Source organism: Microcaecilia unicolor, chromosome 9 (genome assembly GCF_901765095.1).
Source record: "Microcaecilia unicolor chromosome 9, aMicUni1.1, whole genome shotgun sequence".
NCBI classification, from domain to species: Eukaryota; Metazoa; Chordata; class Amphibia; order Gymnophiona; family Siphonopidae; genus Microcaecilia; species Microcaecilia unicolor.
Window position 1 is genome coordinate 91,821,717 of NC_044039.1, and position 242,014 is coordinate 92,063,730.

At 45.4% G+C, this 242,014-nt stretch overlaps 1 protein-coding gene across 1 annotated transcript; it reads left to right on the top strand.

Annotated features, from left to right (window-relative positions):
* The first annotated feature begins 23,396 nt into the window (after window positions 1-23,396).
* On the top strand, window positions 23,397-151,347 carry ETNK1 (ethanolamine kinase 1). Its single transcript, XM_030215531.1, has 8 exons — window positions 23,397-23,825; window positions 53,817-54,076; window positions 76,000-76,140; window positions 91,498-91,640; window positions 115,806-115,889; window positions 119,063-119,223; window positions 135,230-135,303; window positions 146,685-151,347. Exons 1-8 carry the CDS (start codon window positions 23,679-23,681, stop codon window positions 146,755-146,757), a joined length of 1,083 nt encoding a protein of 360 aa, XP_030071391.1. The 5' UTR covers window positions 23,397-23,678; the 3' UTR covers window positions 146,758-151,347.
* The last annotated feature ends 90,667 nt before the right edge of the window (window positions 151,348-242,014 follow it).

The window sequence follows — 242,014 nt, forward strand, 5'->3', positions numbered from 1 at the left end:
CTCCAGCCTACATGTCTGATTTAATAGACCTACCACCCAGGAACGCTAAAAGATCTTCTCGAACTTTTCTTAACCTCCACTTCCCTAATTGCAAAGGCATAAAATACAAGGCGCTGCACGCATCAACCTTTTCTTACATAAGCACGCAATTCTGGAATATACTACCACGCAACTTGAAAACAATCCATGAACTAACCAACTTCCGCAAACTACTGAAGACTCATCTCTTTGATAAAATTTACTGCAAGGACCAATACACATGAAGTCCACACTCATTGTCCCAGAAATACACCAATACATTCTTTTCTAAACTCTCATCCCCCGCAATTTTATCACACTTAAACCTTCACTCACAGAAAATGTTATACCAAATGTTCTCTTTGCCAAGGTTCTATTACCCCATTATTTGCCCATTGTCTCTTCCTATTGTCCCATTGTTCTTTTCCTTGTCCCATTCCCTAACGATACCTTGACTCTGTCTTCGCATAACTTCTCACAATCTAATCCATAACTGAATTGTAACAAATTGTATTTCCATTATTTACAATGTATTGTAAGCCACACTGAGCCCGCAAATAGGTGGGAAAATGTGGGATACAAATGCAGTTAAATAAATAAATAAAAAAATGGTTCTCCAAGCAAGTGGCTGAGAAAATAAAGGCTAAAGAGTTCACATTCCAGAAATACAGAAAAACTCAAGACAAGGAACACGGGGAGGAATACCGGAGGAAACTGAAAGAAGCCAAGAGAGAGATACGTCTGGTGAAAGCGCAAGCGGAAGAACAAATGGCTAGAAAGGTAAGGAGGGGTGACAAAAATTTCTTCAGGTATATTAGTGAAAAGAGAATGACTAAAAAGGGAATTGTGAGACTAAAAGATACTGCAAACCGCTATGTAGATAATGATGAAGAAAAGGCAAATTTGCTAAATAGATACTTTTGTTCTGTTTTTACTGAAGAAAATCCAGGAGAAGGACCACGATGGATAGCAAAAGTTCATTTGAGAATGGAGTGGATATAGCACCGTTCACGGAAGAGAGTGTGTATCAACAACTACAAAAACTAAAGGTGGACAAAGCCATGGAACCGGATGGGATCCACCCCAGGATATTGAGGGAGCTCAGAGAGGTTCTGGCGGGTCCTCTTAAAGATCTGTTTAATAAATCCTTAGAAATGGGAGAGGTTCCGAGGGATTGGAGAACGGTGGAGGTGGTCCCTCTTCACAAAAGTGGTGACAGGGAAGAAGCTGGAAACTACAGGCCGGTAAGCCTCACTTCGATTATTGGAAAAGTAATGGAAGTGATGCTGAAGGAAAGGATAGTGAATTTCCTGGAAGAAAATGAGTTGCAAAATCCGAGACAACATGGTTTTACCAAAGGGAAATCGTGCCAAACAAATCTCAGTGACTTCTTTGATTGGGTGACCGGAGAATTGAACCGTGGACGTGCTATAGACGTAATCTACTTAGATTTCAGCAAGGCTTTTGACACGGTTCCCCACGGGAGGCTCTTAAATAAACTGGATGGGCTGAAGATAGGACCCAAAGTGGTGAACTGGATTAGGAACTGGTTGACGGACAGGTGCCAGAGGGTGGTGGTGAATGGAGTTCGCTCGGAGGAGGGAAAGGTGAGTAGTGGAGTGCCTCAGGGATCGGTGCTGGGGCCGATTCTGTTCAATATATTTGTGAGTGACATTGCCGAAGGGTTAGAAGGTAAAGTTTGCATATTTGCGGATGATACTAAGATTTGTAACACAGTGGACACCCCGGAGGGAGTGGAAAACATGAAAAAGGATCTGAAAAAGCTAGAAGAATGGTCTAAGGTTTGGCAATTAAAATTCAATGCGAAGAAATGCAAAGTGATGCACTTAGGGAGTAGAAATCCAAGAGAGGCGTATGTGTTAGGCGGTGAGAGTCTGCTAGGTACGGATGGGGAGAGGGATCTTGGGGTGATAGTATCTGAGGATCTGAAGGCGATGAAACAGTGTGACAAGGCGGTGGCCGTAGCTAGAAGGTTACTAGGCTGTATAGAGAGAGGTGTGACCAGCAGAAGAAAAGAGGTGTTGATGCCCCTGTACAAGTCGTTGGTGAGGCCCCACCTGGAGTATTGTGTTCAGTTTTGGAGGCCGTATCTTGCTATGGATGTAAAAAGAATTGAAGCGGTGCAAAGAAAAGTTACGAGGATGGTATGGGATTTGCGTTACAAGACGTATGAGGAGAGACTTGCGGACCTGAACATGGATACCCTGGAGGAAAGGAGAAACAGGGGTGATATGATACAGATGTTCAAATATTTGAAAGGTATTAATCCACAAACAAACCTTTTCCAGAGATGGGAAGGCGGTAGAACGAGAGGGCATGAAATGAGATTGAAGGGGGGCAGACTCAAGAAGAATGTCAGGAAGTATTTTTTCACGGAGAGGGTGGTGGATACTTGGAATGCCCTCCCGCGGGAGGTGGTGGAGATAAAAACGGTAACGGAATTCAAACATGCTTGGGATAAACATAAAGGAATCCTGTGCAGAAGGAATGGATCCTCAGGAGCTTAGCCTAGAATGGGTGGCAGCGCTGGTGGTTGGGAGGCGGGGCTAGTGCTGGGCAGACTTATACGGTCTGTGCCGGGGCTGGTGGTTGGGAGGCGGGACTAGTGCTGGGCAGACTTATACGGTCTGTGCCGGGGCTGGTGGTTGGGCGGCGGGGATAGTGCTGGGCAGACTTATACGGTCTGTGCCAGAGCCGGTGGTGGGAGGCAGGGATAGTGCTGGGCAGACTTATACGGTCTGTGCCAAAGCTGGTGGTGGGAGGCGGGACTGGTAGTTGGGAGGCGGGGATAGTGCTGGGCAGACTTATACGGTCTGTGCCAGAGCTGGTGGTGGGAGGCGGGACTGGTAGTTGGGAGGCAGGGATAGTGTTGGGCAGACTTATAGGGTCTGTGCCAGAGCTGGTGGTGGGAGGCGGGACTGGTAGTTGAGAGGCGAGGATAGTGCTGGGCAGACTTATATGGTCTGTGCCAGAGCTGGTGGTTGGGAGGCGGGGTTGGTGGTTGGGAGGCGGGGGGTAGGGCTGGCCAAACTTATACGGTCTGTGCACTGAAGAGGACAGTACAAATAAAAAAGTAGCACACATATGAATTTATCTTCTTGGGCAGACTGGATGGACCGTGCAGGTCTTTTTCTGCTGTCATCTACTATGTTTACTTGCAGGACAGGTGGCCAGTTTTAAAATAGATTATTTAACAGAGTAAATAAGTTTTAACAACGGAGGGTGTGTAAGGCTGAAGGGTGCCCAAAACCCTTGCACTGAGAGTGCACAGAACTCCACAGATTTAGGGAGGCCTGGGTTACAGAAGCTGAACTATCCGGAAAATAAAAACCTAGATGCAGGGGAATCTAAGAAGGCGGTCCCTGGATACCACAATTCAGTAACCTGCTATTCCTTTGTAAAAATTTTCAGCTTATCCTTTGCTTACCGTACAGGTAAAAAGTGTAAAGCAAAGAAGCAGAAGATATTTGTGCTGGCGGTGGCTTCTGTTACCTGGCCAATTGTTTTTGTCTCTTGAACTGGCTGCAACACGGGTTCAGGACAGATCGCTTGGGGCATTATCATGGAAGGAGGCTCTGCAACACCCTCTGAGCTTGGTTACTCTGAGCAGTAGACAGTCTCAGAAAGGCCCTGGATGAGCCTGAAAGAAGAGCTTAGGCAGAGAGTCTCTGGGATGGAAGGTTCCCTCCCCTCTCCTCAGGATTTGGGATTGGGTGGAAAGAATGTGGCAGCCCAAGCTTCACAGCAGCGATAGCAGGGAGGTAATGTGGAACCAGCTTCAGTGAGTGGAATGTCTTCCATTTGTGTGTAAACATTGTTTATTTATTTATTTATGTTATCAGCTCCTGCTTCAGCTTTGGTAAGACCTAAAACATTTACTCTGGAAATGTTGTGGGCTTGGAACAGTCTTTGCTCAGTTTTAACTATTATGAATGGTTTAAATTTTGTCTATCAGAAACTAGAAGTATTTGAAAATGCCAATAGGCATCAGAATTTAAGATTTTTGAAATTTTCCCTACATACCTACAAAATCAGCTTTAGAGATGTATAAAAAGATTGTGAGAACTGTGCTTAAGGTTCCTTTGGGATCAATTTTACCACTGTTTAGACTAAACAAGTGCTCTTTTATTATTTATATATATATATATATATATATATATATATATATATATATATATATAAAATCCCCCCTCAAACGTTCTGAAGCTCACTCCGTGGCAGTGAAGCACTGAACTCCTGTACTCTTTGTAGGCTAGGCTATGAGGACCACTCACCCTCACTCATAGACCCGCCCTCAGCCACGCCCCATCTGCACATAAAAAGCAACCTCAACGTTCTAAGCTTTGTGGCTTCAGGGTTCGTAAGTTTGAAGCTCTGTAACCACTTTTACAAACCATCTAACTCTGCCCCGCCCTCACGTCAAAACATCGAGGGTGGGTCATAATGACCACAACTACACTAAGCTAGGAAGCCCATTGCTTGATCTCTCTTTTCACTCCCCAACGCAGGTCATTCCCATACACTGTAAACCAAGCACGCGTCGCCCCCCCTAAAATCCAACCCCCCCCTTCTCTCACAGATGCCCGTGCACGTCACCCCCCTCCAAAAACACCAAACCACTCCCATCTCTCTCTCACACATGCCTCCACCCGCGCAACGCCCCTCCGCTCCCCGACATAGGCCCCACCCATCCCCACTACGTGCACGTCGGCCCCTCCTCCAATATCGGCAACCCCCTCTACTACCCTCCCCTCACCGGAGTCTCAGCCGCAGAAGTGAAGGGCAAGGTAGTTCGGAGATTCTGCTGCCTTCCATTCTGTTTGCTATGAGCTCTGTGCCCTGATTGTCTGGTCCTGCCCTCATTTCCTGTTTCTGCAAGGACGGGACCAGACAATCAGGGCATAGAGCTCATAGCGAACAGAATGGATTAAGGCACCAGAATCTCCGAACTACCTTGCCCTTCACTTCTGCGGCTGGGACTCCAGTAAGAGGAGGGGAGGGTAGTAGAGGGGGGTTGCCGATTTTGGAGGGGGGGGGGGGGCGACGTGCATGTACTGGGGATGGGCAGGGCCTATGTCGGGGAGCGGAGGACCTTGCTAGCGCCCGTTTCATTTGTGCCAGAAACGGGTCTTCATTACTAGTATATATATAATATTGTGGTCACTACATATTTTTCATAAGGGCCTGGATTTGGAAAAACGTTTAGCTGTTGCTTTAAGATGCATCTTTCATATAAACTTTATAATAACATTTGGAGGTTTTCTTGTCCTATGAATGACAAATGAATGAACCCCATAAAAAATGCTGACGTAACTAGAATTGGCATGTTCTTTGTCACTGCACCAGTGGAATGGAACAAGGAGAAATTAGGCCTTACTTGCTAATTTGCTTTCCTTTAGGCCCAGGATTGGACTGATGGGTTGTGCACTCCTTCCCGCAGGTGGAGACTGAGAAGTTCTGACTCTAGGAGCCAATAGGAGCCCTGGCCATGTGACCCTAGACTCAGTAATTGAATAACAAAGCAGGAAAGGAAAGAGACAAGGTTCTGTGGCACCGGGAATCTGAGCAGCCATGTAAGCACCGACAATAAGGAGTACTAACAGAGGTGTAATTCAAGCATCTCATGCTGGCAAACACAACCCTCCCCGGGGAAGATGTTTGAGAACCAGCAAATTATGATACTTAAATCAGTGCTCTTAAAGCTGAGTCCAATGACTTCTAATATTATTATTATTATCTCTTTTTTTTTCTTTTTCTATCAAACAGATAAAGAGAACACACAGAGCAGCTCCAACCCGGAACTCTCCAGAATGATAAAAAAACACCTACAAACAACTGTCCAGAACCAACAAAACAAAACAAGCTGAAAGTCTGGGAGGGACCTGGGCCGGTCCGGAGGGACTAAAGGAAAGCAAATTAGCAGGTAAGGCCTAATTTCTCCTTCCTTAGCGTCCCTCCGGACTGGCCCAGGATTGGACTGATGGGACGTAACGAAGCAGTAACCTTAAGGGAGGGACCCCAGCAAACCCACCGTAAGGACCCTAGCTCCAAAAACCGCTTCCTGATGACACTGAACATCTAGCCTATAATGCTTAGAAAAAGAATGCAAGGAAGCCTAAGTTGTGGCTTTACAAATATCCACAGGAGGTACCAGGAACCTCTCCACCCAGGAGGCCGCCTACCCCCTTGTAGAATGGGCCTTAAGTCTCTCCGGGACCTGCTTCCCTGCCAAGAGGTAAGTGGACGCAATCAAATCTTTAAGTCATCTGGAAATAGTGGGTTTGGAAGCTGCCAACCCTTTGCGAGAACCCAAAAAAACAACAACAGATGGTCCGACTGCCTGAACTCCTCCATGACTTTCAAATAATGCTTCAGAATTCTATGAATATCCAGCTTTCGCAACTTGCTTCGATCATCTGATCCAGCAGAGGAACCCAACACTGGCAAGACCACCGACTAGGAAAGATGAAAACGCGAGACCACCTTAAGAAGAAAAGAGGGCAATGGACACAACACACGCGATCCTTAGAAAATTTGAGAAAAGGAGACCTACAGGGAAGGGCCTGCAATTCTGACACTTGTCTAGCCAACGCAATGGCCACCAGAAAAACTGCCTTGAGAGTCAAATCCTTTAGGGAACAAGACGACAAAGGTTCAAAAGGAGGACCTGTAAGGACGGAAAGCACTAAATTCAGATCCCAGGCAGGAAAGATTTCCCTGGCTGGAGGGCGGAGACCAATTCCCTTTAGAAGTGGGACACATCTGGATGACTAGTTAGAGACCTACCTTGTACTTTACCTTGAAAGCAGGATAACGCTGCCACCTGCATCTTCAGGGAAGCTAAGGCCAAACCTTTTTCAAAACCCTGCTGCAAAAAAACCAACATCTCCGCCACAGAGGCACGAAGAAGAGCGAAGCCCCGTTCAGCACACCAGGCTTAAAAATGCGCCAAGTCATGATAAAGCTCAAGGATGTTGACCGGCGGTGCAAGCGAGGCATGGTGGAGATAACACGAGAAGAGTAACCCTTCTTCAACAAGCGTGCCCGTTCAAGAGCCAGGCTGTAAGACAAAATCAAGCTGGGTCTGGATGAAGAATTGGACCCTGACCCAGAAGTCCGACCTGGTCTGGGAGCCGGAGCGGAGGAGCCAATTGAAGAGGGCGTAGATCTGCATACCATGGTTTGCGAGGCCAGTCCAGAGCCAGCAGAATTACTGGACCCCCATGCACTTCGATCCTTTGAATGAGTTGCCCCAGAAGAGGCCACAATGCAAAGAGAGGACCCTGAGGCCAGGGCTGAAGAAGTGCATCTATGCCCTCTGCCTGAACGTCCTTTCTGCTGTAAACTTCCCTGTTGTCTGGGGTATGTGGAGACGAATCCCTGGCTGCTGCCCTCCAATAGTAGCCCTGGTCTTTCAGTACAATCGGCAGCAAAGTCAAAAATAAACTCCTCTTAGGAACCACAGTTTTTAATCCAGAGACTTAATCAACTGGTCTCTTGAAATTTAGAACCAAAATACACAGTCCACTTTATAATCCTTATTCAATGTAAATATAGAAAAAAAAAAGAAGCCTTTACCTTGTTGTCGTCCCCCCTTTTTCCTGAGAGGGGGGGCATCTTGCAGAGGACAGAAAGGTACAGAGGTCTCAGGGCAGCCCAGCAACAGCACTGACACCTTTTAGTTAAAATGTTTTAAAGTGTTTAAAATGCTCTAGAAGACCAGCACTGTTAGAAAACTAAGAACTCAGGTGCCCATAGATGCCAGAGGTGTGTTTAAATTCCATGAGTTTGTATTGTAACTGTGGGAGGATAGGCAGGGAACCTTGTTACAAGGCTTCTGATTGGCTGTCTGAGACCCCAGGGAGAGCTGAGAGCTTGAGGGGCATGTAAGGCAATTTTGAGGGGCAGTGTGGAAGGCAGCAAATAGGAGCCAGGATCTGCTAAAGGGCCCGAATTTGGACCAATGAGGTGGCAGGAGGCAGTCTGACCCATAGATTGGCACGAATTTCAAGCCAATCCAGGGGACAGGAGGGGTGGCGCAAAGAAAAGAAGAGAGTCCAGATGCAAACTGGGAAGAAGAAAGGCAAGCCCAGACAAAGAGAGGAGGCTGAAAGCATGCTCTGAGAGGAGAAGATTGGATCCAGGCAGGAGTGTGCAAGCTGGGGCAAAGAAGGGCATGCTCAGGCAAGAAGAGGCAGCTGCAGGCTGGAAGAGGACCCACTGACGAGCCCCAGATGAAGAGAGAGAACTGGTGAGTCCTGTAAGGGGCCGGGCACTAAAGCAGCCAGGAACAGAGGAGGAGAAGAAGGGGGTCTGGAGCGAGCTGGGGGAAAAAGAGGAGCTGTAGCAGTAGCCACAGAGGCCATTCTTCAGACAGAGAAGCAGAGGAGAAAGCCAGCCGTGTGACTGCCTGTCCAATTGGGGTGCTGAATGCCATTTTGGGTTTAGCCCCCTCTGCCAAAGGGATTTGCCAGTACCCTATTGTGAGGTTTAATGTTGTTAAGTACTGGGCTTGCCCTAACTTATCTAGCAAGTCGTCTATGCAGGGCATAGAGTAAGCGTCAAATTGGGATATAGCATTCACTTTCATAAAGTCTATACAGAATCTTTGCGTACCATCCAATTTGGGCACCAATACAACAGGACTAGACCATGGGCTATTTGACTCTTCAATAACCCCCAATTCTACCATTTCCTGCACTTGCCTTACAATCTCTCTCCTTTTCAATTCTGGCACTCTGTACGGCTTCTGCCTCACGACCTTTCCCTGTTCCGTAAGGATGTTATGGGAGATTAAGTGGGTCTCCCCGGGCAGAGAATTAATAACATCCCAAAATTCTTTAATTACCTCCTCTACCTGTTCCCTCTGTTCTCGGGTAAGAGTGTGTCCTATCATGGCGCTTCCCCCTTCCCACACCTCACTGAGTTGCGGCCCAAGGTCCTCCTCAACAGTCAGGGCAAAACCTTCCCGCTCCACCCATTGTTTCAAGATGTTAATATGGTAAGTTTGAATCCTGCCATTCTCATGTTGTACCCGGTAAGTCCATGGGCCTACCTTCTCACGTACCACATAGGGCCCTCCTCCTGAAAAGACAAATTCTGAGGCACAGCAAACCTGGTTGCAAAGACTGAGCCGGGCTGTCTCTGTCTGTAAGGGAAGAAGAACCCGCCAAAATGGCTGCCTTTCCTGCTGAAGAAGATGAGCTGGCAGGGACTGACAACGCCGAGTGAGCCGTGACTGCCAGGACCAAAGGAGGGGGAGGCACCGCCGACTCCACTGCCGTGCAGTATTTACAAGCACCGGAGGAGCCTACCCGCCAACGCTGGCAAACTAAGCACCGCCGTAGCTTCTCTGCCATTTTGGCCCCATTTTTTTTTTTAACTAAGTGCAGCGCCGACTGACAAGGTCTCCCGCCAACACTGCTGCCCTGGGAAACGACAAAGCTGCTGTGCTCGTTCGTGCCATGAGGCTAAAGGCTGCTTTTTTTTTTTTTTTTACACAGTGGCTGCCTCTCCCTAAGCTGAAACACCCTTCCTCCGAAGGGGTAAAGCTGTTTCCTGCTGACAGAAGCAGCCCAGAACAGCGGGAGCAAAGGAGGGAGGAAAAGAGGGGAAGGGAACCGGTACCCCCGAGTATACATCCAAGAGCACAAGAGAACCGGTGCACAGAAGAAGAAATCCTTTTTTGTTGTTTGTTTAAATAGCCAAGAGAAGGAAATAAGAAAAGAGAGGAGACTAAGGGATCACCTCCTTCCACCTGCTGGAGACTGAGATTACAGAGTCTAGGGTCACATGACCAGGCTCCTATTGGCTCCTGGAGTCAGAACTTCTCAGTCTCCACCTGCTGGAAGGAGTGCACAACCCATCAGTCCAATCCTGGGCTACTCCGAAGGGACACTAAAGAAGTTACCTTTTCAACTGAAAACTGAATCCAGACTTACCTATTTTAAATGGTCCTTGAGAGACTATCTGTATTTGGCATTTTTTTGTGCCTTCTTGACTCTGCTGTCTTATGGACTTTTAAGACTTATCTTGGGCTGATTTACTGCCGCTGCTTTTGGTTTTTACTGTTTTGAAGTTGTTCTTGTTTGTATTTTATTGTGTATGTTTTATAAGGGCCTCTTTTACCAAGCTGCGGTAAAAGGAGGCCTGAGGTAGCATTGGTGCGTGTTTTGGGGTAAAAGGCTGCTTTTTTTTTTCTTTTAAAGGAAATGGCCTGCACTAATCACAGGGATTAGCACACGGCCATTTCTGTGCAGGCCTCCTTTTGCCGCAGCTTCGTAAAAGGGGGCCTTAGCACTTTGAAACTTAATCTATGATATTTTCATGTTCTTTTTCACCGGATGTCTCTTTTTTTTATTTCCCATTCACACTATCTTGGGTACATCATTTACATTGTTTTTTATTTAGTACCCTGTCTCTGTTACCCAGCTTGTTCATATACATTACCTCTTTTTGGGTTTTTTTTCAGACTCCTTTTAGCAGTTCTTTTTGTGCACATTTTTTATGTATTTACATAAGACATTTTTATGTTTTGATCTTATTATACCCGTTTACTAAGCCACGCTGTAGGTGTGCTAAAATTTAGCGTACGCTAAAGCTAGAGACACCCGTATATTCCTATGGGTGTCTTTTACGTTGGTGTGTGCTAATTTTTAGTATGCGCTAAAAACACTAGCACACCATGCCTTTTAGATTATTCTTTTCATTCTCAACAATGAGATTGTTTTTTTATGTTACTTACATTTATTTTTTATCACTTTCTCAACAATGTTTTTCAATTCTAACATTCTTTTAAATATTATTTTTAATGTTTTTGCTGTAACACTGCATTTTTGTTATTAATAATGTTTTTTCATTGTTTATGGTTCAACAATTTTTTTTATTGATGATACAACCCAAAACAGACATATTCCATCAGCAAAATACATGGCCAAATATCATGTAATAGAATCTTCATAACACAACTTTTTAAATTGTTTATATAGACTCCTGAGGCAGGCATCTGGGTGCCAAAACACAGTGCTGTGTTAAGTCATCATTAAGAATCACCAATAAAAGCTTTCTTTTCATATTGGGTGCTTCTTGATCTTTGTTGGAAGAGCATTGATCCGTTTCACACTCCTGTTTTCCTGCTGTGTACTTCCTAATGGGATTCTGGTGTTCTTTCCACATCTGTGGTTTCTCTACAATACAATGTCCACCAGAGGAGCACTGCACTAGTGAACAGATGGACTCAACACAGATCTGTGTTTTGGCATAAACACCTGCTTCAGGAGTCACAGAATCTCCTTTTCTGGGAGCAATTCTTATGGAAGATGTGCTGAATCAATACTGTCACCTTTAGAGCTCAGCACAAGAACAGCAATTCCATAGTCCACCCAAGAAATTTATTCAAAGAGGTCCTAAAAGTTTCAAACTGTAATCCTTTGAATTATTTGCCATATAAAATTGTTTATTAAAAAATGCTTTCCTGTCCTTAGAGTTTACAAACTTTTTATAATTAAGGAAAAATCCAGTTGTCTAGCTACATCTTTGCTGACGTTAAGTGTGGCCAGTCCACTGCGCTTTTAACTTGGGCATCTCCTCACCACCTGAGGGGCCAGGGTGCCCCCAGTACCTGGCAGGGGAATATCTGGCCTAATGTCTCGTCTTATGAAAGACCCCACTGATAGATGCCCTACAGTGATGAGCTGGGTGAAAGGACTGGAAAGGGAGACAGCAGTCATGAGTGCTTCCCAACACTGTGGACCTGGTAACAGCTTCCATATACCTTACACCTGTGTCCGGTGCTGGTGTGGGCAACCTAAGTTCAACTGCTATTGCTAGCTGTGGAAGGCTACAACACATTCCTTGTCACCTCTTTTCTAGCTACTGGAGGCTTGGAGTGTGGCCTGAGATCCTAGGGGTGGCAGCTTCAAGTCCCACTGGGGCTTCATGTGATGCAGGGCACATTAGATCACTTTTCACGGGCAGCCCTCTGGGTGAGCCCTTGACATTAAGAAGAAGCTGCTGTAATTGTGGGCACAGAGGACCCTTTGGACACTTCTCTTCCTCATTTCTCCAGACAGCCCAGAACACTGCAGCCAGATTAATATTCGGCAAGGCGAAATATGAAAGTGCCAGACCCCTTAGAGAGAGCCTGCATTGGCTCCCACTGAAAGATCGTATTGCATTCAGGATATGTACCTTGGTCCATAAAATCATTTATGGAGATGCCCCATCATACATGTCAGACCTAATTGACTTACCAGAGAGAAACAACAAAAGTTAATCACGCACCTGCTTAAACCTTCATTATCCCAATTGCAGAGGACTTAAATACAAGTCTGTACATACATCCAGTTTCTCATACACCTGCACACAACTATGGAATGAATTACCGATCGCCATAAAAACAACACATGACCTGACAACCTTCTGAAAGTTATTAAAGACCTACTTATTCATAAAGGCGTACAATAAAGATTACCCATAATGATCTGACTTCCTAATTATTCCAATCACAACTATTAAGGAACCCTCCTATCTGTTCATCCTAATTACATCCTCACGACTGAGTATTATATCTTGTCCTGATATTATTATGTTATGTTATGTTGATCTTTCTATCCACTTCCAATCCAATATGATTTACTTATGCACTCTTATTTGTAATAATTGTAAAATTATTATTCCATTAATATGATTGCTATGATATTCTATGTACCCATCTGTATCTATGTTCTGAAATTCTTATCCTATAATGTGTACATGTTGCTATAACATTTTGTAAGCCACATTGAGCCTGCAAATAGGTGGGAAAATGTGGGATACAAGTGCAGCAAATAAATAAATTTCTACCCCCCCCCCCTCATTCCACAGTCTCCCTTTCCCAGGGCTTGCCTACTAGTGTTTAAACCACAGCAGTTGTCAGCCTTGTGTATCAGGGAGTCAACACATATTTTAGATAGTAGAGGCACAGATCTTTATATGTTTATATCTGTAAACATTGTAACAAAAATAAAACTTGAAACTATTTACAAATGATTTGGTCTATTGCCTTCATTGTGACCTCCACCGCTCCTCAAGGAGCATCCTGAGCTCTGTCAGTATTTGCCCCTGAATGTGGTGTAGGGCTCCCAGCTCCGTGACTTGCAGCAGGAGCTGAGTTTGGGTGGCTGTGGGGGTCACCAGCAGGCAGGCAGGCAGGCATGGAGGCTGTTTCACGGCAAGGCTCAGCTGCTGTGACCTCCTGCCTAGTTGCCTGGGGGGGGGGGGTCTCTTCCTGCACTCCTTGTTCCCCCTCCAGTGGAGGCATGTCCTTCCAGGGGTCTTTCTTCTCTGGTTTCAGATGGTGCTGAGTGTAGCCCTGTTGTAGGATGAGGGGCACCTGCCACTGGCCAGGGTGCTTCCTCTCAGGCCCTCTCCACAGCAGGCTTGTAACAGCAGGCTGGTCCAGCGTAGGCTGGTCTGGGGCAGGATGTGCAGCAGCTGGAAGGTGACCTGTGTGTTTAAAAGGTTTGCAATTGAGATCAACACATCCTACACAGCTTGCACAGTGATGCAGCTGGTTGTTGGTAGGCAGGCACAGGGACGGCTGGGGGCTGTTGGTTGTTACCTGGGGGACATCTATGATCTGTGGTACCTATGAGAACATAGCAGATTTGTATTTTGTAGCATAGAAGCAAGTGCATTTTTGTTTCTCTTTTAGTGGTTCTGTACTGCTTACAGAGTCTGGCTTTCTTAGAGGTTTTGATTTCAATTTTCATCTGCTTGTTTATTTCTGTATCACATTATATTATATTACAGCTCCATTTATATTCTACATTTACCTCCCGTTCAAGTTAGATACTGGGAATATAGGTAGCCAGAAGTATATATAACTACTTACAGTTAGCAATGTAATAATTTAAATACCTCTTAAAAAGCAAAGTTTTTAAGCATTTCTTAAATATTTCACTGGTTTCCAGCCTAATTGTTTTTAGCAAAACATTCCATATATTTGCAGATTGATAAGGGATTGTTAGAGCAGTGTTTCCCAAGTCCGGTCCTGGAGTACTCCTTACCAGTTAGGTTTTCAGGATATCCAAAATGAATAAGCTTTTAAGAGATTTGTATATAAGGGAGACAGAGAGGGGCATAATCGAATGGAAATGCCTATCTCCATGGGCGTTTATCTCTGAGAACGGGTCCGTGAAGGGGCGGGCCGAACTGTATTTTCGAAAAAATGGATGTTTTTGAGCTGGGCGTTTGTTTGTTTTTTAGCAATAATGGAAACTAAAAACACCCAGCTCAAAAACGTCCTAATCCGAGCCATTTGGTCGTGGGAGGGGCCACGATTCGTAATACACTCACCCCCCTGATATGCCAGGACACCAACTGGGCACCCTAGGTCAGTGCGGTGGACTTCAGAAAAAGCTCCCACATGCATAGCTCCCTTACCACGGGTACTGAGCTCCCAACCCCCCTCCCCCAAAATCCACTACCCACAAATGTACAACACTACCATAGCTCTTAGGGGTGAAGGGGGCACCTACATGTGGGTACAGTGGGTTTTGGAGGCCTCCCATTTACCAGCACAAGTGTTACAGGTGGGGGGGGGGATGGGCCTGGGTCCACCTGGCTGAAGTGCACTGCGGTACCCACTAAAAGTGCTCCAGGGACCTGCATACAGCAGGCCTCTAGGACTTGTTACTGCTGTATAACATTGGCACACCAGTTTAAACCTGAAGACTAATCTCTCCGAAAACGTCCTTTATTGGAATAAGCACGCTTTACTCACAGTTAACTGCAGATCAGAGGTTGTGCCCCACCACTGGCAACAAGTCTCCCTGGTAGTGAGATTAGCAGGTCAGAGCTGGCAGAATGTTGTACAATGCCCTCTTTCAGCCACATTCAAGGTAAGAACTAAGTTCTCTAACGTGGCTAACACATGGAAGGGATCTAAAACTGGCTTACAAAAATGGCCACTACCTCATGGACTACCGGAAACACAACAGGGCACACTCTGACCCAGTAGGCAGGGGGAAAAGCACTATGGGAGAAGAGCCTACCAACTACCAACATCGTGAGACTGTAACAGAAGCTAATGAAATCACGGAGCCCAATACCCTACACTTACCACAATGCAATGCTGATGTGACCCTGTAGTGCACCCGAGAGCCACATCTGACCCAGGTAAAGGCTGTGACAGGATCAAACATATTCTGCTGTCATGGAGGTGGGTACGGCATTTGAGGCTGGCATACAGGCTGGAAAAAAAGTTTTTAAAGTGTTTTTTTTTTGGTGGGAGGGGGTTAGTGACCACTGGGGGAGTCTGGGGAGGTCATCCTCGATTCCCTCCAGTGGTCATCTGGGCAGTTGGGGCACTTTTTTGGGACTTGTTCGTGAAAAAAAAGGGTCCAAAAAAAGTGACCCAAAATCGCGGTAAAAACGCCTTTTTTTCGATTATCAGCTAAAGACGCCCATCTCTCCTCGGCTGATAACCACGCCCCAGTCCCACCTCCACCACGCCTCCGACATGCCCCCGTAACTTTGTTCGTTTCCGCGACAGAGCGCAGTTGGAAACGCCCAAAATCGGCTTTCGATTATACCGATTTGGGCGCCTTATAGGAAAATGTGGGAGAAAGGTTCTGGAAGCCAAATTTAGGCTCTTAGGTAGAAAGCTCAAATCCAGAACCTCTAGGGTAGCATTTTATGAAGTGCTACCTGTTCCACACGCAGGGCCCAAGAGACAGCCAGACCTCCGGAGTCTCAATGCGTGGATGAGACGATGGTGCGGGAAGGAGGGTTTTAGATTTGTTAGGAACTGGGCAACATTCTGGGGAAGGGGGAGCCTATTCTGAAAGGATGGGCTCCACCTTAACCAGGGTGGGACCAGGCTGCTGGCATCGGCATTTAAAAAAGAGATAGAACAGCTTTTAAACTAGAGATGGGGGAAGGCTGACAGTCGCTCAAAAGTGCATGGTTCCTGATAAGGTATCTTTAAAGATACCACAAAAAAAGGGGAGATAGGGTACCCCGATAGTGAGGTTGCAAAAGAGACCATAGCAGATCAGGTGTCAAATAAAAATAAAAATCAGACAAAGGATTGCAAATTAATACTGTCAAGTACTGAGCATGATGTAATTAGGAACAACACACATAGTTTGAAGTGTCTATATGTGAATGCCAGAAGCCTAAGAAATAAGATGGGAGAGTTAGAATATATTGCACTAAATGAAAAATCAGATATAATAGGCATCTCTGAGACTTGGTGGAAGGAGGATAACCAGTGGGACACTGTCATACCGGGGTACAAATTATATCATAGTCATAGGGTAGATCGAATTGGTGGAGAGGTAGCATTGTATGTTAAGGAGGGCCTTGAATCAAACAGATTGAACATTCTGCAGGAGACAAAACACATCTTGGAATCCCTATGGATAAAAATTCTATGTGTAAAGGGGAAAAGGATAGTGATAGGAGTGTACTACCGGCCGCCTGGCCAGGATGAACAGACGGATGTAGACATGTTATCAGAAATTAGGGAGGCTAACAAATTGGGCAACAGAATAATAATGGGTGATTTCAATTACCCCGATATTGACTGGGTAAATGTAACATTGGGGCACGCTGTTTGCAATGGCCCCAAGCCTTCTAGAGGGAAGGCTCGGGGCTGGCACAAACAGCAGTTATGAGTTGCGGTTTGCTGCTGGCAAAGAACTAAAGGACTTAAAAGGTACTGGGGTGGGGGGAGGGAGAGATGCCAGGCAGGGGGTGGAGTTCTTGTGCCTACCCACTTTGGCTCAGGACCGCCCAAAATTGTGTCTGGCTACAGGGCCGGCTCAACCATCGACCAGCTGAGACACTGGTGATAAAGGGCGTCATAATCCCAGTGTGGTCTACCTTCAAATTCCTAGAGGGATAGATGCCAGACCAAGATTTTGGTCCCTTTATCACCAGCCCCTGAGCCAGAACCTCACCTGGTCCAGTGTGGGGGGGTAGGGTGGAACTCAGAGATGCCAAGGGTAGCTCATCCAAAGCTGGAGCTTTACCACCATTATGCTGGAGATTTTTCTTACAGGCCCCAGCCATGTCTAAAACCAGTTCTGGCAGATGTATATTCCAATAACTGACACAATCTAATCAATAAATAGAAAATAAAGCTCTTTCTCTCTACCTTTGTGGTCTGGTCATTTTATTTTTTTAATCATGTTGGTCCCAGTCTCTGGTTTATGCTTTCCTCTGTATTTTGTTAACTCTCTTGGCAGGGTCTCTTTGTCCATTTGGCATTTCTTTTCTCTCTATATCCAGCATCCATCTTCCCTCTATGTTGCTATCCACCCTGCCCAGTATTTGGAAATAGTCTCTCTGCCCCATCCTCTCACTACGTTGAGCACCCCCCTTCTCTGTGTCTACATTCTTGTCCTGTCCAGCATCGCCTTCTGTGTCTCTATCCCCCCTGACATCTGTCATCATGCCTCTGTATCCCTATCCCCCATGTGTCTAGCACTGTCCCTCTGTGTCTCTATCCCCCTCCCTCAACATGTCTGGCAGTGCCCCTCTGTATCCTTATCCCTCCCCATGTCCAGCATCTTTCCCTCTATCTTCCCTCCATCCCTCCTCCCTGGGAATTTAGCAAATGTTCCTCTCTTTCCCCTGTTCCCCCCCCCCCCACACGTGTGGGTCCAGAATCTCTCTCTCTTCCTCCACCCCCTGACAGGTCCCGACATTGTTTCCTCCCCCACTCTCATTCTCATCCACACTCCATCATTATTCCTGTCTCTTCCCCCACAGATTGGCATCATTTACCTCTCTCTCCCTCCTCTCAAGGTATGGCAGCTTAGTAATTGCCCTTGCCTTACCCACCCTCCCCTCGTGGTAAAGCAGCATTCTCCCTTCCCTTGCACCTTTCCTCCCTGGTTCAGCAACTCTCTCTCACTCCCACATATTTATTTATTTAGTTGCATTTGTATCCCACATTTTCCCACCTATTTGCGGGCTCAGTGTGGCTTACAATACATTGTAAATGATGGAAATACAGTTTGTTACATTACGATTATGGGTTACATTGTGAATAGTTAAAGAAGACAGAGAGGGGCATAATTGAACGAAAACGCCTATCTCCATGGGCGTTTATCTCCGAGAACGGGTCAGTGAAGGGGCGGACAGAACCGTATTTTCGAAAAAAATAGACGCCCATGTTTTATTCAACAATGTGTGAGCTGGGCGTTTTTGTTTTTCAGCGATAATAGAAAATGAAAGCGCCCAGCTCAAAAACGAATAAATCCAAGACATTTATTCGTGGGAGGGGCCAGGATTCGTAGTGCACTGGTCCCCCTCACATTCCAGGACATCAACCGGGCACCCTAGGGGGCACTTTTACAAAAACAAAAAAAAAGGTCAAAGAGCTCCCAGGTGCATAGCACCCTTCCCTTGTGTGTTGAGCCCCCCAAATCCCCCTCAAAACCCACTGCCCACAAGTCTACACCATTACTATAGCCCTAAGGGGTGAAGGGGGGCACCTACATGTGGGTATAGTGGGTTTGGGGGGGTTGGACGACTAATAAGCATTAAGCAGTACAATTGTAACAGGTAGGGGGGGATGGGCCTGGGTCCACCTGCCTGAAGTCCACTGCACCCCCTAACAACTCCTCCAGTGACCTGCATACTGCTGCCAGGGAGCTGGGTATGACATTTGAGGGTGAAAATAAGAATGTGTGAAACATCATTTTATTGTGGTGGGAGGGGGTTAGGTACCACTGGGGGAGTCAGGGGAGGTCATCCCCGATTCCCTCCAGTGGTCATCTGGTCATTTAGGGCACTTTTTGGGGCCTTATTCGTGAAAAAACAGGGTCCAGGAAAAGTGTCCTAAATTCTAGCTAAAAACGCATACTTTCTTCCCATTATCGCTGAAATGCGCCCATCTTTGTTCGGCAGATAACCACGCCCCAGTTCCGCCTTCGCCACACCTCTGACACGCCCCCATAAACTTTGTCCGCATCCGCGACGGAGTGCAGTTGAAAACGCCCAAAAATCGGCTTTCGATTATACCGCTTTATTCGTTTTTGTGAGATAAACGTCCATCTCCCGATTTAGGTCGGAACTTGGGCGTTTTTCTCGTTCGATTATAAGCTGGAGAGTCAGGTCAATCATCTTTGGGCGTAGAAACTATAGGATATGACGTTGGGGGATTACTAGGGTGATCGAATAATAGCAAGAGAGCGATGGGGTAAAACAGTTTTTATCTGTGGTTGGATTATTGAATGGGAGAGAGTACGGGGAAATGGAGTATGTGAGGTAATGTCTTGAGGCATTATTATGGTGTATATGGGATTTATGTGTTTTGATCCTTGCAGTATGTTTTTTCAAAGAGATAGGTCTTCAATCGTTTGCGGAAGTCGGTTAATTCATAGATCGTTTTCAGGTTGCGTGGTAGTGCGTTCCAGAGTTGCGTGCTCATGTAGGAGAAGGTTGATGCATGTAGTACTTTATACTTTATGCCTTTGCACTTAGGGAAGTGAAGGTTGAGGAAAGTTCTGGATGATTTTTTGGCGTTTCTGGGTGGCAGGTCTATTAAGTCGGACATGTATGCAGGGGCTTCACCGTGAATGATTTTGTGAACCAACGTGCATAATTTAAAGGTGATACGTTCCGTGAGTGGGAGCCAGTGTAGTTTCTCACGTAAGGGTGCTGCGCTTTCGTATTTTGGTTTTCCGAAGATGAGTCTGGCTGCTGTATTCTGGGCTGTTTGAAGTTTTCTCATTATTTGTTCTTTGCAGCCTGTGTATAGTGAGTTGCAGTAGTCCAGATGGCTGAGTACGAGTGATTGTACTAGGTTGCGGAAGACCGATCTTGGAAAGAATGGTTTTATTTTTTTCAGTTTCCACATGGAGAAGAACATCTTTTTTGTTGTGTTGTTCGCGTGAGTCTCGAGTGTAAGGTGGCGGTCGATTGTGACTCCAAGGATTTTTAAATTTTCTGCTATTGGCAAGTTCAGTTTAGGTGTGTTGATAGCGGTAAATTTGGTTGTGTTGTATTGGGAGGTTAGTATGAGGCATTGAGTTTTTTCTGCGTTCAATTTCAGTCGGAATGCATCTGCCCAGGTGTTCATGATGTGTAGACTTTGGTTGATTTCATTGGAGATTTCATTGATGTCTTGTTTAAAAGGAATATATATCGTTACATCATCGGCATATATGTAAGGGTTAAGGTTATGGTTTGATAGAAGTTTTGCCAGTGGGGTCATCAGTAGGTTGAAAATTGTTGGTGAGAGGGGAGATCCCTGTGGTACTCCGCACCCAGGTGTCCATGCGGCAGATGTGGTTGAGTTTGATGTGACTTGGTATGAGCGTGAGGTTAAGAACCCCTTGAACCAATTTAGGACATTGCCTCCGACGCCGAAATATTCAAGAATGTGTAATAGGATTCCGTGGTCAACCATGTCAAAGGCACTTGACATGTCAAATTGTAGGAGGAGTATATTGGAGCCGGTTGCGATCCGTTGCTTAAATTTGGTCAGTAGGGTAGTTAATACTGTTTCTGTGCTGTGATTCGAACGGAATCCTGATTGGGCGTCATGCAGTATTGAGAACTTGTCAAGGTAACTTGTGAGTTGTTGGGTTACCACTCCTTCTGTTATTTTGGTTATTAGTGGTATAGATGCAACTGGTCTGTAGTTAGTTATTTCACTAGCGTTTTTCTTTGGGTATTGGGGTGAGTAAGATTTTTCCTTTTTCCTTTGGGAAAAGTCCGTTTTGTAGCATGAAATTCAGGTGGTTCGTTAAGTCTACTATGAATTGTTCAGGAGCTGATTTCATGAGGTTGCTTGGGCAGATGTCTAGTTTGCATTGGGATTTGGCGAATCTTTTAAGCGTTTTAAAGATAAGGTCTTCTGACAGTACTTCGAATTCGGTCCAGATCCTGTCTGCTGGGTGTATTCCGTCTTCTGGGTCTAGACAGTTCAGGAATGTGGTGTATTCAATAGGGCTGGTAGGTATTCTAAGTCGTAGTTGTATGATTTTCTCCTTGAAGTATTTTGCGAGGTCGTCGACCCCTGGTATTTCTTTACTATTGTTTGTAACAGGTGTAGTGTCTAGCAGCTTATTTACAAGGTGGAAGAGTTTGTGCGTGTCTTTGTAGTTTTGTCCAATCATAGTTTTATAGTGTAGTCTTTTAGTCTGTTTTATGGTGTATTTGTATTTCCTCCGAAGTGATTTCCATGCATTCAGTGTGTGTTCATCTTTCTTTTTGTTCCAAGCGCGTTCTAGCTTTCTGACTTGCGTTTTGAGTTCTTTCAGCTCTACGGTGAACCATGGATTTGATTTTTTCCTGTGCGATGTTCTGGTTTGGATTGGGGCAATTGTGTCTAATATTGTCTTACATATGTTATCCCATTCTTGGAGGAATTGTACGGTGTCTGTTTTTGCTGGCCACCAGTCCTTTAAGCATCTCACCCTAGATCATGGCAGGCTGACACAGCCCACTTTCAGTAGTGCTGCTACTGCCGCTGCTGTGATCTAGGATAAGATGGGGGAGGGGGAGGAGAATGGAGGAAGAGATACCAGATTTGGGGGGGGGGGAGGGGAGCTCCAGAGCAAAAGTTGGCTCAGGGTCAAGGTGGTTTTATGACAGGAGCCAGCATGAGCCTAGCTGGTCTATTATCTGGGTTAAAGGTAGGGTGGAGCTTGCCGCCATATTGAGTGACTCTAAACATTTGCAGACGCTATTGAAAACAATAGCAAACGTGATGTTTATATTGTTTTAGTTAACCTTTTTTTTGTTTTTGAATTCTTTGTTAGGAGGGGATGTAAAGGAAGTTGGAAGGGGGTGTGGGGAGTTTTCGAGGGGTCTGTGAAGGGTGGAGGGTTATATTCAAAATGTGTTTGCCAGTGCCCCAGAGCTTGCGGACTGTATTGTGGATTTCACTGCTGCGCTATATGCATTTATTTTTTGCTTATGATGACAATAAAGATATTTCTACATAAAAACAGCAGCAAAACTTATGATTATGTGTGTTTTTCTATTTGACAGCTTTTTTTATTTGAAAGCTTCCCGTACATAGATATCATGAAATAAAATTTAAAATCTAAAAGCATATAAAATTATTCTTGGAGTTTCAGCTATAAACAATGGCCAGAAGAGATGAGCTTTGATTTGGATGAGGTGCCATGCACCAAATTGGAAGTGAGAACAAGCACTAAATGAAGGCAGCGTCTTATCTAAGACTAGTAAGAAATGCCCGTTTCTGGCAAAAATGAAACGGGTGCTAGCAGGGTAATCCTCCCCCCCCCCGTCCTCCCTCCCGAGTTGCAGACACCCCCTCCGTGCCTCCGTTCCGAGTTGCACACCTCTCCCCTTCGTCCCTCAGTGACGTGGTTGCGAGGGCCGCCCCGCCCTCAACGTCATCGCGTTTTGACGCAAGGGCCGCCCCGCCCTCAACATCATCGCGTTTTGACGCGAGGGCGGAGCTACAGTGACTGGAGCCTGCAGGCCAAACCGGATATCTCGGGCGCCTCAAGTTTCCGGCTTGAGGCTTCAAAGTGCCTTTTATATATATAGATGGGTAGTTTTTGGTTCCAGTTCTTCACAAACGTTTGTGGAGTCAGGTATTTGGATTTTTCTTCTTGGTAAGGGTTCGCAGCTAGTTTGTTTAAAGGACACAAATATGAGTACAGCCTGGGGGAGAAGGCATCAGCTCTTTGATGTCATGCAGTCTCCTGTCATAAAACCTCCTTGTTCAGGGTGCCACAGTTCCTTGATCTGGCACTGTCTGTCTAAGCCCCTGGTTTGTCATCAGTGTAAATAAGATATTTTTCTGGAATGGTCATAAGATTGAGCTATGCTAAGGGGTGAAGTCAGGTGGCAGAGCAGGCTGGGCTAGGATGCATACTAAAATCTCCCTCTCAAAAACTGGGCCCCCTTGGCAGCAGTCATTATGTGGAAATAAAGGTCAACATTCAATTAGTTAGATACAAATGCAATAAATAAATAAATAAAAGGGTATCTTTAATAAGGTTTAGAGTTATCCTGCTAGGACTGACCCGATTAAGAAAAAAATCTTGTTATTGTACTAAATGTGCCACCTGCAGCTTGGTTGTCGAACCTTAGTTATTTCTCTATATGTTCATTTAAAATGTTTAAAAAATTCACCAACGCAAATTAATTTGTATTCTACAACACTTGTAGGAATATTAACCCGAACCAAAATATAACTAAACTAATCCTTAACATTCATAAGCAAAGAGCCAGGTAGACCTCCCCCTTTTACCAACTCGCTTCAGCATAGGCCAAATACGCTCTCTCCCCACACGTACCGTTTATTGCTGCATGACGTCACGACACCAATGACAAGACCATCAAGCTAGTCCCGGCATGCAATGGGAAGGCAGCTACTGTAACGCGGGAGGGGGTGGGGAGAGTAGTGGAAATTTCCGCCTCCTCGGTTTGTTATAACTAGGAGGGAGCATCTCTTTTCTCTTTCAGTCTCCTCTCCTCGAAATACGGGTTTGTACTGTGGGAAGGAGTGTACGAATAACATCTACCTCAATATATTACATCGTTGTTTGACCATCCATAACTATATAAGGAGGCGTAATTCAAAGCAAAAGCGATTGTTGGAGAGCAAAAGGCCAGATTCACCGTTAAACGTTGGCGCAGTAGTGTTATCAAGTAATATGGCCAATTACATCCATGTCCCGCCCGGCTCCCCTACTGTGCCCAAGCTGAACGTGACTGTGGAAGAGCAGGAATGCCGTGAAGGAGCGATCAGATTGCTCCAGGAGCTGCGACCCCACTGGAATCCTGAAACAATAACCATGCAGGTACTGATTTGCCACCTTCCATTCACCAGCGGATATTTATAGTTGTTGACTTTACTTCGATTTCCCATAGCTGGTGGTACGAAAGGGGTCTGGCTTTACGAATGTAGCCTCTAGTTACCAATGTCTTTCTCGGCTGACGTTAACGGGGCTGAGGGCTTAGCTGAGTAAAAAGGGACGACGAGTTGTTGATGCCCCAAGCGTCAGAAAGCTAGAAAATAGGCGTGTCACGGCCGGCTTCAGGCTGCTGATTGCCTTGCCTTCCCTGTTCCTTTTGCTTGGTAGACAGTGCGCGAGGGGAGCGAAGGGGTGAACTTGATTTGTTCCGTTTTTTTACACGCTGATTTGAAGCTGACGTTTCTCAGTTCAGACGTGGTGTCTTTCATTCTCGACTTTAGGGACTTGTACTATTCCTAATGAGTCGCCAGTTATTGTTTTTTTTCCATAGTTTTCTTTGCTGTACATTAATCAAAATTTCGAATACTTTTTGCTGGATTTGAGAAACTAAAATCGCCATTTTTGCGTTTCTTTTCCTTGTATTCGTGTTAAATTTAGGGCCTGGTTTAAAAAGGTTCTCTCCCCCCCCCCCCCCCCCCCCACCCAGCATAATGGGGTCAGCGGGATCCACGTTTTACCCGGACCCGGCAAACTAATAAATCGAGCGTTTAGAAGAGAGGGTATTAAACGATGGGCACAAGGATTTTAGTGATTTCCTTGGCCAGTATTGTAAATGAAGATAGTTCTATATACACTCATTTTGCACCTGGAGTACCTTGAGCTACACACACTGTACAAGAAGTCCTTATATCATGTTTTAACTGTACAAAGAACTTGCCTTGAGTTTAACCACCCATCTTTATTTATCCCAACTCACTCTCTACTACTCATGTTGTCCCCCGTCCATATATCTGCACTTGGCCCTCAGCTATATGGTAAACTGTATTGTAGAAAATCATTAGCGTCATATCTTAGTTGAATATTAGTTTCATCTGTATTATGCTGACATATTATATAGAGCTCTGTTACATACATTTAACAGCAGTGAAATTCATATATTTTTGATCCTATTTCATGGTAGTCCTATGATTGTTTCAGTTTGCTGTTTTCAAGGTTACCACATTTATTGTATTTAGTTTTATGCTTGGTCATTTTACTGTTATGCAGTTAACAAAATTGTAAGTTTTACGCTAGCTGTACCTGCTGTACTCTGCCTTGGTTGAATCTCTTCATAAAAGGCAGTTAATAAAGCCAATAAATAAATGCACTGATATAAGCAAAATATTTAGATTTAGGCACTGTGTGTTTTGTGTGTACAGGGGGAGTATTATATTGTTTTTGTTTAACATTTGGTTCAATATTTGTGCACTGCTGATTACATTAAATAGTAACTTTTGAGTTCTGTGCTCTGATCTCTGGTGCAAGCCACCTTTCTTGTTTTGGTGTATCTATTTTGTTTAATATAACAGCAAGTGTGGAAGAAGTTACATCAGTGTTTCCCAAACTTTCAGCCAATATGACTGCAACTAACTTCACATGAGGGCAGATGATGAAAACAGAATAGATTTCCCCTCCTACCCTTGCTAATCCAAAGAGCAGTTGGTTTAAGGCCAGGTATTTGTGTGTGCTCACAGGGATCCTAGTACTCTGCATGGGTTTCCAAACTAACAGGAAGCCCACACAGGAGGAGGGGGGGTATGGTCTGTGAATATTCACTTGTTTGTAGGTCCCGTGTTGATTACCACTGCTGAGTATAAATTTTATAATATACACCTCTTTTCTGTGCCTGCAGGAAAGGTGGTGTATTAAGAAACAATAAACCATAAATTATTTTGGTCCCAGTCAGAACTGGCCTTTTGTGGACAAGTTTGGTGCCCCTCCTGCCTCAATTCCCATCTACATAAAACTTGTCTTTCACTGTCTTGAGATGTTGCCAGAAGAAATTTGACATATGCTGCCTGGGGCCTGTTCCAGAGCCTTCTCTCTGACCTGTTCCGCTCCTGTAGAAATTGAAGTTGGGGGCGTGTCAAGATGGCGGCACGCTAATTCCTCCTGGTGCAAGCTCTTGTTAGTTTGGAAAATAAGTCCCTCTTTTCTTCAAGAAATATGCCCCACACAAAGCGTAAGGGGTTAGTTAAGACGGTTTCCTCGGCCGCCGTTAAACTACCCCCGCAACAACAAACTATAGAGCGCTTTGCCACGAGGCAATCGGCCCAACTTACCGAGAGGGGCCCTGCTGAAGCCACGGGGGAAGACACCCTTGGAGTCTTGGGGCTAGATGTGTCACTCTCCCCTCCGGACCATCATCCGCCGCTGCCGCCCGATGGTCGCCTCTTCAGGCGAGACCTGCCCGACCCAGAAGTGGAAAGGGTATTGGCCGACGATCGAGGAACTCGAGAGGCGAGCCATTCAGGAGGCCAGGAGATGGAAGTAATCCTGACTGAGCCAGGAGCTCAGAAAATGCGATCGACAGCGGTGACTCTGGAGAGCATTTGGGACGCTCTCCAGAGAGTGGAATTGACAACAGCCAGAACAGCACAAGAGATTGCAACCTTATTAGGTACTGTTGAAAATTTAAAACTTTCCCTAAATACTTCTAACCAGGAAACGGCTGAGCAATTTAAGGCTGTTAGAGATGATATTTCTCAGTTGCAAGGAGTATCAGCCTCGGTAATTAAGGATAATAATATAATCCACCGTCGACTTGAACAAATAGAAAACTACAACCGTAGGTTGAATTTACGTTTTTTGAATTTTCCTCAGGAGTTTGGAATCAATCCACAGGAAGCCTTTAAAACATATCTTTCAGAAGTATTAAATTTTACCCCAGACTCTTTTCCACCATTGAATAAAATATATTATATATATACAAAAAAATCAGTGGATGATACCCTTCAAGCCGTACCATCAGAGGTACCAGAGGAACAATTAAATATATCAGAGATACTAGAAACATCTCTAACAGCTGATTCAGCAAGAACAACTTTAATAGTTTCCTTTGTTTTCCAGCAAGACCTAGACGAAGTAAAACGTATGTACTTTAAAAAGATGCATGTCTTGTTTCGTGGGAAAAGGGTATGGATGTACCCAGATATAACAAAACAAACACAAGAAAGAAGGAAACTTTTTCTTTCTATGAGATTTGAAGTGCTACAACTGGGAGCCTCCTTTTATTTGAACTACCCATGCAAATGTGTCATCAAATATACTGGTTTGAAATATATCTTCTTTCAACCGGAACAATTGAAAGAATTTATAACTGTAAAGAAAGTTGGTTAATCTCATTTTCCACTATGATGGTATAATTTGTTTCGATCGGCCCGAAAGTGTGTTAAGCAAATTTCCTCAGGAACCGATATTTTTGATTTAAGAAGTCTTCTTTTTCCTTTACGCCCACCTCCTATGTTAGTGGTCTAAAGAAGAAATTGGTATGTTTGCTTTTAAACTGCTGTTATTGTAATTTTTTTTTCTTTTCTGAATTTCCTGTCAAGTGTAATAGCTTGTTATTTAATGAAAATGAATAAATATAAATAAAAGAAATTGAAGTTGCATCGGAGGGAAGGCTCTAGAGCAGGCAGCATATGTTGATTGCTGCTGGCAACATCTAAGATGGAGAGACAAATTTTAAGGTAGATAGGGAAGGGGGGGGAAGGTGATGAAATGTGTGGGCTGAGGAAAAAAGCATCAGTGGCTAAGGAATCTTGGGGGGGGGGCAAGGAAGATGCCTCCTATTGCCCCTCTCCCCTATGCACATGAGGGCTCCTAGGAGCACAGGGCCCTATTCTGCTGCGCCTGTTACATCTGCTTAAGGCCGGCCTTGGTCACAGTGGAGAAAAGACAGAAGAAAGCAGAAACCAGAGACTGGTTGTACCTCAGAAAGCTGGCATATCAAATCTATGACCGGGACCCACACAATTACAAAATTAAATGGCCAGCGACAAAGGTAGAAAAAAAGAATTTTAATTTAGGACAGAGTAATGTGGTAGCTGTGTTAGTCCACTTAAAGGTTAATAAAAAGAACAAAATAGAAAATAAGGCACTGTCTTTCTGTCGGACTAACAATACATTTTTTTCATTAGCTTTCAGGGGGCCCAAAATCTCCTTAGGTCGGGAAAGTGTGCCATAACAGCAGTGTACTGCCTTGACTTAAGGAAGACGGGGAGCTTGTTTAGTTTTTCAATAGATGTAATGATCTACTGCATCATTTTAGTATGTAGGAGAATATTTGGAGGGTCATCCTACAGATGGTTTTGTTGCCTAAGTCTATGCTGGTATGGAGACACAGAGGCTAAAGGAAAAAGCAGTAAACCAACACAAGTACGGCAGAGAGAGAATTTATTAATACTGAAGAAGTTGACCTGGCCACATTTTGGTGGTTGCTTGCATCAGAGGTATTGGTTTCTTCCCTAGAAAGAATAGCGAAATTCTACTGCTGCAAAATTAGCGCATATGAGAAACATTTTCATTCCAATGTAGTCACATTATTTATTTTTTATTTATGGCATTTATTCCCCGCTCTTTCCCACTCAATAGCAGGTTCAGTGCGGCTTACAAAGTACGGTACAAGGTACCGCATAGATAACACAAAGTATGGTACAAAGTATCACAGTGGTAATCCAGATTATGTAGAGTAGGGCTATAGGAAGAGACGTGGGGAGAGGTTTGGAGTGTGGGTAGTGCTAGTGGTGTGGTTTAGGTTCAAGAGTTAAGTAGGGTTGTTTGGGTAGGCTTGTTTGAAGAGGTAAGTTTTCAACAGCTTTCGGAAGAGTAAGTGTTCATTGGTTGTTCGGATGTGTCGAGGTATGGTGTTCCAGAGTTGGTTACCTATAACGGAGAAGTTGGATGCGTAGTAGGTTTTGTATTTGAGGCTTTTGCAAGTAGGAAGATGAAGATTGAGGTATGTTCGAGAGGATTTGGACCCGTTCCTGGCTGGAAGATCGATCAAGTTAGTCATGTAGTTTGGCGATTCGCCATGTAGGATCTTGTGGATCATCGTGTGAGCTTTGAAGTTTATGCGTTCCTTGATAGGGAGCCACTGAAGTTTTTCACAAAGTGGAGTTGCGCTTTCAAATCATGATTTGCCGAAAATGAGTCTGGCTGCTGTGTTTTGGGCGGTTTGGAGTTTTTTTTATGATTTGGGCTTTGTAACCAATGAAAATACTGTTGCAGTAGTCGGCATGGGTGAGTACTGTGGATTGTACTAAGTTGCGGAAGGTTTTCTTTGGGAGGAATGGTTTTACTCCTTTCAGTACCCACATCATGTTGAACATCTTCTTCGTCTTGGCTTTTGCATGAGTTTCCAAAGTTAGGCGTTTGTCTAATGTTACTCCTAGGATTTTTAGATTGTCAGATATTGGGATTGTAACGTCGGGGGTGGTTGGGAGCTGGGTGGCGTTTTGTGATGAAAGGATTAGACATTGAGTTTTTTCTTTGTTCATTTTCATTTTGAAAGCATTGGCCCAGGATGCTAGGATGTTCATGGCAGTGATTGTTTTCTCCGAGATTTCAGTAAGGTTGGATTGGAAAGGGATGAATATTGTAACATCGTCAGCGTAGATGAAGGGGTTGAGGCCAGATTTAGATAGAGATTTGGTCAGAGGATCGGGGATAGAGGTGAGCCTTGGGGGACTCCGCATCTTGATGACCACGCAGGCAATATTGATGAGGTTGATTTGACCTGATATGATCTGGTGGTGATAAAACTTTTTATCCACTTAATGATGTTTCTGCCGATCCCTAGTTTGTCCAGTAATTTTGTGAGAATATTGTGGTCTCAAACCAGTGGTTTTGCTATTCTTTCTAGTGAAGAATTGATACTCCTGATGTAAGCACCCATGTATCATCGGGTACTTCGTTCTCAATACATTTTTCTTCCACCATACTAGTGTTGGTTTGCTGTTTGTTCCTTTGGCCTCCCTGGTGTCTGTAGACCAGCTTGGACTTGGTCATCTTATTTTTCCTAGGTAGACCATTTTTGTATAACCCCCGGAAGTTAGTGCTATTATGGTATTGTAGAATTGCTTTATAGGTCCTGAGTGATTTTTTTGTAGGGTTTTGTATTACTTCACAGTATGCCTGGTACTGGAGTTTGGATTTGGATTTAGCTCGCATCCTTTTCAGTTGTAGCTCCATGCGAAGGTTGTGACTTGCCAAGAGTCACAAGGAGCTGCAGTGGGAATTGAACCCAGCCCTCCAGGATCTCGGCCCACGACACTAACCATTTGGCTACTCCTCCACTCTTGGGTAAATTACTTTTACCTAGGTAAAATTATTTCTGAAACCATCTTCTTTAGGAAGCATACACCTTTGTCCTCTTGGCCACCTGCACAAAATAATAGGTGTAAAGTGCATGAATACTTCGGCATAGTTGTTGTTCTTTCAAAAAATAATCTTAATGTATGCCTGCTAAAAGTGCCTGTTAACATTACAAGCATGCAGTCTATTTAAAATTTGCTTCTTAAATATGCAGTGCATTCATATCTTCACACCTCTTTGAAAGAAAACTAGCATTTTGTGTCATTGTCCAGAAGTGTTTCCCTCTCATCCTGATAGACCAGTCAACGCTAATAGGTGCACTCCTGTCTTTGCCTCTGAGACAAGAGTAGCCTTCTGGAGGTCTCCTGGAGGGTGGACCCTCGAGAAAATCTTTTCCCCCAGTCAGAACCCCAGGCAAGAGAAACTCTGGCTGCCAAATAGGTATTAGACTTAAATGTTAGTTTATTAAAAATAGCAAAAGAAACCAATAAGTAATTATTGAAATATTAACAAATAAAATCCTAGTAGTGTATAATATGTAGTAAATAAGAACAGAGTTTTCCCTGGGAGCTATCAATATGTCTTACCTGCTAGTGTAGACACACTGAGGCTCCCCATCCTCGGTTCTGTTTCCTCTTATATGCCTTTTCTTCCTTTCTTTATCTTAATTACCCTTCCTACCTAATGAATATTCATCTTTCCAGAACATTCTATTTCCTTTTGTCTAATCCTGTTCCAGCACTTTCTATCATCTCATTAGTTCCCTTATTGCATGGACAATTTAAGGCCTGTCATGTACATAAGCATAAGTTTTTATTAGATAATGGTTGACCTATGTCCCAGTTATGCCTAGTCACCATGATAGTGCCCACACCCTCTTGATGAAGCTACAGTTTCACCCAAACCCACTTCTCCTTTTGATTGTTTATCTGGTTACTACAGGTGTCCTTAGTCATAGGGGTCTCTGGCTCTTGGTTGCTGACAAGCAGCATCACAAGTTAGCATAGGCCAAATGTGAAACTACAAATTTCTACAGCCTTAGAAGGGTAGTGATCAGAAAAAACACATTTATAGCTGTCTTGCAATTTCAGGTCTGCTTGCAGCTCAAGAAATGCAAGATGGCTATACTAAAATAAAGAAACTTGTAAATAAATGCTCTAAATAACAAAAGATATGATATACTGGTGCATATGTAAAAGGTTATATATTAGTAGATATTAAATAAAGGCCTCACAAGCCTAGGGTACCAACTCAGTGGACACACCTATAGGGGCTTACATCATAGGCCAACCGCCACGTCCAAAAAAACCTGCAGAATGTAATCACTGTTAGGCATATTTTCAAAGCACTTAGCCTTCCAAAGTTCCATAGAAACCTATGGAACTTTGGAAGGCTAAGTGCTTTGAAAATATGCCTGAGTGTCAATCTGCAGTAAAAAAAAAAAAAAAAAAAGGAGCGCGGTATAATAGTAAATACCTATACAGTATCACAAGTAATATCTTAAATATGTATTATCAGAAAGATAATAAGACAAAAGGAAACTATATCGCGGGAACACCATTCGGGATAGTCTGAACTGCAAAAGATGAAGTACTTAGCTTCAATCAAAAGACAAATAGTTCACATCCGTAAGTCATCTCGAATCTTGAATATCGAAGAAGCTTCAAAAAGTTCCCACGAAGTGTAGTTGTAAAGACACTCTCAATCACTCTAGACAGTTGTAGAATTCTCGCTGTTTCGTTGCTTCATCAGAAGAGGATATGCATAAACATTTATCTTCCATATTGCATACAAAACAAGTCAAAATGGCAACTACTTATAAAAACGCTCCAAAGGCAGTTTCCCAGTAAAGAATAGGGTTTGACACATTTATTTATTTGTTACATTTGTATCCCACATTTTCCCACCTATTTGCAGGCTCAATGTGGCTTACATAGGTACAGGCAAGCGCCAATTTCGGTATGAACAAATACAGAGTGATGTTGTAATATAAGACATTTCATGTGTTACAGACACATTAGGGAATCTTAAGGGGGAAGAATTAAGTTAGTCCAGTACGAGCTTTGGTTTTGTTGTATTGCATGGTTAAGGCATTTAAGTTGGATCGTTAGGGTATGCCTTTCTGAACAGGTAAGTTTTCAGTAATATCCGGAATTTTGGATGGTTGTTTTCTTGGTGTTTGGTAGTGCATTCCATAGTTGTGTGCTTATATAGGAAAAGCTGGATGAGTAGGTTGATTTGTATTTGACTCCTTTGCAGCTTGGGTGGTGGAGATTTAAGTATGTTCGAGTTGATCTTGAAGCATTCTTCTTTGGTAGATCATTGAGATCGATCATGTATCCTGGGACATCTCCGTAGATGATTTTATGGACCATGGTGCAGACTTTGAATGTAATACGTTCTTTGATTGGCAGCCAGTGTAGTTTTTCTCGTAGGGGTGTGGTGCTTTTGAATCTCGTTTTTCCATATATAAGCCTGGCTGCTGTATTTTACGCAGTTTGGAGTTTCTTTAGGATTTGTTCTTTACATCCTGCGTAGATTCCATTGCAGTAGTCTAGATGACTTGATACCATGGTTTGTACCAGGTCGCGAAATATTTCCCTCGGGGGAAAAACAGGTTTTACTTGTTTGAGTTTCCACATTGAGTGGAACATTTTCTTTGTTGTGGCTTTCGCTTGGTTCTCCAGTGTGAGATTGCGGTCAATAATAACTCTGAGAATTTTTAGGCTGTCAGAGATAGGGAGGTTGTGATCTGGGGTGATTATGTTGGTGGGTTTGTTCGTGTTGTATTGGGATGAGAGGATGAGACAGTGTGTTTTTGCTGTGTTAAGTTTTAGTTGGAATGCATTCGCCCATGAATTCTTGATTAGGCTGAGTTTGATTTCATTGGTGATTTCTGTTAGATCATGTTTGTAAGGGATGTATATTGTGACGTCGTCTGCGTAAATGACGGGGTTGAGGCCTTGGTTGGATAAGGACTTGGCTAGTGGGGTCATCATTAGGTTAAAGAGGAGCGGCGATAGTGGTGATCCTTGGGGTACTCCACAGTCTGCTTTCCATGGTGATGATATGTTCGAATTTGATTTCACTTGATATGATCTATTGGTTAGAAAATCCTTGATCCAGCTGAGTACATTTCCGCCAATCCCGAAGTATTCTAAGATGTTTATTAGTATATTGTGGTTAACCATGTCGAACACACTAGACATGTCGAATTGTAGGAGAAGTATATTGTTGCCTAATGGCAATTCCTTGTTTGAATTTGGCTATGAGAGTATTTAGTACTGTTTTGGTGCTGTGGTTGACGTGAAATCCTGATTGTGATTTGTGTGTTATTGAGGATTTGTCTATGTAATCAGTAAGTTGTTTGGTTAACATGCTTTCCATCAGTTTGACTACCAATAGGATAGATGCTACTGGGCAGTAGTTAGTGATATAGTTTGTTTTTTTTTCTTGGTATCTTTTGGTATCGGGGTGAGGAGGATGTTACCATTGTCCTTAGGGAAGAGACCATGTTGAAGCATGTAGTTTATGTGGGATGTGAGGTCTGCTATGAAGCGGTGGGGGACAGATTTTATTAGGTAGTTGGGGCAGCTATCCAGTTTACAGTTTTTTATTATTTATTGCATTTGTATCCCACATTATCCCACCTCTTTGCAGGTTCAATGTGGCTTACAATATATCAAGGATAGTGGAAATGAGAAGAGGGTAAAGATTTAGTATTACAGAGAGATTTTGCGTTAAATGGTAATGGAATAAATGATAATGCTAAAACAGAAGGCATTATTAACATTCTAGATATATGTGGGCGATTCACATGTTTTGGTCTTTGTGGTATATCTTGTCGAAGAGATGGGTCTTTAGTAGTTTACGGAATCTAGTCAGTTCATAGGTCGCTTTTAGGTTACGTGACAGTGCGTTCCAAAATTGCGTGCTCATGTAGGAAAAAGTTGATGCGTGCATTCATTTGTATTTTAGACCTTTACAGTTGGGGAAATGAAGATTAAGGAATGTGTGAGAGGATTTTTTAGCATTCCTGGATGGTAGGTCTATCAGGTCTGACATGTAGGTTGGGGCATCGCCATGGATGGTTTTATGTACTAGGGTACATACTTTGAACGTACTAGGGTACATACTTTCAACAAAGCGTTCTTTGAGTGGGAGCCAGTGTAGCTTCTCTCGTAAGTCTTGGAGAACCTGTTAGTCGCTTGATTGACTGTTTCAGTGGTTAGGAGAGCGAATCTTGTCCAGAGTCTGTCCACTGTGGATTCATTGGGGTTTTGGTCCATACATTCGATGAAGTTTTCGATGTTAATGATGTTCTGAGGTAGTGTGTTGCATAGATTTACAATTTTTTTCCTTGAAGTAGTTGGCAAGTTTGTCTGCCATTGGGGTGTCTGTGTTGGTTGTGGTGACCGCGGTGGTGTCTAGTAGTTCACGATTTGGTATAATTTTCTCGTGTCCTTGTATTCAGGCCCTATTTTGGTTTTGTAATAAAGCCTTTTGGCTTGTCTTATTGCGTATTGTATTTTATTTGAGTTTGTTTCCATGTGTTGAGTGTTTGTGCATCTTTTATTTTTTCCATGCCCTTTCTAGTTTCCTTGATTGTGTTTTTAATTTTTTTTCAGTTCTTCATTGAACCATGGTATCGAGTTATGCCTACGTGCGGTTCTTGTTTGTAAGGGTGCTATTTCGTCTAATATGCTTTTACATCTTTTATCCCAATCTGAGAGATAGTATGTGGTATCCGTTTGTGCTGACCATTCATTATTGTATATTTGCTGCCAGAATTTTTCCGAGTCTATTTGTCCTCGTGTGCTGTTGGTTGTGTGTTCCTGTATGCGGTTTGAACCCTTTTCCCACCAGAGTAGGGATAAATTTAGTTTGTAGTGGTCTGATCATGGTGTGTTTGTCCATTTAATATCTGATATACTTAGATTCTGGTTCATGGACAGTTTGTGTGAGATAAGGTCAAGTGTGTGCCCTTTAATATGGGTCGCTTGAATGTGTGGCCATTTTAAGGTCCCATAAATGGAGGAATTCCTTGCATTCTCGTGTGTTTGCAGAATTTGGGTCTTCTAGGTGAAGGTTGATGTCACCCAATGCAAGTATATTGGGGTTGGTTACACAGGTATTTGATATGAAGTCCTTGAAGTGTGATTGGCATTCGTTCCAATTACCTGGTGGTCTGTAGAACAAGACAGTTTAGGTGGTCAAGTCAAGCAGGGTGGTGTGATGGATTCTAATTGAGGCGATTTCAAGTTGGGATGTTATGGACTCGGCAGTGGTTTCTGTAGTGAGGTGGTCATGATGGATTAGTGCTATGCTGCCTCCTATTTTCCTTTCTGGTCCAGTGAGTAATTTTGTATCCCGGGGGGCATAGGTCTAGGATTATAGGGTCTTTTTGATTGTGGATCCAGGTTTCATTGATGAAGAGCAGGTTGAGGTTTTCTGACATGATCCAATCTGATATTATTGCTTCTTTATTTACTATGGATCTGGCATTGATGTAGCCCACTTGAATTTTTTGGTAAGGGTCGTCTACGTTTGGTGTTATGTCGTTTCTTTGTTAGTGTGGGTTTGTTTTGACCTTTCTTTCCCTTGTGTTGAAGTTGCCCGCAAGTTGGTGTTATTCCTTTGCTTTGGTGGTTGTCCATTTGGTGAAATGTGGTGTATCTGGTCAGACTTAGATGGTTATGTAGTATGGGTATGACGTTTCTTTTAGCGAGTGGGGTGGTTAGTGTTAGGTGGACCAGGGATAAGGAGTAGATTGTTAGGAGCAGTTTGCCAGTGTTCATTCTGGTATTAATTCCTTAGTGCTGCTAGTAGGTCGTGTTCTTGTGTCTTGAGTGTTATGTGTATTTGCGTCTCGGCTTTGGGCAGTTGAGATCAGTAGTGGCTCTGGTTCTTTGTATTCTTGATACGCAGGGGGTGGATTTATGGGTTTAATATAGGTAGTTTTACTCAGTTGGTTGTTTAGATGTGTTTCCCGTAGATCTGGGTGTTGTGTTGGAGCTTGTAGGGAAGGTAGGGGTTGGTAATAGTCCCGCTTTGGTGTCTCAAAGTACTTTCACAAGCATCATCACCTATACAGGAGGGAAGTGGAATGTTCTGTGAAGCACCGGCCTCCGAGACGGCCAAACAGGTTAGCACGGCATGGCCCTCGAAAAGGTAGCTGCATTGCGGCTGCACCCAACCTTGCTCCCAGTGCTGGGGTTGTTCCCAGCCATACTCCACTCCACAATCACCCCGGGCTTCCACGGTGTGCGTGTGTGGTTGGTGAACAGGCTGCCCGGCCCTTTGGGCGACTGAGTCCTCACTGTCCGCCGTTCTTCCCGGCACCAGCTGCGCCGAACCCTCGGGGACGCTCCAAGCTACGTGGTAGGCTCACGTGTGTTCCGTTTAGACCGGGTGTGGTGAACTTCGGCAGGTCCGGTCTTGGTTGCAGAACTCGGGACTGCTTCCGATGTGTGCACCCAGTCCAGGGCCATCTGTCCTGTCAGTTGCAGTCTGCCTAGGCCTCTGACTTGACCACGACCTCTGTTGGGCACCTCGGCAATGTTCACTGCATCTCGCCAGATGGTTAGCGATCTGGGAGGTGGACGCAGTCAGTCGCTGGTCGATGCCGCTGGAGGTAGGCGCAGTCGGCAGGTGCCAAGGCCAGGCTGGTCGGCGGTGCGGTTTTGGTTTGGGGTGGTCACGGCTGGATAGCAGTGGGTTCCATCTGAGGGCAGTCGCGGTTGGCTCCACGTGGCATCTTGATCCGGGTTGGGTGACTGGGACTCGGCTCACGGCTCCACAGTATCTCTGCAGTGTTACTCTCACTAATCACCGGTGGGATAGGCTGGACCACCGTTGACCCCCCCGGGTTGGTCCGCCAGGGTCCCGGAGCCAGCTTCTCCTATGACCGTCTATTCGGCGGCCATTAGTGAGTTCATATGTCTTCCAACAGCTCATCAATCACTCTCGCAGTCCAGGATCTTTATATAAAGCTAAAGGAAATTGCCATCTTTGCCAACCATCACCCAACGATCCTAGGGTCCACTTCATCCATACCCAAGCGTGGTCAGAGATAGCATAAGGCCCTATCTCTGCTTTCACCACCCTACTGAAGTCATTACTTGAGACCAACAAATAGTCTATTCTAGCCTGGGTGGAATGCGCCCTAAATAAATGAGTGTAATCAGTCTCCACAGGGTGTAGCTCTCTCCACACATCGACTAAGTTCATCAGGCATCCCAGCTGTCTCAATCATATTAGCATAGTATGATCTCTCTGAGTCCTACCTAGACCTATCAACAATGGGGTCTCATACTGCATTAAAATCTCCCACCACCAAGGAAGAGTGTTTATGTTGAAGGAGAAGATCAATCACCCTCTTATAGAATTGTGAATCATATTGATTAGGGGCATAAATGTTACATATGAGAAATGTGTGGTGGTTCATGGACACATCAGCCAGAATAAACCTCCCTCCAGAGTCTACCTCTAATTTTTTCACCTTTACTGCCACCCCTTTCCTAATCAAAATCGCCACCCCCTTTTTTTCCCCTGGGCATCCGCCGCCACACACTCCCCCACCCACCAGTTTTGGAGCTTAGCATGTTCCACAGCTTGTAAATGCGTCTCCTGTAACAGCACAATATCAATATGGTTCCTCTGTAACAGTTGCAAAATCTTTGTTCGTTTAATTGGCCCATTAATCCCCCCCCCCCCCAACCCAACATTCCAGGATACTAATTTCATCATTTGTCATATCTACAACCTGTCATTCTACAAAGCTACCATCTTCATTAGCTCAAAGAGGGGGTCCCAGTCAGCCCCCCCCCCCTCCGGAGCAACAAATCTTTACTTCTTCAGCTCCCATCTTGACAGCTCCTTGCGCTATTTCCAGACCTTCTCCAGAGTTTAGATTCTCGAGGCAGGAGGAGAGAGAGAGAGAGAGAGAGAGAATTTTTTTTTAAACCACTGCTGCGCTTCCACCCCAACCCTCCTCCCCCCTTCAAACCAATGTTCCCCACACAGGAACCATCACTTACGTCTCCCCAGCAATCCCAGGAACTAATGATTCTTAGCCATATTTGGCACCTAACTACATTTTATGTTTCTATCAATCTTCACATACACTCCCGGAAAAACACACCCCACTTGTATACACACTTGCCTCATCAATCCTACACGTCTCCTAGCCCAATACTTCCCTTCCAAAAATCAGACAGCCCTCTACACCATTCCACCACCCCACCCTTCTTCCCACAGTTACCCCCACTATGATATTCAGAAGTGGGGTGATCACCAAACTATTGTACAAACCACCATGCAGTCCTTTTTATCTTCATCGGCCCTTTCCTGAGCCTCCAGCCTATTCATTCTGTACGCTGGTCAGGAATTCTCGAGCTTCCTCCACCACCACTCTAGTTCTGGAGGATCCATTATGCATAACTTTAAGGGAAGCTAGGTAAAGCAAGGCAAATTTGATTTTCATGGCGAACAGCTTAGAACAAATTGGCGCAAATGCCCTACGCTGCACCGCCACCCCAGCTGAATAGTCTTGAAAGCACAAAATACTTTTATTAACATAAGTCAAAGATTTCCCTGCACGAATTGCTTGAAGGATACCCTGTTTGTGTATAAAATTCAGAATCCTTAGGATGACCACTCGAGGTCTCTGTGCAGTGTCTTGGCGAGGCCCCACTCGATGTGTGTGCTCCACGTGCAGCGGCCCACAGCGCTTACTGAGTTGCTGCTCCTTTACCAACCAGGGCTCCAGAAAATCAATCGGATTTTGATCCGCAATGGATTCCGGCAGACCAACCAGCAATAAGTTATTCCTCCTCAATCTGTTTTCCAAATCGTCCACTTTTGCCTCCAGTGCTGCAACCTTTTTCTGCAGTAAAGCCTGTGTACCCTCCACCTCCGTGACTCTGTCTTCCACTGCACATTCCCAAGAGAGTTCCTCTAGCTGAGCTTGCAGGCGCTTTAACTTTGAGTCAGTGGGAGAGAGGCGTCGCTCCAATAGGTCCTCCAACAACGCAGACACCTCTGCTGTTAGTTCCGCGACCCACTCCGACAAACCAAAGGGCCTGCGGGACTGTCTCCAACCCTTCTGCCCTGAGTTTTTTTTCTTTTGTGTTTTCGCCGCCATATCCCCCGCACAGCTTCTTGAAGATGAGCCAGGGATGTTGCTGTAGTCCTCTGACAGTGGATTTGTAGTTAGTGGGTTCGGATGCCTTAGTAAAATTTCTGGGAAACGCCTAAGGGTCTGGAGGAGCTCTGCCTAGCGTTTTCCTTCGGACATGATGTTGTGTGACCCCCTTCTTGTTATAAAATGTTGAGAGGTTGTATCTTGTATCAAATTTTAAACCATTCTTGAAGAAAAGCCATGAAGTTTTCGACCAGTGAATGAACTTATTACTCCAACAAGACACTGTAGTACCAATGTTTGGTATCTGAGGTCTTTTTTCCCTCATTTGGCAACATTGTGTGAGTTATCACTGTTTATCTAAACTTGACACATTTTGTCTTTAGTGTGCCACAATATTATTATGTGTACAAGTTTTTGCTCCTTTCTTTGTGATTTACACCATTTTGCAAAGCCGACACATTTCAGTAAATTCAGAAATAAATTTTTTTTTCTAACTTAGTCTGAGCATTTTATTTTTCCATTTGCTTTGGTCCCAGGGTCTCTTCTGCTTGTCTCAGTTTTCATAACTATCTTTCCAGGATATACTGTCTTTTTACATTTCTTCTCTTTTTGTGTCCACATCTGTCTTCCCTCCGTGTCCCTGTCTCTCCTATCTATATCCTCCCCTTGTGTCAAGCGTTGCCCCTCTGTGTACAGCATTGCTTCTGTTCCGTGTATCTATACTTCCTCTCCATCCAGCATCTCTTCTCCATGTCTCTCATGTCCAGCATTGTTTGTCTCTGTGCTCCTGTCCCACGCAGCATCTTGTGTCTGTCTGTCCCACCCCAGAGCCAGCATCTCTCACATTCTCTCTCTCTCTCTCTCTCTCACATTCTCTCTCTCTCGTACACCCCCCTCCCCCCCAAGCTGGCCTGTCTCTCCCCTACCCTCCAGCATATGTCTGGCATCTATTCTAGCCCCTCCTCCCTCTCTCTCTCTCGCTGGTGAAGAGGGGGAGAAGGAAATGCCAGACCTGTAGAGAGTGAGAAGAAGGGAGGCAGAGGAGGGGCCTATCAAACGGCCCCACCACCTCCTCCTCTGGTGTGTCTGACCAGTGGAAGAAGTATTGAACACTGCAAAATGTCTTGAAAGTTCACAAGTCCTGCATCTGGCCACAACCCCCTCCATACAAAAAATTCAGAATGACTGTGGGGGCCACCATTGTACCACAGACCTTGCATTGAACACTAGTTTAGAGCCTATACAGACAGCTCATTATCCCTGTTATGTAGTGTTTGGTTCAGATCTCATCATGACCAACTCCGGCCTTGTTTCGTTATATGAAACAGTTGATGAATGCCAGTCATAACTGGGTAACACTGTCAGTCTAGACAGCATTTCAATTTCGTTTTCTTCCCACTATTCTAGGACAAGTGGGTAGTTATATCCATCGACCAGCAGGTGGAGATGCAGAATACAGAGCTGAGCACCACTACCTAGCCACGTACTTGCAGCCCAGTTCTATCTCCAGCAGGTGGATGGACATACTTCGTCTGTCTCTGAGTTCGAGTTGATATCTCCAGGTCCGGTTGGTGACTGGCTCCCAGTTCAGAAAATCTGAAGGGTTACAGATATACTTGGTGGTGCTGGGTCCCTGTCTTTATTTATTTAGATTTTGCTCACACCTTTTCCAGTAGTAGCTCAAGGTGAGTTACATTCAGGTACACTGGATATTTCTCTGTCCCAGGAGGGATCACAATCTAAGTTTGTACCTGAGGCAATGGAGGGTTGTGACTTGCCCAAGATCACAAGTTTGAGACAGGAAGGGTCAAAGGTTAGATTAAGGATGGGAGTAATGATAATGGATTTCCAAAATGAAAGGACTATGCCAGTATCAAGGCTCTGGATAATCGAAGAATGAATGTGAGGCATTAGAACAAGAATAAACTGCCTTACCAGCTTAGTGGGCCAAGGGATTAGCTGGTGAAGAAGTGAGGTGGATGGACAGCCTTAGATCAAACAAATCCTGGATGGTAGGAGAATTGAAAGTGTGCCAGACTTCAGTGGGAACTACAGCTGGATTATCTGTAACCAAGGGGGGGGGGGGGGGGAGGGTGTAGAATTCATGGTGCTCCTGAGGTTATCAATTTTGCTCTGCCAGGCAGAGGTGACCAAGTCAACAGAAGTAAAGAACTGAAAGAGAAGAGGGGAGGGAAGGTTGGGCATGGAAATAGTTTTGAAGATTTGAAATAGCTTCTGCGGTTTGTTAATAGCAAATCTAATTGCTTTGTAATAAAACTCTCTTAGCATTGTGGAGTGCAGCGAGATATTCTGTGTTTCTAAGTTTGAAGCGGTCGTGTGCATCAGCGCTGCAGATTTTATGCCACCTCATCTCCTCACTGCGCAGGCATCATTTAAGGAGGTGGAGGCCAGAATGGTACCAGGGTGCAGATGACTATGAAGAACAAAAAGCTGGTGTTTTAACGGCAAAGCAGAATCAAGGATGACAGTTAAAGACCTGTTAAACATGGATACTTGATCTGACAATGGGAGATCATGCGATGGAGACTGAAGGTGGTTTAAAGCAAGTTTGATCTTATCCCGAGCGGCAGCATTCAGGATCAGAGTGGGGTGGCTGGCTGCAAGGGGGACAGAAGGGGAGGGGTGGAGTGGTAAGCCAAAAAGAAATGGTAAGACCATCGGACTGGAAAACTTTCAAAATGAGAGAGGCCTAATGTAGAAGAGGGCAGAGAAAAAACTAGATCTAGAGTGTTGCCAAGAGCATGAGTGTGGAAGTTAATGTGCTGGATGAGCCCAATACTCTGAGTGAGCGAGAGAAAATCATCAGCGAATGTTGAAGAGGGAAGATAAGTCACCTAGGAGTATCAGTGGGGAAATAAACAGAGAGCTCAAAAACAAAGGCACTGAGCTTGTCCCAGGAAGAAAACAGCGAAGTAGAAGGATAATAAACTAAAGCCATACAAAAACAGGCAGACATAGTCCTGAACCAAAGAATGCCGACGTAAGAGAGAGACAAAGATTTAAAGAGGCAGAGACACAGAAGGTTGAAGAACAGAAAAAGGCCACACCTCCACCGGATCGAGCAGGGCTCCAATGAACTCCAATTGTTGAACAGAGAGTAGATAGGAGTTGGGGTAGTTTAAAACTAACCTTAGCAGCTCTAGCACTCAAATAGTTCTCTGTACAGACTCCTAAGCACCTTCATTCAATGTGCTCTTCACCAACCAATCATCCAGGTAGGGAAACAGAAACTCCCAGTCTGCGTAACGACACTACAACTACCGCTAGACAGTTGGTAAAAACCCTGGGAGCTGACACGAGGCCAAATGGCAGAACACAGTACTGGAAGTGACGTGTTCCTACCTGAAATCTGAGATACTTCCTGTGGCCTGGAAGTATTGGGATATGCATGTAGTCATCCTTTAAATCTAGAGAGCATAGTCAATCTTGCTCTTGAATCATTGGGAGAAGAGTGCCCAGGGAAACCATCCTGAACTTTTCTTTGACTAGATATTTATTCAGGGCCCTTAGTTCTTGATGGTGCGCATCCCCCTCTTTTTTGGAACAAGGAAGTATTTGAAATAGAATCCCAAACCTTTTTCTCCTAGTGGATTGACTGCATGGGCCTTTAGAAGGACGGAGAGTTTCGCTACAAATACCTCCCTATTGCAAGAGCTGATGTAAGTTGCTCTCAGGGGGGCAATTCAGTGGTCTCGTCCACCAATGAAGAGCGTAACTGAGACAGACTATTTTGAAGTACCCACTGGTCTGAGGTTATAAGGAATCACTTTTCTTGGAAAAAATGACACAAAAATAGCCGAGTAGATACCCTGGAGTGAGTAGAAACGATGAGAAGGGATCTCCGAATGATAAAGAATGGTATAGGGTCTGGCAGTTAAAAGTTACTGCCAAGAAGTGTAGAGTGATGCACTTGGGGCGCAGAAACCCGAAAGAGAGATACCGGATAGGAGGGGAGAGATTAGTAAGCTTGACTCAGGAGAGAGACCTTGGGGTGTTGGTGTCTGAGGATCTAAAGCTGAAGAAACAAGGCGACGGCCATGGCCAGAAAGATGCTAGGCTGCATAGAGAGGGGGCATAACCAGCAGAAGAAAGGAGGTGTTGCTATCCCTCTACAAGTCGTTGGTGAGTATTGTGTTTAGTTTTGGAGGCCGTATCTTGCTAAAGATGTAAGAAGACTGGAAGCGTGCAAAGAAAAGCTACAAAAATGGTATGGGATTTGTGTTGCAAACCGTACAAAGAGAGACTTGCTGCCCTGAACGTGTTTACCTTGGAGGAAAGGAGAAACAGGGGTGACATGATACAGACGTTCAAATATTTGAAAGGTGTTAATCAAATAAATTTTTTTTGGAGACCGGAAGGCAGTAGAACTAGAGGATATGAATTGAGGTTGAAGGGGGGCAGACTCAGGAGTAATGTCAGAAAGTATTTTTTCACAGGGAGGGTGGTGGATATGTGGAATGCCCTCACAAGGGAGGTGGTGATGAAAACAGTAATGGAATTCAAACATGCTTGGGATAAACACAAAGGAATCTTGTTTAGAAGGAATGGATCCATGGAATCTTAGCGGAGATTAGGTGGCGACGCCGGTAATTGGGAAACAAAACCGGTGCTGGGTATACTTCTACGGTCTACTCCCTGATTACTACTACTACTATTTAGCATTTCTATAGCGCTACAACGCATACGCAGCACTGCACAAACATAGAAGAAAGACAGTCCCTGCTCAAAGAGCTTACAATCTAATAGACAAAAAATAAATAAAGTAAGCAAATCAAATCAATTAATGAGAACGGGAAGGAAAAGAGGAGGGTAGGTGGAGGCGAGTGGTTACGAGTCAAAAGCAATGTTAAAGAGGTGGGCTTTCAGTCTAGGTTTAAAGGTGGCCAAGGATGGGGCAAGACGTAGGGGCTCAGGAAGTTTATTCCAGGCATAGGGTGCAGCGAGACAGAAGGCGCGAAGTCTGGAGTTGGCAGTAGTGGAGAAGGGAACAGATAAGAAGGATTTATCCATGGAGCGGAGTGCACGGGAAGGGGTGTAGGGAAGGACGAGTGTGGAGAGATACTGGGGAGCAGCAGAGTGAATACATTTATAGGTTAGTAGAAGTTTGAACAGGATGCAAAAACGGATAGGGAGCCAGTGAAGGGTCTTGAGGAGAGGGGTAGTATGAGTAAAGCGACCCTGGCGGAAGATGAGACGGGCAGCAGAGTTTTGAACCGACTGGAGAGGGGAGAGGTGACTAAGTGGGAGGCCAGCAAGAAGCAGATTGCAGTAGTCTAAACGAGAGGTGACAAGGGTGTGGATGAGGGTTTTGGTAGAGTGCTCGGAAAGAAAGGGGCGGATTTTACGGATGTTGTAAAGAAAGAAACGACAGGTCTTGGCGGTCTGCTGGATATGAGCAGAGAAGGAGAGATAAGAGTCAAAGATGAACCCAAGGTTTCGAGCTGAGGAGACAGGGAGAATGAGAGCGCCATCAACAGAAATAGAAAACGGGGGGAGCGGGGAGGTGGGTTTGGGGGGGAAAATGAGAAGCTCGGTTTTGGTCATATTTAATTTCAGGTGGCATTGAGACATCCAGGCAGCAATGTCAGACAAGCACGCTGAAACTTTGGTTTGGATGCAAGGTGAGATATCAGGGGTAGAAAGGTAGATTTGGGAGTCATCAGCATAGAGATGGTAGGAAAAGCCATGGGATGAGATTAATGAACCAAGGGAAGAAGTGTAGATAGAAAAGAGGAGGGGACCAAGAACAGAACCCTGAGGTACGCCGACAGGCAGAGGGATAGAAGTAGAAGAGGATCCACCAGAGTGAACACTAAAGGTGCGGAGGGAGAGGTAGGAAGAGAACCAGGAAAGGACAGAGCCCTGGAATCCAAGTGAGGATAGGGTATCGAGAAGTATGCTGTGATCGACAGTGTCAAAAGCAGCGGAAAGATCAAGAAGAATGAGGATGGAATATTGACCTCTGGATTTAGCCAGTAATAGGTCATTGGAGACTTTAGTAAGCGCAGTTTCGGTTGAGTGGAGAGGGCGAAAACCAGATTGTAATGGGTCAAGAATAGCATGTGAGGAGAGAAAATCAAGGCAGCGGCGGTGAACAGCACGCTCAAGTAATTTGGAGAGAAAAGGAAGGAGGGAGATGGGTCGGTAATTAGAGGGACAAGTAGGGTCAAGTGAAGGCTTCTTAAGGAGAGGTGTGACCACAGCATGTTTAAAGGCAGCAGGGACAGTCGCAGTGGAAAGTGAGAGGTTGAGAATGTGACAGATAAAAGGAATAAGAGTAGGAGAGATGGCATTAAGAAGGTGGGTGGGAATGGGATCAGAGGAACAGGTGGTACATTTTGAGGAAGAAAGGAGAAGTGTAGTTTCCTCAATAGTAACTTCAGGAAAGGAGGAAAGGGAATGAGGGGAAGGAGAGAGAGGGGAACGGACTAGTGGAGGGAGAGCTGGTGAGGTAGAGAAAGCAAGGTTTATCTTTTGAACCTTGTTGTGAAAGAATTCAGCAAGGGTCTGAGGAGATAAAGAAGGGGGAGTTGGGGGAGGGGGCACCTTGAGGAGAGAGTTCAATGTGGTGAAGAGAAGTCGAGGATTAGAGCCAAGAGAGTTGGTCAGTTGGATATAATAATCTTGTTTGGCACGTAAAAGAGCAGATTGGAAGGAGGTCAGCATGAACTTAAAGTGTAAGAAATCAGCAAGGGCCCGAGATTTCCGCCAGAGGCATTCGGCGGAGCGGGTACAGGAACGTAGGTAGCGGATATTAGATGTCAGCCAAGGTTGGGGTTTTGTACGCCTTACAGGGCGGGTCATCAAAGGTGCAAGAGTGTCTAAGGCAGAGGATAGAGTATTGTTGTAAGAAGAAACAGCCTCGTTGACAGATGTGGATGGTGCCACAGTAGAGAGGAGGTTTGAAACATGGGAGGATAGAGATGAAGGGTCAATATCGTGAAGATTCCTAGATAAATTAGATAGGATAGGACGGGACTGGGAGGGAGGAGATTTAAGTGTGAAAGTTATAAGATGGTGATCAGAGGAGGGATGATCAGAGGCAAGGAAACTAGAAGGTGAACAGTTGGAGGAGAAGATGAGATCAAGACTAAATAGATATGGATGGGCTGGAGTGTAAATTTTAAGGGGTTTTGATGTTAGCTTCAGAACTTATATCAGTTTATCTTGTTGGGCAGACTGTACAGGTCTTTATCTGTTGTCATTTACTATGTTACTGTTACTATGTAAATCTCAAGCCTCCCTCTGACTGGAAGGACATCTGACGCAGATACTTTTACAGTGGCTGTGCTCTGCTGGAGCCAGTCAAAAGCTCGCCCTTTGACTGGGGAGCCGGCTAAGCCTTTAGCACACGCTGTTGACGAGAATGAGTGCGCAAGGAGTGTACCTTCGCCTTTGAGAGTAGTAAGCACCTTGCTTCAACTTGCCCAAAAACCTCCCAGAAGAGGAGGGAGCAAGAGGAGTCCCTCTGAGAGAGAGCATCAATGGTATCAGTGTGTTTCTAAATGAGGTCTGTGATCTCTTTACACCATCTCTCCAAAAATGTTATCTCCACGGCAATGGCGTCTGCCAATCTCTGTGGGACGCTGGGTCTAAGTCGGAGACAAGGTATCGTATGCCCCCAGGTGAACTCTGAATTTGTGACAAGCCTTCTGTTGCTTGGCTAACTGGTGAAGAGATTAGGCCTGTTCTGGAGGGGGGGGGGGGGGGGGTGGAATCTGCTGAATACAGTTAGAAGCCCCTCCGAAGGGACACCACCTTGTAAGTGGTGGAGGGGCTTCTGTGTATCAATGACTCAGAGGGCTAAGCTGAAGGGTTACCCATATCAGACAGGCCTCTGAGGAGAAACCAGACAAAGAGTGTCCCAAACTGGAGGATCCAAGATGGCGTCGAGGGAGGATGTACGTTAGTTGAGTTCCCGTTTTACACCAGAATACGTGAAGAAGTAGGCGCGCTCCCCAGAGAATGGGGAAGAAGAAAGGCAAAGCCGTGGTGTTGCCCTCCTTGAACACGTTCTCCCACCTGGAGGCTTTTCCTTTCTTTTTACCTCCCTGGTCTCTTCTCTGTCAGTACCTGTTCAGCAACCAAAAAACACAAAAACAAAGTAAGAGCTTTTCCTTTGGTCTTGACAGTGAGAAGAGAGGCTCCAGACCGGCGGTGTCGGTCGTGGCCGGGGGGTGAGGAGTTTTTGAAGGTTCTCAGTACAGTATCCAGGTGGTGAGTCTCTTGTGGTTCTTTCGGGCTGCACTGTTTCTCGAGCGTTTCAAGTGGCTCGCCTTTTCTTTTCGGCTCTAGTGCTCAGAAAAAAAAAAGAGAGCTCCCAAAGCAAGTGCCTCTGCAGTGCTCCCGTGCAAGTCGAGCTTCTGACCCTTTTTTTTGGGGGGGGGCGGTCTCGGCGGCAGCATGTTGGTCCCCGCGGAAGGGGTGAAGCGCTATTCCTTGTGTGGGGGCCGGTGCTCCTTGGGCTGTTGCACAGCGTGCAGGCCAGTGTTTCAGAGTGGAGGAGGAGATCCCGGTGGTGTTTCTCTCAGGGATTTCGGTTCTGGTCCGTTCTCTGGCTCACTCCTGGTGGCGTTTCTCTCAGGGATTTTGGTTCTGATCCAATGCTCCAGCTCCCCGGTTGGCCCTCTGAGTGTCTCCTCTCAAGCGGAGGTGGGTATGTCGGCCACTTTGCCCATGGTCAGGGAGCATTCTCTGCCGGTGGCAGGGGAGGGGGCTGTTGCTTTGGGGGGGCTTGCCTGCTGAGGGTGTGCCATTTTCTCCTGAGTTTGTCCTGTTGCTTCACCAGGCCTTCCTCTTGAAGCAGGAGGGCATGCCTCTGCTGGCCCTGGGGCTCCTCGGGGGGTGCAGGGTTGGATCTGGCCTCCCCTCTCCCGAAAAGATCCCGTCCTGTCCTTATAGATGACCGCTGCGGAGTCCACCTCCTTGGAGGGCCCCTCTGTCCTGGAGCCCTCGTAGGAGGGGGAACTTCCCTTTGGTGAGGGGGACGACTCTCGGGTGCTCCGGCGTTTTCATAGGAATGAGTTGGGGTCTTTGATTTCAGAGTACTTATTGTCTCTCTCCATTGCCGAGCCGGTGGGGAGCCCTGCAGGAGCCCAAAAGACTAGCCTTATGAGGGGCCTTCGGGGTCCATCTAAGTTGTTTCCGATGCATCCAGATAGCCAGGATTTTATCTCCGCAGAATGGGCTACCGCTGACTCAGGTCTTCAAGTGGGGAGAGCCATGGCCTGTCTCTACCCTCTAGTGCCGGAAGAGAGAGAAGATGGTCTTTCCTAGGTTGGATTGCTTGGTGACTGCGGTCACCAAGAAGACCACCTTGCTGGTGGAAGGCGGGGTGGCCTTGAAGGATCTGCAGGACAGAAGTTGGAACAGGCCCTGAAGGAGGCTTTTGAAGTGGCTGCCTTAGGCCTGCAGGCAGCTATTTGCAGCTCCTTTGTGGCCCGTGCCTGTTTGCAATGGCACCAGAAGTCGGGTGCCAGGAGTAGCTCGCGGACAGCTAGAATGGAGATGGGCCTCGTTATCTGGTGGACGAAGTGTACGACATGCTGCGGGCTTCGGCCAAGGGTATGTTGCTGGTGGTCACGGCGAGGCACCAGCTGTGGCTTCGGGCTTGGTTGGCAGACGCGGCCTCTAAGGCCCGCATGGTCAAGCTGCACTTTCAGTGGAAATTGGTCGTCTGCGAAGACCTTAGCAATCTGGTGAAGGAGCTTGGGGAGGCTAGGCCCCAGCGGCTGCCAGAGGGCCGGCCTAGGGCGGCCGATTGACAGCTGGGTTCTGTATATCACAGAGGCCATGAAAAGGTGCAAACCATACATATTTCTAGTTTTTATTTTAATATAGTTATTTTGCTTTTCTTGAGTTGGGAGCAGACTTAAGAGTTGCAAGAGAGCTATAAATGTGCTTTTTCTGAAAACTACCCTTCTAAGGTTGTGGTTTGACATTTGGCCTATGCTAACCTGTGATAAGTTGCTTGGCAGCAACTAAGAGCTAGAGGCTCCTATGATTAAGGTCACCTGCAGTATCCAAATAGAAGAAGTAAGTGGGTGTGAGTGAAATTGTAGGCTCAGCAAGAGGGTGGAGGGGTCTAGTATGATGACTGTGCATAACAAGGACCTAGGTCAACCCATATCAAATGAAAATTTATACTTTATACAACTTTCAATGCAATGAGGGAATAAATGATAGAAGCTGATGGAATGTGCTGGAACAGGATTTGCCATAAAAGGAAATAGAATATCCTGGAAAGATGTATATTTATTAGGTAGGAAGGATAATTATTAAGATACTGAAGAAAGGAAGAAAAAGTATTTAAGAGGAAACAGGACTGAGGATGGTGACCCTCAGTGTGTCCACTAGCAGGTGGACATATTGACAGCTCCCAGAGAAAACTCTGTTTTTATTTGCTACATATTATACTCTGTTGGGATTTTATTTGTTGACTAGTAAAAAAGGCCCGTTTCTGACACACATGAAACGGGCGCTAGCAAGGTTTTCCTCGGAGTGTGTATGTTTGGGAGAGTGTATGTGAGAGTGACTGTGTGAGAGACAGAGTGAAAGTGTGAGTGTGAGAGAGCGTCTGGGTGTGAGTGTGTTTGTGAGAGAGTGTGTGTGTGAGAATGAGAGTGTGTGTATGTGAGACACAGTGTAAGAGAGAGTATGTGTGTGTGTGCGAAAGAGAGTGTGTGTGTGAGACACAGATTCTCTGTGAGAGTGAGTGTATGAGACCAAGCGAGTGTGTGAGTGACTGTGTGGCACATAGAGAGTGAATGTGATACAGTGTGAGACAGAGTGTGTGAGAGTGAGAGTCAGAAAGACATTGTATATGAGAGAGAGAGTGTGAGCCATGCCCTCCCAATCCATGCCCATCTGTCCCCTGCCCCCTCCATTCATCCTTTTTCCAGCAATTCCCCTCTCCCTGAGCCCTGCCCTCCCAATCCATGCCCATCCATGCTCCTCTGTCACCTGCCCCCTCCATTCATCCCTATCCAGCAATTCCCCTCTCTCCCTGAGCCCTGCCCTGCAATCCATATCCATCCATGCCCATCTGTCCCCTCCATTCATGCCTATCCAGCAATTCCCCTCTCTCCCTGAGCCCTGCCCTCCCAATCCATGCCCATCCATTCTCCTCTGTCACCTGCCCCCTCCATTCATCCCTATCCAGCAATTCCCCTCTCTCCCTGAGCCCTGCCCTGCAATCCATATCCATCCATGCCCATCTGTCCCCTCCATTCATCCCTATCCAGCAATTCCCCTCTCTCCCTGAGCCCTGCCCTCCCAATCCATGCCCATCCATGCTCCTCTGTCCCCTGCCCCCTCCATTCATCCCTTTCCAGCAATTCCCCTCTCTCCCTGAGCCCTGCCCTTCCAATCCATGCCCATCCATGCTCCTCTGTCACCTGCCCCCTCCATTCATCCCTATCCAGCAATTCCCCTCTCTCCCTGAGCCCTGCCCTGCAATCCATATCCATCGATGCCCATCTGTCCCCTCCATTCATCCCTATCCAGCAATTCCCCTCTCTCCCTGAGCCCTGCCCTCCCAATCCATGCCCATCCATGTTCCTCTGTCCCCTGCCCCCTCCATTCATCCTTTTCCAGCAATTCCCCTCTCTCCCTTCCATGACCCCCCCTCGCATCTATGCTCCTCTCTCTCCCATGTCCCAGCCTGGCCCGCCCTCTTCTTCCCCCCCCTTTCGCATCCATGCCCCCCCTTCGCATCCATGCTGTCGTTTCTCCCCTGCCCTCCCGCTCCCATTGTTCAACTTTACTGCCCACCCTCTTCTCTCCCCCCAACATCCCTTTTTTTTTTCTTTTTAAATTTACCTCCGTGGCGGTTCCAGCAGCGCAGCGTCAGGGAAGGAGGCGGCGCTCCCAACGTCTAGCCTTCCCTTCGCTGTGTTCCGCCTTCTTCTGAGGTCATCCTTGACGTCAGAAGAAGGCGGAACACAGCGAAGGGAAGGCTAGAGACGTTGGGAGCGCCGCCTCCTTCCCTGACGCTGCGCTGCCGGAACCGCCACCACGGAGGTAAATCTAATATAATAAAACGCACCGTGCGTGGGTGCGATCCGTTTGTTTGTTTTTTTTCCGCCCTCGACGTCATGACGTTTGACGCGAGGGCGGGGCAGAGACGGCTGGGTGGCTTCACACCATGAATCCACGAACCCTTCAGGGAGTGTTTGAGTGACTTCAGAACGTTGTCTTCAGAACGTTCACGGTGCGTTTTATTATATTAGATATTTCAATAATTACTGATTGGCTTCTTTGACTATTTGAATAAATGTTACGTTAACACAGTGTCCCGTTGATTGTCCTCATTCCTGTCCTCATTCCACCATATCTGTTTATATCTACCTCATCATTTAATGCTATATATAACTCTCCCATATTATTTTTTAGGCTTCTAGCATTTGTATACAGTCACTTCATATTGTGTTTTTTCCTTTGCATCTGCATGCTGCTTAGAAGTTGACATGGATAATGCGCATCCTTTACCCTGCTCTCTCCTTAAACACACCTAGCTTTCTTTCAGCATTGTTGAAACCTCTACAGAGATTCCCTGAATCTCCTATTTCAATAGTATCCTTCAAAGATACTCTACTTCAAACCATACGTTCCTGGGTGACTGTTAGCTCTCTCTCCTCCTCCCCCCCCCCCCCAATTCTAGTTTAAAAGCTGTTTTATCTTCTTTTTAAAAGTTAGTGCCATCAGCCTGGTTCCATCCCGATTAAGGTGGAGTCCATCCTTTCGGAGCATTCTCCCCTTTTCCTAGAATTTTGCCTAGTTCTTAACAAATCTAAATCCCTCATCCCTGCACCATCATCTCAACCACACATTGAGACTTCGAAGCTCTGCCTGCCTCTTGGGTCCTGCGCGTGGAACGGAAAGCATTTCTTAAAATGGTACCCTGGAAGTTCTGGACTTCAGCTTTCTACCTAAGAGCCTAAATTTGGCTTACAGACCCCTGCCCCCCCCCCCCCCCCCAAAAAAAAACAAAACATTTTCCTACGTCATTGATACTCACATATACCAAGACAGCCAGCTTCTCCCCAGTACTATCTAAGATCCTATCTAGGTGACATGCGAGGTCTGCCACCTTCGCACCAGGCAGCAAATGACCAGGTGATCCTCACATCCACTAGCTACCCAGCTTACCTACATGCCTAATGATCGAATCACCAACTACAACACCTATCTTAACTGTTCCCGTCTGGGCAGAAGTCTTTGGAGACATATCCTTGGAGTGAGAGGATATTGCATTCCCTGGTGGGCAGGTCCTGGCTACAGGAGTACTTCTTACTTCACCAGGGCGATGTCCTTTTAGGAGACCTTCTTCCTTCAAGTCAGCACAGGGACTGCCAGACTGGAGGTGGGACCTCTCTACAGTTTCCCTGTATGTCTTCTCTATGTACCTCTTCTCTATATACCTCTCTTCCCTCAGCTCTTCCAAGTCTGCTACTCTAGCCTCAAGAGAACGGACCCATTCTCTGGGAGCTCTTTGCATTGGGCACACACATATTACCTCTCGCTCACTGGGAGATAATCATACATGTAACACTCAGTGCAAAAGACTGGATATCACCCCTCTCACGCTAGACTTCTGCCTCCATCTTAGTATTATTTTCATTAATTTAAAATTTGCTATGGTACTAAGGATATTGGTCTATTATATATATAAAAAATTTTTTATGTTATATGGTATATTTTTGTGATTTATTTAGTGTTTTCTTTTTAGAAAGTAATGAAATGTAATTAAAACTCTGTAAGGGGACTCCTCTCTTGTTATCCTAATTAGAATAACTGACGACAAATGAAGAGGTACTAGGAGTGAATGGGAGGGAGTTGGGGAGGGGGGTGGGAGTGAAGACTGAACTAGGCCCTGTTGTGCCTTCTAGAGGCTATCTGGTTATGTTGTAGGCTGTGACAAGTTTTAAAACTATAGGGAAAAGGGTTTTACACTATGGAAACTATGCTGTGGTGCAAAACTAAAGTTAAATCTGTGGGGTTTCCTGTGACTATCAGCTTTGTATTCCTTATTTGAACTGGCCAAGCTTTGCTGCAAAACTGAAGTTAAAAGTTTATATTGGGGTTTCTGTGACTATCAGCTCTGCTCTATACTGATGCTAGAATAGTTCCTTATAACTGGTAGCCTATGGAACTGATATAGAGACTTTAAATACTAAACAAAGACAACCCTAATTCCTTAAACTGCCTTTGCTAAATAAAGGGAGTAATTTAAAAATAGACACTGAGATAATCTACCTTTCCCAAATTTAAAAGCAATTTCCCAGTAAATAACTTGCCAGTGAAGATTTGTCCTGTTCTGGAAGTCTTCGCTTCATATCATACAAACTGCCGATCAGCGATCCCAGAAATATCTTGTAGAACGGTAATGCTTTTTGCATCATAAAGATAACAGCTGTCGACACACACAGTATGAACCATACTAGTGACTGACTGAAGTTTAATGGCATAAAAACTACTGCATAAATACAACTGAATATAAAAAGCAGTTTGCTCATTTTTTTAGCTTTGAAAGATTTCAGCAGAACATTTTTGTTTATCAAACTCTTACCTTTCAGGTTTTTACAGATGGAATTACAAATAAGCTAATTGGATGCTATGTTGGCGATACAATGGATGATGTTGTCTTGGTGAGAATTTACGGAAATAAGACCGAATTGCTAGTGGATCGTGATGAGGAGTTGAAAAGTTTTCGGGTGCTACAGGCCCATGGCTGTGCGCCACAGCTCTACTGCACTTTCAGCAATGGATTTTGTTATGAATTCATGCAAGGAGCAGCTCTGGACCCAGAACATGTCTGCGACCCAACCATTTTCAGGTACTTCAGTGGCAAAATGAAGCTTGTCTTGCATTTTTTAAATACATTTTTTTCTAGGAAGCTTTCATGCATTATAGAAATTTAAACCACTTAAAGAGAAATAAATACATCCAAAACTAGATAGTAACTTACCTGGGCTAACAGTTTATAATTAAAATACATATTCCATATCATCAAGCTGATCAATCCATAGACTGGTGGGTTGTGTCCATCTACCAGCAGGTGGAGATAGAGAGCAAACTTTTGCCTCCCTATATGTGGTCATGTGCTGCCGGAAACTCCCCAGTATGTTCTCTATCTCAGCAGGTGGTGGTCACACACAGCAGCAGCTCTGGCTAGGCCTCCAAGCCTAATTTTTAGGTTTTGTTGAGTGCCTGGGGTTGAGGGCTCTTTTGAGCAAGTGCAAACCTGGTGGTGCCAGGTCCCTCCTTTTCTCCCCCCTCCCGCTGGCTCCGTTAAAAAAAAAAAAAAAAATTTTGAACGTCCTTAAAGGCGTTTATTTCAACGTTTATTTAAGCGTCTATTGCAGCTACTCACTGGGACACCAGGTCGTTACAACTCGGAGCGGACAGCAGGTAATTTTTACCTTTTTATAGCGGGCAGGGGGTTCCCCGATTCTTCTCCTCGTGGCATATGGCGTCGGAGGGCGAGGGCGCAAAGGGTCGCTCCCCGGGTAGCTTGAGCGCTTCTAGAGGGGATGCGGGGGTCTTAAAGCCTGATTCGCCCTTGTTGGGTGACAGTTTCGTGACCGATGTATGTCCCGGTTCTTCCTCCGGCGTGGCGGTTTTTCCCGCCATAAACGCCCATCCCCCGCTCCTCGCCTCCGCCATCTTGGCCGGCCACGCGGCTCGGACGGCTTCTTCTTGGGCCGCCCTTGAGGTTGGAGACATTAATGCCATGAACGCCCTTAATTTGGGCGACGGCACAGAAGCGGCTAAAGTTAAGAGCCGTTCTTCCCGCGCGGCTCCTTCGCGGAGTTTCGCGCCGGACGCCATTTTGGATGCGCAGCATGTCTCTCCCCCGCTATTGCGAGCGCCGGTTGAGGGTGCTTCTAGGGCTGTTGCCCAGGCTGCGGAAGTGCACAGTCTGGGGGGTTTCTCCCCCGAGTTTGTTTTGCTGCTGCATCAGGCCTTCCTCATGCACAACGCTGCCCCTGCTCCCTCGTCTGGTAAAGAGGTTGAGGTTCCCAGAGGTAAACGCCCTCGGGTTGATTCCCAGGCCTTGGAGGAATTTGTCTCCTCCGATGTAGATGAGGGCAGCGTGTCTGAGGTCTCCCAACGGTCCTTTGCGGATTCCTTGGAGGAGACGGATCCCCGCTCGGATGGAGCGGATGACCCCTCTGCAGCGCGGCTTTTTAGCCCAGAGGATTTGCCCAACCTGTTGTTACAGGCCATGGACACTTTGAAGATTTCCTCTCCGGAGGACGTCTCTCCCTCAGCCCCTGTTGGCTCTGCCATTATGCTGGGGACGAAGCGCCCGCCTAGAACCTTCCACGTGCATGATGCCATGCACACCTTAATTTCGGCTTAATGGGATGTCCCAGAAGCGAGCCTTAAAGTGGCTAGGGCTATGTCCCACCTCTATCCTTTGGCTGTGAATGAACGTGAGGCCTTTCTGTGGCCTACCGTGGATTCTTAATCACTGCGGTGACTAAGAAAACGGCGTTGCCGGTGGAAGGTGGCACGGCCCTAAAGGACGTCCAAGACAGAAGATTGGAGGCGGCCTTAAGGTCGTCCTTTGAGGCGGCTGCTTTAAGTTTGCAGGCCTCAGTTTGCGGCTCCTATGTGGCCAGGGCGTGCCTGACTATGGTGCAGCGGGCTTCCCCCTCGGATCATTCCTTGAGGGCTGATTGGCCGGCCCTGGAATCGGGCTTAGCCTATTTGGCAGACTTGCTGTATGATGTCTTGAGGGTCTCAGCGAAAGGCATGGCTCAGACAATCTCTGCGTGGCGGTGGCTTTGGCTGAAACATTGGTCTGCGGACCACGCCTCTAATTCCCGCCTGGCTAGGTTGCCTTTTAAAGGCAAGCTGCTCTTTGGGGTCGAGCTGGACAAAATCGTGACCGATCTCGGCACGTCTAAGGGCAAGAAATTACCAGAGGTCAGGGCTCGGGCTAGTACTCGTCCCGGTACCTCCAGAGAACGGTTGCAGGAAGCCCGTCGGTACCGCCCGGGCAAGTCGGGTTCCTCTGCCCCCTCTTCCTTCAAGAGGAATTTCTCCCCCAAGCAGCATTCCTTTCGCAGAGACCGCCGTCCCGGAGGTGCTCCCTCCGGTCCTCCCCCAGGGACTCGTACCCAATGACGGTGTCTTGGTCCACGCCCCAGTGCAGATTGGAGGACGGCTGTCCTCGTTTCTGGGCGAGTGGACCACAATAACTTCAGACGCGTGGGTGCTGGAAGTCATCAGAGACGGCTACAAACTAGAGTTCTGCCGACCCTTAAAAGACGGGTTTGTACTCTCTCCCTGCAAGTCTCCGGTCAAAGCTGTGGCAGTGCAGCAGACCTTGGACAATCTGATCCGCCTGGGCGCGGTCGTTCCGGTGCCAGAAAGTCAGCTTGGCAAGGGACGTTACTCCATTTACTTTGTGGTACCAAAGAAAGGAGGTTCTGTCCGGCCTATCCTCGACCTCAAAGGGGTCAATCGGGCCTTGAAAGTGCGGCACTTTCGCATGGAGACTCTCCGCTCTGTTATAGCGGCAGTGAAGGCAGGAGAGTTCCTGGCATCCTTGGACATCAAGGAAGCGTACCTGCATATTCCCATCTGGCCTCCTCATCAACGCTTTCTGCGTTTTGCAGTCCTGGGACGACACTTCCAGTTCAGAGCCCTCCCTTTCGGGTTGGCTACTGCTCCGCGGACCTTTTCCAAAGTAATGGTGGTCATCGCGGCCTTCCTACGAAAGGAAGGGGTACAAGTCCATCCTTATCTGGACGACTGGTTGATCCGAGCCCCCTCTTATGCAGAGTGCGGCAAAGCTGTGGACCGGGTAGTTGCTCTTTTGAGCTCCCTGGGATGGATCATCAACTGGGAGAAAAGCCAGCTGCGCCCGACTCAGTCCCTGGAGTACCTGGGAGTTCGATTCGACACCCAAGTGGGCAGAGTGGTCCTGCCAGACAATCGGATTGTCAAACTTCAGGCTCAGGTGGACCAGTTCCTAGTAGCCTCTCCCCTTCGGGCTTGGGACTATGTGCAGCTGTTGGGCTCTATGACGGCCACGATGGAAGTTGTGCCCTGGGCCAGGGCTCATATGAGACCACTTCAACACTCTTTGCTGCAGCGCTGGACTCCGATGTCAGAGGATTATGCTGTGCGCCTTCCCTTGGACCCAGCAAGGCGCTGAGCTGGTGGATGCAGACAGACAAGTTGTCTGCGGGAATGCCTCTGGTGACCCCAGAGTGGATTGTCGTCACGACGGACGCCTCGTTGTCGGGCTGGGGAGCCCACTGCTTGGGAAGGACAGCGCAGGGGCTCTGGTCTCCTGCAGAGGCAAAGTGGTCTATCAACCTCCTGGAACTCAGAGCCATTCGGTTGGCGCTTTTGGAGTTCATCCCAGTACTGGTGTTGAAGCCTGTACGGGTCCTGTCGGACAATGCCACGGCTGTGGCCTATGTCAACCGCCAGGGAGGTACCAAGAGCGCCCCTCTAGCCAAGGAGGCTATGAATCTTTGCCAGTGGGCGGAAGCGAACCTGGAGCAGCTTTCAGCGGCCCACATTGCCGGAGTCATGAATGTCAAGGCGGACTTTCTCAGTCGCCATACCTTGGAGCCCGGAGAGTGGCAGCTATCTGCTCAGGCGTTCTTGGACATCACGAAGCGCTGGGGCCAGCCGAGCCTAGATCTGATGGCGTCATCGGCCAATTGCCAAGTGCCGCGCTTTTTCAGCAGAGGACGGGACCCTCGATCCCTGGGAGTAGATGCTCTTCTCCAACAGTGGCCGACACAAGAGCTTCTCTGTGTTCCCGCCCTGGCCCATGTTGGGCAGGGTGCTAGACCGGGTGGCAAAGCATCCCGGCAGGGTAATCCTGGTGGGTCCGGATTGGCCCAGGCGTCCCTGGTATGCGGACTTGATCAGGCTCTCAGTCGACGATCCTCTGCGGCTGCCAGTGGAGCAGGGCCTGTTACATCAGGGTCCCGTGGTGATGGAGGATCCCTCCCCCTTTGGTCTTACGGCCTGGCTATTGAGCGGCAGCGTCTGAGGAAGAAGGGCTTCTCAGACAAGGTCATCGCCACTATGCTGAGAGCGAGGAAGCGCTCTACTTCTACTGCTTACGCCAGGGTTTGGCGTATCTTTGCAGCGTGGTGTGAAGCAGGCTCACTTTCTCCCTTCACTGCTCCAATTTCTTCAGTGTTGGCGTTCCTGCAAGAAGGTCTGGAGAAAGGCCTGTCGCTCAGTTCCCTTAAAGTCCAGGTAGCGGCTCTGGCTTGCTTCAGGGGCCGCCTGAAGGGTGCTTCCCTGGCTTCGCAGCCAGATGTGGTGCGCTTTCTCAAGGGAGTTAATCACCTGCGCCCTCCTCTGCACTCAGTGGTGCCTGCGTGGAATCTCAACCTGGTACTAAGAGCATTGCAGAAGCTGCCTTTTGAACCCTTGTCGAGGGCATCTCTGAAAGACCTGACGTTGAAAGCAGTCTTTTTGGTGGCTATCACTTCAGCCAGAAGAGTTTCCGAGCTCCAGGCGCTCTCATGTCGAGAGCCTTTTCTGCAGTTCACTGAGGCAGGAGTGACTATTCGCACAGTGCCTTCCTTCCTGCCCAAGATTGTTTCTCGCTTCCATGTGAATCAGCAGCTCTGTCTCCCTTCCTTTCGTAGGGAGGACTACCCAGAGGAGTACTCTGCTCTTAAATATCTGGATGTGAGACGAGTCATCATCAGATACTTGGAAGTGACCAATGATTTCCGGAAATCGGATCATCTGTTTGTCCTGTTTGCAGGTCCTCGTAAGGGTCTGCAGGCTGCTAAGCCTACAGTGGCAAGATGGGTCAAGGAAGCCATTGCAGCGGCTTATGTGGCCGCGGGGAAGGTGCCGCCTATCCAGCTGAAGGCTCACTCCACGAGAGCTCAGGCGGCCTCGATGGCAGAGGCCGGATCCGTCTCCTTGGAAGAGATATGCAAGGCGGCAACTTGGGCTTCGGCTCATACATTCTCCAAGCATTACCGTTTGACTGTGGCTGCACGGGCGGAGGCCCGGTTTGGAGCTTCAGTGTTGAGGTCAGGGATTTCAATGTCCCGCCCTGGGTGAGTACTGCTTCGGTACATCCCACCAGTCTATGGATTGATCAGCTTGATGATATGGAAGGTAAAATTATGTATAATCATACCTGATAATTTTCTTTCCATTAATCATAGCTGATCAATCCATAGCCCCTCCCAGATATCTGTACTGTTTTTATTCTGGTTGCATTTCAGGTTCAAGTTTAGTCTTCAGTTACTTCAGAAAGACTTCGTGTTCAAGTTCTTCCTTCACTTGGATTCTTCAAGAGTTAAGACGAGTTTGTGTTACAGTGAGCTGCTGCATTCCTCTCCCCTCCGTTTTACGGGGCTGGATTGAGACTTAAAATTCTGCCGGCACTCCCTCCCGCTTCGTGCGGCTGTAGGGCAGCTTTGTACCCCTCCCGCTTCGGCGGTGTTAGGGTCAGTCAGCTCCTCCCGCGGTTGCGGTTGCAGGATAAGCCAGATCCCCCCGCATCGGCGGGTGTGGTGTCCCTCCCCCGCTCCGCGGGGATGAGCTGGACGGATTCCCCTCCCCCACTTGTGTGGGGATGAGCTGGGTTAATTCCCCTCCCCCGTTTTGGCGGTGGTGAGCTGGGCAGAGTGTCCCTTCGTGGGTGTAATTCTCTAAGTGCTGAGTCCTGCGGATGGAGCTTTGATATCGACATACTGAGGAGTTTCCGGCAGCACATGACCACATATAGGGAGGCAAAAGTTTGCTCTCTATCTCCACCTGCTGGTAGATGGACACAACCCACCAGTCTATGGATTGATCAGCTATGATTAATGGAAAGAAAATTATCAGGTATGATTATACATAATTTTACCTTGCTTTTTATTGGCAAATTACTCAAGATTGTAAGGAGCAATCATTCTTTGCTTACTAAACATGAAATATTAAATTGGCACTCATGAGGGTAAAAAAAACAAACCAGGATTTCCAGCAGTTAAGGAAAGCATGAAGAGATAAAGGGCTTAAAAATGCTTTCCAATGTAGATTTGTAGAAAGGGCTTACGAAGGGGCATAGTTTTTGAGGTTGGGGAGTGGATGGAAAGAGTGTGGCAGTTTAGGTATTTGGGGGTAAAGGATACGTGTGGGTGGAAGTATTGGGCTTCGAGTTGGTGTGTGTGTAAGGAATATATCTAGGGGAATGGATATGTAGAGAGCGGGGGATGTTTTGGTGGTGTGGTATGGGTGAAGGATATGGGTGTGTCTGGGGGCGGGAGGGATGTAAGCGAAGGGGAATGGATGCGATTGGGTTGAGATTCTGTTGTTGATAGTGTTTGTCATGTCTCTGTGTAAGGGAATTCTAGAGTGTGGTTTTGGGGGGTTGTTGCTACGATCATGAGCAAACTAGATTACTGTAATATCTATTTGAGCATTTCTAAATATCTATAGAAAAGACTGCAGTCCATACAGAATGTAGCAGTTTTTGATCTTTCTCTTAAATAGATAAGATAAACCCATTTTTTTTTTATTTTACTGCTTTGGCTTCCCTTATAAGCCAAAGTTCTCTACAAACTTTACTGTTTGATATTTAAGATCCTTTATGGCACAATGCTGAAGTACGTTTCAAAAATACTTTCTACAAATGCAGCATTAGGTTTGCTATTAGTATGTCTGTTATCTTGTATTAATTTGTAACTTTCTATATTATATAATCTAGTCTTCTTGTTTGTAGTTCTCTTAAAACCATTGACAGGGATTAGCAGAATATAAAAAGCATGTAAGTACATAAGTATTGCCTTACTGGGACAGACCGAAGGTCCATCAAGCCCAGCATCCTGTTTCCAACAGTGGCCAATCCAGGTCACAAATACCTGGCAAGATCCCAAAAAGGTACAATACATTTTATGCTGCTTAGCCTAGAAATAAGCAGTGGATTTTCTCCAAGTCATTTAATAATGGCTTATGGACTTTTCTTTTAGGAAGCTATCCAAACCTTTTTTTAAACCCTGCTAAGCTAACTGTAGGTGAGAGGTATGCTTTTAATTGAGAAACTGCTGCTGTGCTTCAGGGATCTGTACTGGACTTGCACAATTATATATATTTGGAAATAGTTTCCTTATTCTGCTAGATCAGTCTCCTGGATGGGCTGTTCCCATACCAGCAGATGGGAGGCAGAGAAATTTGAATATTCTAGTGATATCACTTCCTTGAGGAGTGGTGCAGCCTAGAACACTTAAGTATTTCATTCACTTGAGGGAGAGATGCAGTTCTGACTAGAGCAGCAGGACTGGAGTTATGGCCTGACTCCCTAGGCTGCGGTTAGTGGGTTGCAGCTCTGAGGTCTTGTCCTTACTCCTGGAAATTGGTCCATGTTTTTTTTTCTGGTTGAGTCCAGAGTAGCCTTGCCCTCTATGACCCATAGGGCAGCCCATGAGTTCTCCTTGGGTTGGGGACCTGGCAGGAGTGAGTCCAGTTCAGCTTCTTTTGACTTTTGAGGGCATACTCCCCCTGCCTCTCACCTCAGGGTGAATGAAACCTTGGGAGCAACAATGTCAGCAGGTAGAAGGTTTAGGGGTTGTGGGTTTAGCACCATAGCTGTCTCCTTCTGTTCTTGTTCCACAGAGACAAAGGAGTCATTCCATGTCAAGTGGACCAGGGGTCCCCACCTCACCATCTCAGATTTTGATGAAATTTGGTACATAGTTTCTTTATGATAAAAAACTAAGCTGTGCAAAATTTTAGATCAAAAGACTAAAAATTGGAGGTTCTAGGGGACCTCAAGTAAAGGGTTGCAAAATGTCACCTGAGCAAAAATGACATTTTGGGCCAACTTCCAGAAGCTGTAAAACTGGAAGTTTTAGTAGTACAAGGGGGATATTTGGAGAACCTGCACTACTTTTAGGGCTTAACGAACTGGCAAAACCCCATGTTCCTAGTCCTCTTACTTTTTGAATGGTTTAGGTTCAAACTTTGACAAAGAAATGGCAAAAATCAATTTACAGCGATGTTGAGGCTGCTGTAGTTTCTAAAATAGTTGGCCTTTCAGGTTGATTTTTGATAGTTGTACTAAATGCACGACTGTAATGAGGCATTCCAATTTGCAGCACTGTCCTTCAAGTGGTTGAAAAATTATAAGCGTTCAAAGTTGGTATAAAAAGCATTTTTCCTTGTCATCAAGCAGATGAAGCCATTACGTATGGGTTATGTCCATCAACCAGCAGGGGAGATAGAGAGCACTCAAACTTTCACAGTGCCCTCTTGGCCAGCTAGCTCCACTGCCTCTTCAGTATTCTCTATCTCCCCTAGCAGGGTGGCTGCAGCTTGTTCGAGCTCCAGAAAAATCTGCTGGGAGGTGGTTCCTGGCTTGCCAGTTGTTAACCGGGGTGTTGGAGGCTATAGCAGCCTCACTTTAAAGGCACATAGGTTAGCCCTTTCCCTGCCTTACCCATACCTCTGTGGATGTGGACATATTGCCTTGCTTTCCCTGTCCTTACCCACCAACAGTGGATGCAGGCATATAGGTTCACCCTTTCCCTGCCTTTCCCACTCATCTGAGCCTCCGGAGTCTTCAATACCTCTGCTTTCCTCACAGCTTAAAAAAAAAAAAAAAAAGTCGCGTCGCATTTTTAAATGCAGAGACGCTGGAACAGAGTTTTTTGACCTGATTTTCAGCAGGATCGTAGTTGTACACTAGATCCTTTGAGGTAAGAGTGTTTTCCAACTCCTCCGGGGTGGGCCAGCGATTTTGGCGCGAAACCGCCATCTTGGATTTTACCGCCGTTTTTCGGCGATGGCTGCGGACAATGTTAAGCGCTGTTCCACTTGTGGCAAGCGCAAATCAGCAGCAGGGCTCTGTAAATCGTGCTGTACTGGCGTAGGAGCCGGCCCGAGCATGGCGAGCGATGTTTCTTCCCGCTCTGAGCTGGCAGCGGGCGCCGTTTTGCTTACACCACATGGCGCGGCCTCCGTGGACACAGAGAGACCTGAGCCGGGTGGGGCACCTCGAGATGAGGTTATTTCAGGAGTGGCTAGCACCGGACAGGATTTGGGTGCCCAGGGTGAGATTTTCTCCCTGGATTTTGTGCTTTTGCTGCATAAAGCATACATGATGAAAAGAGCCTTTCCTCAAGGGTCGCCTGAGGCTCCTCTGATTGACCCCCCGATGGATTCTGGCCTGGGACTGCCCAGTGAGGCTTTTTTCCCGGATGCTTGGCCTAAAGATAAGCGCAGAAGGGTTAATTCTCCTTCAGATTGTGATGCACCTTTCTCCCCCCCCCCCCCCCCCCCCCGTGGTCGGGGTGTGAGGATTCGGAGAACTCTGACAGACATTCTTGGTCTGAGGAACCAGAGTCAGGTGCGGATTTACCACAGCATCTGGATGATCCCTCCGCTGTGAGGATTTTCCACCGTGATGAGCTGCCAGCGCTTATTTCAGATACCCTGCAGGCCCTCTCGATTGAAGATCCTGACAGTGGCATGGCCTCCTCGGGTAATCCCAGGATGGCTAGTACCAAGAAAGCTGCTCGGGCCTTCCCTTTGCATGACTCCATCCTAGAGCTTGTTTCGGCTCAGTGGGCTGACCCCGAGGGACCTTTGAGAGTTTCCAGGGCTATGGGGCAGTTATACCCTCTGCGTGAGGGACATATGGCTCGTTTTCAAATGCCTACAGTGGATGCCCTAGTCACTGCGGTGACAAAGAGAACTACCCTCCCTGTTGAAGGAGGTGTGTTGCCCTGAAGGATGTTCAAGACCGTAGGCTGGAAACAGCATTGAAACGGTCCTTTGAAATTGCAGGTCTCACTGTTCGGGCGTCTGCATGCAGCTGTTATGCTGTGAGAGCCTGCCTAGCTTGGCTGCAACAGGCAGTGGCTCAGCCCGGAGATGGAGCGGAGCCCTTCTTGGATGTGGCTCCGCGGATGGAGGTGGCCTTGTCCTTTCTGGCTGATGCCCTTTATGACCTTGTCAGAGCTTCGGCTAAACAAATGGCAGTAGCAGTGGCGGCTCGCCGTCGTCTGTGGCTACGACACTGGGCAGCGGACATGGCCTCTAAGCAAAGGTTGGTGAAGTTGCCTTTTCAAGGACTTCTCCTATTTGGTGAGGAGTTGGAGAAAATTGTGAAAGGCCGGGGTGATCCAAAACCCCAGCGCTTGCCCGAAGATAGGCAGAGGCCTTCCTCTAAGGGCCAGGCGGTCCACTCCTCGTACAGACCTCGCTTCCGTGAAGCTAGAATGTACTGCCCGGGGCGTTCTGCTGGGTTCACTTCACGTGCCCGTGGTCAGCAGAGGAACTCCTTTCGCTCGGACAAGCGTTCCGCAGCCGGTGGCTCAAGTCCAGGAGTTCAGGGGCGACCCTCTCAATGATGGTGCGCCGGCCCTCTCCTCGATGCCTGTCTTCGGAGGACGGCTTTCCCTCTTTGTCGAGGAGTGGGCCAAGATTTCCTCAGATCAGTGGGTTCTGGACCTGATCAGAGATGGATACAGAATAGAATTCAACGCCCCAGTAAGAGACGTGTTTGTGGAGTCCCGATGCGGTTCTGCCGTCAAACGGGCGGCGGTGGAGGAGACTTTACAAGGTCTGATTCAGTTAGGGGCAGTGACCCCGGTGCCTCCCGCCGAGCAAGGCTGCGGCCGATACTCCATCTACTTTGTGGTGCCGCGAAAAGGTGGGTCCTTTTGCCCTATTCTGGACTTAAAAGAAGTGAACAAGTCCCTGAGAGTGCGGCATTTCCACATGGAATCCCTGCGCTCCGTCATTGCGGCTGTACAGCCAGGAGAGTTTCTCACGTCTCTAGACCTGAAAGAAGCTTACTTGCACATACCGATTTGGCCCCCGCACCAGAAGTTTCTGAGGTTTGCAGTGTTGGGAAAACATTTCCAGTTCAGGGCCTTGCCTTTTGGCCTCACCACAGCTCCCCGAACCTTTTCGAAGGTAATGGTGGTAGTAGCTGCTTTTCTCAGGCGAGAAGGTATCAGGGTTCACCCGTACCTAGACTGGCTCATCAGAGCAGACTCTGCAACAGAGAGCTTACAAGCTACAGCCAGAGTGGTCTCAGTACTGCAGTCTCTAGGCTGGGTCGTCAATATGGCCAAAAGTCACCTGTCCCCTTCACAATCTCTAGAGTTTTTGGGGGCCAGGTTCGACACAGCCTCGGGCTATGTGTTCCTACCCGAGCTAAGGCGGTGCAAGCTTCAGAATCAGGTCCGTCTGCTCCTGAGGATGCCCCGCCCGCGAGCTTGGGACATTGTCCAGCTGCTGGGATCGATGACAGCCACGATGGAAGTGGTACCCTGGGTGAGAGCGCTCCTGAGACCTCTACAGTATTCCCTACTCCGGAGATGGTCTCCTTTTTCTCAGGATTACCAATGCAGACTTACTTGGCTCCCTGTGGCCCGACTCAGCATGGAGTGGTGGCTCTCGGACAGCATGCTGCGGCGAGGAATGCCGCTGACGCTCCCCGTTTGGTACCTAGTGGTAACAGATGCCAGCCTGAAGGGCTGGGGCGCACACTGCAAGGGGAAGCATGCCCAGGGTCTATGGACACCCGAGGAGTCGGAGTGGTCCATCAACCGCCTAGAGTTGAAAGCGGTGTTTCAGGCGCTTCTGGCCTTTCAAGTGACCCTGGAAGGATTGGCTGTCAGAGTGATGTCGGACAACACGACAACGGTGGCCTATATAAATCGACAAGGCTGAACAAGGTGCAGAGCACTAGCCGCGCAGGCCGAACTGATTTGCCACTGGGCCGAGCTGCATCTTCAGTGTCTGTCGGCAGCTCATATTTCAGGTCAGAGCAATGTGCAGGCCGATTATCTGAGCAGGCATCAGATCGATCCAGCAGAATGGAATCTGGCAGACGAAGTTTTCCTGCAGATCTGTGCCAAATGGGGCAAGCCCGTGATGGATCTAATGGCGACAAGTGCCAATACTAAAGTCTCGTGTTTCTTCAGTAGATGGAGAGATCCTCGCTGGGCGGGGTTGGATGCCTTGGCTCAACCCTGGCCTCAGGGTCTACTTTATGTGTTTCCCCCATGGCCCTTGATAGGGCGCCTGCTCTTGTGGATTCGGCTGCACCCAGGAGAAGTGGTCTTCATCGCCCCGGATTGGCCAAGGAGACCTTGGTATGCAGACCTCCGACAGATGCTCCTGGAGGCTCCTCTGCCGTTACCTCTGGTACCGAACCTGTTGACTTAGGGACCGGTAGCCATGGAGGACGCCGGCCGCTTTGGTCTTACAGCATGGCTATTGAGAGGGCGCAATTGAGGGATAAAGGTTATTCCAATAAAGTTATTTCCACTCTCCTGCAAGCCCGCAAGCGGTCCACTTCCGTGGCTTATGCCAGGATTTGGTGCCTGTTTGAGTCTTGGTGTGCTCCCAGAGCCATTGCTCCAATGCGGGCTCCTGTCTCGCCGATTCTGGACTTTTTGCAGGAAGGTGTACAAAAAGGCTTGGCCTATAATTCCCTGCGGGTGCAGGTGGCAGCGTTGGCCTCCCTTCGTGGTAAGGTGGAAGGCGTGTCTTTGGCTGCTCATCCAGATGTGGCACGGTTTCTTAGAGGGGTGCTTCGGCTCCGACCTCCAGTGCGAGCACCCTGTCCAGCTTGGAACCTGGGGCTAGTTTTGAAAACCCTGCAGGCATCTCCTTTTGAGCCGCTTCGGCGAGCATCGGAGAAAGATTTGACACTGAAGGCCGTTTTTCTGGTGGCCATTACCTCGGCGAGACGGGTGTCAGAGCTCCAGGCGCGGTCCTGTAGAGACCCATTTCTGCAATTTTCAGAGTCCGGAGTTATGGTTCGGACCATGCCTTCCTTTATGCCTAAGGTGGTTTCAGCCTTTCACCTAAACCAGCCTATTTTCTTGCCCTCTTTTTCAGAGGAAGAGTTTCCAGAATCTTTTGGGCAGCTGCACCTTTTGGATGTGCGCAGGACTCTGCTGCAGTATCTGCGAGTTACTAACTCTTTCAGGACTTCTGATCATCTGTTTGTTTTGCTATCCGGTTCTCGCAGAGGGTCTCCAGCGTCTAAAGCCTCTATTGCCCGCTGGCTCAAAGAAACTATCCTTTCAGCTTATCTGCTGGCCGGCAGGGTTCCGCCTGTAGCCTTTAAGGCACATTCTACTAGAGCGATTTCTTCCTCTTGGGCTGAAACTGGAGCACTCTCTCTTCGAGATATGCAGTGCAGCAACATGGGCTTCTAAGCTCTCCTTTGCCCGACATTACAGGCTGGATGTGGCTGCCAGGAGGGATGCGCGTTTTGGTGCACAAGTGCTAGCGCGTGGTGTGGCTCGTTCCCACCCTATCTAGGGATTGCTTTGTTACATCCCATACGTAATGGCTTCATCTGCTTGATGACAAGGAAGGGAAAATTAGGTTCTTACCTTGGTAATTTTCTTTCCTTTAGTCATAGCAGATGAAGCCATGAGCCCTCCCTGTATGATTGTCTGTATGCTGTGAATCTGTTTTTCAGGTTCTGTTCTAATTTCCTGAAGTTCCTTCCTTGGGAAAAAGTTGGAAAACAATCTTCAGGATTCATGTTAAGTTTAAATTTAGGAGGATGTGTTCATTCCCTCCAGCATGTTTTTTTGGAGGATGTGTTGGTTCCCTCCAGGAGGCGCGTGTGTTTCCCTCCACTTATACAATATGGAGGATGAGTTTATTCCCTCCAGGAGGATGTGCATTCCCTCCTTTATGAGATCATACTCTTGTGATGGGCCATCGTTCGCTGTGAGGAAAGCTCTTGTGATTCCCATTGCGGTTTGCCATACTGCTTTGGAAGCTTCAAATACTGAAGAGGCAGTGGAGCTAGCTGGCCAAGAGGGCACTGTGAAAGTTTGAGTGCTCTCTATCTCCCCTGCTGGTTGATGGACATAACCCATACGTAATGGCTTCATCTGCTATGACTAAAGGAAAGAAAATTACCAAGGTAAGAACCTAATTTTCCCTTTTCAGTAGTAGCTCAAGGTGAGTTACATTCAGGTACACTGGATATTTCTCTGTCCCTGGAGGAGTCCACAATCTAATTTTGTACCTGAGGCAACGGAGGGTTAAGTGACTTGCCCAAGATGACAAGGAGCAGCAGCAGGATTTGAACCGGCCACCTCTGGATTGCAAGACCGGTGCTCTAACCACTAGGCCACTCCTCCACTTCCCTATGAGGAAAGACTAAAGCAGCTAGAGCTCTTCACTTGGAGAAGAGATGGCTGAGGAGAGAGATGATAGAGGTCTGGAATGGAGAGGGTAGATGTGAATCGCTTGTTTACTCTTCCCAAAAATATTAGGACTAGGGGGCATGCAATGAAGCTACAAAGTAGTAAATTTAAAACGAATCGGAGAAAATATTTCTTCACTCATCATGTAATTAAACTCTGGAATTCATTGTCAGTTTGCTTAGCTTATTTCTAGGATTAGCAGCAAGTGTACTATTTTGGGATCTTGCCAGGTACTCGTGACCTGGATTGGCCACTGTTGGAAACAGGATGCTGGGCTTTATGGACCTTCTGTCTGTCCTAATATGGCAATATTTATGTGTCAAGCAAAAGCCAATATAAAGCATATCATGAATTATATTTAAAGAAAAAGGACCGGTGACGATTTTAGGCATTTGATTCAGTAGTAATGACTGCAGTTTGAGAGACGCCACCTCTGATGGTCCAAAACAATCTATATATAATTTTCTTTTCCATAGCATCCCACAGATCAATCCAGAGACGAGTGGGTTATGTCCCTCTAGCAATAGGTGGAGATAGGGAACGCCAGAGCTCTGCCATAAGGGATACTGTGCAGCAGTCTCACCTTCAGTAGTCTCTCTATCTTAGCAAATAGATGGACATATCCCGTGTAGCTCTCTGGACTGAGAATTGCTCCTTACCTGTTTCCTCATTTGTAGTTGAGTTTAGGGGTCATGGCTGTATTGGGCCAGTGTTAAGGGGTACCCCTGATCGTGCCAAATACCTCCCTTCCCTGCATCCGGACCATTGTGGCTTTGCTGTTTTTTAAGCTGCCGCCCTTACCTCACCTTTGCTCCACCTGGCTGCATGGTACTTTTCAGTTTTGGAGGTTGACTATGGCTCCGTTTGATAAGGAGGAGCCACTCTCCGTCTCTGGATGTCGACTGTAGTTCCTCCACTGGATGCCCAGTTTTGCTCCATTTCTGGAATCCGAACCTTACTTAGTGGTTCCAGGTTATACCTGGCCCGTCTTAGCCGGTTGTGTCTTGCTCTGGTTTTTGTTGAGAGTTGAGCTTTACTCCGCCTCTAGATTTCGGAGCTTATACCATTTCTAGCGGTCCGTATCTGATTGTCCAACAGGGCTCAGCCTCCTTCGCTTGAGCCCCCCATTTATGGCGGTCAAGCCGGGCTCCTCTATCAAGCCTTGCACCATCTCTGGCAGGCAAGCTTTGCTCCTCACTGCATGGCGAACTGAGAGCCGTCTGGCTATTGCTCTGGTTCTGGATGTTTGATCTTGGCCTTCTCACGGGGGCTCGGGCTATGAGTTGCCTCTGATTTCGAGTCTTGCTCCATCTTTAGCAGGCAAACCTGGTATTTTCTTTGAATGTCGAGCCTTAAGCTGTATCTGGCTGGCCTGCTCCACATCTTGGGCTACTGTGCCTTGCTTTTTCACTGGTTAGCTCGACATTTGCCATCTCTGCCTGTTGAGTCGGGCCCTGTCACTGCTTCTCGAGCCTGGTTACTTCTGAGTCTGTCCCCTTTCACCATCCTATGCCCATTCGTTCCAGAGCTTCCTTTGAATTGAAAGAGACTCGCCTCCTGTGCATTTATGATATATACAGTGGTGGAAATAAGTATTTGATCCCTTGCTGATTTTGTAAGTTTGCCCACTGACAAAGACATGAGCAGCCCATAATTGAAGGGTAGGTTATTGGTAACAGTGAGAGATAGAACATCACAAATTAAATCCGGAAAATCACATTGTGGAAAGTATATGAATTTATTTGCATTCTGCAGAGGGAAATAAGTATTTGATCCCCCACCAACCAGTACGAGATCTGGCCCCTACAGACCAGGTAGATGCTCCAAATCAACTCGTTACCTGCATGACAGACAGCTGTCGGCAATGGTCACCTGTATGAAAGACACCTGTCCACAGACTCAGTGAATCAGTCAGACTCTAACCTCTACAAAATGGCCAAGAGCAAGGAGCTGTCTAAGGATGTCAGGAACAAGATCATACACCTGCACAAGGCTGGAATGGGCTACAAAACCATCAGTAAGACGCTGGGCGAGAAGGAGACAACTGTTGGTGCCATAGTAAGAAAATGGAAGAAGTACAAAATGACTGTCAATCGACAAAGATCTGGGGCTCCACGCAAAATCTCACCTCGTGGGGTATCCTTGATCATGAGGAAGGTTAGAAATCAGCCTACAACTACAAGGGGGGAACTTGTCAATGATCTCAAGGCAGCTGGGACCACTGTCACCACGAAAACCATTGGTAACACATTACGACATAACGGATTGCAATCCTGCAGTGCCCGCAAGGTCCCCCTGCTCCGGAAGGCACATGTGACGGCCCGTCTGAAGTTTGCCAGTGAACACCTGGATGATGCCGAGAGTGATTGGGAGAAGGTGCTGTGGTCAGATGAGACAAAAATTGAGCTCTTTGGCATGAACTCAACTCGCCGTGTTTGGAGGAAGAGAAATGCTGCCTATGACCCAAAGAACACCGTCCCCACTGTCAAGCATGGAGGTGGAAATGTTATGTTTTGGGGGTGTTTCTCTGCTAAGGGCACAGGACTACTTCACCGCATCAATGGGAGAATGGATGGGGCCATGTACCGTACAATTCTGAGTGACAACCTCCTTCCCTCCGCCAGGGCCTTAAAAATGGGTCGTGGCTGGGTCTTCCAGCACGACAATGACCCAAAACATACAGCCAAGGCAACAAAGGAGTGGCTCAGGAAGAAGCACATTAGGGTCATGGAGTGGCCTAGCCAGTCACCAGACCTTAATCCCATTGAAAACTTATGGAGGGAGCTGAAGCTGCGAGTTGCCAAGCGACAGCCCAGAACTCTTAATGATTTAGAGATGATCTGCAAAGAGGAGTGGACCAAAATTCCTCCTGACATGTGTGCAAACCTCATCATCAACTACAGAAGACGTCTGACCGCTGTGCTTGCCAACAAGGGTTTTGCCACCAAGTATTAGGTCTTGTTTGCCAGAGGGATTAAATACTTATTTCCCTCTGCAGAATGCAAATAAATTCATATACTTTCCACAATGTGATTTTCCGGATTTAATTTGTGATGTGCTATCTCTCACTGTTACCAATAACCTACCCTTCAATTATGGGCTGCTCATGTCTTTGTCAGTGGGCAAACTTACAAAATCAGCAAGGGATCAAATACTTATTTCCACCACTGTAGGTATTTAAATGTCTCTAATATATATCCCCTCTCCCACCTTTCTTCCAAAGTATACATATTCAGATCTTTAAATCTGTCCCCATACACTTTATGATGAAGACCACTGACTGTTTTAGTAGCTGCCCTGAGGACCTACTCCATTCTGTTGATATCTTTTTGAAGGTGCAGTCTCCATACTTGTACACAGTATTCTAAATGAGGTCTCACCAGAATCTTATACAGGGACATCATCACCTCCTCAGTTCTACTGGCCATTCCTCTGCACCCAAGCATCCTTCTAGCTTTTTCTGGCACCTTTTGTACCTGTTTGGCTGCCTTAAGATCATCACATATGATGACGTCCAAGTCTTGCTCCTGTTTCGTGCACAAAAGTTCTTCACCCCCTAAACTGTACTGTTCCCTATGGTTTTTGTAACCCAAATGCATGACCCCTGCATTTTTTTAAAGCATTAAATCTAAGCTGCAGAATTCCAGACCATTCCTCTAGCTTCGCTAAGTCCGTCCTCATGTTATCCATACCATCAGGAGTGTCTACCCTATTGACCCTGTTGGTCAAACAGTTTTTGGATGTTTTAATCATTTTGTAGTAGCCAAGGTTTTCTGCACATGAACATCCATGTACCATTTGAGAATGCATTAAAAAAAAAAAAAAACATCATGAATGAAAGTAAAACCAGCATTCATGGAATTAGTAGTAGTTCTGCAATATTTTATTTATGTAACGGTTGACTATTACATGTGGAAATAAATAGCCTTCCCAACTACACTAATTATCAAAAATTTATTCCACCCAAATTAGAACTGTTCCTGAAAGTAAACCATTCATCATCACATTATATCCCAGCTACTACTCATACATATCCCAGTACACTTCCTCATCTTGGCACTGTCCCTGCCTAACCTCAGTCACTACATATGCACCCGTAAACACCTCAGTCACTACTTATGGCCCCTATACACATTCTCTTCCTTGCTCTGTCCCTTCCTAATCTTTTCCCCCTCCCCCTACCGCTGTCTACTGCAGGAACTCACTATCCATCCATGTCCTCTCTCGTCCTGCTCACTACTACAATACCCTACCCACCCCCGTCCCCCACCACCTCACCATCTCTCCTATCCTCCTCCTCCTTCCTAGCTCTCAACCTTCAACACCTCTTTCCTGCCATTAACCCTTCCCCATTCCTCCTAAGCGTATCCCGTCTTCGTCGCCCTACCTCCCCCACCCTCCTCCGCACTCTCTTGCTCCTTCTCCTGCTATCTGCGGGAGACATCAATCCCAACCCAGGTCCCCCACACCTGTCCTTGTCTTATCCATGCAAATGATTCCGTGATGTCTCCAATCTCATATCTATTCCCCTCCTCCCCCCCTTCCCTCCCCTTCTCGTGTGCCCTGTGGAATGCCGCTCAGTCTGCAACAAACTTTCCTTCACCCATGATCTCTTCATCTCCCGTTCCCTTCAACTGCTCGCCCTAACTGAAACCTGGCTCACCCCCAACGACTCTGCCTCAGTAGCGGCCATATGCCATGGAGGTTATCTCTTCTCCCACTCTCCCCGCCCAGTTGGCCGTGGAGGAGGCGTCGGGTTACTACTTTCTCTCTCTTGTAGTTTTCAACCCCTCCTCCTACCGCAGTCTCACTGCTTCTCATCCTTTGACGTTTACTCCATCCATCTATTCTACCCGCTGCTACTCAGAGTTGCAGTCATCTACCGCCTCCCTGATAAGTCCCTCCCTTCCTTACCGACTTCGATGCCTGGCTCTCCGTTTTTCTTGAACCCTCATCCCCGTCCCTCATTCTTGGTGACTTTAACATACATGCTGATGACCCATCCGACTCTTACGCTTCTCAGTTCCTGACTCTGACCTCCTCCTTCAACCTCCAACTGAGCTCCACCACCCCTACTCACCAAACTGGCCATTGTCTTGACCTCGTCCTCTCCTTTACCTGCTCACCCTCCAATTTCTACACCTCAGCTCTTTCTCTCTCAGACCATCACCTGATCACCTTCACACTTCATCATTCTCCCCCTCAGTCCCGCCCAACACTAACCACTACTTCCAGGAATCTCAAGGCTGTCGACCCTCCCACCTTATCCTCTAGTATCTCTAATCTCCTCCCTTCCATCATGTCCTCCGAGTCTGTCGACAAGGCTGTCTCCGCTTACAATGCCACTCTCTCCTCTGCCCTGGACACCCTTGCACCATCCATCTCCCGTCCCACAAGGTGTACTAATCCCTAGCTGACCCCTTCGCTCCTGTGCCCGATCGGCTGAACGCCTCTAGAGGAAATCTCGCACCCATACCGATTTCATTCATTATAAATTCATGCTATCCTCCTTCCAGTCCTCCCTATTCCTTGCCAAACAGGACTATTGCACCCAATTGACTAATTCTCTCAGCTCTAACCCCCGTCGTCTCTTCGCCACCCTTAACTCCCTCCTGAAAGTGCCCTCCGCTCCCACCCCCCTTCACTCTCTCCTCAATCACTGGCTGACTACTTCCGCGACAAGGTGCAGAAGATCAACCTCGAATTCACCACCAAGCCACCTCCTCCTCTTCATCCTTTAACCCATTCCCTCAACCAACCAACCCAGGCCTCCTTCTCCTGTTTTCCTGATATAACCAAAGAGGAAACCGCCCACCTTCTTTCCTCCTCAAAATGCACCACTTGTTTCTCTGATCCCATCCCCACCAACTTACTTAACACCATCTCTCCTACTGTCACCCCCCCAATCTGTCATATCCTCAACCTCTCTCTCTCCACTGCAACTGTTCCTGACACCTTCAAGCATGCTGTATTCACACCACTCCTCAAAAAACCGTCACTAGACCCTACCTGTCCCTCCAACTACCGCCCCATTTCCCTCCTACCCTTCCTCTCCAAGATACTTGAATGCGCCGTTCACAGCCGTTGCCTTGATTTTCTCTCCTCTCATGCCATCCTCGATCCGCTTCAATCCAGCTGTCGCCTTCTACACTCGACAGAAACGGCACTATCTAAAGTCTGTAATGACCTGTTCCTTGCCAAATCCAAAGGTCACTACTCCATCCTCATATTCCTCGACCTATCCTCCGCTTTTGAAACTGTCAATCACAATTTACTTCTTGCCACACTGTCCTCATTTGGGTTCCAGAGCTCTGTCCTCTCCTGGTTCTCCTCCTATCTCTCCCACCGTACCTTCAGAGTACATTCTCATGGATCTTCCTTCACCCCCATCCCACTCTCTGTTGGAGTTCCTCAGGGATCTGTCCTTGGACCCCTCCTTTTTTTCAATCTACACCTCTTCCCTGGGTTCGCTGATCTCATCTCATGGTTTCCAATATCATCTTTATGCTGATGACACCCAGCTTTATCTCTCCACACCAGACATCACTACGGAAACCCAGGCCAAGGTATCGGCCTGCTTATCTGACATTGCTGCCTGGATGGCCAACCGCCACCTGAAACTGTACATGGCCAAGACAGAGCTTATTGTCTTTCCACCCAAACCCACTTCTCCTCTCCCGCCACTCTCTATCTCATTCGATAACACCCTCATCCTCCCCGTCTCATCTGCCCGCAACCTCGGAGTCATCTTCGACTCCTCCCTCTCTTTCTCTGCGCATATCCAGCCGATAGCCAAGTCCTGTCGCTTCTTTCTCTATAACATCAGCAAACTTCGCCCTTTCCTCTCTGAGCACACCACCCGAACTCTCATCCACTCTCTCATTACCTCTCGCCTTGACTACTGCAACCTACTCCTCACTGGCCTCCCACTTAGCCAACTAGCCCCCCTTCAATCCGTTCAGAACTCTGCTGCACGTCTTATCTTCCGTCTGGACCGATATGCTCATATCACCCCTCTCCTCAAGTCACTTCACTGGCTTCCGATCAGGTACCGCATACAGTTCAAGCTTCTCCTACTAACCTACAAATGCACTCGATCTGCAGCTCCTCATTACATCTCTACCCTCATCTCCCCTTACGTTGCTACCCGAAACCTCCGCTCACAGGACAGATCCCTCCTTTCAGCACCCTTCTCCACCACCGCCAACTCCAGGCTCCGCCCTTTCTGCCTCGCCTCACTCTATGCTTGGAATAAACTCCCTGAGCCCACACGCCAAGCCCCCTCCCTGCCCATCTTCAAATCCTTGCTTAAAGCCCACCTCTTCAATGACGCCTTCGGCACCTAACCATTATACCTCTATTCAGGAAATCTAGACTACCCACCTTGACATTTTGTCCTTTAGATTGTAAGCTCCTTTGAGCAGGGACTGTCCTTCTTTGTTAAACTGTACAGCGCTGCGTAACCCTAGTAGCGCTTTAGAAGTGTTAAGTAGTAGTAGTAACCCATGTACCTGTGCCTACGGATAGATACATGGTAAGAACTAATTTTATTACGTTCAATTTTATTTTACAGGCTTATTGCAAGGCAACTTGCCAAAATCCATGCAATTCATGCACACAATGGCTGGATCCCAAAATCTAATTTATGGTTCAAAATGGGGAAGTATTTCTCTCTTGTTCCTACGGAGTTTGAGGATCAGGAAGTGAATAGCAGGTAATGTTTATTTTATCCTTTTATAATGATGAACTGATACATGGTCAAGAAGCAGCTAAATTAAAGCTGGCCCTGCCACATCAGATCTCCACCTAGGGCAGCAGCATTTAAGGGGGTGGGGAGTGACATGGCAGAACATCCTCTTTCCTGTTTCTCCCCCTTTTCTTCCCAATGCTGCTGCTGTGACCCTACTTCTTCTGGGGCCACTCCAGAAGTAATCTGTGCCAGTGTGCAGGGCCTTAAGTAGAGGCCTGCGCTCAACTTCTGCCACGTCCCGCCCTTCCTCAACAGGAAATGCTTTAAGGGAGGGCAGGGCACAGTAGCACTTGAGTGCAAGCCTTTACTGGAAAGCCCTGTGCCTGCACAGAGTACTTTGGAAGTGGCTCTGAACAAGGTAAGATGGTAGTGGCAGCATGGACAAAGGAAGGGGGCGAGAAAAGATGCTGTACTTAAGACCAAGGGAAGGAGCTGGGGATGAGATGCCCAGCCCCCTCCCCCACCAGTGTCCAGCAACAGGGGTAAGGGATGATGCTGGATGTAGGGGAGGGTGGATAGGAAAGGGAAGAGGATATGCTGGACCCAGCGGGGGCGAGAGGGTAGAGATACTGGCTATTGGGGGGGGGGGGGGGGTATGTCACTCGTGCCCTACTGAGCTGGATTTAGCATCTCCTAGACTCCACAGACACTGCTTTGAGTCAGGGGTGGCATCTCACTTCCTCCAGCACACTTACTCTGTCCCCTCCCCTGTTCCCCTCTTCATCTTCTCTATAACTGTCCTGTTTCTAGTGGTGAGCCCTTAGGTTCCCTAAGGCCCCGCGAGGCCTCAAAGGACAGCCGAGCACCCCGAATCTTCACCCGCGGCGGCCGCCGTTCACCAAGGGTTGAGCTCCCAGCTGCAGGCGGCCAGCAGGACTGCTGGAACCACGGGGTGACGGCTGACCTGGCTGGTAGTCAGTAACGCAGTCTCTAAAGGGTAGCTAGCAAGGGCGGCTAGCACTCCGAAAGGATAAGTAGCACCGTCTCTGAATGGTGGCTAGCAAGGGCGGCTAGCAAGCAGCACAGTCTCTGAATGGTGGCTAGCACGGGCGGCTAGCAAGTAGCACAGTCTCTGAATGGTGGCTAGCACGGGCGGCCAGCAAGTAGCACAGTCTCTGAATGATGGCTAGCAAGGGCGGCCAGCAAGTAGCACAGTCTCTGAATGATGGCTAGCAAGGGCGGCTAGCAAGTAGCACAGTCTCTGAATGATGGCTAGCAAGGGCGGCTAGCAAGTAGCACAGTCTCTGAATGATGGCTAGCAAGTAGCACAGTCTCTGAATGGTGGCTAGCAAGGGCGGCTAGCAAGTAGCACAGTCTCTGAATGATGGCTAGCACTCCGAGAAAACCACCGTGCCGGCTTCAGCATACACGAAAACGGAAGCAGTTGAGTTCTTCTGTCCTCCGGTTTAAATGTCGCGCCGTCCCGCCCCCTCCCCGGGAGAGGAACCAACCAACCTGGCCCCAGGAGGCGATGGAGCCTCAGGATTGGCCGGCCCGCCCTCCAGGCGGAGTTTTAGGCCCGGTGCGCCAATCCGGCGTGAGGTGGGTGGAGCCTCCGCGCTGGTCTGCCCCGGGAGGCGTCGACGCCGGCGCCGCCATCTTGGCCGGCGCAACACTCCGCTCTCCGAGGCCGGCGCTCGCTCCAGCGGGTCGCCGGTCTCGGCCCGACCCGCGGCAGCGCCGGCCTCTCCGGAGGTCCATCCCCGCAGCCCCGGGCGCCGCGAGGGCCACTGACCATCGCCCCCCACAACAGGAGCGCAGGTAGGACCGGGGAATGGGACAATAACCTTTTTTTTGTCTGCTTCCCGTGTTAATGAGCTTTCCTCAGGGGTAGTAGGTGCAAGTTATTTTGTAAAAATGATATATTCCATGGCGTCCCACAGATCAATCCAGAGACTTGTTGGTTGTGTCCCTCTACTAGCATGTGGAGATAGAGAGAACCTCCGAGGTTTGCTATATGTGGACCTGTGCAGCCAGCTGAACCTCAGTATTCTCTCTTTCTAGCAGATGGAGGGTGTTCAGCGCGATGGGGGTTCCCCTCAGGTGTCCAGTGAGTCGGAAGCGCAGGGGATAGTTTCGGCGGTTTCCTCGGGGCAGTTAGTGCAGTGCGCGTTGGCAGGCGCCATTTTTTCCTCTCAGGCGTGACCCACTCCGCATGTGGCGGTTGATAGACAAGAGGCGCAGCGTGCTTCTGTGGCGCAGGCTCCGATGGAGGGAAGCGATGTACAGGGAGCAGGGGAGTCCCTTGCAGTTTCTTTTTCCCTGGATTTTGTTTTGTTAATGCACTATGCCTTTCTTTTGAAGAAGTCAGGAGCTTCTGTTCAGGCAGCCCCGTCTCTTCCTCAGCAAACTTGGATTGCTGCAGCCTCTCAGTCTTTCCTGCCAAAACGTCCCCGGGTGAAGATTTTGGATCCTGTGGACCTGTCTGACACAGATGGCCCGGTTTTGTCTCTGGGCTCTCCCTCAGAATCTTTGGATTTGGCAGATGAGGTCACTCTGCCCTCTGAGGAGGGGGATGATCCGACAGCTGCCCACCTTTTTCGCAGGGAAGAGCTTCCCTGATTGATAGGGCTTTTGAGGTTTTGGCCATTTCCCCCCTGAATCGTCAGGGGGAACAGGTCCGGTGCCCTCTATTATGTCTGGCACCAAATGCCCACCTCATTCCTTTCATGTGCATTAGGCCGTGAAGATCCTTATTTTGGCGCAGTGGGATACGCCGGACAGTGGGCTTAAGGTTACTTAGAGCTATGTTGCGTCTTTACGCGCTACCTGCTCCTGATTTAGACTTGCTGAAGGTCCCTACGGTGGATTCCTTAATCACAGCAGTCACTAAGAAAACCATTCTCCCTGTGGATGGTGGCACGGTGCTCAAGGACCCTCAGGATCGTAAGTTGGAGACTTGCTTGAAGCTGTCCTTGAAGTAGTGGCCCTTTCCCTGCAGGCCTCAGTTTGTGGCTCCTATGCGGCGCGGGCATGCTTATCGTGGGTACAGAAAACCTCCGGAAGATCTCGTGGCTGTTTTGCTGGCCTTGGAGTCTGGTTTAGCCTTCCTTGCGGATCTTCCTTATGATCTTTTGAGGGCTTCGGCGAAGAAGGTTTCCCTAGCGGTCACCGCACATCACTGGCTGTGGTTGTGGCATTGGGCTGCAGACGCGGCCTCTAAGTCACGTTTAGCAAGGCTTCCTTTTAGGGGAACGCTTTTGTTTGGGACAGACTTAGAACAGATTGTGAAGGACCTCGGTGACTCTAAGGGCCAGCGCCTCCCGGAGGACAGATCCAAGTTTGTACAACCGGCGGGACCTAGACCTAAGTTTAGGGATACACGGGGTTACCGTCCAGGTCACGGGGCCTCTTTTCAGAGAGCAAGGTCTTCTCAGAGGCCTCAGCCCTTTCGAGGTGACAGGCGGGCCTTCCTTTTCGGTAATGGAAACCAGCCCGCAGCCAGGTCCACCCAATGATGGGGCCCTGGTCCATATCCAGCTGGTTATTGGGGGCAGACTGTCCCTATTCCTGGTGGAGTGGACCAGGGTAATCCGACGAATGGGTCTTGGAGGTTATCAAAGACGGCTACAAGTTAGAATTGGCTTGTCCGATAGTAGGCTCTTTTCTGTAATCTCCTTGCAAATGTCCCACCAAGGTGTGGGCTGTTCGACACACCCTCCTTAACTTACAACGGCTGGGTGCCATCCAGCCTGCACCCAGCAGAAAGAGGTTGCGGTCGATACTCCATTTATTTTGTGGTGCCAGAAAAGGGCGGTTCTTGGCGACCAATCTTAGATCTCAAGTGTGTCGACAGGTTCGGGTTTTCCGCATGGAAACCCTCCGACCGGTGATCGCAGCAGTACAGCCAGGGGAGTTTTTGATCTCTCTTGAGCTCAGAGGCCTATTTACACATTCCAATCTGGCCTCCCCACAGGCGCTTTCTTCGCTTTGCAGTGCTCGGTCGTCATTTTCAATTCAAAGCGATGCCCTTCGGCCTAGCCACAGCTCCTCAGACCTTTTCCAAGGTCCTGGTAGTAGTGGCGGCCTATCTCAGTAAGGAAGGGATTCAGGTCCATCCCTATCTAGACTGGCTTGTACGGGCGTCGTCTTTCGAGAAGAGTCGGCGGGCAACCAACAAAGTGGTCAGGTTCCTTCAGTCGCTTGGTTGAGTGATCAACTTCCCGAAGTGCAGCCTAACGCCTTCCCAAACGCTGGAATACTTGGGGGTGTTCTTCGATACCAGAACAGGGATAGTATCTCTTCCTTCAGCTCGAGCACAGCGGTTACAGGCTCAGTTACGAGCGCTGTTTCAAAACTCTGAACCCGCGGGCTTGGGACTTTGTACAAGTTCTGGGTTCCATGGCCTCCACCTTGGATATGGCAAAGTGGGCCAGAGCTCAAATGCGCCCCCTCCAGTGGCACCTTCTGAGCCGTTGGTCACCTCTCTCGGAGGATTACAAGGTTCGGGTGCCATGTTCAGCCCGTCTTCACACAATCATTCACTGGTGGTTCATTCAAAAGAATCTGGTGTCGGGCATTCCTCTGGCAACCCCGGACTGGAAGATAGTGACCATGGATGTGTCACTGTCTGGCTGGGGGGCTCATTGCCTGGAACAGACGGCCCAGGGCGTTTGGACTTCGACGGAGGTGTCATGGTCCATCAACACCTTGGAGTTACGGACGATTCGTCTGGCCCTTCGGGAGTTTCTCTTCTCTGTGGTTGCCCAGTTCAAGTTCTTTCGGACAATGCGACCGCAGTCACCTACATAAACCGTCAGGGGGGGCACTAGGAGTGCTAGCGTGCGAGGCGACTCTGATCTGCCGTTGGGCAGAGACTCATCTTTTTTTCTTGACAGCGGCTCATATAGCGGTGTCACAGAATGTGCAAGCGGACTTCCTCAGTCGCCACCAGTTGGAGCCGGTTGGAGCCTTCGATCAGATAACTGCCCGTTGGGGGATGCCAGAGATGGGCTTAATGGCCACCGCATTCAATGCGAAAGTTCCCCGTTTCTTCAGCAGGGGATGAGAGCTGGGCTCGGAAGGCATCGATGCCTTTCTTCAACCTTGGCCCAGGGGCATGCTCTATGCCTTTCCCCTGTGGCCAGTGATGGGCAGGTTACTGACTCGCATTGCCAGTCATCCCGGTCAAGTGATCCTAGTGGTCCCGGTTTGGCCCAGACGACCCTGGTACGCAGATGTGATCAGACTTCTGTTCGATCATCCTTTTCTGCTGGTGCAGGACGGTCTCCTGCTGCAGGGGCCAGTCACGATGGAGGATTCCCTCCCCCTTTGGTCTTACGGCCTGGCCCTTGAAAGGGCAAGGTTGAGAAGAAAAGGGTATCCAGACATGGTTATCGCTACGATGTTGTAGGCTCGGAAAAGATCCACCTTGATAGCTTATGCTAGGTTGTGGCGTACTTTCGATTCGTGGTGTGCGAGTTCGAGATTGTCAGTGGCTTCGGCTTCAGTATCGGTTATTCTCACGTTTCTTCAGGAGTCTGTACAAAAATCACTTTTGTTGAGTTCTCTTAAGGTGCAGGTGGCAGCTCTGGCATGTTTTGGAGGCTGGCTTCAGGGGGCATCCATCGCCTCCCACAAGGATGTGGTTTGTTTCTTGAGGGGCGTAAATTGTTTGCACCCTTCTCACGTGCCAGTTCTGCCATCCTATAACCTTAATCTAGTTCTAAAAGCAATTCAGCGTCCTCCTTTCGAACCCTTATCGGGGATTATGATTAAGGATCTCACCTTGAAGGCGATTTTCATAGTAGCCATTACTTCCGCTCGGAGAATTTCAGAGTTGCAGGCCCTTTCTTGCAGAGACCCCTTCCTGCGTTTTACGGAGGCAGGGGTATTGATTAGGACAGTTCCTTCGTTTTTGCCCAAGGTGGTTTCTCGTTTCCACTTGGGGCAGTCCCTGCATTTGCTGGCCTTCCGCCAGGAAGATTACCCTGAGCAATTCTGGGCTCTTTGTTGCCTCGACGTTAGACGGGTTCTTCTCATGTATTTGGAGGTGACGAATGAATTTTGTCTTTCTGACCATCTCTTCGTCCTTTTTGGAGGCAGTAAGAATGGTCATATGGCGTCCAAGGACATCATATAGCCCGTTGGTTGCGGGAGGCCTTCTCTTCAGCATATGTGGCATTGGGCAAGCAAACCCCTTTGCAGGTTTGTGCTCATTCTACGTGAGCTCAAGCTTCCTCCTATGCAGAGTCCCGTTTGGTTTCTCTGGAAGATATCTGCAGGGCAGCTACATGGGCTTTGGTCCATACATTCACTCGTCAAGGTGCAGTGTTTGGCTCGGTGATTTCTGCCAGGTTGGGAGTGTTCCACCCTACTTGAGGACTGCTTGGGTACATCCCACAAGTCTCTGGATTGATCTGTGGGACGCCATGGAAGGAAAAATTAATTCCTACCTGATAATTTTCTTTCTATTAGTCCCAACAGATCAATCCAGAGGGCCCCCCCCCTGGGTTTGGTGTCTGCGTTTTTTTTTGCGGTTGGTTAGTTTTTTCGTTTCCGTTGTTCTGAATGTTCCTTCATTTGATTAAAAAATAAAATAAATAAATATAGAAGTGATGGACGTATGTTGGGCAATTGGTCTGACAATGTCAGGAGAGTTTTCTGTTGTTTCCATTCCACTGCTTTGATATCGTTCATACTGAGGTTCAGCTGGCTGCACAGGTCCACATATAGCAAACCTCGGAGGTTCTCTCTATCTCCACCTGCTGGTAGAGGTACACAACCCACAAGTCTCTGAATTGATCTGTTGGGACTAATGGAAAGAAAATTATCAGGTAAGAATTAATTTTTCCTTAAAGTTATTAGTTACTGCATGGAAAAAGTAATATATTACAGTTACTAGCTATTTGTTTATTGAAAGCAATATGTATCTTTAATTAACTTTTTAATTCTTAGATATAAACAGTTGTTTTCAACATTACATAAAATTCTAGCATTTCAAAATCCATCCATTATCAAAGAAAATATCTAAACAGAAAATGCTCAAGCAATCAAGGGATTCAATACAATTAGAGAGAGATTTAAGTCAAATAAGGAAAAAAAACCCCATGAAAATAGCTAGCATATGAGCAGTGCAGAAAGCGATCAAACATATATGGCAGCTAGCTCATATGCTAGCTGTCATATATTTTGCTTCAGAACATATTCAGCGTTCTTGGTGTGGCAATACCAGGCAGATCCGCCGCCTTTGTGTCGTGGTTAAAATAAACAGTTGATTGAACAAGATTTTATTTTTTTTGCTAGCATTAATGCCACCTCCTTAGGTTTGTGGCTTACCAGACACAACTTGTACCTAACATAAATATTATCTTTTTTGCTAACTAAATCAAAAAATTTAACATAGTGCTTAAATGTCAAAGACCCAGCCATCTTTATCACCTAGTGCAGCACACTTGAACAGCTTCACTTAAAAAGGAAGTTGAATTGGCCCAATAATGGGTCTAGTGCCGCAAAGAAATCGGATGGGTGTCACTAAAAAGTAACTAGACATTTACTCATTGTGGGTGGGTATTTGGGCATTCCAAGGGGCAGCATGGGATGTTAACACAGAGCTATCTTTGCAAATTCTGAGGCACATCAGTGTGATACTGAAAGGGAAAGTGGGGCAGGCTTGCTTTTTAGGTTTACTTTGCTGGACACTTTAACTTTTTAAACCCTGAATGTTAGAGGTTTAAATTCACCAATAAAGCACCAACTCATGTTTAAGGAACTGGTGCGCTTGAGGGGCTGATGTGTTTTATTCAGGAGACACATCATCTGCCCTCTTATGAATATCTATGTGAACATTGGAAATACCCTGCCATATATTTTGCTTCAGATTACCTGCAGAAAAAAAACATCCAAGGGGGGTTTAATTGCAGTACCCTCTTCTCATCCATGGCAGGCTAAAAAGGTAATTCAGGGTGGGAGATATTTGCTGCTGTTAATCATTTTAGGTTGTCATGTATTTACCCTGGTTAATGTCTACGCACTCGATGCAGAATAGGGGCTCAGTTCTCTCTTGCTCAAACATGTGGATAGGGTTGCCTATTGCAGGGTGGGGATTTTAATCCGACTTTACAACCTAGTCTAGATAATACTTCACCCAGTTCTGAAGTTTTCTTGCACATCGGAGTTTATGCGATGGAGATATTTTCAACCTACCAGTAGTGATTTTACTTTCTATTCCCAGGTACATAATACCCACTCTTGTATTGATTATTGGTTTGGGGACTCATCTATATTACATAGGGTTCATAACACCCAGATAGAAATACGTACATGGTCTGATCATGCCCCCCATGCCATTGATTTTACCTTAGCCCCCTGACCCAGGAGGAATTGGCGATAGGCGCAGATGATAGTACCTTGCTAGACCCTGGTAATGTGACCCAACTGGAGAAAGATCTTGTTGAATAGTAGCTGAATGACAGTGGAGGGGTATCCTCAGGGACATTATGGGGGTGCTTAAAGTGGTGATGCGTGGGAAAATAATCACCCTACAGGCCTATCAGTTCAAAACCTGTTTAGCAATGGCGGGGCAGTTATGTGGCCAGATGGAGATTAGATCAACAATTGAAGAGGGGTCCCAAATCTCCAACTTTGGATGAGGGACTCCGTAGATTGAGGTTCCATGATGTTCAATTAGCACCTTAGCAAACATACCCCCTAATTTGTTCTAAAATTAAAAAGGAACCCCTCTCCCAACAACCCTATTGTATAAAATAGGATCTAAATTCTTCCCAGATTCGAAATTATTTAAATATTAGTAAAAGCAGATAGCTTAGGGTTTAAAAAAGGTTTAGATAACTTCCTAAAAGAAAAGTCCATAAGCCATTAAGATGGACTAAGGGAAAATCCTATTACTACTAATCGTTTCTGTAGCACTACTTAGACGTACGCAGTACTGTACATATTATATACAGGTACTTTCTCTGTCCCTAGGGAGATCACAATCTATTGGGGGGGGGGGGGGGGGTTGTACCTGGGGTAATGGAGGCTTAAGTGACTTGCCCAAGGTCACAAGCGGATTTCTAGGATAAGCCGCATCTTGACAGGTACTTGTAACCTGGATTGGCCACTGTTGGAAACAGGACGCTGGGCTTGATGGATCTTCGGTCTCTGTCCCAGTATGGCAACACTTATTTCCTACATAAGGCTATTGGCTATGTACCAAGCTTTATCCTGGGGACTTTAGACCCTGTTTCTGCTATATACGGGACTTTGCACATATAGGAAGAGGTGGGAGTCTTACCTCTTTTTCTGAGCTACAGGAAGAGTATGGGCTACCACCATATAACATAATAATTTGTCTTGTGTTCTGCAGGAAACTTTGCAGTTGTACATGGATAACAATCAAGAAGAAAAAAAACTGGCTATAACCAGGATTACAAAGTCCATAAGCCATTAAGTCACATAAAAACAATATATTGTGCAACATCTGAGTGCAATAAAGTCTAAATTGTAATGGTGACCTGATATGAGAAACAAAGCTAACCCTTTTCTCTCAAAAACTTTGAGAACAAATGTGTTTTATGTTTAAATATCTTTATTGGTATAAACAATATCCCAAATACAGAATTGCAATTGTGAAATATAAAGCTGTCATCAATTCCAGAACTAGAATGTCAAATAATATGTAAACTTGTATGCCAACTAAGCACTATCCCCTAAAATTTCCCCCCTTACCTCTTTCACAACTAGATATTCCTAAACCTATAATATCCCCCCTCTTCCCTTCCCAAAGTCCCCTCCCCTAACATGTCCCAATTAATATATATTATGAACCAGCAAAAACATGAGTTGTTTCCTTAATAAAAGGGGGAGGGGTGATTACACCTCCAAGTCATTTAAAATAACAGATTATACTCAAACAGAAAGGATGTCCATGAATGGCAGCCAAATCTGAAGAAATTTCTTTTTAGATTGTCATCCCCAAAAGTCTACAGAAAGTCTCTTCCTCCTCAAAGGGTAGGAAAGAAATATTTGGAAAATTTGTTTCCTTGTCATCAAGCAGATGAAGCCATTACGTATGGGTTATGTCCATCAACCAGCAGGGGAGATAGAGAGCACTCAAACTTTCACAGTGCCCTCTTGGCCAGCTAGCTCCACTACCTCTTCAGTATTCTCTATCTCCCTTAGCAGGGTGGCTGCAGCTTGTTCGAGCTCCAGAAAAATCTGCCGGGAGGTGGTTCCTGGCTTGCCAGTTGTTAACCGGGGTGTTGGAGGCTATAGCAGCTTCACTTTAAAGGCACATAGGTTAGCCCATTCCCTGCCTTACCCATACCTCTGTGGATGTGGACATATTGCCTTGCTTTCCCTGTCCTTACCCACCAACAGTGGATGCAGGCATATAGGTTCACCCTTTCCCTGCCTTTCCCACTCATCTAAGCCTCCGGAGTCTTCAATACCTCTGCTTTCCTCACAGCTTAAAAAAAAAAAGTCGCGTTGCGTTTTTAAACGCAGAGACGCTGGAACAGAGGTTTTTGACCTGATTTTCAGCAGGATCGTAGTTGTACACTAGATCCTTTGAGGTAAGAGTGTTTTCCAACTCCTCCGGGGTGGGCCCGCGATCGGGGCGATTTTGGCGCGAAACCGCCATTTTGGATTCTACCGCTGTTTTTCGGCGATGGCTGCGGACAATGTAAAGCGCTGTTCCACTTGTGGCAAACGCAAATCAGCAGCAGGGCTCTGTAAATCGTGCTGTATTGGCGTAGGAGCCGGCCCGAGCATGGCGAGCGATGTTTCTTCCCGCTCTGAGCTGGCAGCGGGCACCATTTTGCTTACACCGCATGGCGCGGCCTCCGTGGACACGGAGAGACCTGAGCCGGGTGGGGCACCTCGAGATGAGGTTATTTCAGGAGTGGCTAGCACCGGACAGGATTTGGGTGCCCAGGGTGAGATTTTCTCCCCGGATTTTGTGCTTTTGCTGCATAAAGCATACATGATGAAAAGAGCCTTTCCTCAAGGGTCGCCTGAGGCTCCTCTGATTGCCCCCCCAATGGATTCTGGCCTGGGACTGCCCAGTGAGGCTTTTTTCCCGGATGCTTGGCCTAAAGATAAGCGCAGAAGGGTTAATTCCCCTTCAGATTGTGGTGCACCTTCCCCCCCCCCCCCCCCCCCCCCCCGTGGTCGGGGTGTGAGGATTCGGAGAACTCTGACAGACGTTCTTGGTCTGAGGAACCAGAGTCAGGTGCGGATTTACCACAGGATCTGGATGATCCCTCCGCGGTGAGGATTTTCCACCGTGATGAGCTGCCAGTGCTTATTTCAGATATCCTGCAGGCCCTCTCGATTGAAGATCCTGACAGTGGCATGGCCTCCTCGGGTAATCCCAGGATGGCTAGTACCAAGAAAGCTGCTCGGGCCTTCCCTTTGCATGACTCCATCCTAGAGCTTGTTTCGGCTCAGTGGGCTGACCCCGAGGGACCTTTGAGAGTTTCCAGGGCTATGGGGCAGTTATACCCTCTGCGTGAGGGACATATGGCTCGTTTTCAAATGCCTACAGTGGATGCCCTAGTCACTGCGGTGACAAAGAGAACTACCCTCCCTGTTGAAGGAGGTGTTGCCCTGAAGGATGTTCAAGACCATAGGCTGGAAACAGCGTTGAAGCGGTCCTTTGAAATTGCAGGTCTCACTGTTCGGGCGTCTGCATGCAGCTGTTATGCTGTGAGAGCCTGCCTAGCTTGGCTGCAACAGGCAGTGGCTCAGCCCGGAGATGGAGCGGAGCCCTTCTTGGATGTGGCTCCGCGGATGGAGGTGGCCTTGTCCTTTCTGGCTGATGCCCTTTATGACCTTGTCAGAGCTTCGGCTAAACAAATGGCAGTAGCAGTGGCGGCTCGCTGTCGTCTGTGGCTACGACACTGGGCAGCGGACATGGCCTCTAAGCAAAGGTTGGTGAAGTTGCCTTTTCAAGGACTTCTCCTATTTGGTGAGGAGTTAGAGAAAATTGTGAAAGGCCTGGGTGATCCAAAACCCCAGCGCTTGCCGAAGATAGGCAGAGGCCTTCCTCTAAGGGCCAGGCGGTCCACTCCTCGTACAGACCTCGCTTCCGTGAAGCTAGAAGGTACCGCCCGGGGCATTCTGCTGGGTTCACTTCACGTGCCCGTGGTCAGCAGAGGAACTCCTTTCGCTCGGACAAGCGTTCCGCAGCCGGTGGCTCAAGACCAGGAGTTCAGGGGCGACCCTCTCAATGATGGTGCGCCGGCCCTCTCCTCGATGCCTGTCATCGGAGGACGGCTTTCCTTCTTTGTCGAGGAGTGGGCCAAGATTTCCTCAGATCAGTGGGTTCTGGACCTGATCAGAGATGGATACAGAATAGAATTCAACGCCCCAGTAAGAGACATGTTTGTGGAGTCCCGATGCGGTTCTGCCGTCAAACGGGCGGCGGTGGAGGAGACTTTACAAGGTCTGATTCAGTTAGGGGCTGTGACCCCGGTGCTTCCCGCCGAGCAAGGCTGCGGCCGATACTCCATCTACTTTGTGGTGCCGCGAAAAGGTGGGTCCTTTCGCCCTATTCTGGACTTAAAAGAAGTGAACAAGTCCCTGAGAGTGCGGCATTTCCACATGGAATCCCTGCGCTCCGTCATTGCGGCGGTTCAGCCAGGAGAGTTTCTCACGTCTCTAGACCTGAAAGAAGCTTACTTGCACATACCGATTTGGCCCCCGCACCAGAAGTTTCTGAGGTTTGCGGTGTTGGGAAAACATTTCCAGTTCAGGGCCTTGCCTTTTGGCCTCACCACAGCTCCCCGAACCTTTTCGAAGGTAATGGTGGTAGTAGCTGCTTTTCTCAGGCGAGAAGGTATCAGGGTTCACCCGTACCTAGACTGGCTCATCAGAGCAGACTCTGCAACAGAGAGCTTACAAGCTACAGCCAGAGTGGTCTCAGTACTGCAGTCTCTAGGCTGGGTCGTCAATATGGCCAAAAGTCACCTGTCCCCTTCACAATCTCTAGAGTTTTTGGGGGCCAGGTTCGACACAGCCTCGGGCTATGTGTTCCTACCCGAGCTAAGGCGGTGCAAGCTTCAGAATCAGGTCCGTCTGCTCCTGAGGATGCCCCGCCCGCGAGCTTGGGACATTGTCCAGCTGCTGGGATCGATGACAGCCACGATGGAAGTGGTACCCTGGGCGAGAGCGCACCTGAGACCTCTACAGTATTCCCTACTCCGGAGATGGTCTCCTTTTTCTCAGGATTACCAATGCAGACTTACTTGGCTCCCTGCGGCCCGTCTCAGCATGGAGTGGTGGCTCTCGGACAGCATGCTGCGGCGAGAAATGCCGCTGACGCTCCCCGTTTGGTGCCTAGTGGTAACAGATGCCAGCCTGAAGGGCTGGGGCGCACACTGCAAGGGGAAGCATGCCCAGGGTCTATGGACACCCGAGGAGTCGGAGTGGTCCATCAACTGCCTAGAGTTGAAAGCGGTGTTTCAGGCACTTCTGGCCTTTCAAGTGACCCTGGAAGGATTGGCTGTCAGAGTGATGTCGGACAACACGACAACGGTGGCCTATATAAATCGACAAGGTGGAACAAGGTGCAGAGCACTAGCCGCGCAGGCCGAACTGATTTGCCACTGGGCCGAGCTGCATCTTCAGTGTCTGTCGGCAGCTCATATTGCAGGTCAGAGCAATGTGCAGGCCGATGATCTGAGCAGGCATCAGATCGATCCAGCAGAATGGAATCTGGCAGACGAAGTATTCCTGCAGATCTGTGCCAAATGGGGCAAGCCCGTGATGGATCTAATGGCGACAAGTGCCAATACCAAAGTCCCGTGCTTCTTCAGCAGACGGAGAGATCCTCACTCGGCGGGGTTGGATGCCTTGGCTCAACCCTGGCCTCAGGGTCTACTTTATGTGTTTCCCCCATGGCCCTTGATAGGGCGCCTGCTCTTGTGGATTCGGCTGCACCCAGGAGAAGTGGTCTTCATCGCCCCGGATTGGCCAAGGAGACCTTGGTATGCAGACCTCCGACAGATGATCCTGGAGGCTCCTGTGCCGTTACCTCTGGTACCGAACCTGTTGACTCAGGGACCGGTAGCCATGGAGGACGCCGGCCGCTTTGGTCTTACGGCATGGCTATTGAGAGGGCGCAATTGAGGGATAAAGGTTATTCCAATAAAGTTATTTCCACTCTCCTGCAAGCCCGCAAGCGGTCCACTTCCGTGGCTTATGCCAGGATTTGGTGCCTGTTTGAGTCTTGGTGTGCTTCCAGAGCCATTGTTCCAATGCGGGCTCCTGTCTCGCCGATTCTGGACTTTTTGCAGGGAGGTGTACAAAAAGGCTTGGCCTATAATTCCCTGCGGGTGCAGGTGGCAGCGTTGGCCTCCCTTCGTGGTAAGGTGGAAGGCGTGTCTTTGGCTGCTCACCCAGATGTGGCATGGTTTCTTAGAGGGGTGCTTCTGCTCCGACCTCCAGTGCGAGCACCCTGTCCAGCTTGGAACCTGGGGCTAGTTTTGAAAACCCTGCAGGCATCTCCTTTTGAGCCGCTTCAGCGAGCATTGGAGAAAGACTTGACACTGAAGGCCGTTTTTCTGGTGGCCATTACCTCGGCGAGACGGGTGTCAGAGCTCCAGGCGCTGTCCTGTAGAGACCCATTTCTGCAATTTTCAGAGTCCGGAGTCACGGGTCGGACCGTGCCTTCCTTTATGCCTAAGGTGGTTTCAGCCTTTCACTTAAACCAGCCTATTTTCTTGCCCTCTTTTTCAGAGGAAGAGTTTCCAGAATCTTTTGGGCAGCTGCACCTTTTGGATGTGCGCTGGACTCTGCTGCAGTATCTGTGAGTTACTAACTCTTTCAGGACTTCTGATCATCTGTTTGTTTTGCTATCCGGTTCTCGCAGAGGGTCTCCAGCGTCTAAAGCCACTATTGCCCGCTGGCTCAAAGAAACTATCCTTTCAGCTTATCTGCTGGCCGGCAGGGTTCCGCCTGTAGCCTTTAAGGCACATTCTACTAGAGCACCAGAATCTCAAGTCTTTTTGCACAAGGTATCTCCGATTGCTAAATGCTGCATACTTCTACAATGGATTCACTCTACTACCCTGATTTTGGTGCAATGGAGAAACCAGATGCATGAGTTACTGCGGATGTGGTCCGATCATGAAACTTATTAGCTAGTTAGATTAGTCATTGTTTATCCCGTAATATGAACTATGAAATGTTTTGGTTTACTTTTCTGGATGTGCTGGATACTTGAGACCCGGACTGACCACTGTTTGAGACATACTGTTGGTCATATTGAGTCACACCAAGGCTCATTATGGTTTTTCTTATTCATATGAAAATAAAAAGTTGAAGTGAGGTATTGAGCTGCTCCTAATTTACTGCTTAATTTATTTTTAAATGTAGGTTCTTAAATGAAGTTCCAAGTTTTCAAGTGCTTCAGGAGGAGATGGCCTGGATGAAGGAGAAATTTTCAAATTTGGGTTCTCCAGTAGTACTTTGCCATAATGACCTTTTATGTAAGAATATTATCTACAATGACAAACAAGGTAGGTATTGAAAACACCCGTAAGTAAAATCTTGTACATTTTATTAGCCTAGCTTTAAAAAAATAAAAGGCTAAAATGAATGTTGTTTTTATTGTATGAAAATTGTCTACAATAAGATATAATGCCCTATAATTTTAATAGTTGGTATTAAAAATTCCTAGTAAAAACTTGATTTCATTTTTACTTGAAAATTAATGTGTTCATTGTTTCAGTGAGATAGTTGTTTCTGCATGTGAATCCTAGTACATTTATGGTGCCTTAACATTTTGGAGTTTCTTATTTAAGAATGTATGCTAAGTTGAAATGTATGCAGGTGTACTATGCTAAAGTATATTTGTATAATCTCTTTTGAATTATTTTCCCCATGATTCAGTGCTTTGCTTCATGCCAAGAAAATATTTTTCTTCAAGGCAACCATTTGAATCCTTACATACTAATCGCTCCAGCAGAAGGTCCCTAATAGATTCTGTGTAAGGTTAGCATAGTACTTCTCAAACCAATAATCGGGGGGGGGGGGGGGGGGGGTATATAGCTAGCCAGGTTTTCAGGCAATCCATAATGAATACACATGAGAGAGATTTGCATGCACTGTCACTTTGGAATGCAAATCGATCTCGTATGTGTTCATTATGGATAGCCTGAAAACTTGACTGGCTGTGGGCACTGTTTCTTCTAAGCTGAATGGGAGTCCTCAACTTCATTGCTGCCAGTGGGGAGTGGTGCTTCAATTGCTAGGGACAGGCAGATTTCCTGGAGTCCTGGAGACCACTGTAGATGGTCGGACTCCACTCAGCTTAGAGCGAACAGTGGCTGTGTGCTCTAAGAACTGGTTTGAGATGCACTGGCTTAGAGGACTGTTGTATGTGTGGTATATCAAAAACAAAGTCCCAGATTTGTACAACAAATTTAAATTTCCTTTTCATTTGCTAGACCAGTGTAGATCAGTGGGTTATTCTGTTCTACTAGCAGATGAGGCAGAGAATCTGTCTTTTTAGTATTACTGGTATAATGATTGGTACAGCATGGAAATTGTCAGTATTTCTCTGCCTCCACATATGGTGCACTGCAAGCTGGAATGATGCAGCAGGGTTTGTGAGGATAGGCCTGACTTCTTAGGGTGCAGTCTGCCTGTAACCATAAAAATAAATCCATGACTGGTGCTCCTTTGTACTGGTCCACAGACTTGTTCCCTAGTTGAACTTGGAGGGCTACCTGCTGTCTGGACTCCCATGCTTTAATCTGAGGGTAATCAGTAAGGCCAGTGCTGGAGAGGTTCCTGGGAGGGGAGGGACTAACGAGTTTAAGGAGACCACTATGCTGGGTAGTCAAATTGGGTGTCGTGGCAGCTGGTGTGTTAGGAGGGCTGATAGCTACTATTGCCCTGACTGCAATAGTGGAGAGAGAAAATTGGTGGCACATGGCTCTGAGGAACTACTGTCGGTGCAATGCACAGATAATATAGCTGCCTTCTCAGTGTTGGGGACCAGTGGAAGCAGAGCCAAATTTGGTGGGAGTGGTAGCCAGTTTGCTGCTGGACTGCATGACTGCTATGTGTTCGCTCATGTTCAGCTTCAGTCCCTCCCCCCATGCCCAGCGAGGACCCCAGGCAGCCCCAGGTGGGCATACACCCCAGTTCATTCATGCCCACGCTAAGTGTTCGGGTAGTCCTTTTGGGGCTCCAGGGCTAAGTGAAATGGGGTCTATAAGTGGGCCAGGGCACTAGGTAGATAAGGAGCCACCCCAAGGCTCTAGGGAAAAGTCAGGTTAGGAAAGTAAGTGCTGTAAGGCTCCCAGTTGGGGGCTGGAGGAGAGGGGCAGGCTCTAATCTCATCTGCATCCTTTTTGGAGGAGAAAATGGGGGGGGGGGGGAGGTCATTGAGGAAGAGGAGAATTACTCCTCACTGGAGGAGTGGCCTAGTGGTTAGGGTGGGGAACTGAGGAACTGAGTTCGATTCCCACTTCAGGCACAGGCAGCTGCTCCTTGTGACTCTGGGCAAGTCACTTAACCCTCCATTGCCCCATGTAAGCCGCATTGAGCCTGCCATGAGTGGGAAAGCGCGGGGTACAAATGTAACAAAAAAAAAAATCTAGGAGGAGTCACCCTCCCCCCTTATGGATCATATGGCTACAGTAGCACCATGGACCTTCTCCAAGTTCATGGTGATAGCAGCAGCATCAGGTTGGCACAGATCAGCCAATCATCCAAGTAAGGATGAACTCAAATTCAAGGATGCTTGATTGATCTGTGCCAGTTCAGAAGTGGACTCTCAGTGATGGCCAGCGTGATAGTTGACTGGAATACCTGGATTGGATGGTGAAGTACTCCATGAGCCATTTGGTTCTGGTGCAGGTCCCAGATTATCTAAGGTATATGCTTTGATACAAGATGAGGGGCAGTTTTCTTCACCTAGAAGAGGTTGGGCAAGTATTTGGTTTGATCGCACAAAGGTCAGAGTTGGACTCTTCATTGTTGATCAGCTGCCTGGAGGCAAGAACCACAGTGGTTCCTGCAGTGGTTCCTCTCCTTGTTAGAAGGGAAAGTGGTCTGGGTAATGACCAACAGTGCACCCACAGTGGCTTATATAAACAAGGAGTGTGGCGATGGCATGAGAGAGAGACTAACTTGGAGAAAAACTGGTCTCCTAGCAATGTGGACAGTGCAAACAGTATGATTGGGTGAACAATATCGAGGCAGATTTTCCTAGCTGGCAAGTGCTAGAGCTGGGAAAAGAGCAGAGTCTGTTGGCATTCAGCTACTGGTGAAGTGCTGGGGTGCTGCACACTTCAGTGTAATGACAGTTTGGCAGAATGCCAAGTTTACCTCTTCAGCCTCGGGGAAGGTGGAGTGATAGGGACAAATGCATTAGTGCAACTCTTGCCAAAGCAGAAACCTCTTTGTTTTAACTCTGTGGTCTCTACTTAGTTGAGTAATTTGGTGGATAGCGAAGCAACCCTTTTCTGGTTCTCCTACTGGCCCTGAACCGGCCTCATCGCTGGTGCTGTGCAGACATAGTTCACCTGATGGTGGAGCCAAGATATCCTTTTCTGGTTTCCCTAGTGGCCTCATCACTGGTGCTATGCAGACATAGTTCACCTAATGGTGGAGCCACCACTGCAGTTTCCCTGAGAGCAAGGGCTGGTTAATATTGAGGATCCAGACACCTTTTGGCTTGCGGCTTGGCCTCTTGAGTGTAGCCTTCTGTATAAGGACTATGCACCTCTGGTGATGGTTACCCTGTTAAAGGCTCGTAGAAACTCTACATCATAGGTGTATGTATGTCTAGGTATGGTGTGGCATGTCTTTAAGCTCGGGTGTGTAGATCGTGGTGTGTTGGCCTGGGGTAGGGCAGAAGTGCCTTGCATTTTAGCCTTTTGGCAAGGAGTCCTTTATCAGGGTTTGTCCCTGTACTCTGTCAAGGTTCAGGTTGCTTCGGGCTTGTGTTTTCAGGTAGAGAGAAGGTGTGTCGCTGGTAATTCATGTGGATGTCTGGTTCCTGCAAGGTTTCAAGCATATTCGGCCTCTGGTGCACCTGATGGTTCCCCACTGGAAACTTAATATTAATTAGCACAATTTGCGATATCACCAAAATCTGGTATTAGCGGTCGTCCATTAAAGATCTCGCCCTGAAGATCGTGTTTTTGGTGACTTCAGTCAGACTTGTGTTGGTGTTGGCAGGCCTTGTTGTGCAGAGACTCGTTTCCATTTGTATGATACCTTTCTTTTTACGTAATATGATCTCCCCGTTTCATTTGAATCAAACTATGTCCCTGGATGTTTGTAGGGCCCTAATCTGGTATTTGGAAGTCACCAATAGGCTCAAAGTAGAATCACCTGTCCACATTTTTCAGTGGACTGCACAAAGAGGAGGTGGCACCAAAGTTGTCCTTAGCATGCTGGATTAGGGCAGTGATTGAGTTGGTGTATATTCTCAAATGCATGTTGATGGTGGAAGGGCTCCAAGCATATTCTGCAAGGACACAAGCATCTTCCTTGGCGGAGGACAAAGCGTTGACCTGGAAGACATTTGTAAGGTGAACCACCAGAGATCATAGTGTGTTTGGCAGAGCTATGTTGACGAGCCTTATCTTTCTCTTGACCTGAGGGGTAGAGCTTGGGTGCACTTCACTGGTCTGGTCTAACCGGATTAAAGAAAAGGTGAAATTTGTTTTTTATTTATTTATTTATTGCATTTGTATCCCACATTATCCCACCTCTTTGCAGGCTCAATGTGGCTTACAATACATCATGGGTACTAATTTCCTTTTCCTGAGTCCTGCAAGCACAGCCTTCTCTTAAGAAGACAGCATCTTTGGGGGGAATCTTCCTCAGCATCTGCCTTACTGTGGCATATCTGCTTATCAGAAATGATTGAAGCAGCTGAGGGTTCCCTTTTGGAGGTTCCTTATAATATGTATATATATTTTTTTCTAGTGCAGCACTTTAAGTGTCGTCATCATTTTGCGATTAACACAAAACTGTTAAAGGTGATCAGAATTCTTCACGCCTCCTAACACTGACCACCGTAGCTTCTGCATCCTCTCCTCCCCAAGAGGATCCACTCACATCCCGAAGACCCTGGCCTACCTTAATAATGCCCTGGTGGTCTAGAGAAAGATGGGGAAACAGAAAATGAAGGCAGATAATGACCATACAGCCTATTCAGTCTGCTGCCCATCCATACCATCTACTATCCCTTCCTCTCTTAGAGATCCTATGTACTAGTTCCAAGTTTTCTTGAATTCAGATAGTTCGTCTCCACCACCTCCATCAGGAGGCTATTTATATGAATTTACGACCCTTTCCATAACAAAATATTTCCTTAGGTTATTCCTGAGTCTGTCCCCATTCATCTTCATCCCATTTCCTCCTCATATGAAACAGACTTGCTTTCTGTATATTTATCCCACAGAGGTATTTAAATTTCTATCAAACCGCCCCTCACTTGCCTTTCTTCAAAAGTATACATGTTGAGGTCTTTAAATCTGTCCCTGTACACTTTGTGGGGAAAAAAAACACTGATCATTTTAGTAACCACTCCTGAAACCACTGCATCCTATTTATATCTTTTTGAAGATGCAGCCTCCAGGATTTTATACAGTACTCTAAATGAGGTCTTGCCAGAGACTTTTATACAGAGGAGTTATCACCTCCTTTTTCCTCCTGGCCATTCCCCTCCTTATGTACCCAAGCATCCTTCTGATTTTTGCTATCGCCTTTTCTGCCTGTTTGACCACTTAAGATCATCAAATATGATGACACCCAAGCCCTGCTCTTCTTTTGTATACAAAAGTAGTTCACCCTTTAGACAGTACTGCTCTCTGTTTTTACAGCCCTAATATATGACCCTTTAGTTTTTTAGCATTAAATCTTTACTACCAAATTCTAGACTGTTCTTCAAACTTTTCTAGCTCACTCATGTTATCCACATGATCTGGGGTATCTACCCTGTTGTAGACATTGATATCACCCTCAAAGAGGCAAACCTTACTAGACAGCCATTCTGCATTATAGCTTACAAAAGTACCAATCCTTGTGGCACACCACTTGCAACATCTCTTTCCTCAGAGTGAGCTTCATTTACCACTACCTTTTTGTCTATGTGAAACTGAGTTAGTTTTGCTAACATTTTAAGTATACCACATCTAGTCCTCTCCCCCAATCCAACATTCTGGTCATCCAGTCAATTAACCGTACATTTATATCCCACATTTATTTTTTATTTTTTTTTATTTTTGTTACATTTGTACCCCGCGCTTTCCCACTCACAGCAGGCTCAATGCGGCTTACATGGGGCAATGGAGGGTTAAGTGACTTGCCCAGAGTCACAAGGAGCTACCTGTGCCTGAAGTGGGAATCGAACTCAGTTCCCCAGGACCAAAGTCCACCACCCTAACCACTAGGCCACTCCTCCACAAAGCAAATGTGGGTTCAATTGTGGCTTACATTTGAAAATACAGTGAGACAGAACAATAGAATTCAGTTGTATCATGGGGTGGCTAAAGAGATGATGAAAGAGGTGCAGTAAGAGAATGGGGTACAGGGTAACAGAAGAATGGTCTGGAGGCAAGAGAAGGAAGGAGAGACAGGGATGGAGCTGGGACTAATGAGGGATGAATGGCAACGAAGGTAGGAGAGGGCTGAGAGGGTAAGTACAGAGGATGGAAATGAGGGACACAGGGAGTGGGGGGAAAGATGGGGAGGGTAGGAGATGGGGAAAGGAGAGAGAGAGGCCACTAGGAGTGCTGGAGAAAGAAATAGGAAAAACAAGTAGATAAATGAGACATGAAAAGGAAGAGACTGATGACTAGAGGTAAGTGGGAGAATGAAGGTAAAATTTATATGGGCAAATATAAAATATAAAGGAAGGGAGAGAAAAAGTGGCAGGTAGACTAGAGATCTTCTAATGAAAGTTAAGAAAAGATAGGAAAAGCAGAAATTGGGACTGGGACAAACATAATTGGAAAAAACAAAACAGACAACAGAGGTAGAAAGAATTTTATAAATTCATTGAACGGAAAATGTCGAATTAACAGTAAATTCACACACTTTATATTTTACAGAATGCCTTTTCTATTTTTTTTCCAGTGTTACACTGCCTGCAGAGTGTGGCCACACTCTGCACACTCTGTGTGCTCACTCCCCCCCCCCCTTGTTTACTAAGCCACGTAGCTACCCAACACAACCCATTTGACATTAGCGCTCCACCAGCTGCTAGTGTGGCTTAGTAAACATGGATTATTCTGTACCTAGCAAGGGTCTATTTGTGTTCAGTGATCAAGACCAGATACTCTGTTTGCATGGAGTTTCTATTTAAGCATCTGTAATTATTCAGTGTGTTCAGTTTCCCAATGGGCCTATTTATAGGTCTGACTTCAATGTTTACTGTGTTGCATTTTCCTAGGTAGGGTCCTTGTTGTTACTTCTGTAAGTTAGTGGTGTTATGATTAAGTAGATTAGCTCTATAGGTCTTGAATGATTTTTGTAGGCTTTGTTATAGGTACTTTACAGTTTACTTGGGACTGGAGAGGTCTATGTTTTTACTGAGATTACTGAGCCAAAAAATACAGTGAAGTAGACGATGGATGGCAGAAGATTCTTTATTGAAACATGCAAATGACTCGACATGGACCGTGATTTGGCCAAAGGCCTGCGTCAGGAGTTAATTGATATCTGATCGAATGCAGGTGCAAAGTATTACTCATACTGCCAAAGGCACAAAATCTACAAGCTAACAGTATAGTCTGTCTGCAGCCTTAAGATTTTATTTCTTGTAATCCTAGCTGAGGCTTTTGGCAAATCTGTTTCAAGATTTTATAATAGTTTTGTTTTATTTTTACATCTTTTCTGAGGAGTAGAGCTGTGGCTTCAAATAGTGCCTCTTGGATAACTAGAATGTCCAAGAAACATCAGTGTTTTGGGTTAAGGCATGATATTCCTAACTATGGCTTATTCACTAAAATACCAACCAAAGAACAAGAAACACATTTCACAGAAACACGAATAACAGACCCTCTGTGACATCAATGCACGAAGAACAGAGGAGAGTTGTATAGTATAGATAAACATCTTTCCTTGTCACAAACAGCAGATGAATCCAGGAACTGGTGGGTTGTGTCCATCTACCAGCAGGTAGAGATAACAGAACTCTTGGGAGTTATAGCAGACGGCCAGCCCCTCTATCAGTTAGTATATCTCTATCTCCAGCAGGTGGATGGATGGCTTCTCTCCAGCTCCTGGATTCAAGGCCACTGAGAGTGCTCCTGGGCCACTGGCCAGTTGAGCTGGGAGGGGGTGTCTGACTGAAGGTGTCAACTTTGGAGGCATACATTACTGCAAAGTCCCTGCCTCACCCCGTATTCTGTGCTGACAGGCTTCAATTCTCTCTTGTGCTGCTCTCTCTTTCCCCCCTCACTAAAAAAAAAAAAAAGAGAGAACCATAGAATTTATTTAAAAAAAAAAGGAAACTAGTTGAGAGCTGAGAGGAATTGCTTCTGTCTGCCTGATTTCTGCTGCTGTTAGAGCCAAAGCGGTTTCCCTTGGCTCCTGCTGCCCGATTCAACGCTGCAGGGGGGATCAGCTGGTAAGTGCCGGCTTCGGGTTCTTTTCCTCATGGCAGGGCGGCATGGCGATGGAAATGGTCAAACGCTGTTCCCATTGTGGGAAACGGCGGTCGCCGTTAGGATTTTGCAGTGCCGAGTGCGCTGAGGAACCTGGGGCAGAGGGCTCTACCTCCATCGGGGAGACTGTTTTTTTCCGTGCTGAGGTGTGTGGTTTATGCGCCATTTTGCCTAGCGCTACTGAAGCGGTTTCTGTAGCACTTTCTGCTCTCCCGCCTTCTCCTTCAGTTGGGGCATTGTCGGGGGGGGGGGGGGGGGTGGAAAAGTGGACAAGTCCCGGTCCTGCGGCTCCTGGATTTTTTTCTCCAGAATTTGTTTTATTGATGCATCAGGCATTTGTTATGAAGCAGGCCCTCCCCCCGTTCTTTCTCAGGTCTCTCCTCTGAACCCTTAACGGTGCTTGGGACCGAGATCGGTATCTTGGGGCCCCTGACGGATGATGGGACAGCTTTTAAGAGGAGAAGGATCTCTCCTGGTACTGAGGGAGGGGTCCTTGGCCCCAGGATCAGTGGCTCCGTTGAATGTGGCCCCCTCTGAGGGGTCCTGGAGACAGGCGGTGGGGGGAGGAGATTGAGGAGCTTGATCTTCCTCAGGATCAGGCGGATGATTCATCTTTGGTGCAGCTTTTCCACAAAGATGAGTTATCCTTAATTTCGCAAGCTTTATAAGCTTTAAATATTGAAGACCCAGATGTTGCACTGCACAGTCTGTGAATCCTAAGATGTCCAGTTAGGGCTTTTCCAGTGCATGAGGCCATTGCTGAGTTGATTTCTGCTCAGTGGGCGGATCCAGATAGTGCTCTGAGGGTTTCCAAGGCTATGTCTCGTCTTTATCCGGTCATGTCGGGGCGATTGGAGCAGTTTGCCGTACCAAAGGTGGATGCCCTTGCGACTGCGGTCACTAAAAAGACTACTCTGCCAGATGAGGGTGGAGTAGCACTCAAGGACATGCAAGATAGACGTCTGGAAGCATCTTTGAGGCGTTCCTTTGAGGTAGCTTCGTTGGCTGTTCAGGCTTTCATTTGTAGTTCCTATGCGGCTAGAGCTTGTCTGAGTTGGCTCCACTCCGGACAAGAGTCTCTTCAGGAGCCAGAGGGTTCCAGGGCTCCGGCTTTTTCTCAAATAGAGGTAGGGCTGGCTTATTTAGCGGACACCCTTTATGACTTGGTTCATTCTTCGGCCATGCTTATGGCTTTGGCTTTCTCCTCTCGGAGGATGTTATGGCTTCATCATTGGTCGACTGACATGGCTTCCAAACAGCGACTTATCCGTCTGCCCTTTCAAGGTAAACTGTTGTTTGGAGAAGACATGGAAAAAATTGTTAAGGATTTGGGGGAGTCCAAATCCCAGTGCCTCCCTGAAGATAAGCCTAGGCCTGCTTCCAGACAGGGCCAACTAAATCCCGTTTTTGGGATGCGCGCCGTTATCGCCCAGGTCGAACTTCTGGCTCCTTTCAGTGTCCCTGTTTCCAGCAAAGATCTTCCTTTCGCAATGAAAAGCGAGCTGTGGGAGCCCCCCGGTCGACAGGGAGCCGCTCCTTGCACCTCACAATGATGGGGCGTTGGCCTGTTCTAGGGCGCAGCAGATGGGGGGGGGGCGCCTTTCTCTGTTTCTGCCAGAGTGGGTCAAGATAACTTCAGACGAATGGGTAGTAGACGTGGTGCGGGATGGATACAAACTGGAATTCAGTGCACCCATCACAGAATTTTTTCTGGAGTCTCGATGCGGAACGCAGTCAAAGCGGGTAGCGGTTCTAGCCACATTGCGAGAACTTTTAAGGTTGGGAGCCATAGTGCCCGTCTCACCTCCCGAACTGCGCAAAGGCCGCTTATTCCATTTACTTTGTAGTACCAAAAAAAGGCGGAACTTTTCGCCCGGTTCTTGATGTAAGGGTCGTGAACAAGTTTCTGCGAGTTTGTCGTTTTCGCATGGAGACATTACGAGCCGTTATTGTGGCGGTTCAGCCGGGAGAGTTCTTGATGGCGCTAGATCTCAAGAAGCTTACCTGCACATTCCAATTTGGCAACCGCATCAGAGGTTCCTCAGGTTTGCAATTTTAGGTCGTCATGTCTAGTTTCAAGCTCTTCCCTTTGTCCTGGCCACGCCGCCATGCACCTTTTCAAAGGTCGTGGTGGTGGCGCCCTTGTTATGGAAGGAGGGAATTCGGGTTCATCCGTATCTCGACAACTGGTTGATTCGGGCCACCTCTCCTCAGGAGTGTCGGACTGCCACCTCCAGGATGATTTCTCTTCTTCAGTCTTTGGGATGGATTATCAACTTGGACAAGAGTCAACTGTGTGCGACTCAGACCTTGGAATACCTGGGGGTGCTCTTTGACACGAAGGTAGAGAAGATCTTCCTTCCCCATGGCCGGAGAATAAAACTGATGGCACAGGTGCACGCCTTGCTATGGATGCCTCGCCCTTGCGTTTGGGACTATGTGCAAGTCCAGGGGTCTATGGTGGCTACCCTGGACGTGGTGCCGTGGGCGAGGGCTCACATGCGTCCTCTGCAGTTGTTTCTTCTGAGCAGATGGTCTCCAACTTCTCTGGACTATCAATGGCGTCTGCCCTGGACAGATGCGGCCAGGGGCAGCAGGTCTTGGTGGATCTGCCTGACCACTTTGCAGAAGGGCATGCCGTTAGCCTCCCTGAATTGGTTGGTGGTCGTGACGAATGCCAGTCTGGCCGGTTGGGGAGCTCATTGTTTACGCAGAGTGACTCAGGGGACTTGGACCCCTCTCGAGGCGTCGTCGTCCATAAATCGTTTGGAGTTGAGAGTGGTGGTGAATGCCTTGGCTGATTTTCAGGATCTCCTGCAAGGGAGACCTGTTCGGGTGTTGTTGGACAATTTGACGACGGTAGCTTACATCAATTGGCAAGGAGGTACTCGCAGTGTGTCTCTAACGGTGGAGGCATCCCGTCTCATGGAGTGGGCGGAGACTCATGTTCTTAGCCTATCAAATGCGGGCCAATCTAATGTCCAAGCGAACTTCTTCAGTCGAACTTTGTTGGATGCAGCGGAGTGGATGCTATCGGTGGCTGCATTCAGACTGCTTTCTCTGAACTCCGGTGATGGACCTCATGGCCACGGTACAGAATACCAAGGTGCCCAGATTCTTCTCCTGGAAAAGACAGCCCGAGTCTGCAGGAATCGATGCCCTACTGCAGCCTGGCCAAAGCAGGGGCTACTCTGTGTTTCCTCCTTGGTCTCTGATAGGAAGAGTTCTTCATCGCATCAGTCGTCATCGCAGGCTCGTGGTCCTGGTGGCTCCAGACTGGGCCCGAGGGCCGTGGTAGCAGACCTTTTTCGCTTACTGCATGACACTCCACTGTGACTTCGGTAACACCGCATCTACTGTGCCAGGACCCTGTTCAGATGAAAAATCGCTCCCACTTTGGGTTTACAGCTGGCTATTGAAAGGAGCCTATTGAGAAATAAAGGGTTTTTTCGGAACCTTTGATTACCACGCTTCTACAAGCACAGAAACAGTCCACTTCATACGCTTATGCCCGAGTATGGAAAATCTTTTCTTTGTAGTGTGAGCAGAAGACCGGTTCTCCCTTCCTGGCGTCAATTTCAGTGATATTGGATTTCCTCCAGGAAGGTCTTTCTAAGGGTCTTGCGTATAATTCTCTGTGAGTGCAAGTACTACTACTACTACTTATCATTTCTATAGCGCTACAAGGCATACGCAGCGCTGTACACCATACCCAAAAAAGACAGTCCCTGCTCAAAGAGCTTACAATCTAGGTAAGACAGGCAAACAGACAGAACAGTAAAGGTAAGGGAATAAAGAGGTGAGGATAAAAGGACAGGGCAAGTGAGTAGTGGTTAGGAGTCAAAAGCAGTGGTAAAGAGGTGGGTTTTAAGTTTGGACTTGAAAATGGCCAAAGACGGGGCTAGACGTACAGGCTCGGGTAGTCTATTCCAGGCGTGAGGTGCAGCAAGATAAAAGGAACGGAGTCTGGAATTAGCAGTAGAGGAGAAGGGGACAGACGAGAGATTTATCTACAGAACGGAGTACCCGAGAGGGGGCGTAGGGAGAGACAAGAGTGGAGAGGTACTGGGGAGTGGCAGAGTGAATGCACTTATAGGTCAACAAGAGAAGTTTGAATTGAATTCGGAAACAGATAGGGAGCCAGTGAAGTGACATAAGGAGAGGGCTAATGTGAGCATAGCGACTTTGGCGGAAAATGAGACACGCAGCAGTGTTATGGACTGATTGAAGGGGAGAGAGATGGCTAAGAGGGAGGCCGGTGAGAAGCAGGTTACAATAATCAAGACGAGAGGTGATAAGAGTGTGAATAAGAGTTATGGTAGGGTGCTCAGAGATGAAGGGACGGATTTTGCTGATGTTATAGAGAAAGAAACGCCAGGTTTTAGCAATCTGCTGAATTTGAGCAGAGAAGGAGAGAAAGGAGTCAAAGATGACCCCAAGGTTACGAGCTGATGAGACCGGGAGAATGATAGTGCCATCCACAGAAATAGAGAAAGGGGGGAGAGGCGAGGTAGGTTTAGGAGGAAAGATGAGAAGCTCGGTTTTAGCCATGTTAACTTTCAGATGATGTTGAGACATCCAGGCAGCGATATCAGATAGGCAGGCTGAAACATTGGTTTGAATGCTGGTTGAGATTTCGGGGGTAGAGAGGTAGATTTGGGAGTCATCAGCATAGAGATGGTATTGAAAGCCATGGGATGATATCAGAGAGCCAAGGGAAGAAGTGTAGATGGAGAACAGGACAGGATCGAGAACAGAACCCTGAGGCACACCGATTGGTAGAGGGATAGAAGTGGAAGAGGATCCACCAGAGTGTACACTAAAGGTGCGAAGCGAGAGGTAGGAGGAGAACCAGGAAAGAACAGAGCCCTGGAATCCAAATGAAGACAGTGTATCAAGGAGTAGGCTGTGATCAACAGTGTCAAAAGCGGCGGATCGATCGAGAAGGATGAGGATAGAATAGAGACATTTGGATTTGGCCAGGAACAGGTCGTTGGAATCCTTACTAAGTGCAGTTTCAGTTGAATGAAGAGGGCGAAAGCCAGATTGGAATGGGTCAAGAACAGCTTGAGATGAGAGAAAGTCAAGGCAACGGCGGTGAACGGCGCGTTCAAGTAATTTTGAAAAGGAAGGGAGGGAGATGGGTCGATAGTTGGAAGGACAGGTAGGGTCAAGTGAAGGCTTCTTCAGGAGCGATGTGACCACAGCATGTTTGAAGGCATCGGGACCGGTCGCAATGGAAAGAGAGAGATTTGAGGATATGACAGAGGTCGAGTAGCTGGATTCTCCTTAGCAGCTCACCCGGATGTAGTTCGTTTTTTACAAGGAGTCCTTCATCTTTGTTCGCCTCTGGCAGTGTTGTCGGCGGCTAAACCTGGTGCTCAGTGCTTTGCAGGCGCCTCCATTTATCTCTCTATATAAAACGCACCTCCAACATTCTAATGAAGCCTCAAGTTCCCCAACATTCTAAATGTGTCATGGTGTAGATCGCTTTTTCTCCATGAGTGTCTGCCCCGCCCTCGCGTCACAACGTGACCCCTTGGGATCTCCTGCTTCTTTTCCAAAACACCTTGATGGAGGGGGGGCCCCTGCCACACACTTTCATTCTTTCTCACATTCTTACACACACACTCTCACACAGACAGCCTCAAACTATGTCACACACACCTTCACTCCGACTCTCTCACACAGTCACTCTCACACACACTCTTTCAAACATACACACTCCGCTGAAAACCTTGCTAGTGCCCATTTCATTGGTCTCAAAACGGGCCTTTTTTTACTAGTATTTCAATATTTTATTGGTGACATTTCCAGGTACATACATCCAAATCTGTTCCTATATAGATAGTAAGTTACACCAATACATACAGTAGAAATATTATTACTTTCTGTCATCCATTTTTCAGATATAACCCCCCCCCCCCCTTCCTCTCCCTCAGAGTATATTGTTCCTCTTCCACTTGTATATTAATAACAAACAAACTGTGTGTGCTTACTCATTAAACACTACAATCAACATCATCAAAGTTAAACTTTTGTCCCTAGGAACCCTCCCCCCCCCCTTTTCCCACCCCCCCCCCCCCCCCCCCACCCCCGGGGCTTGTACTCTTATAGTCCCGGTTGATTACCCCCCCCCCCCCCCCCAGGGAGCTCAGTCAAATCATTGCTCAAGAGAGATACCGGTCCCTCTATAGTGCTCTTGTAATCCTTCACAATAGGTTAAGGAGCAGACTACGTCCTCGAGGGCTTAGGTTGTGGATATACCTACTCCAAATTTGCATAAAATTATTTTTCCTCTTTGGGGATCCCCTCGCCTCTCTGGCCTCCCAAGTAGCTAATAAGTGTACTTGGTTTCTCCATTGCCAATAGGCTGGCGGATCCGGGGAAACTCAGTTTTGTAGTATATTTTTCTTAGCCACTAGGCATAGTTTACGGCACCAAAACTTTGCTCCCTTATCCTGTGTACGAAAAGCTGTGTGTCTAAAATATATTGGTCCCATGATCCATCTATTACACCCCTTAAAATTGTAGCCATATATCTCAGAATGGTCCCCAAAAGGCTCTTATTTTTGGGCATCCCCAAAAACCATGAAATAATGTATGGGGTGCATATTTGCATTTGACACAGCTGTCATCAAGTCTAGTGTCCATGTGTGCAAGTTGTTGTTTAGTCATATAAGCTCTCATGATCCCTCTGTACCCACATTCCCTCAACCTCTCGTCCACCGTGAGGGACGGGATACTCTTTAAGGTAGCCCCAACATCCCAATCCCTTAGCTGTTTGATATTTTGAAAGTTCTTGGGGGTCGACAATTGAAGGGTAGGTTATTGGTAACAGTGAGAGATAGCACATCACAAATTAAATCCGGAAAATCACATTGTGGAAAGTATATGAATTTATTTGCATTCTGCAGAGGGAAATAAGTATTTGATCCCCCACCAACCAGTAAGAGATCTGGCCCCTACAGACCAGGTAGATGCTCCAAATCAACTCGTTACCTGCATGACAGACAGCTGTCGGCAATGGTCACCTGTATGAAAGACACCTGTCCACAGACTCAGTGAATCAGTCAGACTCTAACCTCTACAAAATGGCCAAGAGCAAGGAGCTGTCTAAGGATGTCAGGGACAAGATCATACACCTGCACAAGGCTGGAATGGGCTACAAAACCATCAGTAAGACGCTGGGCGAGAAGGAGACAACTGTTGGTGCCATAGTAAGAAAATGGAAGAAGTACAAAATGACTGTCAATCGACAAAGATCTGGGGCTCCACGCAAAATCTCACCTCGTGGGGTATCCTTGATCATGAGGAAGGTTAGAAATCAGCCTACAACTACAAGGGGGGAACTTGTCAATGATCTCAAGGCAGCTGGGACCACTGTCACCACGAAAACCATTGGTAACACATTACGACATAACGGATTGCAATCCTGCAGTGCCCGCAAGGTCCCCCTGCTCCGGAAGGCACATGTGACGGCCCGTCTGAAGTTTGCCAGTGAACACCTGGATGATGCCGAGAGTGATTGGGAGAAGGTGCTGTGGTCAGATGAGACAAAAATTGAGCTCTTTGGCATGAACTCAACTCGCCATGTTTGGAGGAAGAGAAATGCTGCCTATGACCCAAAGAACACCGTCCCCACTGTCAAGCATGGAGGTGGAAATGTTATGTTTTGGGGGTGTTTCTCTGCTAAGGGCACAGGACTACTTCACCGCATCAATGGGAGAATGGATGGGGCCATGTACCGTACAATTCTGAGTGACAACCTCCTTCCCTCCGCCAGGGCCTTAAAAATGGGTCGTGGCTGGGTCTTCCAGCACGACAATGACCCAAAACATACAGCCAAGGCAACAAAGGAGTGGCTCAGGAAGAAGCACATTAGGGTCATGGAGTGGCCTAGCCAGTCACCAGACCTTAATCCCATTGAAAACTTATGGAGGGAGCTGAAGCTGCGAGTTGCCAAGCGACAGCCCAGAACTCTTAATGATTTAGAGATGATCTGCAAAGAGGAGTGGACCAAAATTCCTCCTGACATGTGTGCAAACCTCATCATCAACTACAGAAGACGTCTGACCGCTGTGCTTGCCAACAAGGGTTTTGCCACCAAGTATTAGGTCTTGTTTGCCAGAGGGATTAAATACTTATTTCCCTCTGCAGAATGCAAATAAATTCATATACTTTCCACAATGTGATTTTCCGGATTTAATTTGTGATGTGCTATCTCTCACTGTTACCAATAACCTACCCTTCAATTATGGGCTGCTCATGTCTTTGTCAGTGGGCAAACTTACAAAATCAGCAAGGGATCAAATACTTATTTTCCCCACTGTATCTCCCTTCAGGATCCAACAGTAGGGGTCTAACCGCTGCCGCCACCCCCTTACGAATTAGCATCGCCACTCCGCCTTTTTTCCCCTGCGCGTCTGCAGCTATACATTCCTGCACCCACCATGTTCGCAACTTAGCATGCTTCTTTTTGTTAAGATGTGTTTCTTGCAGCAATGCTACATCAATTCTGCAGGCGCCTCCATTTAAACCTTTACATAAGGCAACGGATAAGGATCTTGCGCCTAAGGCTGTCTTTTTGGTGGCGATTACCTCAGCTCGGCGCATTTCCGAACTACAGGCCTTGTAGGGATCCCTTTTTACAGTTTTCAGATTCGGGGGGTCTCAATTCGGACGGTTCCTTCCTTTCTTTCAAAGGTAGTTTCAGAATTCCATCTCAATCAGACTCTGTTTCTCCCATCGTTTCGGAAAGAGGATTTTCCAGGGGAGTTTGCACCCCTTCGACTTTTGAATGTCCGTAGGGTGCTTTTACGTTACCTTCCGGTCACCAATGAATTTCGGCGATCAGACCACCTCTTTGACCTTCTTTCTGGGATGCGAGAGGTGAGGCATCCTCCAAAGCCTCTATAGCGCATTGAATTAAGGAGGCCATTGGGTCAGCGTATCTGTCACATGGTCGAGAGCCACCTTTGGCTCTACGAGCTCATTCTGCTCGGGCGCAGGCAACATGCTGGGTGGAGACCTCTACTCTTCATGTGGATGAAATTTGTCGAGCAGCTACTTGGGCGTACTTTTGTCAAACACTATCGGTTGGATGTCGCCTCAACGGAAGATGCGTGTTTTGGGGCTCAGGTGTTGGCGCGGAGGATATCCGCTTCCCACCTTTCTTAGAGTAGGCTTTGGTACATACCACCAGTTCCTGGATTCATCTGCTGTTTGTGACAAGGAAGGTAAAATTAGGTCTTACCTGATAATTTTCTTTCCTTTAGCAACAGCAGATGAATCCAGGATCCCTCCCGTTAGCCGACTATTATTTTCTGCTGCTATGTTCTTTTTTTTTTCTCTAATGCAGATTCAGACAGATATGAAAAATAAATAAATAAAAAGAAGAAATTCTGCTTAGGCGGATGTTGTTGTAGCTTTGGTTTCATAGTTAATTTTCCAGTTGGTTCTCTTTTATTATAGTGAGGATGGGTTTTACATTAAAGTTATTGAGTTGATTGGCCTACTTCTACTGCTTTCAAAAGACATATACTAACTGATAGAGGGACTGGCTGTCTGCTATAACTCCCAAGAGTTCTGTTATCTCTATCTTCACCTGCTGGTAGATGGACACAACCTACCAGTTCCTGGATTCATCTGCTGTTGCTAAAGGAAAGAAAATTATCAGGTAAGACCTAATTTTACCATTTAAAAGCAGTGCTTTGTCACCCTCTGATCACCATACATATCTCCCTGTCCCTCATCCTCTCAGCCCTCTCTGTTTCTCACTTAGCCCACCCCTCCCTCATCCCTTCAGATTGTCACTGAAATACTTTGATGTTTCACTTATATATGCTGTTACTTATCAAAATTTGCTTATTTCTGATCTGACGAAGAAGGGCTACCTTCGAAAACTAATCAAAAATGTATTTAGTCCAATAAAAAAGGTATCATCTTATTTTCTTTTCTGTTTTATTCTATTTCTATTGATTACCTTTAAAAGTGGACTAACACGGCTACCACATCTCTCTGCTTTAGATGAGTTGAAACATAAGTATATCTGTTCAATCTGTATATTAGTCTTGCAGTTGTATTCTGTATGATTTGCAGTTTTTTCTGATATTGACACTTAATACTAAGAAATAGAACATAACAGTTATCCAAGTGAGGTAGGACTAACATTTGGACTAGTAGTGTGAAGGCTTTGTGGTCAAAGAATGGTCTGACTAGACGTAGCTGTCTCATTTTGAATAGTGTAGCTGATTAATATGGGAAGAGAAAGGTGAGTGAAGAATCAAGCAAGACCCCTAATACTCTGGTTTCAGATTAGACTGTAAAGCTTTGATCGTTGGACAAAGATATTGATGATGGGAACTCAACTCCCTGATTTTGGAACCACAGGACCTTGGTTTTTTACGCATTCAGTTTCAGTTTATTGGTCAGGGCCCATTTGCTAACAGCAGTCATACCATTTGCTACAGACTGAGTTGGATCTTTGTTTGATACTATTACTGGTAAGAGAAGCAGGATGTCATCCGCATAGGATAATAGTAGTTCATTAAGTCCCAGGTGTATTGAGGCAAGGAATGACATAAAGAGGTTGAACAGGATTGGTGAGAGGGGAGATCCCTGCGGAACCCCGCAGTTAGTAGACCAGTAGTTGGTTGTTTTGCTTGACAGAATATCTTCAATTTGAAAGGAATTCAGTGAACCATTTAGTACAGTCCCTGTTATTCCTATCTAATCCAAGCATTTGAGTAGCAATGTGTGGTCAGTCGCATCGAATGCCGCCAATATATCTTATTGGAGAAGAATTACTTGGTCGCCTTTGCATAGGTGGTGTTTGACATATGTAGTTAGAACTAGCAGTAATGTTTCCGTACTATGTGACGTTCTGAAGCCAAATTGTGACCGGTGTAAAATAGAAAAATTTTTCAGATAAAAAGAGAGTTTACTAATGTAGGTTTCTATTGCTTTAGTAAAAAGAGATATGCTTGCCACTGGACAGTAGTTTGCAGGCGATGTTATATCTAGCCCAGATCTCTTCAGTAGTGGAGTGAGAACAATTTTGCCCATATCGGGAGGAAGAGAGACAGTTTTTAACAGGTCATCGAGATTATTGAGTAACCAGTTTACTGCTTCCATAGGGATGGATTTGAGTAGGTGTTTTGGCCATGGAGCAGTTGGCTCGGGAGCATTTCAGCAGTATTGATCTTAGTGGTTGAAAAGATTCCCAGTTTTTGGTCAGTTTTGAGTCCTTGGGTTGTAGGATCTCTGGTAATAAGGCTGAACTATGGGTTGGGCTATTTTCTTCTCTTGGAGTAGCCTTAGATAGTTCTGACCTAATTTGGAGGATCTTATTGGTGAAATGATCAGCGAGGTCTTGGGCGGTAGGACATGTTTTCTGTGAATGTTCATCCTTATTAGTGGAAGCTAGTGTTTTAACTGAGGAGCAAAGTTTTTTTTTGTTGTCAAGATCATCTTGAGCTATTAGGCTGCTATAGTATTGGCGTTGTCGGCTACTTTCTTTTAGTAGTGTCGGAAGGCTGACTTTCATTTGGGTTTATCAGTAGTATCTTTGTTCTTTCTCCATTGCTTTTCAAGGCGTCGAAATTCCTTTTTTAGGATGGATAGTTCCTCTACAAACCATGACGAATTTCTGAATGTCTTGACCTTTTTAGTGGTAAATGGAGCAATTTTGTCTAGTATGGCTTTCACCTTGGTGTCTCAGCAGGATTTGATCGAACCATGTGTAGGAGGTAGTGAGGGAATCTGTTACCTCTGACCAGAAAGTGGCTTCATTGATTTTTTTACTTCTGCTGGAGATGAGTTTGGATGACTTGTGTCTGGTTAAGTTTGACATACAAATATCAATGGTGAAATCCAGTTGGAAATGGTCAGACTATAGTACTGGCTTCCATTTGAAGTCTAACGTCCTTTTTCATGAGTTGCATCCTTGGAGAATGTAGTTTAGTTTGCAGGTCCTTCAGGAATGATTTGAAGTTGTGGACATTGGTGTCTGCTTCATTTTCCAAGTGCAGATTTAAGTCTCCCAGGAAGATAATTCTTGAGAATTGTGACCTGGCAGAGGAAGTAATCTCTACAAGTAGTGGTTGTGTCTTGGACCAAGCTCCCGGAGGACGACACGCCACCATCTTTTGTTTGTTCAGAACTAACCTGTGTTCTAAAAGCCAGTTCTGGATACAATCAAGGCAGTCTTGGAGGATTTTCAAAGACAAAGACTGTGAGTTAATAGGAAAAAATAAAAGAATATCCGCATAGAAATGAAAAGAAAGACCCCAGGTCTGAATGAGTGCAGCCAGGGAGCTAAGAAACAAATTAAACAAAAGAGGAGATAAGACTGAACCTTGTGCCACACAGCAAGTCAAAGTACGAGGGGGTGCAGTTGAAGATGAAGTCTTTACCTGGTTAGAACAACTTGAAAGAAAAGAGGAAAACTGTGTAGGGACCATGCCTGTCAACCCTAAAGAACTAAGCCTAGACAATAAGAGAGCGTGATTTACCAGATCAAAGGCCACAGATAGATCACGAGAAATAGACAGAACAAAGTTGCACTTGACTAAGTGAGAGTGAATTTAATTGAGAACTACAGTGAGAACTGCAAGGTGATCTCTGCAGTTGCAGGATTATAATGCTTGGCTTCCGTTGTAGATGGTGGCATGGAGTTTGCTAGAATGGTGGACAGATTCTCTCCATCTGTCACCAGATAGATGGCTGTGAAGATTGTCCTTGGTGCTGTTCACAACAGATGCCAGTTTCCTAGGCTGGGGAGCTCATTGTCAGGGCAGATTTGCTTAAAGGGACCTGGACATGGCAGAAGTCGACGACTCATCAGCCTGCATGGTTCACCTAATGCTCCTGCCCTTCCATCCTCTTTTAGAGGGAACAGCAGTACAAGTGATATCGGACAATGTGACCTCTTGTGGCCTATATAAACAGACTGTAGGACACAAGAAGTGTTGCAGTGATGGCAAAAATCACCTCTGGACAGATGAGCACTTGGGTAGGGATATAGGGAAGACAGGCGGATGTTCTCAACAGCAGTACCCTAGATCCAGATGAGTGGGGATTGGGCATTTCAATTCCTAATGGGTCATTGGAATCCACCAGTATTCATTCTGATGGCATCTCGATGTATCACCCAAGTTTCTAAGTTATTCAGCCAGAGATGGGATTAGAGTTCTCAGAGAATAGTTGAGTTCAAGTTTTTCCAAGAAAAGCAGCCACTGTATGTTTCCATTATGCCCCCTTATTGAGCAAATGGTGTGCCGCATTGTGGCTTATCCCTTGGTAATGATCTTGATACAACTGGACTGGCCACAGTGCCCTTGGTATGCAGATCTCATATCTCATAGTAGAGGGACTCATCTGTTTTCCCAGGAGGCCAGGATTTTAGAGCAAAGGGGTCTATAGTTATGAAGGATCCAGATCTCTTTCAGCATGCAGCTTGGACCTAAAGGGCGTAAATGAACACGACAGGGCTATTCCTTAGTGGTGGTGTCCAGGCTTCTGAAGGCTCTGAGGGTGTCTTAACCAGAGTGGAACCAGGCTGCTGGCATCAACATTTTAAAAAGGAGAGAAAGCAGCTTTTAAACTAAAAACTAGGGGAAAGCCGACAGTTGCTCAGAAGTGCATGGTTTGTAACAAATCGCTGAACATGGAGGGAAGGAGAGAATCGCGGGACATCGAAGGGAGGGGAGGGCAGAGGAGAATCGATGGATGGGTTGGGAGGAGAGGAGAGAATCGCGGGACACGGATGGGAGGGCAGGGAAGAGGAGAATCGCTGGACATGGGAGGGGAGGGGGGGGAGAGAGAGAAAAAAAATGCTTACACGAGAGCCTTCCTAGGGCCCGTTTCATTGTTGACGAAACAGGCTTGGTTCCACTAGTGTGGTAATAAATGATATATTCGATTGGTTTGTATGATTCATCTGTAAATAGTATTGCAGTCAAAGATTGGTTTAAATTAAGTGATTTTATTTTTGACTATTTCAATTGTGCATTGCAGCATTCTTTAGTACATTGATAATAACATATATAAGATTGTGTTTATTCTTGTCTAATTAAAAATCAAGAGAAAAATGGGTTACTAGTGACAAAAATTATGAACAAAAAACGTATACATTTTGTAATTCTGCAGAATTCTGCATGATTCGTTTGTTAAAATGACCCAATATTAATCACTAAAGAGATCTTTTACTAAGGCTTGCTAGCATTTTTAGTGTATGCTGATTAGGACGTGCTAAATGCTAGAGATGCCCATAGGAATATATGGATGTCTCTAGCATTTAGCACGTCCTAATTATTATGCTAAAAACACTAGCGTGCCTTAGTAAAAGACCCCTTGGATTATTTTAAAATGCAATACAGAAAGTTACTGAGATGCAGAATTTTTTTATTTTTTAGCAGAACTCTCTAAAGTGTGCATTTTAAGAACAGATAAATATCATAAGGTTGTTCTTTTCACTGTCTCCTCCCATCTTTATTGCACTTCATCTCTTGGCTGTACACTTTTCCCTTAGCTTCCCAAACTTGACCACCACTTTCTTTCCACCCTCCACAGGCCTGATGCTCTTGGTTCTCCTATCTTCCTCTGAATTCTTCTTCTCTCTGCTCATTCTTTTTCTACTCCTATCCAGGGACAGCACAAGGCAATCTGTTGCCTGAGGTGAAGGATCAGCTGTTGCCACTCCTCTGCCTGCCCGCCTGCTGCCTCCTCTTCCCAGCCCTGCAGCAGCAATAAGCCGAACGATAAACAGTGGGGCCTTCGATACCCATGCGCATTTCAAAGGCCCTGCCATTCATGCACCCTGTGACATGAAAGTATGCATCAGAGGGGGCATAACTGGCAGGGCCTAGGAGGCTTGTATGGGTCTCGGAGGCCCCATGTTTATTGTTGGCTTTTTCCACAATAGGAGTGGGGAGAGGCGGCAGCGGCTGAAAGGTGGCCATTAGGGAATTTTTGCTCTTGAAGTCTCCACTGGAGTGGTTGAGGGTACTTCATGCAGCCCCAAAAATGCTGCCACTTGAAGCGACTGCCTAATGATAGGGCCTCCCCTGCTCTTATCCGTCCCCCACTGTTTGCCCTCTATACTCATCTTGCTGTGCTTACTCTTTTCTTCTCTTCCCTGGCCCTCCCTCTACTCATTCACCCCTTCTGATCTCTCATACTCCTTCTCCCCTTCCATTCATAGGTCCCCTTTCCTAGTTCATCTTTTGTTTCACTCCCTCAGGCCTGACCCCTATATTTTCCCCCCTACTAAACCTCATCAACCTCTTGGACTGATATGGGCTGAAGCTACCCCTGCTCCAGCCAGTGCTGACATAGCTTCCTTCCTGCCACAGGGCCAGATGCTGTCACCGTTTCCTGCCTGCCTGTGTGGCCAGAATACAACGTGGCTTCCCGCCTGCCCGCGTGTGCAGACGTTGATGCCCTTTGTTCCGACCCAAAGCCACCGTCGATGCTGCCTACCTCCGGCTACGATGGGTACATGATAGAATGCATTTCTTGCTTTGTGGCCCACTCTCCGACCTGCAATAACATTCAGCACTGAATTTTTGCATTTTATACAGGAGGGGTATTCTACTCAACTTCATAATGCAATTGAACAGAATTACCTCAGGCCTAACAGACATATTGAAATATGTAAGAAGTGGATTTACAACTAATTTATAAGCATTCTACTTATCTAATACTGTATCCCATGATATCTTGCTGACTGCCCTCTGGTTGTAGAATATATTGGTTTTATTATATTTTGTTGTAGAGTCATTAGGACTAAACAGCTTAAAAATCTTTGGTTTCTAAAATCATGATGGTCAACTTTTTTTTTTAATAAAACATGCATTAATATGCAAAGTAAGCTGTTGATCTGTATATATTTTCTTGATCTATGTGAAGTTCATGCCAAAACATTTACATCCTTCTAATGGATTGTCTTATGCATGCAATTAAAAACAAATATTTAGGGGCAGATACCATAGAAGAATGTTTTCTTGTACATACTCTTATACCTCTTTTTCCCCCCTTAAATAGGTGACGTACAGTTTATTGATTATGAATATTCAGGCTACAACTACCAGGCATATGATATTGGAAATCATTTCAATGAGTTTGCAGGTAAAATCTAAATTGCTCCTCACATAAAGGGAAGTTACTTGTTAGAAACTTAAATTCCTTATGTGTGTGTGTTTTTTTTTTTTTTTTTTTTGTATTAGCGGTATTTATATTGTTCATTACTATGGGGTAAAATACAATGGTACATACTAAATTTGGGAAGGTCAATTTTCAACGCAGTTTATGTAAGTTACATCTTTTTCTCTAGGGGCAAGCTGGATGGGAAACAAATCAGAGTTTTCCAGAGAGCTCTGCTGCTCTTGTGCAGGAGTCCCCATATAGCAGCAACATGCAGGGCTGCCTTGGTTCTCTCTTCCCTCCTCCCTCCCAACAGATCCCAACAGACAAATTTTTTACATACTTGGCTTTGGACCATCCCCATTTCACTGCTCTCCCACTTAAAAAAAAAAAATCCTTGTTAAGCTTACTGGTAATTTTCAGTTTCTTTGATTTTTGTTTTCTATGGCCTACATTGATTACCTGTTCATTAAGTGAGATCAAACATTTTACTGTTGGGTCTTTTGATATCACACTGGCTGTTTTTCTGTCAATGTCCCAGGGAGTAAAGAAGTCTAGCAGTTTTGTACCCAATGTTATGGCAGCATCGTATCCTACACAGATGCCCATAGTCTATGTCTGGGGCCTAGGTATGATATCTCTAGTTGCCCATTTTCCAGCAGATGATAGGGGCTGTTTTAGGTGTCAAGAATATATGGAAAGCCTCTTCAGCTTCAAGTCTGATCCAACTGACATTTAGCCCGACAGAGAGCACAGTGGTAAGAAGCTTCTTTACAGCAATAGTCTGCTTTGGAGTCTAAACTTCAGAAGTCAAGAGGAACCCTAACTTGAGGTCTTGACTGCTAGTTAGGTCCACATTTGGATGTCCCCACGCAGAATCAGGGAACTGTTAATCCAAACACCAGGTCTCTAGCCCTCGCTGTCTGGATGTTGAAAGGGTAATAGTAGTTCAATTAATCTACCTGATAACATGTCTCAAATCCTTCTGGCTTCTAAGAGTGACTCCACCAGAAGATCTTACAGTTTTAAGTGGAAGAGGTTTGCTGTCTGGGGTGGCAAAGATCCTAGACAGGTTTTCCTGTTTCACTCAAGCTGCAATGCCTTCTACATTTTCAGTCAGTCTTTAAAATCAAATATGTCAGGCTTCATGTCAGTGCAATTGGTGCATATTGTCGCCACTTAGAAGGTAAACACATTTGTACAGCCTTCAGTTTAATTTGTGCAGGGATTGCTTCTGTTGAAGCCTTCTGCTGTGTCTTAGGACCTCATGTGGTACGTTCCCAGCTGATGGAAAGCTTTCTTTGAACAACTAGACTTCTGTGAGCTGAAGAACCTGACCTGGAAAGTCTTAGTTTTGGTGGTGGTCATGCAGTTGGTGAGTTCCAGGCCTTGGTGACTTATCCACAGTATACAAAATTTTCAGCAATAGGCTTATTACTATGTGTACATCCTAATTTGCAGACTAAGGTGACATTAGGTTTCTACCTTAAGCAGTCAGTTGTCCTTCCAGTCTTTCCTTAGGCCACCTATCCTTGAAGGCGTCATTGTCTTGCACATTTTGGATTGTAGAAGAGTCTTAGCTTTTTACTTAGAGTTGTCTAATGCTTAGTCCATCCAGCTTTCTGTTTATCTTATTTATTTAGAATTTTGAAATTGTACAGCATTACAAAATTGAATGCACTCAGCTCATATAATTTTCAATTAGTAATTAAGGCAAATCTTATCAATAGAAGGTACACACAAATCTGCAGTAGCGGTAAAAGAGGCGCGGAAACAAATGAAAAACAAAAAAAGAAAACCAAAATAAATGAATAACCCAGTTAAGGGTCATAGCTAAACCAGCATATTACAAATTGCCTCCAGTCTTACCACTCAGACAGATGCAAAAATTTGGGCGAGGCTTTAAAGAATCACTATACCCTCCCTCCGTGAAGAAAATTTAAACAGATTTGAGCATCTAAATGGCAGGTGAAATTTAATATGGACAATTGCAAAGTAAAAATAATCCCAACTACTAGTATAGAATGCTGAGCTCGTCATCATCCAAAAAAAAGATCTTATAGTCTTTGTGGATGATATGTCGAAATTTTTAGCCCAGTGTCTCGTAGCTACTAAAAAAGCAAATAGAATTTTGGGGATTCTTCAAAAAGGGATGGGAAACAAAACTGAGAGTATCTTTATGCCTCTGTAGTAAGTTCTTGGTGTATCTACACCTTGAGTACTGTGTGTAGTTCTGGTCATCCCATCTCAAAAAGGGTATAGTACAACTAGAAAAGGTTCAGAAGGGCAATAAAAATGATAAAGGATAAAATATCTCCCTCATGAGGGGAGGCTAAACAGAATTGCACTCTTTAGTTTAGAGAAAAGAAAAACAGAGGATATGACAGAAGTTCATAAAATTATGAGTGAGATGGAATGGTTGTTTAATCTGTCAAACACAAAAACACTCCATGAAACTAATGACCAGCAGATTATAGAAAGCTTTTTTTTTTCATGCAGTGCATTATTAAGCTGTTGACACCTAAAACAACCCCTGTCATTTGTCAAGGTGACCCAAAATAGCAAGATTGAAAAGAGGTTTGGACAAGTTCCTGGAGAGAAAGTCTATAACAAAAATAATTAGGTTGATTTGGGAATGACATTCCTCATCCCTGGGAATTACTAGCCACGGTTGGACTTGATGGACTCAGCATGGCTTTTCTTATGTTCTTATCTGGAGCAGTATTTCCTTGTTACTTAATTCTGTATTTACAGGGGAATTAAATAAACAAAAACCAAAAGAAATAACTTTAGTAGAGAACAAGAGAAACTTTTTCCTGACTAGCATGAGCAAGATCTGAAAAAGTAATATTCCTTTCCTGAAACACTTGCTTATAATCACCTCTATGTTGCTGACAAAGTAGCTGCTAGAGTAGCCTTGTTTTCCTCCATAGAGGATTCCAGTATCTCGTTGGGTTAGAAAGAATTATAAACATTTCATTTTTTTAATCAGGAAGCTGACCAGTAGCCATTTAAACTTTTCACACGCTTTGACTTAATATTTTGTGGCAGCTCTACATGGTAAACTTGTTCTGTTTAAGTTAGGTGTCTAAATCTTTTGAATATCCTGATTGTAAACATTTGATGACTCTAACATTGATTTTATGCTGTGCTTTTAGGAGTAAGTGAAGTGGACTACAGCTTATTTCCTGACAGAGCTCTGCAAGAACAATGGCTAAGGTCTTACCTAGAGGCCTATAAGGAGTATAAAGGCTTTGACAAAGATGTCTCTGAGAAAGAAGTGGAAGTGTTATATGTACAAGTGAACCAGTTTGCACTGGTGAGTTCTGAATACATAAGCTTCCTTTCAGTTGTGCAGCCAGCCAGCCAGTTTTAGGTGGTCCTGAGCCCAAGGTAGGTGGGCACATTTTCTCTGCCCTGACTCTACTCTGGTATCACACAACTCAATATAAATACTTTAGCTCAGTGGTTCCCAAACTTTCTTGGGAACGGCATTTGTAGGCTACACATTTCCTCTCGTGTCTCCCCTTACCCACCACCAACAGCATTGAGTCCTACCTTTGCTGTCGGGGATGCCCAAGGTCCACTGCCTGAGGTCCAAGCTCCATGCTGCTTGCGCAAGCAAATTGGTAGCATGCTTTAGCCACCAACACCTGCACTCCCGTGCATACTTTCCTTCTCTCCCCCTCTTCCATCCAGTGTCTGCCCTCCTTCCCTCCTCTCATTCACCGTCTACCCTTCTTCTCTCCACCATTCCATCCAGCGCCTGACCTCCTTCCCTTCCCCTGCTACCCAGCGCCTGACCTCCTTCCCTTCCCCTGCAACCCAGCGCCTGACCTCCTTCCCTTCCCCTGCCACCCAGCGCCTGACCTCCTTCCCTTCCCCTGCCATCCAGCGCCTGACCTTCCTTCTCCCTACTTTCATCCAGCGCCTGACCTCTTTCTCGCCTCCTACTTTGCTCTCCACGTTCCATCCAGCCTAAACCCCCTGTTTCACCCCCCCCCCCCCCCCCCACTCCATTGTCTTCTTCCTCTCTGTCCCCATACACTCACCCCTTCTGCTGCTGCTTTTCTAGATGAGCAGCAGCAGCAAAACAAGCTGCAGCCATGCGGGACCAGACTCTCCTTACGTACAGCTGCTGGCTGTGCCCTGAAACAGGAAGTGATGTTCAAGAGGGCAGGATCATCAATCGCGTGTATGAAGAGCTAGGTGCCACGTGGCTGCAGCTTCTTTTTCCGCTGCTGCTCATCTAGAGAAGCAACAGTGGCAGGGATGGGTGTGTGTGCGTTGGGGAGGGGGAAGCGGTGAAAAGAGGAGGCAGATGCTGGATTGGGAGGAGCAGTAGTGCAGGTGGCGGCGTGAGGGAGGTTGGGATTTGCTGCAGCACCCCTGAGTTCGCTGTGGGGCACAGTCTGGGAACCGCTGCTTTAGCTAATTAGGATTTCCAAGCTCCATCAGCTGAAAACTTTTTCCGAAGGTGGCAAAAACTTCTTTTTACCAAGTTTACAGGCAACAGCAATGTCCTTGAGCCACTGATGCTGGCACCCCATGCATGCTTAGTTTTTGGTGATGCAAGAATGCTGCCACTCACTGCAGAGTGTGGTAGAAGGGAGTTCTGGAGGCCTTGGAGATTCCCACCAGCTACAGAAAGGGTCGGGGCTGGTGTTAGACGTGCTAGGGCCCCTCTCAATCCCATTTCCTCTTTGCCTACCCTCCGATCTCCTCATCTGCCTCTGCTATCACACTGACAGATCCTCACCAAATACAGAACAAGTGATCACAAAAATTGAACTGGGAGGCAGGTACTGCAACACTAGAGAAATAAAAATAGAAATGCATTTCCTTTTCTACTGAAAACAATACAAAGACATCTGCTATGCACATTTCCCCAAACTAGCAACTTTCAACTTTAAGGATCTATCTCTCCTGGGATTCACTGATTTTTTTTTTTTTTTTTGCGAGTCTCTGTCTAGTGTATTAGCTATCTGTTATTATTACTATTATATTTTATGTTCTAATAACTATACTCTATTTGTATTTTTCTGTTATTAAATAGCATTCCATAAGTAAGATTTTTTACCTGTTTTGATTTTATATTGTGAACCACTTTATTTGTTTAAGGAAGAGCAGTATATCAAGGATAATAATAAACCATATTCATTTAATACATTCAAAATAAAATGCTTTTTTTCTACCTTTGTTGTCTGGACATTTTAAATTTTCCATCATGTTGGATGTAGTTTCTCTTTTTTTTGCTTTCCTGTCTGTCTTCTGCTAATTCTTCAAGCGACCGCTGTCCATTTGTGTTTTCTCTTGCTTACGCCCACTGCACCTACCTCTGACATATCAATCTTTCCTTTATAGCTCACTTTACTGCCTCTGTACACTCATTTCACCCTCTTTCTCACCCTTCTCCTTTTCTGCTGAGGGAACATCTGGGAATGGAGTGGATACTGCACCGTTTTATGGAAGATAGAGTTTATAAGCACCTTGAGAATCTGAAGGTAGACAAAGCTATGGGGCCGGATGGGTTACATCCCAAGATACTGAGGGAGCTCGGAGAGGTCCTGGCGGGACTTCTTAAAGATTTATTTAATAGATCTTTAGAGACGGGAGAAGTTCCATGAGATTGGAGACTAGCGGATGTGGCCCCTCTTCACAAAAGTGGAGACAGGGAAGAAGTGAGAAACTACAGACCGGTAAGTCTCATGTCAGTGGTAGGAAAAATAATGGAGTCGCTGCTGAAAGAAAGGATAGTTAACAAGACCCGAGTCAACATGACTTTACCAAAGGAAAATCCTGCCAAACGAATCTTATTGACTTCTTTGACTGGGTGACCAAAGAACTGGATGAAGGACATGCGCTAGATGTAATCTACTTGGATTTCAACAAAGCCTTTGATACAGTCCCCTACAGAAGACTCGTGAATAAGCTGAATGGGTTGAACTTAGGACCAAAAGTGGTGAACTGGATAGGAAACTGGTTGACCGACAGGTGGCAGAGGGTGGTGGTAAATGGAATCCGTTCAGAGGAAAGGAAGGTGAGCAGTGGAGTTCCTCAGGAGTCCTTGCTGGGGCCCATTCTGTTTAATATATTTGTGGGAGATATTGCTGAAGGGTTGGACGGAAAGGTTTGCCTTTTTGCGGATGACATGAAAATAGCCAATAGAGTGGATACCCTGGAGGGAGTAGAAACGATGAGAAGGGATTTCTGAATGCTAGACGAATGGTCGAGGGTGTGGTAGTTAAAATTTAATAATATATCTACATCTTAAAGAAACCACTGTTTGTCTATATTATATTTTTTTTTAGAATTTTTTCTTATGCTATTTCTTATATATGATTATAAACAAGTTCTCAGTCTTAGCCTAATATTGCCGGTGTAATGCACTATCATTGCACATCATTGCACTACAATCCCTCCCTTCCTTCCATCATTTATATTACAAAGTCTGTATCAAACCACAAACAGATATTATTTTACTTAGCTTGGGATTGTAGATGCTCTGAGTTGTAAATACTCCAATGGTTATAGCCGATGTTATCTATAGGTCCGGTGCAATCTTTTAACAAAACCATGTGAATGGAGGAGTAGCTTACTGGTTAGTGCAGTGGACTTTGATCCTGGGGAACTGAGTTCGATTCCCACTGCAGCTCCTTGTGACTCTGGGCAAGTCACTTAACCTTCCATTGCCCCTGGTACAAATAAGTACCTGAATATACTATGTAAACCGCTTTGAATGTAGTTGCAAAAACCACAGAAAGGCAGTATATCAAGTCCCATTTCCCTAAATAATCTTCAACTTAATTTGTTGACTAGATCAAATGTTCTGATTCTTGTCTTGCTCGTTCTTGGCGTCTTTAGGAGAACTTAGGACACCTATAATGCAAATTAAAACAGTATAGTTCATCTCATATTCACTGTATGGTCTAACTTCCTTATTCCACTGTTCATTAATTTTAGACTGATACCTTATCAAATAATCCTTATTCAAATAATATATCTGTGGCTTTCCTTGAATGGAGCTCATTCCCTCCCGAGCTTTCCAACCAAAAAAACACCGATGCATGCGCACTAGATCTTTTTATATCCTTAACAGACGTCATCGCTGGTGTCACAAGATCCCCTACAGATTTACCCACTCTGTTTCCCGGTTCAAACTATTAGGATTTACCATATTCCACCGGAATATAAACTGTTGTTTTCTAAACAGGACTTTTGCTGTGTTACCCCCTTGCAGTAAATTAATTTGTGTGAGCACTATGTATTTTAAAGCTTGTTTTGCATGATGCATTGCTTGCCAGTGATCAGTGAGGGGAGCCTCTCTTTTACCTATTCTCAAATTGCTGATATGTTCCGCTATCCTCTGTTTAATTTTTCTAGTGGTGTACCCTATATACCATTTCTGGCAGGGGCAGCAAATGCCATATATCACTTGACTGTATTCACAATTGGTCAATGAGATTAACCTATAGGGTTTGCCAGTTATCGGATGCATTATCGACTGTGTTTGCCTTACATCTCTACTATAATAAAAGGCACCTTCAATGTTCTGAAGCTGACTCCGTGGCTTCACTGAAGTGAAGGGTTCATAAGGATCGTAAGGTTTGTCGCTCTGTAACCATCTCTCTCTGCGCCGCCCTTGCGCCTCTGATAGGTCCGCCGCCCTCGACGTCATCACGTTTTGACGTTGAGGGTGGTGGACCTATCAGAGGCGCGAGGGCGGGGCCGAGAGAGATGATGACAGACGGATGAATCTGACGAACCTTACGAACCCTTCACTTCAATGAAGCCACGGAGTCAGCTTCACAACGTTGCAGGTGCGTTTTACTACTACTACTACTTATCATTTCTATAGCACTACTAGACATACTGTGATAAAGTCACCTCCAGGATAGTTGGGTTAAGGCAGTTTCAGTCTGAAATACAAGTCCCAGAAGGCATTGCAGGCAAGGAGCCAGAGGGTGAGATGAAGAACCCGAACTGGACTCCTAGCTGCAATCGGGGAAGACATGGGTAAGCTGGCAGGTTGTGTAGAGTGGCTGCCGCTAGGTGGAAAGAGAGTTAGGAAACCCTGTGTGCAGGAGCTCATCATTGGTCTCATTAGTCTAATGCTTAACTCAGCTGGTTTGGGTGTGAGGAAGCTAAGGGAAGGAGAATGATTGGTGGTGGTAGCTGAAGCCAGGGATTGATTAGGCAGGTGGGAAGGAGTCCCAGGAGTTCAGTTCAGGAGAGAGAAGCAGAAGGAGAGAAGCAGTTGCAGGCTGAAAACCCTTGGGCAGGGAGGTCCCTAAAGCACTGAAGCAGGCTGAAATTCCTTAGGTGAGAGGAAGTCCCAAAAGTATTGAATTCACTGTGAAGCTGATGCAGGGGAAACTCTTGGGTAGAAGGAGTCCCTAAAATATTGAACTCTTCTGAAGGTAAAGAGGATAGAAGGTAGAAAATGCTGCTTGGTGACTGAACTGTGATGATGAACTGAAAGAACTGTTTGTCTTGGGAATTGAATTACTGTTTATTGTGCACTGGATAAAGAGCCCAGACTGGAGCCTGTAAGCCTGTATTGAATCCTGGTATGTGCTATGCTGCTATTGGAACTGTGTACTAGAAACCTGCATGGAATAAAAGTTCTTAAGATTGAAGTTACTGGTGGACATCTGTTTCTTCACTGTACCGGGAGCCTGTGGCTGGAGGAGATTGTTCTATCCTTGGCTGCACAAGAAAGGTACCTTGGTTACAGTATGCAGCGCTGTACACTTGAACATGAAGAGACAGTCCCTGCTCGACAGAGCTTACAATCTAATTAGGACAGACAAACAGGACAAACAAGAGATAAGGGAATATTAAAGTGAGGATGATAAAATAAGGTTTCTGAACAAGTGAACAAGGGTTAGGAGTTAAAAGCAGCATCAAAAAGGTGGGCTTTTAGCTTAGATTTGAAGATGGTCAGAGATGGAGCTTGACGTACTGGCTCAGGAAGTCTATTCCAGGCATATGGTGCAGCAAGATAAAAGGAACGGAGTCTGGAGTTAGCAGTGGAGGAGAAGGGTGCAGATAAGAGAGATTTACCCAGTGAATGGAATTCGGGGAGGAATGTAGGGAGAGATGAGAGTGGAGAGGTACTGAGGAGCTGCAGAGTGAATGCACTTATAGGTCAATAAGAGGAGTTTGAACTGTATGCGGAAACAGGAAGCCAGTGAAGTGACTTGAGGAGGGGGCTAATATGAGCATAACGACCCTGGCGGAATATTAGTCGTGCAGCAGAATTTTGAACAGATTGAAGAGGAGAGAGATGGCGAAGTGGGAGACCTGTGAGAAGCAAGTTTGTAATAGTCTAAGCGAGAGGTGATAAGAGCGTGGATGAGGGTTCCGGTAGTGTGCTCAGAAAGGAAAGGGCGAATTTTGCCGATATTATAGAGAAAGAAATGACAGGTGTTAGCAGTCTGTTGAATATGTGCAGAGAAGGAGAGGGAGGAGTCGAAGATGACCCCAAGGTTACGAGCTGATGAGACAGGAAGGATGAGATTGTTATCCACAGAAATATAGAATGGGGGAGGAGGAGAGGTTGGTTTAAGGGGAAAGATAAGAAGCTCAGTCTTGGTCATGTTTAGTTTCAGATGGCGGTGAGACTTCCAGGCAGCAATGTCAGACAGGCAGGCTGATACTTGGCCTGGATTTTGGCTGAGATTTCTGGTGTAGAGAGGTAGATCTGGGAGTCATAAGCGTAAAGGTGATACTGAAAACCATGGGATAAGATCAGCAGATCGAGAAGGATGAGGATAGAATAGAGACCTTTGGATCTGGCTAAGAACAGATCATTGGAGATTTTAGCAAGCGCTGTTTCAGTTGAATGAAGGGGGCGAAAGCCAGATTGAAGTGGATCAAGAATAGCTTGAGATGAAAGAAAGTCAAGGCAACGGCGGTGAACAAGCACGTTCAAGTATCTTGGATAGGAAAAGGAGGAGGGAGGTGGGGTGATAGTTGGAAGGACAGGTAGGGTCCAATGAAGGTTTTAAGGAGTGGTGTGACTGCGGCATGTTTGAAGGCATCAGGAACAGTCGCAGTGGACAGTGAAAGATTGAGGATATGACAGATACAGGATGACAGTAGGAGAGATAGTGTTAAGTAGATGGGTGGGAATAGGATCAGAGGAACAGGTAGTTAGTTTTGAGGAGGAAAGAAGATGTGTAGTTTCCTCTTCAGTGATTTCAGAAAAGGAGGCAGGGGTTGGAGGGTTGAGAGAATGGACTAAGGGTGGAGGTGACCTGGTTGAGAATTCAAGTTTAATCTTGTGAACCTTATCATGAAAGAACTCAGCCAGAGTCTGGGGGTAAAATGAAGGGGGGGTTGGAGGTGAAGGCACTTTGAGGAGAGAGTTCAGTGTGGCAAAGAGACGACGAGGGTTTGAGCCAAGAGAATTATTACACTACACAGCTCCCTAATTTTTCACTTAAACATCGCAGGGTGGCTGGAGGGGGGGCAACGACCCTGGAACTGGATGGGTGGGAGGGAGGGCGGGCGGACCCTGAAACTTGGAGGGGGCCGGGGGTGACCCTGGAACTGGGTGGGTGGGAGGGAGGGCGGACCCTGGAACTTGGAGGGGGGGGGGCGGATGGACCCTGAAACTGGGAGGGAGGGAGGGGGCCCCTGGCACACACTCTCATTCTCTCTCACACACTCACTCTCTCACACACACACTCCGAGGAAAACCTTGCTAGCGCCCGTTTCATTTGTGTCAGAAACGGGCCTTTTTTCCTAGTACTTGCAATAAATGCATCTTGTGCAGGGTTTATGTCCCCATCCAGTCTCGCCATTCCCATTCAACTGGGGCTCTTTTTTACATCTCGATAGAAGTTCTCCCAGATTCTTTGCTCTCGTATAGGCAAACCGCGGCATATTGTTAAAATCATGTATTGATATCTATGTCCAATGTTTTTTTTAATGATTTTTATCAGACCTGTTTGATTTGAGTAGGATAGCATGCATGTGAAATCTTCCCCTTGTTGTTTTGCTTTGCTCGGTGGCTGTAATAACCACTGTTGATGAGTACTAGAGGCTCGTTATAAAGCCTTTTTAATTATCTTTCTCGGATACCCTCTGTGTTTAAATCTGTTTTGGAGTTTCTGTGAATGAAATTTAAAACTCTTCTTTACCACAAAGTTTTCTTAATCTTAGAAATTGACCTGTGGGTACCCCGTCCTTAGTAGCCATCCCTTTTCCTCCCTTCACTCCCTCCTTCTTTCTCTTTTTTTCCTCATTCCCCATGCAGCATCTCTTCCTCCCTTCCATTCCCTCCACTCCAGCCCCAATGTCTAACATTTCTCCCTCTCTCGCTGCTCCCTCCCACCCCAGTGTCCAGCATTTCTCCCTCTCTCCTGCAACATTTCTTTCCTTCCTTCCCCTCATGTCCAACATTTCTCCCTCCTCCCATGCAGCATTTCTTTCCTTCCTTCCCTTCCCTCCCATGTTCAACAATTCTCCCATGATCTTTGTTCCCTCCCTCACAATGTCAGATTCTGACTCCAAATCTTCATCCACCCCATCTGCCTAAATAAGCCTCTCTCTCAAGGGGTTGCTGGCAGTGAAGCTACCAATATCCACATATTTCTCGCTTTGGTCAGAAGCCATCAAACTTCATGTAATAGGAATTTCACTTATCCAAATCTTCACCGCTCCAGTTCAGTCGGAGCTATCACATAATTACAGTTATTCTTTCAAAGAGTATAAATCCTGTATCACAATTTGCTTGAAGCCTTTTCTTTAATCCAAAATGGTAATCGTGGCAGTTCTCCAAAACGTTCCTCTCATTGATTTATACAACATACCATCTTGTTAAATCATACTGATTTCTTCTTGTTATAACCCACGCTTTTGAGGGCATGATTCCTTGTCATCGAGGCAGGTTTGGACTTGGCAATCCCAAAGGGAGATACTGTCTGACACAGGAAGAGTGCTGATGGGATTCAGAGGAGTATCCCAGATACTTCTCCTCAGATGAGTCTTATGGAATCCCCTATGAACCCTCCTTTCCACCTGAAACTCGCCTATATCCAGGACCTCTTTATCTCGCGTCACCTCCATCTGCTCGCCATAACAGAAACCTGGCTCTGCCCTGATGACTCTGCTTCAGTCGCAGCCCTGTGCCATGGCGGTTATCTATTTTTTACATACTCCTCGCCCTGCTGCCATGGTGTTGGACTACTTCTCTCTCCGTCCTCCAGATTTCAACCCCTACTTCCACCTCAATCTCACTGTTTTTCCTCCTTTGAAGTCCACTCTATCCGCCTTTTCTCTCCTCTGCCTCTTCGAATAGCGGTCATTTATCGTCCCCCTAATAAGTCCCTTTCATCCTTTCTCAGTGACTTTGACGCCTGGCTTGCCTTCTTCCATGATCCTTCCTCCCCCTCCCTCATCCTTGGTGACTTTAATATTCCTGCTAATGATCCTTCCAACTCTTATATTTCCAAGTTACTCGCTTTAACATCCTCCTTTAATCTCCAACTATGCTCCACCTCCCCCACTCATCAAAATGGTCACTGTCTTGATCTCATCTTCTCCTCCAACTGTTCACCCTCTAGATTCCTTGCCTCTGATCTTCCCTCCTCTGATCACCATCTTATAACTTTCACACTTAAATCTCCTCCCTCCCAGTCCCGTCCTATCTTATCTAATTTATCTAGGAATCTTCACGATATTGACCCTTCATCTCTATCCTCCCATGTTTCAAACCTCCTCTCTACTGTGGCACCATCCACGTCTGTCAACGAGGCTGTTTCTTCTTACAACAATACTCTATCCTCTGCCTTAGACACTCTTGCACCTTTGATGACCCGCCCTGTAAGGCGTACAAAACCCCAACCTTGGCTGACTTCTAATATCCGCTACCTACGTTCCTGTACCCGCTCCGCCGAATGCCTCTGGCGGAAGTCTCGGGCCCTTGCTGATTTCTTACACTTTAAGTTCATGCTGACCTCCTTCCAATCTGCTCTTTTACGTGCCAAACAGGATTATTATATCCAACTGACCAACTCTCTTGGCTCTAATCCTCGACTTCTCTTCACCACATTGAACTCTCTCCTCAAGGTGCCCCCTCCTCCAACTCCCCCTTCATTATCTCCTCAGACCCTTGCTGAATTCTTTCACAACAAGGTTCAAAAGATAAACCTTGCTTTCTCTACCTCACCACCTCTCCCTCCACTAGTCCGTTCCCCTCTCTCTCCTTCCCCTCATTCCCTTTCCTGAAGTTACTATTGAGGAAACTACACTTCTCCTTTCTTCCTCAAAATGTACCACCTGTTCCTCTGATCCCATTCCCACCCACCTTCTTAATGCCATCTCTCCTGCTCTTATTCCTTTTATCTGTCACATTCTCTACTACTACTACTACTACTACTACTATTTAGCATTTCTATAGCGCTACAAGGCATACGCAGCGCTGCACAAACATAGAAGAAAGACAGTCCCTGCTCAAAGAGCTTACAATCTAATAGACAAAAAATGAAAAATAAGCAAATCAAATCAATTAATGTGAACGGGAAGGAATAGAGGAGGGTAGGTGGAGGCGAGTGGTTACAAGTGGTTACGAGTCAAAAGCAATGTTAAAGAGGTGGGCTTTCAGTCTAGATTTAAAGGTGGCCAAGGATGGGGCAAGACGTAGGGGCTCAGGAAGTTTATTCCAGGCGTAGGGTGCAGCGAGACAGAAGGCGCGAAGTCTGGAGTTGGCAGTAGTGGAGAAGGGAACAGATAAGAAGGATTTATCCATGGAGCGGAGTGCACGGGAAGGGGTGTAGGGAAGGACGAGTGTGGAGAGATACTGGGGAGCAGCAGAGTGAATACATTTATAGGTTAGTAGAAGAAGTTTGAACAGGATGCGAAAACGGATAGGGAGCCAGTGAAGGGTCTTGAGGAGAGGGGTAGTTTGAGTAAAGCGACCCTGGCGGAAGATGAGACGGGCAGCAGAGTTTTGAACCGACTGGAGAGGGGAGAGGTGACTAAGTGGGAGGCCAGCAAGAAGCAGATTGCAGTAGTCTAAACGAGAGGTGACAAGGGTGTGGATGAGGGTTTTGGTAGAGTGCTCGGAAAGAAAGGGGCGGATTTTACGAATGTTGTAAAGAAAGAAATGACACGTCTTGGCGGTCTGCTGGATATGAGCAGAGAAGGAGAGAGAAGAGTCAAAGATGACCCCAAGGTTTCGAGCTGAGGAGACAGGAAGAATGAGAGAGCCATCAACAGAAATAGAAAACGGGGGGAACGGGGAGGTGGGTTTGGGGGGGAAAATGAGAAGCTCAACCTCTCACTTTCCACTACGACTGTCCCTGCTGCCTTTAAACATGCTGTGTCACACCTCTCCTTAAGAAGCCTTCACTCGACTCTACTTGTCCCTCTAATTACCGACCCATCTCCCTCCTTCCTTTTCTCTCCAAATTACTTGAGCGTGCTGTTCACCGCCGCTGCCTTGATTTTCTCTCCTCACATGCTATTCTTGACCCACTACAATCTGGTTTTCGCCCTCTCCACTCAACTGAAACTGCGCTTACTAAAGTCTCCAATGACCTATTACTGGCTAAATCCAGAGGTTAATATTCCATCTTCATTCTCCTTGATCTTTCTGCTGCTTTTGACACTGTCGATCACAGCATACTTCTCGATACCCTGTCCTCACTTGGATTCCAGGGCTCTGTCCTTTCCTGGTTCTCTTCCTACCTCTCCCTCCGCACCTTTAGTGTTCACTCTGGTGGATCCTCTTCTACTTCTATCCCTCTGCCTGTCGTTGTACCTCAGGGTTCTGTTCTTGGTCCCCTTTTCTTTTCTATCTACACTTCTTCCCTTGGTTCATTAATCTCATCCCATGGCTTTTCCTACCATCTCTATGCTAATGACTCCCAAATCTACCTTTCTACCCCTGATATCTCACCTTGCATCCAAACCAAAGTTTCAGCGTGCTTGTCTGACATTGCTGTCTGGATGTCTCAACGCCACCTGAAATTAAATATGACCAAAACCGAGCTTCTCATTTTCCCCCCCAAACCCACCTCCCCGCTCCCCCCGTTTTCTATTTCTGTTGATGGCTCTCTCATTCTCCCTGTCTCCTCAGCTCGAAACCTTGGGGTCATCTTTGACTCTTCTCTCTCCTTCTCTACTCATATCCAGCAGATTGCCAAGACCTGTCGTTTTTCTTTACAACATCTGTAAAATCCGCCCCTTTCTTTCCGAACACTCTACCAAAACCCTCATCCACACCCTTGTCACCTCTCGTTTAGACTACTGTAATCTGCTTCTTGCTGGCCTCCCACTTAGTCACCTCTCCCCCCTCCAGTCGGTTCAAAACTCTGCTGCCCGTCTCGTCTTCCGCCAGGGTCGCTTTACTCATACTACCCCTCTCCTCAAGACCCTTCACTGGCTCCCTATCCGTTTTCGCATCCTGTTCAAACTTCTTCTACTAACCTATAAATGTACTCACTCTGCTGCTCCCCAGTATCTCTCCACACTCGTCCTTCCCTACACCCCTTCCCGTGCACTCCGCTCCATGGATAAATCCTTCTGTTCCCTTATCCACTACTGCCAACTCCAGACTTCGCGCCCTGTCTCGCTGCACCCTACGCCTGGAATAAACTTCCTGAGCCCCTTCGTCTTGCCCCATCCTTGGCCACCTTTAAAAATCTAGACTGAAAGCCCACCTCTTTAACATTGCTTTTGACTCGTACCCACTTGTAACCACTCGCCTCCACCTACCCTCCTCTCTTCCTTCCCGTTCACATTAATTGATTTGATTTGCTTACTTTATTTTTTGTCTATTAGATTGTAAGCTCTTTGAGCAGGGACTGTCTTTCTTCTATGTTTGTGCAGCGCTGCGTACGCCTTGTAGCGCTATAGAAATGCTAAATAGTAGTAGTAGTAGTAGTAGTAATTTCCATCTTTTGTTAAGGAAATGGCTGGTGCCATTCCATTTCCATTGGAAGTGGAGGATGAGCCCAGGGCCAAGATGCTCGAGGTCCTGGACTACAGATCTCCTCCTAAGGAGGCTGTGACTGACCCTCTCCATGAGGTACTCAAGGAAGTCCTCATCGGGAGCTGGGAGGTCCCCTCTTTTGGTCCCTGTCGTGCCCAAGAAGATTAACACCCATTATTGGATCCACAGTGAACCTACTTTTTTAGGCCTCAGTTACCTCACGATTCCATGGTGGTGTAGTCCGCTCTCAAAAGAGCCAAGAGTACTAGGGACTATGCCTCGGCACCCCCAGATAGAGACGCTAGAACCCTGGATTCTTTTGGGAGGAAGATATTCTAGGCTTCAATCCTACCAGCTCTTCACGAGCGTCTACTTGCGAAACTCGGTATGACAGCTGTTGGACTTGGTGGATGCGTTCCCTCCGGAACACACTGAGCCTCTTCACCAGTTGATTAAGCAGCAGAAGGCGTGTTAAAAGTTCTTGGCCAGGGGCACTTACAACACTTTTGATGTGGCATCCAGAATCTCTGCTTAATGTATAGCAATGCGCAGACTCTCATGGTTCGTGTTTTTGACTTGGAACATTCTGTTCAGCAGTGGTTCACGGATGCCCTTTGCCGGGGGATAATCTTTTTTTGGTTGATGACCAAATCAAGAAACACACTGATATAATCTCTTCTCTCTCCTACTGGGCCCATTCTGCATCCACTTCCTCAGCTAGGAAGACTTTTGGCAACCCCAGGAGCAGTTCCTAGTACTACCCTAGGTTTAGGTACAATTCTGCGACTCATCAGCCTACTCAGGCTCAGCCCCATCATGCACCTAAGACCCCTGTTGCTCTCCAGGGAAAGCAAAGGATGGGCATTTGACTGGCTTCAGCAAAGCATGTTTGTAGTAAAAGTATCCGTCCCGGATGACTTGCCAGTCGGGGAGGAGGTTAAAATTTTTTCACCAAAGGTGGCCTTTTATAACCTCTGATCGGTGGGTTCTTCAAATAGTCCTCCTTGGGTACGCCCTCAGTTGGCATCGCAAACCTCCAAATTGCCCACTGAGAACTCATTCATCGCCGTTTTCTGACCCGTTGCACAGAAGCAACCCCTACCTTCAGAGCTGAAACTTAACAAGAGGTCTGACGCTGTTGGTCCTGATAGTTCTTCATGTTGGAAGTACTTCACAGCCACCTTTGCCACTCCTACAGGAGGAGAAGGATCCTTGGGGAGAGAGGAGACACGACAGAGCAGGGAAGGCAGTTAAGTGTGTGAGCCTGGAGGGATAAAAATTTCTGCTAGAGTGATTTCATGCCTTCCATCTGTCTACAGCACATCATTTCTGTTTAATCACCACTGCTCTGTGTCCCTCTAATAGAACAGTTTGCTGCTTCAGCCCTGATGTAAGCACAGCAATCTTCAAAAAAATTTGTTTTGTGCGGCTGTTATACACACAGCTACAAATCCCCCATCCCACCCCCTGAGCTCTCCTGCTTGAGCCGTTCCAGCAGCCAATCACAGCGCTTTTAGCTTCTCTGGTGTCAGCTAAATGCACAGTGATTGGCAGGCAAGCACTTCTGATAACAACTGGAGAAGGAAGATTAGAGTGATTTCCTGCCTTGTCTGTTTGCAGCACAAATTCTCATGCCCCAATGCTGTGTGCTGCTTTGGCCCTGCAGTTTTCAAAGGGGAAAAAAAAAGGTTTTACATGGCTTTCATACACGCAGCTTCTTTGCGTGTATGAAAGCTGCTTTGAGCATGCACAGAGCATCCACACTTAGCGATTGGCTGATCTGTGCATGCTCAGCTGACCAACTAGCTTGCTCCCCAATGAAGGAAATCGCATGCAAATGAGCTAACAGTGAGCAGCTTATTTGCATGCGATTTCCTTCATGCAATCCTGGCTTTCTGCAAATTTAATTCTCCAAGGACAAGCAGATCTAGTTGTATTCTCACATGTGGGTGATGTCATCCATTGGAACCTGGTGCGGACGCTGGCTAGTGTATAGTTGATTCGAGACAATTCTAGCAGTGTCACACTGCGTATGCGTGAGCGAGGGTCCCTTAGTTGTCGTTTTTCCATGGAGCAGGGAAGACGTGTCTTTGCCGTCTTCCCTCAGCACTCTCTGCTCTGCTTTTGCAGTACCCATGTGGTTATTTTTCCCGCCTTTCTTCATTTTTGTCTTTAATTTCACTTTATTTTCCCTCTTAGTTTTTTGTGTTTTTGGCCATTTAAGTTTTCTTTTTCGTGGTTCAGTAGGCCCACTTAGGCCTGAGCACTGACCATGATTTGGACTCCAAAATTGAGGAATCTAATTTGGCCATGATTCTTTTCTCAATGTCCAAGAATACCCCCATTGGCTTTAAGAGGTGCGCCCAATGTAATCGGGTGAGTTCAGTGATGGACCAGCACGCTTGGTGCTTTGGGCTTAATCATGACTCTTAACGGAGGCAGAAGAAAGCCAATCAAAAATGGTACTCTCCAAGACATTTTGAGATGAGAAAGAAGGAAGTGATGCTCTTATCTAGGGACACGGGTATGGATAAAGTTGAGCATACTGAGTTCCATTGACTGAGATAAAGAGAGGTCTGAAACCTGCCTGTTTTGGATGTAGAATACTGATCTTGATGAATTCAGCCAGTTGGGTTTGAACAGATTTTTTTTTTAGTAGTTTTTAACCCAAAAAGAAGGTTGGATGTAGGATAATGGTTATTGGGCACAATGTAGTCCAAGGTCCCAGCATATGGAATGGGAGAAAAACAGGAGTAGGAAATAAAGCATCGAGGGAATTCTTCATTCAAAAATTGGCCTTGGTCTGTTGGGCCAGCAAGTGGCCTTGTACCTTTATGTGGTTCAGATTTAGTAAGAGGCTTACAAAAGAAATAAGTAAATAAGAGAAATGTTTTAAAAAGATTGTAGCTTCTCGTTCTGCCCAGTGCTTTAGCAATCTTTGAAGTAGAAATGATGTGAAGAATGATAGATTATCATAGAGTATACAATTCTCTACAAGCATAGACAGTCACTGGCTGCTTTCTTTATTAAGATTTGTTTTTGTACTTAAGAACTTGGTTTCAGTTTTCTGTTTTTTAAGACAAAGGGGGGTACTAAGTTAAAGCAGAAGGATCAGTATTCTCTTTCAAGCTATATAGGAGTCTGTTGCCTCCATTCTAACTACCAGACATGCTATCCCTTCTCTTTCCATGTTTAGTTTCAGCCACAAAATGGGTGCAGTAAGCTCTGTGGTTGGAAATACTCATGGGAGACCTCCTGCACAGTTCTGGAGAACATTGAAAGGAAAACTACGAAACTTTTTCAAAATATGTTTTGGATGTATATTTTCTTATGTTGCATTATTATTTCTGATACATTTTTAAATATATTTTTTCCTCAGGCTTCTCATTTCTTTTGGGGACTATGGGCTTTGATTCAGGCCAAATATTCCACTATTGAGTTCGATTTCCTTGGGTAAGTAATATTATATATATAAAACATTCAAATGAGAGAACTGATTTTATGAACCCTCATTGGGTCTGCATGACAATAACTTATTCTTGGTATGGTTTTAGGAATATTTTATCAGTCCTCAAAAATTCCACCGAAATCCTACTAAATTGAGATGCCAATATTATATAGACCATAACGTGTTTCACCGTGAATCTCAGTTAAGCTTATTTTAATATCCAATGGTATGCAATATTGCTAGTAGTAGAACTGACCACCAAAAAATCTTCAATGAGAAATTAACATTGGTTACCTCAGCGGTGCAACTCTGAAATACTTTTTATCAATGAGGTTTGACAACATCCACCTCCTCATCGGCAGACCACAGTTAAGTACTTTATATCTTATAATCCCTCAAAGTGAACAATAACTTATTGTCATCAGCAGCAGATGAATCCATTAACTGATGGGTTGTATCCGCATACTAGCAGGTGGAGATAGAGAACACTGAAGAACCACAGTGACCCTTGGACGGCTAGCCCCAACTGCCTTCAGTATTTCTCTATCTCCCAGCAGGTGTGGACGTAGCTTGATCAGCTCCTTGATTTCTGCCTGGGGTGGCTCCTGTGCTTTGCCAGTTGAGCAGGGGTGTTGTGGCTGGTGGTGCCCACTTTAAAGGCATATAGGTTCGCCCTTTCCCTGACTTACCCATTCCCCCCTCCTCCCGGAGTCCCTCTGTTGCTGCCTGCCTCCAACTTTCCTCACAGTGTTAAAAAAAAAAAAAAAAAAGGTGCGCGCTTGTACAGCGCTGCTATTTCTGAGGCTTTTTCCAGAGATTCTAGTTCTGTGCAGCTTGACTGGAGCTCGTTGACTTGGTCTTCTGAGGTGAGAGTGGTGCCCAGCTCCTCCGGGGAGGTCCCGCAGACGCCTTTCCGAATGGGATAAGTTTTGGCGCGAAGCCGCCATTTTATTGCTATATTTCCGTCCAGTCGGGTGATGGCTGCTGAGGGAGTTAAGCGCTGCTCCCGTTGTGGTAAGTGCAGATCAGCAGGGGGGCTGTGCAAAACGTGCTCCTTAGACGCTCGCGCTAGTACAAGCATGCCGAGCGATGATTCTTCCTGCTCAATGGAGCTGGCAGCAGGCGCCATTTTGGAAGTGCCGCATGTCTCGACCCTCGGGGTTGCGGAGGAGTCTGAGTGTAGGGGGACGCCTCGTTTAGAGGCTGCCAGAGGAGCTCCAACATCCGTTTCTCCTAATTCGGAGGTGGAGGGTCAGGGTGAGTTTTTCTCCCCTGAGTTTGTGCTTTTAATGCATAAAGCCTTCATGCTGAAAAGAGCTCTGCCACAGGTGTCTGACACTGCGTTGCATTCTGGTTCCCCCCCCCCCCCCCCCCCCCCCCCCCGGGTGTTGATGGCCCGGGGCTGGCTACAGAGGTTATTTCTTCCCCTGAGCGTTGGAGGGACGCTAAACGTAGACGGGTAAATTCCCCATCTGAAAGTGGCGCACCTCCACCCCCCCCCCCCCCCCCTCCGTGGTCAGGCTGTGGGGAGTCTGAGGGATCTGGCAGGCCCTCATGGACGGATGATCCAGATGAGGGTGCCTGTTTGCCACTGGATTCGGATGATCCCTATGCGGTTCGGATTTTCCACCGCGACGAGCTGCCAGCTCTCATTACTGACGCCTTGCAGGCCCTCTCGATTGATGATCCTGCCGAGGGCGCTGCCTCCTCTGTTAATCTTAGGATGGTGAGTACTAAGAAGCCTACTCGGGCTTTTCCTGTGCATGACTCCATCCAAGAGCTTATTTCAGCTCAATGGTCTGATCCCGATGGCCCTTTGAAAGTGGCCAAGGCTATGGGTCAGCTTTACCCTCTGAGTGAGGAGCACTTGGCCCCTTTGGGGATGCCTAAAGTGAATGTGTTGGTCACGGCGGTGACTAAAAAGACCACTCTCCCAGTAGAGGGAGGGGTCGCTTTGAAAGACATGCAGGACCGGCGGCTGGAATCTGCGCTAAAGCGGTCCTTTGAAATTGCGAGCCTTGCCTTAAGGGCGTCTATTTGCAGTTCCTATGCAGCCCGGGCATGTCTTTCCTGGTTACAACAGGCGGTGGAACAGCCTGTGGATGGTGTGGGGTCCCTCTCTGAGGTTGCCCCGCGGATGGAGTCGGCCCTATCATTTTGGCTGACGCCCTTTATGATTTGGTCAGAGCTTCGGTTAAACAGATGTCTGTGGTGGTTTCTGCCCGCCGCCTTCTTTGGCTACGGCATTGGGCGGCTGACATGGCCTCTAAGGAGAGGATTTGGAGAAGGTTGTTAAAGACCTAGGGGACTCTAAGCCCCAGCAGTTACCTGTAGATAGGCCGAGGCCTTCTTCCAAGGGTTCTGTGTTTCCCTGCTCCTCTAGACCTCGCTTACGTGAAGCTCGTAGGTATCGCCCAGGACGCTCTGCTGGGTTTTCTCAATGTGCCCGTTTTCAGCAGAGGAACTCTTTTCGCTTGGACAAACGCTCCACAGCGGCCGGGTCTCGGCCTGGAGTTCAGGGGCGTCCTCCACAATGATGGGACGCCGGTCCACTCCTCGACTCCTGCAGTAGGAGGACGGCTTTCCCTCTTTCTAGAGGAGTGGACCAAGATTACCTCGGATCAGTGGGTCCTGGACCTGATTAGAGAAGGTTACCGATTAGAATTTGGTGCCCCGGTGAGAGACGTGTTTGTGGAGTCCCGATGCGGCACTGCCGTAAAACGGGTGGCGGTAGAGGAGACCTTGCAAGTCTTGCTGCACCTCGGAGCGGTGATCCTGGTGCCTCCCGCCGTACGTAGCTGCGGCCACTATTCCATTTATTTTGTCGTGCCTCAAAAAGGTGGGTCTTTCAGATCGATCCTCAACTTGTGAAGAGTCAACGAGGCCCTAAGAGTAGGACACTTTTTCGCATGGAAACCCTGCGCTCCTTCATTGTGGCGGTACAGCCAGGAGAGTTTCTCACGTCTCTGGACCTAAAAGAAGCGTTATTTACACATTCCTATTTGGCCCCCGCATCAGCAGTTTCTCCGGTTTGCGGTGTTGGGACAACATTTCCAGTTTCGGGCCTTGCCTTTCGGCCTAGCCACAGCTCCCCGTACCTTTTCCAAGGTGTAATGGTGGTCGTAGCTGCCTGTCTCAGGTGAGAGGGTATAAGAGTTCACCCTTATCTCGACGACTGGCTCATCAGAACGGATTCGGCAGCCGAAAGTCATCTTGCCACAGCCAGAGTGGTTACAGTCCTGCAGGCGCTAGGCTAGGTGGTCAATATACCCAAAAGTCACCTGACCCCCCTCTCAGTCTCTTGAGTATTTGGGGGTCCAGTTCGACACGGCCTCGGGGTTTGTCTTTCTCCCCAACCAAAGGCGGTGCAAGCTTCAAAATCAGGTCCGTCTGCTCCTGCGGATGCCTTGCCCGCGAGCTTATGATGTGGTCCAGCTACTGGGGTCGATGACGGCCACCTTGGAGGTGGTTCCATGGGCGAGAGCGCATATGAGAGCTATGCAGATTGTCCTGCTTCAGCAATGGTCTCCGATTTCCCAGGAATATCAACGCAGACTAATGTGGCTCCCTTTGGCCCGGCTCAGTATGGAGTGGTGGCTCTCCGACAGGATGCTACGCCAAGGAATGCCGCTTGCGCTTCCTTCTTGGTGCCTGGTGATAACACATGCCAGCCTTTTGGGCTGGGGAGCGCATTGCCAGGGAAGCTATGCTCAGGGTCAGTGGACAACCGTGGAAGCTTGGAACTGAGAGCAATATTTCAGGCTCTTATGGCCTTCCAAAAGACTCTGAAGGGGCTTGCGGTCCGGGTTCTGTCAGACAATACGACAGCGATGGACTACATACATCGTCAGGGCGGCACTCAGTGCAGGGCCCTAGCTACGGAGGCCGCTCAAATTTGCCACTGGGCCGAGCTCCACCTTCAGCTTCTGTCAGCATCTCACATTGTAGGTCAGAGCAATGTGCAAGCCGATTTTCTCAGCAGGCACCAAATCGACCCGGCGGAATGGGAACTGGCAGAAGAAGTTTTTCTTCAGATTTGTGCCAAATGGGGGACACCCGGAATGGATCTAATGGCGTCAAGTGCAAACGCCAAAGTCCCTTGCTTTTTCAGCAGAAGGAGAGATCCTCACTCGGCGGGGTTGGATGCATTGGCTCAACCCTGGCCCTCGGGCCTCCTGTATGTGTTCCCGCCTTGGCCCTTGATAGGGCGAGTCCTCCTTCGGATTCGGCTACACCGGGGATTGGTGATCCTTATCTCTCTGGACTGGCCAAGGCGTCCGTGGTATGCGGATCTCCGTCGGATGATGGTGGAGGCTACATTTCATTTGCCTCTGGTGCCGAACCTGTTGGTTCAAGATCCGGTGTCTATGGAGGATCCTCCCAATTTGGTCTTACGGCCTGGCTCTTGAGAGGGCGCAATTGAGAGATAAGGGCTACTCTAACAAGGTCATTTCCACTCTCTTGCAGGGCCGCAAGCGGTCCACCTCCGCAGCCTATGCTCGGATCTGGCGCAAGTTTGAGGCGTGGTGTGTTTCAAAGGCAATCACTCCCACGCGGGCTACTGTCTCGCCGGTGCTGGACTTTTTGCAGGATGGCTTACAAAAAGGCCTGGCTTACAATTCCCTTCGGGTTCAAGTGGCAGCATTGACATGCTACCGAGGGAAAGTCTCTAGCTTGTCCCTTGCTGCTCACCCGGACATTGCCCCACTGAGACTCCGCCCTCCAGTGCGGTCACCTTGTCCGGCCTGGAACCTGGGGCTGGTGTTGAAAGCTCTCCAGCGTTCGCCTTTCGAGCCGCTTATGCGAGCTTCGGAGAAGGATGTGACTCAAGACAAGTCTTTTTGGTGGCCATGACATCGGCTAGATGCGTGTCTGAGCTGCAGGCGCTGTCCTGTCAGGACCCTTTTCTACTATTCTCGCAGTCCGGAGTAACGGTACGTACGGTGCCTTCCTTTCTGCCAAAAGTGGTTTCAGTGTTTCACCTGAACCAGCCCATTTTTCTTTCTTCCTTTTCTAGGGAAGATTTCCCGGACTCCTTTGGGCAGTTACATCTTTTGGATGTCCGCAGGGCTCTGTTGCAGTATCTACAGATGTCAAATGACTTCAGGACTTCTGATCACCACCTTTTTGTATTGTTGACAGGTCCTCGACACTGGTGCCCGGCGTCTAAGGCCACTATAGCCCAATGGCTCAAGGAAGTCATCGTTTCTGTGTATCTGCTTTCAGGCCGGTCTGCGCCTGAAGCGTTTAAGGCGCATTCCACGAGAGCGATTTCCTCCTCTTGGGCTGAAACGGGTGCATTCTCTCTTCAAGAGATCTGTAGTGCTGCTACTTGGGCTTCTCAGCTCTCTTTTGTCCGGCATTACAGGCTGGATGTTGCAGCGAAGCAGGACGTGATTTTTGGAGCACAAGTGCTTGCTCGTGGATTTGCCTGTTCCCACCCTAAGTAGGGAGTGCTTTGGTACATCCCATCAGTTAATGGATTCATCTGCTGCTGATGACAAGGAAGGGAAAATTAGGTTCTTACGTTGGTAATTTTCTTTCCTTTAGTCACAGCAGATGAATCCATGATCCCTCCCTGTCTGACTTTGTTTTTTGTTCAGATCTTTCACGCAGATATATATCTCCTTGGGAGAAGTTGGAAACCAGTTCTCAGAATTTCTACATGATGTTCTATTACAGGAGGTTGAGATCGTCCCTCCTTTGTATGGTTATTGCTCGTTCTGGGGCATTTGTTCGCTGTGAGGAAAGTTTATATGATGTTACCTTTCTTATTCGCTCTGCTTTGGAAATTTCAAATACTGAAGGCAGTTGGGGTTAGCCATCCAAGGGTCACTGTGGTTCTTCAGTGTTCTCTATCTCCACCTGCTGGTAGGCGGATACAACAATCAGTTAATGGATTCATCTGCTGTGACTAAAGGAAAGAAAATTACCAACGTAAGAACCTAATTTTCCCTTAGCTTTTATCTTCTTATGAAAAGTATTCATCTTCCGTAGATGATGTGCCAGTCAGGGGTTTCATAATCCAACGCATGTTTTGCTACACCAAGCTTTTTCAAGGAATATCCCCCATTTGTATCTTAATACCAGGTTTACCGAACCTGCCATTAAGATACAAATGGGGGATATTCCTTGATAAAGCTTGGTGTAGTGAAACATGCATGTCGGATTATGAACCCCCTGACCGGCACATTATCATCTATGGAAGAGGAATAAATTTCATAAGAAGATAAAATAAGTTATTCTTTAGTAATAAGTTATTTTTGAGGGCTTATAAAATCTGTGGTCTGAAGATGAGGAGGTGGGTGTTGTCAAATCTCATTGATGAAAAGTATTTCAATAAGTTGCACTGCTGAGGTAGCCAATGTTAATTTCTCATTGAAGATTTTCTGGTGGTCAGTTCTTCTATCATCAGTATTATATAGACTTCATCCTTTCTCCCCCAACAGTGTAGATTCATTCTTTATTTGGAGTTTTAGCTCACACCTTTTCAAAAGTAGGTCATGACCAGTAACATTTGGGTATAGCAGATATTTTGTTGTCTCCAGAAGGCTTACAGTTTAGCATTTGTACATAAATTTGTCTTCAGAAAAGCTACTGAAAGCACCCCCCCCCCCCCCCCCCCCCCAAAATAAAATCCCATCTCTTCTTTGTAAGGGTATAAACCTACTTTAAAAAAAAAATCAGCACATCTTGTGGAGCTGGACAGGGGAAGGTGAGATTGCTGGGGTCCCAGGCTGTGGTCAGCCTGGAAGGTTCTGCAGGCCTGTCTGCACCAGTCATGTTGCCAGGCAGGCCGACAAGCCAACACTAAACAGCCTGTGGGAGTTCATGGCTGTTTTCTTCCTCCTCCTGAAAAGGGTTTAAATAAATGGATGGGGAGTTTCTTTCTCACCTCAAGACAGAAGTCTGCAGTGTTTGTACAGAGCGATTGGGCCAAAGCAGGGGTTTTTCCTTTTAGCTCAGCCCACACACCTGAGGTTAGGTTCAGGATGCATTTCTGAATGCAGGCCTTGGCGGAAGGGGATACTTCCGAGGAGCCTAAACCTCTCCTTACCCTCTGCTGGTTTTTTTCTCTTTTGGCAAGCAGGGGTGGAGCTTTAAGCACTTAGCTAAAAGCAAATCTGGAGAAATTCCCTTGATTAATCTGTGGTTTGTGCAGTGTATGGTTAGTAAGAAACCGGGACTATTCTCTTTTAGGAACCTTTTTTAGTGTTTTATGCTCCATCCCTGTGTCTACTTCCTTCCTTTGCCTCTAGGCCATTCTTGTACCCTCTGCGCCATCTCCTTTTGCCCCTCTTGATCCATCTTTATAACCCCATTTCTGCTCTTGCTCAGCCCTTTCAGAGACCTATATCCTTCCCCATTCCTTTTCATAATGCCTCTCATCCTCTTCCCCATCTTTGGGGCATTCACACTGTCTCAGCCTTTCTCCACATTTCAGACCCCATTCTCTCTCACCCCCCCCCCCCCCCCCCCCCAGTCACTCCCTCACTCATTATCCCAGCCCATCAACATAACCCCATTTATACCCATCAGTTGTCAAGTACTCACTGTCTGTCCAAAATTCTCATTCCATGTCTCCCAGTCATAGTTACCTAGCCTGCTCCCCAACACTCCCATTCAGTCACCAAATCCCAGTCATCTTCTGCTCTATTCCCCTTATTCCCCCATCCATCTTCTATTCTGTCCCCCCCCTCAACAATCCCATCTATGTTCAGTTCACCCCACAAGCATCCCATCCATTTTATGTGTCTCCCCCCCTCCCCATATTATCCATTTTCTGTTATTCCCAGGATCTCCTGTCCATTTGATAGTTCTTCTCTGTCCATGTTCACCGTCATTCCTTCCATGTCCCTTCCCCTGTGGTCCTGTACTTCCCTGTAACCATCTTCTCTCCCACCCTGAGACCAGCATATTTCCCCATTTCCACCCCTGGTCTGGTCTCTGGCTCTTTTCCCTCCGCTCAGCCCCCCCCCCCCCCCCCATCCCAGCATATTTCTCTCCCCTGCCTCCATGGGTCACCATGTTTCCCCCCATCTTCCATCCCCTTTAGTAATATGGCAGCTCTCTCACTTCCTCCCTCCCCCTCCCTAATGGCATGTGGCATTTTTCCCTCTCCCACCCGCCACCCCATGACTGGACTGCGGCATCTCCCTCTCTCTCCTTAGGTTCCCGCCTCCCTGCTGCAGTCCTCCTCAAGGCAGCCTTACTGCTTCAGCGCCCCACCTATGCAGGAACAGGAAGTTGTGGAAAGGGATGGCTTCCAAGGGCCAGCTGGAGGTGAGGCTGCCTTGATTCCAGATGCTGAGTGGAGGACTGCAGTATAGTGGGGGCAGGGGTATTGCCACCGTATAGCTACACATGTGTACCTGACGTCTTCCCCCCTCCCCCCCCCCGCCCCCTCCCCCAGTACCTATGCCAGTGGGTTAAGGTGGAGCCTGTCTAGTTCCTAACAGAATTATATTCCTCTCCCTTGTACCATTGTCACATCCATACTTTGAGAATCTGGAGCTCTGCCTGCCTCTTGGATCTTACATATGGAAGAAAAAGAGCATTTCTGAAAATACTATTCTGAAGGATCTGAATTTCAACTTTCTACTTAAGAGTGGAGGAGTGGCCTAGTGGTTAGGGTGGTGGACTTTGGTCCTGAGGAACTGAGTTCGATTCCTACTTCAGGCACAGGCAGCTCCTTGTGACTGGGCAAGTCACTTAACCCTCCATTGCCCCATGTAAACCGCATTGAGCCTGCCATGAGTGGGAAAGCGCGGGGTACAAATGTAATAAAAATAAGAGCCTACATTTTGGCTTCCAGAACCTCTCTCCACATCTTCCTATGCCATTGGTACTCACATGTACTAAGATTGCTGGCTCCTCCTTGGCAGTGTCTAAAATGTTATCTAGGTGATGCATGAGGTCTTCCGCCTTCGTGTCCAGCAGACAAGTGATTAAGCGATCCTCGCATCCACCCAGTTAACTACATGTCCAATAATCAAATCGTAAACTAAAATAGCTGTCCTTACCCTTCCCTCCTCGGCAGAAGCCCCTGGAGATGCATCTTTGGTGCGAGAGGATATTGCATTACTTGGAAGGTAGGTCTTGGCTACTGATGACCTCCCTCCTGCAAGGCAGCACAGAAGTTGCTAGACTGGAGGTGAGACTTTTCTGCTTATGTCTCTGTGTGACAAATTTCTCTCTTGCCCTCTTAATTGGGATACTAGACTATAATGTGCCTGGGGTGGATGGCATTTGGGGGGGGAGGGGCAAGAAGGAAGACTAAAGTAAGGCAAAATGATGCAGGGCTGATAAGTAGCTAATACCTGCTTGCTTTATTTTTATGCTGTTCTGTTTCTAACAAATTGAAACAGGGAAAATTATGTTAGACTATTTAAGCAAGCTACTAACTAATGTTGGCTTTAAGAAAACTAAAATAGATTTTTATCAATACTACAAATTCTCTTCTATCATAATTGGAGTGGAGGAGTAGCCTAGTGGTTAGTGCATTGGTCTTTGATCCAGTTTGATTCCCACTGCAGCTCCTTGTGACTCTGGGCAAGTCACTTAACCCTCCATTGTCCCTAGTACAAAATAAGTACCTGAATATGTGTAAACCACTGTGAATGTAGTTGCAAAAACCTCAGAAAGGCGGTATATCGAGTCCCATTTCCCCTTCCCCTTTGTCACTTAATAACACAGTAAGGCTTTCTCATTTCTCAGAACTCTGAAAAGAAGGTACCTGGAAACTTTCCTGTTTATATATCTTTACTTCAGTGGCATACTGAGGGCAGGGTGGTGGGGGCGGTCCACCCTGGGTGCATGCTGCAGGGGGGGGTGCAAGGAGCAGCCGTGCGGCTTTTGGCCCCCCCAGTTCCCTGCTCCCTCTGATTTTACTTCCTGTTCCGGGGCAGAGGGAGCAGGGAACTGGCGGAGCCAACAGCCGTGCGGCTGCTTCCAGCACCCCAGGTGGTAAGAGCAATGCAGGAGGGGTGGCTTGGAGGTGATGTGCTTGGGGCGGTGGGTTGACGCTATGCTGGGGGGGGGGGGGGGGGGGGGACATGATGCTGCACAGCTCCAATCCGTCCCAGGTGGCAGCCGACCAAGAAACACAACTGCTTTACTTCTAAGACAAATTCTTCTGACAGCCCCTTTGATTGCAACTCGTAACATAGAACCTCATGTTGGCACATGTTGACATTTAAATTTTCTTTTGCCACTTAAATGCCCATTTTCCTTATCTTACATTGGTTTACAATTCCTCATAATCTCCTGCTGTTGTAACAGCTTTGAATAATTTTATCTATCTGCAAATTTGAACACCTCATTGGTTGCTCCTTTCTCCTGACCACTTACAAATATGTTAAACAGCTAGGACCCAGTATACTTGGGGCACGCCACTACTGATTTTTTTCCACTTGGAAAATTTAGGCCTATTTTTTTCCAGTCTTTTAGCCAGTTTTTAGTTTCAGAATAGGCAAGCGGTTATAGTATAGCTCCCTTTTGGCCATGACAATTTTGATTTCCTATTCTTTATGATTTATTCATCAGGAAAGCAGTCTGATTCAATATTTCATGAATTTTGTCATAGAACTCAGGAACCTGATTATACCTCTACTTCCAATCTCTTGCCCTTATGGCCTAGACATTCCATGTTTTATATATTCTATTGATCTTTCTAATTCATTGTCTAAAATACTACTTATGATTACCATACTGTAAATTCAGGAAGTTTGCTGTTTGAGTTATCGAAAGACTGTATGCTTTCTCTTGTCCACAAAATATCTGCTTGAATTCATGACTCAGAATAAATCTGCCAGTATATAGCTTGTTGCATACCACTGTTCTGTAGAATAGGGGCTGGTTTCTATATGATCCTTAGTCTTGAACTGTAAGAGCTCTTTGCCTTGTATGTCAAGTAGCTTAAAGACCTTTCAAAGTTCATCTGTCTTTTTTTGTTTTTTAATAAGCTTCGGATTGCATTTTCAAAGGGAATTTTTGATTGGATATCACCTTAGTCACAGCTCATAATGTCATGTAACATCTTGTGACCTCGAGCAAGTCACTTAACCTTCCATTGCCCTTCCATTGGTTCAAGTACATATTTAGATCATAAGCCCTCTGGGACAGGGAAGTAACTTTTGTACCTGAATGCAACTCACCTTGAACTACTATGAACTAAATCCAAAATAATGTCAGAGCTGTGGCTGTATCAAATCAACCTCTTTTTGAGAGAGAAAGATAAGCAGATCTATGACTTAATTACTTGATTTGTAGCTGTACATGTCATTGCTTAGCTAATGTTAAAGAATGTGGCAATGAAAAGAGCTTTGCTGTAGAAATTGGATAATTTAAAATTGTTTTAATCATATTTATTTTCCCCCATTTACAGATATGCAATTGTTCGTCTTAACCAATATTTTAAAATGAAGCCAGAAGTCACAGCATTAGTTTTCCCAGAATAAATAAGTGCTGAAGTCTTTCTGTAGATTCTTCATCAGACAACGTGAAACTTTCTGGGAATAGATATTGTGAAAATAATTTTCCTTAAGTTCTGGAATGCTCATTTGATTGTCTTGTTTTAGACTAATACCACTAAAAGAATATCTTGGAAACATAATATTGAAAGCATAATACGCCAAACACCTGATGTAATATTGATAAATATTAGAAAGGGCTGTATTTGTGACACCTTTTTCCCTGTTTTGTATTTTCTTTTATTGGTAGGTGGGTTAAATGATACGTTAAATGAATTATTTATTATCATCTCAACATGGTTCATTACTGCTGCTTCATTCTTTCTGTAAGAATTGAATGGGGATCAGTGAAGTCATTCCAAAGGAAGATTACCTCTTGCCTTTTATTTTAATATTTTTAATATACTTAATACCATGTACATTGAAACTGTACATTAGGGATTTAGTTTTTGCTTTATTATTTGTGAATATTTTACATGAAGATTGGTGAATAACATGTCTTTCCCTACACTGGTGTACTGGCATGCTATATTATGTATATGTATATTGTATACATACATGTATGTACAGTTTAAAACCAGAAAACAGTGAATAACAGAGGCTGTGTAATCATTATGGTAGACTGTTAAAGAGGCTTTTAAGATTTAAAAAAACCTTATTTTGGGGCCAGCTAAAATGGTTATGACTGATGCCTCTCTCCTGTATATACCCCCTAATTCTGTAAAGTCGCTAAAAATTGTGCATGCAGATTGGGTGTGTGTCCAATTTGCATGTACAATTTGAATAATGCACCAATAAGTAGCTCATTAAGCTGTTATTGGCACTAATTAGATTTAATTGGAATGTACGCACGTAAATTTAGGTGCAGGATTTGCAGAAATGGGAGGGTCATGGGCGGACAGGGACGGTCCTAAAATTAACACCCTTAATGTAGGCGTGAAAGATTTACACCACGTTTCAGTTGGTGCAAATGGCCATGCCTAAAGTTGGGTACAATTCCCGGGCCTAAGTGCTATCCTGTAAAACCGTGCCTAATTGTAAGCACGGCTTATAGAATTGCGCTTTTTTCAGCACCATATATAAAATTGACTCCATAGTGTATGAGAGTGTCAAATCACTGTTGGATTTGTCAGTGAGGCTTTTTCTAGGTCACAGATCTTTTGGTTGAAGATACTCTTTGAGATCTGTATGGAAACCAAAGAAGAAAGTGTACACTTGCAATCTGATCTTATTATACAGTATGGATTTTTCTATAATTGGAAGGACCTTTTTAAAGCAAGATTTTTGCAGTATGTAGCTAACCATCTCCCTTTTCTCTTGGCTCCCAGTGTTCATGACTACATATTTAATGTTTAAAATGTGAAGGTTTTATTGCTTGTTGCTAGAACAGGTATAAAATCCAGACAATGAATGACATGTATCTTATTATGGTGACTGGAAATGTATAGTTTATACCTCAGCTTATGTTGTGCCTTGGTGTAAGAATGAGGTCTTGCTTCACAATAACTTAAGACCAGACAATTGACAATTATCTAATTAAAAAAAAAAATCAGTTTATAATGTGTAGCTTATATCTATCTGTACCCAAAGCTGCCAAGCCACCCAATTCCAGGGTTTCAGAAATCTAGGACTGGCCTAAAAATCTCCCTCCTAGAACTGGGCAACTTTGTAGCTCTGTATAGCTTTACACATACATTTTCTGTTAATGAAGTGAAATCCTCTTACATTGCCAGTCTTTCAAATACCCTAGGTTTGTCTGGTCATCCAGTAAACTAGACTGATGGGTAAAATTAATGAGGCTAAAAACCTGTTGTGTTTAAACTCTCAAACAATACCTTTATAGCTTTGTTCCATCTTTTTAATCTTTATTTTTTTGGTCCTGATTTCTAAAAATGTCTGACTCCATAATCAAAAAAAAAAGGTGAATCTCTGTTTCATTCCAATTTTCATTTTCTGTTGACATTGATCAATAACTGTTGGCAGCACACATTAGAGAATTACGATCATTTCTAATTTAATATGTAGCTTTTTACAGATTAAGGGCCATGTTTACTAAGGTGCGCTAGCGTTTTTAGCACATGCAAAAAATTAGCACATGTTGTGTAGATGCCCGTAGGAATATTATGTGCATCTACACGGTTAACGTGAGTGCTTAGCACGTACTAAAAACAATAACACAGCTTGGTAAACAGGGCCTTATAACAGTTTCCCCCCCCCCCCCCCCCCCAAAAAAAAAAAAAAATCTTTTGCTCTCTAACTAAAGAAAAAGAAGCTGTCAGGTACTTCCTATTTCCTGTTTCAGTTGAGTTTGTGCTATACATTCTAACTGCCAACAGCAAGTTTGTGTGCAAGTGTGTTGCTGAATCTGATGTGCAAAACTGAACAGCTAGCTGCATTGTATCATGAATCAATTTTCCACTAAATGCTATCTTTTTGGAAAGTCGAAAAGCTGACTGATGATGAGACTTTTCACTTGCAAGTAGCCTTAGACAAGTTTTTTGTGTGCAGAAATGTTTTTGTTCAAAGCAGTGGCGTAGCCAGGAGGTGGAACTTGAGGGCCTGGGCCCCTCCAGAACTGTAGCACCACTTTACCTCTGCTGGCAGGGATGCCGAAGCCCCACTAGCCAAATAAAGTGCTGCTGCTTCTTTCCTCCAGATGTTGTCAGCATGCCTTCACCCATCAACACCTGGACTTCTCGCGCATGCTGTCAGCATGCATGCGAAGTCCCTGTGGCTGAAAGTACGCCGCCAGCACAGTGCGATGAGGAGGGGATTGGCGGCACTTTATTTGACTGGCAGAGCCTCAGCATCTCTGCCAGCAAAGGTATGGTTGGGGGGGGAGGGGAGAGGAATGCGTTGCCTCGGGCCACCTTCAAAATCGGAGGGCTGACTATGCCCCTGGTTCAAAGCTTTATTTGTTCATTCTGTTTCACTTCAGACATTCAAAGTGTAAGTTGGAAAAACAAAACATGATACTTGTAGTTTGGAGGAAAGGTATATGCTGCTGAAGGTTATGAAGCAACTTAATACTTACCAGAGGCATCAGTTCATAATTACTACTCTGAAAAGTTTTGCACTTTGGTACGGTGTATCTTAAAAATAGAACATTTTATGAGACACTTGTACAGTTCATTGGAAGAAGATATATAGCATTTCTATCTGTCTATCTATATCTATATATCTATATATCTATATATCTATATATCTATATATATATATATATATATATATGGAGAGAGAGAGACAGAGAAATGTAGGTATTTTCATCTCATCCACATTTCATTATTGGCTTTTAAAAATCTTGAATTTTTTTTGGAGTACTTGAAATAATTTAAATAGTTTTGCCTTGAATGCTTGTTTCAATAAAATTTATATTTAAGAATGCCATGTATGCAGCAGTTTCAGTAAAATAATTGCAAATATTTACTTGGTTTAAGATTCATATTTCATTCTTTGTTTCATCCTTTCTGTTCTTAAAATAGTAGTTTATAATCTGTTGAAAGCAGTTCCATAATTGTCTTTACCATGAGTTAGTATACACCTCTTTATTAAGCAGGTTGGCTTGGTTATATAATTTAAAGTGAGCCAAATCTGAAACCATGTGTTACTTTTCGAATCTCTGAGCATGTTTCTACAGCTTATAAAATGTGTTAAAGTAGTGCAGACCTTATTAATTCTCCTTTTGCTATGTTTAGCCTTTTGACCATAGGCATATTTTAGGCTTGACGAGGGGGGGGGGATGACAACAGTGCCCCCTCCCAAATATTTCAGAATCTAATGCCAAATTGATCACCCTTCCATCTCCCCTCCAATTCATGTATGACTTTCTTACCTTTTGCCTCCCAAAATAAGTAGGCAATCTACACCTATGCTTTTGATAGAACACAGTGGTATACAATAAAACTTCATGATAAAAATAAATACAATAACAAACATAACAAAGCAATGCACTATAAAAATGAACACAATGGGATAAACCTTCTTAAAGTAATTATATTTATGTCTGTATTGTAATATATAATCTTTTTCAAGAGGAAATTATATAAATTTCTGAAATGTGTTATAGTCCTTGCTTAGAGATGTGTCTTTTTTTTTTTTTCTTTCTTTTCTTTTTTTTTTCCAGAGTCAAATATTGTATCTAAGCTCACTGTAAGTGTAGTGAGCAGTAGACATATCCATGCATAGTTTTAGTTGTTAGACCACAGTGATTTATTTGCTTTTGAAAAACTGAACTTTTTTTGGACACAATTTTGTAGTATACTGTACATACACAATGTAAAAGCTTTGTAAATTAGTGTGAATTACTTGGATTATATGTACTTGTGTATTGCTTTGTGCTCTGCCCTTTTGTAGAAACTTTGCTTTAAAAAATGTAATGGTTTAAAATTCCAAATGGTGTATAGCCAGTGGGCCTATGCATTGGAATAGTCCAAATATGTATAAAAAGGATTCCTCTGTAAATTATTTGGCCTGTAGTGCTAGTAATCCATTGTAATGTTGAAGAAATATTTGGTGGCTCAAGGCATAGACTTAGTAGCATTAAAATTATTGGTTTATTCTTTTGTTCTGTAAAACAAAGAGTAGCTTAAACCCTAAAGTAGTTTTCATATTTAAGGAGTTTCACTTCCTTTCATGGGTTTAAAGAAAATGTTACAAATTTTCACATACAGTATCAGAAATAAATAAGAGGTTGTTAGGCATTAAACTCACCGTGTTTATGGACACATTACATCTGGGATATAGTGTGTCATAAAAGTTTTAAAAAATTATCCACACGGACACAAAAGGGGGGAAAAGTCCTCAATTAGAAGTCTACAGCCTTTCCTTGAGTGCACTACTTGCATTAGGCACATTCTTCATGAAACTCTACGTTCATGAAACTCTGACACTTTGACTTCAGTTTTCCAAGTGTTCTGTTCTGTCTGTGGTTTTTACAAATTCTGTACATTAATGGTTTGGGTTTTGTACACTAGTTGACTGTTTTCCCATTTTTCTTTATGAATAGATCAGTTGAGGATTCTTTTTGGGGCATCTGATACAGGAACCTTTTGTGTTAAATAATTGTTATGAACACATGCCTAAATTAATCCTTATTAAATCCAGCAAGTGGGTAAGACTTGCTCCCAAGGCCAGCCAGGACTGAAGTGTTCTCAGTTTTCACGCAATGGCAAAACATAGGGGTATGTCTGCTAAAGGACATTAATCCTAATGCACTCTTAGCACGAATGAAAATGCTTACCACAAGCACATTAAAGCATTTTGTGGTAGGTAACCATTTAGTGCATGCTAAGCATGCAATATTTTTTTTTCTGATTTATGCTAGGGGCATTAGTGGGGGGACAGGCAGGGACGCACTAACCAGATAACTCGTGAGTCCTTAGCAGCACCTAAATAGGAGCTGGTAAGTGCTCCCTCATTAAAAACATTTTTTTTTTTCAGATAATGGGCACTAATGCAAAGTGCACACGACCTGAAGAAAAAACATTGAAAATGCGCTATGTCCTGGGCAAGCTAGAAATAGACTTACATTAGCACATGCTAAGTCCATTTCCTAGTGCCCTTTAGTAGGCATGCCCCTTAATGTTCGCCAGGTAGTTTGTGGTCTCTGCCTGTGGACCGTTTGCAGAGGTGGCTGGGTTGCATTGAAGATGGGGAGGTTTATATAAAATAGGGCTGAGGAGTATTTGGTAAATGAATGTGTGTGGTGCCATAGCTCAACCCAGCAGGAAGGCCACCCTTAAAAAGAAACAAAATTACAGCATTAGGTACAGCTACGCTTAGAACATTTGTGATTTTAAAGAAATACACAAAATCCTTAAGTATAATCCATGCTATAGTAATGTAGCATTTTTTTTCTCATTCCTGTACAGCAGAAACAGAATGTTTGCTTGTGTATCAACATACACGAATATACAAGTACTTTTGACTTAATGTTTTGTAAATTGTTCCTTTGAGACGCCCATACTTTAACTGTAGTTTGCTTACTATAAAACTGTTTATCCACTATAATTGAAAGATTTAGCTTGAAAGGAGATTGAAATGTTCTTGGAAATCTAGACAAGAATGTACTATGGTTCTGCTGTATCTTTCATACTGACCTCCAACATGTGATAATATTTCTTGAAATGGTATTCTTTTACAGAAGAAAGATGTATCTGTATTTTAGAATTGCGATAATTCCACATTTTGCATTTCATTCCTGAAAAATAATTGATACTTTTTCTAAACTGTGATTTAAATAAAAAGTGTTCCAGAATTATCAAAATGTGAAATGCTTCTTCATACTATGTTTATAGTGCATGGCACAATTAAAATATTGTATATTGTTTAGTTTGAAATTAGCACATTGTTCTTTATTGTAAAAACTGGAAGCCAGTGGTGACTTACTTCAATCCCAAGTGTGGCTCCATGATTTTCTGTCCTCATCTCCAGAATAGGTTTTATGGGGGGTTTTTTTCTCAAGCATCATATGGATCTATGGGAGATTGACCTGCAGGGTGCCTAAATTTCAAAGCTATTCTCATGAGACTGAGAAGAGCATGGGAGCATTCAAGCACTCTGTCTCAAAATCAATGAGAGCTATTGCTGAAAGAAAACAGAAAATTGTTTGGAGGCAGCATCAGAAACAAGCCTCTATAGAAAGTGAGGGGAGAGCAACAAACTAGGAGAATGGAGACGGATTTGGGGGACTAACCTAGTAGCATTGTAAATGACGGCAGATAAAGACCTGTATGGCCCATCCAGTCCGCCCAAGATAAACTCATTTTACATGGTATGTGATACTTTATACCCGAGTTTGATTTGTCTTTGCCTTTCTCAGGGCACAGACCATAGAAGTCTGCCCGGTACTGTTCTTGTACTAAGTTCTGAAGCTAACATTGAAGCCCCTTAAAATTTACACTCCAGCCCATCCCTATCTATTCAGTCATGATCAGTAGAAGTCTGCCTAGCTCCCGTTTTGTTTACAATAACCGGCGTCGCCACCCAATCTCCACTAAGATTCCACGGAACCATTCCTTCTAAATAGGATTCCTTTGTGTTTAACCCCCACGCATGTTTGAATTCTATTACCGTTTTCATCTCCACCACTTCCTGCGGGAGGGCATTCCACATATCCATCACCCTTCTCTGTGAAAAAATACTTCCTGACATTAGTCCTGCGTCTGCCCCCCTTCAACCTCAATTCATGTCCCCTAGTTCTACCACCTTCCTGTCTCCAGAAAAGGTTCATTTGCGGATTAATACCTTTGAAATATTTGAATGTCTATCATATCACCCCGTTTCTTCTTTCCTCCAAGGTATACATGTTTAGGTCAGCAAGTGTCTCCTCGTACGGTTTGCAACGCAAATCCCATACCATTTTTGTAGCTTTTCTTTGCACCGCTTCCAGTCTTTTTCCATCTTTAGCAAGATACGGCCTCCAAAACTGAACACAATACTCCAAATGGGGCCTCACCAACGACTAGTTGAGGTGAGGGTGAGTTTATTGGGTAAAGATGTATTATGGAGATGGGTTAGAGCAGTTGTCAACCCAGTCCGTGGGCACACCCAGCCAGTCAGGTTTTCAAGATATTCCTAGAAACCAGAAGGAAGGAGGTGTTGATGCCCCTTTACAGGTCTCTGGTGAGGCCCCACCTGAAGTATTGTGTTCAGTGTTGGTGGCCATATCTTGTTAAGGATGTTAAAAGACTAGAAGCGGTCCAGAGGAAGGTAACAATAATGATATAGGGCTTGTGCCCTAAGATGTATGAGAAGAGACTGGAAGATCTGCATTAGGCATAGCCTAGGGGAAAGAAGGGACAGGGAGATATGGTACAGAATGTTTAAATATTTGAAAGATAAGATAGAAAAAAATTTTGAATAAAAAAAAAACAGACCCTGAAATAGCTGCATGAGTGACCCTTGGATGACAACTTCAGCTGTGGAAAACTAAGGCCAGTGCTGTTCTGTATATGGCAATCCAGTTTAGAATGGGCTGGAAAGGGCTTCAATGGCAACTTCAGTAGCTGGAACAGAGGATAGTGCTGGGCAGATTTTTACGGTCTGGGTCCTACAAATGACAAGATGAATTCAGATAGGCTGGAATGGGCTTTGACGGCAACTCCAGTAGTTGGAGCATAAGGACAGAGCCGGGCAGACTTCTACAGTCTATGCCTCAGAAACACCAAAGAAAGACAATGACCAAGTATATAATATCACATTCATGGCTGATGTAATCAAGTGTGACTGTTGGGCTGACTGGATGGACCGTTTGGGTCTTTATCTGCTGTTACTTACTATGTTACTAATGAATATGCATGAGAGAGGTTTTCATCACTGCTTCCTTGGTATGCAAAATTATATCATGCATATTCATTGCAAATGTATCAAAAACCTGATGTGCTGGGCATGCCCCAAAGACTGGGTTAAAATCACTAGTTTACAGTGTGTGTTGAAAATGTATTAGGACAGACAAGCTGAGGGGGAATATTGTGACAGATGGAGAGGGAGGCAAAGAATGGGATGGAAATGTGTTTGGGGGCAGGGTAAGAGGGGAGATAAGTCTGTTTCCCAGTGTTCCAGGCAAGCACACCAAGTGAACTGTAGAACTTAAGAACATAAGAATAACCTTACTGGGTCAGACCAATAGTTCATCTAGCCCAGTATCCTGTTTCCAACAGTGGCCAATCCAGGTCACAGGTACCTGGCAGAAACCCAAATAATAGCAACATTCCATGCTACAAAACTCGGGGCAAGCAGTGGCTTCCCCATGTCTGTCTCTATAGCAGACTATGGACTTTTCCTCCAAGACCTTTAAAACCCAGATATGCTAAACGCTGTTGCCACATCCTCCACAACAAGTTCCAGAGCTTAACTATTTGTTGAGTGAAAAAATATTTCCTCCTATTTGAAAAGTATTTCCATTTGACTTCATTGAGCATCTGGATTTTCAAAAGGCATTTGACAATGTACCTCATGAAATAATCCAGAGGAAATTGGAGAGTTCTGTGATAGGAGATAGTGTTCTATTGTGAATTAAAAACTGGTTAAAAGAAAACAGAGAGTAGAGTTAAATGGCCAGTATTCTCAATGGAAAATCACAAGAGGATTGTGAAAAATTACAAGAGGGCCTGTAGAAACAGTAGGATGAGCCCCTAATATGTAGGCTATGGTACTTGAGCTGGCAGAAAATTACTAAATAGCAATTATTCTGGACATGTTTCTAGGGAATGAGTGTACCTCTTGTTTGGCCCTTAGGTTTCTGCCAGACTGACTACCAATGAAAGAACCATGCCAAGATGAAATATTTATTATAGATCAAATAATGACAATATGGCAGATGCACTACAAAAATATAGATTATCACCAAGATATATCGATCTCTATATAAATATATATAAAATATATGATTGCAGCTATATAAAACTATATGTATGAGTGATTACAAAACTATAATTTATCTTGTTCAAATTACACACAAGCAGCTAGCTTTACAACTACTCTCTTCTTTATCCACTCTTAGTAGCTATTATACTACTACTACTACTTAACATTTCTAAAGCGCTACTAGAGTTACGCAGCACTGTACTATTTAACATAGAGGGACGGTCCCTGCGCAAAGAGCTTACGATCTAAGAGACAAATGAACGGTCAGTCCGATAGGGGTGGTCAAAATGGGGCAGTCTGGATTTACTGAACGATAAGAGTTAGGTGCCGAATGCAGCATTGAAGAGGTGGGTTTTAAGCAAAGACTTGGAGGTGGGCAGGGAGGGGGCTTGGCGTAAGGGCTCAGGAAGGTTGTTCCAAGCATAGGGCGAGGCAGAATGAGCGGAGCCTGGAGTTGGCAGTGGTGGAGAAGGGTACAGAGAGGAGGGATTTGTCCTGTGAATGGAGGTTACGGGCGGGAGCGTAAGGGGAGATGAGGGTAGAAAGGTAGTGAGGGGCAGCAGACTGAGTGCATTTGTAGGTAAGAAGAAGCTTGAATTGAATGTGGTATCTGATTGGAAGCCAGTGAAGTGACTTGAGGAGAGGGGTGATATGAGTATATCGGTTCTGGTGGAATATGAGACGTGCAGCAGATTTCTGAACAGATTGAAGGGGGGATAGATGGCTAAGTGGGAGGCCGGTGAGGAGTAAGTTGCAGTAGTCCAGGCGAGAGGTAATGAGAGCGTGGACGAGAGTTCGAGTGGTGTGTTCAGAGAGGAAAGGGCGAATTTTGCTGATGTTAAAGAGGAAGAAGTGGTACGTCTTGGCTATCTGCTGGATATGCGCAGAGAAGGAGAGGGAGGAGTCAAAGATGACTCCGAGGTTGCGGGCAGATGAGACGGGGAGGATGAGGGTGTTATCAACTGAGATAGAAAGTGGAGAAAGAGGAGACATGGGTTTTGGTGGAAAGACGAGGAGCTCAGTCTTGGACATGTTCAATTTCAGGTGGCGGTTGGACATCCAGGCAGCAATGTTGGATAAGCAGGCTGATACCTTAGCCTGGGTCTCTGCGGTGATGTCTGGTGTAGAGAGATATAGCTGGGTGTCATCAGCATAGAGATGATACTGGAAACCATGAGATGAGATCAGGGAGCCCAGGGAAGAGGTGTAGATTGAGAAGAGAAGGGGTCCAACGACAGATCCCTGGGGAACACCAACAGATAGGGGGATAGGAGTGGAAGAAGATCCATGAGAGTGAACTCTGAAGGTGCGGTGGGAGAGAGAGGAGGAGAACCAGGAGAGGACAGAGCCCTGGAACCCAAATGAGGACAGTGTGGCAAGAAGTAAGTCATGATTGACAGTGTCAAAAGCGGCGGATAGATCAAGGAGGATGAGGATGGAGTAGTGGCCTCTGGATTTGGCAAGGAACAGGTCATTACAGACTTTAGAGAGTGCCGTTTCTGTTGAGTGAAGAGGGCGAAAGCCGGATTGAAGTGGATCAAGGATGGCGTGAGAGGAGAGAAAATCAAGGCAGCGGCTGTGAACGGCACGCTCAAGTATTTTGGAGAAGAAGGGTAGGAGGGAGATGGGGCAGTAGTTGGAGGGACAGGTAGGGTCAAGTGATGGTTTTTTGAGGAGAGGAGTGACTACGGCGTGCTTGAAGGTGTCAGGGAAAGTTGCAGTGGAGAGAGAGGTTGAGGATATGACAGATGGAGGGGGTGACAATGAGAGATGATGTTAAGTAAATTGGTGGGGATGGGATCAGAAGAGCAGGTGGTGCATTTTGAGGAGGAAAGAAGGCGAGCGGTTTCCTCCTCGGTGGTGACAGGGAAGGAGGAGAAAAAGGCCTGGGTTGGTTGGTTGAGGGAGAGGGTTGAAGGGTGAAGAAGAGATGGCTTGGTAGTGAACTCAAGGTTGATCTTTTGCACCTTGTCACGGAAGTAATCAGCCAGTGATTGAGGAGAGAGCGAGGGGGTGGGTGGGAGCGGAGGGCACTTTGAGGAGGGAGTTAAGGGTGGCGAAGAGACGACGGGGGTTGGAGCTGAGAGAATTGGTCAATTGGGTGCAATAGTCCTGTTTGGCAAGGAATAGGGAGGAGTGGAAGGAGGATAGCATAAATTTGTAGTAAAGGAAGTCTGAATGGGTGCGAGATTTTCTCCAGAGGCGTTCAGCAGATCGGGCGCAGGAGCGAAGGTAACGGATGCAAGGGGTCAACCAGGGCTGGGGATTAGTACGCTTTGTTGGACAGGAGGTGGATGGTGCGAGGGTGTCCAGAGCAGAGGAGAGAGTGGCATTGTAAGCGGAGACAGCCTTGTGGACAGACTTGTCGACAGACTCTGAGGACATGATGGAGGGGAGGAGATTAGAAATATTGGCGTATAGGGTGGAAGGGTCAATAGCCTGGAGATTCCTGGGCGGAGAGTGTGGGAGAAGAGAGAACCTCCATGACAAAGGGCTGCGACTGAGGCAGAGTCGTCAGGGGAGAGCCAGGTTTCAGTTATGGCGAGCAGTTGAAGGGAACGAGAGATGAAGAGATCGTGGATGAAGGGCAGTTTGTTGCAGACCGAGTGGGCATTCCACAAGGCACATGAGAAGGGGAGGGAAGAGGTGGGAGAAGGGGAATAGAAATGAGATTGGAGACATCACGGAATCGTTTGCATGGGTAGGAGGAGGACAGGTGAGGGGAGCCTGGATTAGGATTAATGTCTCCCGCGGATAGCAGGAGGAGGAGCAAGAGAGTGCGGAGGAGGGTGGGGGAGGTCGGGCGACGAAGACGGGGTGCACTTAGGAGGAATGGTGATGGGTTAATGGCAGGAAGGAGGTGTTGAAGGTTAAGGGCTAGGAAGGAGGAGGGGGACAAGAGAGATGGTGATGTGGTGAGGGATTGGGGTGAATAGGGTATTGCCGTAGCGAGCAGGACAGGGAGGGAACACGGGTGGGCAATGAGTTCCAGTGGTAGACAGCGGTATGGGGAGTGGAAAGAGATTAGGAAGGGACAGGGCAAGGAAGAGAATGTGGACGGGCCATAAGTAGTGATTGCGGTGTAACAGGTGTAAGTGTAGTGACAGAGGTGAGAAGCAGATAGAGCGGAAAGCTGGATTGGGGGCTTGGAATTCAAGGGATTGATGGACTGGAGAGCAGGTAATGGCTGACAAGTTAGCAGGCAGGCAAGTGAGGCAGTGGCTGCCAAGCTTGCAGGCGGGCTGGAGCAAGCTGTTGCGGATGGACAGGAACGAGCAGGGGGAGGCTGGTAAGTTAATGGCTGACAAGTTAGCAGGTTGGCAAGTAAATCAATGGGTGACAAGCTAGCAGGCGGGCTGGAGCATACTGGTGCAGATGGACAGGAACGAGCAGGGAGAAACTGGAGAGCAGGTAAGTCAAGGGCTGACAAGTTAGCAGGTAGGCAAGTAAGTCAATGGCTGACAAGCTAGCAGGCGGGCTGGTGCAGATGGACAGGAACGAGCAGGGAGAAACTGGAGAGCAGGTAAGTCAAGGGCTGACAAGTTAGCAGGTAGGCAAGTAAGTCAATGGCTGACAAGCTAGCAGGCGGGCTGGAACAAGCTTGTGCAGATGGACAGGAACGAGCAGGGAGAAGCTGGAGCAAGCAGGTTGGAGCAGATGGACTGGAACAAGCAGGGAGAAGCTGGTTCAGGCGGACTGGAACACGCTGGAGCAGATGTACTGGAGCAGGCAGGCTGGAGCAAGCCTACCGGAGCAAGTAGGCTGGAGCAGATGGACTGGAACAAGCAGGGAGAAGCTGGAACAGGCGGACTGGAGCAAGCAGGGGAAGCTGGATCGGTGGACTGGAACAAGCTGGGATCGGGCGGACTGGAACGAGCTTGGAGCAGGTGGATCAGGCGGACTGGAACACACTACAGCATTTGGACTGGAACAAGCAGGCTGGAGCAGATGGACTGGAGCGAGCAAGGGGGAAGCTGGATCGGCGGACCGGAACAAGCTGGGATCAGGCGGACCGGAACAAGCTGGGATCAGGCGGACTGGAACACGCTGGGGCATCTGGACTGGAACAAGCGGACTGGAACACGCTGGGGCATCTGGACTGGAACAAGCAGGCCGGAGCAGATGAACCGGAACAAGCAGGGGGGAAGCTGGATCGGCGAACTGGAACAAGCTGGAACCGCCGGTCTGGAGCAAGCAAGCAAGCAGAGAGAAGCTGGCTCGGGTGGACCAGGGAAAGCTGGAGCAGCTGGGCTGCTCTCAGAGCAACAGTGCCGGAGCAGCTGGGCTGGTCTCAGAGTGACCAAGCAGGGCTGCCCTCAAAGCAACAGAGCAACCAGGGCGCCTGGGGAAGACTGCCTCGCTGTGCGCCACCCCAACTGCCCCAGTCTGGAGGACTCGCGGTGCAGGCAGGCCGCGCCATGCGGCGGGAAGGGCAGCGTGGGCGTTGGGCTGCTGGGCCCGGGACCACAGGCCGCAGGCGAACTCCCTCCGACTCCACCTGGGTCACCTGGAGCTCTCAGCCGACACGGTCCCGGGCAATTCCTACCGGGGAGTGCGACGGCCAAGGGCGGGCTCTCGGACCCGGCGAACTCTGCTCCTGGGCGGCTGACAGTGCGAGAGACCGTCTAGCAACCTGCTTGTCTCTTCCTGTTCGGCTGCAGCGATCGGTACCCACCCCTGGGCAAGCGAAATCTGTGCTGGTGCAGTCGACAGGTCTGTGGGTATGCCGCGCCGCTCTGCCCTCCGCTCTCACTCGGTTGCTGGTTCCGTTCCTCAGCGGCCTGCTGGCAGTTGGGCCAGGGTCACCAACAGTCGATGGGTCCACGTGGGCTGCAGACTTGCTCTCCGATATCTCCCCGTTACACTTGGATCTCCGGGGCTCGTTCGGATCGGTTTATAGCGGTTTCAGTCAGTTACGGTTTGAATCCGGTCCGTTCCAGACCGTTCCGTTGCGTTCGAGGATGGTCCAGGTAGGTCGAATTCATCGAGACCTCAGGAGCTCCTTAACAGAGCTCCTTACCTGTCGGCCGTCTTACAATACTATTACTGACCACAAATCCTGGGACTAACTAGTCCTTCACAGACAAAACCATAGATTATACCTTGAAATGTAGGAATAAATCCAACTCTCACCATGCAGTCCTTGGTTTGCAGACCTTTGGTGTGGTGAAGAAGTAGATTTTTCTGTTAAGACTGTAGCAGAGTTTTCTGCAAGTCTATCCCAGTCCAGGAATAAAATCCAAGGTCTTTGCTTTATGCTGAGGTTCACAATTTATTTATTTGTTGCATTTGTATCCCACATTTCCCCACCTATTTGCAGGCTGAATGTGGCTTACAATGTTCCATTATGGCATTCGCCATTTCAGAGTCGAAGTTACAGTTGGTGTTACATAGAGAACAGGTTGACATGATAAAAATAAGCAGACAGGCATAGAAGGAACCAGTCTAAATAAAGGTAGAGTGGTGATGTGTTGCAGTCACAGTTATTGAACATTATGGTATGCCTTGTTGAAGAGATATGTCTTCAGAGATTTACGAAAGTTAGTTCATAGATTTTTTTTAAATTACGTGGTAGTGCATTCCACATCTGTGTACTCGTGTATGAAAAGCTGGACGCGTGTGTTAGTCTGTATTTCAGTTTTTTACAGCTTGGGAGGTGTAGATTAAGGAATGTGCGGGCTGACCGTTTAGCATTCCTGGGTGGTAAGTCGACAAGGTCTAGCATGTAGGCCGGGGCATCTCCGTGAATGATTTTATGACCTAATGTGCAGATCTTGAACGTGATACGTTCCTTAAGTGGCAGCCAGTGTAGCTTTTAGGGGTTTTGCACTTTCGTATTTTGTTTTTCCAAATATGAGTCTGGCTGCAGTGTTCTGGGCTGTTTGAAGTTTTTTGATGATTTGTTCTTTGCAGCCAGCATAGAGTGCATTGCAGTAGTCAAGGTGACTTAGCACCATTGATTGTACCAGGTTGTGAAAGATGACCCTCGGGAAGAAAGGTTTTACTCTTTTAAGTTTCCACATTGAGTGGAACATCTTCTTAGTTGTAGTCTTTACGTGACTTTCAAGTGTAAGATTTCGATCGATGGTAACTCCGAGACTTTTCAGGGTGTCTGACACAGGGAGGGAAAAGTTTGGTGTGGTTATAGTGGTGAATTTACTTGTGTTATGTTGTGAAGTAAGTATGAGCAACAAAAGAAACTGGGAAAGAAACCAACTTCAAGAGATCAGTCCAAACTCAGGGTAAGATGCTCCAATCAGTAATTACCCTGGTTTCTTTTCCACTTTCTTTTGTTGCTGTTGAATTTTTGTGGATATTGTGAGCCCCCTTTTTGGCTTTGTGAAGTAAGTATGAGACATTGTGTTTTTTTCTGCATTACGTTTCAATTGGAATGCGTCCGCCCATGAATGCATGATTTGGAAGCTATTGTTGATGTCATTGGTGATTTCCTTTAGATCATGTTTGAATGGGATGTAGATCGTGACGTCATCTGCGTATATGTATGGATTGAGGTTCTGATTGGATAGTAACTTGGTAAAGGGTGTCATCATTAGGTTGAAGAGGGTCAGCGAGAGGGGAGATCCTTGAGGGACTCCACATTCAGGTATCCATGGGGCTGACGTGATCGCGTTAGATATTACTTGATATGACCTCGTGGTCAGGAAACCTCTAAACCAATTGAGAACATTACCTCCAACTCTGAAATATTCTAGGATGTTTAGTAGTATTTCATGGTTGACCATATCGAAGGCACTGGACATGTCAAATTGTAAGAGAAGTATGTTGTTGCCAGTTGCGATTGTTTGTTTAAATTTAGTCAGGAGAGTAACTAGTACTGTTTCGGTGCTGTGGTTAGCCTGAAATCCTGATTGAGAGTCGTGAAGAATTGAGAATTTATTTAGGTAGTTGTTGAGCTGCTTGGTAACCATGCCTTCCATTAGTTTGGTTATCAGTGGGATACTTTTCTTTGCATCTTTAGGTATAGGGGTGAGTAGAATATTTCCTTTGTCCTTTGGGAAGAGTCCGTTCTGTAACATGTAGTTCAGATGTTTAGTGAGATCTGATATGAATTATTGAGGGGCGAATTTTATAAGGTTATTAGGGCATATGTCCAGTTTACAGTGGGACTTGGCGAATCTTCCGATCGTTTGGGAGATGATATCATCCGAGAGTGTGTCGAAGTTGGTCCATGTTCGGTCAGCTGGGAATTAACCAAGGATTCGGTCTAGACAGTCAAGGAGATTTATATAGTCGATGTTGTAGGTATCGTGAGTCGTAGCTTTACAATTTTCTCTTTGAAGTGTTTCGCAAAGTTATCTGCTGATGGGGTGTCTATACTGTTAGAAATGACCAGTGTAGTATTTAGTAATTTGTTGACAAATTGGAAAAGTTTATGTGTATCCTTGTAGTCTGGTCCAATTTTAGTTTTATAGTAAGATCTTTTAGTTTGTCTGATGGTGTATTTGTATTTTCTTTGTAGTTGCTTCCGGGCGTTGAATGCGGTGTCGTCTTTCCTTTTATTCCATGCTCATTCTAATCTTCTAACTTTTGTTTTTAGTATTTTCAGTTCTTCACTGAACCGAGGAATTGCTTTCTTCCTATGTGAGGTTCTGGTTTGAAGTGGTGCTATGTTGTCTAGTATACTTCTGCATCTGTTGTCCCATACTTGAATAAATTGGTATGAATCCGTTAGTGCTGTCCATTCGTTACTGTAGAATTGTTGCCAGAATATTAATGGATCTATTTTACCTCTCGTAGTATAAGTTTGTCATTCTTGTTTGTGGTGTAAATTTTTTATACGCCATTGAAGGGACAGGTTTGCTTTGTAGTGGTTGGACCATGGTGTGGCTGTCCATTTTATATCTTTTGGCACAAGATTTAGATCTGAGGAGAATTTGTATGTAATGATGTCTAGTGTGTGTCCTTTAGTGTGAGTTGACTGCATATTTGGCCAGTGAAGGTTCCACAATCGGAAGAATTCCTTGCATTCACATACGTTTCAGGAGTTAGGATCTTAAGGTGAAGGTTGATATCGCCTACTATAAGAAGATTGGAGGTAGAGACACGTGTTTGATATAAAGTCCATAAAGTGTGTTTGACAATCCTGCCAGTTGCCTGGTGGTCTGTAAAACAGGACTACGTTTAGGTGGTCTTGCAGGGTTGGATGATTGATTCTAACTGAGGCTATTTCAAGTTGGGGGAGTATGGATTCGGCTGTAGCTGTAACGTTGAGGTGGGATCTATAAATTATAGCTATCCCTCCTCCTCTTTTCCCATTCCTTGTCCAGTGGGTGATTTTGTAACCTGGAGGGCATAGATCTAAAATTAGGGGTCTTTAAGGTCATGAATCCAGGTTTCACTTATGAATAAAAGATCTAGATTATCTGTTGTGATCCAGTCTGTTATTGTCATTGTTTAGTTAACTACTGATCTGGCATTTATATAACCCAGTTGGATTACTTGGTAGGGTTCGGTAGGGGACGAAAATGTATTAATTTTTATTACTTGTCTATCCTCTTGATATCTGGGTATGTTGTGTCCCTTCTTGTCTTTCTGTTGACTGTGCCCATGTGTAGTAGGTTTTCCTTTTAATTGGTTGTTATTCTTTTGGATAGGTGTATTGTTTTTGGGTTGTCTGAAGGGTTTGTGTATTGTGGGTATGTTGTTGTCTCTGAGAGGGGTTGTCAGTGTGTGGTAGATTAGGGGGAGAAAATAGATTATTAAGAGCAGTTTGTTAATATTCATGTTAGCGTAGATTGTATGTGGTAGTTGAAAGTTAATAGTCGTTTAGTGAGATTCAGTGTAGTGCGGTATGGTGCAGTGGAAGGGGTTACAGGTCAGAAGTCAGCAATGCAGGTAGGTATTACATTTCAGTAAATTGCAATAGGATGCGGAAATAGCATTTAGTGGTCTAAGTCTGCAAGTCTAAAGACAGCAAGCTTAGAGTGGTCAATATAAATCCTTATGCTGAGGCATTAAAAAACAAGTATAGACCCATGTGTTGTCTCGGCGGTCTTGTCGGCTATGGTTCCTCTTCGTCAGGGGGTGATGGGTGAGGAGTTGAGCTGACGCTTCCTCTTGAAGTTCCACTGCCGCCTTTTATCCCGCCCACGCGAATTCCTCAGCTAGAAGCCTGTAGTCTCCCGTCGAGTTTAGGCGTCGTTTCGGGGGGGGGGGGGGGGGGCAGTGTAAGTCAGATCTGGGGATCCCCAGGATTTTCCAGGTCAGGTAGAGCCTTAGGACTGGAACGTGTCTTTGTATTGACGGCCGCTGCTGCTTGCAATACAATGCACAGCGGTCATCAGTCATAGCTCATTGCTGCGGTTCTCTATTTCCCTGTTCCCTCTTTTCGTGAGCCGCTATTCCCTCTTTACGTGAGCCGCTATTCCATCCTTATATGGTGAGTCCCCGAGGGGCCGAACCAGGAGGTGTAATAGATTGGAGTGGAAGTGAGTCTATCTAGACCATTGAGGCATTGGGTTAGTCTCTGTTTCCACTCCCCGTACTGCCGTCATGTCATTCACTTAGAACACAGCAAGCAAACCTGTAAGCTTCTGCATCCACGTTGTTGTTCTTTGATGTCGGGTGAGGCCAGGCCGGTGATGGAGCGGCTCCAGGCGGGACCTTGTGGTCTCCGTTCATTGCCCCCCCCCCCCCTCTGCTCAGACCCAATCGGCTTTTCAGCGTCCTGATTCCTAAGGCTGGCGCCAGGCAGGCGGACCGCTCCACTCCATACCGAACGGTGCTGGTCGCAGATGGCCCTCCTGTGCAGCTAGGCCTAGCTCGGCTTACGTCTGCCGGGGTGTCTGGTCTCTTGTCTGGTGGGCAGGGGTCGAGTCAGTGCCTGTTCATCACCGGCGGATCCACGTGGGCTGCGAATTCCTCGGCCAGAAGCCGTCTGCCATTCCACTGGTTTCGCCCTTCGGACCGCCGTTCTCCTCCGCTCCACAGCCTCGCCAGGTGGGTGCGACTCGTCCCGGTCGGCGGTTGGTCACCACTCTAGCTGGAGCTCGCACGGACCCGACCTATGCAGGCGCCGTCTTTAGGGAAGCTACAGAGTGGCAGCAGTACTGACCTTGTCAGCTTTTATCACAAGTAATTGTTCACTGGTGTTTTAGGGAAATCTGTCTAGAACCTCTCAGAAAGACCTGACCTCCACAAATCTTTTTCTTCTGCTCTTCTTTCTTTCTTTATCTTCTGTCCAACTTTGGCATCCCTCTTGCTGAGGTGATAGCTATGGACCAATCACAAATTGTGTACTTCTGTCCGCAACCTCCCTACTCCTGGAGACTTTTGTCTCTGTGAGGTAAACTCCTCTGCATTTCCCTGGAGATAACTGGGCGGCTAGCTTGCAGTAAACAATGTGTCCTTTAATTAAGTCATCATGGCTATGCCAAGCAGTAATTTTCCTTGGTAGAAAGCTGGTTTCTGACGGTTTCAGACTTATTCAGGGCACAGGCTGTAGAATCCATATTAGTTGGTAAAAGAAAGCTCAGGCTTAGCAGGCCTCAGACCAGCGAAGGCGAGAAAGCAGAAAAATACGCCTACAGGCCTTATGAGACTAGGACACTGGGCATCCAAATGGCAGATAACATTTAATGCAAGCAAGTGCAAATTGAAGCACATGGGAAAGAGGAACTCGAACTGTAGCTACGTAATACAAGTTTCCACATTAGGAGTCACCAGCCAGGAAAGGGATCTAGGTGCCATCGATGATAACGTTGAAACCCTGTGCTCAGTGGGCAGCGGTGGCTAAGAAAGCAAATAGAATATTAGGTATTATTAGGAAAGGAATGTAAAACAAAAATGAGGATGTTTTTAATGCCTATGAATTGCTCTATGATGTGACCGCACCTCAAATACTCAGACAGCTGGATGAGGTCACAACGGAGTTCAGATGGCTAGCAAGCTGAAGCTGACACACACACACCCCTGTGTGGTAGCTACTTCTAACACATTGAATTTCCAATGCATATTTTTATCTTTTGGCCTTGAGTGCCCGGATTGCCACCACAGGGCAGTCTTTCACTGCTGCAGGTAAATTGTTTTACATGCTAACTACTTCTCTGTTCACTTTCCACAGCCACTGTCTCCATTGTATTACTTTGAATGTTATTTGAAGATAATTCTCCACTGCTGCAGATACTATCCTGTGTATTGGCTATCTCTTTCTTTTTATGAATCATACTATATTTTTGACTCTTAGCTTCGACTGTTATTTCAAGGAACTTTTTTTCCCCTTGCTGAAATTGCTACATTGTATGACTACTTTTCACATTTTTATCTCTTCCACCACACATCCTTCCTATAATGCTCAAAACCGTGACCTCCCTAGTTAGTCTGAATAACTGCCAGTGTTATCCATTCCATTAGAAAGTGCAGAGATGGATGATTAAAAATATTTGTAACAGTTTCATGGAATAAGACCACACACATATATATGTGATTGTGTAAGTAAATCAGTACATTAGTAAAATAAAGGAAGTATTATTGGCCTTATAGAGGTCACTAGTGCGATTGTATATGAATGTTATTCATTTCCAGAAGCAGTACCTTCACAAGGACAGTGAAAGGGGTATATACTGTTTGGAAAATAGCTATTAAAATATTCAGGGCCTGCAATGCACATTTTAATTGGTATATCAAAATGTATTTATTGGAGGAAAGGAAGGAAGAAAAAAAATGATCTGCATCATCACTCAAACATGCCTGTTGGGAAGGCCTACTTACATAAAATCTTATAAAACATGCTACAACACCCATTGGCTCCTAGAGATTTACTAAGCCTATAGCCTATTCCAGAGGAAAGAATATAAAGGAGAAGATTGTTCCCTCAGCTCTGCCAGACCTTGTTGGAGATCTATTTTTGGAACACAATGTGGAAAGTGCAGCGTCTGTCCACATGCACTGGAAATCTCCACCTTCACCCATCTAACAACAGGGAAAGTATACACCCTTAAACACTCATCTGGTTGCTGCACAACACAAGTTATCTATATCATCACCTGCCCCTGTAATCTGTATGTAGAAAAAAAAACCAAAGAAACATCAAAACTCGCATCATAGAATGTAGGAGTTGCATTAACGGTCAGGTTATCAGGGAACCGCACTTTCTAGGATTTGAAGTTTTTTGTTCTCAAGGTTTACAACCAACCTTGGAGAGGAGGGAATAATGGCAAGCACCTCCTACAGGAGGAACAAAATCATTTTTATATGAGAACCCTAGCACCGCAGGGTCTCAACTCAGAAATAGAGTATAGACCCTTTCTTTGAACAATTTATTAGTGCGTTCCCATTGGTTTTTGTTTCTTATCTATCATTTATTTATTTATGGTGAGCTTTTATTTCAACCCCTCTTTTTTTATCATAACCATTTATTTTATCATAACTGATCTTTTTATTGTACTTTAACCAGTTATTTTGCCCTTGTTAACCGCATATTTTTAACTGGTTATTTGTAACACAAGTACACTTATCTATGTTTAGCACCTCATTATTCATGTACTCATCTTTATTTATGGACCCTTACATCATTTAAATATGTGATATCAGCAGCTCTGTAATCTTGTTTGCCCTTCAATGTAGCTATGTTTGGAGTGCTGTGTCAAGACTGCATACCGGTAAGTAACTTTTTTTTAGAAATTTTTGGATGTATCACTTCTATGCTGACATGCACTCTCTTATAGCACTTTAATCACAGTGGCTTTTACCCGGTGGCATAGCTAGGTGGGGCACATGGGGAGCGGTTGCTCCCCTAAACAGATTTTTAGAAAAAAATGGCACCTATGCGCATCATGCCAATAAATATTTTTTCTGCCTCCTCCTGATTCTTTAATCTTTTCCTGTCTCTTCTGCCCGCTCTCCTGTCCATGTGGTCAGTTTTTACTGCCCTGAAGTGTTCTCCCTCTGGCACCAGCGATTCACAGTCAGCCTTCTGCCAGTGCCAGCATCGGGGCCTCTCAGGCACGTCACACGTCTGCAGAAAACAGGAAGTTGCATTAGAGTAGGTGGGATGCGCCTGAGGAGAGGCCCCGACGCTGGCAGAAGGCTGATTGTGAATCACCAGTGCTGGAGGGCGAACGCTTCAGGGCAGTAAAAAGTGGCCCTTGCCCCAGAGCCTACTTTCATATAGGGCCAGACACTTTGTGAAATAACACAAACCCCTGCAAAAATACATCAAAAAAATTAAAACACCATAACAGCCCTATTCCACCTATGAAAAGACAGTGCTATAAATATTACAGTGGGACCTAGAGAAGTGTTTCTCTAGGTGGCCCTGGAGTACCCCCTTGCCATTCAGGTTTTTAGGCTATCCACAATGAATCTGCATGAAAAAGATTTGCATGTAATGGAGGCAGTATATGCAAATCAATGTCATGTAGATTTATTGTGGATATCCTGACAACCTGACTATAGATATATATAATCACTGGGTGCTGGAGCACCAATATACCTACTATTGGGAAACTGGAACAAGCTACAATATTACACACTCACCTTTCCCTCCTCAGAGCGAATTCCATTTACCACCACCCTCTGGCGTCTGTCCGTCAACCAGTTCCTAATCCAGTTCACCACTTCGGGTCCTATCTTCAGCCCATCCAGTTTATTTAAGAGCCTCCTACAGGCTCTTAAATACGGACAGACACCAGAGGGTGGTGGTGAATGGAATTCGCTCGGAGGAGGGAAAGGTGAGTGGTGGAGTGCCTCAGGGATCAGTGCTGGGACCGATTCTGTTAAATATATTTGTGAGTGACATTGCCGAAGAGTTAGAAGGTAAAGTTTGCCTATTTGCGGATGATACTAAGATCTGTAACAGAGTGGACACCCGGGAGGGAGTGGAAAACATGAAAAAGGATCTGAGGAAGCTAGAAGAATGGTCTAATGTTTGGCAATTAAAATTCAATGCGAAGAAATGCAAAGTGATGCACTTAGGGAATAGAAATCCACGGGAGACGTATGTGTTAGGCAGCGAGAGTCTGATAGGTACGGACAGAGAGAGGGAGCTTGGGGTGATAGTATCTGAGGATTTGAAGGCGACGAAACAGTGTGACAAGGCGGTGGCCGTAGCTAGAAGGTTGTTAGGCTGTATAGAGAGAGGTGTGACCAGCAGAAGAAAGGGGGTGTTGATGCCCCTGTATAAGTCGTTGGTGAGGCCCCACCTGGAGTATTGTGTTCAGTTTTGGAGGCCGCATCTTGTTAAGAATGTAAAAAGAATTGAAGCGGTGCAAAGAAAAGCTACGAGAATGGTATGGGATTTGCATTACAAGATGTATGAGGAGAGACTTGCTGAACTAAACATGTATACTCTGGAGGAAAGGAGAAATGGGGGTGATATGATACAGATGTTCAAATATTTGAAAGGTATTAATCCGCAAACAAACCTTTTCCAGAGATGGGAAGGTGGTAGAACGAGAGGACATGAAATGAGATTGAAGGGGGGCAGACTCAAGAAAAATGTTAGGAAGTATTTTTTCACGGAGAGAGTAGTGGATGCTTGGAATGCCCTCCCGTGGGAGGTGGTGGAAATGAAAACGGTAACGGAATTCAAACATGCGTGGGATAAGCATAAAGGAATCCTGTTCAGAAGGAATGGATCCTCAGGAGCTTAGGTGAGATCAGGAGGCGGGGCAGACTTATACGATCTGCGCCAGAGCCGGTGGTGGGAAGCGGGACTGGTGGTTTGGAGGCAGGGATAGTGCTGGGCAGACTTATACGGTCTGTGCCAGAGCCGGTGGTGGGAGGCGGGGATAGTGCTGGGCAGACTTATATGGTCTGTGCCCTGAAGAGCACAGGTACAAATCAAAGTAGGGTATACACAAAAAGTAGCACATATGAGTTATCTTGTTGGGCAGACTGGATGGACCGTGCAGGTCTTTTTCTGCCATCATCTACTATGTTACTATGTTACATTCCTACACAGACACTACATGCTAGCAGAATCCTTCATCTCAGTCACACATGCAGAACATGGACAGACCCTCATCAATATAACACAAGAGTAGCCATACTGGGTCAGACCAATGGTCCATCTAGCCCAGTATCCTGTTTCCAACAGTGGCCAAGCCAGTTCACAAGCACCTGGCAGAAACCCAAATTGTGACAATATTCCATGTTAACAATCTAATACAGAATAGGGAGCCAGAAAAAAAAGAAAGAAAGAACAACAACAACAAAAATTGAAATAAAGACCCCCCCCCCCTACCCAAGGAAGCCAGACTCTATAAATAGTGCAATACTGGTAAAAAAAAAAGAGACAGAAATACATTTTCTTCTGTACTTTTGTAAAATAAAAATAGAAAAAAGTACATTTTAGAAAGCAGGTACATCTCAGTCCTTACAAAGTATTAAATAAAATTATTTTTTTTCTACCTTTGTTGTCTAGGAATTTGGCTGGTCCCAGTCTTTTTTTTCCATGTTCCATGAGTCAGCCTTACAAATTCTTTTCCAGGTTGGCCTTTCCATTTCTTCTCTCGCCTCTTGTCTTCTTCCTTTCCTTCTCTAAATCTGTCTCCAAGTGCACCATCCTTTTTTCCTCTGCACCACTATTTGTCCTGTCCAGCATCTTCCTTCTGTGTCCCCATCTCCTCCCTTTTTCAGCACAAGCCTACCTTGTCTCCTCATCTCCCCCTTTTCTAGCATCTGCCGTCCTGGTGTCCCCATCTCTCCCTTTTTCTAACATTGTCCTGTGTCCCCGTCTTCCCCCTTTTTCCAGCATTACCCCTGTGTTACCATCTTCCTCCTTTTCTAGCATTACCTCTTTGTCCCCATCTCACCCCTTTTTCATCATTGTCCCCATTTCCCCCTTCCAGTTGTGCCCCTCTGTGTCTCTATCTCCTCCCCCCCTTTCCAGTAATGCCCCTCTGTGTCCCTATCCCCCTCCTTTTCAGTAGAGCCCCTATCTCCCCCCTTTTCAATAGTGCCCCCATGCCCCCATTTCTTCTTTTTCTAGCACTGCCTCTTTGCGTTCCAATGCCCCTACCCTCTCCAGTATTGACTCTGTGTCCTTCTCCCTCCCTGTCCAGCATTTACTATATTCTTCTCTTTCCCCACGTTAACCTTCTTCCCCGTCTCTTTCAGCGCTCCCCATCCTCCTTGGGGCCACATATTTCCCTGGCTTGCTCCCACAGTCCATTCTCCAGCAGCTCCAAGTGACATCAAAATGTTGAAATGTATTAGGCCAGTCTCAGTTTCCCCTCCCCCACGCAGCTGTCATCGCCCTACTCTCAAAACAAAGCAAGCAGACCTATGAGTTGCTGCATTCACATTGTCATTCTTTATTGTTGGTAGCATTTGTATTTAATGTCACTTATGTTTTCAAACATGCTGATTTGTGCAGTATATGGATGTACACAGAAGAAGTATAATAACAGAATAACTTCATAGGAAGAGTAGTAATTTGTTATAAATCGTAATCAGTGTGTCATTTGGAGGGGTTGGTTATAGGGACATTCTAGCATATGTTATATTTGTGCAGAGATTTTTTTTTCTCCTGGTGAAGGCCACTAAAACAGACATCATGGTTTTTTTTTTTTAGTTTTTAACATTTTTGTTGATGACAAATAAAATCCTGTGCAATTAACAATTAGCCCAAACACAGGCCTCATCTTAAAACAAATCCGCCCTCCCTCCTCCCCATTATTATTATTAAAGTGCAACTTTCCGTAGTTTAAACAAACACATACACCTATATAAACTGGTGGCAATAATAAGTCAGCCTCATGCTCTCCAGCTCAAAAGACCACCATCACACTTTAAATCATGTCCTTCCCTCCCCCCCTCTCCCCTTCCCTCATCCCCCCTAACCCTCCCAATAATCTCTAACCTTGAATAATACTCCATTTACCTCTAAACTGATCCACCCTAGCCCTCCCATCCTCCCACCCCCTCCTAGCAGTCCCTTTCCCCGTGCCACGCTCAAAGTGCCTAACTACCTAAATTACTTCTGCCAAGGGAGTTTGTTCAGGATTTGACTGCGTGCCCACAGCGAGATTACATTCAAATATGTCACCCATACTGCCAGAAACCTCCGCTGTCTTCCCGGAGACACACCCGCACCCCTCACTTCCCAGATCATTAATTCATGCAGTTTATTCTGCCAGTGCCAAAAGGAGGGAGGGCGATCTTGTGTCCAATACATTAATATGCATTTCTTCCCCACAATGCAAGCTTTCCCTAAAAACAACTTTTCCCCACGTGTACCTACACTCCACTGACCTGGAGCACTAAATAACGCTCTTTCAAATGTGAGCCGAAATGTTCTTCCCAAAACCTCTTGAAGAAACCGGTAGATCGCGGCCCAATAGCTAGCGATATTTCTACACTTCCAGAGACCGTGGAAAAGCATGGCCTCATCCCTCGTACATTTAAGACAATTTTTAGTTCCGTAACCCCCACATAAACAGCCTGTCTCTGTGAGATGTAAGCCCTATGCACCGTCCTAAAATGGCACTCCTGGAGTTCCGCATTATGTACCAACTTTGAAGGGCTGCCAATAACACCTTTGCAGCTACCGGCACTCCCACCTCCCTACTCCATCTATCCGCAACCATCTGTAGATCCCGGGCTTGTTCTCTACTGCCTAGCTCTCTATGGAACCAGGCAATTGAGACTTGACCAGCAGCATCTCCTTCCAACAGCGCATGGAGTTGTTCCCCAAAACCAGTCGACAAACTATTCGACGGCAGCGATCGCATGTAATGAGCCAACTGTCCAAAGGCCAATATGCTCAAGAGACCCCGCCCTCCCAGCTCAGCAAAAGTCTGAAAATCTACTAGAGAACCATCCTGTTGAATTAAGTGTTCTAACCTAATCACTCCTTTATCCTTCAGTTGGCGAAACACCTTAGAGTCTCTTCCTGGTGCAAAGTCTACATTCCCCTGAAGAGGCAGCCACATGCTACTCACCGGGGTTTGTCGCCATAGCGACAATAGTGCTCTCCATAGCTGCCACAGGGATCGCAACAAAATACTGTCCCGGAGACATTCTGGCAGTCGCCCTTTAGGAACATGGAGCAACGAGACTACATTTCATGGTTCAAAGTAATCCTGCTCTAATCCCATATCCGTATAATTGCTGGTTCCCAACAGCCAGTCCCTTAAATAACGGAGTAGACATGCTTGATTATATCTTCTAAGGTCAGGAAACCCCAGCCCTCCAGATTTCACATTACCCACCACCCATTTCCATTTCATTTTCGCCTTTCTGTCCCCCCAACAGAACTTTGCCACCATTTTATAGAACGCCTCTAAGTCTTGTCGAGTGAGCCACAAAGGTAACACTTGCATGACATAAAGCCATCGTGGGAAATTGATCATCCTAAGCAGATGTACCCTGCCCAGAAATTACACCAGCAAGGCCGACCAACTTACCAGCTGGGCTTTCGTCTCCTGTAACAACTTTGCTTGTAAAGCGTTGAGGTATCCATTGCTATCTGCATACCTAAGTATCGAAATTTCCCAGTTGCCCACTTTAAGGGAAAATCCCCTTCCCATCTGCAGCTCACTTCATCCGAGCTTGCTAGCGCCTCTGACTTCATTAAATTCAGTCGAAAACCGGAAAAAAATCCAAACTCCACTATGCTTTCCATCAAATTTGCCAAAGAAGTCTTAGGGTCTGTAATCAGCATTAGTAAATCATCCGCAAACGCGGCAGACTTAAAAGTATGTTTCCCTATTGTTACCCCCTTTATACCCGGATTTTATTGAATCTCTCGCAGAAAGGGGTCTAAAGTTAGGACGAGAAGCAGCGACGATAGCGGGCAGCCTTGTCTAGTTCCCCTACATATTGGGAAGCTGTCAGATAATATTCCATTGGCAAACACCTGGGCCCGCGGGTCGTGGTAATGCATACAGCACTCGTATTGCCTTCAAAAACCTGCCTCTGATGCCATAGGCTTCCAGCACCCTGTATATGTATCCCCAGTGCACACGATCGAACACTTTTTTAGCGTCGAAACTTATGAGAAGAGCCGGGGTCTCCTCTTTCTTTACCATTTCTAATGCTGCAAGTATCCTTCTCATGTTTTTTGTTATTACCCACCCACAAATAAACCCCACCTGAGATTCAGCCACCAAAAACGGCAGCACTCTGGAAATCTGATTCGCCATAATCTTAGCGAGAAGCTTCACTTCCGTATTGAGTAGCGAAATCGGGCGATAAGATTCCGGCCTGTCTGCTGGTTTACCCGGTTTTGGAAGAACTATTATTTGAGCTAAATTAAGATACCGGGGCAACTGTTCCTGCTGTATCACATTGTTGAAAACCTCCATCAGAACCGGACTAACCTCGGATCTCAGCAATTTGTAAAATTCATTCCGAAAACCATCCGGTCCTGGAGCCTTCCCCAATGCCCCTTGCTGTATGACCAATTCCACTTCTTCCACCATCACCGGAACGTCTAATCTTGCCAATTTCGAGTCTGATATACGAGGCAAGTCCATACTAGACAGGTAAACCTCACTATTCTCCTGTAACGTGTCTTGCGCTTCGTATAGCCTAGCGAAAAACTGCAAAAACCCCATTAATTACCTTTTCTGTATGATGCCGCTTCCCATTAGGGTCCACTAATGTTGTCACCTTAGCGCGCCCCCTTTGCCCTTTAGCCAAACGGGCCATAAGACCACTACTCTTATTCGCAAACCGGTATAACTGATATTAAAAATAAGCCTGTGAACGCTTTGCCCTCTCGTGCAACAATTCATTTAAGTTTTGGTGCATCTCCAGCAACTGTTTCTTCATCCATAGCGCCCATGTCTCCCCAAACTTTCTACGAAGAAAAGTGACTCATCTCTCCAAACGCAACACCTCTCTGTCTCACCTTTCTCTGGCGGCTGACATGTGAGATCACCTCCCCGCGAAGGACTGCTTTCGCTGTCTCCCAATACAAATCCGGTTGAGACCTGTACTGTACATTGGCTTCTGCATAGAGCTTCCATTTCGAGATCAAGAAGGGCAAAAAATGACTGTCCTTATAAAGAAACAGACATCATGTTATGAGAATCAGGTGTTAAACATTCAGTTTTTCTATTTATTTATTACATTTATACCCTACATTAAACATGGATTAGGTTGAAACCTGGGAGCATTTTAAATCTTTTTTTTTCCCCTGTGCTTACATCAAAAGAAAAAGATGGCATGTGGGAACTTGCTTATTTTGTGGATTGCAGAGGTATATTATAAAAATTCACTTGATATTTTTATTACTATTATTTAAAAGACAGATATTGAATAATGAGGACAGAGGTACCTTCGTGCAGAAGTCCAGAGTCAGTCTAAATGTGCCAACATTGTCCAGTTCAGCACACTATTAGCCGCCAAGTTCATACAAAGTTAATAATGTTCAGTGGAAAATAAATCTGTTGCCTCAGGCTGCCTGGTATGTGAATATTCTATCATTGTTTCATTATTTCTACCACGTATTACATATGGGCATTTGCTTTAAACATTGATTGTTTTAATTTGTTTATCTAGACCTTACATACACATGGTTTGCTTTTTAAACCCAAAGGTGAATCGTAAGGATGGTTGAACAACTAGGTATAAACTGTGTTGTTTCTGACTTTACTTGTTTTGGGACTACTTTGGGTCCTGCTGATCTGTACATCTGCTGTCTGGAATTTTGGAAGATGGAAATAAGGAAATAAAAATAAAATTTTGGATGTATTCTGTAGCAGTTGTTTACTTTTGCAATGTGATGGATGCCTGTTCTGGTGGGTGCATGTGATAATATTTGAATAACTGTCTATACTTATGGCTATGATTTCTGAACATGTGGTATCAATAAAGAATAAACTTTTAAATGCCTAGTTGGGTATATACGCTAATCTCAACTTTGTTAAATGTTTTAGACATATCCGTCTATTTATTCCCATGATATAACTGAATTCTATTATTCTGTCTCGCTGTAGTTTCAAACGTAAGCCACACTGAATCTGACTTTGCTTGGGATAATGTGTGATGTAAATGTTAAAAAAAAAAAAATCCTTTATCCTCTACCTTTTAAGACACTGCCTATCCTGCTGGATAGTGATGGCACAAGGAAAGAAAGTTTGGTCCAGTGAAGACTAACTCAAAATAACCTGTTTCTTAGCTGGGCCCTAGTATTACCATATTAAAAATGCAACCATACCATGCCTCGGTGGCTATGTTCCACTAATGTTAAACAATTAACTGGATTTCTTGAAAGGATTATATAAACGTAGGATGCATGACTAGGGACATAAACATACACTTATTTATTCAATATCACAATTCCTTATGTACAGCCACAAAACAACTTTTTAGGGCAGGAAACCGGCCAAAGAGTCGGTTGGGCCGCTGGACGAAAATGGTGTTAAAGGGGCGATCAAGGAGGACAAAGCCGTAGCGGAGAAATTAAATGAATTCTTTGCTTCGGTCTTCACCGAGGAGGATTTGGGGGGGACACCGGTGCCGGAAAGAATATTTGAAGCGGGGGAGTCGGAGAAACTAAACAAATTCTCTGTAACCTTGGAGGATGTAATGGGTCAGTTCAGCAAGCTGAAGAGTAGTAAATCACCGGGACCTGATGGTATTCATCCCAGAGTATTAATAGAACTAAAAAATGAACTTGCGGAGCTACTGTTAGAAATATGCAATCTGTCCCTAAAATCGAGTGTAATACCGGAAGACTGGAGGGTAGCCAATGTTACTCCGATTTTTAAGAAAGGTTCCAGAGGAGATCCGGGAAATTATAGACCGGTGAGTCTGACGTCGGTGCCGGGCAAGATGGTGGAGGCTATTATTAAGAATAAAATTGCAGAGCATATACAAAAACATGGACTGATGAGACAAAGTCAGCACGGATTTAGTGAAGGGAAGTCTTGCCTCACCAATCTAATGCATTTTTTTGAGGGGGTAAGCAAACATGTGGACAATGGGGAGCCGGTTGATATTGTATATCTGGATTTTCAGAAGGCGTTTGACAAAGTGCCGCACGAAAGACTCCTGAAGAAATTGCAGAGTCATGGAATCGGAGGTAGGGTATTATTATGGATTAAGAACTGGTTGAAAGATAGGAAGCAGAGAGTAGGATTGCGTGGCCAGTATTCTCAGTGGAGGAGGGTAGTTAGTGGGGTCCCGCAGGGGTCTGTGCTGGGTCCGTTGCTTTTTAATGTATTTATAAATGACCTAGAGATGGGAATAACTAGTGAGGTAATTAAATTCGCCGATGACACAAAATTATTCAGGGTCGTCAAGTCGCAGGAGGAATGTGAACGATTACAGGAGGACCTTGCGAGACTGGGAGAATGGGCGTGCAAGTGGCAGATGAAGTTCAATGTTGACAAGTGCAAAGTGATGCATGTGGGTAAGAGGAACCCGAATTATAGCTACGTCTTGCAAGGTTCCGCGTTAGGAGTTACGGATCAAGAAAGGGATCTGGGTGTCGTCGTCGATGATACGCTGAAACCTTCTGCTCAGTGTGCTGCTGCGGCTAGGAAAGCGAATAGAATGTTGGGTGTTATTAAGAAGGGTATGGAGTCCAGGTGTGCGGATGTTATAATGCCGTTGTATCGCTCCATGGTGCGACCGCACCTGGAGTATTGTGTTCAGTACTGGTCTCCGTATCTCAAAAAAGATATAGTAGAATTGGAAAAGGTACAGCGAAGGGCGACGAAAATGATAGTGGGGATGGGACGACTTTCCTATGAAGAGAGGCTGAGAAGGCTAGGGCTTTTCAGCTTGGAGAAGAGACGGCTGAGGGGAGATATGATAGAAGTGTATAAAATAATGAGTGGAATGGATCGGGTGGATGTGAAGCGACTGTTCACGCTATCCAAAAATACTAGGACTAGAGGGCATGAGTTGAAGCTACAGTGTGGTAAATTTAAAACGAATCGGAGAAAATTTTTCTTCACCCAACGTGTAATTAGACTCTGGAATTCATTTCCGGAGAACGTGGTACGGGCGGTTAGCTTGACGGAGTTTAAAAAGGGGTTAGATAGATTCCTAAAGGACAAGTCCATAGACCGCTATTAAATGGACTGGAAAAATTCCTCATTTTTAGGTATAACTTGTCTGGAATGTTTTTACGTTTGGGGAGCGTGCCAGGTGCCCTTGACCTGGATTGGCCACTGTCGGTGACAGGATGCTGGGCTAGATGGACCTTTGGTCTTTCCCAGTATGGCACTACTTATGTACTTATGTACTTTTATTATCGACCAGATAAGGATAGACTATTGCAACTTACTTCTCATAGGCCTCCCACTTAGCCATCTCTCTCCTCTTCAATCTATGCAAAAATTCTGCTACACGACTAATATTCCGCTAGTGTCGTTATGCTTATATTAGCCCTCTCCTCGAGTCACTTCACTGGCTTCCTATCCATTTCCGCATACAGTTCAAACTCCTCTTATTGACTTTCTACGACTCGTCAGCTCCGAATACCATTTCTGGCACCGGTATCGCTCCCAAATCTTTGGTGAAGACCGAAGCAAAGCAGAGGAAAAGTCCATAGTCTGCTTTTGAGACAGACATGGGGCAGCAACTGCTTCCCCTGGAATTGGTAGCATGGAATGTTGCCATGATTGGGGTTTCTGCCAGGTATTTGTGACTTGGCTTGGCCACTGTTTGAAAACAGGGTACTGGGCTAGATGGGGACTGAGATGCCACACCATGCATGGGTGAGGGGTGGATAGAAAAAGACCCTAAACCATGCACAAGTGGCGATGGAGCAGAGAGAGATACTAGACCATGCACAGAGGGTGGGGGTGGGGAGATAGATGCCAGACTATACAAGGGGATGGGTGTAGGGGTGGACAGAGAGAGAGATGCCCAACTGTGCACAGCGATGGTGAAGAGAGAGAGAGATCTAGATTGCATATGGGGGTAGTGGAGGTAAATAGAGATGCCAGACCACACCTGGGCAAGGTGGAGAGAGATGCTGGATCATGCAAGTGGGTAGTGGGAGAGAGATGCTGGACTGCCCAAATGGGGGAGTGGCGAGTGGAAAAATGATGTTAGACTGTGTAAGGTGGGAGTGGGAGAGAGATGCTAGAAAGCACAGGGGGTGGGGGAATAAGAGACAGATGCTGGACAGCACAAGGGGGGAGTGAGAAAGAGATGCCAAACTGTACAGGGTGGGGGTGATGGGAGAGAGAGAGATGCCAGACTGCACATGGGGAAGAAGAGGAAGGGAAAGTGATGCAGGAAACTACGTCACAGGATGGTGGGACACTGAGAGGGAATGGAAGGAAGGCAGGAAGAGGTGAGCCTGGTCCTCTCACTAACGCCAGCGCTGCAACTTCATGTTAAAAAAAAAAATAAAAGATTTAAACGCGTTGCGGGGGTGGGGCTGTTGGGAAGCTAAGGGTGGGCAGGTGGGGCTGGGGCACTGGAACTCGATGGGGGCTTAAAAGGGTGGAGGCCTGGGCCGAGTTACTGGACATGGAGGGGAGGATAGGGTGCAAAGGAGAATCACTGGACATGGAGGGGAGGGCAGGGGAGAGAGGAGAAATCGCTGGACATAGATGGGAGGGGAGGGCAGAGGAGAATTGCTGGACAGGGAGGGGAGGGGAGGGCAGTGGAGAATCGCTGGACATGGAGGACAGGAGAGAGGAGAAATTGCTGGACATGGGAGGGGAGTGCAGAGGAGAATCACTGGACTTGGAGGGCAGGGGAGAGAGGAGAATCGCTGGACACAGATGGGAGGGCAGAGGAGAAACTGGACATGGATGGGAAAAGAGGGCGGGGGGAGAGCAGAGTTTCTGGACATGGATGGATGGAGGGAAGGGCAGGAGAAATGCAGGACATGGATGGAGTGGAGGGAAGACAGGAAGGAGATGCACATGGATGGAGGGGAGAGAGGAGAAATGCTGGACATGGATGGAGTGGAGCGCAGGGAAGAGAGGAGAAATGTTGGAGGGAAGGAAAGAGATGCACATGGTTGGAGGGGAAGGGAGAGAGGAGAAATACTGGACATGGATGGAGGGGAGGGAAGGTCCAAGAAAACAACAGGGTAATCGATCTGCAAACTCCAAGATGGAAAACAGACAAAGCAGATATGTATGTGAAAAAGTACAATATTTAATGAATAAAAATAAAATTAACAAGCCCGACACAGGCCGTGTTTCACCCAACTGGGCTGCATCAGGGACTACAAAACAAACAGTTATATAACAATTAGAACAGATTTAAACAATTAGAGATAAAACAATAACTGAGTTCTATACCCATGATCGAATGCTCGGCTGCTAATCAAAAAACACCATGATAATAAAATCTAGTATATAAATTAATTAAAATGAAATATCAAAATGACATAACAAATTACTATGAGTGTATAAATTAGATATACACATTTAATTAAACAATCTATTTAAAAAAAAATAATATATGTTAATAACATACCTTCCAAAGACAAACCAAATATTTATATCATAATAATGAATGAATAATAAATTATATAGTTTACATATAAAATACAACATATAAAATGTCACTTGATAATAGATATTAGCAATGAATATTGATTATTAAAATATATACTGCAAAAAGATCCAACATAAACTCTAACTGTGCTTATATTTAGAATAAAATTGACACCTACCTAATATATATCTCTCTGTATGATCATATGATTTCCACTTAAATATCTAAGAAGTAATGAACAGACATTAAAAAATAAAAAAAAAATAAAAAAATGGAGGTGAGGGAAGACAGCGGATGTAGATGCACATGGATGGAGTGGAGGGGGAGAGGAGAAATGCTGGACATGGATGGAGGTGAGGGAAGACAGAGGAGGAGATGCACATGGATTTAGAGGAGAGAGGAGAAATTTTGGACATGGATGGAGGGGAGGAGAGAGAGTTGAAATGCTGGACATGGATGGAGGGAAGGAGAGAGAGTTGAAATGCTGGACATGGATGGAGGGAAGGGAAGAGAGAAGAAGTGAGATGAACATGGATGGAGGGGAGGAGAAAGAAGAAATGCTGGACATGATGCAGAGAGGAAGGAGATGCATACTGACAAGGTGAGGGAAAGGGAAAAGAGGAGAAAATCTGCACATGCATGATAGGCAAAAGCTGGATCCACGCTATACCTCCTCCAGTCAAGTCCGCAGAGGGCCCAGCTTTTACCTATGGATGTAGGGCAAGAAATTAAGGAGGAAAGTAAAGAAATAAATGGAAAGGAAGCCCTGGAAATGGAGTTAAGGGATCAGATAAAGAGCCTTAGATTCAGAGACTGGGACCAACATGTTCAGAAAAACAGTCACCAGACAACAAAGGTAGAAAAAAATCATGTTATTTTCATTTTAGTGTTTGGAAAATGTCCATTTTGAAAATTTATATCTGCTGTCTTATTTTGCACTGGGTATACTAGAGCTGTAACAGCTTATAGAAATTATTTATAATGAAAAAAAAATTACAAGTTATTTTTTGCTCCTATACTGGTATAGTGTTTTTAATGATACTGCTTATATGTGCCATGGCTGATAAAAGGTGTGTGGCTACCATAGGGGCGGAGCCATATATGGTGACCCCAACCATAATGAGTACCGGTACTTTAGTTCCTACAAAAAAAGCACTGAGTAGGTGTGTTGATGTTTTAGGGCCTAGTGCAGCGATGGCAAACCTATGGCACGCGTGCCAGAGAGGGCACGCAGAGCCCTCTCCCTTGGCACACGCGCCAGTCGCTGGTCCGCTCCGCCCACTCTCCCTCACTCCCTTCGACCGAGTACCAGGCCGGCCTCCCTCCCTCCCACCAAGCACCACGCCGCTTGCCCTCACTCCCTCCCTCTTCCAAACAAGCATCAGCCCGTCCATCCTCCCTCCCTCCCAGCACCACCCCCTCCTCCTCCTCCTCTGCAATTGAAAAAAACGTACCAGGTTAAGGCAGCGTCGGCAGCGGCAACGTAAAGCGTAGTCTTCACTTGGCGTGCTTTCCTTCTGTCTTGCTCTCAAGCTCTGGTCCCGCCCATGAGGGCGGGACCAGAGCTTGAGAACAAGACAGAAGAAAAGCGCGCCGAGTGAAGGCTACGCTTTTCGTTGCTGCTGCTGACGCTGCCTTAACTTGGTACGTTTTTTTCAATTGCAGAGGAGGAGGAGAAGGAGGGGGGCCGTGGTGCTGGGAGGGAGGGAGGGAGGGAGGAAGGACGGGCAGGCTGGTGCTTGTTTGGAAGAAGGAGGAAGGGCAAGCGGCGTGGTGCTGGGTGGGAGGGAGGTAGGCCTGATGCTGGGTGCTGCTGGGTGGGAGGGAGGCCTGACGCTGGGTGCTGCTGCGTGGTGGAAGGGAGGGAGGCCTGATGCTTAGTGCTGGGAGGCCTGGTGCTGGGTGGGAGGGAGGGAGGCTTGCTTGATGCTGGGTGCTGCTGGGTGGTTGGGTGGTTGGGAGGGAGGCCTGATGCTGGGTGCTGGGTGGGAGGGAGGACGGGCGGGCAGGGGGGAGAGGAGGGTGGCTGGACATGGGTGGTTGGAGAGGAGAGGAGGGTGGCTGGACATTTGTGGCTGGAGGGGAGAGGAGGGTTGCTGGATATGGATGGAGGGAAAGAAATAAAAAAAGGAGGAAAGTAAAGAAATAAATGGAGGCAAGAAATGAAGAAGAAAGGAGGAAAGTAAAGAAATAAATGAAAAGGAAGCCCTGGAAACGGAGTTAAGAGAACAGATAGAGAACAGCAGAATCAGCGACTAGGACCAATATGGATAGAAAAACAAAATCACCAGACAACAAAGGTAGAAAAAATCATTTTATTTTCATTTTAGTGTTTGGAATATGTCCAATTTGAGAATTTACATCTGCTGTCTTATTTTGCACTGGGTATACTGGAGCTGTAACAACTTACAGAAATGATTTATAATGAAAGAAAATCATGTTATTTTTTTCTCCTATACTAGTATAATATTTTCAATGATGTCTGTTTATATGCGCCATGGCTGGTGTAAGGGGGTGTGCCTATCATAGGGGTGGAGTCATATGTGGTGACCCCGCCCATAATGAGTACCAGCACTTCGCGATAAATAATTAGATTTTGGGTTGCTGTTTGGGCACTCGGTCTCTGAAAGGTTCGCCATCACTGGCCTAGTGTAACATTTATAGTGCTGCCTATCATAGGATTAGTGCTACTGTTATATGACATGTTTGCTACATTTATGTTGTTAGGATTTTTCTGGTTTGGTATTATTTCATAATGTGTCTGGTAGTGGAGAGATTTAGGGGTCCTTTTTGTCAAGCTGAGGTAAAAAGTGGCCTGTGTGTGTGGGGGCGCATGGAATTGCCACTAGCCGAGGCCACTTTTTACCATGGCTGTAAAAGCCCTATTTTTCTATTTATACCACTAACAGCCCTGCACTAATATTACAATTGATGCACAGCCATTTACTGCCTGTGCCTTTACCGCCACCTACTGGGTAGGCGGTAAGGCTCATTCGCTAATCTGGCGGTAATCGGGCAGCGTGCGGTGGTAGCTGTGTGCTGCCTGATTACTGCAGGGAATACCTACCCCCCCCCCTGCCCCCCACACTATAAAACAAAAATTATTTTCTGGCATGAGAAAAGGTGTGCTGCAAAATCAGAACTACTACAGGAAGCCTGGGCGTGCCCAATGGTAGTGTTGATTTCTCATGTGGTAGCCCTACTACGTGATAAAAGGGTCCCTTATTTTGCTATTGCTCAGATGACATAAGAATCAGCATATTTTGCTGCAGAGTGACTTCCATGGAGAAATGTCTTAATTCTCATTTGCACCTGATGGAGGTGGTGGTGGGGGGTGGGGGGGGGGGAGCATTTACAGTTAACTTATAAGAACTGCTATACTGTGTCAGACCAAAAGTTCTGTGAGGGTCATGTATGCAGTATGTCACATATTTATTTGGATTGTGCTCACACCTTTTTCAGCAGTAGCTACAGGTGAGTTGCCTTCAGGTACAGTGGGTATTTCTCTGTCCCCGGAGGGCTCACAATCTAATGTTGTACCTGAGGTAATGGGGAGTTAAGCAACTTGCCAAAGATCATGAGCAGTGGTGGGATTTGAACTGGCCACCTTGGGGATGCCAATACTGGTGCTCTAGCCACTAGACTACTCCACCACCCTGTATGTGAGCATCATTCGTTTAGTGGTGTCCCAACTGAGAAAAGGTTGTAAACGGCTGCACTAGAGCTTCAACAGCATTTAGTTTACCTGAATGTAACTCACCATGAGCTACTACGGAGTCTCCAGATCCCCAGCCTCTCTCCCTCTCCATCTTAAATGTATAAAATACCTCTATGAGCTACTGGACCGTCCTTCCTTCCCATCTTTAAAAATGCTCCCCTTGGCCACCAGTCCTCTTCTTTCCCTCCTTTTTTATTTGAAAATGCATAAAATGATCTCTTCCTTAAAAAAAAAAATACTAGCAGGGGGATTCCTCACCACTCTCTTTCAACTGGCCATAAAAGTTTGCTAGTTGAGGGTCCCACTACTGTTCCTTTTTTTTGGACAGGAGGTAGGGGGGGGGGGGGATTCTTAGTCATCATTCATTACCAGCCTGGAGATAAGGGCAGGGATACCTCCTACCAGTAGGTCTTTAAAAAAATGTAACTAGTATGGGGCAGCCTGGGAAAAGGGGGGGGGGGGTGGATCATTTTATGCACATTAAGACATGTTAGAAGAAAGATAGAAAAGCGGGTCTGATCACCACAGGAGTGAGCTTTAGAAATATTACAATAAATGCTGAAATAGTAGTCTCTGTTGGATGAGAGGTTTGGTGGAGGGGGGAGGGAAGTAATGATCCTTATTGGGGCCAAGATCAGTCTGCCCCTGCTTTAACCCACAGGTCCAGCACCTCCCTTCCTGCTGCAGCTCCTTCTACTTACCAGGCAGACCGAAGGCAAGAAAGGGATACAATGAAAAAATGAACACACCACATGACCAAAGTGGAGCCTCTTCTAGCCCTGAGAGCAGTTGAACACGAACACTCTGATGTGTCCAGCCTCTTTTGAGGTAACAATTTCTTTGGGGTCTGAGACACATCAAATAGTTCACCTGCAGGCCTTGCAGTGTGAACATTCCTGTTTGATGTGTATCAAATTCTTGCCTTTTCAGCCTACCTAGTGAGCAGGAGACTGGAGCTGCAGAAGGGAGGGAGGTGATGGACCACATGAGAAATGGGAAAACCTGTCTGGCATCTCTTTCCCACTCCCCCCTTATGCTGTCCAGCATCTCTCTCCCACTCCCCCTTACATAGTCTGACATCATTCTTGCAATCCCCATTCCCCCCCTTGGGTGGTCAGCATCTATCTCCCACTACCCACTTGCATGATCCAGCATCTCTCTCCCCCTTGCCCAGGTGAGGTCTGGCATCTCTTTCTACCTCCACTATCCCCAAGTGCAATCTAGTATTTTTTCTCTCTCCCTTCACCATTGCTATGCATAGTCTGGCATATCTCTTTCCCTCCACCCCTACCTCTACCTTTGTGAATGGTCTGGCATCTCTCTCTCTCTCCTTCCACCCCCACCCCTGTGCATGGTCTGGCATCTCTCTCTGCTCCATCCTCACTTGCATGGTTTAGCATCTTTCCCTTCCTTCACCCCCTCCTCCATACATGGTGTGGCATCTCTGTCCCCCTCTATCCCCCCATGCATAGTCTGGAACTTCTATCTCTCTCCACTACCACTATTCCCCCCTGTGCATAGTCTTTGGATAAGAACCTCTGCCACAATATAATTGACACACTTTGAGGAAGGTGAGCCCTTGGGCCATAGCAAGGTAGGTTCCACCTGTGCAACACTGACATAGCAGAGGTGCTTGCCAATGGTGGCTGATGCAGGCACCTGAAAGAGTCCAGAATACTGTAGTGAAATCACACTGGGAGCGATGGAGACCAAGGCCAGCTGCAGGCAGAGGACAGGCAAGACAGGAACAAGCCAAAGGTAGGGTTACCATATTTGCAGAGACAGAAAAGAGGACAGAAAACAAAATAAAAATGGTTGCTACCTTTGCTAGAGAAATATTTAATCACAGCCTTTAGTTAATGAACACACATTTTATTTATTTGTGACATTTATATCCCACATTATCCCAAACAAGTTTGAGATCAAAGTAGCTTACAATTACAGGATACATAAAGAATAATGCATAAGAAAGTAATTTGTTGTGAGAATCCAATTTTACAATACAGTATCAAAAACATACTGGGGTAGCTATGGATGTTTTAGAAAATCTATTAAGAATGAGAAATTGTACATGAATCAAAGAGATGGCTAATGGTAAATAGAGTAATAACCAATTCAGGTAATAATTAGTTGTTTGAGACATTGTTGTTCTTTGTGAGGGTTTGATTGAATAGGAACAATTTGATACATCAAACAGTGATGTATGGTTACAGTATAGCAGTAAACAATCTACTTTTCAAGAACTTTTGAATTTGAGTTTGACTGAGTCTGAGTCCAAGCACACTTATCAGAAAAGCCCATATCCCTTAACAAGGCCTGCTGTGAAAGCCTTTGCATGACATATGCTTAAAGTTGTGCTGCACGAACAGAATTCCTTTGACAGATTCAACCAGCAGGGGAACAGAGAAGGGATCATCAGTGCCTTTCTCTCTCTTTAGCACCCCCATTGACTAATAGACCAAAGATGGTTTCTCTCATTATGTGGGTAGGTGTGTTAGTCATAGGCACATAAAAGAAAAAGAGGACATTTTTCTAATTCAAAATCCTGGAGGACACCTGAAGAAGTCCAAAGGTCAAGGCAGGCAGCAGACAGAGGAAGTCAGGAACAGGCCAAGGGTAAGCAGATGGCTTGTACAGAGCCCTTGGTTAGAGGAAATCAGCAGGATAACCCACTGGAGCAAGGCAGGGCAGGAACAGACTGTTAGGAAAACAGGAACAGGGCAAGGCAGGAACAGAGCAAAATAGGAACAATGGAACAGGGCAAGACAGGGCTAGACAGGCAGGAATACTGAAGCATGGCAAGGCAGGATCATTGAAACAGGCAAGGCACACTGAAATCAGCAAGAGAGGGGTAGGGATGGACCTCATGATGGGGGGGGGGGAGGCAGAACTAAGGGGAGATGTTGGATTGCATGGTTATGGGAAGAGATGGAGAAGACGCAGGACACAGGAAGGCTAGAAAACCGAGTAATTTTGTAAGGGGGCGCTTAATTTAAATGGTAAAGTAGACACCCACTTTTCACGTGGTTGTAAATGATCTCATAAAATACAGACTAGTGCTAAAGTATGCCCTTTGAAATGATGGTGCATGCTTTGCTGGTGGTTCTGCACATTGGCGGTGTTTGGGTCGAGCTCTAGGGCTGATGGAAATGTCTATGCCTGCCATTTACCCTAGTGTTTTATAAAGATAAATAGGCACCTACTTGTCTTTATAAATTAGGCTTCAGGAAGGCACCTTAAACGGTACTTTAATTAGGTGCTCCCTTATAAAATAAAATCATATCTTTATCAGGAAGAATAGGGCTGGTGAATGTGATGGAGATGCCCAGATGGCTATATGTGTTTCAGGTGTTGCCTTTATTTCTGTAACAGAGAGAGGAGAAACTGTTACATAAAGAAATCCAACTGTTGTTATGGAGAGGAAAACGTCCCAGGCTCCCAATAAGCGTGCTGCAGAAGCCTAGGGAACAGGGAGGAATGGGACTGCTAAATATCCAATATCTGACAGTATCTGACAGGGATTGGCTAACAGGGAAGCAGGAATTCACTGCAACACAGATAGAGCAAGATATGTCTCCCACAGCGCACTTGAGTTGGTTGTTACATACACAGGGGGCCCTGTCTCAACAGGGATTATCTGGGAATATGATAATTACATAAGTACATAAGTAATGCCACATTGGGAAAAGACCAAAGGTCCATTGAGTCCAGCATCCTGTTCACGACAGCGGCCAATCCAGGCCAAGGGCACCTGGTGAGCTACCACAGCTAGGGCAGCTTGGAGGTGGCTGTGCAGAAGGCACAGCTTTTCGGTGCAGGTAACTCCTTTTGTGGCACTGCATCGGAACCCAGATATCCCTGAAGGAACTACATCAGCAGCCTTTGCGTGCTGGCGTAGGCTGGGTGTACAATATATTTACTAGCTGGTAGATGAGGAAGGGAAAATCAAACCATTTGAAACTTTGCAGAGGGAATATGTGGTGCCACAACGGGACTTCTTTGCATACATGCAGGTAAAACACTATGTTATATCTTCATGCTGGGCTAATCTAAGTGAGGATGTGCAAGACACCATCAGTTCCGCCCTAATGTTGGGTGCGCAGAACATGATCCCGTTAAGATTCCATCACAGATTTTTGCAAGATACCACAAAAAATATGGACAGCACAAGGAAAGTGAGCACTTGGACAGCAGAACTGGGAGTGGAGGTGTCGGAGGATCAATTTTGGAAATATGTAAGGACTATCCACACAACCTCCCCCTTTATTAAATTTTGGGAACTCCAATACAAATTTGCGCTTCGCCTCTACATCTCCCCGAGCAGGGCGAACAAAGCCGGGTTTGGGGAATCAGGGGCATGCCTTAAATGTGGTAAAGACCCGGCCACACTCGGACACATGTTTTGGACACTTCCCTACCTGGCTGTGTTTACTGGCTGAGTTCTGATATCGCTTTTAGCAGTTTTAGTGCTATTTTTTCATCTGACCTACAAGGCACTTTTTTTCTACAGATAACACTAGACCCCTGACGCAGGCCTCATGGCCGAAACACGTCACGTGTCGGGTCAATTCTGCTACTGTTAATAAAGACCTTGTTCAGGAAGACACTCATTGTGAGAGGACTTTTTTTTGGATCCACTGTGTGTTTTGCCTAACGTTGGTTTTCCTGTGGAGAGCTCACCTTCTGTGGGTGTTTGCTTTGTTGGACATGTAAAACACATAGAGAATTTCTGGGCTCAGATACGGAAAGAAATACATGGACAATGGGGATGCAAGGTGCAAAGACATCCTTTACTGCTATTTGAGCAGTTTCAGTATGTGAAACCAGCCCAGTTGGGGTTTCTCAGGAAAGCAGTCCTGGTGGGGAAGCAAGCCATCTTGCTGTATTGGAGAAATCAGGAGGCCCCTGCCCTGGGAGTGTGGAGAGTTCAAATGGTAGAGCTTTTGAAGATGGAGAGATGTGGAGTGGCGACTCTGGACTCAAAAGACTTGGGAGAGATTCTGGGACACATTACAACCCAGAGTAAGAAGCAGGATTCTTAATTAAGTATGCACACGCACATGCATGGACTATGTCTAAGGAAAATGTAGAAGATATTGGGGGAAGGGGGCTGGTGAGGGGAGGAGGGAGGGAGGGAAGGGGGAAGGTGGTGGGGGACAAGGAGGGATAGAGGAGAGTGAGAGGGGGGGGGGGGGAGAACTGTTGAATTGTTAATTTGAATGTGTGGCAGGAAAATGTTGTAATTGAGCCATACAATAAACATGATTTAAACATAAAATAAAATCATATAGCTGTATATGTCATGGCTGAATACCATGCTACACACATTGCTGCCAGTCTTCAGTAGCCTAAAAATATATTCAGCACTACTAATCATATAGATTTTTAAACATTATGGCTGGCATTTAAATAGAAAATTGAACTGAAAATTGACCCATTTAATTATAATTACAGAGTCTCTCGATTATCTGATGTAAGGAGGACTGACAGGTGGTCGGGTAATTGAAAAGTCAGATAATATAGAAAAAGTGGATGAGGGATAAAAGAGAGTCATACTAAATGCGTGATTCAAAAAAGGAAGCAGTAACAAGGGTTTACAAACTTATCGTACCCAAGAATCTCACCCAGCAGTGCTGTTTGGTAAGTGAAGGCCTGATAAGCAAAACCCCAGTGAAGTAGCTTTCTTCAGTTTCTAAAAGCAGTTATTATCATATTCACTAGATGGCACCACTGAACTGGGAAAATATTTCCAGTAACTGCAAAGCTTTTAGGACACATTATTAATGAATATTAAACGGTATCTTGACTAATTTATGCTGATAAATTATGCAAATATAAGACATAATTCAAATACTTAGACCCCGAGGGCTGCAAACATGTCATGCAGTCAGGCTATCCACTATGAATATTCATATCTTTTGATCTAAAAGCTAAATTTGCATATTTTGATTACTCTAAAAAATACTAGTTTGCAGCTTTTAAAAACTGATGTTGTGGCACCTCTGCTTACAGGCCGCTTCTGTCTTAATGACATTTTTACATTTTCCAGTAAGATGTACAATTACAAATAATGGCGCTTTCCATTTTATGTTTCCAAATAATTCTGGTCTATGCTAAATATTTACACACACACGCACGTATTCTTTCTACAATGTAGTAGGGATGGGCTTTTGTTTGTAATGACACAGGAAATGATGACATCCTAGATTGCCAAGAAGTGCGTGTAAATTATGGGATTCTATAATATATGTGTATAAAAAAAAAGGGGAAGATAATGCCTCTGCATAAGTCTCTGGTGAGACCTCATTTAGAGTACTGTGTATAGGTCTAGAGACTGCAACTTCAAAAGGACATCAACAGGATTAAGTCGGTGCAGAGGGCAGCTCCTAAAATGATCAGTGTTCTTTGTCATATAGTGTATAGGCAAATCAAAAGAAAAAAAGCAGATCAAAAAAGACAAAAAAATAGAACAGGAGGGTAACAGAAGAAGTGCTGCCAGTCAACATAGCATTGTGAAGTTTGCTGAGTAAGCTTGGGAAGCACTTATGTAAGGTGGTTGTAGGACTACTTTTAGGGGCTCACTTTGCTTTTTACCCCTATTAGTTTTTTTACCCCTGACGCAGCCTGAGGGCGAAACGTGGCCACGTCGGGTAACTTGTAATAAACCACTTCTTCTGTTACCCTCCTGTTCTATTTTTTTGTCTTTTTTGATCTGCTTTTTTTCTTTTGATTTGCCATTTCTGTGGCAGATCTTTGCCTTTTTTTGTTTCTGTCTGCTATATAGTGTATAGGGACAGATTTAAAGTTCTCCATATTTATATTTTGGGAGAGAGGAGATGTGATAGAGACATTTAAATATATCTGTAGTATATATGCATGGGATGCAAGTCTCTTTCAGTTGAAAAGAAACTCAGCTATCTCCCGCTGAAAACTGCCAGATAGGTGGTTGTCATTTAACCGACCAGGAGCCATTCCTGGTCGGTTAAATGATTTTAAATATCTGGGAAGATATTTAAATATTATTAATAGAAAGGAGAGCAAAGGCTAGCAGGAGGTATGGATTCGTGGACTAGATAGGCCGTATGGTTTTTATCTGCCTTCATTTTCAGTGTTTCTATCCTATGTCATTACCAAACAAAAATGAGCAGAAAAAAACATGACCTATCATGTTTTGTCATTTGTTAATGACAGTATGCACTATTTGGAAACAGTTCCTACTATGTGGAAAGAGGGCACACTTTTTCCAGATTGTAGAACCACCGTGCATGCAGTTGCTCCTGCAAGTGCTGGCTCCAATCTCAAAATGGTGGCCGCAACCTCCAGCAGCAATCTTGAAAGACTGCCACTGGAAGTTGTGACAGCCATTTTGACTGTGGACACAGGATGGGTAGGTGTGGAATGGGGATCACTCCTGCCCCAACTTGCAATGAGACCACCAGGGCAGTAAGGTAGGCCTGGGGCTGCCTACTGGTAGGCTGGAGTGGGGGGTTTCTTATGTTTAGGTAGGAAAGAAGGAAGTGGGAGCAGGAGCTCCTGTGGTTTGGGAGTGGGGGGGAGCACAGCCTGAAGACGATGAAAAATAAAAACATCATGATATCATTGACATCACGTCATCAAATAATATTGTTAAAACAACTGTCATTCTCTAACCATTAAAAGATACTGAATACTATCATTCAGTTCATTTGGGTGAAGAATCTGCAAGTCAAAAATCCAATGTGGCTCTGAAAGAGTTAATGTTGCATGTCTGTCATTATTCTCATATCCAGGGACATTATCAATAATAAACCAGTGAATACTGCTTCAAGAATGTTCATAAGATAAAAAACAGCTTGTTTCGTTTCATGAATGGTGGAACCTGCTGTGTTCATACAGGCGATATGAGGAAATAGCTGCCATAAGATTTGGTCAAGTCTCGTCCTTTTATAAAGCACTAGCCGTTGAGCCCGTGAAAATGGGCTACTTTTGGAATGGGGGGGGTTTCCGAGCCCCCCCCCCGAGGTCGCCGCCGCTGCCCCTCCACCCGGCCCGAGCAGCACTGTAAACTTACATCAGCACGCAGCAGCAGGCACATCAGCAAAGCTGCCGTCAGGGCGGGCTTCCTTCTCTGCCTGTGTCCCGCCCTCGTGTGACGTAACGTCGGGGAGGGCGGGACAAAGGCAGAGAAGGAAGCCCGATGGCAGCTTTGCTGATGTGCCTGCTGCTGCGTGGTGATGTAAGTTCACAGTGCTCGGGCCAGATGGAGGGGCGGCAACTCCGGGGGAGGGGGGGAGGGGGAGCGGTTCCGACGCCTGCAGCATGCCAGTAGAGACTTCCCTCTCTGTCCCGCCCCCGTCATCACGTATTGACGCGGGGGCGGGGCAGAGAGGGAAGTCTCTACTGCGCATTTGCGAGTGAGTACGGTCACTCGCCGTTTATATGTTTGATGGTCACTGCTAGATAGCTATCCTGCTTATTTTCGAACGAGAAGGCTGGCCATCTTCTGACACAAATCGGGAGATGGCTGGCCATCTCCTAAACCCAGCCAAATCGGTATAATCGAAAGCCGATTTTGGCCGCCTTCAACTGCTTTCCATCACAGGGCTGGCCAAAGTTAAAGGGGGCATTTTGGCAGGGTACGGAAGGCGGGACGGGGGCGTGGTTGCGAGATATCCGGCTTCGGCCAATAATAGAAAAAAGAAGGCTGGCTCTGACGGGCACTTGGCCGGCTTCACTTGGTCCATTTATTTTTAGGACCAAGCCTCAAAAAAGTGCCCCAACTGACCAGATGACCACGGGAGGGAATCGGGGATCACCTCCCTTTACTCCTCCAGTGGTCACCAACCCTCACCCCCCAAAATTTTTTTTAAACATTTTTGAACCAGCTTCTATGCCAGCCTGAAATGTTATACCCAGCTCCATGACAGCAGTATGCAGGTCCCTGGAACAGTTTTAGTGGGTGCTGCAGTGGATTTCAAGCAGGCAGACCCAGGCCCATCCCCCCCTACCTGTTACACTTGTGGTGATAAATGTGAGCCCTCCAAAACCCACCGTACCCACATGTAGCTGCCCCCCTTCACCCATAAGGGCTATGGTAGTGGTGTACAGTTCTGGGGAGTGGGTTGGGGGGCTTAGCACACAAGGTAAGGGAGCTATGGATCTGGGAGCAATTTGTGAAGTCCACTGCAGTGCCTCCTAGGGTGCTCGGTTGGTGTCTTGGCATGTGAGGGGGACCAGTGCACTATAAATGCTGGCTCCTCCCATGACCAAATGCCTTGGATTTCTCCGGGTTTGAGATGGCCGCCATTAGTTTCCATTATCGGTGGGAAACCAATGGTGGCGATCTCTAATGCTGGCCATCTCTAACACCGGCCCAAATGTTGAGATTTGGCCGGCCCCGACCGCATTATCAAAACGAAAGATGGCCGGCCATCTTGTTTCGATAATACGGTTGGGAATGCCGCTTTCCGGGGCCGGCCTTGGAGATGGCCGCCCAAACAACCTCATGAACTCAGCCCCTCAACAATTTATAACGGACCTAACAAACCACGTAAACTTTATGTTACAAAACGGACTCTTCCCAATGGAGAAAGGTAACATTTTACTCACCCCCATACTCAAGGATGCAAAGAAAAATGCCAGCGAACTAACGAACTATAGACCAGTAGCATCCATTCCCTTAATTACCAAAATAACAGAAGGTATGGTGACCAGACAACTCACAGAATATCTAAACAAGTTCTCAATATTACACGATTCCCAGTCAGGATTCTGCGCCAATCACAGCACTGAAACTGTATTAGTCACACTCATGACAAAACTCAAACAACTGATTGCAAACGGGAATAACATACTACTGTTACAATTCGACATGTCAAGCGCATTTGATATGGTTGACCATGGAATTTTATTACACATCCTTGAATACTTCGGCATAGGAGGCAACGTTCTCAACTGGTTTAAGGGGTTCCTAACTACACGCTCTTATCAAGTGACATCAAATTCGGTTACATCAGCTACATGGACACCTGAATGCGGTGTTCCACAGGGATCCCCTCTCTCACTGACCATATTCAACCTAATGATGACACCCTTGACCAGACTACTATTGAATCAGAACTTAAACCCACATATATATGCTGACGATGTAACAATCTTCATCCCATTCAAACAAGATCTAAGGGAAATCTCCAATGAAATCAAGCAAAGCCTACACATCATGAATTCCTGGGCAGATGCATTTCAGCTGAAACTAAATGCAGAAAAAACCCAATGCCTTGTACTCACTTTGCAATACAATAAGAATAAATTCACCACCATCAACACACCTAAACTAAACCTACCAGTTTCGGACACCCTAAAAATTCTTGGCGTCACTATTGATCGACACCTAACACTTGAGAATCATACGACAAACATAACCAAAAAGATGTTTCACTCAATGTGGAAACTAAAAAGAATTAAACCATTTTTTCCAAGGTCCGTCTTCCGCAATCTAGTACAATCACTAGTACTCAGTCATCTGGACTATTGTAATTTACTATATGCTGGTTGCAAAGAGTAAATACTTAAAAAAACTCCAGACAGCCCAGAACACAGCAGCCAGAATAACATTCGGCAAATCAAAATACGAATGCGCGACACCCCTATGAGAAAAACTACACTGGCTCCCACTTAAAGAACGCATCACGTTCAAACTTTGTACCCTAGTCCACAAGATCATCCATGGAGACACCCCAGTCTACATGTCAGACCTAATAGAACTACCACCCAGGAACGCAATAAAATCTTCTCGCACATTCCTCAATCTTCATCCTCCCAATTGTAAAGGTCTGAAATAGAAATTGTTGCATGCATCTGCCTTTTCCTATATGAGTGCACAGCTATGGAACGCACTACCATGCAACTTGAAAACGGTCCATGAACTGGCCAATTTCCGCAAACTACTGAAAACTTATCTCTTCGATAAGATTTATCACAAAGATCAACACATGTAACTGTACAATCTTTAATATATATAGGAATGTCTTATAACGTCTTTTGCTGTATTACAACCATGTACTTCACCACCATGTAACCCTAACCCTCCATAAACCAAATGCATATTCTTTTCTATTTCCAATATCCATGACAAATTGTAAGCCACATTGAGCCTGCAAAGAGGTGGGATAATGTGGGATACAAATGCAATAAATAAAATAAAATAATAAATAAATATATATGGCTGGCCCCGTTCAATTATGCCCCTCTATGTAACCCTGTAGAAGGGAATTAACTTCCTAATAGTATGTTTGTATATGCTGTTCTACTTTATTTTTACCAACCCACTGTCACATTTATTTATTTATTTTTTATTTTTTTTTTCTTATTTCAATAATATATGCAGATGTATGTTTCTACACATATTGTATTGTTTAAAATGAATAAATAAAGTTTGAAAAAACAATGTTATACTAAAGGCGCTGAAAAGTTCCTAGTAGTTAACCTAGACTTAAGTTCAATCAATCTAGTGCAAATTGTCCTTCTTACATATGTCTTCCTAACTGACACTGTCCACGTGGTCTGTGCCCTATGGTTGTGGTGTGGATATGAAATTGTATTTAAAAATTGGAGTTTACAGCTATGGTCCCTCACATTCGTACCCTGAACATAAGTAATGCATGGGTCTGCCTGCAACATCTGATGTGATTCCAGTACATGCCAATGACAATGTATACTTGTTTCCAGAACTCTTGCTTTGTCAGCATACTTCAAAACACAAACATGTCTGCCATTTTGATCTTTAGATGAGGGTAATAAAAGATACTCCCAATCAGCATATTGAGCCCTAAGGTACGCTTTGGGTTCATTTTCAAAAGATAAGAACATCCAAAAAGTATTATAAAGAACCATTTAGATGGATTTCTTTTCAAAATCTCCAAATCGGTATTTTTGACGCCTGTTTTGCAGACGCTACCTATGCATTTCATCTGCAGTGCATCCAAATCACAAGGGCACTTCGGGGAAATTTCAAAGGTGGGATTAGAGTGGGCTTAATGTGTGCCTAACACTTGGACCTGTTACAGCCATAATGGAAGAAAACCAAAATGTCTGGGGCAAAAACTTCAATGCTTTGGTCTAGACCTGTTTTTATAATGAATAAGATGCAAAAAAGTGCCCTAAATGACCAGATGACCGTGGAAGGGATTCAGGCATAACCCATCTTACTCCCTCGGTGGTGACTGACCCCCCCCCCCCCCCCCAAAATGTGAATAAAAATGGTACTCACCAGCCTCAGATGTTTTAGTCAGGTCCATTAGAGCAGCATACAGGTCCCTGGAGTAGTGTAGTGGTGGGCGCAATGCACTGTAGACAGGTGGATCCAGGCCCACACCTCCCCTACTGTTACAGTTGTGGTGGAAACTGAGCCCTCGAAAACTTACCAGAAACCTACTGCACCCACATATTAGTGCCCCCTTTACCCATAATGGCTATTGCAGTGGTGTACAGTTGGGGGCAGTAGGTTTTGGAGGGCTCAGCAGTCAAGGTAAGAGAGAACAGTGAGATGTGTACTTGGGAGCATTTCTATGAAATCCATAGCAGTGCCCCCTAGGTTGCTCCATTGCTCTCCTAGAATATCTGGGAGATCAATCTACTAAAAATGCTGGCCCCTCCTACATCCCAATGACTTGACTTTCTACATTTTTCACTTGTTTATTTTTTATTTTCGAGAATAGCCTGAAAAGGTAAATGCACAGAGCACAAAACCTTGTTATGAATGGTATTTTCGAAAAAAAAAGATAGATGTTGCTATTTGGATTTGGGGCATTTAGCACAAAACGACCAAAGTCCGACTTAAACATCATATTGAAAATGTCCCTCCATATGTATCACCTTCATCGGATAACCTCTGGGCTTGCTTGAAAAACTCTATTAGTGTGATAAATCTGGAGGATCCAGAGAAACTGCCCAAATGGTTTATTAAGTTGGATTGGATGGTGACAAATTGCAATAAGTTATTTTGCTCCACTGCCTTCCTATAATTCATGGTATAAAGCTGTTCTGATCATTAATAAATCAAAATATCTAAAACTGTAAGACAGACATCTGAGTATATAGATGTAACTCATAGATGTTCATCCAATCCATTTAACCATTGTATAAATCGCAAAAATTCAGTCTTGGTCAAGGTCCACAATAAAAGATGGGCTATGATGCAGTGTTGCTCGGTGGAGAAGCAGAGGGTCCGTGACCTGGCTTCTAAACGGGGAGATCACTTTTGCAAGATCTGGTCTCCGTTTTGGGACTCACTCACTCCTGTAGCAAAAAGCAGAATTCTAAACTGTTAGGGGAGGGGGAGAGGTTTAGGGGGGGGCAGTGGTGGGGTGGGTTCACACGGGAGTAGTAGGGGAGGGGGAAGGGGGTAATAAAAAAGAAAAACCTTTGTTTGGCATTTTTCCTTGTACAGAATAGATACTGTTTTTGTTATCATTTGGTGGAATGTTTTGTGGCTTTGGTACTCTGTTATATACCATGTTGTGCCAATAAAAAATATTTTAGAAAATATAATTTGTGAATCTAAAGCAAGTCTTTCATGTTGAAATCACTGGAGTCATATAGAAAGCGATCTTCAAATTTGCTGACATAAAGGTTGGCTACAGACAGTGAATGCCTTTGTGGGCCCCATCATAATTCCATGACTCTGCAGATAAAATTGTCACCAAACAAGCAGTAATTGTTGCAGAAAGCTAGCTCTGACAACTGTATAAAAAAAAATCTGGGAACCCTCAACGGTGACACTTTTTTTCTTCAAAAGGATCCTATGATGGTCAATGCTGCTCCTTATGGAATACTAGCCGTTGAGCCCGTTAAAATGGGCTGGTATTGGGGTTTTCGGAGGTCGACGCTGGCCCCCCGTGTGGTCGCCACCGTTCCCCTCCCCGCGAGGTCGCCGCTACCGTTCCCCCCCCCACCCACCCCCGGAGTCGCTGCCGCCAGCCCTCCACCCGGCCCAGGCCCTCTCTCCGCTACTGAACTTATATCCATTCGCCGGAACGCAGCAGGGCAGATCAGCTGAGCTGCCATCGGCCTTCCTTCTCTGCCTGTGTCCTGCCCTCGTGTGATGTAACGTCAGCGAGGGCAGGGCACAGGCAGGGAAGGAAGGCGGACGGCAGCTCATCTGATCTGCCCTGCTGTGTTCCGGCGAATGGATGGAAGTTCAGTAGCGGAGAGAGGGCCTGGGCCGGGTGGAGGGCTGGCGGCGGTGACACCGGTTGGGGGGGAGCGGCAGCGGCGACCTCGGGAAGGGGGGGAGTGGTAGCGACCTCGGCGGCTTTGCGCAGTTTCCCTCTTTGTCCCGCCCCCGTCATCATGGATTGACGCGGGGGCGGGACAGAGAGGGAAGTCTCTACTGCGCATTTGCGAGTGAGTTGGTCACTCGCCGTTTATATGTTTGATTGATATACAATGCTTTCACATTGACTGTAACCAATGCTATCTGATCAGAAACTTCTGATACTTCCTGAAATCGAGTTGAGACACATTGTTCACATCTGAGCATTCTAACTACAAAAGGTTTTAAAAAAATTAAATAAAGATAGATTCAGGTTCCCAAAGAGATCCCTTCCCAGAGAGTACTTTGTTTAGATTACCTACTGATTGCAGCTGTCTGTTTGTAAAGTTGATTTTGGACACAATTTTATCACTACAGATATGGAAGTGGTGCATGACCGATGATGGTGTGTAATAAGAATATAAATTAATAGTAAAAAACGTTGTGTCTCCTAATTATCTCAGGATTTTCACCAACACATTTGTTTAACAAATTATCCTTGAGAATATTTGGTTTAACAGAGATGTTTATTGTCTGCAGAACATTTTTGATGTATTTGGATAATATTACTCATCTCTGCTGAGCTTGACTCTTTTGTGTGACCATTTTTTAATTTTAAAAGGCAACATAAGGTCTATGTGCCTTTAATTACCCCAAGAGAAAGGAGGTGTACAACATTACACCTGTTCTGAGGCAGGTATAATTGTGTGTGTGTGTATGGCAGTAATTTATTTATTTATGTTACATTTGTACCCCGCGCTTTCCCACTCATGGCAGGCTCAATGTGGCTTACATGGGGCAATGGAGGGTTAAGTGACTTGCCCAGAGTCACAAGGAGCTGCCTGTGCCTGAAGTGGGAATTGAACTCAGTTCCTCAGGACCAAAGTCCACCACCCTAACCAGTAGGCCACTCCTCCACTCCAGTAAGAATAGATGCACATGTGCAAATCTTCAGAAATACAGGTGCCAATCCCAATCTTGTTCTATCTATTCTTCACCCCAAGGCAATGCCCTATACTTCTGTAAACTAAAAGTAGGCATTATCTTTCTATTCCTGTTTTACAACTCATGCCCCTTATGAGGATAATTGTTATGCATATATGAATCTGACTATATGGTTCAATGAACAATAACAAAAACACATTGAGGGGTATTTTAAATCATTTTGTTTCATATTTTGTAACGACTTCTTTTTAGCTTGTTGGCCACATTGAACTCAAAATTGTGCAGGAAAATGTAGGGTATAAATGTAACAAATAAATAAATATGACATCTGTCTGACTTTGGACGATTTGCTCAAAACCAGATAGCAAATGTAGTCATTTTCGAAAAAGCAAAACATCTAGCTTCATTTTTTTTTTAAATGGCCACATGATAGATATTTTTGTGCTCTGTGCTTTTACCTTGTTGGTCCATGTTTGAAAAAAACAAACAAACCCATGTACAAGTGCAAAATGCATAAAATCAAGTCATTGGGATATAGGAGGAGCCAGCATTCTTAGTAGCCACACAGACATCCCAGCAGAGCAGCTGAGCAGGGAGCACCTTAAGGGCCACTGCAGCGCACTTCACATAAAAGCTCCCAGGTAAACATCTTACTGTTACCCCCCTTATCTGATATTGCATTTGAAAATGGAGTGTACAGCTATGTCCCTCACGTTTGTACCTTGAACATAAATAATGTATGGATCTGCCTAGAACCTCTGATGTGATTCCAATACATGCCAATGGCAATGTATACTTGTGAGCCCTCCAATACCCACCCAAAACCTACTATACCCAACTGTACACCACTATAGTAGCCCTTATGCCTGAAGGGTCACCTATATGTGGGTTATAGGTTTTTGGGGAGTTTTAGAGGACTCACACTTTCTACCGCAAGTGTAACAGTTAGAGTATGATATGGGTCTGGGTCCCCTTGTCTATAGTGCACTGCACCGAACACTAGGCTACTCCAGGGACCTGCTTACTGCTCCTATAGGACTGGCTATAACATCTGAGGCTGTCATAGAGACCGCTATGCATTGTTTCTTTCATATCTTTGGGGGTGGGGGGGGGTGGGAAGAAGTCAGTGACCACTGGGGGAGTAAGGGTGGGGGATCATGCCTTAATTCCTTCAGTGGTTATCTGATCATTTAGGGCAATGTTTCCCAAATCCAGCCCTGGAGCACCCTTTGCCAGTCAGGTTTTCAGGATATCCATACTAAATATGCATGAACTTGATTTGCATACACTGCCTCCATGATAAGCAAATCTCTTTCATGGATATCCTGAAAACCAGGACCAGACTTGGCAGGCACTGATTTAGGGCACCTTAGTCGTGATAAAAACAGGTGTAGACCAAAACATTGAAATTGTAGCCCTGGATGCTTTTGTTTTGTTCCATTATAATAGAAAAACTTCCAGGTGTTAGACACACTACTACTACTAGGAGCCAACTTTTCAAAATTATTGGGGGTGCTAAGCTGTCATGGTTGTGCCCAGGTCCCTGGCTCGCACAACCAGGTCCCTGCCTCGGTCCCCGGGGTTTAGACCTGGGGAATGCTGCAAAGTGATGGTTTACCGTATCCCGTGTTCCAGAAGATATGGTGGTCCGGTCCGGTCCGGATCTTCCAGCTCTCCAGATTGTTTTGGGAGTTTTTTGGAACCAAGCAGCACCCATACCTGGTGAACTCCCTTGTGACCTGCCTTTATTAACCACCTGGTAAGGTTCCTAGTTGCCTTGCAACAGTGTTCTTCAGAGGCATTCCTTTGGTGTGAAGAGTTGCAGTGCCTTTGTGCTTCTCGTGTTGGTGACTTTTACTCTGCTTGTTTTTTGGACTATTCTTCTGCCTGCTGCCTGCCCATACCCGGATTGTTTTTTGGACTATTCTTCTGCCTGCCGCCTGCCCAGACCCGGATTGTTTATTGGACTATTCTTCTGGCTACAGCCTGCCCTGACCCGGCTTGTTTCTGGATTGTTCGTTTGCCTGCTGTTTTTCCTGGAACCCAGTGTGTTTCTAGTGTTCCTGATATTTGTCAGCTTGCTGCTGGGTCCTGCCTTGTCCTGCAAGTCCTACCGGCTGCCTGAAGCCCAGAGCTCAACTCTTGATGAAAGGTGGGCAAGTGTAGGTGAAGCCTTACTCTAGTCCACTGTGTTCCAGTTCCGGTCTGCCTTATCTGGTGTTGGGGTGATTCTCCTGCCGCTCCTCGGCAGCGGCCCAAGGGCTCACAAACCCAGGTTCCTGCTGTGTATACGTGACATAAGCCCAGTGGAAATAACCCCTCCCTGGACACATACAAGGAATTTTCTCAATATTGGGGGTGCTCAAGCACCCACAGCACCCACAGAGTCGGCTCCTATGAGTCTACTACTACTATTTAGCATTTCTATAGCGCTACAAAGCGTACGCAGCGCTGCACAAACATAGAAGAAAGACAGTCCCTGCTCAAAGAGCTTACAATCTAGTAGACAAAAAATAAAGCAAACAAATCAATTAATGTATAGAGGAAAGAGGAGAGGAGGGTAGGTGGAGGCGAGTGGATACAAGTCGTTACGAGTCAAAAGCAATGTTAAAGAGGTGGGCTTTCAATCTAGATTTAAAGATGGTCAAGGATGGGGCAAGATGTAGGGGCTCAGGAAGTCTATTCCAGGCATAGGGCACAGCAAGACAGAAGGAGCGAAGTCTGGAGTTGGCAGTAGCGGAGAAGGGAACAGATAAGAAGGATTTATCCAGGGAAGGGGTGTAGGGAAGAACGAGTGTGGAGAAATACTGGGGAGCAGCAGAGTGAGTACATTTATAGGTTAGTAGAAGAAGTTTGAACAAGATGCGAAAACAGATAGGGAGCCAGTGAAGCTACCCTAATTCCACACTACTACTACTACTATTTAGCATTGCTATAGCGCTACAAGGCGTACGCAGTGCTGCACAAACATAGAAGAAAGACAGTCCCTGCTCAAAGAGCTTACAATCTAATAGACAAAAAATGAAAAATAAGCAAATCAAATCAATTAATGTGAACGGGAAGGAATAGAGGAGGGTAGGTGGAGGCGAGTGGTTACAAGTGGTTACGAGTCAAAAGCAATGTTAAAGAGGTGGGCTTTCAGTCTAGATTTAAAGGTGGCCAAGGATGGGGCAAGACGTATGGGCTCAGGAAGTTTATTCCAGGCGTAGGTTGCAGCGAGACAGAAGGCGCGAAGTCTGGAGTGGGCAGTAGTGGAGAAGGGAACAGATAAGAAGGATTTATCCATGGAGTGGAGTGCACGGGAAGGGGTGTAGGGAAGGACAAGTGTGGAGAGATACTGGGGAGCAGCAGAGTGAGTACATTTATAGGTTAGTAGAAGAAGTTTGAACAGGATGCGAAAACAGATAGGGAGCCAGTGAAGCGACTTGAGGAGAGGGGTAGTATGAGTAAAGTGACCCTGGCGGAAGACGAGATGGGCAGCAGAGTTTTGAACCAATTGGAGAGGGGAGAGGTGACTAAGTAGGAGGCCAGCAAGAAGCAGATTGCAGTAGTCTAAACGAGAGGTGACAAGAGTGTGGATGAGGGTTTTGGTAGAGTGCTCGGAAAGAAAGGGGCGGATTTTACGGATGTTGTAAAGAAAGAAACGACAGGTCTTGGCTGTCTGCTGGATATGAGCAGAGAAGGAGAGAGAAGAGTCAAAGATGACCCCAAGGTTTCAAGCTGAGGAGACAGGGAGAATGAGAGAGCCATCAACAGAAATAGAAAATGAGGGTAGTGGGGAGGTGGGTTTGGGGGGAAAAATGAGAAGCTCGGTTTTGGCCATGTTTAATTTCAGGTGGCGTTGAGACATCCAGACAGCAATGTCAGACAAGCACGCTGAAACTTTGGTTTGGATGCAAGGTGAGATATCAGGGGTAGAAAGGTAGATTTGGGAGTCATCAGCATAGAGATGATAGGAAAAGCCATGGGATGAGATTAATGAACCAAGGGAAGAAGTGTAGATAGAAAAGAGGAGGGGACCAAGAACAGAACCCTGGGGTATGCCGACAGGCAGAGGGATAGAAGTAGAAGAGGATCCACCAGAGTGAACACTAAAGGTGCGGAGGGAGAGGTAGGAAGAGAACCAGGAAAGGACAGAGCCCTGGAATTCAAGTGAGGACAGGGTATCGAGAAGTCTGCTGTGATCAACAGTGTCAAAAGCAGCGGAAAGATCAAGAAGAATGAGGATGGAATATTGACCTCTGGATTTAGCCAGTAATAGGTCATTGGAGACTTTAGTAAGCGCAGTTTCGGTTGATTGGAGAGGGCGAAAACCAGATTGTAGTGGGTCAAGAATAGCATGTGAGGAGAGAAAATCAAGGCAGCGGTGGTGAACAGCACGCTGAAGTAATTTGGAGAGAAAAGGGAGGAGGGAGATGGGTCGGTAATTAGAGGGACAAGTAGGGTCGAGTGAAGGCTTCTTAAGGAGAGGTGTGACCACAGCATGTTTAAAGGCAGTAGGGACAGTTGCAGTGGAAAGTGAGAGGTTGAGAATGTGACAGATAAAAGGAATAAGAGCGGGTGAGATGGCATTAAGAAGGTGGGTGGGAATGGGATCAAAGGAACAGGTGGTACATTTTGAGGAAGAAAGGAGAAGTGTAGTTTCCTCTATAGTAACTTCAGGAAAGGAGGAAAAGGAATGAGGGGAAGGAGAGAGAGGGGAATGGACTAGTGGACCCTAATTCCACCCTAACATGCCCCCTTGTGTTTGAGAGGCACTACAGATGAACTGCATAGATAAATGTCTGCAAAATAGGTTTTTTAAAATTCCTATTTAGACGTTTTGAACAGAAATACATCCAATGGCACTTTTTGCCATTTTTTAGACTTTATTTTGAAAATGAGCCCCGTTGTTTATTTAATAAACATGGACAAACCTGATCTCATAAGTCTACAATAGCAGATATTTTGCACAAGATGACTGGATATTATTTTATTATTATTTTCTGTCTCTGAAGGCCACACTGTACTTTACTATACCATGTTAAGTTTCTTGGCTGGGAGACAAACAACAGATGCCTTGGGAAAGGGAGATGAAAAATATGTAGGTGGGAAGGAGATTCAAATCTGAACTTCTAACCTTCTTTATGTTCAAGATCTAAAGTCATATAAAGATTCTACTTGTTCTTTGGATAAAAATGTCAAAGCTCTACTTATTCCTATCGTGTTAATATTGGTTTGTACATCCTTCTGCTTCGCCCAGCTGTACTAAGTTTCTTTTTTCACTTTTGAAAAAATTACAAATACTTTTATTTACCAGTATATATTTCTGATTCCTTCTTTCCAAATGATTAACAATCAGAATTATACATTCAATTACAGTATTCCTTATTAATAAATGTTCTTTTCTAAATGTGTTATCATTAGGTGTTAGATTACAGTTTCTTTGTGTTCTGATCTATAGTTTCAGTTTTCTTAGTAAATTCAGCTCCATATAAAATATTGGGAGAAATGGAACATGAAGCTACTCATTTATAATTTGTTATACCACAGATTGTACTCTCTCTGCAATACCTTGTAACCCCTATTACTATGTAAGCCGCACTGAACCTGCCTTGAGTGGGAAAGTGCGGGGTACAAATGTAACAAATAAATAATATAAATTATTAAAAATTCGTCTATCGCTGATTCCAGTGGGATCATCTATGAACGGTATGTCAGTTTAGGCCCATGGAGTCTTCACATGTGCACTTTACTACTGTAGTGTTTTGGGTGGTTTTTCAAACCTTTTCTCAGAACCAAGCTAGATGATAGTCAATATTGGCTAGCTATAAATCGAAAATAGCCTGAAAAGGTAAATGCACAGAGCACAAAACCTTGTTATGAATGGTATTTTCGAAAAAGAAAGATAGATGTTGCTATTTGGATTTGGGGCATTTAGCACAAAATGACCAAAGTCCGACTTAAACATCATATTGAAAATGTCAAGTAATAACTAAAATTAGATGTCAAAGTGACTTGTACACTATTTTAAACAGTATATAGTTTAAATGCGGTAGAAAAAGAAAAAATAGCAGTTTGTTTCACTTATGTTTATTGTGCTGGGTGGTCCTGTCTATTCTCGTGCTGCTCGATATTCAGTGCTATGCAACCGGCCAGGAACAGCTCCTGGATAGTTAAATAGCCTTAAACCGGCTAAGTGCTAATATTCAGTGTGAGATAGCTGACTATCTCGGCTGAATAATAGCGCTCAGCAGCTAGCTGGATGAACGCCTGTCAAGTGACATAGCTGGTCAGTGCTGATATTCAATGGCTACCTGGCTAAGTTTGGTGGCCAAATCGGGTTGCATGAATAGCAGGCATATTTTTGGCCATTATAACTTAGTCGGTCAGCTGATGAATATCGGCTTAACTGGCTATGTTCATAGCAGCCAAAAAACCCAAACAAAACCCCCTGGAAACTCAATGCTGGTTGCTGGATATGGCCTGGCATTGAATTTCCAGGTTCTCCGTAGTCTGAATATCATTCCAATAGTCTCTTTTCAATCTGACTCAAAAGATGAACATATGACTTCCAGATAGCAGATGCATACTGAAGTCCATCCGATCTGCTCTTTCCTCTTTATATTAATTCCCTGTTATGGGTAAGTGTAAGGGGAGGCAACTAGAGCGACTGCCTCCTTCATCCAACCCAATTGATGCTTTTGTGAGCAGACCAGGAGCTCCTTAATACTTATGGTTAAGTGGCCTCGTGAAGTTGCCTTGAGCAATGGGAGAACCTGAGGTCTTCCATGGGCCAGATGTTACACTAATACCCGATCTTCAAGCTCTCCTGCCACAGCCCTGTGCACTGAACTCACTGTTCCTGCCAGCCTTTGCGCCTATGATGAAAGATGCCAAGGGTGAGAGAAGAGACCAGCCTGAAGAGCCTAGTGTTTGGAAACTTAGCACCTACAACAGCAGTTGTTACTGGTAAAGTGGGTGGAGGTCTGTCAATGAGCAGAGAGATCCTTGTACTTCCACAGGTACCGCTGATGGCTATGGCAGCAACTGTAGGAGGAGGAACTTTGTCTCAGTTGTTTCTACCTTGATATTTGCAACCCAACATATGGTGGTTATTCTAGATACAATTTTGGAGGCCATAGAGGAACTGGCCAAAGTTTTAGTCCCCCAGGTAAATGTGCTGTCCCCATATCTAACTTTAGTACAGTCACAATCTGAAAAGAACTCTGCAGAATTGGAAAAGCTTGTTACTCATGTGGCTAATTTGGAGAAGGATAAGGATGATATAAAATCTGTTCAACTGTATTGATTAAAGATTTGACCAACATCAGAGTTAAAACTGAGATTTTAGAGAACATGCTTAAAGAAGGGAATCTGCATCTTTCACCTTATATGCATGTTTATTTCACCTTAAGTCATGTTTCGTAAATATCTGATGGCATGTTTTGTAAATATCTGATGGAAACTTGCAGGATTTCAGAGTCCAGTCTGTCACCTAAGGCTTATTATTTGCCATCAACAACCTTACAATTTCAAGATCAATAGCATGATGTAGCAACACAGCTGGATTTGGAGAATTTGACAGATTTCTTGGAGATTTCTGGGTGAGTCCATGGTGGCTTTTACAATAATGGTTTCCTTAGCTTTACCTACTGGTTTAGATTTACAAAAGGAAAGTTGTATTCTAGCTGAATTTGATTGTTGGATTAAACTAAATTTGTTTTATCAAACTGTATCATTGCTGACCACACCTAGAGAACCTTTTTTTGATACAGCACATGGTGAGGTACTCACTGAACAGCAGGAGGGGAGTTGGGCTCTGAATAGGGAAACAGGCAACTATGTAGCATTCCATATGCTGGACCTGAACCAAAATACTGCTAAGTGATTTCTGATTATTTTATTCTAATTTCTCAACTTTCTGGCTACAGGTTTAGCTACTTGATATATCTATTCTGTAGGATTTATTGTTTATTGCTTAATTAATTTGTCCTATGAATCTGTATTGTTGTGTACTTCTCTGTCTTCTAAATCTGGCCCCTCCCAAAAGACAAAAACAACAAAATCTCTTTCCCTTCCTGCCTAGCTCTGATAGTAGAGAGGATAGGTTTTTGTAACTGCTTCTTGTCCTACACCCTGCTAACTCTTGCTGTAGCATTCTAACTTTGTGGACAGGTTCTGCCAGTCCTAGGTAAAAGAGCAGCTTTAGTCTCCCAACTGGTTTTAAATTTGCATTTTGCATTGATGAAACTGCTATAATTAATGGGAATATTTAGATTTACAAAAGGAAAGTTATATTCTAGCTGAATTTGATTGTTGGATCAAATTGAATTTGTTTTATCATTTATCATTTCAATACAGCACTTGGATCACTCACTGGGACTTATAGTCCCACCCAATCTCCCCAGGGTTTTCTAGTCATATATAGACAAACCAAAAATCATACACAAGCAATCTTGCAGACTGTTAACCCTATCATAGTACACCTGTTCAAACCTATTCCAACCAATCAAGATGACTTTTTTTCTCTGTAATAATTGTGGTGCTTTAGGTCCAAGGCAAACCATCTGGAGACTTAAGGCTTGTCCTATCTGTCTTCAGCTTGCTAGTATAAAACAGGAGCTCGGCAAACTAAAACAGGAATTGGATGCACTTAAAGCAGCTTCTATCACTGCACAGAATCATACCAACTTCTCACCACTGTCTCAAAGATAAAACCAGCTAAGAATAGATGGTTCACAGTAGGCTCAGGCAGACTACGACATATGGCACAGAAGCATCCCTCCTCACAATTGTTGCCCCTACAGAATTCCTTTGCTCCATTACAACACTTTGATACCCCTGAAAACAGAACCCTGGTGAAACAAAAAGAAATGTACATGCCCAAAGAGAAAAGACACCCACAAAGCACTAATTTCTTAAATTTTTTTTTTATTTATAACCATTAAAATCTTTACAAGCGATAAAACAACTTGCTGGAAATACAGAGAAAGTAATATATAGAAATTATTTCAGTCAGGTAATTCTATTCTCTTCCTTAGACCACTAAATAGGGAGAGTGAAACAAGACAAGGAGATCAATTAAACAGTAAAACAGAAAAAAAAGTGGTATTAACCTGATTATCCCCAGATATTATTCGTCTAATTCATTATTCCACATTGATCATCTGGTTGGCTTCTTCAAGGTCAATACGGTGTATAGTCAAATCATTTCATTGAAAACATACTTATTGTCCAATATTAGTTAGAAATAATACATCTGATTACATTCTTTCTCTTTTAAAAACCAGAAGTTATTTAACAATACATATACTTAAGTCTCTAATTCAAATCCCACTGATTAAAGTAATCCCAGTTTTCACAGGCTTCACTCCTTTTAAAGTAATAATTGAGGAAATATTTCTGAGGAAAACTTTAGGAGTCATACCCGGAACTCTGGGAAAAACAATAATCTCAATATTAATCATCTATAATAATATTCATTTTATTATTCAAAGTTTCTGGTCTGTTATCATTTTCAAAATCATAACCACTTCTTGCTTGTGTAGAATCATTTGTTATATCAATTTTTCACTCTCAAAGGGTTCAGTTAAATTGTCCATGTAACTCTCTAATAAAATTATATCTGAAACAAAATTATTTACTGCCATTGTTAGGTCCCGAAGCACCTTCCAGATGGTATTCAATGTAACCTACACGTGAGCCAAAAACTCCAAGTTGATTTCTCTTGGGTGTTTAGGAGTGGTTCCGCCGATTCGGGTTCTGCTGTAAACGTCCTCTGTTTCAGCATATGCCTCTAACTCACTCCTCCACTCCTTTGGCCATGGTGGTTGAATAATTCAGGAGCGATGGAGTTGTTTTTTCCAGGTCCAAGAGCGTCAACGCTCCTTTGCCGGTGCTAATCAAAGGACTCGCCAACCCTTTCATCTGTGGGCAGTTCGTCATGCAGCGGTCCTGCACCTGCTGCTCAGGGGACAAAACGCTGGCCATCGGCGGCTGACCGCCAGTTGTCCCCTTCCTCTCAATTAAGGTAACTGCAATTGCAGAGAGGAAATTTACGTAAAGAAGACGAAACTTCAGAGGGCAGCTGGGCCGTTGGGCATACAAACTTCAGGATGCCATCTTACCACTCTCCCAGTTTGGGACACTCTTTGTCTGGTTTCTCCTCAGAGGCCTGTCTGATATGGGTAACCCTTCAGCATAGCCCTCTGAGTCATTGAAACACAGAAGCCCCTCCACCACTACAAGGTGGTGTCCCTTCGGAGGGGCCCCAAAGCACTAATATTGAAACTCATACCAGGAAACTGTTGCTACCAGCGGATTCCATTATCAGAGGCATTTACTTTGAAACACAATTCAAGGGGCCAAGCAAAGTGAAATGCCTTCCAGGCTCCTCAGCTACCAGGAGTACCAAGCAAATAATGACTATAATCAGAAAAGAAACTAAGAAGTCAAACACTGATGTTGTTATCCACCTGGGAACAAATGACATGTCCAGTAATACCTCACTTGCAGTGCAGAGAGCTTTTCAGGAGCTGGGGGAGGGGTTAAAACCTTTGATACAAACAGTAACTTTTTCTGAAGTACTACCTACTTTTGGAAAGGGAGAGAAAAGATTGCAAAGTACTGAAAATGTCAATAGTTGGCTCAAAGCCTGGTGTCACCAAGAAGGTTTTAGGTACCTAGGAGGATGGGGGCAATATATGGAAAAACAAAACATTATATTGTAACAATGGACTGCATCTCACTGTGGCAGGAAAAAATCCTTGGGGAGAAATTTAGACAATATGTCTCTGGGCATTTAAACTAGAAGGTGGGGGTGGGCATATGGAGGCAGGTCACTTCCAGTGGTCAACCCAACTAAAGCTAAAGACAAGATGTGACAGTAGAAAAGAAAGCAATGAAAACCACAGTCTTAGCAAATCACTTCTTACCAACACAGCAGGAAGTGAGACTAAACAAAAAAACTAAACAGAAGATGAAAATGCCACTGAAATGTAGATGGAAAGCAACAACCACAAATGCTCGCAGTCTAAGCAACAAAATTCATGATCTGCAAGCCCTGATGTCAGAGGCAGACTTAGACATTGTTGTAATCACGGCGATATGGTTCAATGATTCCCATGAATGGGATGCAAACAAACCAGGCTATAATCTATTTAGGAAGGATAGAGATGGTTGTAAAGATGGAGGAGTAGCTCTGTATACGAGAAACGATATTGCAGCAACTGAAATGACAGGGGCATGGGGAAAGGAAGAACCGATAAAGGTCACCTTAAAAAGATGATGGAACTTCTGCCAACATGGGTGTTGTCTACAGACCTCCAGCACAGAAGAACCAGATAAAGATCTGGTTACAGATAACCAAAAGTTGGGAAAGAAAAGAGATGTGCTGTTGCTGGGAGATTTCAACCTGCCGGATGCGGATCTGAAAGTTCCATCTGCGGAATCGGAAGGAAGTAGAGAGATTGTGGATGCTTTTCAAAGTGTTGTGCTCAGACAAATGATTGTGGAACCCACGAGGGAGGGAGCGATGCAGGATTTGGTGCTCACAAATGGGGAAAATGTGTCTAATGTCTGAGTGGGTGTCCACCTGGGCAGCAGTGGCCATCAAACAGTTTGGTTTGATATAACAGCTGAAGTGGAGGGCAGCCACTCAAAACTCAAAGTCCTGGATTTCAAACATGCTGACTTTAGTAAAATGGGGGAATACCTGAAGAAAGAGCTGATGGGCTGGGAGGACATATGAGAAGTGGTAAGGCAGTGGTCCAGGCTGAAAGAATATATAAATACTACTACAAATCTTTATGTAAGGAGAGTAAATAAAAGCAGGAGAAAAAGGAAACCAATATGGTTCTCCAAGCAAGTGGCTAAAGAGTTGGAATTCATAAAATACAGAAAAAAAAAATCAAGAAGAGGAACAACGAGAGGAATACCAAATGAAACTGAAAGAAGCCAAGATAGATATACGTCTGGCGAAAGCACAAGCAGAAGAACAAATGGCTAGAAATGTAAGGAGGGGCAATGAAAGTTTTTTCAGGTATATTAGTGAAAGGAGGAAGACTAAAAATGGAATTGTGAGACAGAAAGGAGGAAGGAAGACCAGACTACAGCCAGCATGGTTAAAAAGTGAGGTGAAGGAAATTATTACAGCTAAAAGAAAATCCTTCAGAAAATGGAAGGACCCGATTGAAAATAATAAGAAATGGCATAAGGAATGGCAAGTCAAACGTTACTATGAAACTTTGTAAGTCTAAGTGCTTTGAAAATACGCCTCCTGGTCTACTATGGTCTCTACTGCAATCTCGCTATCAGGATACCCTATCGTCCCTATTTTGATGATATCTTTGAAAGATACCTTTTTCTGAACCATGCGTTTTTGAATGACTGTCAGCCTTCCCCCAGGTTCTAGTTGCAGAGGTTGCAGAAATGAGGATAGTATCTTAATTCAAGAAATCATGGGAGAAGTACAGAAGATCTTTGAGGGAGAGGAAGGAATTATAGTTCTTAAGTAATTTGTGAGGATGGGTAGATTGAACAGGTGATATGTTATATGTTCTTTATATGCCAAAACTGTCTCTGTTTGATTTGTGTGGACTTTAAGAGACATGAGTGCAATGAGGACACTAGATCCCTGACAGAGATCCTTGGCACTCTGAAGTGGGAATCTCTTATACATTTGGGGTGTCATAGTAATATTTGTCTGGATATCTCCTGAAGATACATGGAAAATGTTTTGAATTTTGGCTGTATGGAAGTTACGTTCCCTGTTCTAGGTCCACCACTAAAGTATGATGGTAAAATCTGATTTCAAGGTTTTATAGTGACATATTCTGACTGATTAGTTGCACCATCAGGGTAACCTTAAGATATGTACTAAAACTGTAGTGCTGATTTTACATTTAAAAAAGAGACAATTTTAAAATCATTACCAAGTACTGGAACTCAAATAGTTTTACTTCCTTGAACAATATGTAAAAGTGTGAACAGATTGTAGTCTGTTCAAATCCTAGTATAGCCAGATGGGTTGAATCTCATGTTGGCACAATAGTATAACAGTAGCAAGCAGTCTCTCGAACCTTGACATGACAGGTGAGGCAGTCACTCTTTACAGCAGGCTCTCTTTGAGCAGTAGAAGTAGAGAAACTGGCAGAAGTTTCCATGCAACTACACACCATGTAACCCACACAGACTGCTGAAGGAAAGTGAGTATGAACAGAAGTCCTAAGAAAGCAAGGCTTAAAGATATAAGTCCATTCCTGTCTGCTCCTAGTGCTCCAGATGTGTTTTGGGTATGACTTTAAAGCAAAGACATTTCTACATTTTCTCTTTGTGTCCTCATTCAAGGACTTGTAGTGTGGCTTAATGTTGCTTAATTAAAAAAAAAGTGTTTTAATTAGTTAAGGGACTCTGCAATTCCCTGCTAGTGTTATTGTGCCCAATTTAGGACTAAAATGATACATTTCATGATTCTGACCACCCTGTTTGGATGTACCTGGAAGTGGTAAAAAAAACATAAGAATATTACACAACAAAAAAACATGGTGAATTAGACCAAGGTCCATCAAATCTAGCATCCTGCCTCCGACACTGGCAGTCTGGGACACAAGTACCTGGCAGGTCTGAAAAATATTAATTTCTCATAGCTAATATCTAGGAATAAGCAAAGATTCTCCCAAGTTTTTCCTATGTGCACCACTTAAAGCTCATCCGTATGAAATTTCACTTGCCATATAGATGCCCATTCTCCTAGCCCAAGTTCTTTCTGCAATTTCTCACAATCCTCTGCTGGTTTTACAACTTTGAATAGTTTTCAGACGTGTGCAAATTAGCTCTTTTCTGCAGATCATTTATATATATGTTAAAGAGCACAGAACAGTACAGTACAGAACCAGGGGACACCCCACTACTGCCCTTTTTCCATTTGGAAAACTTAACATTTATTCCTACTCTCTGTTTCCTTTCTTTTACAGGATAGACTCAGAAGGAATCTAAGGACATACAACGGTGTTGGAAGAGTGGTGGAGATGTAAACTGTATCTGAAATCAAGAAAGCAAGGGATAAGCACAGTGGGATCTTTAAGAGAGAGGGAGGGATGACAGAGAATAGTAGATACTATGGATAGGCAGACTGGATAGGCCATATGGTCTTTATCTGCTGTTATTTTTTATGTTTCTATGTTAAGCTATTCTCCATTGCCTTGTAGGGCATTACAGGTTTTATCAAGTTTTATTTAAATTTGATATACCACACTTAGGAAAATATGTCTAGGTGGTTTACATATAAACGTATAGCAGAACTACAATATTTATAATATAGAAGGAGCAAATGATTAAAAGGAGGGTAAGCGATAATTGTGGTAGGTATTGGAGAGGAGGGGAGGGGAGCAGGAAAATATTTATGGGATGGGAAGGTTCCACTGCTTTGTCCTAATCCTGGCTGAAGGCTACAGAAGTTAAAGGCAATCTCAGAACACATCAGTGAAAAGGAAAGTTTTCAGTCCTGTTTTAAATTTAATAAGAGAAGATTCAAAATAAAGGTGTAAAGGAAGTACATTCCAAAGAGAGGGTCCATTAACACTAAATATTTTGGGTTGAATTGTTTCAAAACAGATTTGTCGATGGGTCGGAACTGTAAGACAGTTATAATGTGAGGAGTTAAGTAATCTGGATGGTATGTAAGGTATTAATAGACGTGATAAGTAAAGGGGAGATCCAGAGTGGTAAGTTTTATAAATTAGTAAGAGTATCTTGTAGGTAATACAATGAGAAATAGGAACCATAAGTACATAAGTATTTATAAATGACCTAGAGATGGGAGTAACTAGTGAGGTAATTAAATTTGCTGATGACACAAAGTTATTCAAAGTCATTAAATCGCGACAGGATTGTGAAAAATTACAAGAGGACCTTACAAGACTGGGAGACTGGGTGGCTAAATGGCAGATGACATTTAATGTGAGCAAGTGCAAAGTGATGCATGTGGGAAAGAGGAACCCGAATTATAGCTACATCATGCAAGGTTCCACGTTAGGAGTCACGGATCAAGAAAGGGATCTAGGTGTCGTCGTTGATGATACATTGAAACCTTCTGCTCAGCGTGCTGCTGTGGCTAAGAAAGCAAATAGAATGTTAGGTATTATTAAGAAAGGAATGGAAAACAAAAATGAGGATGTTATAATGCCTTTCTACCACTCCATGGTGCGACTGCACCTCAAATATTGTGTTCAATTCTGGTCGCTGCATCTCAAAAAAGATATAGTGGAATTAGAAAAGGTGCAGAGAAGGGCAACGAAAATGATAAAGGGGATGGGATGACTTCCCTATGAGGAAAGGCTAAAGCGGCTACGGCTCTTCAGCTTGCAGAAAAGGCGGCTGAGGGGAGATATGATAGAGGTCTATAAAATAATGAGTGGAGTTGAACGGGTAGATGTGAAGCGTCTGTTCATTTATTTATTTTTATTTATTTATTGCATTTGTACCCCACATTTTCCCACCTTTTTGCGGGTTCAGTGTGGCTTACAAAAAGGTGGGAAAATGTGGGGTACAAATGCAATAAATAAATAAAAATAAATAAATGAACAGACATACTTTCCAAAAATACTAGGACTAGTGGGCATGCGATGAAGCTACAATGTAGTAAATTTAAAACGAACTGGAGAAACTGTTTCTTCACTCAACGTGTAATTAAACTCTGGAATTTGTTGCCAGAGAATGTGGTTAAGGCGGTTAGCTTAGCGGAGTTTAAAAAAGGTTTGGACGGCTTCCTAAAGGAAAAGTCCATAGACCATTATTAAATGGACTTGGGGAAAATCCACTATTTCTGGGATAAGCAGTATAAAATGTTTTGTGCATTTTTGGGATCTTGCTGGGTATTTGTGACCTGGATTGGCAACTGTTGGAAACAGGATGCTGGGCTCGATAGACCTTTGGTTTTTCCCAGTATAGCAATACTTACTGTATGTACTTATGTATTGCCATACTGGGAGGAGATGGTAGGGGTACCAGAGTGTCCTATCAGCAGTATTTTAGATTGGTCAGGGTTAAGTTTCAGCTTGTAGCCGCCACCACACACTGAGCAGAGGGATTCAATGTATCATCGGCGATGACAACTAGATCCCTTTCCTGGTCGATGACTCCTAATGTGGAACCTTGCATTATGTAGCTATAATTTGGGATCCTCTTTCCTACATGCATCACTTTGCACTTGCTCATATTAAACGTCATCTGCCATTTAGATGACCAGTCTCCCAGTATCGTAAGGTTCTTGTAATTTTTCATAATCCTCTTGCGATTTAACAACTTTGAATAACTTTGTGTTGTCAGCAAATTTAATTACCTCACTAGTTACTCCCTTCTCTAGATCATTTATATAAAACGATAAACAAACTAAATAGCTTCTGCAAAGCTCTGAAAACCGATCTCTTTAACAAGGCCTACCACGAGAACCCATAACTAAATACAACACAACACCTAAACACCCTTTATCCAGATTGTCTTACTTTAAAATTCCTTGACCAAATCCTCTTGCTCTCTCTAACTTCTTTGTAACACCAACTGTATTATTGACCCTGTTATGGCGATGCCATAACAGATCTTTGTAAGCCACATTGAGCCTGCAAATAGGTGGGAAAATGTGGGATACAAGTGCAATAAAATAAAAATAAAAATAAATATGTTAAAAAGCAGCAGTCCCAGCACAGACCCCCTGGGGAACCCACTGTCTACCCTTCTCCACTGAAAATACTGACCATTTAACCCTACTCTCTGTTTTCTATCTTTTAACCAGCTTTTAGTCCACAATAGGACACTACATCCTATCTCATGACTCTCCAAGTTCCTCTGGAGTCTTTCATGAGGTACTTTGTCAAATACCTTTTGAAAATCCAGATACACAATATCGACCGGCTCACTGTTATCCACGTTTGTTCACCCCTTCAAAGAAATGTAATAGATTGGTGAGGCAAGATTTCCCTTTATTAAACCCGTGTTGGCTTACATAAATGTTGCCATACTGGGACAGACCGAAGGTACATCAAGCCCGGTATTCTGTTTCCAACAGTGACCAATACAGGTTACAGCTACCTGGCAAGATCCCAAAACAGTACAATACATTTTATGCTGCTTATCCAAGAAATAAGCAGTGGATTTTCCCAAGTCTATTTTAATAATGGCTTATGGACTTTTCTTTTAGGAAGCTATCTAAACTGTTTTTAAAACCAGCTGTGCTTCGCTGAGGAATATATGAGAGAGATACTGGTGCCAGAAATGGTATTCAATGCAGACGAGTCAGATAAAACGAATCAAATCTCTGCAAACCTGGAAGATGTAATGGAGCAACTCAATAAACCAAAGAGAAGCAAACCACCTGGAATGGATGGCATACATCCCACAGCACCGACAGAACTGAAAAATGAACCTTCAGAACCATTGCCAGTAATGTGTAATTTATCTTTAAAATCAAGCATGGTACCAGAATATTGGAGGGTGGTCAATGCAATGCCAATCTCCAAAAAAGATTCCAGAGGTGATCCCGGAAACTACAGACCGGTGAGCCCAGTGTTGATGCCAGGCAAAAAAGTAGAGACCATTATAAAGAAAAAGCCACAGAGCATATATACAAGCATGGATCAATAAGACAAAGACAACATGGATTCAGTGAAGGGAAATCCCGCCTCACCAATCTACTACACCCCCTTGAAGGTGTGAATAAACACGTAGACAAAAGGTGAGCTGGTCGATACTGTGCATCTGGATTTTTAAAAGGCGCCTGACAAAGCATCTCACAAAAGACTCCAGAGGAAACTGGAAAGTCATGGGATAGGAGGCGTTGTTCCATTGTGGACCAAAAACTGGCCAAAAGACAGAGCACAAATAGCAGGACCAAATAGTCAGTATTCTCAATGGAGAAGGGTAGACAGCAGAGTCCCACAGGGGTGTGCACTAGGACTGCTTCTCTCCAACACATCTACAAATGATCTAGAGATGGGAATAACCAATGAGGTAACCAAACCTGCCGACAAAGTCATTAAAAGTGCTAAATCGCAAGAGAACTGCGAAAAATTTCAAGAGGATCCATGTCTCATTAATCCATGCTCTTGAATATGCTCTGTAATTTTGTTCTTTATAATAGTTTCTACCATTTTGCCCGGCACTGACGTCAGACTCACCGGCCTATAATTTCCTGAATCTCTTTTGGAACTTTTTTTAAAAATCCCTTCAATCTTCCTGTACAGTGCTTGATTTTAAAGATAATATATTACTAACAATAGTTCTGCAAGTTCATTTTTCAATTCTATCAGTACTCTGAGATGAATACCATCCAGTCCAGGAGATTTGCTACTCTTCAATTTCTCAAATTGCGCCATTACATCCTCTAGGTTTATAGAGATTTCATTCAGTTTCTCTGATTCATCAGCTTTGAATACCATTTCTGGTACCAGTATCATCTTCATCGGTGAAAACTGAAGCAAAGAATTAATTTAATCTCTCCGCTATGGCATTCAGGCTTATTTTCAAAAGAGAAGGGCGCCCATCTTCTGACACAAATTGGGAGATGGGCGTCCTTCTCTCAGGGTCGCCCAAATCGGCATAATCGAAAGCCAATTTTGGCCGCCCTCAACTGCTTTCCGTCGCGGGTACAACCAAAGTTCACGGGGGGGTGTCAGCAGCGTAGTGAAGGCAGGACTGGGGCGTGCTTAAGAGATGGGCGTCATTGGCCAATAATGGAAAAAAGAAGGGTGTCCCTGACGAGCTCTTGGCCGACTTTACTTGGTCCATTTTTTCTTGTGACCAAGCCTCAAAAAGGTGCCCGAACTGACCAGATGACCACCGGAATCAGGGATGACCTCCCCTTACTCCCCCAGTGGTCACCAACCTCCTCCCACCCTAAAAAAAACTTAAATTCTTTTTTTGCCAGCCTCTATGCCAGCCTCAAATGTCATACTCAGTGGGTGCAGTGCACTTCAGGCAGGCAGACCCAGGCCCATCCCCCCTACCTGTTACACTTGTGGTGGTAAATGTGAGCCCTTCAAAACCCACCAGAAACCCACTGTACCCACATGAAGTTGACCCCTTCACCCCTTAGGTCTATGTTAGTGCTGGGCAGACTTATACGGTCTGTGCCAGAACTGGTGATGGGACACGGGGCTGGTGGTTTGGAGGCAGGGATAGTGATGGGCAGACTTATACGGTCTGTGCCCTGAAAAGGACAGGTACAAATCAAGGTAAGGTATACACAAAAAGTAGCACATATGAGTTTATCTTGTTGGGCAGACTGGATGGACCGTGCAGGTCTTTTTCTGCCGTCATCTACTATGTTATTATGTTACTATGTTAGTGGTGTACAGTTGTGGGGAGTGGGTTTATGGGGGGGTTTGGGGGGCTCAGCATACAAGGTGAGGGAGCTATGCACCTCGGAGCAATTTCTGAAGTCCACTGCAGTGCCCCCTAGGGTGCCTGGTTGGTGTCCTGGCATGTGAGGGGGACCAGTGCACTACGAATGCTGGCTCCTTCCACGACCAAATGGCTTGAATTTGGTTGTTTCTGAGATGGGCGTCCTTGGTTTCCATTATCGCCGAAAACTGGGGACGACCATCTCTAAGGATGACCATCCCTAAGGTCGACCTAAATGTTGAGATTTGGGCGTCCCTGACCGTATTAGCGACACGAAAGATGGATGCCCATCTTGTTTCGATAATACGGGTTTCCCCGCCCCTTCACAGGGCCGTCCTCTCAGGAAACCTTGGGCGCCCCATTCGATTATGCCCCTTTTTGTCTTCCCTGATTACTCTTTTTACCCCTCAGTCATCTAGCAGTCCAACCAATTCTTTTGCCGGCTTCTTGCTTTTAATTCACCCAAAAAAGTTTTTACTATGTGTTTTTGCCTCCAACGCAATATTTTTTTCAATGTCCTTCTTTGCCTTCCTTATCAGCACTTTGCATTTGACTTTACATTCCTTATGCTGTTTCTTATTATTTTCAGTTTGTTCTTTCTTCCATTTTCTGAAGGATTTTCTTTTAGCTCTAATAGTTTCCTTCACCTTACTTTTTAACCATGCTGGCTGTCGTTTGGTCTTCCTTCCTTCTTTTTTAATACACGGAATATATTTGGCCTGGGCTTCCAGGATGGTATTTTTCAACAGCATCCACACCTGTTGTAAATTTTTGACCTTCACAGCTGCTCCTCTAAGTTTTTTTTTTCACCGTTTTTTGAAAGTTAAATGCTAACATATTGGATTTCCTATGTGTACTTACTCCAAAGTCGATATCAAATCTAATCATATTATGATCACTGTTATCAAGTGGCCCCAGAACTATTACCTCCTGCACCAGATCATACGCTCCACTAAGGACTAAGTCTAGAATTTTTCCTTCTCTTGTTGGCTCCTGTACCAACTGCTCCATTAACCAGTCCTTGATTTCGTCAAGTAATTTTACCACCCTAGCACGTCCTGATGTTACATTTACCCAGTCAATATCGGGGTAATTGAAATCACCCATTATTATTGTGTTGGCCAGTTTGTTAGCCTCCCTAATTTCTGATAACATTTCTACATCCGTCTGTTCATCCTGGCCAGGTGGACAGATTACACTTCTATCACTATCCTATTCCCCTTTACACATGGAATTTCAATCCATAGGGATTCCAAGATGTGTTTTGTTTCCTGCAGAATTTTCAGTCTATTTCATTCAAGGCCCTCCTTAACATACAATGCTAACCCTCCACCAATTCGACCCACCCTATCACTACAATATAATTTGTTCCCTGGTATGACAGTGTACCACTGGTTATCCTCCTTCCACCAGGTCTTAGAGATGCCTATTATATCTAATTTTTCAATGTAAATTTTCAGAGATGTTTTAATGTGTATTGTATTGGTATTGTAAGTAACACACTATGCCATAATGTGTATTGTAATTTGAATATGTTTACTTTTGTTCCATTTTGGAGGTTGTATCTTGCTAAGGATGTAAAAAGACTAGAAGAGGTCCAGAGGAAGGCGACAAAAATGATATGGGGCTTGCGCCATAAGATGTATGAGAAGATCTGAATATGTATAGCCTAGAGGAAAGGGACAGGGGAGATATGATACAGATGTTTAAAAACTTGAAAGGTATTAATATAGAAACAAATCTTTTCCAGAGAAGGGGAAAGAGTAAAACTAGATGACATGAGCTGAGATTGTGGGGTGGTAGACTTAGGAGCAATATCAGGAAATTCTTTTTTTATAGAGAGGATGGTCAAAGCCTGGAATGCCCTCCTGAGGGAGGTGGTAGAGACAAAAACAGTGATGGAATTCAAAAAGGCATGGGATGAACATAGAGGATCTCTATGTAGAAAATGGATGGTATAAAAAAAACCCTTAAATGGCTATATGTGTGTGGATGAGTGAGTGACCCTTGGATAGCGACTCCAGCTGTGAAGAACTAAGGCTGGTGCCATGCAGACTTTCTAAGTCTGTGTTCTGTATATGGAAATCCAGTTTAGGATGGGCTGGAAAGGGCTTCAACAGCAACTTCAGTAACTGGAACCAAAGACAGTGCTGGGCAGACTTTTACTGTCTGGGTCCCGCATTTGGATACAGAAAGTGAAAGTGCCTTGGTGCTTTGTAGCTTTTACTATATGAGACGTGGGGACCCCTGACGCAGGTGCTAGTCACCGAAACACGGCCCGTGTCGGGTCTTTTTGGCAAGGCTCATTCATTAAAGAACTGTGTTCCATTTTTAAAGGCCCGTGGTGCTGATTTTTTTGTTTGAACTCCAATAGTTGGAACATATGGACAGAACCGGTTGGACTTCTACAGTCTATGACCCAGAAACATCAAAGAAAGACCATGATCAAGTATATAATATCACATTCATTGTTGATTTACTCATGACTTGATAATGAGTGTGACTGTTGGGCAGACTGGATGGACCTTTCAGGTCTTTATCTGCCATCACTTAGTATGTTACTATCGTAATTGTCTATTGCCTATGTTTAACTGATTCTTGCTGTACAACACCTTGTGTGAATTTCTTCAAAAAGGCAGTTCTGGTAAATAAATCCAAATAAATAAATAAATATGCAGTTTATCCTATCTAACCTCAGAGCTTGTGTATTATTGAAATGGGGAGAGCCCTATGTGTAAGAGTGACCATTTCTTTCCCATCTGCAGGGGTAAATTCTTTCACCTTGTGGAGAGTTTTAAGGACTCATTGAAATTGAGGAGAATCTCTTGCTTGCATACCTGATGTATACAGATAGATGGCTTGTTATAGAATGCTCCTCCACGTGTGTTGAATGAAAATGTAACATTTTGTAGATAATAAAATTATATCTTGAAGCTGCAACTGAATGAATGGGGACGAGGTAAGGGAGTATGGCAGGTATGAATGAGAATGAGTTAGATGGGCCTGGGGTATTAACAGGGAATATGAGATAGGGTAGAGGGTTTGTGATCTGGAGATTTCAGTATAAGATCAAATATCATACTATTTGATCCATGGTATTCCTTTATTTAAACTTTAGACCGCTATCTTTTAATTGGGCACTAGAGGGTACCCTTCACCATAAAATGTATCACTGATGAATTTAACTAATTGATACATAAAATTTCCAAATCTAAATAATAGCACAATTCTATCTCTCTAAACACATTTACTCCTAATATTTTGGGATTACCAAGGGTAAACTGAAAAGCAAGTATAATTCAATAATCCCTTTCTTTTATTTTCTGCATTGAGTTTTACTATCCTGAAGTTTTTTCCTAGTGGACTATCAGCAAGGAGCATGCTGTCTGGATCAGCACTGAATATGTAGATATTTCTTTTCTCTTCTGGCTTTTTGTTTTTAAATTTCTGACAGCAATGAATGAATGATTTTCATGGTCTTCCTATCATTGGATCCCTTATTTTCGACATTGCCATATAAAGATTTTAGCATATTTTGCCATATATGTTTTTGTCTTCATAGCATATGTGTTCATGTGTCTGATGTAGTTATTTCAATTTAGCTGTCTTCATGCAGCATATTGCTTTCTCAGAATGTCTGTATAGTTCAGCTTGGTTGTCTGTTTGAAAGCATCTTTCTCAATCTTCTTCAGTGTTTGTGGAGGTCAACTTCAAAATAGAATTCCTCCATTACTACTGCTACTTGCAACCTTGCTTTTTTTAGGGAATCCAATGGGAAAATCAGAACCACAAGTTCCCTGCATGTAATGGTGTAAGCCCAGGACTGGATCAACCGTGTCAGGCGAATCTGGATCTAGCTGGCAACCCTACACTACCTACAGTAGCATCAGACATTCAGACATACCTTTTCTAAGGTGCTACTAGAAGTATGCAGCATTGTAAGGGACAGTCCTTGCTCCAAAGTTCTTACAGTCTTGTCATGACAAACAAGAGTCTACAGGAAATATATTTGCTGTAAATAAATATTTAAGATTTAAAACCAATTTCAGAAAGGTGAATATCAATCCAATAAATATAAGAATTCAAATTATTATTTCCATACCACTCAACATTGGATCAGAGAGGCTCTGGCCTGAGGATCTCATGGCAAAGAATCTCTAGGCCAAGGATTCCTGAACCTTAGGCTCTCTAGCCTGGAGACATGTGCCTACTTAAAGGGCAGAATGAGAGACTGCAGATAGACATTGAAAGTATGAGTAGGAGGTGTTAGGTAGAAGCAGTGGCATAGCCAGAGGTCCATTTTTTTTTGGGGGGGGGGGGGTCTGTATTTCCCCCCTACCCCACCCCACCCCACCACAACTTCCTGCCTCCTGCATTAAACCTAATGGTATTCACCCTAGGGTACTGATAGAACTAAAAAATGAGCTGGCGGAGCTACTGTTATTGATTTGTAATTTATCCTTAAAATTGAGCGTGGTACCGGAAGATTGGAGGGTGGCCAATGTAACGCCGATATTTAAAAAAGGTTTCAGAGGATACCCAGGAAATTATAGACCGGTGAGTCTGACGTCGGTGCCGGGCAAAATGGTAGAGACTATAATCAAGAACAAAATTACGGAGCACATTCAAAAGCATGGACTAATGGGACAAAGTCAACATGGATTTAGTGAAGGGAAGTCTTGCCTCAGCAATCTGCTGCATTTCTTTGAAGGGGTAAACAAACATGTGGACAAAGGTGAGCCGGTTGATATTGTGTATCTACATTTTCAGAAGGCGCTTGACAAGGTCCCTCATGAAAGACTACAGAGGAAATTAGATGGACATGGGATTGGAGGCAGTGTCTTACTGTGGATTAAAAACTGGTTGAAAGATAGGAAACAGAGAGTAGGATTAAAAGGTCAATATTCGCAATGGAGAAAGGTAGTTAGCGGGGTCCCTCAGGGATCGGTGCCGGGACCTCTGCTTTTTAACATATTCATAAATGACCTAGAGATGGGGGTAACTAGTGAGGTAACCAAATTTGCCGATGACACAAAGTTATTCAAAGTAGTCAAATCGCGGGAAGATTGTGAAAAACTACAAGAAGACCTTATGAGACTGGAAGACTGGGCATCTAAATGGCAGATGACATTTAATGTGAACAAGTGCAAAGTGATGCATGTGGGAAAGAGGAACCCAAACTATAACTACGTCATGCAAGGTTCAGCGTTGGGAGTCACGGACTGAGAAAGGGATCTAGGTGTCGTCGTTAATGATACGTTGAAAACTTCTGTTCAATGTGCTGCTGTGGCTAGGAAAGCAAATAGAATGTTGGGTATCATTAGGAGAGGGATTGAAAACAAAAATAAGGATATTATTCTGCCATTGTGTATCGCTCCATGGTGCGACCGCACCTCGACTATTGTGTTCAATTCTGGTCGCTGCACCTCAAAAAAGACATAGTGGAATTGGAAAAGGTGCAGAGAAGGGCAACAAAGATGATACAGGGGATGGGGCGACTTCCCTATCAGGATAGGCTGAAGAGGCTGGGGCTCTTCAGCTTGGAGAAAAGGCGGCTGAGGGGAGATATGATAGAGGTCTATAAGATAATGAGTAGAATGGAACGGGTTGATGTGGAGCGTCTGTTTACACTTTCCAAAAATACGAGGACAAGGGGGCATGCGATGAAGCTGCAGTGTGGTAAATTTAAAACGAATTGGAGGAAATTTTTCTTCACTCAACGCTTAGTTAAACTCTGGAATTTGCTGCCGGAAAAGGTGGTTAAGGCGGTCAACTTAGCGGACTTCAAAAAAGGGTTGGACGGCTTCCTGGAGGAAAAAGCCATAGAATGTTATTGAATGGACGAGGGAATAATACAGTATTTCTAGGATGGGCGGGACAAATTGCTTGTTCTTTTGGCCGCTGTCGCAGACAGGGTGCTGGGCTCGATGGACCTTTGGTCTGTCCCAGCATGGTGATGCTTATGTACTTATGATTTTGAGCACAGATCAGCAACCCAGCACACGTCAAAAAAAAAGACAGAGGCTGACAAGCCACTCTGGAATCTATCAGAGATTGAGATGCCTGTAATTTATTAAAGAACATGAGCCTGTGTGAACTCAGGAATTTATACCCTTAGGGGGCAAAGCAGGCCATGGGGAATAAACTAGTATAAACAGAAGAATGTGATTTAACGACTTAAGGGAAAATATATGGTGAGAACAGAAAACAGAATGATCTCTCAGGAAGATAAGTGCTAAAGCAGTGCTTAACACAAAAGGTATATAAACAATTGAATTAGAGCATTAGGTTGGAGAGGCAGAGGCAGACCACATGTTTGTGTCCCCTCCTCTCCACATGAGAAACTAGCATTTGTAATTGTAACTTTATGTTGGTAAGAAATTAAAGAATTGCTTTTCTCATACACTGGCCCTCATAGTCTTTTATCTCTCTGAATTGCGGGTGGTTGGTGAATACTAATTTGGGAGGTGATACAAGCAGCCTTTCTTTTTTAAAACATTGGTGACCTCCGACTGTGAAGCGGACAGTGGTAAGTAATAAATCTTTTAACATTGCTTTCTCATACGTGTAGCCTTGTATTTTATCTTTCTAAAGCTGTTATATTATATGTTATAGTCTAGAGGGGTGGTAAAAATACTAAACACCACTAGTCTTTCAATACTCCACAATACTGAGTAGTGGATATTTGGGACACTGGAGTGGAAAGACAGTGATAATCCTAGGGTGGTACAAGGGACCCCATTATTAACATTTAGGTAGCCCATGCAGGGACCAGGGGAATAGCGACCTCTGGGTCCCTTTGAAATCCTAGGAGGGGAGAAATATATAAGTGAAACTCCGGGAGAACTCCCAAGAGGAGTGTAAAGGGGGGGGTCCGCTTCCTCCTCTTAGGTGAAGCCAGCAAGCCTGAGGGGCTCCCAGGGTTCCAGGACAGAATGCTGCTGATACTGGGACTCAGGGCCAAAGTATTTTATTATCAAGGCAATTTCATACCAAAACTCATAATATATTCTTCAAAACAAAAGGTACAACCCTCTTAATATAGTCTTCAAAAGAAAAAGGTACAGTCCTCATAAGATAATCTTCAAAAGAAAAAAAAGGTACAGTCCAGGTCCCAAAATCCCTCAGCAAACGCTCAGCTCCTCAAGACCTCAGGTCTTCTATTAAGGCATTAGCTTTCCCTTTCCCCTCCTTCAGAAGGGTTTAGTAAGAGTTCAGCACACTTCCAATATAGCACAACTGTTCATGGTCAGTCTTTGCACATCAAACCCATACCACAAATCACCTGCCTTTTCACAGCACAGAGGGAACCCTGTAAGGAGCAGGGTTGGCAGTTTCTCCCACCTCTCAGCACCACGCCCGGTGTGGCCTCCTCCACTGCCTTCAAGTGCTGGGCAGGGCAATCTTTGAATTCATGGTAGCTGGCTCCTCTCCCTTAGGCAGCTCTAGTGGCAGGCTACTTCCTTCCTCCACATACTCAATGGAATCTCTCCATTCGTCCCCCCTCACTCCTGGTGACTGAGAGACACCAGGAAATCTGCTCTCCCCTTCTCACAGCTGGGGGGAATTATATACTGATGGTGAAGCCAGGGAAACTGAGCTTCATCCTTCCCTCTCCCTCTAGTGGGGAAGGGAGTAACAGGCTCCCCCTTCCTCGAGCCATTGCTCCCCCTGCTGGGGCTGGGAATCCATTCCATTTTTTTAGGACTACTCTCTTCTCTCATTCTTGCAAGGACTTCTGGGACCCGTAGTTCTGGGCTCAACTGCTTCACTGGGGAATCTCTGGGGCTTGCCTTGTCACAGGAGTCATCGGCTTTGGGACGCTTGAGCTGACTCGGACAGGTGAAATTGATTGGATACAGGGAGTTCTGGATAAGCCACTCAGTGATCGTTACCCCAGGAGTGGTAACGTGCTTCCATATTAGCACGCCAATAGTGAGTGCAAGCTGCGGAAGGGACATCCAGGTGCGTTTAGCACGCAGAAGGGTAAGTTACGAAATTTCTTTTAACATTGTTATTAATTTTTTTGTTAACAGTATTAAAAGTGTGAGCAAGCCCAGCTGGTAGGTCCTACGGTCTGATCAGCCGTGGGTGTTTCTAAAATACCAGGGCTCATAGTAAGTTCCTAGTGGGTCCTAAGTCTCGTTTGTCAGAATAGGTGTTTTAAAATACTAGACTCCCAATACATTCATAATGGCCACTCCTCCTGAGAAAGTAAATAAATGCTTTCCACTAGAAAAAACAGATTTTCCTAAGACCCATACTAAATTGCATAAATGGAATCAAAAACAAACTGATTTTTGTTGGCCAGTGCACGGATATTCTGATCCGCCCACTTTAAAAGCATTAATTGAATTATATTCAGCCCCATACAGTTTAGTTTTGGCCAATGCCCCTATGAAATTACTAAAAAGAATTAAAGTTATCCCATGAGTATGTTACCAAATTTCCTATTACCACGAGGGCGGGCGGGACTCAATGTGGGAAGGCCCGACGACGATGTCCAGGAGCTTCTTACTAGCAGGGTAGACGCGCGGCGCTGCCTGCCACTCTGGCGCTTCAAAAAAAGTTTTTTTAAGGCAGGACAGGGTGGGAGCAGGAGAACGGAGCTGGTAGGTATATCGGGTCGGGTGGGAGGGGGGGACTCAGAGGGGTGCTCAAGGGGGAGAAGGGGATTGGGGAGGGTGGGGGAGGGAGCCCAGATGGGTGCCCAGAGGGAAGAAGGGGATTGGGGAGGGTGAGGGAGCCCAGATGGGTGCCCAGAGGGGAGAAGGTGACTGGGGAGGGTGGGGGAGCCCAGATGGGTGCCCGAAGGGGATTGGGGAGGGTGGAGGAGCCCAGATGGGTGCCCGAAGGGGATTGGGGAGGGTGGGGGAGCCCAGATGGGTGCCCGAAGGGGATTGGGGAAGGTGGGGGAGCCCAGATGGGTGCCCAAAGGGGATTGGGGAGGGTGGGGGAGCCCAGAGGGGTGCCCGAAGGGGATTGAGGAGGGTGGGGGAGCCCAGATGGGTGCCCGAAGGGGATTGGGGAAGGTGGGGGAGCCCAGAGGGGTGCCCAGAGGGGAGAAGGGGATTGGGGAAGGTGGGGGAGCCCAGATGGATGCCTGAAGGGGATTGGAGAGGGTAGGGGAGCCCAGAGGGGTGCCCAGAGGGGAGAAGGGGATTGGGGAAGGTGGGGGAGCCCAGATGGATGCCTGAAGGGGATTGGAGAGGGTAGGGGAGCCCAGATGGGTGCCCAGAGGGGAGAAGGGGATTGGGGAGGGTGGGGGAGCCCAGAGGGGTGTCCATAGGGGAGAAGGGGATTAGGGAGGGTGGGGGAGCCCAGAGGGCTGCCCAGAGGGGAGAAGGGGATTGGGGAGGGTGGGGACAGCCCCTGGATGGAAAGGGGAGCGTGAGGGAGGGCAGACCCTAGATGAATGGGAGAGGGAGGGCAGACGGATTGAAGGGGCAGAGAGAAATGGCAGATGGTGGGTGGAAGGGGGAGAGAGAAAGAGGGCAGACTGGGGCAAATGGTGGATGGAAGGGGCAGAGATAGAGGGCAGATGTGGATGGAAGGGAGGGAGAGAGAGAGAAGGCAGATGTTGATGGAATGGGGAGAGAGATGGCAGACTGGGGCAGATGGTGGATGGAAGGGGCAGAAATAGAGGGCAGATGTGGATGGAAGGGAGAGAGAGGGCAGCCAGTGGATGGAAGGGGCAGAGAGAGAGGGCAGACAGTAGGTGGAAGGGACATTAGAGAGGGCAGACACTGGATGGCAGAGAGAGAGAGAGTGAAGACAGATGTTGGATGGAAGGAAGACAGTGAAAAGAAGATGAGGAAAGCAGAAACCAGAGACAACAAACTGTAAATATATATTTTTATTATTTTGCTTTAGGATATAGTATTGTAGCTGTGTTAATGTTTATAAATAGAACATGTAAATAAGGTAATCTTTTTATTGGACTAATTTTAATACATTTGACTTAACTTTCAGAGAACAAAACCCCCTTCCTCAGGTCAAGATAGGATACTGTAACAGCACTATACTGTATTGACCTGAAGAAGGAGATTTTGGCCTCTGGAAGCTAAATGTATTAGTCCAATAAAATGGTATTATTTTATTTTCTGTATTTGTTTTATTTCTATTTGTTAATCTGTAAAGTGGTGATTGGTATTTGTTAGTTTTTTCAAATTTACATCTGCTGTCTTTATATTTTGCACAGTACTAGGGGACATTTTCTGTTTCTGTGGTGTTGCATTGTATGCAGAGTCTGGCATCGGGGGTTCAGTTAAATTTTTGTCTAAATAGAAAGTTTATGATTACTTATTCTATAGTGGATTAGGGTGTATCTGTGTTTGTGAAAAAGACGTGGCTTTCAATTGGCATTGACTGTGCAGGATTGACGATCTGTACTATTCTGTCTGGTTTCGTTTTTACAATAGGTGAATTGATGTTCTAGTGCTCACTGTAGTGTTTAAGATGCTTTCCTTTTCCTTGTGTGACTCGTAGAAATGACTGCTTATGGTATGGTAGAATTGTTCTATAGGTCCTGAGTGTTTTGTATTCTTGGTATGCCTAGTACTGGATTTGGGGGAGGGGGGGTGTTAAAAAATGACCGGCCCCGGGTGTCAACTACTACTACTACTACTACTACTATTTAGCATTTCTATAGCGCTACAAGGCATACGCAGCGCTGCACAAACATAGAAGAAAGACAGTCCCTGCTCAAAGAGCTTACAATCTAATAGATTGTACCCTAGCTACGCCACTGTTTCTGCTTACTAGGTGTAAACTCATATCTTACCACAATTAGTTTTAATATTATTAAAACCACTGATTGTTTCATGTTTGATAATGCTTCTGTTCCCATAAGATTTTTATTATATTTTACATATACCTTGAACTATGCAAAGAATGAAATCTGAGAACACCCTTAAGTTAATGACATGTTACTAATGAATTGGACAACTATTATATGGCCTATTTAACTTGCTGGAAATCATGAGATGCTCTAAGTGGAAGTCTCCTAGTTGCAAAATGATGCCTTCTATGTGAACCCTTGCCAGCCTGTGTGAACCTTTCAACAGTATACAGGCTGCTGTTTCACAATACCAGAACCTACACTGACTTATACATTTCTCTGATGCCAAGATTGTCTACTTATCAGATCAACAACATTTAAAGTGACTTTGAATTACCTGATTTCTAACTGCTTACATTTTTAAACCACACATTATGGACTTTTCCAAAGATTCTATTTTTCTTACTGAATTATCTCCTTACATCACAAGTTGTTTTATGCACTGTTACTGTTCATTGCTTATACAATGTTCACCATGCTATGGAAAACCTTCATATGATCTGGTTTCATTACATTGATAATCCTTATTGCTGTATTTGTATTTCTTAGCTGTTGTATAACACCCTGTATTAGAAGCTTAGTGCAACAGTTAATTGAAACTGTCTTAAGTAAAAGAGAACCTATAGAACATGCATATGTACTGTATAAAAGACTACGCATTAGCGCAGAAATTGAAATTGTTGAAGATAATGTTTAATTTCTTTGTGATGCTCTTGGTTTTGCATTATTATCTTCCTCTAGGATCATTTAGATGGTAAGGTATTATAAATAACATAAGGCCCAAGGAAGGTTAAAGAGGGGTAACTTACATCTCATTATAATCACATTCTTTTGTCACCTATAGCCCGATACCTGTAAAAAGGGGTTTGACATTGTGACTCACACCTACAATCTCCCTACCTGAATTGAAGGGAACCTATGAAGGGCTATCCCTTTAATGGCAAAATGAGAGATCATTCATTAATGATCATGAGGTCACATGGCAACGACGGGTAAGATAGGATAGCCTATCACCTAAGACAGCCTGTGGCCAGAGCACTAACAGAATCTTGAGGGAGCCCGATACGAAGGGTTCAAAGCAGTGAAGCCCTTTTTACAAGGCCTTCAAGAGGGGAGATGTAGGATTATGAGCACAGGTCAGCACCCCAGCACAGGTAAAAAAAAAAAAAAAAAAAGGCAGAGGCTGACAAGCCACTCTGGAATCTATCAGAGATTGAGATGCCTGTAATTTATTAAAGAACATGAGCCTGTGTAAACTCAGGAATTTATACCCTTAGGGGGCAAAGCAGGCCTTGGGAAATAAACTAGTATAAACAGAAGAATGTGATTTAGCGACTTAAGGGAAAATATATGGTGAGAACAGAAAACAGAATGATCTCTCAGGAAGATGTGCTGAAGCAGTGCTTAACACAAAAGGTATATAAACAATTGAATTAGAGCATTACGTTGGAGAAGCAGAGGCAGACCACATGTTTGTGTCCTCTCCTCTCCACATGAGAAACTAGCATTTGTAACTTTATGTTGGTAAGAAATTAAAGAATTGCTTTTCTCATACGCTGGTCCTCATAGTCGTTTATCTCTCTGAATTGCGGGTGGTTGCTGAATACTAATTTGGGAGGTGATAAAAGCAGCCTTTTTTTTTAAACACTAGCCAAAGATATCTCCTGTGCGAGTCCTCACATGTGCAGCCAGAGCAGTGCTCAATTTGGCTGCATGCTTCAGCAGTCAACACTGCTGCCGACACTCCTGTACATGCTCAATTCAGCATCAGTCGCTGAACTGAGCATGCACGAGAGTGTCAGCATCTGCGGCTGATGTGCACTGGCTGACTTAAGCACTGCTCAGAGAGTACAGGTAGGGGACTCCCTCATGAGACCTATTTGGCTGATGGGGCTTGGGCATCCCTGCCAGACATTAAAGTGGAAGGTGACTGAACCCAAAGTGGGGTCGGTGACCCAGGCCTCCCAGTCCCCAAGGGTTACACCACTGAATGGAAATGAGAGCAGTTGAGAGACTGGAACTGGACAAGTAAGAATGGAGTGGGGCAAGGTGGAAAGGAGAGTGAAAGTACATGACATAGGCTGGAGGAATTCTTGGGAAATATGAAACAGGGCAGAAAGTCTGTGGTCTAAGACACCTTGGTATACAGACATTTTGCTCTGGGAACCCTGGTGGAATAGACCTTTTGCCCTGATACTGTGCATCATAGGCATAGTGGTAATAGTATACAGTGGTGCATGTGAATCAATATCAAAAAGATTCTATTGCCAGGGTCCTGGCAGATTCCTTTGCAGGTTATGCTAATTCTCTTCTAGTTTATCTCTTCCCACATTTGTTACTGTCACAGAGCTCTGCCTTCCTCTCTATAGTGTTGCAGACTGAACAGCACATAGAAGAAGTCAGTCACCATCTGCCATGTTAGTAAAGGCTATGGTGGAACTGAAGAGCCAAAGGATGAAGGGGTAAGGGAAGCTGTGTGGGACTCACCAGTGGCAGAGGTGAGAAACTTTTGCAGGGAGAACTGCAGTGCTATAAAGGAGAGTGGATCCACCAGGGTCTCTTGCTGTTCTGTACAGGCAGCACTCATTCAATCAAAGGATTACAACTCACCATCCCTGGACCCTGCCATACAGATCATCCAGCTGCTCAGTCTCTAGTTGACCTAATTCCTACAGACTCTACTGGAGACAGCCCATCCAGTTCCTTCGTCTTCATGCCAGAGGTGCCATCACTATCCTGAATCCAACTTTGCCAGTCACAACTGGAGCTCCCTTAAACCCAGATCCATCCTCGGACTTCCTGAAGGTAAGGGCGAAACCACTGAAGCATTCAAGAATGGGTCTACACTTAGGGTTGCCAACTGGATCCAGATTCACCCGACAATGTTGATCCAGTCCTGAGCTTACCTGAATGCATGCAGGGACTTGCAACCTTGCTTTTTTTAGGGAATTCATGTGGAAATCAGAACCACAAGTTCCCTAAATGTAATGGTGTAAGCCCAGGACTGGATTAACCCTGTCGGGCAAATCTGGATCTAGTTGGCAACCCTATACTGCCTACAGTAGCACCAGACATACTTTTTTTTTTATATTCCACTAATACTATGTAGTTCAAAGCAGATCACAATAAGAGGACTGGGACATTACCCAGGAATTACAGCAGTAAATATCTTGTGTACTAAACAAAAGCATATCTATGAAACAAAATGATTTTTACCCAGAAAAAAATTAATCACAGCTTGCCACACTGACAGAAAAAGCTTTAAAATAAGTTTATTCTGAAGTAAAACCTGATGTGGCCACGTTTCTGCATCATTGGTATACTATTTGCACCATTATGCGCATGCAAAGTCCATTAATAAAACTGGATCTTGAAGGCTGAAAACTCCATGCTTGTCTCAAATTCTTTGCTGTTCAGGTGACTTCTCTCTTGCAGTCTCACAGGAGCTGAAATGAGAGGCTGACAACACAAACAACAAACATAAAAGAGAGAAAAAGTTTGAGTCTCTGGAGTGGACAATGGTCCATGGAGTTCATGTCTCTTCAAGGTGTATATGGATCACTGGCTCAGTGATGGCTTTGCTTTAGAAGGCTGCTGTCTTCTGTGGGAGTCTGGTGTCCCAGTTCTGCATCTCTGATTGCACTTTGATGATCGGTGTCTGATGAAGATGCAATATAGATAAGGTGCACTATGGTTCTTCTAAGCAGTACCCAACTTCAGAAATGAGAGAAACTAGGAGCTCCCGTGTTTCTTTCAGGCACAATGTTAATAGTAAGAATGGTCATCTCTGGACAGATCTTGGTCTCGGTGTCGGTGTCAGGGTCTATAAGCTTAAAGAAGTTCTCTATAGCTGCAGATGTGTAGTCAGGTTTTAGAAGGAAATATGGTGCTGATAATCATGTGGTTTCCATTAGATGGGATGCTGGCACAGTTCTGGTGGTACAATTTGCTGGGTTTTAGTTAGTTGGCTACACTTGACATCAATTCTTTGTACACTAATATTCCATAGGTTGAAGCTTTGACAATAATAGAATATACTCTTAAAGAAAGAAAGAAAGAAAGAAACAGAGAAAAAACACATAGCAGGACATATGATCATTTCATTTTGGTTATGGCAATGGTTCCCAAATGTTTTCGGTTCACGGCACACTTAGGGGCCCTTTTACTAAGCCGCGTAGGTGCATATGCGCGTCCCACGCATGTCAATTTGGAGTTATCACCTTGCTACCATGTGGCCCAGGTGGTAATTTTGTTTTTTATGTGCATCCGCTACACATGCCGGAAAATAATTTTTATTTTCCTGAGTGCGGCAGAAACAGGGCGGTAATTTTCATTCTACGCACGTAGATGATTACTGCACGGTTACCGCGTGAGACCTTACCACTAAGTCAATGGGTGGCAGTAAGGTCTCAGACCCAAAATGGACGCATGCCAATTTTTATTTTGCCACACGTCCATTTTCTGCAAACATTTTTTTAAAGGCCTTTTTTATACCTGAAGCCGGAGACAGAGGTAGGACCATTGGATGATTGCTGGGGGGGGGGGGGGGGGGGGGGGGTAGTTTGGGGAATAGGTTGGGAGGACTGGATGGATTGGAGGCCCGTGTGTTAAGGTGGAGGACAGGGATCTGGTATGAAGTTAATACTGCAGAGATCCATGGACGTGCTTTGTTATCCTTGGGCTAAAGAGGCATCCCTCTCGACAGAGCCCAGTTGCCGAGAGGATGGGTGATTCCTAGCCAAATGGAGAGATATGATTGGTCAAGGGTGGCAGCCCATCTGGCAAACAATTAGCATCCTCCAGCAAATACAAGGGAATAGGGGTGGGTTGGAGGGGGGAGGAGGGCTAAATAATAAAATTTGATACTGTTGAGATATATTAGGCGGTTTAAGCACTGTAAGTTTTAAATGTTCTGTTATACTGCAATTAAGATTGAGTTGTATTATATTCAGATGTCAACAGTCGGAACAAAATAGCTGAAGGGGGAGGGTTAAATGTAAAAGTTTGATGACTAACAATCATGTTGCTCATGTTAAACATGCTATTAATATGGTATAGTAAGTTGTATTTTCCAATTTGTCATCAATAAAAACCATTGAAACATAAAAGGCCTTTTTTACAGGTGCACTGAAAAATGGCTCTGCGCACACCCAAAACCCACGCCTACACTAGCACAGCCCATTTTTCAGCGCACCTTGTTGAAGTAATTTTTCATGCTCCCCGCTGCCACACATTTCCTTCCCCACCTCCAGTCACACATTTCCTCTCAGGATCTCAGGTTTCCCCTCCCAATCGCACATTTCCTCACAGGTCTCCCCCACCCCCCAGCCGAAGCAGCATGGAGTCCTACCTTGTCTGGTAACAGAGCATCTTACTTCCCTTGTGGTTCCACAGACAGCCAAGCCTCCTCCTCTGTGTCAGGCCTGCTCCACCCCTCTTCAAGCCCTTCCCAGGTGGGGAGCCACAGCTGCTGCATTTGTAGCCTTCAGTGCTCCTCACCCTACAGCAGTAGTGGGACCCAAGAAGTGTCAGCTCTCATGGTGCAGCTGCTTCCCCTGCTAAAGGCTGCATGTCGAGGGTGGGCAGGAAACGGCAATGGTATGTGCAGGCCATTAATGTGAATCTCTTTCCACGGCACCCCTGTGGTGCACCAAGGTGCCGTGGTGCAGTTTTAGAAACACTGGGTGGGCTATGGTCACTATTGCACGAACAGAATTATTTCTGTTTTCAAAACAAGCTCTTCCTACAGATTAAGGTTACTGCCATGGGGGCATCCATGGCACCAGATATTCTTAATCTGTATGTGGCTAATTTTGAAGATACCTTTTTGAAACATCATCCCTTTGTTGCAGAAATTAGATTATTTAAGTATTATATTGATGACATCTTCTTAATTTGGAAGGGTGATCTAGATAAACTCTTTCAATTTTATACTTGGCTAAATGCAAGAGATAATAACCTAAAATTCAAGATGCAATATGACCAGGAAGAGATTGGCTATTCAGACATTATGATAAAAAAGGCTGTTATCGCTTCATAACTTCAATTTACAAAAAACCCACAGATAAAAATACCTATTTGCATTTTACCAGTTTTCATAAAAAGAACCTGAAGAGTAGTTTACCAGCTTTTAAAAATATGTAGATTATGTTCAGAACTTCAGGACTTTGAATTGTCACGGTTGTGACAGTATCCCATGCCTACACTCACCTCACCTCCTTGTAACCAGGCCCTATGGCTGCTGTGGACTGTCTTCTTCCTGTTTCCCAAACACGTTCCAGAGTTCATTCCAGTCCTGATGTTCCAGCACTCCAGACTTGCCAGGGTGTTCCTGCTGCCAAGCCTCACCTGTGACCTCATCTGTAATTGCCTTTATTAAGCATCTGGGAACTTTCAGACTTACCTTTGCAACAGAGGTCTTCCGTTGAGTTTTCATCTCTGTGTGTTTGTTGCTGTTCCTGCCCTGCTAGTTCTTGTCTTGTAAGCCCTCAGCTTCAGTTCCCTTCCTGCTTGTGTCTGCCCTGTTTTGTCTTCAGCTTCAGTTCCCTTCCTGCTTGTGTCTGCCCTGTTTGTCTTCAGCTTCAGTTTCCAAGCCTGTTCCAGAATCCTGAATCCTGTTCCAGCCAAGCCTATCTGAGAATCCTGAATCCTGTTCCAGAATCCTGAATCCTGTTCAAGCCAAACCTGTTCCAGAATCCGGTTGTTCCAGCCCTGCTCATCTATAGCTTCAGTCCCCATCTTGCTAGTTCCAGTCCTGCTTGTACCAGCCTGTCTGTTTTCAGCCTCGCTTCCTGTTGGGTGGTTCACCTGCTGCTGCCGCTCACTGGCAGTGGCCCAAGGGCTCACTACTCCGGACTTCGTGACAGACTGTGACAGATTGCAAAGGCCATGAGCTCGCTAAAATCATCCTTCCAGCTGGGCTTCCAGCCCATGATTTTTTTCTCCTTGGGCAATCCGGGTTCCAGCCCGGGTTCAGCTCCTAGTTCCAGTTCAGATTCTGGTCCCATCTGCTCTTGATCTTTTTATGACGCTCCATAATTACCGTGATAAACTTTCTTCTGATCCAGCCTTGAAGAATACTCCTGAAGCTGCAGCTGAGAGAGAGCATGTCTGAGGGCTTGGGTTCTTTGTAAACCCAGTTTCGGCTATTGATTCTTCTATCAAGCTCTTCAAATACTGCTACAAACTGATCTCGGATCCAGCCCTGCGGGATACTCCTGAAGCCGACGCTGAAAGAAGACGTCTTAGAAGTCCCGAGACCAGGGCTCGCCTGCAGTCCTTTTGGAGTCCCGGTTCGGCTCCTGATTCCAGTATGGGTCCCAGTCCCGGTTCGGCTCCTGATTCCAGTCCGGGTCCCAGTCCCAGTCCGGCTCCTGATTCCAGTCCAGGTCCCAGCTCCGGTTCAGCTCCTGATTCCAGTCCGGGTCCCAGCCCTGGTTCAGCTCCTGATTCCAGTCCGGGTCCCAGTCCGGCTCCTGATTCCAGTCTGGGTCCCAGTCCGCTCCTGATTCCAGTCTGGGTCCCAGTCCCGGTCTGGTTCCTGATTCCAGTCCGGGTTCCAGTCCCGGTCCGGTTCCTGATTCCAGTTTGAGTTCCTGTCAAGATGCTGATTATAGTCTGAGTTTCAGTTACACCAAGCCTGTGTGAGAATCCTGAATCCTGTTCCAGAATCCTGAATCCTGTTCAAGCCAAGCCAAGCCAAGCCAAGCCTGTTCCAGAATCCGTTGTTCCAGTCCTGCTTATTCCAGCCCTGCTCATCTTTAGCTTCAGTCCCCATCCTGCTAGTTTTGGTCCTGCTTGTACCAGCCTGTCTGTGTTCAGCCTCGCTTCCTGTTGGGTGGTTCACCTGCTGCTGCCGCTCACTGGCAGTGGCCCAAGGGCTAACTACTCTGGACTTCGTGACAGACTGTGACATGAATCAAAGGCAGTAGCTATGGCTACTAGATTTACACAAAGGGGCTAGACTAGAGAATAATACGGGGACAAAGTTTTTCCCTATCCCTGCGGGTTCTGTTTCTGTCCCCGCAGGTTCTGTCCCCATCCCCACCCCACCCCCACAGGTTGTGTCTCTGTCCCTGCCCCGTCCCCACCCAGTCCCTGCTCTGTCCCCATGGGCTCTGTTCTCATCTGCAAAAGCCTCAAAAAATTATGATTTTATATTTAAATCTTTGTCTTAAAGTATGAAAAGGAACAATATGCTGAGCAACTATTGTGTATAAATTACAAATAGAAAACTATAATAACAGCAAACAGCTATAATAATCCTCCTCACCACTACCCTCTACCCTTCCAACCCCAACAATAGCTGATTTCTACTATCCCAAGGAATCCTAATCCACCCTGTTAAAATGTCCAGGGGTACAAAATACAACCTGTTTTATATGCCCTAGAGGGAAGAAATATGCCCTATGAAGCATTGCTATGATTTTTTAATCTATGGATGAATAAGAAGTCATCAACAATCTCAGGATTCAGTCTAGCTCTCCTGTCTTCCACAGCCCTTCCTGCAATAGAAGATGTTTTCTTAGAAGATGTGCTGGTAGCAGGTAGTACAGGATCCCCCATGCAAATTTTGCTAGTTGTGGCCAGAATGTTTGCTTGCTTTTCCAAAAAATCAAAATATTGTTGTCTGCATCACTCAAACATAAATAACAGTCCAGTTCATTAACAGGCTTCAAAGTAGAAAATGACGTGGAGGGGCATAATCGAAAGGGGCGCCCAAGTTTTCCTGAGGACATCCTCGCAGGACATCCTGGCGAAGGGGCAGGGAAACCCGTATTATAGAAACAAGATGGGCGTCAATCTTTCATTTCGATAATATGGTCAGGGATGCCCAAATCATGAAATTTAGGTCAACCTTAGAGATGGTCGCCCTTAGAGATGGTCGTCCCCGATTTTCGGCCATAATGGAAACCGAGGACACCCATCTCAGAAATGACCAAATCCAAGCCATTTGGTCGTGGGAGGAGCCAGCATTTGTAGTGCACTGGTCCCCCTGACATGCCAAGACACCAACCGGGCACCCTAGGGGCACTGCATTAGACTTCATAAATTGCTCCCAGGTGCATAGCTCCCTTACCTTCGGTGCTGAGCCCCCCAAAGCCCACTCCCCACAACTGTACACCACTACCATAGCCCTTATGGGTGAAGGGGGGCACCTAGATGTGGGTACAGTGGGTTTCAGGTGGGTTTTGAAGGGCTCACATTTGCCACCACAAGTGTAACAGGTGGGGGGGGGGGATGGGCTTGGGTCCGCCTGCCTGAAGTGCACTGCACCCACTAAAACTGCTCCAGGGACCTGCATACTGCTGTCATGGAGCTGGGATTTGAGGCTGGCATAGAGGCTGGAAAAATATTTTAAATTTTTTTGAGGGTTGGAGGGGGCTAGTGAACACTGGGAGAGTAAGGGGAGGTCATCCTCGATTCCATCCAGTGGTCATCTGGTCATTTAGGGCACATTTTTGTGGCTTGGTTGTAAAAAAAAATGGACCAGGTAAAGTCAACCAAGTGTTCATCAGGGACGCCCTTCTTTTTTCCATTATCGGTCGAGGACGCCCATGTATTAGGCATGCCCCAGTCCCGCCTTCGCTACACTTCCGACATGCCCCCGTGAACTTTAGTCGTCCCCATGACGGAAAGCAGTTGAGGACGCCCAAAATCGATTTTCGATTATGCCGATTTGGGCGACCCTGTGAGAAGGACACCCATCTTGCGATTTGTGTCAAATGATGGGCGCTCTTCTCTTTTGAAAATAAGCCTGATAGGGACAAAGTTCATCCCCGTCCTCGTGGTCTCTGTCCTCATACCCACCCCACCCCCATGGGATCTGTCCCCACTCTGTCCTCTTAAGCTCTGTCCCCTTCCCCCTCGTGGTTACTGCGGGTCCCCGTCCCCATGTCATTCTCTAGGCTACACATATCAATGCCTTCAAAAAAGATACTGTAGAGCCAAATCTCAATACAGGGACAATCTATTAGGAGCTCAAAGAACATATACAGATTAAATATTTCCCACTTGGCAATAAATATTCAGCAGATTATTAGAAAGCATTGGCACATATTAGAGGTACATGTGCTTTTAAATAAAATAAAATAAACAAAAAACTAAAAAATAGTGGTTGCTTATTGCTTATGCTAAGAATAGAACCTAAGAAAAAAATTAATTCCTTCAACTTTGCCGGATCTTGATTATGATGTGGCCTAACACCAAGGGCATTTTAAATGTCGATCATGCTCAGTGTGCAAGCTGAGATATAGGTAACACTTGCCGCATTCTAAAGTACATTTTACATTTTGTTCATATATGTTCACATTATTGTCATTCAAGTTTTTTATATACTTGCGATACATGTTTATATTTCAGTATGGCTATTTATGCTTTTATATACTTGTACTAATATGTGCATTTTGTTGTAAGTACTTTTTAAGTGTCAGACTATCATGACTGGGTAATAATTTTTTACTACTGTTTGACGATTAACTGTTCTATTTTTCTGTCTAGATTATTCGCCCATCTTTTAAGTTACAGTTTTTTAATGCATATATTTTTATAGTATTAATCTTACCATTGTTTTTCTTCATTCTATTCAGTGTCAAGTTTGCTATCTTTTAAATTTTAATAATTAACATTTTAATTTTTAAATTTTTATTGTGTTGTAGTTTCATCAATCTACTAGTCTGATATTTATCATTTTTGCAATTAATTTTCTATTCTGTATTTCAGTGGCGTAGCCAGACCTGACATTTTGGGTGGGCCCAGAGCTAATGTGGATGGGCACTATGTATATAAGTATGAGTAGTGTTTCTTGAAATACTACAAAATAATGCCTTCCCTTCTCTACCTTACCCAATCCCCCCACAGCTATCCCTGTAGCCCGGTATCAGCCCTTCCTTTCCCCACCATCCATTCCATAGCTAGGTATCGGCCCTGTCCTACCCCCTACACATCCCCATTAAATATAAGACTTTTTTTTAATGTCCTGGGCACTGCAGAGCCCACCTCCTCCCAGAAAATTGCCTACACTTTTTTTTTAATTATTTTAACCTGGCCACTGCAGCCATCCCCACTCAAAAACCCACCAACCTGAGAAATAGACAACCTTTTTTACAAATTTTAACCTAGCTAATATTAAAATTTATTGTTGGTGGGTTTCTGGGTGGGGGTGGGCTGCCTAGAGCAATAAAAGTCATATTTAATGATTACATATACTTTTTTTTGCCTTAGGCAGTGAGGAGCTCACGCCCACCCAGAAGCCCACCACCAGCCAGCAGTTTGAATACACCCTGCACACGTTAAAAAAATAAAATTTAAAACTATATTT

Coding starts and splice junctions, on each gene's coding strand:
- ETNK1 (XM_030215531.1), top strand. CDS start 23,679: ATGGCCAATTACATCCATGTCCCGCCCGGCTCCCCTACTGTGCCCAAG. Junction 115,890..119,062: donor TCATTTCAATGAGTTTGCAG/GTAAAATCTAAA, acceptor CTGTGCTTTTAG/GAGTAAGTGAAGTGGACTAC. Junction 119,224..135,229: donor AAGTGAACCAGTTTGCACTG/GTGAGTTCTGAA, acceptor TTTTTTCCTCAG/GCTTCTCATTTCTTTTGGGG.